Source organism: Gymnoscopelus microlampas, assembly GCF_963454915.1.
Source record: "Gymnoscopelus microlampas genome assembly, chromosome: 16".
NCBI lineage: Eukaryota > Metazoa > Chordata > Actinopteri > Myctophiformes > Myctophidae > Gymnoscopelus > Gymnoscopelus microlampas.
In genome coordinates this window covers 34313112-34585866 of record NC_139953.1, presented here as the reverse complement: position 1 = coordinate 34585866, position 272755 = coordinate 34313112, and the positions used below count along the sequence as shown (strand labels likewise).

Below are 272755 nucleotides of genomic sequence, written 5' to 3'. Positions count from 1 at the left end.
ACCGGGAAGTAGGTAGCTAGCTTTAATACCAGAGGACAAAATAAATGTTTGATAGGAACTTTTATTTTGACAGTACAAAAAAAGTAACCAAACCAATTTCAAATTGCACGAACCTGACCGTCACCTCTGTATAAAAAAAAGAAAACTGAGCAAAATTGCGAACAGCACAAAATATCAACATTACAGGACAAAATGCAGTTACAATACTGGGAAAAAAATAAAAATAAAAAATAAGTTCAAGGTTATAGACTTTAGGCAATAGTAGTAATAATAGTGTTTCTACAATATTTTGTATGACAATAAGGCTTTAAAAACAACAATATTTGGACGTTGGTCAGCAACCAATCAACACTCGATGCGAGCGGTGCAAGGTGAGTGACGTCATCAGGTGGGTCCCGATTGGCGCGCTCTGCGCTCTGCGACGGTTGACAGTTCCTCTCAGCCAATCACAACGCGAGCTCTGCTTGGTCTCGCGCGCTGCCGCGGGAAGAAGAACTGATATTTAAACAGAGCGTTCAGCGGCATTCTGATCAGTGCTTGCTTACAGAATTTAAGAGATGCAGTTCGAGACGACGGAGTTTTGCAGCCTTGACCGTTACTGTTACTGCCAGTCACTGTTTGAACCCGAACCAACTGAAATTACTCAGGATCTGATGGAACTCTTCGTTGTTCAACAACAACGTCACGAAATCGAGCTTGGAGAGGAGATGGTGGAGGAAAGTACCGTCTACGAACCGACGCTCTGCAGCGACGCTGACCGTTACCGGTCGCTTTTTGAAGGAACCGAGATGCTACACGTTCCCATGGACATCCTGGAGGATGATGATGAGGAGATGATGATGATGATGAAGGAAACCACCGTCTACCACACTGACCTTCATCTTTCTGATGAAGTCGAGGAGGAGGAGGAAGCCGTTATGATGAGCACCGTTCTGCATTTTCCACTGTAAGTAGATTCATTGTGTTTTCTGTTTCTGCTAATGTGTTTAAAAACAATCACTTTTGGTGCGTTGTCTTCGTTGGATGTGCGGAAATGTATGAATCATGTGTTTGTGTAACAACGTCGATCTCGGAAGTGGGAACCCTGAACCCATCGGCACAAAAAAGACGTTAACAGCTCATTCAGCTGTAGATTTAAATGTAGATTCGTGTAGATATAGTCAGATTATCCATGTAACAACAACACATGGTGTTTGTTTACGCTCAAATTCGAATATTTCAAATTGCTGAAACTGAGCAACGGTCGCTTTTAAGACAGCCTACTTGGTCAAGTATGGGTCTGTAACTCTGAGAGTGGACCCTAACGGGTCCGTTTGGTTCCATTTGTACACTCTCAGAGTTAAATAAACATTGATTTTACAATATAAATTGGGGTCCCAAAGATGGAAATGCCATTAAATGGGGTCCTTCCTAATGCATGTCAAACTGGGGGTCCTTGAAATTAAAATCGTTGAGAATCACAGCTAGAAACGTTAAAATCTCTTATGGGGGTCCCTGGCATATCTTTTCAAATCGGGGGTCCGTGGGCAGGTGGGCTAATACGTGTAAATTTGGGAGTCCTTGACATGAAAAAGTTTGAGAAGCACTGGAGTAGAGACCCAAACAAGACAAGAGAGAAATGTGAGTATACTATAATGAGGCTGGAGCATAAAGCACTCTCAATGCTTTGGGTGCAAAATGAAGGAATAGCTAAAACCACTGGTTCTCAAACTTTCCCCCATGACTCTGATCAATGTACAAATGGAACCAAAATGGACCAGCATTAGTTAATAGTTCTATGCTGTTGACTGTTGTAGTTGATTATGTGCACTGTTGATCCTATTGGACCCCAGGAGTCATTGAGGGGTTTCCGGGGGGTCCCTGCAGCTAAATTGTTGATAGTTAGGAACCAAATGGACCCTTACAGAATTATCTCATAATTCGCCTATGATCTCAGCCAATCTGGGTGGCTCTCATTTTCTTTCTGTTTTGATTTAACTTATTGTTCTTTTACATTCTCTTAACTCTTGCATATAATTATTTGTAATTGTATTCAAATGTCCTTATAATGTGTTAGTCTTAATGTCCTTCATGTTTTAATGTTTTGTGCCTTGTTGTTTTTCTCTATACAGTAGCTCACCTGATGCAGTGCTGCAGGACTCAGAGGAGCAGACACTATTCTCTCCTCAAGAGGAATATGCAGTAACACAGTGTGATTCAAGCCCCATTCTGCAATCTGCACTGTGAGTATATTATCTTATTCTTCTGTTTTATTTGAACATATTGTTCTTACTTTATATCCTCTTAACTCTAAAATTGTATTTAAATGCCCTTTATAATGTGTTTCTTAATGTTTTGGCGTAAAATATTTTGTGCCTTCTAATTTTTTTCTTGTCTTCTAGTGACAGACGTTGTGAGGTGGCATGCAACAGTCCTATGTGGTGTGCAGAATGGGAGCCATATCGAGAGCGGCCTGAATACTGCGTCTGGAGCAACCAGTATTCTAACCGTTTCATGACAGAGGAATTCCTCCTTGATCAAGGTGAGCATCAGTGCCCTGTCATTCTCTTTCTTTCACATTCTCTTCTGTTCACTACAGTCTTCTGTAGTGAACGAGAATGATTCCACCAGCACTCACGTGGTATCCCTTGTGTACTTTTTTTAAACTTGAAAAGTAAAATACTTGATATCGGACCATCACAAATTCGCACCCAAACACTTTTCAGCCTCCTAGGACAAAAACTGTAGCCACTAAAAATGGCTGCTTCGCCCACCAGGGTGCGAATTTTTGATGGCCCAAAATCCAGATTTGTTCCTAATATATCAATCAACATATCTACCAAATTTGGCGCTTTTATCGCAAAATGAACGATAGGTTAGTTATGTCGCTCCACTATTGATAAATAAATAATAATAAATAAAAGTACCCGAGGGACACAACATGAGTGCTGGCATCATTCTTTTACTGTATACTTACTTTCTGGAGCCGTGCACCCGGCAATTTGTCTTATGGTTTATGTTTGACTACTTTTCTTCTAGACTTCTATAGTGACGAAGTCCAGGATGGCGAGGAGGCGGTGAAGGAAGACACAATGACAGCAGCAGCCCAGTGTCCTTCAAGCACCATTCTACATTCCGCGTTGTAAGTATATTCTCTTATCTTTCTGTTTTATTCTAATGCATATACTTGAGAGTATACGAATGGAACCAAATGGACCCATATGGCCCCATTTGGTTCCATTTGTATCACAGACCTGTAAGGGTCCATTTGGAAGCCCTCAAGGAACCCTGAGGGTCCCTGGTACCCCCACTTTGAGAACCACTGGCTAAAACATTCACTTTGAAGAAACAAACCATCAAGATAGCTACCATTTAAGCGAGTGTTTGGTGTGTCTTAAGCATGATCTAGCATGGTCTTCGTCATATGACAGCGTGAGTTGTGAGACTTGTAGATCAACTATTTTCGGTGTGAGATGCCATCATCATCATTGGTGAATTAGGCATTAGTTAATATGCTTTTGCAGTTGATTGAGTGTAATACTGTGTGCTGTTGATCCTGTTGGCCAATGGTTCTCAAAGAGGCGACCACTTTCAGGGGGTTCCATGGGGTCCCCAGCTAAATTATTGATAGTTAAGATAGAACCAACCAAATGGACCCACAGACCCGCAGGTCTGCAACTCTGAGAGTGTACAGATGGAACCATATGGGCCTTACTGGTCCATTTGTACACTCTTAGAGTCATGAGTGTCCGTGGCCTGATACATACCAAGCTGGGGGTCTTTGAATTTAAAATGTTTGAGAACCACATAGAGTTACCTACATGTACCTCTTGTGCTGTTGGCTGCAAGTTAGTGCTCTTTCATAACAAGTTTAAATTGTATTCAAAATAATTAAAATGTCCTTTCATAATGTGTTAGTCTTAATGTTTGAGTATATTCTCTTGTTTTATTTGAACTTCATCATATTCTCTTATTGTAAATTGTATTCAAATTACCTTTTATAATGTGTTTCTTCTTAATGGTCGTAATGTTTTGCTGTAAATATATTTTTCTTCTTGTCTTCTATAGGGACAAAAGACGTCGCGAAGTCGATGATAGTGAGGAGGCGGAGGAGGTGGAGGAGGAAACCGCCTGCGTATTCAAGCGCAGAAAACTGCAGGAGCCGGAGACAGACAACCCTGCAGCCCATTTCCTCATATATTTTGAAGGAACCACTGACACCAGTCAGTTTCCAAAGGAATTTCTCCCTGAAAAACATGAAGACGAGGAAGGAGAGGTCAACACACTGTAAGTATATTCCTATATTACTATATTATTCCTATATAACATAAAAGTATATTACTTTTATGTTTTATTTCAACATCATCTAAGTGGTTAACTCTTTAGAATTGTATTCAAATATGTGATTCTTCTTAATGCCCTAAATGTTTTGTTGTTTGTCTCCCATAGCCCAAGCTGCAGTCCTCTGTGGAATGAAGCCTTCAATGCTGCCTGTAAACGCCTTGGATACTCTGCAGCTGATCTGTCAGAGGACTTCAACAGCTACCGGCACTGTAAGTATATTCTCTTCATTTTTTGTTTTATTTCAACCCATTAAAACCGGGAAAGCATCTGTGTCATTTTAGATTTTAGCCATATTTTATACTTTGGCCATTCAAAAATAGCAGATCTACGAGCTCATAGCGCCGCACTATGATCTTGTAGATCTGCTATTTTTTTTAAATCGTGAAAATCTTTGAATATATATATCCCTGGAACAAAATGTTTTGCGATGGGGGTCCGCGGTCAAATACATATACTTTCAGGGGTCCTTGACATGAAATGGTTTGAGAACCACTGATTTATTTAGAATACATTTTTAGAACCGGCCTCAGGTCTTAATGGCTTAATATAAAAATTATAATACATACATTTTAAATTTGTATTCAGATATGTTTCTTTTTATGCTGTTAATGTTGTTTTTGTAAATGTGCCTTGTTGTTTACCCCATAGCCCAGCTGAAGAAGTGCTGTATCCCGTCTAGAGACTCTGCACTCCGAGGCAAGATGCCACCGACAACACAGTGTGCATTGTAAGTATATTTTCTTATTTTCCTGTTTTAATTGGACTTTAATTTAATTTAATTCTCTTAACTCTTTAAAATTGTATTCAAATGTTCGTTTATAATGTGCTTCCTAATGTGCTTTGTACTGTCTAATGTGCAATGCTCTATTGCTGTAAGGCAGTGGTTCCCAACATTTTTCATGTCAAGGACCCCCAAAGTAATATGTATTTTGGCCGCAGACCACCATCGGAGAATAGTTTGTGCCAGGGACCCCCATACAAGATTTGTGTTGTTAATACGTCTCAAAGATATTACAATGCGAATGCAGCAATGCGACACGTTGTGAGCTTGTAGACCGGCTACTTTCAAAAGATTGTTCTATTCTTTTTAGATATGATAACTTTCTGCATAATATGAGTACTTTTACTTTTGGTACTTTAAGCATATTTTGATGCCAATACTTTTGCACTTTTACTCAAGTAAATTTTGATTACCAGACCTTTACTTGTAACAAAGTGTTTCTACAATGCAGTATTGATACTTTTCCTTAAGTAAAATAATGTGAATACTTTTTCCACCACTGTTTTTGAGTAAATGTTTTGTGTCCTGTTTTTCTTTCCCCACAGTCCACCTGAAGCAGTGCTGTACCGGGGCTCAGAGGAGCAGAGGGACCGGACACTCTCCACTCCAGCAAAAGAAGAGAAGTGTTTGAAACACGCAGCATGCCACAGCCCTCTGTGGGAGATGGACCTGAAGCCTTCCTGTCAGCGGCCTGGATGCTACATATCTCTCAATGACAGACATGACACTCTCGCTGAATTTAGAAGAGCAACCAACAGAGCAACCACCAGAGCAACCACCAGAGCTCAATGACTGTCCATGAGAGTGACGTTTTTGTATATAGCTTTGTATCTGCCGTTTTTTATGTTTATGTAAGTTAGTGAAGCAATATTTGTACATAGCTTTGTATCTGCCATTTTATATGTTGATGTAAGTAAGTGATGCGAGGGAGTAGGGTGGGAGAGGCTTAATTATCAGCGCTCTCTGTAAATAAACACTTCATATTAATTTCCCCCACAATTGTCCTCTTATTTATTTTCTGCCAACAACCACATTGGGATATTAATACAAATCCATATTGATGTATTGTTTTGTGTATGTCATTGCTAATGAAATAAGGTATCTGGTTTTTATATAGAGGAAATGGAAAATGTATCATCAATAACTTAGTAACAGGGGTCTAAAGTAACCAAGTACATTTGCTCAGGTACTGTACTTAAGAACAATTTTGAGGTATTTCCATTTGACTTACATCGCAGGCAAATATGCTTTTTACTCCACTACAATTATTTTACTTACAATTATCTTGTATCCTTATTTTGTGCAAGTGATAGCCTATCACTTGAATCCTCCTAATGTCCATATTCTGGGGTGAACAACAGCCGAAAATAGGAGATGCAGTTGAGCTTGTAGATCTGCTATTTTCAGCAAATATATTTGGTGTAGTAGGGGGAATAGAGGAGAGGTGGTCTAGTATAGGCCCTGGGGGACTCGGGTCAGTGAAGTATAGGGTTTAAGTGGTTAATAAAGACATTTGAAGAAGGTGAACAGCGTGAATCTAATGTAACAGAGAGAAAGGACACGAAGTCCTTTGAAAAACAGCTATCTACTCTGTTAACTGGTGTTACTAAAGCCTATTGAGTTAGTTTTCAAAGCATTTAAAACCTATTGGGTTTATAAAGAGAGGCCTTCAGTATCTTTGTGTGTCATGATGAGTGATAATGTTATTGGATGCAGTCATTCAACTATTGCAACTAATGGACACATAAACAATGGTCCTCAATGTCTGGTCTGAGGACCACCACAGGTCCAAATGGACCCTTATGGGTCTGTAACTGGTAATGGAAACATTTGCAAGGTATTAATACACCTATACACCTGCTGACCTGGTCCCAGGTCTGCCTGCCAACAACTGTCTGCCAGGACAACTCAGCTGTAATCTCTTCTGTCTTCTACATTTCCATTTTCTCACGTCATGTGATCTAAGTAGGGCAATACATAACATCCCCATCTTCCATGGAACTATACATTCTAGCCAACCAGCTGCTACTGACCTAGAGAGGTACACAATGCTAAAAGAAATGGAGCTAATTAACTAGTCATTACATGACAGTAGTTACAGAAGTTGTTAAACAGTTGCATAATGGCTGTCTTTAATGTGCTCTTGCTTGCACAAGCTGTCACAGCATGTCAGTCAGTGGTATAATGGTTGTTGTTGTGCACAGGTGATGGAAATAAATCACTGTTACATGTTGTTTTAGTTAAATGATTAGAATTGTTTTTATTCAAAATGAAAACTAAAATAACAATGATTACAATTCATTGAACAAATTCAATTTGTTAGGGTTAAGTGACGTCATCGTCACTAGCTTGCGTTTGAACTTTGAACTGTTCAAATTGCTGCTGGAATCTCTTTGGCTGAGCAGAGAGTTGTTGAATGCAACATGACCACCAGGTGGCACCAGCCGACCAATCAACCACCAGGGACCGCTCGCGCTTGACACCGGGCAGTGGTGTAAAGTAACTGTATTAAGTACTGTACTTAAGTACGATTTGAGGTATTCTTATTTTACTGGAGTATTTCCAATTTTCAATACTTGTACTTCTACTCCACTACGCTACATATCAGAGAGGCTAATATTGTACTTTTACTCCACTACAATTATTTGAAAACTTGAATTAACAATAATTTATAGTTAGTTACGAAGTAGATTTTGAATATTATTACAAAACATGCATTAACCACTTCAGCTCTGTATACATTTCGGCCATTTGAAAATAGCCAATCTACAAGCTCACAATGCGTTGCGACGCGACGCATTGTAGGCTAGATGTATTTGATCGATTTTGACATTTGTATATCTACGAGAGTCTTGGCGACAACCCTCCCAGTGCACCCTGAACTTTCACCAGTAAAGCCCAGACTTCTCCATATATGTACACAATATATATATATGGTGCTTATCCGATTACCCCAAATGTTAACTAGCGGTCCGGAGATTTTGTGCAATGTATTAGTCCATATCTTTCAATAAAGAAGTATTTTAATCCCGTCTGTGGCCGATTCTGTTGGAAGTTACCATGGGCGGAAGTGACGGGGCGCATCTGGTGAAAGCCGGGAATACACTCAATGTGAACAGGAAGTAATGCTGTCAGACTACACTGAGCCGTGCCTGTACATTTTGATGGCAATACTTTTGTACTTTTACTCAAGTACCTTTTGAATTCTGGACTTTTACTTGTAACGGAGTATTTCTACATTGCAGTATTATCATTATTATTTTACTTCAGTAAACAAATTGAGTACTTTTTCACCACTGATTCTTGTGGTTCTGCACCGTGGGGAACTCTCAAATGCTTTGAGACATTCATTGAATCAGACGCATTATCTGCTTGCTTAGCCTACTAACACTGAGAGATCATCATCATCATCATCATCAACCAAACCAGAGGTATGAACAGTTTTGATCACAGCCCTGCAGGCTTTTGACCACAACTTGTCAGATTTGACGTTATCCTTGAGGATTTTATTATTATTTTCTTGCTTTTTAACCAGCCTTTCTTCAACTAAAGTTCAACTAGGTGACTAATAGGTTAGGGGGAAATGTCATTTTTATGCTATTTAAAATGCCTTATTGTATGTTTGATTGTAGCGTTTAGTAAGTATGTCTTTAGAAGCAACAACAAAGTCAACAAAAATGAATTATTTTCCTTTATTCATCTGTTTTGCATATTCTCAACAGTTTATACAGTACATAGCACAGTCATCTTTCAGACAGGAGAGTGAAACGGTGCAGTTCAGCCATCAGCAGAAACTGCAATAAGGTGTGCAGAGAGCAAGTTCAAGTCTTTCTTACCTATATATCTGTAAATATAATATAGACATTTAGATCTCAATAAATATACATTTATATATATATATATATATATATATATATATATTCATAAATAGTATTTGCTAGAGAATCCCTATTGCTTACATACATACTGTCACCCGCTTTGCTTTGGACATCTGATGGCCAAATAGCCCCTTGGAAATGATCACAGCTTTCGTAGTCTCACTTCTTGACCTTCTCATCCTTGGTCTCCTTGGACTCTGTGCCGGCGGACTCCACCACCTTCTCAGTCTTCCCTCCGTCTTTTGCCTCCTTGCTGTCAGCGTTCTTCTCCTCCTTTATCTCCTCAGTTTTCTTCTCCTCTTTCTTGGTCTCCTTCTCTGGCTCTGCTTTAGGGGACTTCACTTCCACTTTGTCCTCTGTTTTGGGTGGGGACGGCTTCTCGTCCTTAGCAGGGGCGGGACTGTCTTTGGGGGCAGGCTTGTCTTCTGCAGGCTTGCTGGGAGCAGCAGGTTTGGGAGCGTCTTTCTTCTTTGGGGATTCTTCTGACATGCTCTCCTTCGCATCCGTTTTTTCCGCCTTGCTCTCAGGCTCCTTGTCTTTGGGCTCCTGCTTCTCCACCTTCACAGGGGCAGGAGGCTCAACTTTCTTTTCCTCCTTAGGGGTGTCTTTTGCAGCTGGGGGTGTGGCCTTTTCCTTGACTGGCGACTCTGGTTCCGGGGTTTTGGGAAGAGGGGATTTGGGAGGGGGAGATTTGGATTCAGGGGATTTGCTGGGTGGGGACTTTGACACTGGCGACTTGGCTGCAGGTGATTTTGCTGGTGGTGATTTTGTTGCTGGGGATTTTGACTCGGGGGACTTGGATGCGGGTGACATGGATTTGTCCTCTACGGGGGATTTGACAGCAGGGGACTTGGCAGGGGATTTTGGCATCGGGGATTTAGATTGAGGTGATTTAGATTCGGGTGATTTGACAGTGGGAGATTTGGGCTGAGGGGTTTTGGGGGGAGATTTGGATGGAGGAGAAGCAGCCTTGGCAGGAGACTTGGACTTCTCATCTTCCTCACCTATCTTCTCTTCCTCACCATCTCCCTCCTTCTCCTCTGCATCATCTTTGGTTTCCTCGCCCTGCTCTTCTTCCTCCTCAGCTTCATCACCTTCCTCTTTAACTTCTTCTGCCTTGTCCTCCTTTGTCTCCTCTGGTTTCTTCTCCTCTTTCTTGGTCTCCTTCTCTGGCTCTGCTTTAGGGGCGGCCTTCACTTCCGCTTTGTCCTCTGTTTTAGGTGGGGACGGCTTCTCATCCTTAGCAGGGGCGGGACTGTCTTTGGGGGCAGGCTTGTCTTCTGCAGGCTTGCTGGGAGCAGCAGGTTTGGGAGCATCTGCCTTCTTTGGAGATTTCTCTGACTTTGCATCCGCTTTCTCTGCCTTGCTCTCGGGCTCCTTGTCTTTGGGCTCCTGCTTCTTCTCCTCCTTCACAGGGGTAGGAGGCTCAACGTTCTTCTCCTCCTTAGGGGTGTCTTTTGCAGCTGGGGGTGTGGCCTTTTCCTTGACTGGGGACTTTGGTTCCGGAGTTTTGGAAAGAGGGGATTTTGGAGGGGGAGATTTGGATTCAGGGGATTTGCTGGGTGGGGACTTTGACACTGGCGACTTGGCTGCAGGTGATTTTGCTGGTGGTGATTTTGTTGCTGGGGATTTTGACTCGGGGGACTTGGATGCGGGTGACATGGATTTGTCCTCTACGGGGGATTTGACAGCAGGGGACTTGGCAGGGGATTTTGGCATCGGGGATTTAGATTGAGGTGATTTAGATTCGGGTGATTTGACAGTGGGAGATTTGGGCTGAGGGGTTTTAGGGGGAGATTTGGATGGAGGAGAAGCAGCCTTGGCAGGAGACTTGGACTTCTCATCTTCCTCACCTATCTTCTCTTCCTCACCATCTCCCTCCTTCTCCTCTGCATCATCTTTGGTTTCCTCACCCTGCTCTTCTTCCTCCTCAGCTTCATCACCTTCCTCTTTAACTTCTTCTGCCTTGTCCTCCTTTGTCTCCTCTGGTTTCTTCTCCTCTTTCTTGGTCTCCTTCTCTGGCTCTGCTTTAGGGGCGGCCTTCACTTCCGCTTTGTCCTCTGTTTTGGGTGGGGACGGCTTCTCATCCTTAGCAGGGGCGGGACTGTCTTTGGGGGCAGGCTTGCTGGGAGCAGCAGGTTTGGGAGCATCTGCCTTCTTTGGAGATTTCTCTGACTTTGCATCCGCTTTCTCTGCCTTGCTCTCGGGCTCCTTGTCTTTGGTCTCCTGCTTCTTCTCCTCCTTCACTGGGGCAGGAGGCTCAACTTTCTTCTCCTCCTTAGGGGTGTCTTTTGCAGCTGGGGGTGTGGCCTTTTCCTTGACTGGGGACTTTGGTTCCGGAGTTTTGGAAAGAGGGGATTTTGGAGGGGGAGATTTGGATTCAGGGGATTTGCTGGGTGGGGACTTTGACACTGGCGACTTGGCTGCAGGTGATGTTGCTGGTGGTGATTCCGGTGCTGGGGATTTTGACTCGGGGGACTTAGATGCGGGTGACATGGATTTGTCCTCTACGGGGGATTTGACAGCAGGGGATTTTGGAATCAGGGATTTAGATTGAGGTGATTTAGATTCGGGTGATTTGACAGTGGGAGATTTGGGCTGAGGGGTTTTAGGGGGAGATTTGGATGGAGGAGAAGCAGCGTTTGCAGGAGACTTGGACTTCTCTTCCTCACCCTCCTTCTCCTCTGCCTCATATTTGGTTTCCTCTGCCTGCTCTTCTTCCTCCTCAGCTTCATCACCTTCCTCTTTAACTTCTTCTGCCTTCTTCTCCTCCTTTATCTCCTCTGGTATCTTCTCCTCTTTCTTGGTCTCCTTCTCTGGCTCTGCTTTAGGGGCGGCCTTCACTTCCGCTTTGTCCTCTGTTTTGGGTGGGGACGGCTTCTCGTCCTTAGCAGGGGCGGGACTGTCTTTGGGGGCAGGCTTGTCTTCTGCAGGCTTGCTGGGAGCAGCAGGTTTGGGAGTGTCTTCCTTCTTTGGGGATTCCTCTGACTTTACATCTGTTATTTCCGCCTGGCTCTCGGGCTCTTTGTCTTTGGGCTCCTGCTTCTTCTCCTCCATCACAGGGGTAGGAGGCTCAACTTTCTCCTCCTTAGGGGTGTCTTCTGCAGTTGGGGGTGTGGCCTTTTCCTCGACTGGGGACTTTGGTTCTGGAGTTTTGGGAAGAGGGGATTTGGGAGGGGGAGATTTGGATTCAGGGGATTTGCTGGGTGGGGACTCTGACACTGGCGACTTGGCTGCAGGTGATTTTGCTGGTGGTGATTTTGGTGCTGGGGATTTTGACTCTGGGGACTTGGATGCGGGTGACATGGATTCATCCTGTACGGGGGATTTTGGCATCGGCGATTTTGGCATTGGGGATTTAGATTGAGGTGATTTAGATTTGGGTGATTTGACAGTGGGAGATTTGGGCTGAGGGGTTTTGGGGGGAGATTTGGATGGAGGAGAAGCAGCCTTTGCAGGAGACTTGGACTTCTCATCTTCCTCACCTGCCTCCTCTTCTTCTCCCTTTTCCTCCACTTCATCTCCTTCTTCCCCTTTGTCATCCTCCTCTTCTTCACCCTCTCCCTCCTTCTCCTCTGCCCCATCTTTGGTTTCCTCGGCCTGCTCTTCCTCCTCAGCTTCATTATCTTCCTCTTTAACTTCTTCTGCCTCTTCTTCATCGGCCTCCTCTGTCACCTCAGTGACCTGGATCTCATCTGTCTGCTCCTCCACAATGACTGTATCAGAGATCTCATCTCCCTTCAACTTCAAGTGGCCAGACATCCTGCTTTCGAGGAAGGAGTATGGATCTTCTCCTGACACAAATCGGTTCTCCTCGCCCTCCAGTAGCTTCCTGTAAGCTGCGATCTCAATATCTAGAGCCATCTTCACGTTCAGGAGCTCCCGGTAGTCCCTCAGCTGACTGGCCATCTCCCACTTGGTGCTCTTCAGCTCAGAGTCCAGCTGATGGATGGTCTCCTGTAGTGAGTGGAGATCTCCATGGTGCCTGTCCTCGCTCTCCATGCACTGCCTTTCCAAGGAGTCCTTGGTACCGCGGAGAGTCTCCAGCTCGATGGTGCGGCTCTGGAGCTGACGGCGGTACTCAGATATCTCCTCCTGGGTGCCTCGGATTGCATCCTGGTTAGACCTCGCTGCTTCTGACAGACGCTCCATGCGCACTTTAAACCATTCTTCGGTCTGCACTGCGCTCTTGCTGGCATGAGTGTCCAGCTGGGAGCGGATCTCTCGCAGTGCGCTCGTGACATCCGTCTTCAGCGAGTCTCGCACCTCGAAGTTCACCTGTGCGCCCTGAATCTGCGCGAGGAGCTCGGCCACCTCTTCCTCGTGATTCTTCTTCAGAAATGCGGCTTCGTCCTCCAGCGCATGCAGCTTCTCGTCCAACTCGCAGCGCGTGAGTTGGCACTCGTCCACATACTTGTTCATGGCCCGTGCGGCGGCATCTGTCTCCTCCCGGTTGCGTGCTTCGTCCTCGAGCCTTCCCAGCAGGCGCTGGATGTCCTCCTCCAGGTGCTCGTGCTCCAGGAGAGTGCGCGCCTTCTCTCCGGTCAGCTGCTGCAGCAGACTCCTCAGATCACCCAGCTCGCGCTCATATTGCTCCCCGACCGATGCGCGTCCGGCCAGGCTCTGTCGCAGGGCGGCCGCCTCTGCCTCCAGATTCCTGTTGTGCATCTCCAGGTTACGGACCGTGTCGATGTAGCCGGCGAAGCGGTCGTTCAGAGTCTGCAGAATCTCTTTCTCGTTCCTCCTCATGTCTCCGTTATAGCTCTCCAGGCTGTCCATAGGGGGCTGCTGGCTGTAGGTGGGGCGGCGGCGCTGCTGAGAGTGGAAGCCGCTTGAGGATACCGAGGCCGGCCGAGCCTTGCGGTACGACCCACTTTGGCCATGGTGGTGGTCCAACGTGAAACTCATCTTGGCAGGACCGAAGATGAGTACTGCAGCAGGAGGCGAGTGCTGGGCTTATATAGGCGAAGGAGGGAAAACGCAAGACTCAGCACTGTGACGCATCCTGTACACAGTAAAACCTTTGGTGTTCTTTTAAAGACCATTAAGGGTGCATTTGGTTACATTTTGTTCCAAATGGATGCATTAACACAGAGGATTTTATTGTGTATTTAAAGCGACTTAGACGGAATGTTGTCAGTGCACGGCCCAAGTGTAGCCTATGTCTTGTGAGTGTAATTATTTATTGAAATTAGTGAAGGTTGAGGCCAGGGATGTTTGTGTGCAGTTCAAGGGATGAAATTACATTGACATAATACCAATTATTATCTAATTATTATATTAGTTGTGAAAATGTTTTCATATACAGTAGCCTAGTGAGCCTCACTTTTTTTTTAATTCTCAAATCTACTGTAGGCCTATAGATGTTAAATCTGGGACAGAGCTTGATTTGCAGTGAACTTTTCGTGTATCTAATTGTCCATCCAAGATAAATCATTCATGACTCAAATATTTTAAACTCAATGTATTTTCTGTACAGGTCTGCTTCTGTAGATTAGGTGATGCATGTGTGGGTGTGCACTGTGTTCTGCTGATGCGCTCTGTAGCTACTGCTGCAGTGTGAGTTTGCAGATCCACACGAAGCCATCTGGGATGGCTTAGGTCAGCGTGGCTATACCCCTGCTGACCTGGTCCCAGGTCTGTATGCTTGAACCCCAGCATCCATGTGAACTTGTAGATCGGCTATTTTTGGAGAGCTATTCACAGAGCGTCTATCTGCAGTGCAAATATACTGCTCTGTATTTCATTGCTAGAGATAAAACATAAGGATTGCAGAACGATTTCTAAGATTGTTTTTGTGTCCAACCTGCTTGAACTGCTACATTAATATATAGGATTATTACTACTATTACAAATGTTATTTTATTCTAGTGTTATCAAAACTTTTGGGAAGCTCAAATCACAAGAAATTCACTGCTTCCAATGTTGCTACCATGGCTGTAGTAAATAGTATGTGACATTCAAAATAACATTTGAACCTTAATAAAAAAGGGACAGGAGGAGTGGAATATATAATAAAAAAGGTTAAAAGGAGTATTTGGAGTGGTAAAACGAATCAAATCAGTCTGACAGAAAGCCTTGAAGGGAGACAACTCAACTATAATCTCTTCTGTCTTCAACATTTTCATGTTCTCGTCATCCTATTATAATTCTAGTAAGCTCACGGTGGTAGGGTGGACTCTTGATCAAACTGCGCATGCGTCGTTGTGTGCCAGGTTTCGCGAGAGAAACAAGCAGCGAGGTCTATGAAAACGAGGCCAAACCAAACGAACCCTATAACACCAACATTTGGCCCTAAAGCGCTTACAATCGGCGGACATGGCAACACCGACGCCGACGCTACACCATAGACCCCGCCCACTCTCTGCTGTGGAAACTAAACACTCCAGATTTGTTTCCCCACACACGATGCACATTAGCTCCATAAAGAACGGTTCTATGTCGTTCTCTTCCAGGATCGGGCGAACGTCCGCCAAGGCTCCGCTGTTTACCCTTTTGTATACATCGTATCCCAAAACTAATGGTAGATTCTAAACCGCACGGATGTTTAAGGTTTGGTCGGCTGCATAATATTTTAGGTCGCCAGCGAAACTACCCGTTTAAATCGCTTATTTAGTCAGCCTGTGGCCATGTTTCCCATTGTAGCCAAACCGGGAGCAGTAGTGGCAGCGGACGTAGGTTTTTTTTCCGGGTTCAATGGGAAACATGGCCACAGGTTTCGCGAGAGAAACAAGCAACGAGGTCTATGAAAACGAGGCCAAACCAAACGAACCCCATACCACCAACATGCAACCTGATAATAATGTCCAAAGCATGTCTGTGTATGTTTACATCCATTACTGTGTTGGCGTTAGTTGGGATTAATGTTTATTAGCCAAACCAAGTTACTATGAGCCGTTAGCGTGATGCTAAGCTAACGGACGTTTGGCGCTAGCATGCGGCTAACGCTAATGCTAACGTCGTCATCGTGACTTAATCAACAATGTAAACGTTTCATCAACACACTTTATGAACCTTACTGTGGTTAATATTATCAGTGCTACCCAAGTAGTCCATTGAAAAGTATTATTTTGGTGTATTTTGTGTATTGTAACTTGGACACTGTAACTTAATGGTAGCTGGGGCGACGCGTTGTTGGCTCATGGTTCAGAATGCCTCATGGGTATTGTAGTCATTTTCTGCTATTTCGGTTCTACTGTGATAGACTGTGCTACATTACCTGCTGTTTAATTGTGAATCATATATGCTATGAATATATGGTAATACAATGTTTATTTTCCTGTATTTCCAGGTTTATGACCTGCTGAGAGTGGAAGCCGCTTGAGGATACCGAGGCCGGCCGAGCCTTGCGGTACGACCCACTTTGGCCATGGTGGTGGTCCAACGTGAAACTCATCTTGGCAGGACCGAAGATGAGTACTGCAGCAGGAGGCGAGTGCTGGGCTTATATAGGCGAAGGAGGGAAAACGCAAGACTCAGCACTGTGACGCATCCTGTACACAGTAAAACCTTTGGTGTTCTTTTAAAGACCATTAAGGGTGCATTTGGTTACATTTTGTTCCAAATGGATGCATTAACACAGAGGATTTTATTGTGTATTTAAAGCGACTTAGACGGAATGTTGTCAGTGCACGGCCCAAGTGTAGCCTATGTCTTGTGAGTGTAATTATTTATTGAAATTAGTGAAGGTTGAGGCCAGGGATGTTTGTGTGCAGTTCAAGGGATGAAATTACATTGACATAATACCAATTATTATCTAATTATTATATTAGTTGTGAAAATGTTTTCATATACAGTAGCCTAGTGAGCCTCACTTTTTTTTTAATTCTCAAATCTACTGTAGGCCTATAGATGTTAAATCTGGGACAGAGCTTGATTTGCAGTGAACTTTTCGTGTATCTAATTGTCCATCCAAGATAAATCATTCATGACTCAAATATTTTAAACTCAATGTATTTTCTGTACAGGTCTGCTTCTGTAGATTAGGTGATGCATGTGTGGGTGTGCACTGTGTTCTGCTGATGCGCTCTGTAGCTACTGCTGCAGTGTGAGTTTGCAGATCCACACGAAGCCATCTGGGATGGCTTAGGTCAGCGTGGCTATACCCCTGCTGACCTGGTCCCAGGTCTGTATGCTTGAACCCCAGCATCCATGTGAACTTGTAGATCGGCTATTTTTGGAGAGCTATTCACAGAGCGTCTATCTGCAGTGCAAATATACTGCTCTGTATTTCATTGCTAGAGATAAAACATAAGGATTGCAGAACGATTTCTAAGATTGTTTTTGTGTCCAACCTGCTTGAACTGCTACATTAATATATAGGATTATTACTACTATTACAAATGTTATTTTATTCTAGTGTTATCAAAACTTTTGGGAAGCTCAAATCACAAGAAATTCACTGCTTCCAATGTTGCTACCATGGCTGTAGTAAATAGTATGTGACATTCAAAATAACATTTGAACCTTAATAAAAAAGGGACAGGAGGAGTGGAATATATAATAAAAAAGGTTAAAAGGAGTATTTGGAGTGGTAAAACGAATCAAATCAGTCTGACAGAAAGCCTTGAAGGGAGACAACTCAACTATAATCTCTTCTGTCTTCAACATTTTCATGTTCTCGTCATCCTATTATAATTCTAGTAAGCTCACGGTGGTAGGGTGGACTCTTGATCAAACTGCGCATGCGTCGTTGTGTGCCAGGTTTCGCGAGAGAAACAAGCAGCGAGGTCTATGAAAACGAGGCCAAACCAAACGAACCCTATAACACCAACATTTGGCCCTAAAGCGCTTACAATCGGCGGACATGGCAACACCGACGCCGACGCTACACCATAGACCCCGCCCACTCTCTGCTGTGGAAACTAAACACTCCAGATTTGTTTCCCCACACACGATGCACATTAGCTCCATAAAGAACGGTTCTATGTCGTTCTCTTCCAGGATCGGGCGAACGTCCGCCAAGGCTCCGCTGTTTACCCTTTTGTATACATCGTATCCCAAAACTAATGGTAGATTCTAAACCGCACGGATGTTTAAGGTTTGGTCGGCTGCATAATATTTTAGGTCGCCAGCGAAACTACCCGTTTAAATCGCTTATTTAGTCAGCCTGTGGCCATGTTTCCCATTGTAGCCAAACCGGGAGCAGTAGTGGCAGCGGACGTAGGTTTTTTTTCCGGGTTCAATGGGAAACATGGCCACAGGTTTCGCGAGAGAAACAAGCAACGAGGTCTATGAAAACGAGGCCAAACCAAACGAACCCCATACCACCAACATGCAACCTGATAATAATGTCCAAAGCATGTCTGTGTATGTTTACATCCATTACTGTGTTGGCGTTAGTTGGGATTAATGTTTATTAGCCAAACCAAGTTACTATGAGCCGTTAGCGTGATGCTAAGCTAACGGACGTTTGGCGCTAGCATGCGGCTAACGCTAATGCTAACGTCGTCATCGTGACTTAATCAACAATGTAAACGTTTCATCAACACACTTTATGAACCTTACTGTGGTTAATATTATCAGTGCTACCCAAGTAGTCCATTGAAAAGTATTATTTTGGTGTATTTTGTGTATTGTAACTTGGACACTGTAACTTAATGGTAGCTGGGGCGACGCGTTGTTGGCTCATGGTTCAGAATGCCTCATGGGTATTGTAGTCATTTTCTGCTATTTCGGTTCTACTGTGATAGACTGTGCTACATTACCTGCTGTTTAATTGTGAATCATATATGCTATGAATATATGGTAATACAATGTTTATTTTCCTGTATTTCCAGGATTATGACCTGAGTCATCTACTACCTGTGTGTCATCTGTGTGTCCAGTACTTTGTACTGTGTTGGTTAAAAAAGACAAAACACGAGTTGTGACAAAGACGTGTGATTCTCTGATTAATGTTGTTAGTGGTGTAAAATGCCATCAAAAATATACTCAAGCCTGCTGCAGGGCAACAGAAAATAGCAAGCCTATTTTGCTATTTTATATAGCAAATTTTTATATATATACGAGGGGACGCGCGCCCTTCACCGGGTATGGTGAAGGGCGCCCTTCACCGGGTATGGTCTAGTGTGATCTAACTAGCCAATAGCCTACCTACATATTTAACATCCCCTTCTTCCTTGGAACTATACATTCTAACCAACCAGCTGCTACTGACCCAGAGAGGTACACAATGCTAAAAGAAATGGATCTGATTAACTAGTCATTACATGACAGTAGCTACAGAAGTTGTTAAACGGTTGCATAATGGCTGTCTTGAATGTGCACTAACACAAGCTGTCAACAGTGGTGGAAAAAGTACTAACATTTTGTACTTAAGTAAAAGCATCAATACTGCAATGTAGAAATACTCTATCACAAGTAAAAGTCCAGAATTCCAAATTTACTTGAGTAAATGTACAAAAGTATTGGTATAAAAATGTACTTAAAGTACCAAAAGTAGAAATTACTCATTATGCAGAATGTCCCATGTCACAGGTTTCAAATGTATAAAAAAACGAAAAATAAAAAATGAAAATAGCAGATCTACAAGCTCACAACACGTCGCATCGTGACATGTTGTGAGCCTGCTGATCGGATATTTTCAAATGGCCAAAGTTTAAATAGGGCTGCAGTGGTTAATGTATGTTTTGTAATAATAATCAAAATCTACAAAGTAACTAGTTACTAAAGTTTTCTAATAATTGTAGTGGAGTAAAAAGTACAACATTTGACTCTGAGATGTAGTGGAGTAAATGTAAAACAATTTGGAACTACTCCAGTAAAGTAAAATGACCTCATAATTGTACTTAAGTACAGTATTTAGTTACTTTCCACCACTGGCTGTCAGTCAGTGGTATAAGTTGTTAATACTGTTACGGTCAGACTGGGAACTGAGGTGCAACATGATGACGTGGGACTCCATCTTGAAAACCTCCCAAGGAACCAGCAGCAAGCAAGGCTTCAGCCAAACAATGGGTTTTTATTAGATTTAATTTCTTCAGGGTGGGTGAATTGTTATGAAATAATGATCAACAACTAAACTTTACAACCCCAGCTAAAACTACCCAACATAACAAACCAAAATACAATCACTAACCTAACTCCTACTCCTCAAAACACAAGCAAAAAGGGAACCCAAAATAATGAACCCACCCTTACCAAAACAGCGCTGTTTAAATCATATTATAAGTTCAGGGATGTACTACAGAGAACACAAAATGTGTGGTGTTGGTTGCTGGCAGTCCTCAATGGGGGTGAATAGGGAGGACAGTACACCTGGCGTTGAGAAGAGCTGGCCTTTTATCCTCCTCCCACACCAGCCTGGGACCAATCACCTTCCTGGTCACCGCCTATTTTCTCAATCATTCACTCACTCATTCACTCACTCACTCCTCTGCCACTCCCTCAGCTCACACACCTGTCACATATCACTCTCAGCAGATCACCTCACACCAGGGAAAAGAAGGTTACACAGACCTACATTCCTATGTATGTCCATATATGGTACAAAGACCCCAGAGTCGTAACAATACACAGGTGATGGAAATACATCACTGTGTTACATGTTGTTTTAGTTCAATGATTAATATTGTTTTTATTCAAGTAAAACAAAAATAATGATTACAATTCAAATTCATTGAAGAAATTCAATTTGTTATGGTTAAGTGACGTCATCGTCACTAGCTCGTCACAATCTCTTTGGCTGAGTAGAGAGTTGTTTACGGTTGAATGTTGCATTTAACCGCCGCCAGGTGGCACCAGCTGACCAATCAAGACCAGGGACCGCTCCTGCTTGATGCCGGGCAATGGTGTAAACTAACTAAGTACATTAACTCAAGTAGGCTATATACAACACAGAGATTTAAAAATGATCCAAAAGCAAGAGTGAAGAAATAGGTCTTGAGCTGTGCTTTAAAGCTATCCACAGAGGCTGCCTGTCTTACACTGTAGGTGTAATGGGAGTTTATTCCACGCTGTCGGCCCGTAGAAGCAGAATGCTGCTTCACCGTGTTTTTTATATGTCATTGTAGGCACCTCGAGCAGGTCAGCACTTGAAGACCTGAGGGGGCGGTTTGGAACATAATAGGCAGGCAGTCATAGAGGTAGGAAGGTGCCAGACCATTTAGAGCTTTATAAACTAGTAAAATCAATCCTAAAAACAACCGGTAGCCAGTGTAGTGAAGCTAGAACTGGAGTAATATGTTCTCTCATCTTAGTTTTAGTTCAAACTCTCGCTGCCGCATTTTTAACAAGTTGTAATCTGTCAGTTGTTTTCTTTGGCAGGCCAGAGAAAAGTGCATTGCAGTAATCAAGCCGAGAGAAAACAAAAGCGTGGATCAATGTTTTTGCATCGTCCAACGACAGATAGGCTCTAATTCGTGCAATATTTCTAAGATGAAAGAAGGCAATCTTGGTAACATGATTATCGCAACGCGTTGTGAGCTTGTAGATCAGCTATTTTCAAACATTTTAGTACTTTTACTTTTGTTACATTAAGTATATTTTGATGCCAATACTTTTGTACTTGTAGGCCTACTCAAGTAACATTTTGAACACAGGCCTTTTACTTGTGACAGACCATTTTTATATTGTGGTGTATTGCTACTTTTACTTAAAATATCTGAGTACTTCTTCCACCACTGATGCCAGGGGCATTCAGGTATATAAAGGTTCAGCACCGTGGGGAACGCTTAGCTCTGGTCCATTATAGCCTGAAGGAGTTCTCCTTAAGGCTGGGACTTTCGAGCCAATGCGCCCAGTTACTCCGCTGCGCCCTCTACAGTTCTTGTCAATAGAAAAATTCCATTGACCGGATCTGTAGAGAGTGCAGCGGAGTACTAAAAAATGTTTTCCTTCCGGTGAAATATTTAACATTTTGCCCCAAAAAAATATTTTAGACGTGAGGTGGGGGGCTCAGAGTGTTCCCACTTAGTAGAGTTGGCTTTCAACTCCATAAAACAATCTTTGTTTTGATGAGCAGCGAAAATGTATTTTTTATTTTTTACTGCAGACGAGAGGCTGCGCAGCCTGTGGTGCGGGCGCATTGGCTCGAAAGTCCCATAGCCTTAAGGAGAACTCCTTCAGGCTATGGACCAGAGCTTGGGAACGCTCATGATGCTTTGAGACGTTCATTGAATCAGAGTCATTATCTGCTTGCTTACTAACACTGAGATCATCATCATCATCAACCAAACCAGCGACCAACGACCAGAGGAATCTACAGTTTTGATTCACAGTCCAGGCTTTTGACCACAACTTGTCAGATCTGACGTTTTCCTTGAGGATTTTCTCGTATTTTCTTGCTTTTTAACCAGCCTTTCTTCAACTTACATTCAGCTAGGTGATTAACTCAGGGGAGAATGTAATTTTTATGCTATTTAAAATGCATTGTATGTTTGATTGTAGAGTTTAGTTATTTAATGTCTTTAGAAGCTACAACAAAGTCATTTTTATTTCTTTAGCTTTATTTATTTACAATTACATTACACAACACATCTGTTTTGCATATTCTCAACAGTTTATACATAGCACAGTCATCTTTGTCCTAGCATTACAGACAGGAGAGTGAAACGATGCAGTTCAGCCATCAGCAGAAACTGCAATAAGGTGTGCAGAGAGCAAGTTCAAGTCTTTCTTACCTATATATCTGTAAATATAATATAGACATTTAGATCTCAATAAATATACATTCATATATATATATATATTCATATATAGTATTTGCTAGAGAATAACTATTGCTTACATACATACTGTCACTCTGCATTGCTTTGGACATCTGCTGTCCTGCCAACTAGCCTTCTGCCCCACCCTTAAAGTTCTTTGGCGTCTCAACCCCCTCCTGTCATCAACACCTAGAAATGATCACAGCTTTCATAGTCTCACTTCTCCGCCATCTCAGTCTTCCCTCCGTCTTTTGCCTCCTTACTGTCAGCCTTCTTCTCCTCCTTTTTCTTCTCTGGTTTCTTCTCCTCTTTCTTGGTCTCCTTCTCTGGCTCTGCTTTAGGGGCGGCCTTCACTTCCGCATTGTCCTCTGTTTTGGTTGGGGACGGCTTCTCGTCCTTAGCAGGGGCAGGACTGTCTTTGGGGGCAGGCTTGTCTTCTGCAGGCTTGCTGGGAGCAGCAGGTTTGGGAGCGTCTTCCTTCTTTGGGGATTCCTCTGACTTGCTCTCCTCCTTCGCATCCGCTTTTTCCGCCTTGCTCTCATGCTCCTTGACTTTGGGCTCCTGCTTCTTCTCCACCTTCACAGGGGCAGGAGGCTCAACTTTCTTCTCCTCTTTAGGGGTGTCTTTTGCAGCTGGGGATGTGGCCTCTTCCTTGACTGGGGACTTTGGTTCCGGAGTTTTGGGAAGAGGGGATTTTGGAGGGGGAGATTTGGATTCAGGGGATTTGCTGGGTGGGGACTTTGACACTGGCGACTTGGCTGCAGGTGATGTTGCTTGTGGTGATTTCGGCGCTGGGGATTTTGACTCGGGGGACTTGGATGCGGGTGACATGGATTTGTCCTCTACGGGGGATTTGACAGCAGGGGACTTAGATTGGGGTGATTTAGATTTGGGTGATTTGACAGTGGGAGATTTGGGCTGAGGGGTTTTGGGAGGAGATTTGGATGGAGGAGAAGCGGCCTTTGCAGGAGACTCGGACTTATCATCTTCCTCACCTGCCTCCTCACCCTTTCCTTCTTCCCCTTTGTCATCCTCTTCCTCACCCTCTCCCTCCTTCTCCTCTGCCTGCTCTTCTTCCTTCTCAGCTTCATCACCTTCCTCTTTCTCTTCTCCTGCCTTCTTCTCCTCCTTTTTATCCTCTGGTTTCTTCTCCTCTTTCTTGGTCTCCTTCTCTGGCTCTGCTTTAGGGGCGGCCTTCACCTCTGCTTTGTCCTCTGTTTTGGGTGGGGACGGCTTCTCGTCCTTAGCAGGGGCGGGACTGTCCTTGGGGGCAGGCTTGTCTTCTGCAGGCTTGCTGGGAGCAGCAGGTTTGGGAGTATCTGCCTTCTTTGGGGATTCCTCTGACTTTGCATCCGTTTTTTCCACCTTGCTCTTGGGCTCCTTGTCTTTGGGCTCCTGCTTCCTCTCCTCCTTCACAGAGGTAGGAGGCTCAACTTTCTTCTCCTCCTTAGGGGTGTCTTTTGCAGCTTGGGGTGTGGCCTCTTCCTTGACTGGGGACTTTGGTTCCGGAGTTTTGAGAAGAGGGGATTTGGGAGGGGGAGACTTGGATTCAGGGGATTTGCTGGGTGGGGACTCTGACACTGGTGACTTGGCTGCAGGCGATGTTGCTGGTGATGATTTCGTTGCTGGAGATTTTGACTCAGGAGACTTGGATGCGGGTGACATGGATTTGTCCTCTACGGGGGATTTGACAGCAGGGGACTTGGCAGGGGATTTTGGCATCGGGGATTTAGATTGAGGTGATTTAGATTCGGGTGATTTGACAGTGGGAGATTTGGGCTGAGGGGTTTTGGGGGGAGATTTGGATGGAGGAGAAGCAGCCTTTGCAGGAGCCTTGGACTTCTCATCTTCTTCACCTGCCTTCTCTTCCTCATGCTCTCCCGCCTTCTCCTCTGCCTCATCTTTGGTTTCCTCTGCCTGCTCTTTTTCCTCCTCAGCTTCATCATCTTCCTCTTTCTCTTCTTCTGCCTTCTTCTCCTCCTTTTTCTCCTCTGGTTTCTTCTCCTCTTTCTTGGTCTCCTTCTCTGGCTCTGCTTTGGGGGCGGCCTTCACTTCCGCTTTGTCCTCTCTTTTGGGTGGGGAGTCTGGGGACGGCTTCTCATCCTTAGCAGGGGCGGGACTGTCTTTGGGGGCAGGCTTGTCTTCTGCAGGCTTGCTGGGAGCAGCAGGTTTGGGAGCATCTGCCTTCTTTGGGGATTCCTCCGACTTCACACCTGTTTTTTCAGCCTTGCTCTCAGGCTTCTTGTCTTTGGGCTCCTGCTTCTTCTCCTCCTTCACAGTGGCAGGAGACTCAACTTTCTTCTCCTCCTTAGGGGTGTCTTTTGCAGCTGGGGGTGTGGCCTCTTTCTTGACTGGGGACTTTGGTTCCGGAGTTTTGGAAACAGGAGATTTGGGAGGGGGAGATTTGGATTCAGGGGATTTGCTGGGTGGGGACTTTGACACTGGTGACTTGGCTGCTGGTGATGTTGCTGGTGGTGATTTCGTTGCTGGGGATTTTGACTCGGGGGACTTGGATGCGGGTGACATGGATTTGTCCTCTACGGGGGATTTGACAGCAGGGGACTTGGCAGGGGATTTTGGCATTGGGGGTTTAGATACGGGTGTTTTGACAGTGGGAGATTTGGGCTGAGGGGTTTTGGTGGGGGATTTGGATGGAGGAGAAGCAGCCTTTGCAGGAGACTTGGACTTCTCATCTTCCTCACCTGCGTCCTCTTCCTCTGCCCTTTTCTCCTCTTCCTCTCCTTCTTCCCGTTTGTCATCCTCCTCTTCCTCACCCTCTCCCTCCTTCTCCTCTGCCTCATCTTTGTTTTTCTCACCTTGCTCTTTAACTTCTTCTGCCTCTTCTTCATCTGCGTCCTCTGTCACCTCAGTGACCTGGGTCTCATCTGTCTGCCCCTCCACAATGACTGTATCAGAGATCTCATCTCCCTTCAACTTCAAGTGGTCAGAGATCCTGCTTTCGAGGAAGGAGTATGGATCGCCTCCTGACACAAATCGGTTCTCCTCGCCCTCCAGTAGCTTCCTGTAAGCTGCGATCTCAATATCTAGAGCCATCTTCACATTCAGGAGCTCCCGGTAGTCCCTCAGCTGACTGGCCATTTCCCACTTGGTGCTCTTCAGCTCAGAGTCCAGCTGATGGATGGTCTCCTGTAGTGAGTGGAGATCTCCATGGTGCCTGTCCTCGCTCTCCATGCACTGCCTCTCCAAGGAGTCCTTGGTACCGCGGAGAGTCTCCAACTCGATGGTGCGGCTCTGGAGCTGACGGCGATACTCTGAGATCTCCTCTTGGGTGCCGTGGATTGCATCCTGGTTAGACCTGGCTGCTTCTGACAGACGCTCCATGCGCACTTTAAACCATTCTTCGGTCTGCACTGCGCTCTTGCTGGCATGAGTGTCCAGCTGGGACCGGATCTCCCGCAGTGCGCTCGTGACGTCCGCCTTGAGTGAGTCTCGCACCTCGAAGTTCACCTGTGCGCCCTGAATCTGTGCAAGGAGCTCGGCCACCTCTTCCTCGTGATTCTTCTTCAGAAACGCGGCTTCGTCCTCCAGCGCACGCAGCTTCTCGTCCAACTCGCAGCGGGTGAGTTGGCACTCGTCCACGTACTTGTTCATGGCCCGTGCGGCGGCATCTGTCTCCTCCCGGTTGCGAGCTTCGTCCTCGAGCCTTCCCCGCAGGTGCTGGATATCCTCCTCCAGGTGCTCGTGCTCCAGGAGAGTGCGCGCCTTCTCTCCGGTCAGCTGCTGCAGCAGACCCCTTAGGTCGCCCAGCTCGCGCTCATATTGCTCCCCGACAGATGCACGTCCGGCCAGGCTCTGTCGCAGAGCGGCCGCCTCTGCCTCCAGGTTCCTGTTGTGCATCTCCAGGTTACGGACCGTGTCGATGTAGCCGGCGAAGCGGTCGTTCAGAGTCTGAAGAATCTCTTTCTCGTTCCTCCTCATGTCTCCGTTATAGCTCTCCAGGCTGTCCATAGAGGGCTGCTGGCTGTAGGTGGGGCGGCGGCGCTGCTGAGAGTGGAAGCCGCTAGAGGATACCGAGGCTGGCCGAGCCTTGCGGTACGACCCACTTTGGCCATGGTGGTGGTCCAACGTGAAACTCATCTTGGCAGGACCGAAGATGAGTACTGCAGCAGGAGGCGAGTGCTGGGCTTATATAGGTGAGGGAGGGAAAACGCACAACTCAGCACTGTGACGCATTCTGTACACAGTAAAACCTTCGGTGTTCATTTAAATGGACCATTAAGGGTGCATTTGGTTACATTTAGTTTCAAATGGATGAATTAACACAGAGGATTTTACTGTGTATTTAAAGCGACTTAAACAGAATTTTGTCAGCGGCCAAGTGTAGCCTATGTCTTGTGAGTGTAATTATTTATTGAAATTAGTGAAGGTTGAGGCCAGGGATATTTGTGTGCAGTTCAAGAGATGAAATTACATTGACATAATACTAATTATTATCTAATTATTATATTAGTTGTGAAAATGTTTTCATACAGCCTACTGAGCATCAACAGCCCTTTACTTTATTTTATTTACTCACAAATCTACTATAGGCCTATAGATGTTAAATCTGGGACAGAGCTTGACTTGCAGTGAACTTTTTCTGTATCTAATTGTCCATCCAAGAGGAATCATTCATCACTCAAATTACTCAAATATTGTAAACTTAATTATTTTTTCTGCACAGGTCTGCTTCTGTAGATAATATGAGGCATGTGGGTGTGCACTGTGATCTGCTGATGCGCTCTGTAGCTACTGCTGCAGTGTGAGTTTGCAGATCCACACAAAGCCATCTGGGACCCACACACTTGCTGGCTCATTGACGGAATCTTTGTGCACACACACACACGCACACGCACACACGCACACATTTTGTAGAGAGTTGTCTGCCCCATCTGATGCCATCTGATCGACCCCATTCTATATGTGAATATCATCCTTTACCGCCTATACTTCATGCTTTTGTCCACCCAATCAAGTCTAGATGTGCAGGACAGCCTGGACAGGTGTGTCTGTAAAGGCAAGATTGTTAATGAAGTGTAAAGATACTTTTTATTGATGCCTAATTTGTGGGTCCCTTTATACGGTCTTAGAGTGAAATTAACACTGGAGTTTGCGGTGTATAACATATACAGTGTTTTATGTATATACAGAGTAGAATACACACTACTGAGATAGGCCAGAAAGACTGGCCAAAGGATAATTACACAATAGCTACAGTACCTGCAAATCGTCAATGAACTAAAAATAATACAGCATTCACGCCTGACCACAGTCTAGGAATGTGAGCATCTTTCATCAGCTGCTCTGATGTGTTGTCTTCTGTGAGGCGGCAGATTCTGTCTCAGTTGCACCTATTGACCTTATTCCTGGCCCTTCTCCAGGGCAGCGCCATTGCCCTTTTCTGCTGCTTCATTCAACTAGAAAAAAGCGCCCTTTGGGCGTGTGAACAATTTCTGTGTGGTTAGCAGTGTTGTGGTATTGGGGAAAGAGTCATTGTTTAGATGTAGTGGGCAATGAAGGTGTTTTTTGTTGCCTATTAGTGGATATAATGTGAGAGCGTTAGGTGTAAATGTTGTAGGGTAGTTGGCGATGGAAAGGACGTAGCATTTGTTGTCACGTATGGTTTATTGGCATGTAGTAAATGATGATGACTGGGATGACTGTATAACATGCAGGTGACCGTTGTCATCATGATGCTTGTCAAAAGAACAGCTAGCTTGTTTGTAGATCTGTGTATGTTAGTTGTGTTACCAACCATTGCTTGTCATCATTGTCTAGGTTTGTGCTAAGGTTGAAATGAGTTACATTTAAAAGCTTGCTTTCGTTTCGTTAAGCAGTTTCGCACTACGAGGCGTTTTGAGCTTGTAGATCGGCTATTTTTGCTACTTTTGTGTGAGATAGAATTAAGTACGGAGATAAGCGTCCGACAGTATATGCAATGTGGCCCTCTGGAGTGAGTGTGGAAATATAGTGGCCCTCTCCATCATCACAGTTGCCCACCGTTGCACTAGCTGCTACAAGGACAAGCGGAAGACGCCTAAGGGTCCATTTGGGGACCCTGGCAGTCGTTGGACCCGACGTAGAGAACCAGTAGCTTACTTGATTGGCCAACACAACTGATAGAACTATGTATTTTATGTATGATATTGATATCAGTTTAGCCCTTCTATTTTAATAACAATGTTAGATTGGAGACATTTTTGACAGGTTTAGGTCAGGGTGAACTTTGGGTTGCTATGGCAGCGCCTGATTAAGCCTAAAGCCTAAAGGAAAGTCACGTTATCAGATAAAGAACTTGCCACAGGAAGAAGACAATCGGAGCCACTAATATGTAAACAAATGATGTCAGATGTGTTAAACCTGGGTACGTCGCCCTGGTTACCACTTAATAAAAATAATTATTTTATAACCCTCCCATCTGTACTGGGTTTAGAGAACACTTAAATGATATTTTTAACTGTACTGTACCCGTCTGTTCTCCCGAATAGAGTGATTCATTTCTATACAAACCATGGCTCTCTGTCTTATTGCTTTGTGAAATTAAGATGAACTTCATGGTGATAAGATTTATATTTTTAAGATAAGATATACCTTCAAATTCCTTAATATCTTATCAGCAACTGTTGACTTTGTGTGATTGGACCAAACTTTGCGTTACGGTTTGTGCGTCCGAACCAATATACGTGCAGTGCACGTGATATCAGTCCATTATTTTACAGTTCAACAGAAGATTACAGTAAAGAGGTCCATAACTTTACGCTTCGACAGAGGATCACAGTATTGCGGCCCTTTACAGTTCAACAGAAGATCGATCGATACTGCTGAGAGATGTTCTGCTGGACGATACCTCTGATAGGACTGAATGGAGCCTATCATGCTTTGGTCACTGTAGGACACCGGCTGTACTCCTTCGGAGGGCTAGTTCTTTCCCCACAGCCCACCTGTACCAGGGCTCAGAGGAACAGAGGAACCGGACACTCTCCTCTCCACAAAAACAACTCTATGATAAAATGGCCACAGATCGGATTAAAATGCTTTTTATTGGAAAATACTGAAGATACGGGTACTTCTGAGGGCCCGAACATAATTGTAACTAGGGTTTCCAACTACCTGAAATTCTAATAAGGGACACTCGGCTGGGCGTCCCTTATATCCAAGAAAGATAAGGGACGCCCAGAAACATTTCACTGTATATATGGACAGTTTTTGTATATTGTATTAACTACTTGGATCCATAGTCTGCATCCATATTCTGGGGGGGAACATTAGCTAAAACTTGCAGATCTACAAGCTCACAACGCGTCGCAATGCAGAGCATTGTGAGCGTGTAGATAGGCTATTTTTGGCAAAGACATTAGGTGTAGACAGTTAAAAGGAAAGAGACAACTCAGGTCTAGTTTACTAAGTCTAGAGGGTTTAAGTCGTTAACAACCTGTATTATTGTATAAGAGCGGTTTGAACTAGTAAGATGTGTGTCATTGATTGATTCCGAAAAATAAGGAGGAACAAAGTGTGTCCCATATCAGTTCAATAAGGGACACGTCTTTTAGTTTCCAAATAAGGGACGATTCCTTATTTCAAGGGACGGTTGGCAACCCTAAGTGGCCATGGGGTAAGCACTTTATATTTGAAATCTGAACGTTTATGTAGATGTACGGGCCGTAAAGTGCAAACACCAGGTTGAAGTTCATCCATGACGGTCATGAGAGATGAGCGTTGTGTGATCCATGGCTACTATAACATTTACAACCGGCTAGTTGTTCTAAAGTAATTCTTCACAGTTGTTAAAATGATATAAATTTGAATGCAAGAAGACAGAAGGAGACATCAAACCTGGTCTAAAGTGGTCTTTAAAGACCTCTCCACCTTTAAAGGAGCAGAACGACATGATGAGCAGTCCTGTGTTTTGTAGTCACTGAAGTTACACCAAAACAACTACACTAGTTTAGCTCTCATTCTGTCATTGGAATGCCAGGTAAACACACCTAACATATATATAGGGCTGAAGTGGTTAATGTTTGTTTTAGAATAATAATCAAAATCTACAAAGTCAGTACGTTTTATATAATTGTTTTAATAATTGTAGTGGAGTAGAAGTAAAAATATTGAAATTTGGGGGGGGAGGGAGGGAGGGAGGGGGAGAGAGAGAGAGAGAGAGAGAGAGAGAGAGAGAGAGAGAGAGAGAGAGAGAACACTGGCATAACTATACGTGTGAGGGCTGATTGTCCAAATAAGTAATAGTAGCCTCATAGAAATAAACATTTGTGAGGACAAGTTCCCTGCTCATCATCACAAGAGAAATAGTTGTTCAGGTTAAACAGATTTGTGACAATAAAGCTGATTCTGGGAGCAAGAACCAACCATGTTCACGCAGGAACAGTTCTGGTAGAGAAGGCAGCAGCGCCGCCATGTGATGAAAAAATGTCATTGCACTTCAAAGAAGTACTTGTGCTGTTGCTGAACAACATTAGTTTCATGGATGTAGTTAAATAAGCTTAGTTGTGTCACTTGTGTGTACACATTGTACACAAATGAAGCTATCATTAACATGTTTGAAAAGGTTGCATCTACTGATGCACAAACTTGGACACATCATCAGTGTTGCTTCCTGGAATCACTGGGTGTTTCGGGTCTCGCAACAGACACCCTCCTCCAGGCGACCCGACCGAGGCTGATCAGACCCCGGTCTGTGTCCAAGTGGCATGATGCTACAGCCCCTACTGTCTCTTGAGGGGAGTAAGAGGCAGTGCTAATGAGGGGGTTAGGGTTTAGGGTGGCAGGTGAGATGTTAACAGCAAGTGTTGGCGACACTAAGAGGCTCTAGGCACTGTGGGTTGACTCCGGGCCTGGCTCCTCCGTCTGACCAGAAGTGGGCATTATTCTGTGCGTTGCATCGTCATCATTGCTTATATATATATATATATATATATATATATATATATATATATATATATATATATATATATGTATGTGTCTGTGTACATATATATATGTGTGTGGAGAGAGAGAGAGAGAGAGAGAGAGAGAGAGAGATCCAGTAAAGTACAAATGCCTCAAATAGTGCAGGTGGCAGTACTTGAGTACATGTACTTTACAAGACATTCTTCCATTTATCAATATCCATTTACTTCCTCTTATCAACATGCTGACATAGCAAACTGCGTTGGAAAGTACTCATAAAAGGTACAATGACCAATCACATGTCGAAATACTACGATTTGTGCAGTGGTGTTGTGGGCTTGTAGATCGGCTATGTTTGGCTAAAGTTCTCCTCAGAAAAGGGATGCTAGGTTTCGAGTGGTTATGGTAAAAAGAAAAATCATATCACATAAAGATTTGGCGGACCCCCTGTAGTAACTCTGAGAACCCCCTAGGGGTCCCGGACCCCCTGTTGAAGACCCCTGCTGTAAACTGACTTTTTTCAAAAGGGCACTTCTGGTCAAGAGGGCAAAGGGCAGGTGCTCTAGCCCCACCTAGAGTCTATCTGTGCACGTCCCTGCATTTGTGGAAGTCAAATGACTCAACGGCAATGACAGCTAGTCTATGACACCAGTCTTCGACCTCGGAGGAAAAGTAAAGAGAGACTGATGATCCAAGACATTTGGGGCGTGCCGATTGGCTGGGTTGAGTGTGGGCCGGAGAGAAAAAACAGAGTAAAAACAAAACACAACAAGTAGTTATAATCAAACGGACAGAAGATCAACGACCAACAAGTTCACTTTAACATAAATAGAATATTACGTTTTTAAACGTTGGAGACAGGAACTGAAACGAGGATTATTCATTTTGTTTATTTATTTATTTATTATTTATTATTATTACGGGGCCAGAGCTCAGCTCTGGACCAGTTTTATTCTTCGCTTTATTCTGTCACTTCTTCTTCTGCCACTTTTCGCAGCTCTGGCTGAACCGTGCTGTCGCTTTTTACGAAACTCGGCCATATGGTAGATGGTCATGAAAGACTATCAAAAAATAAATCTCTCAATCTTTCGTCCAAAGGTGGCGCTATAGCACTCAATTGAAAGTGCCAACTTTGAACAGGTACAACTCATGCCCTGTTTGACCTACAGCCATGAAACTTCAATACACACATGCGTCTCTTCATGCCCGACAACTTTCGTGGTCTGACTTTTGACCTCTGAGCTTTAGATCGCCCACCATTTTGAATTATATGAAAAACAGTCATTGGCTCCTAACTTCTGCATTTTTTCACTTATGGAAAATCCACCGCTTTGGTTTTGTCGGCAAAGGTCCTAAATTCATGTGTAAAATGTTTCGTGCAGATTACTCAAAAATCCCAGGAGGAGATAGGCTTTAACTATTGCAGTTTTATGAAAATTATTCATCTGCCCCTAACACATACATGCAAGACTCACACTCACAAACAGGCAAAAGTCATGCCTCGTTTGGCCGAAAGTCGTGAAACTTGCTTACACTTGTGCCTTGACTCATGAGGAACACATCTATCGCTTTGACCAGTAAGCTCCCCCCTTATATTGTCCGCAATTTTGAGCAGTTTGAAAAACACTTGAACCCAGGATTTTTCAGCTATTTGCGTGAAACTGTATCATCTGTGTGATGTGCTTTTTCACAGGTTCTTGTCTATTGGTCCAATGGCGTCTCCCTTAAGTGAGTGCCTCACAATTTCAAGGTCGCCAGTTCAAGCCTCACTTGATGCAGACTTCATTTAAGTTGAATTGCAAACAACATGACTGTATCATTGAATACATGTGCAAATGGTAAAGATAACCTGAAATGCTTATTTGAGAGTATGTTTTTTCCGTTTCCATCTCTCTCTCTCTCTCTCTCTCTCTCTCTCTCGTATTATCGCTATATTGGTATGATTGACTTTGTTCTCCACCTCGGTCGGTCGCCCATGAGCTCATTTGGCACGTTTGAATGCCTCCAGTAAAGTGAAGTGAAAGTGTGTGTAAGTGAATGTTTTCGCCTGGACCATTAGACATACAGGAAGCTGACACCGACTGTGGCCGGAGGTGAGGAAGCAAAAATCTGCTGCGTGTGTGTGCGTGTGCGTGTGTGTGTGTGTGTGTGTGTGTGTGTGTGTGTTGCGCGTGTGCGCTGACCCCAGCCTTTTTAAAGGGCAAGAACACTTCAGTTAGTTAGGGAATTTTAACAAGATGCTTGGACCATCTGTGAAAAAATGTACTACCAATAGCTTTCTTCACCAATGTGTTCTTATAGGTGTCTAGAATCACCTCTCAATTTATTTAAACCCAAATCCTTGTGGAAAATCCTGGAGAGCCAATCAAAGTTAAGGAGCCCAGAGGGCTTGGGTGAAAAATATGAAAAGAAATAAAAGTCTTGTGAGGTGTCTAACTAGGGGTTTTCAGGGGTGCTGAATCCATTCCAACCATTATTTTTTGGTAAAAATGTCTCCCTGGCCATCTAATATTGGTATATTGGTTATTGTTAGTGTATAATCAATGGTAGGGGATTGGGGCGTTGTTGAATTGATTCTATTCTGAAAAATAAAATAAGAAAATATTGCTAGGGTTATTGGTTATTGGTTATAGGGCTATTGTTAGGGTTAGATAAAAGCTCTCTCTCTCTCTCTCTCTCTCTCTCTCTCTCTCTCTCTCTCTCTCCCCAATTGAAACAAGCCTAGAAGCTTTCTTGTGGTGTTTATTCACATTCCATTCCTTTGTCTTGAAATGTCAATAGACCTAGATCCAGGAGGTGCGGAATGGGCCATCTGCCGCCAATTAAAGCAATTAAAGTACACAGATAGCTGGACATTAAAGTACAAAGATAGCTGGACTTCAGGTGGTGATCAGTTAAGGCGTTTATTCTCAAAGAAAAACAGTACCTTTTCCTATGCAAACTGCAATCAATCAAACAGTATAGAACAAGTTGTAAACGGAGCTATGCAAATAGTCAAACAGTAGAACAAGTTGTGAAAGTTGAGAAATTCCCCTCTTAAATAAAGCCATTTATAATGAATGGTAACTATAATAATGGCAAAAGTAGGTAATTTCAATAGAATGTATCTATGTATCTATTCTAAATAAAGCCATTTATAATGAATCTCGCACAAATAGTCAAACAGTAGAAGCCATTTATAATGAATCTCGCACAAGTTACAACTGATTGATTATATAATTGCAGTGCAGCGGTAACTCCATCTCTCATTTTATAATGAATCTATAATAATTGCAAAAGTAGGTAATTTCAATAGAATGAATCTCGCACACTAAATAAAGCCATTTAGAATGAATCTCGCACAACTGATGGATTATATATTTATAATGAATGTCGCACAATATAATTGCAGTTCAGTGGCTCTGCAAAAGAAAAGTCTGGTGGTGGGCGAAATGTCTGGGCGAAATGTCTGGGGGTGGGCAAAATGTCTGGGAAAAACGTCTGGGTGGGCGAAATGTCTGGGCGAAATGTCTGGGGTGGGCGAAATGTCCGCTCAAAAACACGGGCGAAATGGATTTAGGGCGAAATGTCTGGTTACCGTTGTTACTAGTCAGAGAACTTATAACTTCTAGGTAAACCTACAATCAAAGAGAGAAAACTGTATGATATGAGCCTACAAATGAGAAACAAAGACAGAGACCTTAAGCATGAAGAAACAGAGCAGAAACATGAAGAACCGAGGAAGATGAAGAAGGAATGGAATGATCTCATCATCTCTGAAAACACACAGATTTGTGAGAATTTGATTCTTCTATTTTCTCTAATGATATTTATATATAGGTATATCAAACTCTAAATAGCATATCCTCAACCTGCCATTGCAGCTCGGCAAACCGGGACCGTTAACGCCTAGCCATAACTTTATTAGCTTGTTTATAGCACATAGACACATTTTGCCAGACTTTCCTCTCAGTAATATGTTGTGTTTTCTTGGTTGCATGGGGCGGAGCCTAACCTTTTCCAGCCCTCCTCTTATTATTTTCATCCATGCTTACGTCTGGACCAATGGTCTGGACGCCACGGTTCCGTATTCCTGAGCCCTCCCAGATACAGATCACTATATAAACGGGCTGATGCAACCATATGGATGCAACCACTTTTAGTCTCAACAGCTACCCGATCCACACAACTCTCCACACACATCACATTTTACTGCTAGTTTTGGACGCATAACAGGTAAGCCTGTTTACAGCACGCTTGTATTGTGATGACTGTTATCGTGGATAGTGAACTGCAGTCTGAAGATTTTTCTTAACTTTCTCATTACTTTATTGTCATCATCTATAGGTTTTATTAACGACACCTGTAGTTTTCTATTGGTGCCCTAGGGCAGCATGTATTGATGAGAATATAGCCACTAATAATGCCTTAATGGGTATATGTACCCAAAACAAAATTCATAATATGCGGTTGCAAGCATTTCGTGAAACTGCAGATCTCATTGGTGTTGCTTTCTTTATCAACTGTTATGCTGTTATTATAGGCTTTAACAGACCACTATGTTTTACCCAGCAATCGATAGTGGTAAATGGTTTGCATGCATTATGTTCATGTTATCGGTCTATGATACAGTGTTACTGTTACATATAGCACGTGAAGTGTCAATTACTTCTAAAGTTATGTAACGCTATACACGCGTTTCGGCTAAATGATTGCTGTCTCTTCAACTCAGAGGTTTACGGCTGAATCTAGATCCTAGAAGAGATGCCAGGTTTCAATGGGATGAAACTCAAATATTAAAAGTGCCACACATGAAACTAAATGCCTTTTTGTGCAAATTACAGCAACAATTAGTTAAGTGACTAAAAAAAAAACTATTTCACTAGAGTGATGTTACCAGCATTTTAAAACATGCTTTGGTTGAGCCCCAAGAATTGTTGTGGCCTGGGTCTACCTACTTATAAGAATGGAGGGGGGGGGGGGGGGGATTATTATAGTTCTATGATTTTAATAATGTTATTTACTGTGATACAAAGGTGTATGAAAATACACTTTGAAGGGTTGTAGTCACAACTACCCACACTAGAGGGAGTTAGTAGGCTACTTATATTTCATTTTCTTCTTTCTTTCTTTCTATTTTATCATTTTCTGGAAGCCTCACCAAGACAAGAACATATTTGTATATGAAATATACGCATCTCTTTTGTTGTTATTATTGTTATGAATCAAGTTTGATTGATTGATTGATGTACTTTATTTAGTAAGACATGAGAACAACAGTACATGGAAGTACAAATTCACAATACAGGGTCTACTAAACTGGAAGACTCATAAAGCACTAAGCTTGTTTAAAATTAGATGTGTGTGTGTGTGTGTGTGTGTGTGTGTAAAAATATATAATAAGGTTTAGACTGATGATATGTTCTTGGTTTACCTATGATCCTAGATTACTATCTCTCTGCATTTGATGTATGTGTTTACCTTGCTTACTGTAAATCTCTCTTGCGTCTGCTAAATGCCTAAATTGTAAATGGTCTTTATCCGTGTTTAGACATTAATAAGTTGATCAAATGTTCTGTTGTATTTTAGAGAGTGGATATACCTTGTCAGGCCACAAGCTACCAATCAGGAGAAGACGGAGTATGCATGTTCCTCCAACAAGTAATCAACGTTTAAATTGAATTTAAAATTCTACAAAAGTTTTGTAAAGTTCATCCAATGTATTCTAGGATACAAGGTCGAGCGGGCAACTAAACACTGTGGGCACCTCAATGTTAAACTGGCTATTTATGTCATTATCAGATGTACATTTACCCTTCAATTTCTTGTTTATGCCCAAAATGACTGGCTATCCACAGGTTTTGTAGCAATTGTAGAAATATTAGGCCATTAAAGGTCATTCAAAATATATTGTATTTATTTGGCCCCTCATTTGTAAAATAAATGTAAATATTGTGTAAAATAAATGAATAAATGTAAAAAGTGCCCTGCTCTTCCGGTTACCATCCTCCTGAATCCCCTTTCATTTTCTCTGATTGTCAATTCATCCACTGTTATTGTGTTGCAGTGGAAGGAGAGACCACAGACTCCATTCTACCATTGAGGAGGACAATAAGTATGGGACTACCTCTAAATAGTGAGTCCATGTTGCTCTTTTAAATATTTTGTTGTCCTGATGTTACTTCCTTCTAGTGATGTGTTCTGTTTGTTATGTCATGATTTAACCACCCCAGCATCCATATTCTGGCGGGAACATTAGCCAAAAGTAGCAGATCTACAGTACAAGCTCTGTGAGCTTGTAGATCTATTTTTGGCAAAGAGATTTGGTGTAGACTCTAGAGTCTAAGCGGAAAAAGTGGTCCACGTACAGAGACAACTCAGGTCCAGTTTAATAAGTCTAGAGGGGTTAAGTGGTTGCAATATGTAAAAAACTGAAAGCACATTTCAGAAATACCAAAGATTTTACTACATGACTAAATGTAGGGTTTGATTGATGTCTGTGTTGTGTTACAGTGGATGGAGAGACCACAGATGAAGACTCCACTTTACAAATGAGGAGGAGACACAGCATTTTGATGGATCTTTCAGATAGTGAGTCTATGCTACTGTTTAACATGGTCAAGCAGGGAGATATAAAAGTGTGCATTATTCTCAAAACATTGTTGAATGACACAATCTTATCTTTGCAATGTGTCTCAGTCATATTTAAGTGTCTTGCTTGATGTTGAAGTAGGTTGTTTTGTCCAACTTTAGCTGAAGGGGGTTTTGCAATATTCAGGACCTTACATAAACTACACCTTCACGTAATACTCGATGAATTGAATACTTAGGACCACAATGGAAACAAGTCCCTAGGGCTTTTTGTGTAATCGTTTTAGCATCATTGTAAAATCGTACCACTGTACTATTTACAAACGGTTAATAAAGTATTCAATCAATCAATCTATCAATACTTTGTAGGTTCACTTGGTTTAACTAAAGTGACACAGCTGAATGCTGTATACGTCTGTCTTGCAGTTTGATGTTGTTGTCACTGTGTTGTGTTTCAGTGGCAGCAGACAGCAGTTTGGACTCACCAGTGTCTCCCGTTGTGTTCGGGCGAAGACGGACCAATTGTGTTTGTGTAGAAGACGCTTGACAAAGCCGGATACACCACGGTGGATTCGAACCCACGACCTCGCGGTGGTGGGCAGCTGCTTTTCTACTGTACCACGTGTGTGTGTGTGTGTGTGTGTGTGGTTTACTTTACTTCTTTATGTTCTTTGATTGCCGTTTTTCTCTAGGTCTATCACTGTTTTATATGCTATTATTTGTTGCAATGCAAGAGCACCGTTCTATATTTAACTCACTGTATAGATCAATTATTTGTTTACCAACATTGAGACTGGATGCACAGGTGATTGTTTCATGCAATAAATTCTCAACCTGTTGTTTTGGGGTGCGCTGGTTTCAGCACACCCAACCCCCTCTTGTGTGTTGGCTAGTGAGGCGCGTCCGAGCGAGACCTGACAGAATGGGTTTCATTGCGTGCATACTGGTTGCACGCATACTGGTTCTTATCAGTGTGACGTTGTTTGTTAAGGGGTCTATAGGCTTAGATCGTCTTTCTTCCTAAAATATATTTTTATGGCCCTGCAGTATTTTCATATTTTGACGTTTCTGAGTGTTAGCCTGGTCAGACAGGCTGTTTCTCAGTATAATTTTATAAGAATTCCTGTAACTGCTTGTTCATGTTGTGTCATTCATGTGAAAGAAAGGCTGTTCCAATTATTGTAGAGACATTTTCACACCTCGACTGCCATTTGAACAAAATAAAAAACAACTAGACTGTAAATATAATAGCAATGCAGTGCATACATGTGAAAAAGGCTATACAACTAATTCATTGTTGTTGCACTGATGAGTGGCTACCCTTCTTTATTAACAAAATACTATTGATATTGCACTGTAGCTAAATAAACATTTTGTAATGTGATGTATTTGGATGTGACTTTGTTGTATTCCAAAGATAAAGTGTGAAAGTTCTTTGATGCTGTATTGGGCTATAATGTTTCCATCCGGGCACTAGGGACATGTGGGCGCCCTCGAGTGGGCACTTGGGGGCACTTGGGGGCGAACATAACTGGGCACCTGGTCTAGTGGTGGAGATAACTGGGCACCTGGACGGGTGGGCACCTGGAAAACCGGGCACTAGGGACATGTGGGCACCTGAATAACTGGGCACCTGGACGAGTGGGCACATGAATTAGGATTTGCCAGCTCACAAGCGTTGTGACACAGCCTGTAGATTTGATATTTTCAGCAAATGTTTGCCCATTTTTGGCGAATGTTAGCCTATTATAAAATGCCCAGAATAGGCACGTTAGGGTTCACGTTTAAGGGATTTAGCAGCGCAACTGTAGAATTCACCTCAATTAATAGATCGGCTACATGGTCACCAGACATGTCAACCCAAGACAGCTCGACCCGGACCGGTCGACCCGCTTGGACCCGACAACTCGACCCAAATTCGACCCGGACCGCGAGAGAGAGGGAGAGAGAGAGAGAGAGAGAGAGAGAGACATAATAATAATAATATGTACATTGATTTACCAAAGAATTATTATTTGTCTGTCAGGGTGAAACAAGCCCAAAGGCTTAAGTTTCAAGCAAGCACAGCCATTGAGATAGACACCTCCTTACCTCAAGCCCTATTGTCTTCTTGATGTGATAAGGCTTTCAAGCACAGCCATTAGACACCTCCTTACCTCAGCTCTAAATCTTTACAGTGTCTATTATCAATTGGTTCAGCCTGGCGATCCTCAATCTGTGTTGTCTGACAATTATTCTTGCACTCACTTTATTCTCCCCTTTTCAGGTAAAGTGCAAAGTTGCCATGTTATAATAAGTTTCTATGAATGCTTTAGCTTCAAGACTGTATTGGTGTGGGACTGTGTTGGTGTTTTTGTTGCACTCGTTACAAAGCTAATGGAGGCTAATGGAAGCTAAAGGGAGCCACCCAGAGGACGTTTACAGATCATCATAAAGTGACGTTCAGTCTACACATTAGCAGCAGCTCAGTCAGTGTTGTCGTATATGAGATGCAAATATTATAATTGGGATTTCATTTATATTGCATATTTCATCTTACTTACATTTTGTTTACAAGGTGAATGTGTATGCTACACAGCATATGACCGTGTCCTTGTTTAAGGAAGGATCTAAAGGATCTAAAGGATCTGGTATTTCTATTATTGGCATATCTTTTTAATGTTAATAATGAGAGCTATACATTTAAGGAAGGATAGGCTATCATAAATGTTTAGCTTCAGCCTATTTCCTTTTCATCACCTCAAACACTGATGGATGTAAGACTTGTATACATGCTTAATGTCCCTTTAAAGTTAAAACTGTATATAGAATGCAGATATATGCAGAGAAACACAGAGACACTGGCCATCAACAACATCAATCACATTCCTAAGGCTAGCACCCATCATCAGCACCATCATTCATCCCATAGCTTGATGGATGTAAGACTTGTATACATGCTTAATGTCCCTTTAAAGTTAAAACTGTATATAGAATGCAGCTATATGCAGAGAAACACAGAGACACAGGCCATCAACAACATCAATCACATTCCTAAGGCTATCAGCCATCATCATCAGCACCATCATCCATCCATCCCCATAGCAGAGTAAGACCTCTCCTAGGGGTTTTGTGAATAATCACATGAAGTATAAAAGTCTGATATATAAGAAAAGTTATAGTTATACTGGTAATGCCTTTATTGATTGTATGCTGTGCTTTGAATACACTATATTATTTGTACACAGCAAAAAGTGGGGTTTTGTTAAATGTTTTACTCTTTATACCAGAGTTAAACACTAAAGGGATTAGACAAATAACACTTTAAAACATTTATTTTGGCAATAATATCCCAGTCCAGTCAGTTTTTCTGTCATTCATTCCAACATTATGAATGAAGGTATAACATACAAACTTTCATCTGAAACACTGTATGAGCTCTGAACATCAAATGGTGTATACATTTTAAGTTCAGACAGTTTAATTATACACCTTGCCTCACTTTTTGATACTCTGAATGCATGATGATGCTCATCAAACTTCTCTGTAAATAGCTTGCTTGAAAAAAACAAAATGTGGTCCTCTACTAAAAGTATGTCACTTATTTGACAAAAGACTGGCATGTCTTCTTCTATTGCACTGCAAACAACAAGTCCAGCTTTATACTCAACACCATCTACTTTAACCCAAGTGGTTGAGAAAACCTCTTTTGACAAGATCATTTCAAGATTAGAATTGTTAACCACATTTTCACAACTGAGGGAAAAAGGTTTGATTGGCCCATACTCATTGTGCTTGAGAATGGAGGTTTCCCAGTGATGAGCAATGGTCATCTGATGCTTTTTAGCCAGTGATTTTGTTATGTTTTTGATTTTTTTAAAATAATCTTTAAACATCTTGTGTTTAGCTTCAAACCTCGTACACCACATATGTAGTAATGGGCCAATTTTTTTGATAGTTTGATAGTATGACTGAAATAGTGCACATTCGATCAGACTCAGCCTTTTTGTAATATACTACTATTTTTGACCTTTTTTTCAATCATTGAAATTGTTTTGATAGTATGACTGAAATAGTGCACAAAGACTCAGCCTTTTTGTAATATACATTTTATTTCACATGTTTTTGTATATACTACTATTTTGACCTTTTTTTCAATCATTGAAATTGTTTCACACTGCCCTGTTTTGTCAAATAAAATAACAGTTACTTTAATTCATTTCACCTCTTGTGTTGTGTTTAATGATGGCAACTAGTGTAGATCTGCTACTTTCATATGATTTTAGAGGAGAGGAGGACAAAACAGACACAATAAGGCATACATTATTATTTCATTTAGAAAAGAAGGTTTACAAAAACACTTCTTAAAAAAAAGTATGCAACTGGGGGAGCATGCTTACAATATTTACTCTTAAATATACTATAACACTTCTTTAAAAAAAGTATGCAACTGGGGGAGCATGCTTACAATATTTACTCTTAAATATACTATAACACTTCTTTAAAAAAAGTATGCAACTGGGGGAGCATGCTTACAATATTTACTCTTAAATATACTATAAATATACTCAGGACCTCCCTCACCGTCACCTTGTACCTTCTTAAAAAAAAGTATGCAGCTGGGGGAGCATGCTTACAATATTTACTCTTAAATATACTATAAATATACTCAGGACCTCCCTCACCGTCACCTTGTACCTTGTACTCTACTACCCTCTTCAATACACTGGTATGAAATATCCAGTGGTGTAAAGTAACTAAGTACATTTACTAAAGTACTGTACTTAAGTACAATTAGAAGGTACTTTTACTTTACTGGAGTATTTCCAATTGTCTATACTTTTACTTACACCTCAGAGGCAAATATTGTACTGTTACTCCACTACAATTATTTGAAAACTTTAGTTACTAGTTATTGTAGATATAAATTATTATATTATAAAAACATACATTAACCACTTGCCTTTCACAACCACAAGGACGCACGTACGCACGCACACGCCACTAACCTGTACACACTCGGGTCCAGATTGACAAAGGTATCCAGGTCCATGTTGACATTGGAGCCAGCGGCACTTCTCACATAGGAAAGGGATGCACCACCTACAGGTCATAAAGAAAATACTGAATTTATCCATCTCTGAAGTGTGCGTGTGTGCGTGCGTGCGTGCGCAAGAAAGGACAAGGATAGGATAGAACGCAATGGTATGAGCCAAAAGCGTTGTGTTTATTGAATTCCTAAAGGAAGCGGAAATATGGAAAAATGAACAAAACCAGTTGACTGTGCAGCCCCAGGACAGCATCTCCAATATTTCAAAACACTCAAAAGCGAAATCAACCAAATCACCCACTTCATCAGTTACCGCAGCCCGACTCAAGGCTGAGGCTGAGAAGGCTGTGCTCCTTATAAGGGCATCGACTTTAAAGGCAAAGCAGGCTCTGGAAATGGAGCAGGCTAAAATGCAAGCCAGCCAGACTGGAACAAATGGAACTGGACATATGCCTGGCTGAATCCGATGCTAGATTAAAAATCCTGGCGGATCTTGACTCCATTTCACAACCACCAGCACCATCACTGCTTAAATCACAACCACAAATGTTACAGCCAAAATCACAGGATGATGCCATGAATGAGTATCTGGAAAATACTAAAACCCCAAGCATCAATATGGACTCATTTCCAATTAATTCACTTGGAGCCAGACAAAAAATAAAATTACAAGGACCATCAAACCCAGGCCTAAGGCCACCAGAAATCACAGCAACTCATACCCAACAGCAAGCAATTGGGACAGGAACTGGAATTACAGTGTCAGACAATGACGACAAATTCTTGACTGTAATACAGAGGCAAAATGAGATTGCTGATTTACTGGTTGTATAGCTAAAATTGACCTCACTTCCCCTCTAAGGAAATCCCAGTTTACGATGGCAACCCTTTAGATTACCAGGCATTGATGAGGGCATTTGAGCATGGTATTGAGGAAAAGACTAGAAGCCACCAAGATAGGCTATATTACTTGGAACAGTACACCTCTGGACCCTGCAGAGAATTGGTTAGGAGCTGTCTTCATATGAATGCCAACACAGGCTACATTCACGCTAAAACACTGTTAAAAAAGCATTTAGGAGATAACATAAAAATCTCAAGTGCCTATATGGAAAAAGCTTTAAATTGGAAAAGTATTAAGGCAGAGGATGGAGATGCACTGCATGCTTATGCACTCTTCCTGAGAGGCTGTTGTAACGCAATGAGAGATTTGGAGGATATAGAGGACCTGGATCTGACTTCTAACCTGAAACTCATTGTGTCCAAACTGCCTTTTTGAAGGAAAAATGGAGAACGACAGCTTGTGATATTTTAGAGCAAACGCAAAGGAGAGCAAGATTGAGCCACTTGGTACTATTTATGGAAAAGCAAGCGAGAATACTCCAGGACCCACTTTTCGGCGATATTCATGATCCTCTTGCCAATGTGAAGGTTTCAAAACCAAGGACTGCAGCTGAATCAACCTCAGGCAGATTTAAGAGCAAGGGGAGTAGTTTTGCTACTACGGTGGCAACAGTGTCTGACAGCAAAGCCGAAAAGTCACCTGTCAAAAGCAACATGCCTTTTGGTGCATATGATTTCGCATGTATTTTCTGTACCGGCAAGCATCCCTTACCTGAATGTCAGAAAATGAATGCACAGGCACATGAAGACAAAGTTCAGTTTCTCAGGGAAAAAGGACTATGCTTTGGATGTTCGAAAGTGGGACATTTGAGTAGAAATTGTAAACGGAGACTGACCTGCCAGAACTGCCAGGGCAGACATAGTTGGGGGCTGGTATACAACACTTACCACTTGCTGGAATAAAGTTGCACTTGGGGGAGAAAGGGGGGAAATAGTTGTGAATTTGATGACATTTAACTAATACTCTACTTAACGTTTAAAACTTGAAAACAAATGAAGGCAAATACCTCTCCACTGTATATGATGCAGCCTAAGAAAAGTGCAGATATTAGGATTTTGTTCATTTCTAAAACACCATGGAAAAGCAAAATAACCAATACAAATAAAATGTAAATGTAACGGCAATGTTTACGTCATGTAGATAGAAGATCTCACCTGGTGGAACGTGATGAGCTAAAGTTAGCTTCATGTATGCGATGGATGATGCTACACTCTGAGGAAGAGTAGGCATGGCCTGGTCCAGTCTGGTGAAACTGAGACCCAACAATTCAGGGGTTAACATCAGCCAATAATAACGAATGAAATCACATCTACCTGTCTTCAAAAAACATAATACTATATATTGATGGATCTACTTACATTATTTGGTACGATGAGCAGGAAATGTTTCCCTGAAAAGTGGCAAAAATATGTTGTCATTTCAAACCTTAATGTGCATGGTTACATTTTCTATTATCTTTACTTTATGTGTTTTACCGTTCCAGAGAACATAACAAGGTGGGACACAAACTCAGCCAATCCAGTTGGAGATGCAGTCGGAGTCAAACACTGCTTTGATGACAACGTCTTTCTCAGCAGGAAGAGGCAACACCACAAGTTCTGCACTCTGCTTTGGAGACAGGAGCCTTACAGCCTCCAGCTGGACAGAAAGACAGTCAAGAAAAGATTATCACCACCACTGGATTTTATTTGATAATAATAAGGTAACTATTTGGTCTAATCATTCTTTAGAGTTTTTTTTATGTGGCAGCGATGAAGTCTTACAGGGGAGAAGCCTGGGTTGAGATTCAGGAACAGACACAAGGGCTGAGAATGGCCCAAAGTTGTTCTGCAGCCAGTAAGCACTGCTGTTGTATGGGACAGATCAGAACAAAGTATTAAGGCATTCAAACAGAAAAATGGCTGCAAATACCAGTCAAAACATTTTCCAGTAAAGATATCCCATTCTAATTGAGAATAGAATGGGAATATATTTATTCAGCAAATACATTTGAAAATGAGAGCCAAACTGTTATTGAGATATTGCAGTTAGTCAGTACCTGGCTGTGGTCGGGAGAGGAAAGGGAGGATTAGTTCCTTCAGGCCCAAATGCTGCTGCTGTGAGGTCATGTTGTCAAACTGATGGCTAAACTCCTTCAAACTGGTGAATCAAACACAGAATGAGAAATACTTAATTCTTAGCTTATTGGTGAAGCTAGAGAAAAGGCAACGGAGTCATCAAAATCAAAATCATCCCCCAGGAAGAATGAAGGTGCACAGAAATGTCTATGGAAATCCAGCAGTCAGAATTGCCACTCTCATCTCTCCAATCACATCCAGAACCACAGACGCTGATGGACCAGTCATGGTCATGGACTAGGGGAAGGATTACATGGATCAATATTTAATATTATTACATTTGCATTAATATTACGTGATGATATTTAGTGTATGGAATAGTAGATAAAGATTCTGGCTCTATAATAGAGATATTCTTTCAAATCTTGATAGACTGTTTGCCTGACAGTGAATAGGGAATTTTTATTAGCATTTTTTTTCATTAGCAAATCTTTTTAAGATTATTAAAAACATGAGCTTTAAATTTAAATAATTTCAGAATTCAGATGTGTTACTTTTAATTAGTTTTTAGAGATTGTTCATTCTGTCTTCACCATAAAAGTTGTTTTCAGTGTCTGGTTAGAGCTACTTTTTGTACCGTGTTGGCAAGAAGATCCAGAGCTGCGACCCCAGAGGTCTTAGAGAGGAACAGCTTCCAGACTGGTCTGGAACCAGTGGAGCTGGGGGGCTGGTTACACTTCATCACTGCTGCCAGATCCTGTGCTGTCAACATGGACACCTGGGTGGAGATAATGGACAAAGCAGAACAGAAAAAACAGGAAACCTTTAATGAAGTCAAAATTGAAAAATAATAACTGTTGCGTTCAATGTGAGAGACTTAAGTGGCTTACTGAAGCACACCTGTATTCTTCAATGCCAAAGTCACAAAAACGTCCATTCATCTGTCCGTTGTTGAGGAGGAGCTGTAGTGCAGTGCTTTGGTAGCCGAAAAGGAAAACATTTGAGTTGCAAAACGAAAAGTTTGTTCATTAAATATATTTGAGATATTGTAGGCATTGCCTCAGAACACTCACCTGTTAATTCCAACACAAATGTCTGTTTCTGTGAAAACATTAATTAATTAATTCATTATGAAAATAAATCACAATAAAATTCATAACAATGAATCAAAACTACTATACACTTACCATTTGCTGAAGTAACATTGCACTTGGGAAAGAAAGAAAGAGTGAAAGGTTTTTAATTTGGTGACATTTAGTCAATTAGACTTTAAAATGTGAATATCATTTCAGGTACCTACCTCTCCACTGTAGATGATGCAGCCTAAGTATAGACAGAAAAAGTTTTGTTGATTTTAGAAATGCAATGGGAAAAACATAACCACTGCCAATAACATGTGAACATAACAGCATAGTGATACATCACTTTTAACTCAGTCGAAGATCTCACCTGGTGGAATTTGATGAAGCAAAGTCAGCTTGTTGTATGTGATGGATGATGCTACACTCGGTGGAAGAGTAAACATGGCCAGGTCCAGTCTGGTGAAACTGAGACCCAACAAGATGGGGTTAACATAGGCCAAAAATAATGATTTGAATTATTTCTACTTGGTCTTCAAAAAACTAAATATACTGATAGATAACTTACATTATTTTGTACGACAAGCAGGAAATTTCACCCTGAAAAATGACAAAAAGAGTTTGTGATTTCAAACCAAATGTGCATAGTTACAGTTTATATTACCATCATTACTTCACAGTTTTTACCTTTCCAGAGAACATAACAAGGTGGGACACAAACTCAGCCAATCCTCTCTCCTTTGGAGATTCGGTCAGATAGTCAAACACTGCGTGGATGACAACGTCTTTCTCAGGAAGAAGAGGCAACACCACAAGTTCTGCACGCTGCTTTGGAGACAGGAGCCTTACAGCCTCCAGCTAGATGGAAAGAAAGTCAAGAAAAACTTGATCACCACCACTGGACTTTATTCTATATTTAAAAAGTAATTATCTCTTGGAGTTAATAATTCATCATTGTTATGTAATGTAACAACTTTAAAGTCTTACAGGGGAGAAGCCTGGGTTTAGATTCAGGAATTCACTGACAGACACAAGACCTGAGAATGCACCAAAGTTGTTCTCCAACCATACCAGTAAACACTGCTGTTGGACACACGGCCTGGGTCTGAAGGGGACAGATCAGAATGAAACATTAAGGCATTGAAAGGTGTCTGGAAATACAGTCAATATATTTTCCTGTAAAAAATATATAACATTTTAATAGATTGTAAAAATAGATAGATAGATTGCAGTTAGTCAGTACCTGACTGTGGTCGGGACAGGAAAGGGATTATTAGTTCCGTCAGGACCACTTGCTGCTGATGTGAGGTCATGTTGTCGAACTGATGGCTAAACTCCTGCAATCAGTGGATCAAATCAAAATACAATGAAAAATACTTGTTTTCACTTCTTCGTTTTTCGGCCAATTCCCATCAGGGTGCGCCACATCATCCGTTTCCATCTGCTTCTGTTTTCGGCATCTTCCTTGGTCACTCTAGCCACCTGCATGTCGTCTCCCTCCGCATTCATAAACTTCATCTTTGGTCTACCTCTTCTCCTCTTGCCTGGCAGCTCCATCTTCAGCATCCTTCTCCCAATATACCTCTCATCCCTCCTCCGTATATATCCAAACAAACATCCAAACCTCGCCTCTCTTGCATTATCCCAAAACCTTCTAACCTGGGCTAATCCTCCAATGTAATCATTGGCATCCTCAATTTTGCCACCTCTAGTTCCACCTCCTGTCTTTTCATCAGTGCCACCATTTCCAAGCCGTACACATCTTCCCTCTCACTCTAGCTGGAACCCTTCTCTCACAAATCACCCCTGACTCCATCAGTTCCACCCTACCTATCGCTTCTTCAGCTCTCTTCCACACTACCCATTACTTTGGACTCAATTCAACTTCACTATTATATGACTTTTTACTCACGAGAAAAAAGAAAAGAAATTCAAAACATTGTGACTTGGCTATGCTTTTCACCCAAACACCCCATTATGGGAGATGAAATGTGAAATACATCCACATAAAGATGATAGCCCCAGGTGGGAAAATTCAGTCAAAGGGTATACAGATGGAAGAAGTCTCCAGCTCAATACTTACACTTGCTGGTATGTGTTACAGCTGAGGTTCCTGCTGCTGAGGCAGTATAGAAACTCTCCTGATGCAGACGACAGGAACCCTCTCAAACGTCCAGAGAACCACTTCCCAATGACATCACTGTCCCTCAACTGTTCATCCGTCAGAATCGACACTCTCAGCTCTCCAATCACATCCAGAACCGCAGACGCCGATGGACCAGTCATCGTCATGGACTAGGGGAAGGATTACATGGGTCAATATTTCATTTAAATGTGCATTACGTGTGAGCTCATTTGGTGTAAAGAATAGTGGACAGGGCTTTTCGCTCTACAATAGAGAACTTTCTTTCCAAACCTGGGTGGACTTTATGTGGACAAATAACAGCTTCTGGCCAGAAATAATTGATTTTTTATTTTTATTTTGCATTGGTGCATTTTATAATTACTAATTATAAACATAGACTGTAATTATGTGTAGGTCGGAGATGTACTAACTCAGTCATCATTGTTCATTTTAATTAGTTTCAGTGATTGGTCATTCTATCTTTGCCATTACACTTAGCAGTTTAGTTTCAGTTTATTTCAGTGTCTGGCTAGATCTAGTTTTTGTACCGTGTTGGCAAGAAGATCCAGAGCTGCATCCAACACCCCAGAGGCCTTGGAGAGGAACAGCTTCCAGACTGGTCTGGAACCAGTGGAGCTGGGGCACCAGTAGTTCGGTAGGCTTGCGTGCCGCACGTCTGGGGGCCAACATCCTCCGAGACTAGGCAGTGGTACTATTTAACCCATAGTTGGGGGCTGGTTCGTGGGCACCAGTAGTTCGGTAAGCTTGCGTGCCGCACGTCTGGGGGCCAACCTCCTCCGAGACGAGGCAGTGGTACTATTTAACCCATAGTTGGGGGCTGGTTCGTGGGCACCAGTAGTTCGGTAGGCTTGCGTGCCGCACGTCTGGGGGCCAACCTCCTCCGAGACGAGGCAGTGGTACTATTTAACCCATAGTTGGGGGCTGGTTCGTGGGCACCAGTAGTTCGGTAGGCTTGCGTGCCGCACGTCTGGGGGCCAACCTCCTCCGAGACGAGGCAGTGGTACTATTTAACCCATAGTTGGGGGCTGGTTCGTGGGCACCAGTAGTTCGGTAGGCTTGCGTGCCGCACGTCTGGGGGCCAACCTCCTCCGAGACGAGGCAGTGGTACTATTTAACCCATAGTTGGGGGCTGGTTCGTGGGCACCAGTAGTTCGGTAGGCTTGCGTGCCGCACGTCTGGGGGCCAACCTCCTCCGAGACTAGGCAGTGGTACTATTTAACCCATAGTTGGGGGCTGGTTCGTGGGCACCAGTAGTTCGGTAGGCTTGCGTGCCGCACGTCTGGGGGCCAACCTCCTCCGAGCATTATAATTGCACAAATTTAATGACCAGAAGTCTAGCTTCACATTTGCGCTTTTTATAGAATTGTCACATCAGAAGACAGACCCTTGCAGCGTAGAGAATAGAGATAGTTATACCCTTCCAGACAAGAGCCATATCCCTGCAGACACGGCCGTCTTCAAGGCAAGAGTACAGTCAGAGTGCAACATATGCAACATTAAATAAATGCACTCATAAACCTTATAGACGCCGGTAGGGAGGGGCTTTATTATATTATTCGCTTATAGATTCCAACGAGTTGGAATCAACACTCGATTAATGTTAGGACGTATCAACAGATAAATCCTATTGACACACTTCCCTAAAGGCAAGGCTCCTTTCAGTCAGAGGAGGCATTTATCTGAGCTTCAGAGCTTGCTCTATCGGCCACGGCGATCGGATCCCTTCAAGACAGACTTCAAGACTGGAAGGGTAGAACTATTCTTTACACTGCGAGGCTCGGTCTTCTGATATGACATTCTATAAAAAGGTATTGAATTCATTGTTATATGGGTATTGAATTCATTGTTATATGGGTATTGAAATCATTGTTATATGGGTATTGAATTCCCATTATATGGGAGCGCCAATGGAGGGGGAAGGCTGTTTCTGTACACGCTCCTCAGCGTCGCAACGTTTTTCCTTCTTTTTAGTATTTTTAAGCTTTTATTATTTTACATGTACTTAAAAGACGTATGAAAAAATTGCCTTTCCCTGTTCTCAAGTAAAATATTGATATGCGATTAAAATGTGATTAATTGTGATTAATTCATTACAAAGCCTCTAATTAATTTGATGAATGTTTTTAATCGAGTCCCAACCCTAGTTCTTATATATATTTATAATGTTCTTACCCTTCATCACAGACACCTGTAGCAGAGTCTCCAAACTTTGTAATCCAGTGTACACAAACTGACCGTTGGAGATTTCCCCAGCAGAGCCACATGACTTCCCTGTGGAAGAGAAAGAAATGTCCTTCAATACACTGGTATGAAATATCCAGTGGTGTAAAGTAACTAAGTACATTTACTAAAGTACTGTACTTAAGTACAATTAGAAGGTACATTTACTTTACTGGAGTATTTCCAATTGTCTATACTTTTACTTACATCTCAGAGGCAAATATTGTACTGTTACTCCACTACAATTATTTGAAAACTTTAGTTAGTGTGGTTGCCCAACAGGGCAACCAGACTATAGTACTCTATACTCTTTATTTATTAGTGTGGTTGCCCAACAGGGCAACCAGACTATAGTACTCTATACTCTTTATTTCTTTATTTATTTATAGATAAACTTTTTTTCAGACGCATCTCCTCCCACAGTTTTTATCCCCTAATGTTGTGCCATATATCAAAATGACCGTCTAAATCGGGAATCGTGCGCTTGTATAGGGCTAAGAGATTGTTTGAATAGTTTAATTGATATTGATTTATTAGTGCATTAAATTTGCCCCATCCGCTTTAATGGAAAAGTGACAAAACTCAAATTCAAGTATTTTTTTCTCAGAAACCGTAAGAGCTAGAGTTATCAGATTTGGAGGGATAATTCATAATATTGTCCGAAATTATTGAAAAAAATATCACACCATTCGGCCTCATGGTGGCGCTATAACAGCCCCCTTTACGTTTTGGCCCGTAACTCTTGAACCGTAGGTCCGAAAATCAAAATTTCTTTTCACCTGGATTCCTTGGGTCACTACGCATCTCCCCATATAGGCCACGCCCATTTGCGTCAGGATAGATTTTTTGATATTGATTTATTTCTGCATTAAATTTCCCCATCCACTTTAATGGGAATTGCAAAAACTCCCATTCAAGTATTTTTTTCTCGGAAACCGTAAGGGCTACAGTTACAAGATTTGGAGGGGAGGTTAATAGTTTTTTGAAAAATTATTAAGAAAATAATCACACCAGTCGGCCACATGGTGGCGCTATAACAGCCCCCTTTACCTTTTGGCCTATAACTCTTGAACCGTAGGTCGTAAAATCAAAATTTCTTTTTCCCTGGATTCCTTGGGTCACGACGCATCTTCCCATATAGGCCACGCCCATTTGCGTCAGGATAGATTTTCCGCCATTTTGAATTTTCTTCAAAACACACTTTTTGCTCCTTTTCCTTCAATTTTTTTCCAAATCTCACACAAATCGGTACACGTGATCTATGGACCCATGCGATAAACCTATCCAAGCGGAATTTTGATAGTCCGTACCGTCCGTCCGTAAATGGCTTCCAAAGTTAGCGGGAGGGGCCCGTTTGACCAAAAATGCCATAAATCACGAACGAAACGTCCGGTCAATCCCAAATTTGAATCACATGTCGAGGGTGGTATACTAAACCAATCCCCAAAAGCATTTCTACTTTGATCCATAGGGGGCGCCACGAATGCTCGAAATGTAACCGTTTGATGCAAAAACCTTATTTTGGGGGGATCGATCCTCTCAAAATGAAACGCAAGCCATCTCAGGAGTGACGACACAATGTAATTGGCGCAGCCTCCGACGTTATTCCTCCCAGCGTATTCCTCGAGTCCCGGCGGCCGCGACCCGCGACCGGCGTCGGCGCAACCACACTCTGCAATTTCCCCGGAATTGCGACGCGTCTAGTTTATTTATTTATTTATAGATAAACTTTTTTTCAGACGCATCTCCTCCCACAGTTTTTATCCCCTAATGTTGTGCCATATATCAAAATGACCGTCTTGAACGGGAATCGTGCGCTTGTATAGGGCTAAGAGATTGGTTGAATAGTTTAATTGATATTAATTTATTAGTGCCATTAAATGTCCCCATCCGCTTTAATGGAAAAGTGAAAAAACTGAAATTCAAGTATTTTTTTCTCAGAAACCGTAAGAGCTAGAGTTACCACATTTGGAGGGGAGGTTCATAATTTTCTTTGAAATTATTTTTAAAAATATCACACCATTCGGCCTCATGGTGGCGCTATAACAGCCCCCTTTACGTTTTGGCCTGTAACTCTTGAACCGTAGGTCCTACAATCAAAATTTCTTTTCACCTGGATTCCTTGGGTCACGACGCATCTCCCCATATAGGCCACGCCCATTTGCGTCAGGATAGATTTTTTGATATTGATTTATTTCTGCATTAAATTTCCCCATCCACTTTAATGGGAATTGCAAAAACTCCCATTCAAGTATTTTTTTCTCGGAAACCGTAAGGGCTACAGTTACAAGATTTGGAGGGGAGGTTAATAGTTTTTTGCGAAATTATTATGAAAATAATCACACCAGTAGGCCACATGGTGGCGCTATAACAGCCCACTTTACCTTTTGGCCTATAACTCTTGAACCGTAGGTCGTAAAATCTAAATTTCTTTTTCCCTGGATTCCTTGGGTCAATACGCATCTCCCCATATAGGCCACGCCCATTTGCGTCAGGATAGATTTTCCGCCATTTTGAATTTTCTTCAAAACACACTTTTTGCTCCTTTTCCTACAATTTTTTTCCAAATCTCACACAAATCGGTACACATAATCTCTGAGCCCATGCGGTAAACATATCCAAACGGCATTTTCATAGACCTTACCGTTCGTCCGTAAATGGCTTCCAAAGTTAGCGGGAGGGGCCCGTTTTACCAAAAATGCCAGAAATCACGAACGAAACGTCCGGTCAATCCCAAATTCAAATCACATGTCGAGGGTGGTTTACTCAACAAATTCCCAAAAGCATTTCCACTTTGACCCATAGGGGGCGCCACAAATGCGCAAAATGTAACCGTTTGATGCAAAAACATTATTTCGGGGTGGATCGATCCTTTCAAAATGAAACGCAAGCGATCTCATGAGAGACGTGACAATGTAATTGGCGCAGCCTCCGACGTTATTCCTCCCGGCCTATTCCTCGAGTCCCGGCGGCCGCGACCCGCGACCGGCGTCGGCGCAACCACACTCTGCAATTTCCCCGGAATTGCGACGCGTCTAGTTACTAGTTATTGTAGATATACATTATTATATTATAAAAACATACATTAACCACTTGCCTTTCACAACCACAAGGACGCACGTACGCACGCACACGCCACTAACCTGTACACACTCGGGTCCAGATTGACAAAGGTGTCCATGTTGACATTGGAGCCAGCGGCACTTCTCACATAGGAAAGGGATGCACCACCTACAGGTCATAAAGAAAATACTGAATTTATCCATCTCTGAAGTGTGCGTGTGTGCGTGCGTGCGTGCGTGTGCAATAAAGGACAAGGATAGGATAGAACGCAATGGTATGAGACAAAAGCGTCGTGTTTATTGAATTCCTAAAGGAAGCGGAAATATGGAAAAATGAACAAAACCAGTTGACTGTGCAGCCCCAGGACAGTATCTCCAATATTTCAAAACACTCAAAAGCGAAATCAACCACTTCATCAGTTACCGCAGCCCGACTCAAGGCTGAGGCTGAGAAGGCTGTGCTCCTTATAAGGGCATCGACTTTAAAGGCAAAGCAGGCTCTGGAAATGGAGCAGGCTAAAATGCAAGCCAGCCAGACTGGAACAAATGGAACTGGACATATGCCTGGCTGAATCCGATGCTAGATTAAAAATCCTGGCGGATCTCGACTCCATTTCACAACCACCAGCACTATCACTGCTTAAATCACAACCACAAATGTTACAGCCAAAATCACAGGATGATGCCATGAATGAGTATCTGGAAAATACTAAAACCCCAAGCATCAATATGGACTCATTTCCAATTAATTCACTTGGAGCCAGACAAAAAATAAAATTACAAGGACCATCAAACCCAGGCCTAAGGCCACCAGAAATCACAGCAACTCATACCCAACAGCAAGCAATTGGGACAGGAACTGGAATTACAGTGTCAGACAATGACGACAAATTCTTGACTGTAATACAGAGGCAAAATGAGATTGCTGATTTACTGGTTGTACAGCTAAAATTGACCTCACTTCCCTCTAAGGAAATCCCAGTTTACGATGGCAACCCTTTAGATTACCAGGCATTGATGAGGGCATTTGAGCATGGTATTGAGGAAAAGACTAGAAGCCACCAAGATAGGCTATATTACTTGGAACAGTACACCTCTGGACCCTGCAGAGAATTGGTTAGGAGCTGTCTTCATATGAATGCCAACACAGGCTACATTCACGCTAAAACACTGTTAAAAAAGCATTTAGGATATAACATAAAAATCTCAAGTGCCTATATGGAAAAAGCTTTAAATTGGAAAAGTATTAAGGCAGAGGATGGAGATGCACTGCATGCTTATGCACTCTTCCTGAGAGGCTGTTGTAACGCAATGAGAGATTTGGAGGATATAGAGGACCTGGATCTGACTTCTAACCTGAAACTCATTGTGTCCAAACTGCCTTATAAATTGAAGGAAAAATGGAGAACGACAGCTTGTGATATTTTAGAGCAAACGCAAAGGAGAGCAAGATTGAGCCACTTGGTACTATTTATGGAAAAGCAAGCGAGAATACTCCAGGACCCACTTTTCGGCGATATTCATGATCCTCTTGCCAATGTGAAGGTTTCAAAACCAAGGACTGCAGCTGAATCAACCTCAGGCAGATTTAAGAGCAAGGGGAGTAGTTTTGCTACTACGGTGGCAACAGTGTCTGACAGCAAAGCCGAAAAGTCACCTGTCAAAAGCAACATGCCTTTTGGTGCATATGATTTCGCATGTATTTTCTGTACCGGCAAGCATCCCTTACCTGAATGTCAGAAAATGAATGCACAGGCACATGAAGACAAAGTTCAGTTTCTCAGGGAAAAAGGACTATGCTTTGGATGTTCGAAAGTGGGACATTTGAGTAGAAATTGTAAACGGAGACTGACCTGCCAGAACTGCCAGGGCAGACATAGTTGGGGGCTGGTATACAACACTTACCACTTGCTGGAATAAAGTTGCACTTGGGGGAGAAAGGGGGGAAATAGTTGTGAATTTGATGACATTTAACTAATACTCTACTTAACGTTTAAAACTTGAAAACAAATGAAGGCAAATACCTCTCCACTGTATATGATGCAGCCTAAGAAAAGAAAAGTGCAGATATCAGGATTTTGTTCATTTCTAAAACACCATGGAAAAGCAAAATAACCAATACAAATAAAATGTAAATGTAACGGCAATGTTTACGTCATGTAGATAGAAGATCTCACCTGGTGGAACGTGATGAGCTAAAGTTAGCTTCATGTATGCGATGGATGATGCTACACTCTGAGGAAGAGTAGGCATGGCCTGGTCCAGTCTGGTGAAACTGAGACCCAACAAGTCAGGGGTTAACATCAGCCAATAATAACGAATGAAATCACATCTACCTGTCTTCAAAAAACATAATACTATATATTGATGGATCTACTTACATTATTTGGTACGATGAGCAGGAAATGTTTCCCTGAAAAGTGGCAAAAATATGTTGTCATTTCAAACCTTAATGTGCATGGTTACATTTTCTATTATCTTTACTTTATGTGTTTTACCGTTCCAGAGAACATAACAAGGTGGGACACAAACTCAGCCAATCCAGTTGGAGATGCAGTCGGAGTCAAACACTGCACACTGACAACGTCTTTCTCAGGAAGAAGAGGCAACACCACAAGTTCTGCACTCTGCTTTGGAGACAGGAGCCTTACAGCCTCCAGCTGGACAGAAAGACAGTCAAGAAAAGATTATCACCACCACTGGATTTTATTTGATAATAATAAGGTAACTATTTGGTCTAATCATTCTTTAGAGTTTTTTTTATGTGGCAGCGATGAAGTCTTACAGGGGAGAAGCCTGGGTTGAGATTCAGGAATTCTCTGACAGACACAAGGGCTGAGAATGGCCCAAAGTTGTTCTGCAGCCAGTAAGCACTGCTGTTGTATGGGACAGATCAGAACAAAGTATTAAGGCATTCAAACAGAAAAATGGCTGCAAATACCAGTCAAAACATTTTCCAGTAAAGATATCCCATTCTAATTGAGAATAGAATGGGAATATATTTATTCAGCAAATACATTTGAAAATGAGAGCCAAACTGTTATTGAGATATTGCAGTTAGTCAGTACCTGGCTGTGGTCGGGAGAGGAAAGGGAGGATTAGTTCCTTCAGGCCCAAATGCTGCTGCTGTGAGGTCATGTTGTCAAACTGATGGCTAAACTCCTTCAAACTGGTGAATCAAACACAGAATGAGAAATACTTAATTCTTAGCTTATTGGTGAAGCTAGAGAAAAGGCAACGGAGTCATCAAAATCAAAATCATCCCCCAGGAAGAATGAAGGTGCACAGAAATGTCTATGGAAATCCAGCAGTCAGAATTGCCACTCTCATCTCTCCAATCACATCCAGAACCACAGACGCTGATGGACCAGTCATGGTCATGGACTAGGGGAAGGATTACATGGATCAATATTTAATATTATTACATTTGCATTAATATTACGTGATGATATTTAGTGTATGGAATAGTAGATAAAGATTCTGGCTCTATAATAGAGATATTCTTTCAAATCTTGATAGACTGTTTGCCTGACAGTGAATAGGGAATTTTTATTAGCATTTTTTTTCATTAGCAAATCTTTTTAAGATTATTAAAAACATGAGCTTTAAATTTAAATAATTTTAGAATTCAGATGTGTTACTTTTAATTAGTTTTTAGAGATTGTTCATTCTGTCTTCACCATAAAAGTTGTTTTCAGTGTCTGGTTAGAGCTACTTTTTGTACCGTGTTGGCAAGAAGATCCAGAGCTGCGACCCCAGAGGTCTTAGAGAGGAACAGCTTCCAGACTGGTCTGGAACCAGTGGAGCTGGGGGGCTGGTTACACTTCATCACTGCTGCCAGATCCTGTGCTGTCAACATGGACACCTGGGTGGAGATAATGGACAAAGCAGAACAGAAAAAACAGGAAACCTTTAATGAAGTCAAAATTGAAAAATAATAACTGTTGCGTTCAATGTGAGAGACTTAAGTGGCTTACTGAAGCACACCTGTATTCTTCAATGCCAAAGTCACAAAAACGTCCATTCATCTGTCCGTTGTTGAGGAGGAGCTGTAGTGCAGTGCTTTGGTAGCCGAAAAGGAAAACATTTGAGTTGCAAAACGAAAAGTTTGTTCATTAAATATATTTGAGATATTGTAGGCATTGCCTCAGAACACTCACCTGTTAATTCCAACACAAATGTCTGTTTCTGTGAAAACATTAATTAATTAATTCATTATGAAAATAAATCACAATAAAATTCATAACAATGAATCAAAACTACTATACACTTACCATTTGCTGAAGTAACATTGCACTTGGGAAAGAAAGAAAGAGTGAAAGGTTTTTAATTTGGTGACATTTAGTCAATTAGACTTTAAAATGTGAATATCATTTCAGGTACCTACCTCTCCACTGTAGATGATGCAGCCTAAGTATAGACAGAAAAAGTTTTGTTGATTTTAGAAATGCAATGGGAAAAACATAACCACTGCCAATAACATGTGAACATAACAGCATAGTGATACATCACTTTTAACTCAGTCGAAGATCTCACCTGGTGGAATTTGATGAAGCAAAGTCAGCTTGTTGTATGTGATGGATGATGCTACACTCGGTGGAAGAGTAAACATGGCCAGGTCCAGTCTGGTGAAACTGAGACCCAACAAGATGGGGTTAACATAGGCCAAAAATAATGATTTGAATTATTTCTACTTGGTCTTCAAAAAACTAAATATACTGATAGATAACTTACATTATTTTGTACGACAAGCAGGAAATTTCACCCTGAAAAATGACAAAAAGAGTTTGTGATTTCAAACCAAATGTGCATAGTTACAGTTTATATTACCATCATTACTTCACAGTTTTTACCTTTCCAGAGAACATAACAAGGTGGGACACAAACTCAGCCAATCCTCTCTCCTTTGGAGATTCGGTCAGATAGTCAAACACTGCGTGGATGACAACGTCTTTCTCAGGAAGAAGAGGCAACACCACAAGTTCTGCACGCTGCTTTGGAGACAGGAGCCTTACAGCCTCCAGCTAGATGGAAAGAAAGTCAAGAAAAACTTGATCACCACCACTGGACTTTATTCTATATTTAAAAAGTAATTATCTCTTGGAGTTAATAATTCATCATTGTTATGTAATGTAACAACTTTAAAGTCTTACAGGGGAGAAGCCTGGGTTTAGATTCAGGAATTCACTGACAGACAAGACCTGAGAATGCACCAAAGTTGTTCTCCAACCATACCAGTAAACACTGCTGTTGGACACACGGCCTCGGTCTGAAGGGGACAGATCAGAATGAAACATTAAGGCATTGAAAGGTGTCTGGAAATACAGTCAATATATTTTCCTGTAAAAAATATATAACATTTTAATAGATTGTAAAAATAGATAGATAGATTGCAGTTAGTCAGTACCTGACTGTGGTCGGGACACGAAAGGGATTATTAGTTCCGTCAGGACCACTTGCTGCTGATGTGAGGTCATGTTGTCGAACTGATGGCTAAACTCCTGCAATCAGTGGATCAAATCAAAATACAATGAAAAATACTTGTTTTCACTTCTTCGTTTTTCGGCCAATTCCCATCAGGGTGCGCCACATCATCCGTTTCCATCTGCTTCTGTTTTCGGCATCTTCCTTGGTCACTCTAGCCACCTGCATGTCGTCTCCCTCCGCATTCATAAACTTCATCTTTGGTCTACCTCTTCTCCTCTTGCCTGGCAGCTCCATCTTCAGCATCCTTCTCCCAATATACCTCTCATCCCTCCTCCGTATATATCCAAACAAACATCCAAACCTCGCCTCTCTTGCATTATCCCAAAACCTTCTAACCTGGGCTAATCCTCCAATGTAATCATTGGCATCCTCAATTTTGCCACCTCTAGTTCCGCCTCCTGTCTTTTCATCAGTGCCACCATTTCCAAGCCGTACACATCTTCCCTCTCACTCTAGCTGGAACCCTTCTCTCACAAATCACCCCTGACTCCATCAGTTCCACCCTACCTATCGCTTCTTCAGCTCTCTTCCACACTACCCATTACTTTGGACTCAATTCAACTTCACTATTATATGACTTTTTACTCACGAGAAAAAAGAAAAGAAATTCAAAACATTGTGACTTAGCTATGCTTTTCACCCAAACACCCCATTATGGGAGATGAAATGTGAAATACATCCACATAAAGATGATAGCCCCAGGTGGGAAAATTCAGTCAAAGGGTATACAGATGGAAGAAGTCTCCAGCTCAATACTTACACTTGCTGGTATGTGTTACAGCTGAGGTTCCTGCTGCTGAGGCAGTATAGAAACTCTCCTGATGCAGACGACAGGAACCCTCTCAAACGTCCAGAGAACCACTTCCCAATGACATCACTGTCCCTCAACTGTTCATCCGTCAGAATCGACACTCTCAGCTCTCCAATCACATCCAGAACCGCAGACGCCGATGGACCAGTCATCGTCATGGACTAGGGGAAGGATTACATGGGTCAATATTTCATTTAAATGTGCATTACGTGTGAGCTCATTTGGTGTAAAGAATAGTGGACAGGGCTTTTCGCTCTACAATAGAGAACTTTCATTCCAAACCTGGGTGGACTTTATGTGGACAAATAACAGCTTCTGGCCAGAAATAATTGATTTTTTATTTTTATTTTGCATTGGTGCATTTTATAATTACTAATTATAAACATAGACTGTAATTATGTGTAGGTCTGAGATGTACTAACTCAGTCATCATTGTTCATTTTAATTAGTTTCAGTGATTGGTCATTCTATCTTTGCCATTACACTTAGCAGTTTAGTTTCAGTTTATTTCAGTGTCTGGTTAGATCTAGTTTTTGTACCGTGTTGGCAAGAAGATCCAGAGCTGCATCCAACACCCCAGAGGCCTTGGAGAGGAACAGCTTCCAGACTGGTCTGGAACCAGTGGAGCTGGGGCACCAGTAGTTCGGTAGGCTTGCGTGCCGCACGTCTGGGGGCCAACATCCTCCGAGACTAGGCAGTGGTACTATTTAACCCATAGTTGGGGGCTGGTTCGTGGGCACCAGTAGTTCGGTAAGCTTGCGTGCCGCACGTCTGGGGGCCAACCTCCTCCGAGACGAGGCAGTGGTACTATTTAACCCATAGTTGGGGGCTGGTTCGTGGGCACCAGTAGTTCGGTAGGCTTGCGTGCCGCACGTCTGGGGGCCAACCTCCTCCGAGACGAGGCAGTGGTACTATTTAACCCATAGTTGGGGGCTGGTTCGTGGGCACCAGTAGTTCGGTAAGCTTGCGTGCCGCACGTCTGGGGGCCAACCTCCTCCGAGACTAGGCAGTGGTACTATTTAACCCATAGTTGGGGGCTGGTTCGTGGGCACCAGTAGTTCGGTAGGCTTGCGTGCCGCACGTCTGGGGGCCAACCTCCTCCGAGAAGAGGCAGTGGTACTATTTAACCCATAGTTGGGGGCTGGTTCGTGGGCACCAGTAGTTCGGTAAGCTTGCGTGCCGCACGTCTGGGGGCCAACCTCCTCCGAGACGAGGCAGTGGTACTATTTAACCCATAGTTGGGGGCTGGTTCGTGGGCACCAGTAGTTCGGTAGGCTTGCGTGCCGCACGTCTGGGGGCCAACCTCCTCCGAGACGAGGCAGTGGTACTATTTAACCCATAGTTGGGGGCTGGTTCGTGGGCACCAGTAGTTCGGTAGGCTTGCGTGCCGCACGTCTGGGGGCCAACCTCCTCCGAGACTAGGCAGTGGTACTATTTAACCCATAGTTGGGGGCTGGTTCGTGGGCACCAGTAGTTCGGTAGGCTTGCGTGCCGCACGTCTGGGGGCCAACCTCCTCCGAGCATTATAATTGCACAAATTTAATGACCAGAAGTCTAGCTTCACATTTGCGCTTTTTATAGAATTGTCACATCAGAAGACAGACCCTTGCAGCGTAGAGAATAGAGATAGTTATACCCTTCCAGACAAGAGCCATATCCCTGCAGACACGGCCGTCTTCAAGGCAAGAGTACAGTCAGAGTGCAACATATGCAACATTAAATAAATGCACTCATAAACCTTATAGACGCCGGTAGGGAGGGGCTTTATTATATTATTCGCTTATAGATTCCAACGAGTTGGAATCAACACTCGATTAATGTTAGGACGTATCAACAGATAAATCCTATTGACACACTTCCCTAAAGGCAAGGCTCCTTTCAGTCAGAGGAGGCATTTATCTGAGCTTCAGAGCTTGCTCTATCGGCCACGGCGATCGGATCCCTTCAAGACAGACTTCAAGACTGGAAGGGTAGAACTATTCTTTACACTGCGAGGCTCGGTCTTCTGATATGACATTCTATAAAAAGGTATTGAATTCATTGTTATATGGGTATTGAATTCATTGTTATATGGGTATTGAAATCATTGTTATATGGGTATTGAATTCCCATTATATGGGAGCGCCAATGGAGGGGGAAGGCTGCTTCTGTACACGCTCCTCAGCGTCGCAACGTTTTTCCTTCTTTTTAGTATTTTTAAGCTTTTATTATTTTACATGTACTTAAAAGACGTATGAAAAAATTGCCTTTCCCTGTTCTCAAGTAAAATATTGATATGCGATTAAAATGTGATTAATTGTGATTAATTCATTACAAAGCCTCTAATTAATTTGATAAATGTTTTTAATCGAGTCCCAACCCTAGTTCTTATATATATTTATAATGTTCTTACCCTTCATCACAGACACCTGTAGCAGAGTCTCCAAACTTTGTAATCCAGTGTACACAAACTGACCGTTGGAGATTTCCTCAGCAGAGCCACATGACTTCCCTGTGGAAGAGAAAGAAATGTCCTTCAATACACTGGTATGAAATATCCAGTGGTGTAAAGTAACTAAGTACATTTACTAAAGTACTGTACTTAAGTACAATTAGAAGGTACATTTACTTTACTGGAGTATTTCCAATTGTCTATACTTTTACTTACATCTCAGAGGCAAATATTGTACTGTTACTCCACTACAATTATTTGAAAACTTTAGTTACTAGTTATTGTTGATATACATTATTATATTATAAAAACATACATTAACCACTTGCCTTTCACAACCACAAGGACGCACGCACACGCCACTAACCTGTACAACACTCGGGTCCAGATTGACAAAGGTATCCAGGTCCATGTTGACATTGGAGCCAGCGGCACTTCTCACATAGGAAAGGGATGCACCACCTACAGGTCATAAAGAAAATACTGAATTTATCCATCTCTGAAGTGTGCGTGTGTGCGTGCGTGCGTGCGTGCGTGCGCAATAAAGGACAAGGATAGGATAGAACGCAATGGTATGAGCCAAAAGCTTCGTGTTTATTGAATTCCTAAAGGAAGCGGAAATATGGAAAATTGAACAAAACCAGTTGACTGTGCAGCCCCAGGACAGTATCTCCAATATTTCAAAACACTCAAAAGCGAAATCAACCAAATCAACCACTTCATCAGTTACCGCAGCCCGACTCTACTCTACAAGCTCACTTGGTGCTGTGCTATGAGCTTGTATATCTGCTATTTTTTTTAACACTGGCCCTGGAATGACCCAAAGACACTTAGGCACACAGAAGTGAGCATGTTTGTATGTCAGGTACTTATTAAAGCATACTTCCAAACGGAAACAAATATACTAAATAATACATTGCATCCACGACGTGAAAACACAGCAACTATACCAGTTAACTACACAACTGTACCAGTATGCAAACACATACTAGTACAGTTAAGTAAGGGTGCGACTGCTAGTATACTGCTTCTGGGTGAATACAGTAACTGCCTTTAAAACGAAATTGTGATTTTGAGAGACCAATTTCATCCAATCAGGAGAGAGAACTCATACAGGACACATCCTATACAATCAAGTTGTTGATTATGGTTGGATGAAATTGCCAACACACCCTTCATTTTCTGTTTAAAAAGGACCTGCAGAGACAGGCTGTTCCCTGTTACTAAACAAACACAAAGCAATGATGGCTATAAGCATATAGCTTTCTATAAACTGGACAATAGCAAAGAAACAGTGCCAAGATCGATCTTGAAAACTGTCATATTGTGCTGAAACATTGGCCACATATGGGTAAGACAGACACAGAGGATACACAATCAGAGCCTGTTAATGGGCATCAACAATGGATCATTTATTCAACCCCTAGCCACACCTCTAATCACCCCCCTATTATCACCTTTCAGTCAGCTGACAACTCTATAGAAAATTGAAGCAACACATACTTGTCACCTGAATACCAGTGGTTCTCAAACTATTGAATTGTCAAAGAGCTCTTTGACATTACAAAAGAGATTTGCATTAGACCACAAACCCCCATAACCTACTAGTATTTGACCTCCAGACAATGTCAATAAGCCAACATTAGATAGTTACACACCTTGCAGTAGGTCTGGGATGGTGTGTCTGTCACCTGGGTCCGCAGCCTGCGCTGTTAACAAATAAATACAATATTTTAGACACAAAGCTATGAAAGTACATGCATATCAATAGACAATAGCAGATCTACAAGCTCACAAGTGACCTACAAGCTGACAAGTGAGCTTGTAAGCCAACAAGCTCACAACATGTTGCATTGTGAGCTTGTAGATCTGCCATTTTCAAATAGCCAAAGTTTAAATGGGGCTGAAGTGGTTAATGTACCCTATGTTTTTTTAAACAATAACCAAAATCAAAAGTAACTAAAGTTTTCTAACAATTGTAGTGGATTAAAGGTACAATATTTGCCTCTGAGCTGTAGTGGATAGAAGTACAAGTACAGTATTTTTCTATGCAAACTGATACAGTAAAAATCACTGTTTTTGCTGGCAGCAGTGGCACACTATTACACAGTTGATATGGCAGTCAAAGAGTTAAGCTACAGAGTATATATATTGGCAATGCCTCCTTAAAAACGGACAATGGACTGACCCCAAGAAAATGTCCATATGCTAACATTAGATAGTTAGATCTAAACGGTTTTGATTTGCACATGTGTCATGTTATGTTAAACAAACCTTGCAGTAGTGCAGTCTGGGACGGTCCCCTCAGTCCACATCTGTGTTGGCCAAGATATCAGGTCCGATGTACAGCCACGCCACAGCTGAAAATGTCAAGCAAAAATACTGTATTTTAGACACAAATATATATTTGTCACCATATAAATATAGTGACAATAGCAGATCTACACGCTCACAAGTTATCTACAAGCTAACAAGTGAGCTTGTCGATCGGCTATTTAAAATAAGGCAACAAGTTTACAGTGAGCTTGTAGATCTGCTATTTTCCAAACATTAAACTCACAGTGAGCTTGTAGATATGTCAGTGATGTTGCTAGGTTTTCAATGTAATGTGTCCCAGAAAAATGTTATGGGTCCAAAATAAAATGTTTTTTTTTTCTCTTGTTCTCTTTTATCTCCAAGTGTTATACTTATAGCTACATTCAAATTATCTGAACATTAAACAAAATGTGGCAAATTTTAAACTATTTGTTAAAAGAAAGTGTGTGTGAGTACATTATATCCTGATACACTGGTTCTCAACCTTTTCAGGCTGTGACCCCCCAAAATAATCATATTTTTACTGGGGGGCCGCCAAAATAATCATATTTGAACTGGGGATCCCCCAAAATAATCATATTTGAACTCCCCCCACCCCACCTGACAAGCACTTCATGGGTTGTGGCATTACGTTTAGTTTGACTTGGTTCCACAGATAAATATTGTGAGGCGTTGTGAGCTTGTGGATCTGCTATTTTCTTAGATGATTTTAGATAAGAGCCTATCTAATGAATCATGCAGTGGCTATATTTTCAACATAAATGCATGCTGCTTCGATGCGAGAGTGTGTTGCGTGTAACCAGTGAAGGAAAGTAACTAAGTACATCTACTTAAGTACTGTACTTAAGTACAATTTTGAGGTATTTGTACTTTACTTGAGTATTTCCAATTTCCAATACCTTTACTTCTACTCCACTACATCTCAGAGGCAAATATTGTACTTTTACTCCACTACATTTATTTGAAAACTTTAGTTACTAGTTACTTTTCAGATATAAATTATGATATTATGAAACATACATTAACCACTTTAGCCCTATTTTATACACAGGCTATTTGAAAATAGCCAATCTACAAGCTCACAACGTTGTGAGCTTGTAGATCTGCTATTTAAAAAAAATGGTAGTACTTTTACTTTTGGTACTTTAAGTACATTTTGATGCCAATACTTTTGTACTTTTACTCAAGTACATTTTGAAATCCAGACTTCTACTTGTAAAAGAGTACTTCTACATTGCAGTATTGGTACTTTTACTTAAGTAAAACATTTGAGTACTTTTTCCACCACTGCGTGTAACCACAGCACAGATTTGCATCGCATTGTAAACAGCTGTGCCTCTTTTACACACTTTGAGTTTCTAACTTGCGGTCACAGTCAGTGTGTGGTACTTTTAGGTGGATCTTACTGTAACAGATAGCCCCAGATGCAATTCAACATTTGACAGACCAGTAGGGCAATCAGTAATGTTATCTCTATGGGCGCAACTCTTGCGCAATGTCTTAAAACATGTAACCGGCGGAGGAGAGAGGCGAATAAAGTGCTTTTTTCAACTCGTTGGATAGATTTTATGGTGAGTTAAAATTTCAAACATCTCTGAGCATTTCAGAAAATATACAGCGGAGGGTGAGGTTCCGATTGGAGCTATGTAACAGACAGATCTATCCACCGTTCCAGCCAGGACTGTCGATAGCAGCCACAGAGCATGGATCACAGACTATATATTATAACTATGATCACAGAAACACGACGGAGCCGGCAGCTAGCCGCTAAACATTAGCGTAAGTCGGTGTTGCCAGATCTGGTGAAAGAAAGAAGCAGCAAGTCTATACAAATTTAGACTTGCTGCAAAATTTAGTACAAATTTAGACGCCCAAAATAAGCAAATAGGGGGCAGTCAGTCAAACTTTATTGTCTAATGTTGAGAGCAGTGATTTTAAAACATTTTCATGCCATGGACCCCCAATATTTACAAGCTACTTGTACTTTACAGGGGAAAAAATGAAGCCCAAAGTCGCTTATAATTACAGATTTGGCAACACTGGACCAGCCGCAAACACAATACACACACCACACACGTAACAGTAACAGTGACCTGAAACAAACGTAGCCTGGCGATTGTACTTAATTAATTCAAGGTCCGTACATGTACATAAACGTTCACATTTCAAATATAAAGTTCTTACCCCATGGCCACAGATGTGATAATTCTGTTCGAGCCCTCAGAAGTAACCGTATCTTCAGTATTGTTCAATAAAAAGCATTTTAATCCGATCGGTGGCCATTTTCTCAGCATGTCCGCCGTATGCTTTCAACTGCACGACCCATCGGTTGGTAGGTGTACTGCACTCTGATACAGTGTGCCAACTATGAGAAAATGGCCACCGATCGGATTAAGATGCGTTTTTATTGAACAATACGGAAGATACGGCTACTTCTGAGGGCCCGTACATAATTACAACATCCGTGGCCATGGGATAAAAACTGGGTTTGAAATCTGAACGTTCATGTAGATGTAGGGTCCAAAAAAGGCGGGAAAAAAGGTAGATATAAAGTAATAAAGGCGGGAAAAAAGTAAATATAAAGTAATATTATTCACCTCAGACAAAAGACGACGAAATGAAAGTAGATCAGTGATATATGAACCGAAATCAAGTAGAACAGTTTCCAATAGTAATCTCTCATCGGACGGAGAGACCTAGCATCCGCAGGAAAATTTGAGTAATGAGGCGAGCTTGCCAGGAGCCGTGGATTTAAGGGGAGGGACAACATCAGCAAGGGCTGTGATTGGTCTGACAAGCAGACATGCGTACATGCGTGTCTGTCTCTCTCCCGGCCCGCTGCAGCCAGCGTTGCCAGACTGTGGGAGAGAATCGAGCGACCCGGTCTGGGAAAACAAAGCCCAAAAGAAGCGACTGTGTGGACTATATGGGCCACGCGAGCCCCAACGGATGGTCTCTTTGTGCTGGTTGGGACCCAATAACGTTTAGATTTGATGTTTTATGTGCTTTTGATGACACAAGCCGTGGATTTTTACATCTCCGCCGCAGCCTTCCGTTACGGCCAGCGTTGCCAGGTTTGGGAGTGAAACGAGCGGCTGGCCTTTTAAACCTACTGTTTACATCGTCAGTATGAAAATAGCAGATCCACAAGCCACACTGGTGAGAGCATAGTCAGACAGCAGCAGACAGGTAAAGGTGCCTTTTATTTTCCACAGAACGCCACAAAACGGCACTTAACACATGTAACATTGTGTGTTTAAACTGACAGATGTTTCTTTTTTTATATATGACCAAGAGAGGGATGCTGTGCTAACGTTGTAAACAGACGTTTAAATGGCTCCAATTGTGCTAATAGGTCATAATCATTGATCATTATATACTCCCTAGTCCCTAAGGAAGACGATGTTATATTTAATATGATTTTAAATACATATTTAGCTTAGTTTAAGGCTCTTATTTGTTGAAAGGAGGAGATGCTAGCGAAATTAGCGCGTTAGCGTCATTTATTTAGGGGTTTAAAGGCTGTATGGGACAGTTTATAACACTGTAAAGGTAACGATTGTGTGCTCAGATAACCTGGTGAGCTGATGAATGTACAGTGGATTCATTGTTAGATCAATCTGGGATGTTATAAGTGTGTATTGGGCTGACTGTAACCTGAAGCTTAAAGCTAACAGTCCATGCTAGACACATCATTACTCATAGACGGGTTTCCTGTTAGTAAACATGAGAGGAATGTGACCGCGCAGAGGAGGGGGAAGCCTATGGGTGCGTTTGGAAATTACGCACCGGAGCACACTCGCCTATTAGTTTGTATATTGGCCAGTGCGCTCACTGCCGCTCAGGGCTGTATTTTCGAACGCGCCTTTCACCCGGGCATGCGCAGATTGCGCATTCTGCTCTGTGATGACGTCGCGCGGAAATCCGTCTATGGACCATCACTGATCACCATTAAAGCCTCGAGTTTACAGTTCATATTGTAGCGGCCCGCTGCGGACTGTGTGTGTATAGCACTTTAAGGGTTGTCAGCCAATGGGAGGGTCTTTCCGGGACTAGTCAGGAAGTGACGTGACCTTGTGTGTGTGTGTGTCCCTATCTCGCGTCTCTGCCTGGGATTTAACGTGTGGCTATGTGAGCCTGGTTGTACTGAGTGAGTTATTATTATAATAAAGAAAGAACCTAAACGGTGGATTACGTCTCAGCCTCCACTTCTTGGGATCGTTACATTGGTGTCAGGAGTGGGGCGTGCCCTCGCGTGAGGGACGAGAGGGACCGGCCGTGTGCGGTGAACCGAGAAGCGCGAGGGCGCGCTTCGATACGAACCGAGGGGAGAGTGTAGCGTCCCCAACCCGCCACAACTTCCTCCACCGGGGGAACTATCTTCTTTGGCGCAGGGGGTTGTTGGCCGGACAACATGGGGTCGACTCCGGCTCGGGGCGCTGCGCTTCTCGGCCGTTACAATATTATTTATAATATTTGTAGAGGCAAACTAACAACAAATAATTGCCAATGAGGGATGGTGTGAAGCTTTTCCAGACGCGTGGTGTTTAAAGTAAATCAGGTCTTCTCTTGAGTGCATTTAAGGATGTTTATTTTGATTGCAGGATGAATGACAGCAAAACAAAAGCCGGGTGTTTAACTGTAACTAAACAACTAACTGTGATAAGGAAATAAACAGAAACATGCACGGTTGAAAAACTGTGTGGCTTCCCTCTGGTCTGATTCCCAATCCCTAATGCTGTGCACCTGTGACATCCCCATATAGGCTGTACCCTGAAATTGGCTGAGTCCCCGCCTATGCCCAGGTCAATCGGTCACCAGACATGTCAACCCAAGACAACTCGACCCGGACCGGTCGACCCGCTTTCGACCCGCTTGGACCCGACGACTCGACCGAGAGAGAGAGAGAGAGAGAGAGAGAGAGAGAGAGAGAGAGAGAGAGAGAGAGAGAGAGAGAGAGAGAGAGAGAGAGAGAGAGAGAGAGAGAGAGAGAGAGAGAGAGAGAGAGATAATAATAATAATATGTACATTGATTTACCAAAGAATTATTATTTGTCTGTCAGGGTGAAACAAGCCCAAAGGCTTTCAAGCAAGCACAGCCATTGAGATAGACACCTCCTTACCTCAAGCCCTATTGTCTTCTTGATGTGATAAGGCTTTCAAGCACAGCCATTATAGCTCTAAATCCTTACAGTGTGTCTATTATCAATTGGTTCAGCCTGGCGATCCTCAATCTGTGTTGTCTGACAATTATTCTTGCACTCACTTTATTCTCCCCTTTTCAGGTAAAGTGCAAAGTTGCCATGTTATAATAAGTTTCTATGAATGCTTTAGCTTCAAGACTGTATTGGTGTGGGACTGTGTTGGTGTTTTTGTTGCACTCGTTACAAAGCTAATGGAGGCTAATGGAAGCTAAAGGGAGCCACCCAGAGGACGTTTACATAACATCATAAAGTGACGTTCAGTGTTGTCGTATATGAGATGCAAATATTATAATTGGGATTTCATTTATATTGCATATTTCATCTTACTTACATTTTGTTTACAAGGTGAATGTGTATGCTACACAGCATATGACCGTGTCCTTGTTTAAGGAAGGATAGGCTATCATAAATGTTTAGCTTCAGCCTATTTCCTTGTGATCACCTCAAACACTGATGGATGTAAGACTTGTATACATGTATGCTTGTACTGTGAGTTGATCATAGCATAGCAGAGTATGACCTCTCCTAGGGGTTTTGTGAATAATCACATGAAGTATAAAAGTCAGATATATAAGAAGTTATAGTTATAATGGTAATGCCTTTATTGATTGTATGCTGTGCTTTGAATACACTATATTATTTGTATGTGTTATGGAAATGATTATTTTGTCATTCAGTCATAAAGTGACGTTCAGTCTACACATTAGCAGCAGCTCTGTGTTGTCTGACAATTATTCTTGCACTCATTTTAGAGGAGATGAGGACAAAACAGACACAATAAGGCATACATTATTATTTCATTTAGAAAAGAAGGTTTACAAAAACACTTCTTAAAAAAAAGTATGCAACTGGGGGAGCATGCTTACAATATTTACTCTTAAATATACTATAAATATACTCAGGACCTCCCTCACCGTCACCTTGTACCTTGTACTCTACTACCCTCTAGGGGTTACACAGAGCTACTACTTCAGACAACCAGACCCGGTCGATTTGGGTCCAGCTGTCTCGAATTCGCGGCTGGTCGAGTTGTCTTGGGTTGACATGTCTGGTGACCGGCTACATTACAAGTAGCTAAAGGAGTACTAGACAACATTCAGCCACTAGATGTCACACTTTTACAACACCTCTGTTACATACAGCTTGTTATTTCCCCATCACTTCAATAAGACAGCAAAGGCCTGTAATCATGTTATCTAGTACCCTATCCAATGAAAAGCTTTGTATTTCTATATTGAATATACAAATATCCATGTTGGTAATGTTTTAACACTGTGCTGTTTCAGCAAGTCAAGAATAACACAGTGCTGTGGCGACAGAAATCACTGCTCCTTCTAGAAAGCAAAAGAAAGAGGCAGCTGGTGCAGGAAGAAGACAACAGGTTAGCTAAAACCTTTTAATATGTTTGCTCCTAATAATATATGGTTCCATGTGAGGATGTATGCAGGTTTCTGTACTTCCTACCTTTCATGTTTTTCAATCTGTGTGTAGCGGCCCTTGGATACTGAATGATGACGAAGATGGATGGTTTCAATAGGTGTAGGCTATCTATTTTCTTCGACAAGAATGAAGCTCTGGTTCGAACACCGTGAAAACTATAAAATAGAAATAAATACTGTTACAATCATATTAAATCATTTCATAGTTTCGCTCAACAATAAAATCAGTGCATTTCAAAGTATCACTTGCAAAGTACAATTCAACAATAAAATAGTTAATTTATAGTTAATTCAGTGAATTCATAACCCATTTCAAAATGCAAATACCAAACGAAATTGTACCATAACCAAATCAAAATACCAGACAAACAATTAATAGATCCCAAAACAAATCAGAAAGACAATCCAAACAAACAAACAAAGAACACTCCTGTACCTTAAGACCGCAGGAGTAACCAGAAGTGTCAAAGTAAAAGTATACCAAAATACACAGGAACAGGAAGTGTCAAAATAAAGGTATCCCAAAATAAGCAAAATAATAACAAATTAACTTCAAACTAAAGAAACAATTGAAGTTAAAAGGACAAGTGTCACAGACACTTACACTGTGTGTGTGTGTGTGTGTGTGTGTGTGTGTGTGTGTGTGTGTGTGTGTGTGTGTGTGTGTGTGTGTGTGTGTGTGTGTGTGTGTGTGTGCGTGCGTGCGTGCGTGCGTGCGTGCGCGCGTGAATATTAACTATTTTCCTAAACTTTTAACAACCAAATAGACAATATATAGATATTGTATCTTACATATGTTTGTGATATCAGATGGATCATAGTTTTAGTTCACTATACAGTTACACTTAAATATATACTTATTCCACAACATCAGCCTGTGTGGAAAAGTATTGTAGCTACGTGTATGTGCACGGAGATCAGTTTTTAAACTAAGGTCATGTGGATAGGATTTATTTTATTTTTTACAGAGGTTTAAAATATCAGAAAAGTCTGATATAGGATATATCTCCATATGCGTATAGTCAAGGCATAAACCTTCATTTAGGCCCTCTGCTTCAACAAGAGCTTAATGGCTGGTTGGTTAAAGATCCCTCCCCAGGGTTATTAAACTGTTTTGTGTAAGACTGAAGGTAAATGTAGCGCTCCCTCGAGACCAATTAGTTTTGCTTTACTCTTTCCTAGATTGTGAGGAACCGAAGTCCTCTTTATGACCCTGGAGGAAATAGTGGCTGTCTTAGAAGAGAGACTGAAGAAATTCTCTCTGAGCTGGCGGAACATTTAGTAAGGTAATATAGATTGCTGTCAAAAATACTTAAATGAATAAATACAATGCTATTGACTGACTCCACCTCTCCTTCACATATTACTGTCTTAAACTTTACACAACATTATGATTAAGTATTTAAATAATGACTTTTACCATCCCAACTTTAAGCTGGCGGTAGTCAATATATTTTCTAAAAGTACAATAAAAAGGTGTAGGAACAATAGTTGTTCATAATGTAGACTCCAGTATCTAAGCCAAAACTATATATTTTTGTCCTCAACATCTAACATGGAAGCTTGTCTTTCAAAACAACACTGTTGTATTTTGTCTCCCTGCTCTTATATCGAGACATTTATTGGACACAAATCTGGATTTGACACAAAGTTTGCCCTGATGGTCAAGATTAAATGTATCCCCTGAGCCAGGTTCTATATTAGCTCAATGGCAAAATATCAGCACTTGCGCAGGAAACAGGTTCAAATCCGGGGTAGAAAGAGGAAAGATACATAGTGCTGCTTTTATGTGTCTTTTGTAATACTGATACTAATCTAAATCTGCAAAGTAACTAGTAATGTCAAATTAGTGTAGTGGAGTAAAAAGTGCAATATTTGCATCTGAGATGTAGTGGGATATTGAAAGATAAATTACTAGTAAAAGCACCTCAAAATTGTACTTAAGTACAGTACTAGAGTAAATGTACGTAAATGTACTTTGCACCACTGATTTCACCTGATCCACTTTGATCTGGCAGATGAAACCCAGGTCCATATCGCATGTTCTGAAAACTGTACCAATATCCTGGTCAACTTCCTGGCTGCTGAGCTGATGATGTCAGTGGACAATTCCAGCTCCATCACTAATGGGGTCACTTTGTCATCCTTTTACTTTTATCTAGGGTTCAAGTGGTTAAGTTCAATGTTTTGTCAGATGGTAGCTGGTTAAGACAATTATGGTTTATTGTGGTCACGTGGTTCTGTTGACAAGGACTGTGTTTCAGGACGTTGTGTTGTTTTAAACGTTTGTGCCTTGTTTTTTTCCCCACAGCCCACCTGAAGCAGCGCTGTACCAGGGCTCAGAGGAGCAGAGGAACCGGGCACTCTCCTCTCCAGAAAAGGAGGAAAGGTTTCTGAAATATTCACCATGCTACAGTTCTCTATGGGATGCAGAACTGAAGCCTTTCTGTCGGCGGCCTGGATGCTACATCTCTGACTCACTGAGAGGAACTGAGAAGAGCAACAACCAGTAATTGAACCTGGATGCCAGCCCACCTGTCCTGTGTGAAGAATCCATGGTCCCCCAGATCATAGTTGTGGGTGTCTCCATCCAACAGAGCTGACTTTAGCTTCCCTTCACCACCTGGGCTTCATGGTAGCTATGTGGGACTTTTTCTGTTTGATTTTAACGTCTGTTCTACCAACACACCTGTCCCTGAGCTTAAAAAACCACATGTGCAAAAGACTTTGGTTTAGCTATGTGGGACTGAAATGGACCTACTGTAAGAATGCATATGTACTGTAAATGCAAACATGTAGATGTACTGTAAATAGCTATATGTCAGAGGCTATAAAATGGCTAAAGGCAGTAGATTATATTACATTTAGAAGGTAAAGAGACAGAAACAGAAAAGCACTGAGTGATCACTTTCATCTTAAGGTGTAACCTTTTTTATGGTCATGGGCATGGCTGCCTCTTCCAGAATGACCAGATATCTATGTACAGAGCACATGATCAATGGATGGTTTGAGCATGAAGCCTAAACACTTGAACAACTCTCAAATTGCTCCTCAGATCTTCTCTAAAGTAAACCAACATAAAGTACTGAATGCTCAGGCCACATTAGATGAGATCCGTGTCATAACATGGCCACTATGACCAGATTGATTTATAATCTACCTACGTATATTATACTGTATGTAAATAAACATGTAGGAATACATGTGAATCTAACTCACAAATGGATCAATCAACATTGAGAATTATATTTGTATTATTTTACTGTTTTACATTTTTATTATGCTAATGTACATAAACACTACATGTAAAATGTCCCCACATTGTTCTATTCTATTCAATTTTACCTCACGTTCTCTGTCAGAACACAGAGAACGTTTCAACTTAATTTTGACTGGGATAACATCCCCAGTCCTACATTTAGCCAGCAAAAAAAGAGCTCACATCAGTCCATGAATGAAAGACATCCGGGACATCGGCCCAATAGGGCCAAACAGTCATTTGGAATCGATCACAGACAATTTGTCACAAATGTAGGTCCTCAGTCTGTGTCAGAGTGAGCAGATACACAAGCCATTGATATCCCACAGCTATCAGGCATTAGGAAAAAAGGAAAAGAATATATATCTATATATACACACAGTTACACACCCACGGACGTCAAGTGCCCATGCATGCCCCATACAAAACACCTGTCCACAATGTATGAAAACATTATCATATCATCTCTGTCAGGTGGAAACCTCATATGTCCAAAACTGTTACTTTCCAGTATTCAAATTCAAAAACATCAAAAGTAGCAGATCTACAAGCTCGAAACGCGCCGCTTCGCGCCGCGTTTCGAGCTTGTGGATCTGCTACTTTTGATGCTTTTGTGTGACGCTGTGGTATGATCACGTAGGGCATTAATTTGCGTTTTTTTTTTAATACAAAAGTTAGAATATGGAGATGAGAGGTTTCTGCCCGACAGCAACGATATAGGCTACAGCACTCTTGCTAACAGGCCTGAGCCTTATGTGGCTATACAGTACCACGGCACGTGTCATGTGGAGGCGGACAGTGTCTGGACCCTAGAAGAGGCGGCCGAGTTAAAGGACTACATAAAGTATGTGTAACGACGACATCGTCATACACATGTGCACACGATCCAGGCTGCACACATTGCCATGGGAACAAGCATCGTTCCACTTGAGGCCACATTCTTCTACGCCCCCCCCCCCCCCTGTATTGCACTGAGCTCACTGGGTTTGGATCTAAAAGAAGTCTGTGTTTGTTACATGAGCAATTACCGTTCCCAGCATGCATGTGTTGGATTTGCTGGGCGGGGGGGGGGGGGGGTTGGTTTGGGGGTTAATTGGTTAAAGGTCAAAGGTTTTGGTTAAAACAAAAAGTTCTTTGTTAAAAGGTTACAAATCTATATTCTTTCTGATAGTTATCATTTGCTTTAAAGTGTTTGTTCAGTAACAGGGGTCTGTCTCCCCGTCTCTCCAGCTCTTTAATAAACAGGTGGGTGGACAAATTTCAGCCAATCAGGAGAGAGTACCCACTTATAATTTTATAATAGAACGTGATGTCACACCCTTGAAAGTAATAGCTGAAACAAGATGGCGCCACCAATGGACAGGGGAGGGGGGGGGGGGGGGGGGTCGCTCGTTCCAATTGCTTTGTGTCATCACTTCCAATTTCACTTGTTTATCCATTATCCTGTGTGAGTCCTCTCTCCTGATTGGATCAAATTGGTATCCCGACCTGAAAATGCCATTTTTGTTTTCTAAAAAGCTGGAGAGAGGGAGACTCCTGTTACTGAACAAACACTCTATAGCAAGTACTATCAGAATATAGAGTTAATTAACACTTATTCTAACAAAAAACATATCACTTACCCTACCTTTAAGATGTTAAGCTATAACACCACATATTTCAACCGAACAAGAACTTTTTCTCAGTTTCAAAACGGACTAAAGTGTTTTATACTGCCTCAGAACTCAGTTCTCAGACTGGGATAGAACATAATAAACAGCGATGGCAAATCCAACCCTGGCTATACAGTATTTGGAACCCAGGGGTCTGTACTTAGTCCCGCCCTTTTTTCCATGTAACTCTCTTTGCCAAACATAGCCAATCGATCTACAAGCTCACTGGAGAATAGCAGATCTTGTGAAAATAGCAGATCTAAGCTTGATCTGCTCTTTTCACCTAATGTCCAGAATGTAGGGACGTGAGAGTTCATGTGGTTAAGAGTCCAAAACATCCCTGCAAGCTGTACATTGGATTGCACCCCCCCCCACACACACACACACAGTCACTCCTGAGACATCGGCAAGTTCCTGTTGCTTAGTAATAGTGTTCAGCAGTGTGATTAAAGTGAGCTTCAAAGCTCCATGCGCTCTCATTAGTCACTGCTGGCTGAATAATGAGTCCCGGGGAGGAAGCTGATTAAGAACGCCATGCATCCTCCATGTTCAATGAGCTGAACACAATCACATCCCATCAGCACTGGTGCTTCTCAACCTGCATGTGGTGGGCCGTGAGGACGCTGCAAGTGGGCCCCCCAAATAATTGGCAAAACACAAAGATTTTAATGGTAGGCCTAATGTAACAGTCATATTTAAAAGAAATTATGTGGGGAGGGGGGAGGCATGGCATTTTTTCTTTACCCCATTAAGACCTGAAGCCGTTCCCACACTTTAAAGATGTTTACAAAAATCTTCAAAAATTGCAGATGTACAAGCTTGCAGCGTGGCACGAAGTGGCGCGCTGTAAACTTGTACATCTGCTATTTTTGAATAGCCAACGCAATAATCTAAAATGACACAGATGCCTTACCGATTTTAATGGGTTAAAACCCTGAAAATAGTTTTTATTATGGTACTGCTAAAAAAAGGGACTTTAAAAGTATACTGCATTAGTTCCATTGAGTCGAGCCAGAAAACAATCGATTGATTGATCACAACATGCTCTGAAAATGCACGTGGCCCACCCATCTGACCACTTAACACGGCAGCCAATAAGAGGGCTTTCGAGATTTTCAAAGTGGGACCTGTCACCTGATGCAGAGAAGGTTGGGACCCACTGTCCTAAAGCACAATAATGAATTGAACCAGCTTTAGGCCATCTGCATCAGTGGTGGAAAGTCATTAAATATGTTTAAACAAGTACTATACTTCTGTACAAATTCAAGGTACATTTACTTTACTTGAGTAGGCCATTTCCATGTATTTCCATGTAGATAACAAAGTATTTCGAAATCTGAGTGCTTCTTCACCACTGATCTGCATAGAACTGGCTGACGGAAGGCAAACTCTCCAGTCTTAAATCAACCTGGTGACATTTCCTAGCTAGGCACAAATTCAGGTTTAAAATGTTGGGATCCGTCTGCGACCTTGTCTGCTTTGCTTTCATGTACTGTGTGTTCCTCAGAGATTCACTTCTCTTTGATGAGCTTTTAAGGCCATTAAAAAGGTGTGCCTTTGAAATAGTGAATTTCAATTAAGATCTTTAAATCAACAATATACCTAAGCAAAATCCTTATGAACTACATTCCATGTAGGAGAGAGAGTATGAGCAGAATTGTAATTAGTCGACTGCTAATGGAATTGTTTGACATTTCTTTTTGTTAAGGCTATTTTCACACTTGATGTCTCTGTGTTTTTTACAGATATCTAACCACCTAACAAGCCCCATCTTATAATTTAAATGCTTAAAATGCTATTTTCACTATTTCTGAAAATCTTTGCCTATGACATGGACAAAATAGTGACGCTATATTGAAAGTGGTTAACCAAAGAAAAGTAACTACATCTCATAACATTGGAATATGTTTTTCTTTTTTACATTTCATGTAAATTAACAGTTTTGGACAAGGTAGGGTTTCCACCCGACAGCGACGATGGCAAGGTTGTTCGATGCAATCAGAGAAGTGGTGGATTACTAAACCTTATCCGAGACCTAGGCAGACTTAAGGCAAACAATCTTATGGACTAAACACACAGATGCACAGAGTAGCACGTGGAACCACTCAGCCGAGATGACAGGAAGTTGAGTCCCAGAATGGAAAGACTACACCCTGGTGACGCATATAGATGAGGATAATTAATGCTAGGCTTTCATAAAAGCATCACAAACATGACACCTCTTAATGTAGAAATGAGTGTGGTAATGCACTAGATTCTAGTGCATAATAGTGACTACAATCAATTGTAACAATAAACAAAAGATTAAGAATGTTACAAATGAAAGAGAATGTTCTCCGATTGCAAGACACAATCATAATCAAAGTAGAAGTGTGTGTAATATTGGCATACGCTTAACTAAAATAAAACATGTAATGTATTTTAAATGCAGCCACAAAATTCCATCCAGAATGATTTTATAAAATGTTATCATTTATATTATGATATATTCTTTATAAATGTTTTGCATGGAAACGGTAAGAAGCATAAAGATGGCATACAGAAACAGAAATGACTTACTGTCAAAAGAAAAACATTTGCCACTGTTATGTCATCTAGATTGCAAATAGTGACCATGGCTCAGGATTGGAGTGGTATTCATTGTACAGAGTTGTTTCATCCCCAGCCCATCCACTTACCTAACCTCAACACGCAATGCACTTAACCACTTAAATTAACCCTCATTGACCGTGGTTCGTACTTGGCCACCATGATTTTTTCCCTATACACCAAATCTTTTCCCAGACAATAGCCATTCTACAAGCTCGCAATGCATGTGAGCTTGTAGATCTGTTGTTTTCGTCGAATATTCACCCATTATGACATTCCAAGGATGAATGGAAGGAAGCCAGGGTTCATGTGGTTAAGTGCATCTCCAAGAAACCTGACATGACACACAGACACACACAGAATAAAACACTTTAGACAGCATTAACAATGTAAGAAATATCTAATCCTTTTATTACATTCAACAGAAATACAGTACACTGAAATTGCACATATTCACCAGATATAGCAGCATTCTGACTGGCAAGTAGACTAATCAATAGGCACATTAAAAAAAAACATTTAAATAAGAAACACATGTTCAAATGTGTTTTGGTGGCCATTTTCTGAGACATTCAAATTTCACTGAAGCAGTTAATTTACACACCTTGTAAAACACAGATTCTACATGGCTAAAAACATACCTTTCGCTGCCAGTGACTCATGATTTTACCGGCAGGAGAAGACCGTATGAAAGGTCAAAAGCAAATGGCAGTTAAAGAGGGCTTCATGTCAGTGATTCACGGCGGTCCAGTGCTAAACCACAGAGCGGTGCTCGCCACACACGTACATGGCACTCGGCTGGATGCGCCGCTTCGTGTTACCCGGCAGCTGAGGAAGGAACTTGAAGTATTTGGGCATCAGGTCGAGGCAGGCGTCACGGAACTTCTTGATCCGCCAGTAGTAGATGAGGGGGTTGAGGGCCGACTTGAGGTAGCACAGCCAGAGGAGCCAGGTGCTGATTTGGAAAAAGGTGTCCCTGCGGTAGAAGTCGCGGCTGAACGTGCTCACCAGGCTGTACGCGGCGAAGGGCGCCCAGCACACCGTGAACACGGAGAAGAGGATGAGGATGGTGGTGAAGGCACGCGTCTTGAAGCTCATGTCTATGTTCATCTGGAAGGGCTTCTGCAGGCTCATCAGGCCCAGCTTGCTGGCCTGGCTCAGGCAGATGCTGTCCGAGTGGCTGTGGATGCGGATGGCGTTGTGGCGAATGGTGTTCAGTATCCCCATGAAGGTGTACAGCATGACCATGAAGGGCGTGAAGAAGAAGACCAGCATCAGGATCAACACGTAGGCGTGGTAGCCCCGCTCCTCGCTGAAGCCGAACACGCACTGCGGGGCTCTGGACGGGATGTGAAGGGAGGGGTAACCGATGGACAGCGGGAAGGAGAAGACGAACGAGAGTCCCCAGGTTATCACGATGAGCACCTTGGCTCTGTGCGGGCTCAGCTTGTCCTGCTTCTGCACGATGATGAGGAAACGATCGATGCTGATGATGAGCAGGATGGCCACGCCCTCCATCACGAAGAGCCAGAAGAGCATCGCCGACACGCGGCAGAAAACGTCCCCGAAGATCCAGCGGGTGGTCACCACGGTGACCAGGGCGAAGGGCATGTTGAGCACGGCCAGCATCATGTCGGCGAACGCCAGGCTGGCGAGCAGGATGTTGATGGCCGAGCGCATGGCCGACCTCTGGTACACCATCAGGCACACCACCACGTTCCCCAGGAGGGCCACCAACAGGATGACGACCATGACGGCACAGAGGAACACCCGGAGCGGCAGGCTGACGCCGTGCTGCAGGCTGCCCGGGGTAGCTTCCGCCACAGTTGGGACCAGCTCTAGCGGCGCCCGGTAGCCATGGGAGGAATTTGCCATGGAGATATTTACCAAGGAAATGTCCTCCATGGCCCCCGCAGCCGTTACGCCCTCCGGGAGATGCGGGTGCTCGGAAAGGTTCAGCAGCCCCGTGACGAGGCAGCAGAGGCTGGCATTGATCTCCCCTCCTGCCTTGGGTAGGGGGAGGTCAGTGGAGTGGACCATTCTTCCCCAGCCTGGAGATTGGACATTGTCGACTGGGCGTTCTCAGCCCTGACACAGCACCTCCAGTGTCTGGGACGTTCTGGTCACACACACCCGCATCTTCACAGATCTGAAAGCCTGGAGACACAAGCACAGATAAGGGTAAGAGCATGGTAAGGGTAAATTCTAATTCCTTTTGTCACCCCAATAAAGTGGATAACACTCAACTCATTCATGATGATGAGAATCAATATATCAATGGCATTTTAGAAAGGAGACCAAAGGAGGTAATATAATATTCTTCCCATCAAAATCACATTAGTGTTGTAATGAATGAGACAGCGAGCACATAATCAACTCAGAGTTAGATATATGAAAAGGGCCTATGGCCATGCCTACAACTCCCCAAATTAACTCTAAATTAACTTAGTCTCTCTCTAAAATGAGAAGGGAACTACCATCATAAAGTTGAATGTCACATTAGGTTTTTACCTCACAGCCTGTTCAGACAGAACGAGTGAAGCATAGATTTAATTCTCCATGCATAATGGTGGTTCAATGTGATAAAGAACATCATTTAGACGGTAAAAGTGTTTCAGATGAGTTAGTGTGGTTTAGATTAACAATAATAAAGGAGCTAGTAGTCCCCCTTCCCCCAACCAGAATATGATCATTCATTGTACTGTTTATTTCAAAGGGTAGTGAATAATAACTAGGCTGTTATGAAAAAGCACAAGCCTAAAACGATGAATCCATAAATATGTCTGAGCAGTATGCTGCTGCTTTACTTCCTGCAAGCCAGTCATGTCGACCAACATGCAGTGCTCAACCAGGAACAACTCAATACAGCAATAAAAAGAAAACCCTTATCGCTTGTATAAACATTGGGCGCTGTTATTTCAGGACAGCTGGTATAATTTACAATGGCTCAGCAGCATGTCAAATAATAAAATATGTTTACCATTGCTTTTCTGCACAACACAAAGGTTTTGAAAGAGCTCCATCTCATCCTTTATACATGATACATTTTCCACGAAATGTGCATCCACTTTCCCCCTAAATCTGTCACTTTCATTTCTATTATTAGTTACACAATGTGGACATGAAACTAATACAATTACAATAAGGCAAAGTACCGTGCCAAGTGATCAAAGGCTTGAGTGTGTCGCAATTACCCACAGCTTTGTTAAGCAGGACCTTGTTAATGAGAACAAATATGAAAACAGAGCCATTCCCGTTCTACATCCTGCTTCTCCAACTAAGCATCCTACATATGGCCTATTTGATATTTTCTAGAGAGGATATTTTGTCATGGGGTGCAGCAGAGCAGACAAAATGTACTATTAGTATTGAACACTGTTCCACATCAGCAATGCTTGCTGCTCTTTGCAGGCAGTGACCTAAAATATTAAAATAGCTCCTTCAACCTCTGAGCAATCAAGTACACCTGCAGCGAAATGGATGCTTGGATACCCAGGGTTCTCGAAGACCGGGGATCACTCAAGTAGGCTATATAGACAGCACAATCTCAAATGGAAAATTGCAGAGAAACCAATTAAATCTATGAAACATTTTCAGCCACATAGCCTTGAATTCAGATAAATTGTTATCACTGAAAAGGTTTCGTCTTTTAAGTCAATAATAGCATGTTGTTGAGAACATCTAGTGGTATATGGCATTAATCCATTGAGACCTGCCAATTCTACATCTCCTAAATCTCAACAGTATTCTGAAAAACGTATGTTTCTATATCAGTGGTGCTCAATCTTTTTCATGTCAAGGCCCCCCAAAATGATATGTATTTGGCCGCAGACCCCCATCAAAATATTTTGTTCCAGAGACCCCCAGAAGCAAAGATTTGAGTTAAAAATGTTTAACCCAGCTTTAGAAAAATATATATTCAAAGATTTGCACACATTTTCACGATTTTTCAAAAATAGCAGATCTACAAGCTCGTAGCGCGGCACCGCTCGGTGCCGCGCTATGAGCTTGTATATCTGCTATTTTTGAATAGCCCAAAGTGTAAAATAATGCTTTTTAGCTCAAATTTAAAAATGAGGTCTTAATGGCATTAATAACATGCCAAAATTGTACATGATGTCTTCATGGCTATTTCAAGTAGCTTCAAACCTTGACAACACAAACATGTAAAGAAACCATTTATGGTGGTAGTTTGACACAAATCTAGTACCAGGAGACTTGAACTCATCCTGTTGTGCCAATGCTGCAAAGCTGTGCCCACCATTGAAGACATAGCTGGCATCACTAAAAAGAGGCCAACGTTCATCCATATGGTCCAAGGAACCCCAAAACATACGTGTTTCTGAGTTATGTGTGTGCTGTATAAAATAATATATTAATCACCCTTAGGTGAAATTAATTAATTCTGCAGACTTAAAAACATTGTTTTAGTTTATGGCCTAATTGCTGCACTGGCATTTTGGCCCTTGTGCCCTCAAACAGGGGTCCGTCAAATATGGGGAATGATGGGGAACATAAGCCAAAAATAGCAGATCTACAAGCTGACAACGCCTCGCAAAAAAAGTACAGAGCCAACCATCAAGTTGACTAAATATAGAGAGGTTTAAAAAGTGAACTGGCTGAAAATACATATTAACGTGAATCCAACATATTAATAGAAAAGATAATGTAGTAGCCTATGTCTATGAAGCCATCTATGACATCTATGAATGAATACATTTAATCTGCAACACAAGTTTATACAATATGTAGTGGGGGTCCCTGCTTCATCTCTCTCTCTCAGCTAAGGGGTCCTTGGTCTACTCTAAAATTATGACATTCCAGGCCTGGGTAGAAGACAGCTTCTCTCCACCACTCTTCTAGAGCAGTGGTTTTCAACCCTTTTCAAGTCAAGGACCCCCAAATTGACACTTATTAGCCCGCGGACCCCCATTTGAAAAGATATGCCAGGGACCCCCTCATAAGACAATATTTTCACGGCTCTAGCAGTGATTCTCAACCATTTTAATTTCAAGGACCCCGAGTTTGACATGCATTAAGGCTACCGACACCCATTTAATAAAATTTCTATCTCTGGGACCCCAATTTGTATTGTAAAATCAATGTTAATTTAACTCAGAGTGTACAAATGGAACCAAATGGACCCTTAGGGTCCATTTGGTTCTATTTGTACACTCTCAGAGTTACAGAGCCATAAGGGTCCATTTGGTTCCTAACTATCTACTATTTAGCTGGGGACCACCTGGAACCCCTTCAAGGACCACTGGTGGTCCCTGGACCACTGGTTGAGAACCACTGTTCTAGAGCACTGGTATTGATGTTGATCAGAACAGGGTAATAATAATATACATCAGCACGTATCATGCAACAGAAACACGCATTACTAGTACTAGTCTGTAGGTCGTCTATACTTAATCAAAACGTAATACTTGATTTAAATCGATAGTGTTATGGATGGACCAAATCTAGCAAATGTTAAGGTATTGACTAACTTGTTCATAAGGATGTCTTTAGTAAAAAGACTGGGTGGTAAAATGATATTAAGATGTGCATCAACTGTTATAAATAATCTAGTGGTTTTTTTTTGACAGCCAGTGCAGAATTGAACACTGAGAGGGATTGGCGATCTGCTGCTGTTAAATTGTGGCTGTGATCACAGCCTGCATGTCACAAAAACACCCATCCATTCAACAGTTGTTTCACAGCGGAATGTCATTTTTATCACCCCATTTGTTTTGTGCTGGCAGCTGCAGACGAGACAACATCACGGACATCCGTATGAATGATCAAGTCAGCACCTTTACATTTGCAATAATAAAATATATAATAATATCAAAATATGTAAATATGCCTATGCAAATATTGTAAAATATCTGAGCTGTCAATAAAAAAATAAAGACGTTGGAAAATGCATATATTAGCAGACAGTCGTGATTGATATGCGTGAGATTTCAAAGTTATATTGATCATTGTAAACACCTTTGCCAAACGTTGATGTTTTTTTCATAGTGTTTTTCTACTAGCTTTGGATCAAGACTAGTATCATAGATGTATTTTTTATCGATTTTGATATTTTTAGATCTAGCAAATATACAAGCTATGATCTGCTATAAAAAAAACAAAATCAATAAAAAATACATCTATGATAGTCTTGATCCAAGGCTATTTTCCTACCAAATCAAATGGTTGAAAGGATAGAATACCCACTGGCCCTTATGAAGCCCAGAGAGACTTCACATCTCTATTGACACAACGTCGTTGTTGATGGACAACACTGCATTCATTTACACACTTCAATACAATGTATCGATCGCAAGTTATATTGACTTCAAATGACTCCATTATTACCTTCATTCTCCCACCACACGAAGCATGCAGCTGCTATGTATCCAGATGAATCCGATACTAAGTATCCAGTTGAATCAGAACCTATGCATCCAGATGAATCACATACTAATATATATCCAGATGAATCCTATGGATACTATGTATCCAGATCAATCGGCTACAGTCTGTCTGTCTGTCTGTCTGTCTCAGTCCTTCAAACGGTTCATCTCGTCTCCCTCTTTGTGATCATGTGGTGGTCGGATCTTTGATCTCACTTGATATTATTAGAATAAGTTACCTGTTCTTCGATCACAATTTAAAGATAAATATAGACACGACAGTGCGACAATAATGGGCGATGTTCCCTCCTCCCACACAACAACTGAAAACCGTGAAGAGAGATCCGCACATTTATCTTCACTCTCGCTTTTGTTTCCAACTGGAGCCAGAGGAAAAAATGATTGTTTTACCCTCCGCGTGCGTTTTATTTTACCCCAAATAAATCACATCATCTGCTCGGTTTATTAACACATTAATTCACCGTTCCCTTCCGTCGTTAGTTAGTCACTAGATGAGAGCAGTCCATCCCCTCCAGTGAGATGTTCGATGCAACATATATCAGCCTTATTATTAATACACTACACTTACAAACTACAATCAGTGTTGCCAGGTGTTGCGAGATAAATAAGCAACCGGGTCTATGAAAACAAGCCCAAAAGAAGCGACCTAGGCCACATGAGCACTTTATACCACATGTTATATGCACAGGCTATTTGAAAATAGCAGATCTATAAGCTCACTGCTATTTAAAAAATATATATATATATATATTTTTTTTTCCTAAAAGCATTTCACTGGCACAACATATTTTCAGATATGGGTCCGTGGACAAATACATATTCATGTGGGAGCTCTTGACATGAAAATCTGAGAACCACTGGTTTAAACATTAGGAAACAAAATGCAACTAAACTTTAGAAACAAGCCCAAAAAAACGCACCCACCAATATTTACAAGCGACTTTACAGGAAAACAAGCCAAAGTCGCTTATAATAAGCGGACATGGCAACACTGACTACCATGTCTCTTTGGTCTTGTCCATGGAGACTGACACCTCCACCAGCCAGTAGTGTGGACAGGAACGGCCCCTCGGATACACCCCCTTTACGTCCTCCAATAGGAATGCCCAAATGCGTAAGAGGGGGAGTGGCTTTTCTTTTGGTAGAAAGAAAGGATTTTTTTTTGCACACGTGCGGGAGGGACACAAATCTAATGTTTTACTGAAACAATTAATCTAGGTTTTATCAGAAGCTCATTAAGACCATGAGGCCGATTCTTCAAATGCCTTCTAAATCAGTAGTCCTCAAACTTTTCCGTGCCAAGGACCCCCAAAATGATATGTATTTGGCCCAAGACCCCCATCTGAAAATGTTTTGTGCCAGGGACCCCCAGGGGAGATTTGTGTTGTGACTAGAGTCCCTATTTTGGCCATGTCATATAGACGGGTTTCCGAGCGACGTCATCACAGAGCAGAATGCGCAATCTGCGCATGCCTGGGGGTGGAAGGCGCGTTCGAAAATACAGCCCTGAGCGGCAGTGAGCGCACTGGCCAATACAAACTAATAGGCGAGTGTGCTCGGTGCGTAATTTCCAAACGCACCCTAGCTTCCCCCCGCAGCTGCGTGGTCATATTCCTCTCAATGTTTACTAACAGGAAACCTGTCTATAGGCCAACATTATCCAAAAATGTCTAAATCTTTTACATTTAGCAGATCTACAAGCTCACAACACACCAGACCTTGTAGATCTGCTATTTTCACTATTTGTTGTACAATGAAGTATCCAGTGGTTATAACCACTTAAACCCTCTAACTAACTCAGTGGTTCTCAAAGTGGTGTCTGCCCCCAGGGGTCCTTGAGGGGGTTCCCAGCCAAATCTGTTAATACATTTTAACGCATTTATCCATATTTTATAAAATAGCAGATGTACAAGCTCACAGCTCATGCTGCACTGTGAGCTTGTACATCTGCTATCTTTGTAACATTTTTGAAAAATCTTGAAAGTGTTTGAAGAACTTTGAAAAATGTAGCATTTTTTAACACAAATCTTCTCTTTTGGGGGTCCCTGGTACAAAACATTTTCAGATGGGGGTCCGCGGCCAAATATATATCAATTTGGGGGTCCTTGGCACAAACTTGAGAACCACTGCTCTAACTGGGCTTGAGTTGGATCTGTACTTGGATCCCTTCACCAAAAATAGCCAATCTACCAGCTCATGTGCAAACGACGAGTTGTGAGCTTGTAGATTGTCTAGTTCTGGCTGATTTTCTCCCCAGAATATGAATGCTGGTGGTTAAGGTTCATTTTGTTGTGTACTTTATTAACATAAGGTACAGTTATTGTTGTGCAAAATCTGCAGCAGAACAAAGACGTTAGTTAATTGGCTGACTAATTCAAGTAGCCAACATAGGATTGGCATTACTGAGACTCAGTTTTGATATTGCAGCAATGAACAATAGCATCATCTCTACCACATGAGGACCTACACATTATAGACAACATGAGTTGCATTTCATTTTAAATCATCTCATGCTGAAGATTAGAACATAGACATGGTGAACCAGCTGAAAGTATGTGGAAAACAATGGCTAAAATAAAAGTTTATTGTGTGCGTATATGCAGCAAATTGAGGCAATTGTCATAAGACAATCGTTACAATCTTAAAAGTCATTGCTTTTGATATGACTTTCCGTATGTTTTAACCTGAAAGGCGTATTCACTGCGCATTTCTTTGGGCCCATCAGGTATACATTAATATCAATTACAACCAATGTGGTCTCCTTTTATCATGTATATCACATCTATGTGATATCCATGGTAAAAGACCACCACATTTTCAGGACAAGCATTTCTAGGTCAGAGCAAACTGGAACTGGAGTAATATAGTTTCAATACAATTGACCATTTAGGAATTTAGCAGACACCCTTATCCAGAGCAACTTACAATAAGAGTAAGCATGAGCTCTAGAGTCAACAAACTATTTACATAATAAATAAATCATAACTATTTGACTGATGAAGATGTCCTATTGCTCAATGTATGCTCCATCATACGACCGTGTGATGCACCCAAAATAGCCAATCTACAAGCTCACAACGCGTCACATCCACAATGCATTGTGAGCTTGTAGATCGGCTATTTTCGGCGCAAGACACCGCCATATGGACGGGAGTACAAATCAGGCTTAAAGAGCCTTTAACTGCTTCACTTTCTCCGTCTTTGGCGGGATGATTTTGACTTCAAAGGGGATAAAGAAATCCAGAAGGGCTTTTGTGTCTTTCATGGTAAGGGAATACTCCTGTGCGATCTTCTCGGGGGTCCATGTTTGTGGCTCCCGCTTGTGACTCGCAAGGACTTTGAGAGCCTCCACGATGGACAGTTTGCCTTTAGGAACGTCTGTAATGTCAACAAGGCCGTAGGGGTCCCCGGGTAAGCTGTACTTCAGTGCTCTGCGCTCTTCTTTCGGCTCTGTTAATTCCTTTGGTGGCTGTGAAGAAACAGTGGTGACTATTAAAGAGTGATATATTGTTTTGTTAAAATAAGTGTTAAATAGCTATATATTCTCATTGCAATCATTGCCATATTATAGAGTGTTTCTTCAGTAACGTTGTTCTCCCCATCTTTCCAGCTCTTTAGTAAACAGAAAATATATTTTCAGGTCGGGATACCAATTTTATCCAATCAGGTGCAGTGGAGAGCAGGGAGACCCCTGCTCTCCACTGCACCGACGCCGGCCGCGGTAAGCGATGGAAAGTGTCTGTGGCCGAAAATCTGAATGGGCGGTGTGCACGCTGTCGTGTCGGGTCGTAAGTTGTAGGGAAGCGCCGAAAGCAGACCGAACTTGCTTGGTCGGCCTTCGACTGTCGGGCTGGCGGAGAGGAGGTAGATCTTTCTGGTTGGCTGCAAGGAGAGGTAGCTCTCCGTAGTGCTTGCGGATTATTTTGTCTGAATACAGTGCATATCTATGGTATAAATATTGCTACTGCTGCATGTGTTCTCAAAATGCAGACACTAAAAGTGTGGGACGGTGCATGTGTGTGGCTCGTCATATTCAAACACCAGCTGTCAGTTGTCAGATTTTCTCTGAAACGAAACTAAGCGTATATGCCACATCTTTAACTTATCAATATCATTAGAACTTACTGCTGCTTTTCTTTAAAGGCGAAAAAGGTCTGTAAAATCACTGAAGCAACCGGTGGTATTCTATAGGTTTCACTTGAGTTGTGTTTTATCATTGCAAACCCAAGTGCTCATTCTCCAAATGACCGTGTGCGCATTGCGCTGCCGCTTGCTGTAGGCACGCAGTGCCTAATTAACATTAGGCCTGAATACAAAATATATAGCCTACACCAAAATAGTCTAAATACAGATATCCTTGTGCCCATGCCCTAAGCACCCTGCAGAGCAGTAGTTATCTTTATAATTTCTCAAATGATTTAAGCATGTACATGTTCATGTGTTTGTTGATGAAAGAGACATCAAGCCATAGGCTATTTTTAGCCGTCTGTCGGTGTCGGCTCTCAGGTGCATTGAGCAACGTTTTTTCACACCTTCCAACCTACTGATCTCCCGACTTCATTCGACTGCCAGTCTATAAGTAGTCTGATTGGTGGAGAGCTACCTTTATAGAACAAACACTCAATGATTAGAATATAGAGCTTTAACCTTTTAACAAAAACCTTTTGTTTTAACCGATCAAAGTATAAAGTATGAAAATACTAAATGTAAAAGCACCTTAAAAAAACAAAAGAATTACCTGTGTTTTAGTTAATGTAAGTACAATTCATCCCATTGCTTGGAATTTTGGTGGCAAAACAAAAGGTGATTGTAATAAAATAGCAGATGATTACCCTTAAATGCAACCCACACCACTCTGAGCTGTGGCATTGTCCCAGACACAGATTGTATAGCAACACATGACCCAATGTGCACACACATGCATCTTGTGCTCATTTCTGGATAAAGGAGATCAGGTCATTTTGTCAGCTAATGATTTTAGGCCCATTTTAAGTCAGATTAATAAGCTACATGTTTACAGTATGTGGGCTCACTGGGCTGGGGCAGACACCTCAGGAAAACTAATGTTGAGAGATGTTTATGTCATACTGTAGGTCAGGGGTCAGGGACCCCTAGGGGGTCCTCAGAGTTACTAAAGGGGGATATCTTTGTGTGAATGGATATTTGTTTTTACATTAACCACTTGGAACCCTAGCATCCTTTTTCTGACTGGAACATTAGCCGAAAGTAACAGATCTACAGTACAAGCTCACAACGCCTCGCGCTGCAAGGCGTTGTGAGCTTGTAGATCGGCTATTTTTGGCAAAGGTTTGGTGTAGAGGGGGAGAAAAGAGCAGACCCAAGTACAAGTTTTCCAAGTATTGAGGGTGGTTAACCGTCTGAAATATTCAACATAAACTGATGATCGTGCTGTCAAACAAGTCTATGAAGCTCTCTATGAAATCTATGAAAAAGTTTGATCTGCAACACAATGTTATAAAATATTTAGTGGGGGTCCCTGCTTCATCTCTCTCAGCTAAGGGGTAGTTGGACTGAAAAACGCTGTTTGGTTGTTTGGTGTAATCCAGTTTTAATCATAAAGTATACGGGAGTTAACAAACCATTCACACATTAGCCCTATAGGCCGTTGGTTCTCAAAGTGGGGTCCGGGGACCCCCAGTGGTCCTTGGGGGAGTTCCAAGTGGTCCCCAGCTAAATGATGGATAGTTAGGAACCAAATGGACCCTTATGGGTCTGTAACTAAGAGAGTGTACAAATGGAACCAAATGGACCCTAACGGGTCCATTTGGTTCCATTTGTACACTCTCAGAGTTAAATTAACACTGATTTTACTATATAAATTGGGGTCCCAGATATAGATATGCCATTATATGGGGGTCCGTAGCCTAATGCATGTCAAACTGGGGGTCCTTGAAATTAAAATGGTTGAAAATCCCTGCAAGAGCCATAAAAGTCTTCTCTTATGGGGGTCCCTGAGACATATCTTTTGAAATGGGGGTCCGCGGGCTAATAAGTGTCAATTTGGGGGTCCTTGACACGAAAAAGTTTGAGAACCACTGCTATAGGCTGATATGATTCCATATAGCATCACACACATCACCCAAATCTGACCTCTGCCTCTGGATCCTTTGACTCCACGTACACAGACCTCAGGAGCGACAGCAGAGGGTTGTTCTTCTGGTGGATTGCATCACTCACCTCCAGAGCTACAAGAAAGAAAACACCAGGTTTGACACAAAATGCTGAATGTTTCACAACAAGTCTGACATGGATGGGAGATAGGTGGGCAGTGCACTAGGCTAGGGATATCTGAGCACCTCGATGCAAAATGACTATTTTGTCCAAAATGTTAAAACAAAATTAAATATTAGAAAAATGGTCTTAAGTAATGTAAAGTATACATGATGTGAACATGCACGGTACATCATTATCAGACTTCATTGTATTTCTTCAGCTTTGTTTATGCCCCAACATGACTGGATGTACAGGTTTTGTAGCAATTGTAGAAATATTAGACCTTGATTGTCGAATGTTAAAGCATGTTCTAATCATGTATACTTTACTTTACTTAACATTTTGGGGAAAACATAGACAATTTAATTTAACACAGAGGTGCCCAGTCTTCCTTGGTGCCCACCTATCCTGTTACCCTTGAATGTGGATCTAACCCGAGCTGACCCCAGACATATGACTCAGACCTGACAGCCTCACCTTCACTGCTCTGAGCCTCAGGGTGTACGTGAACAGGGTGTCGTGGTGCTGGTTCTGGCTTCTGCTTGGAGATTTCACGGTGGACTCGGTTCTCTAGGTTAAAGTTCCTAAACACCCGCGATATTCGTGCTCCCATGTTGGTCATCTTACACAAAACTGCACGAACAATAAAGGTTATACAATACAAAATGCATACGGCAAGCGAGAGAGCCCAGATGTAAGAGTCAAACTGACATCCTACAGCGACGCCTTGCGTTTGGAAAACTATTCCTGGACCGTTACATGTAGTAGGTATGTGTGGCCAGCAGATGGCAGTATTGTTGATCTATTGCCAGCAGTGGCCTGCAACATGTAGAATTGATTATCTACATTGCTTCTCAAAGTGGGGTCCGGGGACCCCCAGGGGTCCTTGGGGGCTAAATTAGTTAATATAGCGTCACTATCATTTTATTAACCTCTTAACCATATTTTATAATGGTATTAAAATAGCAGATATACAACATAGCGCATCACTTCGCTCTAGCTTGTAGATTTGCTATTTTTTGTAGAAACATGAACATTTGTGGAAAGTTTTCTGGAGGTCCCTGCCCCCTTGCACAAAACATTTTCCGATGGGGGTCTGTAGCCAAATATCATTTTTGGGGGTCCTTGACATGAAAAGGTTAATTGCAAAGACCTCCATAACTCCAAGAGTCAGAGTTACAGACCTGTAAGGCAGGGTGAGGGTCCATTTGGAACCCCCTCAAGGAACACTGAGGGTCCCTGGACCCTACTTTGAGAACCACCGTTCTAATCTACTATTAATCATAAGATATTGGGCCTCAGGCCCTGGCATGCGTGAGGTTTGCCACCAAAATATGAAATAATGATATTATTATTATTACTTAGTCCGGCCATAATTTAGGCGTAGCATTATTATTACATCTGTAGTCTCTGAGCTGTTTTATGGAGGTTCAGTTTCAGTGTGTCCACAGTGGGCTGGACAGTTTCAGTCAAGTCACCTTTACATAAGTGAAAGTTGTGGAGCACATCTGGTACTGATTTAATCCACCAGTCAAAGCAGGATTTCTAAGATAAATGAAAATACCCCTCAATACAACCATATATAGGTTATTTGTGATACGAGAAGAGAAGAGAAGAGAAGCCTGTATTGACTTCCAGGGGGAAATTCAGGTGTCATAGTAGCAACACTGAGTGAAACACGGGAACAGTTGAGAGCCTATACAAAATAAATACATACAAATAAACATATCTCTGCTGTCCGGCAGGAACCAGTTAACTACAAAATGTCCATTTTTCAGGAAATTACAAAAACAAAACAGAAATGGAGTTAGGTTTTGTTCATCATTGATAAGAACAGCTGAATGGACCTCCAAGCTCACAATGAGGTTGGAGGTCAAAAGGTGGTGGAGCCTGGTGTCATCAAAACCAGCTAATTCCACCCCCCTTTGGTGGAGTTAGCTGGTTTAGCAGAAAGTTTGAGGATCCAATGGAGTCAGCTGGTTTTGTCAGATTCACTTTTTAATACTTTTAATTTCAGACACAATACATGAATGGAAAACGGAAATTGACCTGTTTTTAATTATCGATCATTCATACACATTATTATACAAAGTTACGGGTAGGGAGGGGGCCGAGCCGAGGCGAGGGGACCTCCCTACGCGCTATCTTGGTGAGGTCGTAACGTCACGCTTTGATCTCGCTGCAAAGCAGAAGCAGATGTTGATGTAGTTCCAATCACTCTGCTAATCCGTCCAGCTTCATTCATATTATCCCGGTTTTCAGACGGTTTTCAGACGCGAAAAAAGTCCCACAGGGCTCTCCTAGGACCCCTGATGTTTTCACTCTACACCACATATCTTTGGAGAATATTTACAGAATAGGCACGCAGCACGCTAGGGTTCATGTGGTCAATACAGTAATTTCTCCTGTCATTAATGTAGGATATCTCTACTGTCAGAGTTGAGTTAAAGGACGTCTACATTATGTGGATTTCTTGGGTCTTTTTGGGGCGGGGGGCCCCATCAGGGCCCCATCAGAGCTAGAAGCGCCACTGTCCTGAAGATTTGTGGACTTTATTGAATAATAATCTTCCAGGGTGATCCGTGTGTTCCAGCCTTGGTTCAGAGTAAACCTGTAGACACTTACGATGAGACCAGGAAACATCTCCATCAGGTCAATGTCAGCAGCAGCCTCAGCACTGTAAACACACAAAGCAGTGGTGAATATCACTGAACACTAAATGTTATGATGAACACACTGACATCTATCTAACTGCTGCTTTATAAAGTAGTAAAACACATCACATTATTTCATTCAACGTAATTCAGCTTCATGGATCCCTTCTCTAAAACACCCTGGACAACGCTCCACACGTCCTAGACTCTTCTCCCTTCTCTAAAACATCCTGGACAACGCTCAACACATACTTATCTATCAATTGTTGCTAGCGACAGACTGACCACTATATGATGACCACATATCTTGGTCACTCGTTCTCATGTTTCTTAGTTTGTTTTTCTTGACCACAAATGATAAGAATGTAATTCAGATATAATATAGATATAAAGTTATTTAGACAGTTCATTGTTTACCTGGTAGCCTATCCTAGTTTGTTGAGGTACTACCCTGTCTCTCTGCATTCTATGTATGCGATTATTTACCTTGCTTATTTTAAGTCTCTCTGGATAAGAGCATCTGCTAAATGACTAAATTGAAAACTATAAATTGTAATCATTGACAATCTTCAATACAAGAGAACATAATTCATACAAATGTAACCAACATCTCTAGTGTTGTGTCTTAATTGTGACTATGACCTTTGTACTTTTCTTTTTGGATCGACACAAGAGAAGTGATGACACTTTAGAAAAAAAGAATATATATAATTTGACTTAAAAAATAATTTTAGCGGCTACGCTCTGTGTTTTGTTTTATTCAAATTCAAACTTACTGGTGCTGATGGAGATTGCGTATGAAGCGCAGCAGTCCAAACCCATCATCATGGTAGGGAAACTTCTTCCTCCTATTCACCATCTCCGCAAACACCTCCTGTAGCAACTGGAAAAACACACAACTTAAAGATGAAATGGACTTGTTGTCTAATGGACACATAGACACACCTGAACCCACATGATTTAGTCTAATGGACACATAGACACACCTGAACCCCACATGATTTAGTCGAATGGACACATAGACACACCTGAACCCCACATGATTTAGTCTAATGGACACAGTCATAGACACATCTGAACCCCACATGATTTAGTCTAATGGACACACAGACACACCTGAACCCCACATGATTTAGTCACCTTGTCTTTCATTGTGACTTTCCATGTGATGAACAGTCCCTCCTCAGCACACTGGTTCCATACCTCCATGAGGTTCTGGTGGTCAGGGTTGGCATAGCGCTTGTCGATTTCCTTTTCATTTGCAACCTTTTGCAGGAAATCAATTCTCCTGGAAGAATTGACAAAACAAAAAACAATAAGTTGTGAGCTCATAGATTGGCTACTTGCACTGTTGAAACCAGGGCTTAAGAGGTTAAAATGAGCTGTGGTTGTGATTAAGCCATGATATTAAGTACAGATAACATTGATTAAAGCTATTACTACTACTACTACTACTACTACTACTACTACTACTACTACTACTACTACTACTACTAATAACACTACTACTTATGTTTGTGTAATGGAAAATATTTACTTGTTTCTAGTACTTTTTGTTTGTCCAGAAGAAGGGATGAGCCAAGCATTCTTCCACAGTAGGTCTATTCTTTGGGTCTTCATTGATCATCCTCTCGATGAGATCCTTGGCAACCACATCCTGAACATGGTCCAGGTTGTACTTTCCATCCAGAATCTTGCCTTCACATCTTGTTGCTGAACCAAATGGATGGTGTCCTCCAGACAGGATGTAGTATATCAACATCCCAGCCACCTTTAGAATAAACATGAACATTTAGTGACAGTATGTGTTGTGTTCATTAATTAAATTGTTCTCATGCAGAATTTCAACAAACCTGGATGTCAGCACTTCTTTTATACGGAACATCTTCATCACCATCGTCTTCATTAATGGTCTCCTTCGCCTTCCAGCATTTTGTTCCTGCACTTCTTGTTGAATATGTTGTTTGTCCACTGGGCAACCGTCTGCTTATTCCAAAATCGGCCAATCTGGCCTTCCTTGTAACATCTGCAGGGTAAATTTGATAAATAAATATAAAATTATATATCTTTAAATGACTAAAATACATTAGGTGCTTGTTTTATTTTTCTTCTTGGAACAGACCAGTGCAAATATGTGGATGATATGACTATGGCCCAGTCGTAGAGGTCCAGGTACCCTGCCCCCTCCTACAGACACTGAATGCGCACTTGAGTCAATCAATGATTTTCCGTCTGGTGGTTATTATTTCTTTTCTGGCCATAAGTGTATTTTACACAAAAGGTGTGTTTCTGAGATGTTTCCCACTGCAAAGTACAGTCTTTCAACATTATAAAACTGTCTTTGTTTCTGTGAGAAGCGACATTGTTTTCTTTATTTTTACTACAGTTTAGACCTCGCTCGCTAGAGGACGTTTCTGTCTATGGAATAACCCAATCTGTGATTGGCTGGGGCCGATGGCATAGAGGGAAGTGTTTTCCTTCCGTAAATAGCAGATCTACAAGCTCACAATGTGTCGCACTGCTTGTAGATCGGCTATTATGGTTTGATTATTATTTACACATTGATCTCAAACTTTTACTGAAGTAATTTACTTTTGAGAACTAATAAGAGTATTTTGGGACATTTATAACTTTCACTGCACAACATTTCATGACAAATATTGTACTTTTGACTCCACTACATTTCTAGGAAGGGAAAACGCACATTATGAATAAACCACTTAAGCCTGCATACTCTTAAATGATAGTGGATTTTAGATTTGTGTTTTAGGTTATTCGATTTTTAGATAGACAACTGCAAATTTTAGATTCTGAACTTTTGATTTATAAAGACGGAAGTTCTATATTGTAATCAGCTAAATTCATTCAGTGTTTTTAATGCCACCTGTATTTTTAAACCTGTGATCATGATGAAAGCTAAATAAACATAAAACTTACCAATCAGGACATTCTGGGGCTTGATATCGCGGTGGAGAATTGGAGGATCCTGATGATGGAGTATCTTTAAACCAGTGAGAACTTGTTGTGTAATCGCCTGTTCAGAAAGACGGCCTCCAGGAAACTCAATTCCTAACTTGATGTAATCTTCCAGTGTGTATTCACATAACTGAAGCACAAGGTATCCATAGTTCTCATCCTCTATAAAGTCCATATATCGTACAATGGAAGGATCATCAAGCTCTGGAAGACGTAAAAAGTCTTTCTCGTTCTTCAGCACTTCATAGTTTTCTGGAGTCATTCTCTTCACTGCAACTTCAGTGCCGTCATGTCTTAACCCCAAGAAGACTTGAGTTCCATCACTTCCACCTGCTATGCGGAAAACATCACCTTTCCCCATCACAACATTCCCAACTTTGACAACTTTGTCATCCTCATGAGTGTTCGCAAGCTTCTCTAACTGTTGACTCCACCTTTTACTGATTCTGTTCCATTCTCGTGGTTGTTTTGATGGCTCTGTGTTGGTCGTTTCCATTTCTGAGGTTGGTATGCTGAGATGCTTTTGCAGTTTTCTAAGCTGGTCTGTCATAACTTCATCCCTCCGCACTTGTGCAGACAGAATTACAGACTCAGGCACATGATCTATTCCCTTTGATGTAAAGAGGTTAGAGGTGTGTACAAATGGAAGCAGGTTTGCCAGTGTGGCATATGTGTACCTTCTCACCACTAGGCTAAACTGTAGGCGTTTACATTTCACAAAAGGAACAATTGCTGTGCAAAGTGCGTTGATGAAGTCCTGATTCCATCCATTGTTGACTTTAGTTTTCAGTGTAATCATATAGAGTACTGACAGAACCTCTGAAAGTTTAGTGTTTGTGGAAAGGAGTTCTAGCAGTTGGGGGATCAGAGCCAGTGATGCCTCAATGGGTATCTCTTCCATTGTGCTGAAAATGACTCGTAGAACTTGAACTGCTGTATCGGGAAAATTATATATTATTTGTGGAAATCGTTTGACTAAGTTTTCAACGTAGACGTTCAGTTGGTCATTGTCCTTCAGCCACTTAATACATTTGATTATTAAGTATTCTTCTCTTGATCCTGATCCAATAAACAGAATATCAATCCCGGTCAGGTGGTTCTGGGGATTCTCCTCCAGCATGCGATTCCCAAAATGTTCAAAAACGTCTATTTTCTGGGATACAGCCAGTTGCACATCAAATAAAAGTTTTGTTTTAGAATACATTTCCCCTCCGCTATGATCTATGGCCACATAAAGCTTAAGAAATTCACTAATTTTTTTATTGTATTTACAATGTTGAAGATGATTTTTAGGGAGTGGAGTTGTTAATACACCAGCATCAATAAGGACTATCATAATATCTGGCCTGTCATTGATGACAGCAATGTGAAGTGGTGTCAACTTTGTTCTGGGATCATACAGATTTGTGTTGGCTCCTGCTTTAATTAGTCTCCTCACAAATTCAACTGGTGCTGATTCACAGGCATGATGCAGAGGATACAGGCCACCACCCCCCCAATTTGGGTCTGCACCCTCTGTCAGAAGGAAGTCACAAATGTGCATTTTGTGAAATATTACTGCAGCTGACAAGGGAGTTATGAGACCCTTCACCTCTTTGCATGGGTAAAGTTTATTCATATCTTCCACTTTAACTAAAGTCTTCAGATGGTGGAGGTCATTGTTGATAATGAGCTGTATTATAGGATGTGTTTCTTTTGGAAATTGAGCCATTTCTTTGCTTCAGAATATCTGTGGGGAGACAGAATTGTGAGGTCAATACATCTGCTCTGATATGATTTTAGATGTTTTTATTTAAACATGAGATCTGCAACCGCAGGCTGTCAAGCAGCTATAAAAGGTAGGAATGCTGGTTGTGCTTTCTGATAGCAACACCACTATGGAATGACAATCAACACCACTATGAAATGACAATCAGTGTAAAAGCCATCAATGACATTATGAAATGACAATCAGTGTAAAAAACATCAACACCACTATGAAAAAAACACCAGAACCAAGGACGGGTGAATCTAACATGGTGAAAGTGGAGTTTGAAGTTAAAATGGGTTTGTATAGGAAGGGGTAACATGAATATCAAACTGTCTGGGGGGCTGACTAAAGCCTGAATAGACAATAGAATGACAACAAAAAAAGTGAAATATCTAATATAAGTGAATATTTAAAGCAGTTTTTAAAGTACTTTTAAAGTAGTGTAAAACTCACCTGCTAGGTTTAGGAGTGTGTGTGGAAGCTAAGCTAAGCTAACGGTTACCACACCGTTAGCCTAAAGCTCCGGAGAGACTTAAAGTTTAGAAAAATCCTAAAGTTGAGCAAAAATCCCAACAGCCACCGCTGCCACCAGTGTAAGCGACGTGGGTGTGGGTGCAGAATAGACTCAGTTCAACACGGTAATAGGTTCTTCTCAATAACTTTTACTAAAGTCTCTCAGTCAAACAGTACAGTCCAACTAGCCTGGGCAGCATTCCATTTTCGGGTATATGATCCGGTCGAAAAAAAAGAAAAAGTGGCCGGATAGGCAGAACCGGAAAGACGTCTCACCCCAAAATAGGTCCGTTACCCAGGGGGCAAACCCCCCCTTTTTTTGGAAACCTGCATTTGCCCTGCCATCAAAGGTTGGCCACCAGAAATAATATCTATGACCCTCTAGGATCACAACCTATATGGACAACCCGGTCAATTTTTTGCTGGAAATCCAATATGGCCGCCTCAATATTGGCCCCTATCAGAAAATAGCTTTGGCGATAACTTTTGAACCAGATGGGCTAGAAATGCAAACTTGGTGTCTATTTCATGGTTTCAGAGCATGAGAAACTCAATGGAATACTTATCTTTATGATTAGGTGTGTCTGGACCTTTACTTTGCATATTTCCAAGATGGACGCCACCAAATGAGTTTTACTATGACTTTTACAGTGACAGCTAACTGTTATGGCAAAAAGTCTGCTTTTAAGCAATATGAACACATTTGGTCAGTTTGAGCTTTAATTTCTATGTTGTCAATATGGCTGCAGTCATAAATAATGTATGGTATTACATTTTTGCTCAGATTCTATCTATAGTTGTGGGGATGATTGCAGAGAAAAATCTGAGAAAAAGCCCACAATTTATCTTATGTATCATTTTAATAAACTAACTACAATATAAACAGACACATGCACACTCCAAGACTTGCCAAAAACGTCAACTTTAGGGCTATACAAATTAACATAGTGGTATGCATTCAAGTAACATAACAAAATATAGACTACTTAGTGACAAACAGAGTAAAAGCGGAGTTGAGGTTGCCTACAAAAGGTTCATTTTGACCTCTATGGTGCTGTCTTGCCTGCATCTAGAGCCAATGATACTATGGTACAATGCTATTCACTGTCACTGTTGTCACGTGTTGCACTGATCCTGCTGCATCGTGTCTCCAGTCCCTGGCAACGGCATCCTAAGTAGCATGGAATTTCCAACCAACTGCAGTCCTCTGGGCAACCTTCCTGGAAATGTTAGATATTCTCCAAAGGTTTATCTACTACGATCGGGAAGGTGACTGGACAGGACATCTCTGTGAATCAGCAAGAATGATACCCTACCTCACTGCAGCAGGCCACTACAAGTACGGGCAGCAATCTTTACCTCTGTTTTTGGCTGAGATGAAGAAACTATCAGAAACGGCCTCAGAGGTACATGAAGCACTGATGGCAGGTGTATTTGTTGGCAGACGAGCAGATGGCAGCCACAACAGTGTTGCTCTTGACATGCTACTGGAGCAGACCTATAATGCTGATGCCAAGGAAGCAAGCGGTCTGGATGGCATTACACTCAGCCCTGCTGCCCGGACAAAATGGGTCTACACAAAACCACTCACTGCAGCTGTCTCTGCAGAGCTCAAGTCTATGCTCCACCTCCACTCCTCCAACCCACACCATGAGTCTGGTCAGAGTCGTGTAACCCGGGATGCAGAGATGGTAGTCAAGGTCATGGCAGCAGTGGAGACTAACCCATTTACAGTGAGAACATCATCCATGATCAACATATCTACAGGACAGTGTGCTGATTCCACAGTCAAGGACGACTTGATGAGTGTGAAAGAACTGGGTCTGAAGGCACTGTGTGAATCACTGTCCAGTAATCAGAAGAAGACAAGCATAATGAAGCTTAACACTTTCCACACTCAAAACACAAAATCCAAAAAATCGAAGGGGAAAACCTCAGCACCTGGCAAGAGCAATGAAATTACTGCCCTCCTGCGCATGAGCCAAATCATAGCCAGTGATGGAGAACTCAACCTTGTTGACTTTATAGGCAACCAGGAGTGCAGTGACTTCCCCCCTTCCCTCTTTCAGGAAGATGGCAGGATGAGAACAGGTACCAAGGCAAGCCTTGTGAAGGTCCTGAAAGAGGAGACCAAAGTTGCATGCATCCCTGACCTGCCTACAGAGGACAGAAAAACAGCAGTAGTTATTGGTCCCATGTATGCCATACGCCATTGGTCGTTCCTGAAAGGTGAAGCATTTGGAACAATCGCTGAACGATACCAACGTCTGCTGTTGAATGATGTGCCTGCTGGCACAGAGATCATTCACTTCTGTTGTGACCGGTACAGTGGACCTAGTCTTAAGACAGCTGAGCAAGAACACAGATATGCTCGACCAAAACCTTCCAAAGAATATGAAGTCAGTATGCATTGCACAGCTCCAGATCCTCGGGAGTTTTTTGCTGTGTCAGCTAACAAGGCAAACCTATTGAGTTTCCTCTGTGACGAATGGTGTGAAAATGAGAAACTTAAGTCGGCCCTTGGTCCAACACATCTTTACCTGGGTGGGGGGTTTAAAGAAGAGACAATGAGTGTGGTGATCAAGGAGGGGTCTATTGAAGATGTCCCTGCACTAGAATCCACACAACAGGAGGCTGATACAAGAATAATACTCCACACCCTGTACAGTGTCCAGAATGACAAAGTTGACAGAGTTGTCATCCATGCCAATGACACAGACATCATCATCATGTGCCTTTACTATGAAGCAACCCATCTCAGATGCCTTCCAGAGCTGTGGGTGAGAACAGAGCAAAATTCATACCTTCCTATCCATCAAATGGTATCAGCACTGGGGCTCGCACAGTGTCGTGCCGTGCCCTTTATCCATAGTTTAAGTGGCAGAGATACCACCAGCTATCCCTTCTTCACTGGGAAGAATGCATGGTTCAAGGCCAGCATGTGTCTGGATCTCCCTGCACTTGAGGAGTTTGGTGAAAACTCTTCTGATTCCTTCTCAGATGATGTCATCAATCAGGCACGAGACCTCACAATTGCTGTATATACATCCAAAGCGGACCACCCGGAGGATTTTGACCTGAGTAAGCTTAGAGTGTACAAGTTCCTCAATAATAGATCAACCCTCTTAAAGCTGCTGCCCCCGACAGAGAATGCCTTTGACCTGCACCTGAGAAGAGCTGCTCTAGCAACCATAATAGATAAATGTGCACACATCGCCAAGCCGAATATTCCCTCTTTCGCAGAGTATGGATGGTCTCTCAGTGCTAGCAATGCAGTCCCCCTTGCATCTACATGCAGCTGTATCAAAGGCGGCCAGAAAAACTGTTCCTGTGCAAAGAAGGCAATTCCATGCTACTTAGGATGCCGTTGCAAGGGACTGGAGACACGATGCAGCAGGATCAGTGCAACACGTGACAACAGTGACAGTGAATAGCATTGTGTACCATAGTATCATTGGCTTTAGAAGCAGGCAAGACAGCACCATAGAGGTCAAAATGAACCTTTTGTAGGCAACCTCAACTCCGCTTTTACTCTGTTTGTCACCGAGTAGTCTATATTTTGTTATGTTACTTGAATGCATACCACTATGTTAATTTGTATAGCCCTAAAGTTGAAGTTTTTGGCAAGTCTTGGAGTGTGCATGTGTCTGTTTATATTGTAGTTAGTTTATTAAAATGATACATATGATACATTGTGGGCTTTTTCTCAGATTTTTCTCTGCAATCATCCCCACAACTATAGATAGAATCTGAGCAAAAATGTAATACCATACATTATTTATGACTGCAGCCATATTGACAACATAGAAATGAAAGCTCAAACTGACCAAATGTGTTCATATTGCTTAAAAAGCAGACTTTTTGCCATAACAGTTAGCTGTCACTGTAAAAGTCATAGTAAAACTCATTTTCGGGTGGCGTCCATCTTGGAAATATGCAAAGTAAAGGTCCAGACACACCTAATCATAAAGATAAGTATTCCATTGAGTTTCTCATGCTCTGAAACCATGAAATAGACACCAAGTTTGCATTTCTAGCCCATCTGGTTCAAAAGTTATCGCCAAAGCTATTTTCTGATAGGGGCCAATATTGAGGCGGCCATATTGGATTTCCAGCAAAAAATTGACCGGGTTGTCCATATAGGTTGTGATCCTACTGGGTCATAGATATTATTTCTGGTGGCCAACCTTTGATGGCAGGGCAAATGCAGCACACCCCCCTTTGCCCCCTGGGTACGTGCTAATAATACGGCATTGTTTAGCTTATTTTTTAAATGTAAATGTGCGTGCACTATCCGGAGACTATTTAGCGTCGGTATTATCCCACGGGGAAATTCTATTCCATTTAAACCGCAAAACCGGATAGGCAGAACCGGAAAGAGGATTCTTTTTTCTTTCTTTTTTTCAGTAGGCGTGGTCTAGACCGGATCATATGTTGTCTTCTGGAACGCAGACCAGGCTTTCCTCCGAGGTGGAAAGACTGGTGATGCGAGGTTACAGTCCACGTATAGACATTGTATGAATGGCATTTCCCGGTCTCGCTCTCGCTCGCCCGCTCGCTCTCTCTCTCTCTCTCTCTCTCTCTCTCTCTCTCTCTCTCTCTCTCTCTCTTCTTCTAAGTAAAAGTACCAATACTGCAATATAGAAATACTCTGTTACAAGTAGCCTAAAAGTCCAGAATTAAAAAAGTACAAAAGTTTTGGCATCAAAATATACTTAAAGTATCAAAAGTAAAAGTACTAAAATATTTGAAAATAGCAGATCTACAAGCTCACAACCTGTCGCGCGCGATGTGACGCGTTGCGAGCTTGTAGAATTTCTATTTTCAAATAGCCTATGTATGAAATAGGGCTAAAGTGGTTAATGTATGTTTTATAATGTAATAATTTATATCTGCAAAGTAACTAAAGTTTTCAAATAATTGTAGTGGAATAAAAGTACAATATTTGCTTCTGAGATGTAGTGGAATAGAAGTAGAAGTATTGTAAATTGGAAATACTCAAGTAAAGTACAAATAACTCAAATGTTTACTTAAGTACAGTAGTACAGTCTTCCTGTGGGAGGGGTTTCCAGTCACAGCAATCAGCAGTCACTGACAGACACCCCCTAGTAGAAAACAGTGTCAGGGCTGCAGTAGTGGCAGGTCTGCGCCAAACAATCCCTTGCTTCTGGGGGGTCCCTGGAACAACACATTTTTGGTCGGCAGCCAAACACATATCATTTTGGGGGTCCTTGACATGAAAACGTTTGAGAACCACTGATATTATAGCAACATACGTTTTTTTTTAAATCTGTTAGGATTTAGAAGACAGACATTTGTAGAATTTGCCAAATTGCACACATTTTCACGTCTTTTCAAAAATAGCAGATCTACAAGCTTGATTATCCGCTATTTTTGAATAGCCAAAGAAATCTAAAATGACAAATGCGTTCCTGGTCCCAACCCATTAAGACCTGAGGCCCGATTCTACAAATATCTTCTAAATCCTAAACAGTTTTCTGAAACACTTACGTTGCTATATTATCAGTGGTTCTCAAACCTTTTTATGTCAAGGACCCCCAAAATGATATGTATTTGGCCACGGACCCCCCCCCCCCCCCCCCCATCCAAAATGTTTTGTTCCAGGGACCCCCAGGGACCCCCACTACAGTGAATATGTGAATGGACAGTCTATCAACTTAAATATTTTAGTGAATATTAAGTCTTTCATCAGTAGGCTACATCCGAGTACGGTTCTCAAACCTTTTCTTTTCAATGCCCCCAATAACACAGAGTGTACAAAAGGGTCCATTTATTGGTTACATTCGTACACTCTCCATTTGGAACCCCATGGAACCCTGAGGGTCCCCTGGACCCCACTTTGAGAACCATTGTATATTGCAATAGTTACAATATGTATGGTTGGTGAAAATCACTGTCCCCAACAGCTTTAACCGATTAAAACTAGGAAAGCATCTGTGACATTTAAGTAGTCAAAATAGTGTCACAATCATTTTACCCACTTTAACCATTATGTTATACTTTGGCCATTCAAAAATAGCAGATATACCAGCTCACATCGTGTCACTTCGTGCCGCGCAATGAGCTTGTAGATCTGCTATTTTTGAAAAATCATGAAAGTTTGTGCAAATCTTTGAATATATATTTATTTTCAAAGCAAACATTTTTAACTCAAATCTTTGCTTCTGGGGGTCCCTGGAACAAAACTATTTCGAGATGGGGGTCCACAGCCAAATACATATAACTTTGGGGGTCCTTGACATGAAAAAGTTTGAGCACCACTGAAATAGCAACACAAGTTTTTCAGAAAACTGTTAGGATTTAGAAGACATTTTGTAGAATAGGCCTCAGGCCTTAAGGAAAAAAGACAAAAAGAAAACAACACCAACATGCTGTGAAAAAAGACTTTATTCAGTTAAAGACAATTGTGTCTGTCTGGAACGTTGTGTTGATTTGTTGGCCAACGTTCTACCGGGTGTGAAATATTGGGCCACCATCAGTCAGGATTTATATAAAGACAGCTCTGTGTTTATTGCATTATGATTTGGAGGGTGAGGATTGCTTATTTGTTTATTAATTTTTCATGTTTTTACTATGAAACTCTGAATCACACTAAGGGTAACGGAATGCCATCTGACAAAATTATTGATCTATTACAGTGGTTATCAAACTTTTGAATTTCAAGGTCTCTCTTTAACTCTGACAGTATACGGTATCCGGAAGACTTCTTGTATTTGTATTGCTGAGGATAAGGTTAGAAATAAGTTTAAGGTTAGGCATAGTTTTACTGAGGTTACGTTTAGGAATAAGTTTAGGTTTTGGCAGCGTTTTACTGAGGTTATGTTTAGGAATAGGCCTACCAGGTGAATACCGCCAAATTTGCCCCAGGGCAACTGTGTTTTGTGCGAGTTACAGACTTCTAAAGGTCAATTTAGAACCCCCTCAAGGAACCCTGAGAGACCCTGGACCCCACTTTGAGAACCACTGTTCTATTATAATTACATTCAAAAATATTTATGTGAGTGTGAATGAATGAGGAGTTAAATGTACAAAATCATTGTGACAATATAAGGGTCCATTTGGGTCAAATGTTACACACTCAAGAGTCAAATTAACACTGAGGACATGTAGTATTTGAGCTACAATGTTAAATATTGGCAGAAGAAAAACAAAGAGCAATACAAAATACACTTATGACTAGTGAACGACTACTGAGCAGTGCTTGAGAAACATAAGCCTAGTATACCTTCATGGGCTATATTTTATCTGAGGTAAATATGGCCGCCTACACAGTCATTTATTATCCATTTGTACTCTGTGACTGCACAAATGTACAAATAACTGTACATTTGTACAGTCTCAGAGTTAAAGTAACAGAGAGGGTTTTACTGTGTAAAGATACCTTAACACAAACTGTTTCAAGAGTGGGTACAAATGGAACGAATATGGTCAATGATGGTGTTTCCATCATAATCACTGATAAGCACTCCAAATATTCCATGGCAGGTTCTCTATTCTGAGTTCACACATCCACTATAAGCACGATGATAGTCTCACGTAGACAGACAATTGGAGATCTCCGTCTACGACACGTCTGGTGACATCCAGTGGTGTAAAGTAACTAAGTAAATGTTCTTAAGTAAACATTTTAAGTACTTTTACTTTTCTGGCCTGTTTCCAAATTTCAATACTTTCACTTCTACTCCACTACATCTCAGAGGCAAATATTGTACTTTTACTCCACTACAATTATTTGAAAACTTTAGTTACTAGTTACTTTGTAGATTTAGATTATTATTACAAAACATACATTTGCCACTTCAGCCTTATAAACTGGCTATTTGAAAATAGCCGATCTACAAGTAGATCGGCTATTTTCAAAAGATTTGTATTTGAAAACTTGTGAAATGGGACATTCTGCAGAATGAGTACTGTCTACTTTTGGTACTTTAAGTACATTTTGATACCAATACTTTTGTACTTTGTCTTTTACTCAAGTACATTTTTTATTCCAGACTTTTAATTGTAATAAGTATTTCTACATTGCAGTATTGATACTTTTACTTAAGTACAAAATGTGAGTACTTTTTACACCACTGGTGACATCTAAATTCAATGTAGTTGTAGAGAAAGTCAGCTAACAAACCTACACCCACTGCATTGGAAACCTATCAGGTCCAGTGGCGTGCACAGACATTTTGAGGGGCAGGTGCTCAAGTAAATTATACTTTTTTTTGTTTACTTGGTCTGCTCTTTTTTCCCTCTACACCTATACCTCTTTGCCAAAAATAGCAGATCTACAAGCTCACAACGCCTCGCTGCGAGGCGTTGTGAGCTTGTAGATCTGCTATTTTTGGCTAAAGTTCTCCTCAGAAAAGGGATGCTAGGTTTCGAGTGGTTATGGTAAAAAGAAAAATCATATCACATAAAGATTTGGCGGACCCCCTGTAGTAACTCTGAGGACCCCTTAGGGGTCCCGGACCCCCTATTGAAGACCCCTGCTGTAAACTGACAACACTTCTGGTCAAGAGGGCAAAGGGCAGGTGCTCTAGCACCACCTAGAGTCTATCTGTGCACGTCCCTGATCAGGTCATCGCCCGCATATGAAGGACTGCCCTAAAGTCTTTGCAACGGTTCTCAGGATTGTTTCCACACAGTTTTAGCCACTACATTGAATTTATACAGGAGGATGTCACCATACGTATCAGTATTTGAGAATGCTCAATGGTTTTATACCAAGTTACCAGTGGTGGAAAGTAAGCGACGCGTAAGCGACGCGTTGTGAGCTTGTAGATCTGCTATTTTCAAATATTTAGTACTTTTACTTTTGGTACTTTAAGTACATTTTGATGCCAATACCTTTGTACTTTTACTCAAGTAAATTTAGAATTTTGGACTTTTACTTGAAACAGAGTATTTTTATATTGCAGTATTGATACTTTTACTTAAGTAAAGAATTGAAGTACTTTTTCCACCACTGCAAGTTACCGTGTTTACATGTAGGCCTACATAACTATTTCTAACAGTTATCACAAAGTTAAAATGTGACTTAGCTCTGTTTACATTTTTCTTTATTCCCTTTTAATTGTACGTACTTTTTTCCCCACATTTGCTTTGGCTGTTTTCTCATGCCGATAAAGCCTGTTTGAGCATATGTAGCCAGCAGATGGCATCATTGTACTAATGTGGGGCAAGTATGTGGCATGGCCATTCTATCAGTCAAATTATCATTCTGGTTCTAATCCAGTGGTTCTCAAACTTTTTTGTATTTTGTGTGTCTTTTTTTTAAGTTACAGACCTTGTAAGGGTCCATTTAGAACCCACTCAGTGAACCCTGAGGGTCCCTGAACCCCACTTTGAGAACCGCTGTTCCTCTAATCTATTGTTAATTATAAGATCTTGGGTCTCAGGCCTACATTGACTTTATACAGGAGTGTGTCACCGTGTGTCACTGATCGTTTGGCTACGCGAGACTAGCAAAAATGATGATGCATGTGTATTCATTTTAATAAAAAATGGTAAAAAAAAAAGACACCACCACAAAAATATATTTTGCTTTCATATATATATATATATGTATATATATACAGTATATGTATATACATTTCTACTTTACTCCTAAGAACTATATAGACATCTCAAGTACAGACGGATGGAGACAACAGAGGCATTTTAGTGGCTAACCTTGAGATCGTTTGACATTAAGGCAGGACACCTCGACACTGTACAGGACACACTTCACACACGCACATTCTACAGCTCCACAGAAGCTTATTACATCAGAGGTGGTCTGGTTTCTTATAGGCCATTCATCAATTCCTATTTGGAATCAATATTTTCTTTTTTTCCTGGACACACATTAGGTAGATTCTGGCTCAGACTGAGGTGTATGGTTCTTTTCATCCATGATCGACCATATTCACACAGCCGGGCCATTTTCGGGCCATTTTCCACTCTTTGGCGGGATTCAATTCTCCTGATTGGATAAAATTGGTATCCTGACCTGAAAATGTGTTTTCTGTTGACTAAATGACTGGAGAGATGGCGGGAGGCCCAAAAAACTCAGAGCTGCGAGTCGCTCTGGATAAAAGTAACCTGCTAAATGTCTAAATTGTAAATCGTAACCGAGTATGATTGTAGGAGAAAAATGTCTGCCGTGTGAATATGGTCAGTGAATGATATAGTCCAGTGGTTCTCAACCTGGGGGTCGGGACCCCCAGAGGGGTCCCCACATGATTTTGGGGGGGTCCCGAGATGACAGTGAGTGACAATTTAAGGCAATACCAAAAACATATCTTTTTTTTAAAGACCAAAAACTGGTCAGACATTGGCCAAATTGTCAAATGATATAAGCTTGTAGATCGGCTATTTTCACAATATTTATCTGTGGAACCGAGTCAAACTAAATGTAATGCCTACAGTATGATTATTTTTGGGGGGGTCGCGGCCTGAAAAGGTTGAGAACCACTGATATAGTCGACGGATGATCCCCCTAGTTATATTTACACGCTGTTTGCACGACGTCAGCACTGTGTGTGAGAGCAGGATGAATAGAGGTACAGTAAGATGAAACTGTCAATGAGAAGGACGCCATAGAAACAGCGCTGGGTGTGCAGGCTACGAGCCCTCTGGAAGCGCGTCAGCAACACGGCCAGCAGCAGGAAGAACGTGGCTATGTTCAGGATGAGGAACAGTCTGATGTAGGAGGCGGTGCTCGACGGACCCTCGCTCCCGGCCGTGGCCACCATGTGGACCTCCTTGAACTTGCGGCCCTTGACGAAGCCCCCCTTTCTGTTTTTCCCGCGGCCGTCGGCGTAATCCAAAAACGCCCGGGAGTCTCCGTCCGCGCCCCCCTCCTCCGGGTTCTCGTCGTAAACGCGCTTCGTAGTCCTCTTTCTCTCCTTCTTCTCGCTCTCCTCGATCTGTGCAAAAATGTCGGGCATGCTCTCCGAGAGCTTCTCCCCGAGGTTCACCTTCTTGCCCCCTTTGCCCTTGCCCTGCTTCTTCATGGTGAACATCTTCTCGATGATCTCCTCTGTCTTCCTCTTGTCCGAGAACTGGAGCAGGCGCTCCGCGGTCTTGCGGAAGCTGGCCGAGTTGAGCACCCGGCCCAGGATGTGTCTCTCCATCTGCTGGAAGACGGGCTTGGCGTGCCCGAGGTTGTCCTCCACCACGTTGACGTATTCCTCCACCTCGTCGGGGGAGCCGTCCGCCACGCCGGCCCCGGGTTTCTCGAACACGATCTTCTTCTGGTCCACCAGGACCATGGCGAACAGGGGCTTGCTGGGGACCTCGCCGGTCAGCAGGTAGATGGTGTAGGTGTGGTCCTTGGTGGCCAGGTAGATGTCCACTCTCTGGTTGTCGCCGCGCAGGCTGAAGCTCTGCACGTCCACCCCTGGCCCGAAAAAGATGTACGCCGCCCTGGTGTGGGGAAACCTTAGTGGCATAGTCACGTTCACAAAGTTGGAGCCATTGTACGGGTACCCGCGGGGGTAGTTCCAGTACCCCAGCGCTCCTTTGTCGCTGAAGCCTGTGTCGTCCATCCAGAACATTTTGTAAGAGTCTTTGCCGTGCAAGACGAACGCCCCGTGCACGCCGTCTACCTTGGCGTCCTGAAACGGCAACTCTGTGTTGTGAAAAAAGGCACTCATGGCCCTGGTGGGGCTGTCTGCGTCTAGATGTATGTGGTCGACTAGCAGCAGCAGCTGAGGGTGGAGGAGCAGAAGGTTCCTCTGGAAGCTCTTAATCTTCAGGTCAGGACTGTAAGCGGCCTGTCCCTCCCCTCGCACAAACACCATCCCCTGTCTCTCCATGGCGGCCTCCACCCGGCCCTGGGTGTCGGCCGCCAGGCCCACCTTGTACTTGAGCCACTTGGAATCGCAGGCCTCCGTGACCTGGCCGGCCCAGGGCCTAAAGCAGCTTCCAGAGGCGGCCGGGCCAAACAACACGCCATTGTTCAGGAAAGTGTATTTGGGTCCATAGAGCGCCTCCGTGATGAAAGGTACACCGTTGGGTGCAAAAGTGAAAGTGTTCTGGTCCGGGTGCTCGTGGCCAGCATTGAAGTTTCTCCATCCTTTGATCCAGTCTTTGTACTTGTTCCGATGGACGATGTCGAAAATGGCGCGTCCTCCGAGCTTCCCCGACTTGAAGGAGAGGAAGGAGTGGTTGGTGTCGGCGGGTAAAGCACTCCCATAGGTGACCACTCCCCAGTCTTCAAAGTGGTGGAGTCGAGATGTTCCAAAATCCGGGGGAGGCTTCGAGATCAGGCCTGGATCATACCTACAGAAAATAGTGATGGGGTGAGTTCAGAATTCCACCTCAAATAAATCACACACACACACACACACACACACACACACACACACACACACACACACACACACACACACACACACACACACACACACACACACACACACACACACACACACACACACACACACACACACACACACACACACACACACACACACACGCATATGTTTGTCTTATTATCTTTGTGAGGACCTGAAAAATGCAATTTTACTTAACATGTTGGCTAAAGTAAAATGTTTAACTTTTTAATTAACACCTTGACTTGCCCATTGATGAGCTCAAGTTGGGCACAAAACGTTTGAAAACCTCATTGGACTTCATTGGACTATGAGACCATGATGACATTTTTGTAAAAAAAAACAGTTTTTGCCATGGACATACAAAATGAGTAGACATATAACATATAAAGAGCTAACCCTAAATTACAATTACAAATCTGTAACTCTGAGCGTGTAGAAATGGAACCAAATGGACCCGCAGGGTGGTCCTTGAAAATAAAACGTTTGAGAACCACTGTCCTAGTGAATGTGCCATACAGAGTGTCAAGAGTAAATCAGTGTCATACATATTCTGAAGAAAACCTGGAGACTGACATTCAGTAATTGGGTCTTATGATAAAAATAAGAATATTATAATGGTGTGTAAAAACAAAATCTAAAATTTGCCACGGACAAGGCCAAGTCTTGCCACAGAGATACATTTGTCTGTGTACGGACATATTGATGACCCCTGCCATGATGATGCCTTACCAGATGAACTCGGTGTGGAGTGTACACCACCTCTGGCCTTTCCCCGCCTGCCCCGGCCCCTCCGTCACCCTGTTCTGGTGGATCAGGTCCGCCAGCCAGTTCCCACTGCCGTTCCGCATCACATAGCGGTCCAGGAAGACCAGCTGACTTTCTGGCCCATAGAACCAGTTGTAGTTGGAATCTGCGATGGCTACGGTCCTCTGGAACCCTAGTGAGACATTAGCAAGTGAGAGGTTTAGAGATCCATGTAGATTATTTTACAGTTTAAACTCAGAGAGAGAAAGTAACGTCAATAGGGCTATTCATAAGGGTTTGTTGGAGTGATACTTGACATTGTTATGTTAAATGTCAGATAAATATTACTTGACAGCTCACATGTTGATATAAGGATTGGTATTTAAGCTGAGAAGATCAAATGTGACAAAAAATTATAATAATTGAGACTCTGCTGTGTAGAGTGACATTAAAAGCTAAAATGTGGTCCATTAACTAATTTGGGAGGCAAGAACAACAATGACAATCAATACTGGAACATGAACAAACACTGTCTGCAACACTAAACGCACATGAGACTCGCGTAGCCAGACGACCGCATGGACTAAAAGCAACATTTTTGTAGCCTAATGTTGTTCCTGCTGTTCTACATACAGTAGTGCCGTCCAGGCACCTAGGCTCATAAGTAGTCTGACATCGCACCGCAGATTCGAGTCCCGTTCCCGACTCTTTGCTGCATGTCCGTCCCCATCTCTCTCCCCCTGTTTCGTGTCCATCTCTACTACAAAATATAATAATAGGCAGAAAAAGACCAAATAAATATTTAAAAAATGAAGAAAAAAAGAGTTGTATAGCAGAACCAATGCAAAGACCGCATGGCATATTGGTTTTCACAGCACAGGGTGGTAGGCGGAGATCTATCATCGTCTGGCTAAGCGAGACTACATGGACATGGTCTGTACCATTGTCTGTTCCAGCCGTAAACAACACAACAAGGCAAATATTACACAATTTAATTATAATGTATTATTCTTGGTTAAGCTTATAGGGTGTTAGGCTGATATAAAAATGGGCCTGGCATTTATACTGTAGTTACAGTATACCATGCACTTTCTAATCATCTGTGTGTACACAAGTTCATTCAAGCTTCCTGAACTCTAGACTCTAGGCAAATTGGTGCAATTTAAGTCTCTAAGTAGATACAATCCCAAATTCTTACAAAATCTATGAAGAAATATGACCATGTCTATGAAGAAACAACAGTAGTGTCTAGACAATGGATTAAATGCTCAAATTGTCATAATGCTTCCTCTTTGCAATAAAGAATTATCTCTGCGTATGACTCTGGACATCTTTTCTTTGCATACAGCAGTGGTTCTCAAACTGTTTCGCGTCAAGGACCCCAAAATGTACACATAATAGCCCACAGACCCCCATTTGAAAAGATATGTAAGGGACTCAACCATTTTAATCTACACTCTACACTCTAGTCTCGTCATCAGTGTTAATTTAACTCTGAGAGTGTACAAATGGAACCAAATGGGTCCATTTGGTTCCATTTGTACACTCAGAGTTACAGACACATAAGGGTCAATTTGGTTCCTAACATTAATTTGGTTGGGGACCCCCTGGAACCCCCTCAAGGACCCCTGGGGGTCCCCGGACCCCACTTTGAGAACCACTGGCATACAGTATATGAAAACCATTCGCTAATGTTCTGAGCTCTATGCGCACGCACGCACGCACGCACGCACACTTTGATCTGGAAAGAGGTCAGATTTAGGACAATCTGGGGTACCCCTCCACTACACCCCCTCTGCCCTTGGCCTCCCCCTGACCTTCAGACAAGTTCCCCAGGACAGCCAGCCCCGGAGACGAATGGCAGAGACCACCACTGGGTCTCCCAGTGCAATCTTTGAAAGGCATCCAAGAAATGTAATGACTGCACGCATGCATGCCCCATATCAGGGCACCCGGCAGAGGATAATTTACTCTCTTAATAGGGTGCGCTAAGGTGATTTTCACGCCCAATCTAACTTGGCCAATGGTTAACTTTGGCATGTAGTGGTGTGCGCTAAATTCTGACTCCAGACTCTTCACAGCCATTCATAGCTAAGTCAACACTTACTCACAGATTGTTGATTCTGGCTATATTTGGCTGCCAGAAATATATCTCTTTCGATCAAAAAACGTATAACTCTGTGACATTTAGAATTTCACAACTGATCTGTCAAACTAATAATTTCTTGATGTGGATATAAGAGTATCTGGCCATAGCAGATGAGGTGGTTTTATTTATGTTTACGCCGTGGCTCCGCAGGAGGCTCGCCATCTATGAGAAGGGTCTGTGTGTGTGTGTGTGTGTGTGTGTGTGTGTGTGCGCGCGTGCGTGTCTTTGTGTCCAGAGCTAATCGTACAAACCGATTGACCAACCAACGCCATACTTTTTCTGTGACCAATTGAGGTTAAAAAACACGAAAACGCTGGCAGTGGGTGAGTTTATTAATGTATATACTCTGGCAGTGAAAGAGTTATAACGGGGGGTCTGTAAAATAAAAAATGATCACACTCAGTGTGAAGTGGGCGGTGTGGTGGTCATCACAGTGGTCATCACAGACCCATGACTCACTTAAAAAAAAACATAAATGTGTTTTTTTTAAGTGCATAATCCTATTTATACATTAGAACCACACTAATCCCATGTGGGATCCCGAGAGATCCACATGATTCCATTTTGTGTTTTTTTTTTTACCTGGCAGGATGGTCCTGTACAGGAAGGCGAAGTGCTTGAGGAGCCAGGGATGGTCAAAGTGACCGATGGAGAAGTGGCGCTGGGCCAGGAACATGTACTGGAACAGGGAGCGAGTGGTGTAGGTTCCGTAGGCCACGCCTTCGTACAGCGAGCCGTCCGTCACGTCCTGCAGGAGAACCATGGACTTCTCCATGATGGCGAGGACCTGCTTGGTCCACAGGTAGGCCTCCTGGAGGTAGCCTGTAATACAAGACAAAACACATGTTGGGAGTATTTTACTTAAGTAAAAGTATCAAACCTGCAATGTTAGAAATACTAGTCCGGAATTAAAATTTAAAAATGTATTTGAGTAAAAGTACAAAAGTATTGGTATCAAAATGTACTTAAAGTACCAAAAGCAGAAAGTACTCATTATGCAGAATGCCCCATTTCACAAGTTTTCGAATGTATAAAAATCTTTTGAAAATAGCCGATCTACAAGCTCACAATGCGTCGCATGTGAGCTTGTGTCAATTTGGGGGTCCTTGACATGAAAAAGTTTGAGAACCACTGCCCTAGGGGGTCCTCAGAGAGAGTTACTACATGGGGGCCGCCAAATCTTTGTGTGATAGGAAGTATTTTTTTTACATTAACCACTTGAACCCTAGCATCCATGATGGAAGTAGCCTGTGAAACAAATGTGAAGCAAGCTTCTTCCATCTGGCGGAGTCAGGTTATAGCATCCATAATCGGGGGAGAGCTTTAGCCAAAAATAGCAGATCTACAAGCTCACAACTTGTGAGCTTGCTATTTTTCGGCAAAGAGGTTTGGTGTAAAGGGAGAAAAGAGCAGACCAAGTACAGAGTGGAAGGTCAAGTTTATTAAGTCTTGACGGTTTAAGTGGTTAAATATCTGAAAATAGACATTAACATTAACATGTTAATGTCTAATAATGTCTAAACTACACTGCTGTCAAACAATGAAACTATATGGATTCTAAGAAAAAGTTTTGGGGGTCCCTGCTTCATCCATCTCTCAACTAAGGGGTCCTTGGTCTGAAAAATGTTGATACCCTGAACAAACATTATTTAACCGGGTAGACCCTCTGAGACTCTTTTGTCCAGGAAACAGACAATCAATGAAACCAAAAGTTACACACAAACATCAACTGTACCAAAAACACTAAAACAATTCTTCACACAAAACTGAGATCTTACTAATCCTCTTTGCTAGCAGGGGCCTTATAAATACTTAGATTAGTAAGGATTTGCTCACACTGTAACTCGAAGTGAAAGAGACCTTGCATTGCATTTACTTCCTCTCGAGCCTCCTGAAAGATTATATGTACTTATATCATGCTGCAATACGAGGGGCCTCAGCATGTGTATGTTACTGTATGTCAACTATGGTTGTTCTCGTTCATTTTAACACATTAAAACCGGGAAAGCATCTGTGTCATTTTAGCCATATTTTATACTTCGGCTATTCAAAAATAGCATATCGTTGCTGTCCGGCAGAAACCAGCTAACTCAATTGTTCCGCTTTTGCATTTTGTCCCCCATAAATAAGTGCTATTGCTATTGAACACTCTTTACGTCTGTGTGTTGATTAAAAAAATATTGAACCAATGAAAAGTATCACAAAGTGCTTCTGACAAAACCAGCTAACTCCATTGGATCCTCAAAAATTCTGCTAAACCAGCTAACTCCACCAAAGGGGGGTGGAGTTAGCTGGTTCTGCTGACTCCAGGCTCCACCCCCTTTTGACCTCCAACCTCGTTGTGAGCTTGGAGGTCCATTCAGCTGTTCTTGTCAATGATGAACAAAACCTCCTAACTCCACTTTTTGTTTTGTTTTTGTCATTTCCTGAAAAATGAACATTTTGGAGTTAGCTGGTTTCTGCCGGACAGCAGAGATATATACAAGCTCATGGCGCGTCACTTCGTGCTGCACTATGAGCTTGTAGATCTGTTATTTTTGAAAAATCATGATCATTTGTGAAGCTTTTGAATATATATGTATTTCTCAAAGCGAACATTTTAAACTAAATATTTGCTTCTGGGGGTCCCTGGAACTAAATATTTTGAGATGGGGTCGGCAGCCAAATGCATATAATCTTGATATGAAAAAGTTTGAGCACCACCGAGCCACATATGTTTTTTTCTGAAAAACTGTTAGGATTTAAAGGACATTCTTAGAATCGGCCTCAGGTCTTAATGGGTTAAAAACCAGCATAGCGACAAACAACAATGATTTCTTGGTCTGTTAGCTTAAGGAAAGGTTTGAACAACTCCTTTCCATGAGCTAGATGTAGCTCTGGCCGATGGAAAGTGTGATGACTGCCGTAGTGTGTAGTACTATGCAATGTGTGTCTTTCTCTCCCTCTCCCTGACTCTCTCTCTCTCTCTGTCTCTCTCTCACTGGATCACACACACACACACACGCACGCACGCACGCACGCACGCACGCACGCACGCACGCACGCACGCACACGCACACGCACACGCACACGCACACGCACACGCACACACACACACACACACACACACACACACACACACACACACACACACGCACACACACACAGAGTTTACTATGAGAACAAGTGACCACCACATAAACACTCCGGCCACAGTTCATTGAGGAATCCCCGGTGCCATCAATGGTGGCACCGGCACCCTCCCAGCATGCATCATTCTTTCTGAGCGCACTGCCACTGTAAACGGTCAAATCGTCAGTGTTAATTCACCCACTTTCAACCTGACACCCCTATTTTGGGCATGTCATTAGGCCTATAGGCAAAAGTGTTTAAAATATCTAATAAAATAAATATACTGTATATGTTTTTCCTTTTTTATTGGTTCAAACAATTAAAAAATAGGGGTGACTCAGTGTCCAAGTGCTTAAGTGGTTCACTCTGGGAGTGTTACAAACGTGTCCAAATTGACTGATTTGCAACCATTCTTTTACACTCTCAGAGTTCAATTAACGCTGAGGATTTGACCGTGTAGCGCGGTCCCACGCCAGTGTTTGCTTTGGGCTCGGGGACTCCCCCAGTGGCCGCGCCACAGAGCAGGTATTTATTTACTAGCGTCAAACAGGAACCGCCGGGCATACAAAGAGCAGCATTTTACACAAACAGTGCCTGTCTGGCACGCTTGTGGCACTCTCACACTGCAGTTCCTCACTGAGGAGAAAACACAGTCACAGAGACTGTTCTGGTCATTTCCTCTTATTTAGAAGAGATAAGCCTCTAAGTACTAGTACAACGAGGAGGGTTGCATTTGCTGAGAGGGATGGGGGGGATCCATGCCCCTGCTTTTGATATCCCCGTTCTGTTGTTTTTTTCTTTTCTTTTTGTATCTCTGTTGTTTTTTTCTTTTCTTTTTGTATCACCGGTGGTGATATGTTTTATCCCTGCTTCTGGTCGGAGTATATCTCAGAAGTATGATATATTTCTAGTGATTGCAACTTTATATGTCTAAAATAAGTCACAATTGTGACTTTACATGTCACAATTGAGTTAACAAAAAAAGGGAAAAAGGGGGGAAAAAAGAAGAAGAAGAAGAAACCCTCACGACTCTGGCCTTTTTTAAATAATATTCAGTAGCGCAAAAGCTCTATGTAAGGAATAAACCCAGGTACAAGAAGTTAGGAGCGTTATTATACTCGTTCGTACATCTGTGAACACCACTCTCAGCCAGCCCAGATGCTCCAGGAATCTGCTTACATGTTGTATTTACCTAAACTGGCTCAGCTCAGCTGATGCCGTTTGATCCACTGACTTCTCCTCAATCACCGACATACCAAGCAACCACTTTGTAATGAGCACACGGATACACATCGGGCCCACACTGAACGGAAAACGGCATACCAGACACCCTGCGTCACGTATGCTACAGTAACAGTACGGGTCTCAGCTCTAATTTCCTCTGTTCTCTCCCCCCAGGCCTAATGATGTGGCTAGTTTGCCTAATGACTAACAGAGGGGATAATACTGCTGTCACACCGAAGGCAGGCCTGCTAAGAACCTTCTCCCATGCTGCTTATCCAGGGTGCAGCCCTTTTGGAGACCCTGAACTCGGCCATCAGCACACATTAGCGGTCAGCACTTTGAGCGTTAAAGGACTCCTCAGAACACAGCTAACCCCCGGCAGTCCAGAGGAATGTGAAAGGTCAGGGAGGATTTTGTGTTTTCCACTAAAGCTCCTCTCCTCTTTTGCCTTCTGTCTACATGTTTGGCCACGGATCAAAATGAGACGTGCCAAGATTTGTTGACCACTAGACACGGCATAGTCGGTTGTAGAGTAAGCTTAGTAAACACGCTTGCGTTTGCACTTTTTTTACTCCATAAATGTATAAGCTTTACCCACTAACTTGCAGAGTATAGTGTTCCAATTTTTTGTAAATAGCAGATCTACAAGCACACATGCAATGCGTCACTTTGTGAGCTTGTACATCGGCCACACGAGACCATCATATGATGAAGCCTTATGATGAAGGCATAACCCATTAAGACCTGGAACGCATCTGTGTCACTTTAGATTTCTTTGGCTATTCAAAAATAGCAGATATACAAGCTCATAGCGCGGCACCGAGTGCCGCGCTACGAGCTTGTAGATCTGCTATTTTTGAAAAATCGTGAAAATTATTTTTTTATATTTTTTTCCGAAAAACTGTTAGGATTTAGAATTTTCTAGAAGCGGCCTCAGGTCTTAATTAAGTGTTTAAATGGATAACCTGCGTATGTCAAATGGACTGCACATAACGTCATGTTTTAGTTTTAGTCATCGCAGTAAGGCTTGAAATTACAGCACCGTCATTTCTGTAACTGGCAACTGCAGTAGGCTACAATTATTGGAAGCAAAATATATGGTAACTTAAGCAGTACATACAATGTGCAAATGCAAAGACAAATCTTCCTTCTATATGAATTATGTTTTTCAAGCTGTAACCAAATCCAATAATCTGTTTTGCTTCCTGACCATTTACACACTCTAATTACAGAAAGAGAAAACTATCATCAAATGTCTCTATGATCACACACAGCGTGCGAATGTTCCACTTGATATGCAACTTACAACAAATGCGGCAGTAAAGTTTATGAGTTTATTATCAAAATCACTTAACCACTTGAACCCTAGCATCCCTGTTCTGGGCATATCATAATAGGTGAACATTCAGTAAAAAAATAGGAGATCTACAAGCTCACAAAGTGCCATGACGCGAAGTGTATATCTGTGAAGTGGTTTGGTGTAGTGGGAAAAAAGGAGTGGGCCAGGGACAGAGCCCCGGGTACACCGATCAATACAATATAGGGTTTAAGTGGTTAGTAACATCTCAAGTCTGTCAAGTGAATCATAATCATAATAAACACACTAGTCCTGTACATTTTGTATTATTATTTTTACAGTGTGGGTGGGCAATGGGATGAGGTGACAGGGCAAGGAGTCAGGGTCAACGTCAGATGAACTCTGGGTAAACGGCACACAGTTATGTCCAATTAAAGTGTCTCAACTAGAGCCTGACTGAAGTCAGATTTTTGGGTTCGATGCTGATCCCAATTCTGGAGAGTCCTAGACCACCGATTACCGATGTTTCGAATATTTTGTAAAAAAGTAAAAAAAAGAAAATCCTCTTCAAAATAAATTGATAAAGATTTGATTAACATTTTAGAACATTTCACTTAAAACTTATAAGCAAAACAAATGAATACAAAATAAATAAATTGAACTTAATTTAACCACTTAAGCCCTACTCCAAAAATCTGATCAGCTGTTTTTGAAAGTTTCTAAAAACTTTAGAAGATGTCTGCCTAAAATGACAGCCCAAAATGGATATGCCAGATTGAGAGTCATACATTCACCTTCCATATTGAAGCCTCTCGAAGTAGTCTACCACAGTGCTTTACGTTTCATTACTCACACTTACTTTCACGCTGTATTTTATATGAAAAACTGGGCTGGCCTTCTCTCGCCATTCGTACAGAGTAACATTGTGTTTTATTTATTTATAAGGCCCTGCGTGAGGCTCATAGCGCGGCACCGAGTGCCACGCTACGAGCTTGTAGATCTGCTATTTTAGAAAAATTGTGAAAATGTGTGCAAATCTTTAAACATTTTAACTCAAATCTTTGCTTCTGGGGGTCCCTGCCTGGAACTAAATTTTGAGATGGGGGTCCGCGGTCCAAATACATGTAAATTAGGAGGTCTTTGACATGAAAACGTTTGAGAACCCACTGATTTCACAACATACGTTTTTCAGATTCTAAGATTTAGAGGACATTTTGTACAATCGGAACCTTCCGGCCTTAATGGGTTAATTGCCAATAGTGATGTAAAAAACGTCCCAATATTATGGTCAGGCTCTACTGCACACAGCTATGTCCAATTAAAGCATCTCAGCCTCCGAGCAGCAAAGCGACACGCAGACACCACCTGCATCTGGAATGCAATTATCCTTTTAAGCTGCTTGCCGTTCTCTTATCTTAGTTATCTGATCCTCTCTCCTTCCTTGAGGGGCTTTCCATGAACTAAAGCCATATAGTCACACTTTGCTACATGATACGGCATATGTACACAACGCGTGCCTCATAGTAACCACTTAAAGCTGTAATCCATAACTTTTCGTTGATATTTTAACCTGCATGGTAGAGTATGTTGATACAATATAACCAGCACAACTGTGGTAGTTGGAGGTGGTGGACTCCCTGTTCTTCTATTGGGAAATGTATGATGCTGTGTTCGGTTAGGACCACAACTGGTTGACAAGTGGTGTTACATGAACATCAAAATGCCCAAACTCAGGCTCTCCATTGTAGCACAACAGCAGAAAATGTGGTACTTGCGTGGGGGACCAGGGTTCAAATCCATTACACTCACGGATTGCAGCTTTAACCCATTAAGACCGGGAATGCATCGGTGTCATTTTTAGATTTATTTGGCTATTCAAAAATAGCAGATATACAAGCTCATAGCGCGGCACCGATATATATTTTTAAGCTAACATTTGTTGCTCAAATCTTTGCTTCTGGGGGTCCCTGGAACTAATTATTTTGAGATGGGGGCCAGCGGCCAAATGCATATCATTTTGGGGATCCTTGACATGAAAACATTCGAGAACCACTGATGTAGCAACATAGGTTTTATTTCAAATATTTCACTCGATGTCTCGCTATGGGAGAGCGCCCTCCGGCGTGATCACACAGAAGTACACCTTCATAAACTTCCAGACAATCCTATTGGCTGGACTGACCTTCCTCTGACTGGAGGTCCCGCCCTCCTCCTATATCAGTCAGTGGATGGGTCATTTTCCCTAATTCAGTTTCTCTTCTCGTTCGCGATCGAGGAAGCACCTTCTCAGTCCACCTTATGAAGTCAGTACGGCGAAAGTCTCAACAGGACAGGATAATATCCCGGACCGCGAGACGCTACTGATGGTAGGTGTTGACTTTCTTTACAAAACCTGTGATAATATCGCAAGTTGCCCTGCTAGGAACTTAATACGTTCCATAGCCAAGCTTATTAAGCTAAAAAGAAAGCATAGTCTGCTTACATAGTAATCGTGATTCGAAGGACAAGTTTAATACACTCTCCCTAGTCTCACCCTGATTACTAGCCACAGCTAGCCCTGAGCTAGCTGTAAAGAACAACACGCCAGTATAATATACTCGGCCCCAGTGTTTGTTTCTTTCAAGCCTAGCAGCAGGTTGCCAGAGGGAGAGCCCTGAGCTCTCCTCAGCCCCACAGACTGCTAGCCACAGTTAGCCACGAGCTAGCTAGGGAAAAACAAACATGTGAGCATAGTCCGCTCAACCCCTGTGTTTTCGTTTTTTCCCTCCTCCCTGTTCTGTTCCCTAAAGCTTAAAACGCTTAACGTGAACGTGGCCTCCACAACTCTGAGGAGCAGGACCGGGTCCAAGAGCCCCGGTCCCGCAGAAAAGAGTGTGGGACGCCACCGGGTAGTAGTATCATAATACTACCGGCTAGCGTAGCATGTCGTCACCGAGAGCTTAACAAGCTCCCACTAGCGACACTTCTTGCAGGCTACCATGCTAACACAGGGTAAACACGACACCTTAACATCGTGTTTTTCTCCGGGGTGACTTCTCACCCACAAGCTAACACCGAGTAAAAACACCAGCGTCGTCCGCTCTTAGTGTGCTTTCTCCGGGTCAGCTCTGCACGCCACCAGCTAGCGCCATAAGACACCAGCTAGTTTTTAGCATGTTGTCACCAGTGAGCTTAATAAACTCCCACTAACAACACGTCTGGCAAGCTATAGCAAACACGACAGCGTCCCTGCTTTACATCGTGGTTTTTCTCCGAGGTGTTTCTTAGCCAAGAGCTAAAACACTGAACAAACACACCAGCGTTTACACTCTTAAATGTGTCTTTTCTCTGACCAGCTTAATACGCTGCCAGCTAGCTTAGTGCGTTGCCATCGGTGAAGCTTAAAACAAGCTCCTACCAGCAACACGTTACACACTGCGTGCTAACACAGAGTAAACACGACAGCATAACCTGCTTCACATCGTGTTTTCTCCCAGAAGGGGTTTTTAGCCCCAAACTAAACACCGGGCAAACACCAGCGTAGTACGCTCCTACTGTATTCCTTCAGAGACAGTCCTGTACGCCGCCAGCTAGCATAATATGCTACCGGCTTGCTTAGCACGTTGCCATCGGTGAGCTTAAAGCTCCCACTAGCAACACGTTTTGCACACGACGTGCTATCACTGAGTAAAACATGACAGCATCACTGCTTCACATCGTGTTTTCGTCTCTAAAGTGGCCTCGTAGCCACGAGCTAAAACCGAGCAAACACACTAGCGTTAAACGCTCCTAGTGTTTCTCTTTCAGCTCTGCAAGCCACCAGCTAGCATCATAAACTACCAGCTGGGCAGGCTACAGTTAGCTACACGCTAAAACCGACATCGTGTTGTTTCTCTGGGACAATAAAAGCTTAGAAAGTTTTTCTCCCATACACGACTCCCCTGTTTACAGACCTTGCCACAAACAAGCTCCACGCGTGTTGTGAACAATGACCGCTGCAGTCCAGCAACGAAGGGACCCCTGTCCCTCGAAAGAGTGCGGGGTCTGCGGGAATAGAATGTCGGGTCACGACGAACACAACTCATGTGTTATTTGCCTGGGACCAACCCACGCAGCCCGAGGGCCGTGTGAGGAAGGTCCGTTCCGCATAAGTATGTGGACTAACCGAACCTAGGTTCGTCAGAAAAGCGGGCCAAACATTTCCAGTCCCTTCTACACCAAGTTAGGAAGAGGACATGGACGAGGCCCAAAAGTTACTCCGGGGTACAGATTATGTCCCCTATAACCAGGTCATTGAGCAGGCGACTGGCCAGTAAAACGAGCCTCTCCCCACGACTCATACTCGACCTCGAGTTGCCAGCGGCGTAGCCTATAGCCACGAGCCGCGGCCAGTATGAGAGAACGGTTTTAATGCCTACTCCTGTTGGCAACCAGCACTGGGACAACAGTTGACGTGTCCTGGGCTGAGCCCTACTCTTCCGCTACCCGTGGAAGAAGGGGTGGCCACACACCTCACGTCAGAAGCCACGGCTCTGACACGAGAGCCCAAATCCATTGCGAAGCACGCATCGCCTAAATGGCAGGCGTTCTCGCTTGCAGCTTACAGGCCAGGAGGAGCACCCTAGCCAGCCAGAGGCAGGCCTCGGGTAGCTACTCTACAAGAGTGAAATACAGAAAGGAGAGGGACATGGCTGGGACTATGTCAGGAGGAGACGGTGGACACCGCCTCCCCCTCTCTCTCTGGTGGTCCTGGAGTTCGGATGGCCGGGTGGGCGAGGCGAACACGCTCCGCCGCCCGATGGAAGAGAGAATAACTTTACACACTATACATTATGTGGATAATGTTGTGTGAATATAAACATGAGTTACGACTGTAACCCCGGTTCGATGATACTATGACCACGATGTCTCCTTGGCAAGACATCAGAGTGGTTATTGGAAATTGAACCCTCTCTACCTGTTTCTCCAATAAAATTCAAACCGTTACAGCCTGAATTTCAGGGGCACGGCAAAAAGAAATGAAACAGGACAAAACCAGAACATAAGGGACACACGCTCGCTACCGCAGAGGTCTCACAGACACTTCAGGGTAGCGGGGCGAATACTCGCCATGAAGAGATGGCGATTACGCCCTGTCCCCAAGGGAACGGCTCACGGTCGACTCTGTTCAACCACTATATGGCGCCATGGCACCACAATCGAGCCTAACCAGTGTTGTAGGAACCCCACTGTATGATATCGGAATGGATAAGGTGCAACACACCACAGTAGGTGCTGCACTCTATATCCAGGGATGTATACTACAGTTCGCCTCGAGACCTCCCCAAGCTAGTGGAAGCGATCTTCTCATAAGCAGGGGACAGGCGGGCGACTTTCTACAGGAAGATAATTCTCCCTGTTAGGAAAACGAACTGTACAGGAAATACCAAGAGACCAAGCTAACAGCGGGCTCTATTCGTGCTATTCCTGGTCAAAAAGAAGGGGGGGGGGGCTGCGTCCGATACTGGACCTAAGAGCCCTCAATCAGTATCTAAAGGTGTTCAAATTCAGGATATTATCAAATCCGTTCTCTCCGCATGGTGCGTCAGAGAGACTGGTTCACATCGATAGACCTAAAAGACGCCTAATTCTATGCTCCTTTTTTACCCACCACACAGAAATCTCTGTTGTTAGGGTTCTGAGGTTAAATTACGAATACACGGTGCTACCGTTTGTAACGTCCTCAGCCCCAGAGTATTTGTCGAATTCACGCAGGTTGCGATTGGCCCTCTGAGGAGAGAAGGCACTCGCATAACGTCTTACATAGAATGATGGGCTGCTACAAGCCGACTCAAAAATCAGCGGCAAGGCAGCATACTCGGAAAGTGGTGTCTCACCTACTGAAATCAAGTTTTCAGGATCAACTGCGTGTTGGTGCCTGCACAAACAGCGAATTTCATAGGCAGGACTCTGAACTCACTATTGTTCAAAGCCAGTCCGCCACTGAAAAGGATCAGTCCTTTTTGTCCTGCCTGGCACAATTTTGCACGGGCCGGAGGGTCTCCTTCAAAATGTGCATGAGAATATCAGGTATGAGGGCCTCAGCCGTATCGCTAAGACAGGCTGGGCAGTTGCGGTCGTGTGTTGGTCACAGAGAAATGTGTGTCAGCGCTGTGTCGCTGGAGGAATCTGTGATTCATCTCAGACGACTGGTCTCTGCGCCTGTCCCTGTTAGCTCCCACACTCGTGAGAGTGAGGGACCAGGGGCTGATGGTGATACTGGTGGCCCCAGAAGGGGTCACTGGGTATCAGTCAAACCTCTCCTGTACGACCGCTCATGGCTGCTTCCGTTACGCAGAAACATGCTAACGCTAGCAGGGGGCGAGTTATTTTGTCCCTGACCAGTACATCTGACTCTCTGGGCTCAGCCCATGAGGGGATGAATCTGAGTGCCGTGGGGTCACCCCAGAATGGTTTGAGACATGATGCGAGACGTCTCGCACTGTGCCGTTCCATACCAAAGTCCATTGAGTCCTTCTACAGGACCTGATGGATAGGGGCAGAGCTTTTTCCTCAATAAAGTCTGCTTGGCGGCTATCTCAGCCTGCCATATTACTTGGGGCCGAGACGGTGGGTCAGCACCGCCTGGTTTGTCGGTTCATGGAAGGGACAGAACGTCTCTTCCCGAGTCAAAAGTCCCCGGTCTCGCCCTGGGATTTGAGCCGGGTGTTGGACTCCTGTCCAACACTTTTCGAGCCTCTGTGTCAGATTGACAGAACAACTGTCAATCAAGACTATGTTACTGATGGCTTCGGTGACTACTGTAGAGCTCAGTGATCTTCATGCACTGTCAAGTACACGCTGAGTGTACGCAGTTCAAGGAAGGGGCTACAAGGGTGGTTGTCAGACCCAAACCTGGGTGTGGGCCAGAGAACCCCTTGGTACCAAGTGTCCTTGTGACCTTGGGTGCGTTGCACCCGCCTATTTTTCGCCTCTTAGGAGGATGAAAGGTTACATTGCCTTTGTCCGGTTCGGGCTTTGGAAATGTGCATTGGCAGATCTAAAGGCTTTGAGAAAGTCAGATCAGCTATTTGTGTCATGGGCTCCACGGATAGTGGGCTAGCCCATTGCATAACAGACACTTTCCCACTGGATTGTAGAGGCTATTCAGTAGCCAATTCCAGTGGTGGGATGCTGCCCCAGTAAAACGGAGGGCACATTCTACGAGGGAAATAGAGACATCATGGGCCCTCTTCGGGGGGGTCTCCATCTGAGATGTCTGCAGTGTGGCATGTTGGGTTTAGGCCTTGACATTTGCCAGGTTCTACAGTTTGGACGTAACTGCAGCCCCTGTGGCGCATACAGTACGGTCCTTAGTGTAGCCTCCAGACACGGGGATCAAGTCCCTAGGCTGGTTGCTCTGGACTTCGAGATAACAATCAGGGAGTGTACTATATCTCCCATAGCGAGACATCGAGTGAAATATTTGAAATAAAACTATAGGTTACTGACGTAACCCCGGTTTTATGATAATATAAGCGAGATGTCTCGAAAGACACCCTTCTTGTTTACGAACGAGAAGAGAAAGGTTATCTTGAATTAGGGAAAATGACCCATCCACTGACTGATATAGGAGGAGGGCGGGACCTCCAGTCAGAGGAAGGTCAGTCCAGCCAATAGGATTGTCTGGAAGTTTATGAAGGTGTACTTCTGTGTGATCACGCCGGAGGGCGCTCTCCCATAGCGAGACATCTCGCTTATATTATCATAAAACCGGGGTTACGTCAGTAACCTATAGTTTTCGCAAAAAACTGTTAGGATTTAGAACACAAGCTGTGTTAAAAGAAAATCTCTTAAAAAAACATTAAAAAGAAATACAATTCTAAATTGATTATTGTGAGGTTATAGAGCTATTTATGAACATTCTCTAATGGCATGCCCAAAACAATGAAGCCAGGGTTAAAGTGGATAATGTTTATGAGAATGTTGTTCCCATTCATCAGGTCCTGTTTAGTTTGTTCTTGTGTGTCACTTTGTTCTGCGTCAAAGCCACCGCATTGGCAAAATAGCGTGATTCTGGTAACTTTTGTTTGTCTGACGTGAAGAAAAACAAGAACAATAAAAAAGTAGAAGCCAGTCTGGAATTTCTGTGCATAAACAATAACATAACACTAATGAATTAAAGTCTACCATGTTACCCAGGCATATGTCTACAGTGAAAGATAACTGCTGAAGAAGCCACAGGTCTGAAATGAAGCCACTGTATATTCTATATTTGAGTTTTATGTGGCAAACTTCCATCTATTCACATCACAGCAGAATAATATTTACACGTAATGTCATACCCCGGCAACAGAAACTAATGATAATAGTGCAGGGCGAGTGACTTGCAGTGAAACCTCCAACAGTGTTAACCACTTAAACACTACAGTATTATATTTGGTTCTCAAAGTGGGGTCCGGGGACCCCCAGGGGTCCTTGGTGGGGTACCAGGGGGTCCCCAGCAAAATAAGTTGATAAAGCGTCACAAAAATGTTAAGCCCTTTATCCATATTTCATACTTTGGCTATTCAAAAATAGCAGATATACAAGCTCATAGCGCGGCACTGAGTGCTGCGCCATGAGCTTGTAGATCTGCTATTTTTGAAAAATCGCGAAAATGTGTGCAAATCTTATTTTCAGGTGGGGGTCCGCGGCCAAATTCATATCATTATGGGGGTCCTTGGCACGAAAACGTTTGAGAACCACTGCCCTAGGGGTCTATACTTGGTCCCCTCCTTTTTCCCCCCCATGTACCAAATATCTTTGTACAAAATAGCCGATCTACAAGCTCACAATGTGTCGTGTTTGCAACACAAACAGTCCAATTGACAAGACTGACAGCATACAGACACAGTCTGCTTGAATAAAAACATTACAAAGATTTTTTGCTCTGGCTCCTCATCTGAAAACAGAGTCGGTGGCCAGATTAAATAGATCTGCCACAATAACAGATGATAAGACTGGCAGATAGGTTGCACCAGAATGCAGTCTTTAAAGATCCTATGAGCTATTTATTTATTTATTTCACCAAATGTTCGCCTATTTTAGCAGAATGTTCACCCCTACAGTATAAATGACATGCCCTGAACAGGGATGTTCATGTGCTTAAAAGAGATGCGTGACTACGGCTGCTAAAACCAAGTGATGTTTTGGAGCACTTGCGAATAAGTCACAAAATCTTTAAAGAAGCTATTTGTCACTCCCGGTCACCATAAAACCATCATCCCAGCATGATGCAGTCTAGTAAAAAAGCACGCATTTCCAACTAAATAGAACCCGGCAAGAACTGGCCACGCCACAATGTCCCTTTTCCAGGTAACCAAAGACATTAATGGGCTGGAACAAACTCCCTTTTTCCTTGGCTTGAGAGACAAACAAGTTGAAATGAACCAAGGGAAAAAGAGGGTGAGCCATAATAACTCCTCCTGTGAGTGTGTGCTAGTCTGGAACCTTCACCACTTTGTTCCTCTGTCCTCAAACCCTCCACAAAGCCCAGCACAGCGACCCCCCCCCCCCCCCCTCCAAAAAGGCCAGCTGTCGTTCAGCTCACATCAGCCTGGTGTCTTTTGTACTCCAAAAGTTAAATCCCACCAGTAAACAAACCAAGCTGTGCTGGCGATCACCTCCACATGGCCTGTTCCCCCCCCCCCTCCCTCCCTCCCCTCACACAAACTATTTCCATCAGGATATTGATGTTAAAAAAATAAGAAAGAAAAGGAGCTACGTGGTATTTCGAATAAACAGGAAATAATCATTGGCGCCTGCAGCATTGCAGTCTCGACGCCTCTCAAAAAAGGAAATGCTGGGAGTTAAAAATAGACACCGACAAAAGAAAAAAAAGAAAATAAATAAATGCTTTAAAATCATGTGGCGAGTCTCAGCTGGATAAACAATTACCCAGGATCAATGTATAAGGTAGACGAAAAGCTGTGGGAGATAACCGCAGGCAGACTGAACTGAAATCCTTATTAAGTCCCGTAAGACTGCAGGCTTTACAAGTTGCTCCATAACCATCTTTCATTCTGAGATATACTGCAGTCTGTAGGTAGGACTTAACCATTCACTGAAAATGCAAGGAAGCAGAGAATGTGATCAACAAAAATTGTCTGAGACAGCTCTCTGAGTCGTGTTAACCACTTAAAGGAGGGGTTTACCCCAAAAGTACTTGTTTTCGATCAATTACACACCCCATGAAGCCTTGAATTCATGGAGGTCATAGAGAAGCCAATAATTTGATGACCGGTGATGACCGGCGGAGTCTACTGGTAGGAGGCTCAAAGAATGCGACAAAAACAAAAGATCTTCATGAATTCAAGGCTTTATGGGGTGTGTAATTGATAGAAAATAAGTATTTTTAACCTTATATACTGTTAACCGGGTTCCCCCAGGGGTCTATAGTTGGTCCCCTCCTTTTTCCCCTCTCCACACCAAATCTCTTCAGAAAATAGCCAACAGTGCATCGCCTATTTTCGCAGAATGTTCACCTATTTTACACAAATGTTTGCCTGTTATGACATGCCCAGAATAGGGACGCTAGGGTTCATATATGGTTAATAAGAGGAGAAGGTAACAAAAGAAGAACGGCGGTTATTTCATTGCGCTGTGCTGGTACCCACCTTGAGTCATGTATACCAGGCTGCCGGTCAAGAGGGCCACACAGTTGGTGGGCTGGTGGTTGTGCAGGTACTGGAACCCCCAGCCACGCACGTAGGACTTCTCGTACATGAGGCGCGACGCGTTGCCAATCACCTGGAGGAAGCGTTCCTGTTGACCCTTGTTAAGGTACTCGTACAGGAAGTCGTAGGCAGTCGCGAAACCAACCAAAGAGTGTGCCAAGGGAACTTCATCCCAGGGAGCATCTTTGACCAACCTGTAAGAGAAAGGAGGGCAGTCGGATCAATAAAAAAAACGAAGATTAGCAGTTAAGTGATTTGTAAACTGTAAAATCCTGAGCGTTTAAAGCTGGAGGCGGTCTCCCTGCTCTTCTATTGAGACATTTAGATCCTGCGTTCAGGGAGGACCACTACTGGTTGACAAGAGGCATTGCACGAAGCTCAAAGTGCAGTATCACCCCTGCCTAAATGAGATTTCTGTCTTAGCTCAGCAGTAGAAGTTTTGGCACTTGTGTTGGGAGACTGGGGTTCAAAATCAGGCAGGACATCAATCTTAAGGATCGCAGGTTTAATTAGCATTTCATAAATGCAACCCGTGCCCTATAGACATTAATGAGGAACTTTACATGCACACACTGCACAACTGCTTTCGTAAATGCATTTACCGGCAAGCCGGCTGGGAACAGTATTTAGTAGTGTTGTATTGCATGTGTCCTTATATGGATGTATCTGAAGACATTCTAACACTCAGTGACTGAAAGGGTTTTTAAATGTTTATCGATTGACACTGTGTGAGCAAGTTGAATTGTTTGGGGGGTCACCTGTCTCTCCTCTGCAGTGCTGGCAATCCTGATGATTGGAATGGGCCAAGCACTGTAGAGGCGGAGGGGTGTGTGTTTATGTTGGTATTATATTTTGTCTTTAGTTAATAATTGGTGAATGAATTGGCGCATGGGAAACATTGTAATGAACATATTTGACTTACTTCATTATGACATAATTTTGTAAAATATCTCATGGGCCTTAGTTAGCCTTGTTTGAGTATATAGTTACCCATAGGCTCTATTCACAGCAGCCATATTATCACTTCCTTCCCAGGTGTTACCAATGATACTAATGAAGGCTCTGTTCCATTTAGTCTAGCACAGTGGTTTCCACGACCCCCATAACTCTGAGAGTGTACAAATGGAACCAAATGGACCATTTGGAAGCCCATGAGGGTCCCTACCGCAACTGTAGACCCACTGGTGTAACAGAGTGTTTCCAGTGGGCCAACATGCACAATATCAGCACCCTGACTCTGTTTGACCAGAATGGAACAGAGCCATCATTAGCATCATTGGTAACACCTGTGAATGTCTTCATAATATGGCTGCTGTGAATAGAGCGCGTGACTCCATAGTCTAAACCAGTTGTGCATGATTGGCCAATACGCTTGTGCAAGGACGCGCTGTGATTGGTCAGTAGCCACTTTGAGTGACAGTTGGGGCAAACGCTCTCACCAAAACATTATATACTATTCTGTCCCTATCGGTACATAACTCGAACGGCGCTGAGTCGACTAGCAGACCATTGGCCGGTCGACGCGGGCACTCGCGCCTGGAGGCGCTCGGGCGCGTCTCCTCGGCCTCAAGGTCTGCTGAGTCGGCGCGCCTCCGTCATGGTCCAAAACTATACTTTATCGGCGAAAAGAAATAGTCCGCGGTTGTTTGAAAAAGGCACTTCCGCGTTGGCCACAGAAGGGGGCGTGTTTATAGCACAACTGGTTTAGACTTTGTAATGTCGCGAATAGAGCCTATTAGTGTGATGGGATGGGTGATGGGGTGCATTTCGCCTTTCCGACATGTCGCCTTTCCGACGTTAACGAACCCTATACCTAACCCTAACCGCACGCGGAAGCCACTAGTCGGAGTGGCGAGATGTCGGAATGGAAGGAGCACCCCCATGTGATGGTTTGCCTCACCTGCTTAAAAGGCATGCTACAGGTGAAAGTAAAAGTTTAGTTTGGCTTAAAGCTATCCATGACAACATCCAGGGGAGAGCTACCAGGGCCTTTGTTGAAGGGTTTCCTTGTTATAGTTTCTTAAGTTCCTGGTTTGTTTCATTTACATTATCACTGAGGATTTTACAGTGTCTATTGCAATATCAATTTAATAATGAAAACCAAGATTGTAGAATGAAACCGATATCTCAATTTAGGGAATGTGGTAAATTAATTGGATATTAAATACAAGACAGACGTATGGAATACTAACAATAAGAAGAAATAATCAGCGCAGGAACAGCAGAACAAAATAAAGCTACCCCCGATAAAACTTCTGGGTAACGCTTTAACCTGTCTGTTCCCTTTGGTACAAAAACACAGACGCTTAAGTAGCATTTTAACTTGCATTTATTGAATCTACACCAAGTCCTGCTGTTTAAAGAGCCATACAAAATTGTAGCTGGTGCAATATGCGGCACGTAAGAATGCTGACTTCCTTGTATTTTTGCAAGAGCAACCTGTTGTAAAGCAGTAAACGGTGTTTGTTGAAGGCTCTGAAGGTAATTATAGAGAAATTAACTTCAGATGTGATGATGAGGCATCTAAAGGCTGTGTTTAAACAGCCATAAGTACGCTGGCCTTTGCGTCTCATCTCACCTCTAACGCGTTATTCCCCTCACTACATCACGTTTTTGTTGTACACAAATACAAATCAAGGTGCGGCCTAATGTGTAAACTGTGCTTACACACAGACATTAACTCTGAACATTCTCCATCAACTGCCAGCTTTAAAACGCATGTTTACATATCTGTGATATGTTGTGTGCACTGCGGCAGGATAAGGTGCTTCCTCCTACTAATGCCCCCTGAGTTATGATGTATTTAAATACTAAATAAGCTCAAATATGTAGACTACACTTACATGCAGACTTCAGCAGAATTCATCCAACTGATGTCGCTATTCGCTAATACTTTAGCACTGACAGTTATTTTTATCACTACATTATGATATTATGACATTCAAAAATACAAATTGAGATGAAGTATTCTAACTTTAATTAAATTTACAGTCTCAATTCCAAACTTTCCCTGCCAACTGCCACCTTCCTTCCTTTGCGTTTAACTGCGCCAATAAAGATACGCTCCTGGATGTAGCCAATGTGTCATTTCCATATGTCAACAAGCTGGGTGGTTCATTTGCAAATAGGCAAATTTCCTTTAAACAGGAATATATCAAAGGGGATAAAAAGAATCCTTACATTGCCCCATATCCACCCAAAAAAAAACGGCACACCACCTTTAGATTCCAGACTTTGGTTGCTACATTAATCTCGTATGCACTGGAAAAGCAAGTCTGAAGAGAAATTCCACGTCACTGCAGCAGTGTATAGTGAATTACGCCAAAGCACACACGATCTCACTTCTGTATGTTTACACAGGAACTGTGTAAAAAAAAGGAACTGGGGACCTAGAATGCCACAAACTGGAGTTTTCCCCGTCGGAATATGGTTACCCTCCACAAGTTGTCGGAGACATAATTTAAGGTCAGGGATACCACAGCGGCCCGAATCCTGGAGCCACTGCGGAGCAACCGTGCGAGGTTCAGTGACCATAATAAAAGTGTGGCGAAGGGGAGAAGTCACAGCGTGTTCTTTAAGACGTGAAAACACATGCTCAGTGGCTTCTCATTCCTCAGCTGTGGGGAAGACGTCGATATTGTGGAAAAGAATGGTCTTGTAAACGGTGTTAATACCATGGTGTCTACAGTATGTAAACCCAAAGAAATAATCCTTTGGGAGAAAAAAAATCTCCTCTTAAAAGGGTGAAGGTTGCAGAACAGTGGAGTAAAACAGAGTTGGTAGAGCAAAACTCTCCAAAATGAGCTGCAGCTTTTAATAGCTGTGTGTCAGTGACCCGTCAAGCACTGATTTCTTTAGCATGAGAATGTGTATGTTATAGAAGCATTTCAGGCTGTAGGCCTAATAGAGAAAGTTGGGATGGACAAAGGAATGTGATCCTGTGATCCTTTTCTTAGCCACTTGGCCGAATGTCCGCCGACAAATGTTCGCTATTATGTCCAGAATAGGGACGCTAGGATTCATGTAGTAAAATTATCTCTTTGTTATTGTTATTGCGGCTTCAATGTCGAGGAACCAAAACCATATACTTTTACTACTCGTGTATGAGATGCAACAATAGAAATCTTGAAGCTGTGCGAGCACTGCACACTCACTAGACACAGTGCAAACGTGACAGCTTTGCATCAAGAGTCTTGATCTTAGATTTCTAGATTAGACACTTGCACAGTACGTGACATACAGTAACTTCAGGCCCTGCTGCAAGAGATCAAAGCTGTGCATCGTGGGATAATATGCTATATTTATTTTTCCATCGTTTTTGATGTTTGCTTAGTGTCATTGTTGTTCTCTTTTAGATCTCACTATAAAGGAAATGAGGCGGAGCACTTTGAGAAGCAGATGAGCACTGAGGTTCAATACCAAGTCACACACACACAGCCATCACAGTCTGTGATGATGGGCGGCTGGAAATATTCTGCATCAGGAGTCTCGATCTTAGATTTCGAGTTTAGACACTTAACCAGAGGCCCCACTGCAAGAGATCAAAGCTGTGTTGCATGCTTCTGATATTCTATTTTGGCTGTACAGACGCTGTTTAAGAGGGGTGTTGATGTTCTATCAGTCCCTCGTAGAGTTGCTGGTCGTTTCTCACACTTTATATCTTTTGTCAGACTGTGACTCTTGACTGGCGTCCTGGCATAACTGCCAGCTTCCGCTAACACTGTCCCGTAACCGAAAGTTCACAGGTTCGACCCCTAGAGCTGCCAAATGTGAACACACCAGCATTCATCACTGTCAAAGGGTCCTACAGAGCGAGATGCCGGACCACTTTCTCATGTGTTCTAAGACACATGAAAGGACCCCCAGGGGTCCTTGAGGGGGTTCCAGGGGGCCCCCCGGCTAAATGATTGATAGTTAGGAAACACATGGAAACTTAAGGGTCTGCAACTCAGAGGCTGTACATTACAAATGTAACCAAATGGACCCTTACTGGTCCATTTGGTTATATTTGTACAGTCTCTGAGTTAAAGGTAGGGTAAGTGATGTTCCTTTGTTAAAATAAGTGTTAAATAACTACATATTATGATAGTAATCATTGCTGCTTACATTAAAAGAGGAGTTCACCCAAAACATTACTTATGTTCTATCAATTACACACCCCATGAAGCCTTGATTTCATGGATTTATTTTTGTTTTTGTGGCATTCCTAAAACAATAATTTGATGACCGTGTGTATTTCCGTTAGGAGACACAAATAATCTACTTTGTGTCTCCTACCGGATACATTAGCCGGTAGGAGACAGGAATCAAATTATTAGCTTAGGAATGCGACAAAAACAAATAAGAATCCATGGATTCAAGGCTTCATAGGGTGTGCAATTGATAGAAAATAAGTCATGTTTTGGGTGAACTCCTCCTTTAACATTGCTGTTTCATTGAGTGTTCAGTAACAGGAGTCTCCCTGTCTCTCCAGCTCTTGAATAAACAGAAAAATGCATTTTCAGGTTGGGATACCAATTTTATCCAATCAGGAGATAGAACTCATACAGGATACAGGATAAATAAGTGAAATTGGAAGTGTAACAATATAAAATTGAAGCTGACAAATGGGTACTCTCTCCCGATTGGTTGGACATTTGCAACCCACCTGAGAATATATTTTTTGTTTATTAAAGAGCTGGAGAGATGGGAGGACCCCTGTTATTGAACAAACACTCTATAGCATAGGCTCCTATCCGAATATAGAGGTTTAACAAAAAAACTTTTGTTTTGACTAAAAGATATCACTTGCCCTACATTTAAATCAACACTGGATTTTACTGTGCAGATTGAGATCCGTGACCTAATCCATATCAAACTGGAGGGGCCTTGAAAATGAAAAAAGGTCAAGAATCTCTGCTCTCTAAGCCAGTGGTTCTCAAACTTCTTCATGTCAAGGACCCCCAAATTGACACTTTTTAGCCCACGGACCCCCATTTGAAAAGATATGCCTCAGGGACCCCCATAAGAGAAGATTTTTACGGCTCTAGCAGTGATTCTCAACCAAGGACCCCCAGTTTGACATGCATTAAGCTACGGACCCCCATTTAATGACATTTCTATCTCTGGGACCCCAATTTATAAAGTAAAATCAATGTTTATTTAACTCTGAGAGTGTACAAATGGAACCAAATGGACCCGTTAGGGAGCATTTGGTTCCATTTGTACACTCTCAGAGTTACAGACCCATAAGGGTCCATTTGGTTCCTATCCATCATTTAGCTGGGGACCCCCTGGAACCCCCTCAAGTACCCCTGGGGGTCCCCGGACCCCACTTTGAGAACCAATGCTCTAAGCAGTCGCTTAGCATCAGCTAAACACCGAAAATTTCAAATGCAAAATGTATAATGACATTATCCAGCCAGAGTCCTCTGGGATCTCCTCCCTGGTCAGCTAAACTGCGGTCACAAACCCCAGATGGGCGCCATCGCAGCGCCGTGAGCCACTCCAGCTCAACATCTGAACATTTCATTTCCTTTTAACAGGGTCATGTTCAGGAATGAATTTGAACAGCTGTTATACATATTTCCTGGACCACAGGCCCGTCGGACCACAATGCGCTACCCCTGCCCCCCCCCCCCCCCCCCTCCCCCTCCGCTCTTATGTGCTGCAGCCAGCCACACAGAAAAATGATAATAATGCATTGAAAGGCACAGGGATTGGCTGAAAGGAGGAGGGATCAACATAAGTGGTGTAAAGTAACTGTAAGTACGTTTACTCAAGTACTGTACTTAAGTACAAATTTGAGGAATTTATCTCAGAGGCAAATATTGTACTTTTTACTCCACGACAATTATGTGTTACTAGTTACTTAGTAGATTTTGATTATCATTACTGAACATACATTACCCACTTCAGCCCTATATACATTTTGGCCATTTGAAAATAGACGATCTGCAAGCTCACGATGCGTCGCGATGCCACGCATTGTGAGCTTTTAGATCTGCTATTTTCAAAAGATTTTTTATACATTTTATACATTTGAAAACTTGTGAAATGGGACATCTCTGCATAATGAGCACTTTCTACTTTTGGTACTTTAAGTACATTTTGATACCAATACTTTTGTACTTAAGTAAAAAAATGTGAGTGCTTTTTCCACCACTGATGGACATTGGATAGCCAGTGGATGAACACGTGCGTAGGAGGGGCTGCTGATATCAGAGTTCCATATTTATGCCTCGCTACGATTTCTAATGTTCATTGTGATGAGAAAAACATTGGCCATTTTTCCACACCTGAGAGTGAGTGAGATAATGTGGAAAATACATCAAGTGAAAACTACACCTTCTTGGAAATGATGCTAAATATTAAAAGACGAGCAGATATAAAGGGCGTTTGCAAGCTGACACCTAGGATAATGCATATTGAACCACTTAAAGGGATTTTTCACTGTCAAACATGTTTGGGGTCATTTTAACGTCTACTCTGGCTCTTGTGAGGACCTCAGACAGTTTTGTTCAAGTTGCTTGATTCAGTATTTATATCCAGGGTCTTCAACCTTTTCAGGCCAAGGACCCCCTAGCTGAGAGAGAGATGAAGCAGGGACCCTCTCTATATTGTATAAAATTGTGTTTCAGATTCAACTTGGTCTGCTCTTTTTTCCCCTCTACACCTATAACTCTTTGCCATGTAGATCTGCTATTTTTGGCTAAAGTTATGTTCAGAAAAGGGATGCTAGGGTTCAAGTGGTTATGGTAAAAAAAAAATATATCACACAAAGATTTGGCAGACCCCCTGTAGTAACTCTGAGGACCCCCTAGGGGTCCCGGACCCCCTGTTGAAGACCCCTGCACTATACAGTACACCGTCCTATGACAAATAGCCAAAATAGCCCATTTACAAGCTCACAGCAATTTTTGCTGTTTTAGATAATCTTGAAATGTTCAGGTGGAAAGTGGTCAAGATGTTGAACTGTTATAGGCTACAACCGTTGAACCGCTAAATGGGCTTCATGGATGGATGGATGGATAAATAAATAGGCCTGGACCACTGGAGTAGCGGTCCAGGCACCTACTGTAGGTTAGCTGTAAGTAACCTGACAGCCTGTGACAGCGCGTCGCAGGTTCGAGTCCCGATCCCGACGGCCTTTGCTGCATGCAACCTACTATCCTATCAATAAAGGCATAAAAAAATCCCCCAAAATAAATCTTAAAAATACATAAATCAATAAATCAATAAATAACTATTTGAAAATGTACCAACTAGGCTGAGCCGCCATCCTCTCCATGTAGTCCCGGGCGAGGTCCAGCGCCCCGGCGCGGTGCGGGTACAGCAGGCAGAACATGGACAGCACGCCCAGGTTGTTGCCGTACACCTCGTTCCAGCGGGCGCTGAACTCGGCGGGGCTCCAGGGCGGCAGGTACTCCTCAGGCCGCTCCAGCATGGTCTCGCCGGCCTCGCGGATCCTCCGCGCCATGTCCCGGTGCGTGCCCGCCGCCGCCGCCTGCAGCTCCTCCACGTCCGCCTGGCCGAAGTACAGCATGGGGTGGCCGTCGTAGTTCCCGCCCATGAAGGGGATTCCCCCGCTGGGGTCCGCCTCCTCCTCCTCACCCACCCCTGCCGTCCCCCCGGCCCCCGCCGTCCCCGCTGCCGCCACCAGGGCGGGGGCCAGGGGTGGCAGCAGCAGCGGCAGCAGCAGCAGCAGGGGCCACAGCAGCGTTATGAGGAACACCGTGGGAGCCCCGCGGGTGTGGGTCCTCATAGTAACATCAGAAGGGAGGGGACCGTGGCATCGCCCGAAAGCAGCTCAGCTGAGGGGGGAGAGAGGGAGGAAGAGGGGAGGGGAGAGAAGGATTTGAGTAAGCCAGCCCATATTATTCTCTCCACAGCGTTTTTCTTACAAAGACCCTGCATTCCTAGAATAATTAGATACAGCTGTAGTCGTCCTGATCATTTCTGACTTTACCGTACGGTTCCAGCACAGACATAAGAACTTGTACTACCAGACAAATCACACAAAAGTCCCCCAATACAGCAGGCCAGGCAGCATCTCGTACTGTACTGTACTGTACTGTACTGTACTGTACTGTACTGTACTGTACTGTACTGTACTGTACTGTACTGTACTGTACTGTACTGTACTGTACTGGTAGCGGCTGACTTATACAGATTTGAATGATTTATATTGTAAATCTTCATCTACGTTACATTTTCTATTGTTACCAAGGAGTGTGTGTTTTAGCCAAATGTACATTCTGCTTATCTTTTATGTAATTTATTTATGTATTTGGACATTTTAGTTGGGGAGAATATACTGAAAGATAGTACATGAAGGTTCATGTACTATCTTTCAGTATATTCTCCCCAACTAAAATGTCCATATACATAAACACAGAGGAGATTATGTGCACATCTTGTACCTACAGTATGTTTAGGCCAGGGGCGGGACATCAAGGCAAGAATCAAGGAGAAGAAAGGTAAAACATCCACATTTTTGCTTGATGAAGACCTTTAAATAAAGTACATTTTGGGAGCTTTAAACCAGTGTGCGGATGTGTTACCTTTCTTCTCCCAAATACCTATAAACACAACTCTTGGCAACTATGATACTAACTTACTGTCTGCTGTGTGTTTTTTACCATGCACACCCAGATGGCCAGACTTATTGTCCTCAGCACCCTGGAGGTAATAAATGGCCCATTGCTAAAGTAACATTAGTCTGACTCTGGTCTGCTAAGTTGTTGGAGAGACGGTCTTTAAAAGAAAACGCTGCGCTTTACAGAAAGACAAGAGCTAACCTTCATCACCGCTCCGAACACAAGAGTATAAATTCCATGACCTTAGTGGAGAGCTCTTGGCAATGGCGTGGTGGAAAAGCATTTGGTAGTGATTTAAAAGTTGTCTAGACTGAAGTCCATTTTTATGGCATGAGCTGAGCTGTCCTAGGGTTTATTGTGTAACTTTTTTTTTTTTTTATTAACGCCGGATAAACAAGAGCAATCTCGTCTCAGGAAATCATCTATTATACTTCCAGACCACAAAGTCGATGCTGACATTTGACCTTCCGAGGCGAGACATTCCTGCCTGAGGGCACTGTGGTGGATCACACGAGGACAGTAACACAGTGAGTGGACCTTTGGCCAAAAAGGAGCTGGTCAGGGAAACATACAAGCCCAGGGCTCATGTCTTACTGCAGTGGTTCTCAACCTGTGGGTCGGGACCCGCATGATTTTGGGGGGTCCCCAGATGACAGTGAAGTGACATTTTATGGACTTTTAAGACCCTTTTAATACCTAAAAAATAAAAAATAAATTAAAGAAAAGAAAAAGACCATTACAGCATCAAAAGTAATCAACAAACTATACTATAAAACATTGGCCGAATTGTCAAATAATACAAGAAAGAGGCAAATATTGTGAAAATAGCCGATCTACAAGCTCGCAACGCGAGGCGTTGCGAGCTTGTAGATCTGCTATTTTCACAATATTTATTTGTGGAAAGGAGTCAAACAAAATAGGGGGGTCCCCAGTTCAAATATGATTATTTTGGGGGTCACTGCCTAAAAAGGTTGAGAACCACTGTCTTACTGGACTGTATAGCAGCAGCCCAGCAGCCCATGAGAGGCTACTACCCCCATTCTTTCACACACTTTGTGACTGAGCCCATAACTTCTTCTGAAAGTGGGATGGTCCATAACTGCTGCTTTCCGTTGAATAACGTGGTCACGAAGACAACCTATTGGCCTTTTGTTCTCTAAATCAACGTGGTAACAAAAATAAATAGGCTAACATACAAAATACAGGGGTAGATAGATCATCAGAACTTCTGGATGTTCCTGCAGGGCCTCCCCCCCCCCCCCCCCCCCCCCCGAATGACAGTATATAGCTGTGGTGGAAAGTAACTAAGTACATGTACTCAAGTACTGTACTTGAGTACAATGTTCAGGTACTTTTACTTTACTGGAGTACTTCCAATTTTCTATGCTTTTACCACTACTCCACTACATCTCGGAGACAAATATTTTACTTTTACTCCACTACAATTATTTGAAAACTTTAGGTACTTGTTACTTTGTAGATTTTGATTATTATTACAAAACATACATTAACCATTTCAGCCCTAATTCATTTGAAAATAGCAGATCTACAAGCTCACGTGTTGCACGTTGTGAGCTTGTAGATCTGCTATTTTCAAAATGTTATATACGAAATGTTCATACATTTTAGACATATGATAACTTGTGAAACAGGACATTCTGCATAATGAGTACTTTTACTTTTGGTACTTTAAGTAAATGTTGCATTGCATCGCAGTATTGATAATTTTACTTAAGTAGGCTACAAAATACTTTTCCACAGTATGTAGCCACACTACAGGCCTTATTTTCGACCAAAAAAGCTGATGGGTTTACCAATATTAAAACACTTACTGGAGGCCTGTAATTTTAACTGTGAAAAGTGTCTCGCAGTGAGCAGTGGGCTGACCTAAATAGCGTTTTCCATGTCAACCACCAAATGGTTTTATGGTACCACTACTACCCACATATATGGCAAACACACACACACACACACACACACACACACACACACACACACACACACACACACACACACACCTACTGTACTGTTGTCCTCCTGCGCTGCGGGTGGCACTATGCCCGTGCGCGCTTGGCACGGTGGCACCATAGGGGTGGCACCAATCTTACAAATTCAATCTTGAGTCTGTGACCCTTGACATGAAAAAGTTCTCAAACTTTTTCATGTCAAGGACCCCCAAAATGATATGTATTTCGCTGCGGACCCCCCATCTAAAAAATATTTTGTGCCAGGGATTTTTCAAAAATAGCAGATATACAAGCTCATAGCGCGGCACCAACGCCAAAGATTTTTTTTAAATATATAAAAACCGGTCAAAACTTTCTTTTCTCATTTATTTTAGACAAACACATTATTACGCATCTGACGTGCTGTAGCCTATATAGACGTTTTAAAACCTGTGATTAGATCTGTAAACCCCCGTTTGCTGTCTTCACTTTTTTTCCCAATCAATTACCGACAATCGATAAAGCCGAAAAACATGCACAAAAGCAGCCCTTGTTCGGTCTCTTTTCTATCACGAAAAGGGCTTAAAAAGCAATAAAAAATAAAATCCGTTTAAGCTTTTACCTGTCAAACCCGGGGCAGTCACGATTGAATCGGTATTCCAGTCCTCACACGACGAGTCATTTCTGCTGCTCCAACACAAGTCTCTAAACTTTTGCTACTTGTGATGATCGGGGTATAATTGAAAAGGGTTTTTTCTCCTCTTTCTTTTTTAGGAGCGAGAAGGAGAAGTTTCAGATGGCAGGAAAAGAATGTGAGTGTGGAGAGCAGCGAGCGTCATGCTGAATGAGAGGAGGGGCAGAGAGAAAGGGGAAAGTGGCTTAAAGGAGACCTAATACATTAAGTGGGCTGCAGGGCTGCCCTCCCACAATGCTTCACAGGTAATCCTTTACTTTACAGGAGTGGTTCTCACTCAACTTTTTCATGTCAAGGACCCCCAAAATGATATGTATTTGACTAAGGACCCCCATCTCAAAGATGTTTTGTGGCAGGGATTTTTTTTTTAATGTAGCAGATCTACAAGGACCCCCAAAATGATATGTATTTGGCTGCGGACCCCCCCCCCCCCATCTCAAAAATATTTTGTGCCAGGGATTTAAAAAAAATAGCAGATCTACAAGCTCATAGCTCGGCATTCGGTGGCGCGCTATGAGCTTGTATATCTGCTATTTTTGAATAGCCAAAGTATAAAATAGGGTTAAAGTGGTTAAAATCATTCTGACGCTATATTAACTAATTTAGCTGGGGACCCCCTGGTACTACCCCGCCCCCCCCCCCAAGGACCCCTGGGGGTCCCCGGACCCCACTTTGAGAACCAATAACTTACAGTATGAAGGCACATGTGCTGCATTACCTTGAAACTTACAGCATTCATGCAGTCACATGAGTTTCATATTTGCAGTGGTGGAAAAAGGAACTCACATTGCAATGCAGAAATACTGTTATTGTTATTTTAGTAATAGTAATAGTACAGAATTCAATATTTACTTGAGTAAAAGTATTGGTACCAAAAGTAGATCTCATTGTGCAGAATGTTCCATTTCACAAGTTTTCAAATGTATAAAAATCATCTTAAATAATCTAAATCTACAAAAGGAACTATTGACTAAAGTTTTCAAATAATTGTAGTGGAGTAAAAGTACAATATTTGCCTCTGAGATGTAGTGGAGTAAAAGTATAAACAATTGGAAATACTCCATTAAAGTAAAAGTACCTCAAAATTGTACTTAAGTAAATGTACTTACGGTAGGTGGAAAGTAACTAAGTACTTGGTGGACCACCACTGCATATTTGTTGAAAGCAGCCAGATAAATGCTGTAGTTCACGCCAGGGTCATAGGGTGAAGAAAAGAGAGCAAGTAATTGCAGAGGCAAATGTGTAACAAAATCATAGAACATTTTATTTCATTGACAGTACTTCAACACTAGGAACACATAATTCAACTTTCCCTGTGTTTTCAATAACTTAAGACCACTAATGAATTGAACATAAGGCAAATGTGCATGTAAAAGTTTCCAGATCAGATGAGAAAAAAGGGGGGGAGGGTGTACAATCACTAAAGCTGTGTTTTGCACACACAGCAAAAGTAATCATTCAATTTGAATAACCCTGACTTCAGAGCCATCCGGGTCATCTAAATTATATTCTCCTTAATGTCAAATTACTTATTAACTTCTTTATAAGAGATGGCTCCTCTGGCGCAACTTGTCTATGCACACCAACTAAATAACCATTCACAAGTCAGTTAAAACATACCTCAAACTGGCACAGCATTATGAAGCATGAGTAGGCCTAGTCCATTCTTTTTTTTAAAGTCACTCAAAAGAGCACATTGCAACGTTGCACCAAAAAAGAATACAGAACATCAAGCATAGTCTTCATCAAACCATTACTATCAACAGTTTTCCCAAACTGGTGGGATAGTTTTGTGTTTTTATGACAGCCAACACAGAACAATTATTGTGGCATTCTTCAGCGACAATGACCTGAAATAACACTTTCCACAAACCGACACTGGAAACAATTAGATCTTGAACGCCATATTCAAGTCACTAAAACACATTTGGTGAAGTAAAATGTAAAAAAAAAAGAGAGAGAGAAAACCCCTGATAACACACAACAGTGTAATAATACATTTGTTTACAAATACTGACAAATACCATTTGCACAGGGAAGGGAAGTTTCTTAATGAGTTGGGTTGCGGTTACATCTTGAGGTAATCACTTCGGGAATAAAACGGACGATGGAAATACTGTGTACATTTTCAACAAAAATGTTCTCTAGTATCCTTACTTATGAACGTCAAACAAGAAACCTGTGCAGCACAAATGGACGTGTATTTAAAATGTAAATGGGGTCAACTGGTTAGGTCTCTAAGGTACATAAGAAACATGAGAGGGGGGGGGGGGAGGGGGGTCCTCACATAAAACAATAAGACCACTACATAGTTTATCATCATTATTTGCTGACACTCACACACACGCATTATTTTGGCAAGTAATTATTTCCACATATTACAGTACAATAAACCACGGAACAACGTAGAAGATGTGGGCGTTATTACTGAGAGATACATTCACATGGTTTCTCCAGAGGGGAAGATGGTTCACAGTAAAGTCCTCAGTGTTCATTTAACACCGCCAGGCGAGGCGACGTTGCGGCATCAAATGCCGAAACAAACAGACTAAACGCCTAATTCATGCTCCGCCTTGCGGAAGTGTTGTGCGCTGAGAATGGCCCGAGAATAGCAGACCTACAAGCTCACAACGCGTCACATCCGCAAGACGTTGTGAGCTTGTAGGGTCGGCTATTCTCTGCACACAACACCAGCATGCAACAAAGTATGAATCAGGCTTAAGGGGCCTTGTCCACCAAGACGTTTATTTTATTTTATTTCTTCCTGAGCGCAGCGTGTGTTTTTAATCGTTTACAATGGGAGCGCCACGTTTTTGGAAAAAGCAGCAGAACGACAAGGCACCGAGTGCCTATTCTGCTTGCCGAAAGCTGAAATATTTTCAACGTGGGTGTTTGGAAGCGTATTTAGGGCGAGTGCCTTGCATTTTCTGCTGGGGGGGAGAAAAAAATACCCATGGACACGGCCCCTAAGGGATGGTTTCCACAAGCCAGGCCATCAGGCTGCTGAACAGGCTCCGGGTCCTGTCCCCATGTCAATGATAAGGTCTTATTACACTGGCACTGTCACTTTATGTTTGACTGTGGGTGTGTGTGTGTGTGTGTGTGTGGGGGGGGGGGGGTATTTTCTGGTCCCAGAGGGAGGGGAAATTACATTTACGGGTTCACTCAGCAGATGGCTGCTCAGGTGGCTCAGAGCTGCTCAGACGACACCGTTTGTACGAATAAGTATAAAACACGGCTTAAGTGGTTAAATTAACACTGCAGACTTTTACTGTGTTCCTGTGCTCCACAGATGGGGAGGGATCAGGTGTGTGTGTGTGTGTGTGTGTGTGTGTGTGTGTGTGTGTGTGTGCTGTGTGGAGAGGTGACTACAGGGCAAAAATGGAGGCACATTCCTCTCCTGAGGCAGACGAGTGAGGGAGGAGGACGTCTCTAGGACAGAGTCTGGCACCTCTTCACCACGGAATCCGGGGGTCTGGGGTAGTAACCGGTGGTGCAAGGCTTGTCGGGAGAGAACCTGGGGAACTTGTATTCCAGAGGGAGAGCTGAAACCAAAGAGAAACTACAATAATGTCGCAATTACAATTTAGGCATTTTTGCACATGTATGCTCTTATCCACAGTGGCTTACAAAGTGAATTGTCTACATTTCAAGGGCTGACAGGCCCTGTTTTCTAAATTATTATTTTTTTTAACATAAAAAATATAAAAATACAAAAAATATTTAAAAAAAACTAAAATATCTCAAAATATGTTGTTCCAGAGATCCCCAGATGCAATATGATATTTTTGACCAAATACCTCAATATCAATATTGTGATGACAATAGACCATCTTTTTTTGTTTCCAAAATAAAATAAATTGAAACAATAGCCAAAATTCAAGCTCACAGCCGATAAAAAAAAGAGAAAGATTTGTTCATTTTTTTTAATTTTTTTAATAATTTTTATCCCACGATTTTGTAACCCACATTTTTTCACCCAGTGCCAATTGCCTATGTAATCCTGGGCACTACCTACCCTCTGCCAGCCTAGGGAGAGCCCAAGCTGAAGCTCATGCCTCCTTCAATGCATGAGGAGCAAGCAGGCCGCTCCTCCATCAGGCGCCCCGGCTGACCAGGGGGAGGCAGTATAGTGACCAGGATTACTACATGTTTTTGTGAGGGTATTAACTACCCTAGAAGACACGGGGAGAACATGCAAACTCCACACAGAGTAGGCCCTTTCGCCAACCCCACCTAGGGTATGGGCGCCGATGACGTGGAGGAGAGAACACGCCCCCAGCGCCCACAGCGTCCCTGGCGGGAATCGAACCCAGGACCTTCTAGCTGTGAGGCGACAGCGCTACCGACTGCGCCACCGTGCCCCCAAAGATTTGTTCATTTAACAATGTAAATGAACAGATGAAATGCAAAAAGGCAATGAACCATTATGAACCTTAGCATCCCTATCCTGGGTCATGAGAGGCAATCATTTGGTGTAAAGGGAAAGAGGGGGGAGCCAAGAATAGAGCCCTGGGGGACCCCGGTCAACGACGTACAGTATAATAGGGGTGAACTTACAGTAAGTGGTTAATAATAAAGACAATTGCACAAACAATTGTACCACTGCCGAACAACCACTGGGCTGTGTGTTTACTACTGAATCGGGGACTTGTATGTCACAGTGAGTTCCCCAATGGAAGCCTGTTGTACATAATCAATACCACTACAGTTAATTCCCAGTAACTATCCACAGTGTCTGGGAGTGGCCCATTGCTCAACTGTTTTTCCCCTAACGTCTGGAAAATGACTGCGGCTCTGCCAAACCAAACCCTCCAAAGAGAGAGGAAACAAAGTTTAAAGAAGCATTTTTGTAATATGAAAGAAAAAGGGACAGAAGTTTGTCTCGAAGCTTAAATGAAACTTTTCCGCTCAATCGGGGTTCGTTTTTCAGGTCAACGGTGGATGACACTCTGGCAGTGATTTTCCCCTCGTGCAGATTTGTTGCTGTGGTAAAATGCGAGAGCTTGTAGACTAGAATGTGTGTTGGAGAAGGGGGGGGGGGGTGAACCAATATGGAATCAGAAAAACGGTGCTTTTTTGCTCTGCTGTCCTCAATGTCTGCAAAGTTAGGACCACTATGTCAGCGATTCTCAAACCTTTTCATTTCAAGAACCCCCAATTTGATATGCATTATAGGCCAAGTACCCCCATCTGATACAATTTCTTATCTCTGGGACCCTAATCTGCACTCAAATGTTAATCTAACTCTGAGCGTTCAAATGTTACCAAATGGTATGTTGGTTCCTAATCAATAATTTTGCTGGGATCACGAGGAACCCAAGTATGGCAAACTAAGCACGTGAGCGTATGTACTGTAGGCACCCTTTGGCTAACGTTAATGATGTTTGATGAATAGCTAGCTAGCAAGCCTTTCTTTCGATGTCCCACATGAGTGCCAAGGAAATCAAACTCTAGCCAATACTAGTTTTGTGCATCATATTCAACTGTGACTTGAAAGCATATTTCTCAAAAGACCAGGGAGCAAAGTCCAGTCAAATAAGACGGATGGATATTTGATACCATCTGCAGGAGTCTAGCAGTCTATAAGAGTGTCTGTGTGTCTGCCTGTGTGACCGGAGCTAATATCGAAAAACCGCTGAACCGATCAGCGCCAAATTTCTTGTGCATACTGCAAGTAGACCTATATATATGTTTTATACTTTTTGAAACTTCTTGGCCAGGTCTCTCTTGTAAAAGAGATTTCTCAATAAGGCTTTCTGGCAAAAATAAAGGTAAAATAAATAAAATAGAACATGAATTTTACACGTCACAGGCTGGCCTCATGGAGGCTGAGATCCTCGTCATTATTGGAGCCACGCCGTTCCCACATGGATCCCCAGATTCAAATGATTGTTGTTGTTTTTTAATCCTTTAAGACCGGGAACGCATCCATGGCATTTTAGATTTCTTTGGCTATACAAATGTCTTCTTAAATCCTATAACAGTTTTCTGAAAAACCTATGTTGCTGCTATGTCAGTGGTTCTCAAACTTTTTCATGTCAAGGACCCCCAAAATTATATGTATTTGGCCCATATGCCACACTATGAGCTTGTAGATCTGCTATTTTTGAATAGCCCAAAGAAATCTTAAAAATGACACAGATGCGTTCTCGGTCTTAATAGGTTAAACACTGGCCCGATGTGTTTTGGGGAGACCTTGGCAAAAACCATGTGTAACACAGTCATACATATGTGAGTATTTATTTCACGTTTCCTCTATAGTGGGGGGTTGCAATTTCGGGGGCTGTGGTCTGGTGACCCATCGTTGCTCATTGCACATGTAGGCTAGGAGAAACACTTAGTCGGTCGTTAATCACAAGAATGTGGCGAGGCCCAGTGAAAAAGCTCCCTCCACCCCTTGTTATCAAATTGCAATTAAAATCATTTAGACTGGAGATGAGTTTTACGTCAAACTATTTCGACCATGCCTTTTACAAAGACTACACTGTGAAATAGTATTAATTTATCCATTTGTAAGTCAGAGAGTGTAAGAGTGTACAAATGGAACCAAATGGACCCTTAAAGGTCTATTTGGTTCGATTTGTAAACTCTCTTTTTATCATTTACTATTCATTATAAAGTTTTCATTTCAATACAGACAAACAGTGTTATGTACACAACCTTGTACGTAATAAAAATGCAATGGAGATGATTCAGAGTGATGACTTTACTGTAGAGATGGTTTTCTTCCAATGTGGGCCCTTAGCCCGGCACCCACAGTCTTGTCCAACATTACCTGCTATGTGTTCCACACTAGGGATGGCCATAGTGCTGTATTTGTGGATGCAATGGCCGCACCAGGTGAGCTTCTGGGTCTCCTCGTCGGCTCCACTGGCCTTGTGGACGTCAACGAAGTAAGACCCCCACTGCTTGGACACGTCCGAGGGCGCCTTCATCCCCTGGTCCTGTTAAAGAGTAAAGCAAACCACTTTAAACCCTCTATACTTAGTAAACTGGACATGAGTTGCCTCTATTCTTGGTGCACTCTTTTTCCCTCTTACACCACCACATCTCTCTGCCAAAAATAGGCAAATAGGCAAAGAAATAGGCAATCTACAAGTTCACAAGCTTGTGAGCTTGTAGATCGCCTATTTCTTTGCTCCCTCCAGATTAGAGATGCAGGGGTTCAATTGGTAAGCAAAAGTGGATGTGAGCTTCCCTCCACCCAGGACTTAAATATGACGCACCTTGTGTCAGCAAAGCTCCTACGCTAATCAGAGAATAGACACTTAAAAGAGATGCAAGCACAACTCCAGTGAGTCACACACAAACCATATCAAAAAACTTGCCGGTCCCCAGATGACAGTGAAGTGACAATTTAAGGACTTTTCAGACCTTTTTAATACCTAAAAAAAGAAAGAAAGAAAAAAAAAGACCATCACTGCATCAAAAGTACTCAAAAAACGATACTATAAAAACTGGTCAAACATTGGCCAAATTGTCAAATAATATAAGAAAGAGGGAACATTTGTGAAAAGTGCCGATCTACAAGCTCACAAGCTTGTAGATCTGCTACTTTCACAATATTTATCTGTTGAACCAAGTCAAACTAAATGTAATACCTCAACTCCTACTCCAGTTCAAATATGATTACTTTGGGGGGTCGCAGCCTGAAAAGGTTGAGAACCACTGATATAAAGAATGGTTTAATTTGCAAAAATAACAACATGTTCCATGTTGCCGTTTTTGCAAATAAAATAAGTACCTGAATGGACAGAACGTGAGAGCTGGTGATAAAGTCTTTACACAATCAGAGAATAGAGCCATCTCAACCATGGACTATTTCCGATAGCACCGCAATTATTTGTATGACAAATCAATCAACTAAAATGGCATGATCATGACAGACAGCCCTATTTACCACTATGTACTGTAACTGGGCTGGAGATGAGCTCCCTGGACAAGTTTGGTCCTGCTGAGGAGAAGACAACCCCACTATGAACTTCTATGGAATTACTGTATGAGGTAAGCCCCCCCCCCCCCCCCCCCAACTGCTTTCATCACAAAAAAACGGATGACATCCAAGTACATAGAATTAAAATCGCTCACATTTCCCAGAAATACCCAATCCTTTTGCTTATTTGTAAATAATGAGTCACTATGAGTCAGTTAAAGAAGTATGTTGCTGTCCTTCAGCCCCTGCTTGTTTTTCTTGTGGTCTTACTTCTTACTGTGATTTACAATATTGCTTAGTTTTTATTTGCTTTTAACCAGAATGTTGATTTCTTTTATCCCCTACCCCTCTCTCCCTCAAGAGGAGTTGCCTTTTGCCGGGCCAAAGTCGTAAATAAGAACTTGTTCTTCATTGTCAGCATTGTTAAATAAAGGTTATATAAAAACAAACCAAAAAAAAACTGCCTTCATCACAAAAAGCTCTTTGGTTGATTTTCAACTACACAGAATTACAATCGCTCCCATTTCCCAGAAATAACCAATCCTGTTATTACAGTACATGTAATTGTAACTAATGAGTCAAGTTATCATTTCCTCGATTATGTGTTGATGAGCACAGCACTTCTGGAAAACAGGATGTGGTGTTTTAAAATGTGCTAAGCATGCAGAATTGCAGATATGCTATCAGGGACAGGAAGCAACACAGATATTTAACCACTTAAACCCTAAATACTTCATTGACCGGAGTCCCCCTGGGCTCTATACTAGGCCCCCTAATTGTTTCCCTCTACACTGATCTACCGAAAACAAAAAGCTCAGAGCTGAGATTTCGTATTTTCGGGGGTTCAAGTGATAAAAGAAGAGATTTATTGCAATGGATATGGTGCTGTCCAAACATTTTGGAGAGATCACCACACCACACACCACACTAGACAACTGGCCTCTAACTCTTTTAAACTGTACAACATAAAATGAAAATAAAAACAAGTTACAGTCAGGAGCAGACAGCCAAAATAATATAATAAAATAAGGTTTCTCCATATGAGTTTCATTAACATGAAACAAAAATTTTCCTCAATGAAAACTGAAACCCTGACGATGTTGGTACCTTGCACTGCTCATAGAACAGAACTGGCTCAGTCAGCGGTCATATCAGAGATTTTAAGCCTAATTTATATTTAGTCGTGTGCCAGTGTCATACTCTGTAAATAGCAGATCTATTAGCTCACAACTTAGTCACATTGTGCCACGCTACAAGCTTGTGAATGTGCTATTTTTTTTAAATCGTGAAACTTTGTGCAAATCTTTGAATATATATATTTTTAAGCAAACATTTCTAACTCAAATCTTTGCTTCTGGGGGTCCCTGAAACAAAATGTTTTGAGACGTGGGTCGGCGGCCAAATACATATCATTTTGGGGGTCCTTGCCATGAAAAGGTTTGAGAACCACTGACATAGCAACATACGTTCTTCAGAATCGGCCTTAGGTCTTAATGGGTTAATGGGTTATTCTTCATGAGTCTAATATGTCTTGCCACAGATACGCTGACTCATGTGTGTGTGTGTGTGTGTGTGTGTGTGTGTGTGTGTGTGTGTGTGTGTGTGTGTGTGTGTGTGTGTGTGTGTGTGTGTGTGTGTCTGTGTCTGTGTGTGTGTGTGTGTGTGTGTGTGTGTGTGTGTGTGTATGTGTGTGTATGTGTGTGTATATGTGTGCGTGTGGGGGGGAACACACATCCTGTAGCGTGGCACACTGTCACAGAGAGGCGACTGTGCAAGAACTGCAGCTTTCAACAGGCCAGAGCCTGCTTGTTGAGGGAGAGGGCAGCACTGGGCAGTATTATACTGTACTGTACATCCTTGTTGAGATCATTTCATTAAGAGTTTCCTCCTTCCTCTCTACAGGTCAGATACTCCAAAAAATGTACATGGCTCCAGTGGTGTAAAGTCATTATACAAAGTACATTTACTCAAGTACTACATTTTTAGGCACTTTAACTTTACTGAAGTATTTCCAATTTTCATTAATTTTACCTCTACTCCACTACAATTATTTGAAAACCTTAGTTACTAGTTACTTTGTAGATTTAGATTATTATTGCCAAACATACATTACCCAGCCCATTACTTCAGCTCTGTATACATTTCGGCCATTTGAAAATAACCGATGTACAAGCTCACAATGCGTCACGATGCGACGCATTGTGAGCTTGTAGATCTGGTATTTTCGAAATATTTTTGGATGTTTTTAGACAACTTGTGAAATGGGACATTCTGCATAATGAGTACTTTCTACTTTTGGCACTTTAGGTACATTTTCATACCAATACCTTTGTACTTTTACTCAGGTATTTTGAATTCCGGACTTCTACTTGTAACAGAGTAAGTCTACATTGCCATATTGATACTTTTACTTAGGTAAAAAATAAATAGTCATTTTTCCACCACTGCATGGCTCAGCTTTCAGTACAGCGGAAGATCTGAACTGATTGAAACGTTGACAAGCAATAAATCACTGGAGACTTTTGTCATTACCAGTGTGTGGACACTATAAAGTTATCTGTTATATAGCTGTTTGTCCTGCACCCACGTAGATGTGCCTGCGCTATCCTTTAAAAAAAAAACACATATCCCCACCAGCCATATAAAAAAAGAACGATCAGAGGAGGGGATATCAAAAGCAGAGGCATGGACCCCCGCCCCCCACCCCCCCCCATCAAATGGAACCCTGCATACTGCAGCACACTGCAGCACACGTGTACACATGCAAAGACCCAGTCTACAAAGGGTATGTTGGTGGCTCTCAGCCAAAGGCATGGGGGTAGGGAGGTTTCGTAGGGGGGGGGGGCAGGCAAGGGGGGAGCAATGGTGGGTGAGCGCGCTAAACGGAAACAGCTGCTTGTGTGAACTTACCTCAAACTTTCCCTTCTTTTCCAGCGGCTCCACTTCTTGGGCCTCATTGGACACGGCCGCGTCGCTCTTCGGGACGCCCTCTCCCTCCATTTCCTCCACCACCATCACCGTCTCCCACTTGCCGAAGCTGCTGGCGGGGAACATGTCCGACCGCATGCTATCACCAAAGTACACTACCTGGAGGGGGGGGACACACACGGGGGGAGGGATGGTGCATTAACAGCTGCCACATACTGGACTCAGCTCAGTCTTTCAGACCCAGGGGTTTCCAAAACGTTTTCAGCTAGAAGACCCAGAAGAGAAATTTACAGTCTACGCAGAACCCAAACTTACAAAAATACATTGTGAATGAACTGCTTTAAACAAAAAAAAAATGCTCACAACATGTCACATTGCCATTCGTCACACATTGTGAGCTTGTAGATGTGCTATTGTCACAAAACAATTTTCATTCAAATAAATATGCTTTAGTCTACACCATTGGTTCTTAAAGTGGGGTCTGGGGACCCCCAGGGGTCCTTGGGGGGGTACCAAAGAGTCCCCGGCAAAATGTGTTAATAAATCATCACAATAATGTTCAAATTTTATACTCTGGCTATTCAAAAATAGCAGATACAAGATCTTGTAGATCTGCTATTTTTCTGGGGGTCCATGGCACACAAAACATTTTCAGACGGGGGGTCCACGGCCAAATACATATCAATTTGGAGGTCCCTGACACGAAAAAGTTTGAGAATCCCTGGTCTACAAAATACTGTAGATAAGGAGATGTGAAAACTATAATCAGAATGACTGATAAATGAAACTTTTTTTTTTAGCAAGGGATCCCCATAAAATGATCAGATGACATAAGGCCACCACTTTGGGAACAACTGCTCTGATTTGTCTACTTAGTGGCAGTGCTGCGATAAAATTGGAATTGGACTGAATTCTTTCTCTGCAGAGCACTAAACAGAGGTAGTCAAATTCAATAAAGCCAACATATGTTGCCCCAAAGGCGAACTAGACCAGACACGATGAGCCTGCAAAACTCATCATGACTTCTTTGACCATCGTACTTCCTTTGTCTTTCAATGCCTGGAAAGAAAAACAAGTTGAGACAGGCCTTAACTGAACAGCATTCCATTGACAGCAAGGGGCACAGTACTTAGAGCTTTTAATTCAACAGTTACTGTACATATGTTTCTACGCCAGTCAGACTGGAGAGAAAATACTGGAGAATAGGAATGTGAGATTAGGAGGTTGAAACGAAAACGATACGGAATTCAACTGAACAAAGCCTTTTAAAGTCCTTTAATAAAAAAAAGGCTTTCCAGTATTTAAAGGTAGTAATATGACAGAGCCCATTTAGGGGCGGATATTAAATTTAAGATGCAGTTTGCACTTTGTTGAGCATCGAAATGGCTGTAAAATGTTGGCATGAATCGAGCGAGGCCCTTAAATAAAAGCCATATGTTTTATTGTACTTTCTCTGGCTGCAGCATAAATCCTGGTGCAAGGTTGGCCCTAAAAAAGAAAAAGAAGGAAAAAAAGAAAACATCTTTAAAACCCATAAGTCTTCCTTGCTCTGTCTTCCACTTATGTAACTTGTGCTCAGCTAGGCTGCTCCATCAGATGAACGGTAGCTATCAACACCACCGAGATAACACAGCTGAACACACGTCCACCACATGTGGCATTTCTCATCGAACCTCGTCTTTAGAAGGCACTAGCGCTAAACATTAAAAGTTCTTACTTCCAATAATGATAATGAAAACTCAATTTTTCCGCTTTTGCATTTCTTCCATAAATCAGTGCTATTGAACACCCTTTACGTCTGTGTGTTGATTAAAACAATATTTAACCTATGAAAAGTATTAAGAAGTGCTTCTGACAAAACCAGCTAACTCCTTTGGATCCTCAAACTTTCTGCTAAACCAGCTAAGTCCACCAAAGGGGGGTGGAGTTAGCTGACTCCAGGCTCCACCCCCTTTTGACCTCCAACCTCATTGTGAGCTTGGAGGTCCATTCAGCTGTTCTTATCAATGATGAACAAAACCTCCTAACTCCACTTTTTGTTTTGTTTTTGGAGTTAGCTGGTTTCTGCCGGATAGCATAGATATATTATCTGATGTCTGCCTCTCTTATGTCCTGATGCTGTTCTTTTGACCAGGTCCCATTTTTACATCTTAAAAGGGAGCTCCTGGTTAAATAAAGCCATATGATAATAATGACGTCTAAACAAAATGAGACGTTGTGTCCATCATGCATTCATGCAGTTGGGTAGGTCACTCAACACAGTAAAATCCTCAGTATTAATTTATCAATTTGCAACTCGTACTTTGTACATTTGTACACTCTCAAGAGTTTAAAATACCACTCAGGATTTTACAGTTTATCCCCTTCACAGACCCTTGTGGTGCGCATACAGCCAGGTCCCTCCATACATCAACAAACAGCCCAGTGGGGAAGAGCCTTCAGGCATCACATTTCCAGCTGGACCTATTCCTATGTTTTTAAAAGAACCGCCCCCTTGTGGAACTCTTGCCCTATTCTCTTATAATGGCAACTCAGAGGATCTATCAGGCGCTTGCCATGTGGATCCATGTGATAAAAAAAAAGAAAAAGAAAAAGGTTAACCGTACAGCTGCACTTGTTTTAAATTTCTCTGGATTAAGGTATGAATGTAAAAACATATTTTTCCCCCCAGAACTAGCCACAGCTGTGCAGTGTGCACTAACCGAGGAGAAAAAAAAGCAAAGAAAAAAGCTAGGCCGTTCAGTACGCCAACCATTGTTCATTGGCCTCTGCAGCCAGCGGCATGGGATCAGTATGATAAATATTTACAAGGGCCTGGCATTCCAACACAGAGGCAAAACATATTACAGAAGGTGCTTTCAGAGGAACGAGACACAGTTCCGTTAGCCTGCAAACGACCGGAATGACACTCTTACATGTCAATGAAGCATATCAGAGTGGCTCTAGTGAAAATACACGTTGCCCTGGAACGCTAATCTTATGATTTTTGGGCAGATAGCTCTTTCTCTATCATTGTCCCATCTTTGTCCCCGACTGACAACAGATCATTATGTGGCCCATCATTCTGTCACACAAGATGACACCACGTATTTTTCTAAATGAAGGTCTTGTATAATGTCTCACTCAATGAGACGTTGTATTCCCCTGTACAGTATACTTGGTGGTGCAGTACAACAAACACTCCATTTCATCATCAATGAGGTTCTTAGCCAGCTGTGTAGTTCACACACCAATTTTGAAGACAACACGTACTGTAGATTTCATAATATAAAAGGCTTGTGTCAACGACACTTTAGAGTGTAGCATTTTCAGGCCTGTTTACCAAATGAAGCACTTTCAACCCGGAGTCCCTATTTGGGGCAAGCAATTATAGGCAAAACTTTTCAGAAAAATAAAAAAGTAAAAAAATAAATAGCTTAATCTACAAGCAGATCTATAGCGCGATGCGTCGTGAACATGTAGAGCTATTTCTTTTTAAAGTTACATTTTCACCCTATAATGACTTGGCCAAAATAGGGAAGCCAGGTTGAAAGCTGGTTAAACCAGTGGTTCTCAACCTTTTCTGGATCAGGGCCCCCAGGCTGCCGTGTTAAGTGGTCAGAAGATGGGTGGGCCACGAGCATTTTCAGAGCATGTTTATTTTAATGATCACTCAATCGATTGTGTTCCGGCTTATTGGATCAATGGAACAAACACAAGTATTCCTATTTATCGGTATCACAATGAGAACTACTTTTTCAAGACTTTTAGAGAAATAAATACCATGTCATTTTCATTTACATATTTTTTTTACATATTTTATCATTACAATCGTAGTGTTTTGACAAGTATTTGTGGGCCCACTTGCAATACCCTCGGGCTTTATTGTTTTGGTCTTGTTATCATCACCACATCACTCACAGCAGAGATTCCAGATAAAGCCGTCTGCGGGTCAACAGAGACAGGGGGCCCTTTAGAAGGCAAAGGGTACCTTAATGAGACCATTGTGTTCCACTGTGTGGGGTCTGAGCTACAGAGAGTGGAGGGCTTCAAATGACACATCTGAGAGGAAAAGCTCAGGGAGATAAGGACTTCAAGGAATACCAAAACGCTCGCCCCAAAACACAGTTGCCCCGGGGCAAATGCGGCGGTATTCCCCTGGTATTCCTAAACGTAACCTCAGTGAACTATGCCTAAACCTAACCTTATTCCTAAACCTAACCTCGGTAAAGCGGTGCCAAAACCTAACCTTATTCCTAAACTTAACCTCAGTAAAACTATGCCTAACCCTAAACTTATTTCTAACCTTATCCTCAGTAAAACAAATACAGGAATACAAGAACCGCTGGTCCGCGAAAAAAATGGGGGCGAGTGTGTTTTGGGGTGAGTCTTCCGGTTACCACTTCAAGAACCCTAGCGTCCCTATTCTGGGGTGCATAATCAGCAAAAATAGTCGATCTACAAGCTCCCGTGTTGCAACGTGGCACGTTGTGGCAAATTTCTTCAAGACATACTGTACTGTATGGTTTACAGGGAAATACTAGAGGATCTAGTATAGATCCCAGGGGGACCCCGGTCAAGTAAGTATACAGAGTTTATGTGGTTAAGCCAGGGCTTCTCCGTTTTGATACTGGGGACTCAGGGGACCTCTGCTTTTTAATGTTTAATCAGGAAACAATTTAGACTGGTGACACCAGGTGAATCCAATTAACCACTTTGTAGAGTAGAAACAGTATCAGAAGTCTGGTTCCCCATAGCCTCAGGATTGACATTTTCATGACTAATCTGGAAGAAAAAATAGTTCTTGGTTACTGGTCAGTGAATGACCAATCACAATCATTCTCAGCAAGTGTGTGGATAAGTGATTCTTTCCATTCTTTCCATTTAAGGAGACATTCAAGTTAAAATCTGCCTATCTGGTGTAACTCCAAGTTTGTTTGTTTTTTAATTGCAATACATATTGCAAAATACTAGAATATAAATGTAAATTCTTAAATGTTAATGTCTTGACTTAAACCCTTTTGCTCTAAGGGTTTAAGTCAAGACATTAACATTTATTTGCAATAATTGCAATACAATTATTGCTTAATTGCGATACATATTGCAAAATACTAGAATATAAATGTAAATTCTTAAATGTTAATGTCCAGCCCTTAAACATGCAATTTTGAGGATATCCTTGCTAGTATGCGAGTACTAAACGTTTTCTCCTTAATTACGTGTGTGACAATTAATCGTCAACTTAAATGTGTAACCGTGACAGCCCTAGTGATGGCATCCCGTCACCCCGGCTGTGACCCCGGTTGGTCAGGACTGTAAGTGGGTGGGTGTAATCTTCCCCTGAATGGGTCCATTCAGCCCACCTGTGGTAAGCCATGTCAGGTGAAAGTGGAGAGAACTCTAAACACAGAGCGCCTCAAGTCACCCCGGAGGAGCTACTCAAAAGCAGCCGTAAGTGCAGGTTGACACTTGCATTCCGCGAGAGCTTTCTCCACGTGGCTGAGGGGGAACAGACAGGGCATTGAGCCCCCGAGCCAGGGCGAGTGAGAGGGAAAGGGGGGAGGGTGGGGGAGGAAGAGAGAAGATCTGAGGACGTGGATGGATGATGACGAGTATTCCATCCATTGGTGTGTTTGGGGCTGGGGTGGGTTAAGGCAACGTAACTCTCCCCCCTGCTGCCAAAGAGTTTCTCCGCTTGCTATAGTTACATCTGAGCAGATTTCCAGGCCAGAACCTTTCCGCTACGCTACGCACAGTAAAAAGAAATTAAGGGACACGAGCAGTTTCTGTGACACTTTTACTACACTGGGCGGAAAGAGAAGAGAAGTCACCATTCTTGTGGGTTTTCGTTCATATTTCCTCCGTGTAGAAAATTTGGCTGTGTAGAAAATGATCACACACTAGGGAAGGCTGTGTATTTGGCAGCATGCTGTGCTGCCTTACAAAGCTAAAGGGCGGGAACCACAATTTTAACCATTTTAAAGGTCAGAGTTCATGACTGATGTGTAGGTTTCACTGACTCGCAAAACTACAGACCTTGTAGGACAGAGCACCTCTGGAGTGAAAACACTAACCCAAATTGTTCTATAAATCAAAATGCTAGCATCATGATTACCTTCACCAAGGAAGATAATGATTTGGCCCCTGTCTGTCTGTCTATCTATCTGTCTGGATATCTGAAATGCATGGATTTGGACAAACCGATGTGGAGAGATTGGTCATCGTGGCAAAGAAGATGGAACTTTTCATGATGATTGACCAAACAAGGATGTGGTTGAATCATCACAAAAAGGCGAATCACTTCTGAATGGATGCATGTACCGCCACAAAACTTTGAGGAAAGGTTTGTCATGGAGCAAAGGAGAACTGTCATCGGACTGACAGTCGACCCCCAGGCTATGCCTACTTCCTATTTTTTTTTATATATATAATGATAATGCTGGTCTATGTTTTTTCACATATAGTAATTTAATAAATACAATACTCCAATAAACAACTGTAAAAAAAAAAAAAAGATTTAATATAAAAAATATGAAATTGACCTTTTTCCATTGATATAGAGATCTCCATATATGGGCATAAAAGGGACAGTCAGACAGACAGACAGGCAGTTACAACGGGTACTCTGGTATAACGGGCATTGTATAACAGGGTGGGAGCATGCATTCCCTATTGGCATCGTTCCCAACTTGCATCGTTCCCCAACGGGCACCAGTCTAGTGTAACACAATTATATTTGAATAATCAATCCCTAATTTGGCCATGTCATTATAGGCGAACAGTTTCAAAAAAATGATAAATGTTAAAAAATTGTGTAAATGATGATGAGGGGGAGGACGATAAATAACTGATTTCTATTTAGCATGCCTTGTTGTCATCACAGATTTTGCTATAAGAATGGACTTGGTCTTGGAAGCCCCAGCAGGCAGCCTTGCTGGCACTCGGCTTGCCAGCTGTCAACAGCTGTGCCAAGAGGCTGCAGGACGTGTGCCTGCTTCCCTCACCCTGGTGTGAATCTGCCCCGAGATGATTGATCGCAAAGCTCCCATCTGGGCCTGAATCAACCACAAAGCAAAGATAACGTCTTGTAGAAGCAGTTATGCTGTCACCCATTCAGTGTTGATTTCGTCGAAAAATTGGAAAAAAAAAATCGAAAACTAAATAAAAACTAAGCTATATGGTGACTAAAACTATGACTAAATATATTGACAATTTCGTCAACAAATAAATACAAACTAGACTAAAATGTTAGAGAGGGACAAGTGGAGAAGAGATCCAGTAGAACTAAAAGTCAAGTTTGGTTGTGCTCTGGTGTTGCGCTCTGAAAATAGCAGATCTACAAGCTCACAGATCGGCTATTTTCAGCATGCAACCCAGTGTAAAATCAGCCATTACGACGCCATCAAGGCACCGCCAAAATACATTTTAGTCGACTAAATCAACTGTAGATTTAGTCCACTATAATCTTATGATATTTAGTCGACTAAAACTAGACAAAAACTAAAACATTTCAGGTGACTATGACTAAAACTAAATGGTATTTTATTCAAAAGACTATGTCAAAATCAACACTGCACCCATTTCAGTGAGATAGCTACAAATGTAATCACCGACATGTTTCCTGGACTAATGAATGCAGTTATGTTCTTGTCTGCTGTACGTTGCTAACAGGAAATTGTTTTCCAAAATGAAGCTTTGATCTCTTTTCAGCCATTGGTATTTACAAGGAATGGGTCTCTCTGGTTTGAACGTCATCCACTAATCTCACGATTACTGCAGCATTTATGGAGGCATTTATAAGGACTGTAGTACCCATTGTCCATGGAACAGTTTGGTTAGGTAGCTCAGCACCAGTGGTGTAAAGTAACTAAGTACATTTACTTACTACAATTTTGAGGTATTATACGTCACTTGAGTATTTCCAATTTCCAATACTTTTTCCTTCTACTCCACTACATCTCGGATGCAAATATTGTACTTTTACTCCACTACATTTATTTGAAAACTTTACTTACTAATTACTTTGTCGATTTTGATTATTATTACAAAACATGTAATAATAATAAGAAGTAAACACTTCAGCCCTATATACATTTCGGCCATTTCAAAAAGAGCCAATCTACACGCACCTTGGATCGGCTATTTTCAAAACAATTTGAGCTTGGATCGGCTATTTTCAAAACAATTTGAGCTTGGATCGGCTATTTTCAAACAATTTTTATACATTTGAAAACTTGAAACGGGGCATTCTGCATAATGAGTACTTTTACTTTTGGTACTTTAAGCATATTTTGACACCAATACTTTTGCACTTTTACTCCAGTCAAATTTTGAATTCTGGAATTTCACTTGTAACTGAGTATTTCTACATTGCGGTGTATTGATACTTTTACTCAAGTAAAGAATATGAGTGCTTTTTCCAACCACCGCTCAACCAACACCAATGTTCCCATAACACCGTGACGTCTGGCTTTCGCCTCAACCAAAAAGCCCAGCATGTGCTTTTCTCATTTCCGTTTTTTTTTTTTACAATACCCTGTGAGAGCGTGGGACGGAGATGTCCCAGACCTTGGTGTTTGTTATATACCTCGGGCTCGGGCTTGCCGGTCATGGTCTTGAGCAGCTCGTGGAGGTGTGGCCAGTTTCCCTGCGAGTACCAGCCCGGCTTCTCCAGGGAGGGCAGGCCCTCGCTCTCCTCCACGTCGTTCACTGCAGAAAAAAAGACAGAGAAAAACAAACCGCATGGTCAACCACACACACACACACACACACACACACACACACACACACACACAGCCCCAGCTGCTACTAGGAAGAGAGAGAGAGAGAGAGGACAAGAGCAGGCGTGACCGCATGCTCTCTGGCAACCCAAACGTTCAACCGCCCTCCTTTTTTACTTAACCTCGTGCCACCACAGAACTAACCAGTACATCCCACAAGAAAACACAACAGGAGCAGATACAGTGGGATTATTTGGGTGATATTATGTTTATAATAGACCACATTGTTATGCGTATATTATATGTATATCGTCGGAAACTTCTTCATTCTTCTTTTTCCATCTCCTTAACGTTTTCTTTTTGGACAGCACAAGGTTTCTGCCCCACAGCAACCATATACATTCGTATGGGTCTATGTCTGTGGGTTTATGTGGTTATATGTGGTTTATTTAGGTGTCGGGGTGTGTGTGCGGTGGTCTTGAATTACTTAAAGTGTCAGGGGAGAGAGGGAAGCCTAATTAAAGCTTATTCTCCGGCTGTGTTTTGAGCTTGTTAGCACGTGTGTTTGTATCCTGGCATGCCCTTCCATGGAGAGCGAATGTATTTACTTTTTGTCACCAAGCTCTATCGCTCGCTGATACTCACAGCTGTGGAGGGGGGAAAGCCAGACTGGGAGTAAAAAAATCACAGTGATGGATGGACTGGGCTCACTTCAGGCCCAACCTCATCCCTGGTCTCATTTCCTCCTCTTCCCCTGTTATACAGGCAACGTGTCAAAGAGGAACGTTAGCAAAGCCAGCATTTTTTGCTCTTGAAATGTCTTTCTCCTCTTCTGCAGCTTCTCTTGGCGCACTTATTCAGGCACAACAAAACCTAGGTTACAGACAGTTACCTAATAGAGACATTTGCAGTGTCTGCAATTGAACCTGGTCTTTACAGCAAACAATTTTCGCACATAAACAATAAGAAGATAAGAAATGTGAAATATACAGTAGGTGGCCAATGACGTTGGCCATTTTCCTTCCACACCTCCTGCATGGAGCCCGTGACCCAAGATGATGTTGGTTCGAATCCGGCACACAACACCAATGGTTTTGATAATGTGGATTGTGGAAGTTAAATGGTGGATTTGTGGATAGGACTCCATATGAACAAACATCGCATTCTGTTTGTGTGACATGCACGATGCAAAGGTTTTGAAAGTTAAACTGCTCAAAGTCACTGGCCACCTACTGTAATATGGTGGTTAGAATACATAGAATACATATTTTAATTTAGTAAACATACAGTACATATACATATATCCATATCCATACATACATCTAGTATGGATGAGGTTAGACTCAAGAGATGTGTTCAGCAGAACCAAAGCTGTCTAGCATTGGTTGAATTTCCAGTGCTCTAGTGAGGACGGTAAGAAAATGCTTTGTTCAGCTATTTGGTCATGTTTACATAATGTCCCCTTCTCATTGGAGGTGTGTGATAGTAACCAGATACTAGAATAAACTATTATTCTACTGTTCCACGCGCCAAGTCATTCATGACCAAAGGAGAGATGTTTGTGTAGACGTGTGTGTGTGTGTGTGTGTGTGTGTGTGTGTGTGTGTGTGTGTGTGTGTGTGTGTGTGTGTGTGTGTGTGCACACGTGCATGCGTGTGTCTGTTCTGTATGGCAGTGGTTCTCAAACTTTTTCATGTCAAGGACCCCCAAAATGATATGTATTTGGCCGCGGACCCCCATCTCAAAATATTTTGTTCCAGGGACCCCCAGAAGCAAAGATTTGAGTTGAACAAAAATATACATTATTCAAAGATTTGCAACAAGAAATCACGATTTTTCAAAAATAGCAGATCTACAAGCTCGTAGCACGCCCGGCACTTGGTGCCGTGCTACAAGCTTGTAGATCTGCTATTTTTGAATAGCCAAAGTATAAAAGTGGTTAAAATAGTTGAAATTATTGTGACGCTGTATGAACAAATTTCGCTGGGGACCCCCTGGTACCTTTGAGAACCACTGCTGTATGGGACTAGGATGAAATGATCCTCTTGTCATTACATTACTTATGCACAAGCAAGGCCTGTATCCAACATTCTATTGAATAGTGTAATAGGAGCAACATTTGGCAAAACTCAAGCAATGGCTCGCTTGCACAAACTGTACAAAGCTGTATTATCTCAAGAAGTACAGTACCTTCTCCCCAGTGACTAGCTAAATCGACATCCCCCACAGTCAATGTGTTGAGAATTTATCTTTAAGGCAGCACATACTGCAAAGTGAACCATGTTGAGTTTGGCTACTGCATGACCTGTCTTTACATGTGGCGCTATCTTGTGTTCGGCCATTATCTAGGAAGCCTGCAACTCCCTCCCTCTTTGAAGTGGGGAATTGCTCATTCCGGACAGAAGAGGTTAAGAGTGTGGTGTTTAGGACCGATTGGCACATAAGACCAGCAGTAGGAGGTGGAGAGAGAAGAAAGCGTCCCCAACTTTCATTTGTGAAAAAAACTGGCGTCCCTATTTTGAGCATTCAAAAAATGTTTTCCAAAAATTGCAAAATACCATTTTCACACAACACCGTCATATGACAAAGTATAAAATATGGTTCATGTGGTCTAGTGCACAACAGGTTAAAATGAGGGTTATCACAGTACGCTATAAATATTGTGATAGAAGAGAGTGAAAGAACAGTGCTGGAACACACACACACACACACACACACACACACACACACACACACACACACACACACACACACACACACACACACACACACACACACACACACACACACACACACCGCCAACAGCTATGAGGAAACTGGAGCTTGCGAGACAGAGGAATTCTTTGGTAACTTGCCATAATCCCCGTAGGGAGACGAGTTCTCTGCATTTGATCCATCCCAAATATTAGGAGCAGAGGGTTGCCACCTAGGGGCATTCTAGAAGACAGTTAGGAGGGGTTCGGTGTCTTGCTCAAGGACACTTTGACGCAAATTCAGGAGGAGCCAGCTAGGGATCGAACCCGGGACCTTTCGGGTTTCCATTAGGCCACTCTACCTCCCAAGCCACTGCCGCAAGTGATTGTTACAGTATGCGGTCTCTTTGAACCAGAATAATTTTGAACCGAGCTTCTGAGAGGATGTTGAAAACACCTTTTAAAATCTGTAGCGCTGCAGTACTGTAATCAAATTAGATCTGCAAGCACGAGGCCAATATTTAGAGAGCGCTGGCATCATCTGAACAAATGACAAATGTATTGGAACAACTAACAAAAGGCTGCAGTGTGTTATGCTATAAGCCACTAATTAGCTAAATCCCTTTTCTATGATAAGATAATAAGATAAACCTTTATTGATCCCCGGGGGGAAATTCAGGTGTCATCATAGCAGCAATGTACTACTGTACTTGTCAGTACTAAGAGTGAAACGCAAGAGAGGTGCAGGCAAGAGTTAGAGTCAAGAACCAACCAAAGATAAATGAGAATAGAAAAATAAATAGATAAGACTTGATTATGACACTACTAGACATGTGCACTGGGTCTATGAAAGAATGAGTTAACATACTGTATATACAGTCTATCAATAAATACACATGTACAGTTCAACAACAGGTGAATATGAATGAATGACTAAACATCTATCACCAATGAGTATATGGATGAATATACCGTAATGTATGCACAGCATATCAACAGTCTATCAACAATGAATATAATATAAGTGAGTAAAAGTTGAATATGAGTCTCAAAATAGCAAACCATTATCTGTCATGGTTCTGTAGTGTACATGCTTAACCCATTAGGACCTGTAACGCTTCTGTGTAATTTTTAGATTTGAGCTAAAAAGCATTGATTTTACACTTTGGGCTATTCAGAAATAGCAGATATACAAGCTCATAGCGCAGCACCGAGTGCCGCGCTATGAGCTTGTAGATCTGCTATTTTTGAAAAATCGTGAAAATGTGTGCAAATATTTGAATATATATTATTTTAAAGCCAACATTTCTAACTCAAATCTTTGCTTCTGGGGGGGTCCCTGGAACAAAATATTTTGAGATGGGGGTCGGCGGCCAAATACATATAATTTTGGGGGTCCTTGACATGAAAAAAGTTTGAACCACTGATATAGAAACATACATTTTTCAGAATACTGTTGGGATTTGGAAGGCATTTGTAGAATCGGCTTCAGGTCTTAATGGGTTAAATCATGTGCAAGTGTGCCAGAGTCAAAGCTGGAGCCAGTAACCTCGAAAAGAACAGAACAGACAGTGCCGGTCTCAACCACATCAATCCTCACAACAGTCAAGCATTCGTCAAAAATAAATAGCCGATCTACTTTGGAAAGATAAAAGGCAGCCTTGGTTGTGAACAGTTAAATCCAATCCATATGTACATTTTGACATTGTTTTTCGTACCTGTTTATTTAGTGTCTATGCCTGTTTGTTTTTGGGGAAAAAAGGGAAGCACCCCATAAGTGTTTGAACTGAAAATGTATTTCTTTATCCTGTGCTTCACCATAAAAATATTTGGAAAAAAAATAGCCGATCTACGAGCTCACAACACGGCACACTGCGACGCGTTGTGAGCTTGTAGATCGGTCATTTTTGGCAAAGAGATTTGGTGTAGAGAAAAAAAAGGAGCTCACCAAGTATACGTAGACCCCTGGGGGGACACTGGTCAACAAACTAGATCGGCTATTTTCGGCAAAGAGATGTGGTGTGTAGAGGAAAAAATGTGTTGACCGAGTACAGACCTCTGGGGGACTGCGGTTAACAAAGTATAATACACTTTGGGTTTAAATGGTTAAGCTCTTATGTGGGGTTCAAGCTTGGTTGTGGAGCCCGATGGATACTCATTGATTGATTGAATACTTTATTAGCAGTTTGCAAAAAAAAAGCACAGGAAAGTACAGTTAAATACGAGGTCTGCTAAAAGGATTTTAAACCCAAGAAAGCCTATGGCTTGTTTCCTATGGCTTATTACAAGCACAGAAGACTACATAATACTACCGATATAGTGCTTGGCAAGCACTGCACAAACTTAAACAATCCTGTGGGTTTGTCTATCAACTGGCAGTTCAAGCAATAATACTGTAACACACTGTTAGATCCTAGAGCTTACATAATCCTCAAAGCACATATTCTGAAGTACGACAAGCTAGCTAGACCTATCCCCGTGGTAATGTTTTCATCAGCAGCCTTATAAAATCAACACTCTCTTATAGGAATATCAAGAGATTCAGAGTCAGGAAGCTGATGAGAGGGACTCTTCACTCACACCTCGACCACATATAACAGTGGGTTTCAACCTTTTTCATATCAAGGGTCCATTATTTATTCGGCATTTGAGCCACGGACCACCACCGTTTGATGAGATTTTAAACTCTCAGACCCATGACTTATAATATTTTGTTGTCATTGGATAAGATTTTGTCCACAATTCCATGCTGTATTGATGTTGGTACCATTAGGAGAGATAACAGGCAAACGTTGATCAAAATAACACATTTTCTACATTCTCAAATTGTGTAGACTTCTTGTAAATTAAGTAATGCAGATGTTTAACAATAATCTAACTCTTGAGAGAGTAAAATGAAACCAAATGGACCCGTAAGGGTCCATTTGCGTTCATTTTACTCTCTCAAGAGTGAGTGTGATGGAGGTGGAGAGAGTAAAATGAAACCAAATGGACCCGTAAGGGTCCATTTGGTTTCATTTTACTCTCTCAAGAGTTAAAGATCTATAAGGGTCTATTTGGTTTCATTTTACACTCTCAAGAGTTAAAGATCTATAAGGGTCTATTTGGTTTCATTTTACGCTCTCAAGAGTTAAAGATCTATAAGGGTCTATTTGGTTTCATTTTACTCTCTCAAGAGTTAAAGATCTATAAGGGTCCGTTACCAACTCTCCATCATTTAGCTGGGGACCACCTGGAACCCCCCTCAAGGACTACTGGCGGTCCCCGGACCACCGGTTGAGAACCACTGACATGCAAGTGTCAGAGCGGGCGTGCTCAATGAGCTAACAGCGACGCATTACTCAGCAAGCACCGAGGAGAATAACAACTCTGGGAGTGGAAAAAGCAAGTAATGCTCTCTCAAATACAAAAGGAGTGGCTAATACTCTACGCACGCCAGAGAGAAGAGTAAGTTCTGATTTTATTTCGGCCAACGTGGCAAGACGGAGAGGGGGAGCGAGAGAGAGAGAGAGAGAGAGAGAGAGAGAGAAATATTTTGGAGACTGGATCACTGTGTCTTCACACTTAACGAATCCCACCAGTGTTATTCCTGGCAGCAACAAAGACCAGATGAGGAGAACCGGAGAGCATTCCAGTGTGCTGCTGCCCCTGCTAGAGCACACCTTCAGCACTGTGATCCAATATATACCAGTGATTCTCAACCTTTTGATTTGATTCAAGGACCCGCAGTTTGATATCCATTAGGCCACGGACCCCCATTTTTGATACCTTTTTTCTTTTGAATCTCTGGGGCCGCGATCTACACTGTAAAATCCTCAGTGTCAATTTAAATCTGGGCATATCATAACAGTCAAACGTTTGTTGAAGATTTGTCGAAAATAGCTGATCTACAAGCTCACTATTGCATACTTTCAAAAAGTGTTCAAAATAATGAAGTAAAAATCTTAAGACTTTTTTTTTCTTTTACATTTTCACATAAAATTGAAATATTTCCCCCTGTTGAGAGCTTGTAGATCTGCTATTTTCGCTGAATGTTGGCCTATTTTCGCTGAATGTACGGCTATTTTATGACATGCCCAGAATAGAGACATTAGGGTTCATGTGGTTAATGTTTGCAAATTTAATGCCACACAATTTATTGCACCTCTCATCATGTCTTTAATTGAAAACACGTTGAGTTTGGATATTGGCTTAATTCCTCACACCTGTAGCTGATAAAATGCCATGCCAAACTGGCACACGGTAGCACACAGCTCCGGGCAGCTCAGTTAAAAGGTAAAGACGGACTCACCTAGGTTTCTAAAGGGTCTAAGACGAACTCACCTAGGGTTCTGACGGGTCTAAGACGAACTCATCTAGGGTTCTGACGGGTCTAAGACGAACTCACCTAGGGTTCTGAAGGGTCTGAGACGGACTCACCTAGGGTTCTGAGGGCTCTAAGACGGACTCACCTAGGGTTCTGAAGGGTCTGACGGACTCACCTAGCGTTCTGACGGGTCTAAGACTGACTCACCGAGGGTTCTGAAGGGTCTGAGACGGACTCACCTAGCGTTCTGACGGGTCTAAGACTGACTCACCGAGGGTTCTGATGGGTTTGAGACGGACTCAACTAGGGTTCTGAAGGGTCTGAGGCGGACTCACCGAGGGTTCTGAAGGGTCTCTGCTGAGGAACCAGGGAGAAGAAGCCAGGCTTGAGGGCGTTTGTGATGATGATGTCAAAGAGGTCCTCAAAGTCCGTTCTGTAACGAGAAATAAACATTGCAGAACTAGGTTCAGTTCAGTGCTACCCACTTATAATAAGCCCTATATACTTTGTTATACGACAAATTGCGACAATAGCCAACCTACTGTACAAGCTCAAAACGTGTTGGTAATTGTTTTTTGCAGAATGTAAGAGGCATAAAATAATAACGTTAACATTTTGATACAGCTGCAGCACACCCATAAGCAGTCCTACACGGTAAAATGACTTTATCAAATGTGTCCATTAAAAGTGTCCATTTGGTTCTTTTCTGTTCACCGTCAGAGTTAAACTAACACAGTGAGGATTTTTACAGTGTACCACGTGGGGATTGTGCGCTAGTTGACTGTGTACTGTAGTACGTTGGTTCTCAAAGTGGGGTACGGGGACTCCCAGGGGTCCTTGAGGGAGTTCCAGGGGGTCCCCAGCTAAATGATAGATTAGGCACCAAATGGACCCTTATGGGTCTGTAACTCTGAGAGTGTACAAATGGAACCAAATGGACCCTAACAGGGTCCATTTGGTTCCATTTGTACACTCTCAGAGTTAAATTGACAAAGATTTTACAATATAAATTGCGGTCCAAGTGATAGAAATGCCATTAAATGGGGGTCCGTAGCCTCTAATGCATGTCAAAGTTGGGGTCCATGAAATAAAATGGTTGAGAATCACTGCTAGAGCCGTAAAAAATCTTCTCTTATGGGGGGTCCCTGGCATATCTTTTCAAATGGGGGTCCGCATGCTAATAAGTGTCAATTTGGGGGTCCTTGACATGAAAAAGTTTGAGAACCACTGCTGTAGTAGGTCGAGTAAGAGAATGGAGATGTCTGACGCTGCATCACGTCTGCGCTTGTGGTGCCCACCTGGACCAGTCGCCACGTGGAGGGGGAATGAATCATGTTCCTTTCCCTATCTTTTTCTTTTCTTTATTTTATGACACCTCAACTCAACTACACTGTGAAACTGCCAGCGTTAATGTAAAGAGAAATGTCCCTTGGGGAGAGGTTTGGGTTGTGTAGTTATCTTGTCATGTCATGTAACCAAATATGGGTGAGATACATATTTTCAATAGGTGCTCTGTTGATTGATCATCCAAACAGCCTCCTGATTCACTTACATTTCACGGTGAAACAGGTCTCAAAGTCACTCTCTTAACAAAAAGTGGATTCTGGCAATGGATAATAAAACATTTGTGTTAACTGTATGTCAATTTGATTTTACTATTTGAAGATCTGAATCCATATCCGTGGCTCCAGACTGAATCCTCTTCCTAAGTCAAACTGTAAAATCAACAAAAATATATATTTTTTTCTTGTGTAGGCTGGTTTTGTAATGTTATACCTTGCAACGCAAGTGAATGGGAAGGCTATTTTGGATTATCACATTCTAATCAATGGAGCAACTATTGAAGAATGAAGATATCGACAATATCTGGTTTACATCATGGCAAGGTAGACACCCATACAAACACATCCAAATGCTCTACCAAAGAGTAATTTAGCATTTAACTCAAGTCAATTTTGTTCCATTTGTACACCCACAGAGTTACAAATGGATAAATTACCGTGTATGTAAGTAGATAACTGCTATAAACGTAGAGACCAAAAAAGCTATCAAAGTCAAGTATGAGAAATTATCATAAATCTTCAACTCAACAAGACAAAGCAAACGCGTTGGCTTGAGGGAAGAAAAGGATGCTGAGTCATGTTATCCGATGGCTTTGCTTTAACCACTTTAAAGCCTCTAGACTTGGAGTTCTGTACTTGGTCTGCTCTCGTTTCCCTCTACATAAAATCACTTCACTTCCAGAAATAGCAGACCTACAGTACAGTACAAGCTCACAACGCATCCTGTTGCAATGCGTTGTGAACTTGTAGATCGTCCATTTCTGTTCAAATGTTCCCCCCCAGAATTGGGGGGCACCAGGGTTCAAGTGTGCACATCTAAGCTCATTGCATCCGTTTTGAACCCATTAAGACCCTCTATTCAAAAATAGCAGATATACAAGCTCGTAGCGCGAACATTTGTAACTCAAATCTTTGCTTCTGGGGGTCCCCAGAACAACGTATTTTGAGATGGGGGTCCACGGCCAAATACATATCATTTTGGGGGTCCTTGACATGAAAAAAACTGTTCGGATTTAGAATCGGCCTCAGGTCTTATTAATGGGTTAAGTTAAGGTATGCTTCTGGACCACGTCCCATTCAATCAAAAACATTTCCAGGGTCTCCATTCAATGGATGGAGGGCATCAAACGTCAGGCAAACACGCTCCATCTCGTAATAAATCTGGACATTTAGGACAGCGAGCCGTGGAGGAGCATGGCGGGTGTTGGCTGGAGGAGGCTTGTTAGACAGCTCTGGCTTTGGTACGTTACTTCTGACAGATGACTGTCACTGGCCCCCAGCCTGCTCAGCTCAGCACACTGAGAGGACCTGAGGGAAAGCCTCTCTCCGCTCTCTGATCTCTGACAAGACAGGGAGAACGGTGGAAGGGACGGTACAGGACAAAAACAAAAAATGTTTTTTTTCTTCTTGTTGTTAACACATTGATCGCCTAGATCGAGTTAATTTGTTTTTCAAATCCATCGCTTGCGTGCCGCAATTCTGAAGAACGAGTTAACTCGTTCTTTGGAATTTTCATTGTTTAATCTGTGATCGCGCTCTTCTGTTTATTTTTCATCATAGGTTTCGTTTTCCACTTCACACACACCGGGATCCGGTTTCATGACGCAGATTCCGTTTCCGGTTCTCATGTTTTTCCCCGGTCATTTTCGGCCAGAATAGGGAAAAACACGGTTTTTCACACGGTATAAAAAACAAACCGAGAGCTCCACTTCTATTTTCTATAGTCTGGGTGACGGACAGTCATCGTCGTCGTGTATCACATCGTGCTTTAGGCCGATCGTCAATCTGCGAAAACGTCACATCCGGTTATGACGTATGCACTGTTTGAGCCTGTTTTAGGCACTCGGTGCATGAAAAATCATGAAAATGTAAGCAATATTTGAATTCTTTTTTTTTTAAGCGGACATTTGTAACTCAAATCTTTGCTTCTGGGGGGTCCCTGGAACTAAATATTTACAAATGTTGGCTTTAAAAAATATATATATATATATTCCAAGATTTGCACACATTTTCAAGATTTTTCAAAAATAGCAGATCTACGAGCTCATAGCGATCTGCTATGTTTTTTGAATAGCCAAAGAAATCTTAAAATGACTCAAATGATGCTTTCCCGCAATTCCCGGTCTTAAAGGGTTAAAGAGACTGACAAGAAGGGAGAATGGCAGAAGGGAAAGTATACAGGACAAAACAAAACAATGTTTTTTTTTCTTCTTTTCTTGTTGTTGTTGTTGAGCTACCCAATGCACTGGATGTGAGGCCCTATTGTCCCCAGACCACATGTGCACGGGCGCACGTGTATGTGTGAGTTTGTTTTTTCTTTGTTTCAGTATAACGCATCCTTGGGGCATATCCACTTAGTAGTAGTAGTATTATTATTACAGTCTCCTTGGTGTCTCCTACCGGAACCGCTGCCTACCGGTCCACTGGTCATCAAATTATTGGCTTAGGAATGCGACAAAAACAAAAAAATATCCATGAATTCAGGTCTCCATGAGGTGAACTATCCCTTTAAACTGTATGTCCCAGCACCAGTGGCACAAAGAAATAGTACTGTACTGTACATTTGCTGTGAGCTCACTAGGACTATTTATTTATTTTGGTTTTATTATTATCAATTTTATTATTTTCTTCCGGTGAATTGAGGAAATGGAGGGTCAGTAGTAGGGAACATATTGACTGAATGAAATAATATTGACGTCAATTTCAATGTCAATGTCAATTGTTTTGTTGTGTGGTTAATGTCATGTTTTTTATGTTATGTGTGAACCACAGGAAGATTAACAATAGCTGCTGTTATGCAGCAGCTTAATGGGGATCCTAATAAACTCAATATTCCCTGTACATCTATTCAGCTTGATTGAAATGAAACTAAAAGCATCGGTGTCTTGATAATAGTGATAATAATACAGGAAATGGCAGAGTACTCTTTAATGACAACATCCAAAGGTGAGGTGCTGAGGCATGTAGTCGAGATCAAGAGGGGTTTTATTTGTCGCTCACTCATACAGGTACAAGGAGCGAAATGTTGGTGGGACATGTTCCAGACTGTGTTCATAAAATACAACAATAATAATGATAATAGATGTAATGAAGTAAAAGCCGTTTGAAGTTGTGTTTTTTTAAAGCAGTAAAATAAGAAAATTGTAGATAAGATAAAGAATTAAGTTAAAAGTACAGGTAGAACAGCAGGTATGGTAAAACCTCTTAACCCATTTAGACCTGAGGCAGATTCTAAAAACGCCTTCTAAATCCTGACCTAAGTTTTCTGAAAAATGATATGATTGCTATATACTGTACATAGCAACAAGAACCCCAAAAAGGGGTTCTCGGCTTGAAAGGTATAGTTACGTAATGGGGTTCCAGTTTTAAATGGGTTAAGGCAGGTATGGTATCTTTAGCAATTGCTGCTAAAGGGGAATGTGCAGATAAATGGTTGGATACAATTTGCACAGAAGGCCGAAATATACATACGAAATATACATATTTCACATGTCTATTTCACTTGCCTAAGTACATTTGTACAAGTAACATTTTGCGCAGCTATTCAGGATTCTTTCAGATTGAATGGCGTTTTTGTCTTATTTGGTACTAATACTGAATCCTGAGTGTTTGGCCCTGAGGGCTGTGGGTGACGAAAGCCTCCAAGTCTCCAAGCTTCCTGGCTAGTATGGGGACAGACTTTTAAGAAGAAAAAAAAACAATAGCCCATCATGCAGGAGCCTCATAAAGCAACCCCTTTCTAAGAACAAAGCGCCCTTGTGTGCCCAAAGCCACAAGCCCCGGCAAGATTCAGCCTGCCCTCAATTTCCTCCGGTGGCTATCACAACATAAATCTGCATTGCCTGACCTTGTAAACACACACACGGCCATATATATACGCCGAGGCAGCTGTGGGCTACTACTCTCTGACGTGACGTGGCGCGTCCTTGGGAGGTGATACATGCTGGCGGGGTGAAAGGTCGCTTGGGGAGGGGAGGAGGGGGCGGCCAAGGGAAACAGCAGGGAGGGAACCGATGGTGGAAAAAGGGACTAAAAAGTAAAAGTATCACTACTGCAATGTAGAAGTACTCTTTTACAAGTGAAAGTCCGGAATTCAAATATGACTTGGGTAAAAGTATAAAAGTATTGGTATCAAAATGTACTTAAAGTACCGAAAGTAAAAGTGCTAAAATGTTTGAAAATAGCAGATCTACAAGCTCACAACGCGTCGCGATGCGACGCGTTGTGAGCTTGTAGATCGGCTATTTTCAAATAGCCTATGCATAAAATAGGGCTAAAGTGGTTAATGTATGTTTTATAATGTAATAATTTATATCTGCAAAGTAAATAGTAACTAAAGTTTTCAAATAATTGTAGTGGAGTAAAAGTACAATATTTTCCTCCGAGATGTAGTGGAGTAGAAGTAAAAGTATAGACAATTGGAAATACTCCAGTGAAGTAAAAGTACCACATTTTTTTTAACTTAAGTACAGTACTGGAGTAAATGTACTTAGTTACTTTACACCACTGCAGGGAACACAGGGGAGAGGGAGGCAAACAACAGTATGACCAGGTGGCGCGCTGTTTGACAGGAAATGGCTAAGGGTGGGGGGTTGGTGTGTGTGTGTGTGTGTGGGGGGGGGGGGGTCTGGGCCACAGACATCCCAGGAGACTGTGCTCTGGCAGCCAACAGACCCACCGCTGGGCCCCGTTGCCTTCCTGCCGCTCTGCTGCAGAGAGAACACACCGCTCCATGTGGAGCATGATGAGGTCTGCCTGCAGAAGCAGTGCTATACGTAATGTTAATTACAACTTAACCCATTGAGACCCTGAGGCCCATTCTACAAAAAAGGTCTTCTAAATCCTAACAGTTTTCTCAAAAACGTCTGTTTCTATGTCAGTGGTCGTCAAATTTTCATGTCAAGGACCCCCAAAATGATATGTATTTGGCCGCGGACCCCCATCTCAAAATATTTTGTTCCAGGGACCCCCCAGAAGCAAAGATTTGAGTTACAAATGTTCGCTTTAGAAGAATATATATCCAAAGATTTGCACACATTTTCACGATTTTTCAAAAGTAGCAGATCTACAAGCTTGTGGCACGGCACTCGGAGCTGCACTATGAGCTTGTATATCTGCTATTTCTGAATAGCCAAAGTGTAAAATAATGCTTTTTAGCTCAAATGAAAAAGCGACACAGATGCGTTCCAGGTCTTAACCAATTGAGACCCTATGAGGCCGATTCTACAAATGCCTTCTAAATCAGTAGTTCTCAAACTTTTTTTCGTGCCAAAGACCCCCCAAAATGATATGTAAATGATTTGGCCGCGGACCCCCCATCTCAAAATGTTTTGTGCCAGGGACCCATCAAGGCTAATAAAAAGGGATTCAACAACTAGGAATTTCCTTATTTGACCAAATCATTAAATTATCATCCAAGCCTATACTGTAGTTGTGCATCAACAAAAATAATTATGTGGAAGACTAGAGTACAGGAGATTTGCGAAACATGCACACACTTATGTGTGTGATGACTAACAGCACCGTGATAATCACGCTTCACCAGTGTAACAGCACGCTTCACCAGTGTAACAGCAACATCAGCGGCTTCCAGCAGTGCATGTGGCCCATATCGCTGCTCCATCGAGTGTGTAACAGGGTTTAGACAGGAATAATAAGCCCTAACCACAGAGTGTACAACTGCATAGCGTTGCTGTCGGCCCAGAGACCTTGCATCTACGACTACGTATTGAAACTTCTCTGTTTTTTAACCCATTAAGACCAGGAACGCATCTGTGTGTCATTTTTAGATTTCTTTGGCTATTCAAAAATCGTAAAAGTGTGTGCAAATCTTTTGAATACATCATTTTTTAAAGCAAACAACTCAAATCTTTGCTTCTGGGGATTCTATGGCTTCAATTTTGTTTTTTAAACGTATGTTTCTATATCAGTGGTTCTTCTTTTTCATGTCAAGGACCCCCAAAATGATACGTATTTGGCCACGGACCCCCATCTCAAAATATGTTGTTCCAGGGACCGCCCAGAAGCTAAGATTTGAGTTACAAATATATATTCAAAGATTTGCACGAATGTTCATGATAAAAAAATCACACCCTGTGTGAAGGAAGCGGTGCCTTTGGGGCGGGGCTTAACTCATTTCAGTTCGTCCCTATTGGTGGTCTGAGTCGACTTACCAAATTTGTACTTGGTAGCATGCTGCAAACTGGAATGATGGCTGTTTAAAGCCCAGCCAATGGGCAGACAGAGGGGGCGGGGCTTAAGTAATTACAGTTCGTCCCTATTGCTGGTTTTAGTCCATGTACAAAATTTGTACTCCGTAGCATGCTGCGAACTTGAGTTATGGCTGTTTGAAGGCCAGCCAATGGGAAGACAGAGGGGGCGGGGCTTCAGCAATTCATGCTGGTCCCTATTGGTGGTCTAAGTCCACATACCAAATGTGGACTTGGTGGCATGCTGCAAACTGGATTTATAGCTGTTTAAAATCCCGTGCTCATCCCGTGCTCATACGGGCGCTGGGGGTCCCTGGACCCCTCTTTGATAACGTCAGCAAGTCATGCGCCTCGCTATTGGTGGTGTAAGTCCACATACCAAATTTGGACTTGGTGGCAGGCTTCAAACTGGAGTTATAGCTGTTTAAAATCCCGTGCCCTAAACGGGCGGACGGACATAGCATACGCGGGGGGTCCCTGGACCCCGCTTTGATAACTTCAGCAATTCATGCTCGTCCCTATTGGTGGTGTAAGTCCACATACCAAATTTGGACTTGGTGGCAGGCTTCAAACTGGAGTTATAGCTGTTTAAAATCCCGTGCCCTAAACGGGCGGACTGACATAGCATACGCGGGGGGTCCCTGGACCCCGCTTTGATAACTTCAGCAATTCATGCTCGTCCCTATTGGTGGTGTAAGTCCACATACCAAATTTGGACTTGGTGGCAGGCTTCAAACTGGAGTTATAGCTGTTTAAAATCCCGTGCCCTAAACGGGCGGACGGACATAACCTACGCGGGGGGTCCCTGGACCCCTCTTTGCTAACTTCAGCAAGTCATGCTCGTCCCTATTGGTGGTCTAAGTCCACATACCATATTTGGACTTGGTGGCATGCTGCAATCTAGAGTTATAGCTGTGTGAAATCCCGTGCTCATCATCCCGTGCTGATACGGACGGACGGACGGACATACGGACAAAGTCAAGCTTAGAGCGGTTGGCACCGCTAAAAATAAAAAATAAAAACAGATCTACAAGCTTGTATATCTGCTATTTTTGAATAGCAAAAGTATCAAAATTTGACGATCTACAAGCTATTTGTGTTATTATTATTATTTAAGTGGTTAAGTCTCTCTGTGGGTTCTGTAAATACTAACCATTTGTGATTCAATGATAACTACACTGGATCCACTGGAATTCCCTGAAAAGTAACGTCCCCCCCCCGCCCCCCCCCCCCCCCCCCCCCCCCCCCCCCCACAGTGACGAAAGAGTCGGGGAGGGCAGTTAACGCAGACCACCCCTCTCCTCCAGCGGGTCAACTCAAAGTCACCGCAGGCCAATAAGAAAGCTGCAGACAGCCCCTCTTCTCTAGGACGGAAATACCTTCTGCACTCTTTAACCTACATAAGAGTTTGCTATTTAAGCTGGGCCAAAGGTATAGGAAATAACAGGTACCCGTTGGCATGGCGTTGACAGGCCGGGCCTGTTGTTTTGAGGGGGCGAGCTGAACTGACGAGACGTGCGAGAAGGTGTGTGTAGCGTGTGTGTGCTACGATGCTGCAGCGAAGAACTCTAAGGCAAAGGAGAAGAAGAAGTGAACTGGTGGGGGGTTTGACCCAAAGGAATGACTGATGGCATGCGAGAGCTCCAAGGAATGTTGGGAGTCGAAGGGGAGGGAGGGGGGAGGGGGGAGGTGGGGAAGAAGGGGGTGCAGGGCCTGGACTGTACTAAAGACTGTCTGTATTGTGGTACCGCTGTCCTAAGTGAAATTTTCCAGACCGCTACATTATAATAAATCCTGTGTGTGTGTGTCTTTTATGGTAAGCAAAGTTAAATATCAAACCAGAGCTTCCTGCTTCAGTCAAAGTGGCAGCAGTTGCTTTATATCTTCTATCGTAAAAAAGAATAAGGAAGAAGCTTCATTTCAGGAAGTACATCACGTCCCTCTTTTCCCACCGAATCAGATCTCCTCACCCACATATTTTCCCCTCCTCACTCCCAGCATTCCCTGTTGATTTATAGAATGATTTAAATACACAATTATTGAATCATTTATATACTAAAATGGTGTTTCCATATTATATGATCTAGATTTGAATAAACAGTCTAGCAGTTCATTGTGATGTGGGTGAACCTGACATGGAAGCACGCTGTCTATCGGCAGCTGTTGTCACTCTGAGCAATTGTGTCAACTTAAAGAGATAGTTCACACAAAAAAATATCTTTTTTTCTATCGATTAGTCACCCAATGGAGACTTGAAATCATCAAATTATTGGCTTAGGAATGCGCCAAAAACAAAACAAATATCCATGAATTCAAGTCTCCCTGGGGTGACTAATCGATAGAAAAAAAGTTATCTTTTGGGTGAACTATCCCTTTAAAAGGCATTTAATATTGAAAGTAAAGTAATTCACAGCCAGAATGCCACAGCCATCAAGAGGGAGAAAACAACAGGGAGTAGACACAGTGAGAAGTTGCACTTGTACGTCTCTTTCCCAGGGTGCACAACGTTTAAGTCGGCTATGGGTTCACTCTTTCCCAGAGCCGAGCATCATCATTTTGAGTGGGTTATGGGATCCGTTGTGTCCCAGGGTGTGTTAACATCATTTGAGTGGGTTCCCAGGGTGTACTGTGCTATACATCATGTGAGTGAGGGATATGGTTTCTTTGCGGCTCTCCTCTCTCTGGTCAGACTCACCCCAGGATGTGGTCACAGATGAGCCTGCAGTAGTCGCTGTGGGAACTGGTGATGAGCAGGAGGACCTTCCCGGCGCTCTTCATGCTGCGGAGCCAGGCCTTCACCGAGTCGGAGCAGGGCTGCAGGTACCTGCCGGGGTCCCTCTTCACGCTGGGGAAGTAGGTCCCCGTGTCGTCTGTGAATGGGGAGACGCAGGCAAGAAGTGCAACATACGTTAGGGCTTAATTCTTTACCCTTTTTTTTTTTTTTTTTGGGAAAAACTCATGTTGCTATAACCAGTGGTTCTCAAGCATTTTCATGTCAAGGACCCCCAAAATTATATGTATTTGTCCTGCCATCTCAAAAGTATTTTGTTCCAGGGACCTTCAGAAGCAAAGATTTGAGTAAAACATTTTTGCTTTAAAAAAATATATATATATATATATTCAAAGATTTGCACAAACTTTCAAGATTTGGGGAAAATTGTGACAATATTTATAGCTAAAATGACACAGATGCCTACTTTTTTCTATCGATTAGTCACGCCATGGTGACTTGAACTCAGTTCCGGCAGTGTTTCCTACCCGAACCAGCTGGTCATCAAATGATTTGCTTAGGAATGTGACAAAAACAAAAAGAAATATCCATGAATTCAAGTCCCCATGGGGTTACTAATCAATAGAAAAAAACGTTTTTTTTGGGGTGAAATATCCCTTTAAGATATGCAGTCATTTGTGCAAATCAAGTTCAGGGGTGTTTTAGGAGTGCAACAGTTAATCAAACCAATCGATTATAACAATAATAAATTCACCATCTTTCTCCATGATGCTCTATTATGTAAAGTGTCTGCTTTATATATGTAAAGTGTCTTGAGACAACTTGTTGTGATTTGGCACTATAATAACATTGTGACTGTGATGTGATGTGACAATGAAGCTGACGCTGAAAAAGTTGAAGTTGAATCGTGCGTGGAATACAACCCGTGTTCAACCTCTATAAGCCATGACTAAACCTACAGAAAAAAAAACTTTTACATCCTCAGAATGTTATTATATACATAATCATATTATTCTATTGTGTCTTATTGTATTGTGACTCCTTGTATCAATAGCCATGTCAGTCATATTTGGAAGAGACAAGATTTTACGGCAGACAAACAGGGGTCAAGCAATAGTGTTCCAAAAGAGGATGCCATTCTGCGAGCCTTAGTGAACTCACAATGATTCTTGAGGAACGAAACGACAGGATGAGATTAGTTTTCAGATCAGAACCCAAAACAGGCCTCCCTAGTGCACCACAAAAAAAGAATGAATCACAAACAAAGGGTTTGTAGAGAGAGATCAAAGGACACATGCTCTCCATTTCCCCCCATCAGAAACAAGATATTAAGAGGGAGTGAGCCAAGCGTGATCGATGATGGTCCAAGGATATTAACCATGAGCACGCTTTTGCGTGCTCATGGTAGCACGAGACACAGTCCATCCATCCACACTTACAGTAGGCCTGTCCGCCATATGACTCCATATGGCGGACAGGCCTACTGTAAGTGTGGATGGATGGACTGTGTCTCGTGCTGGCATGTAGGATGTATGAGACAGAGCTCCACACCACCAGACAGCTGCAGCCACGTGCCTTTCATCACAGCAGAACCAGAGCTCACTGCAGAGCTCGGCATGCTCAAGCCGGAGTTATACTTACGTATTTGCGTGCGGGGTGTCACGCACCAAAAAATAGCAGATCCACAAGCTCACAACGCGTCGCGCTGCGACGCGTTGTGAGCTTGTGGATCTGCTATTTTTTGGTGCCTGACAGTTACACCGGTACGCAACTTCTAACTCAGGCTTAAGGAGAGGTAGGCCAACTCTGGAAAGACGTGTCAACTCTGGTTCACTGTGGGGTCGGAAAGGCTTAGCCTCTGAGTACAATATATTAAATCATGTCATTTACACAAAATACCATAAACAATGAGCCTCGCATCTCTCGGAAAACACAGTGTTCAGTGTTCACCACAACACAAGAATAACCTAGAATCATGTTCCAGCAGCATCTTGCTGCTGGAATTCTGCTGCATATTCCACCCCCATGCTTCCGCTCCATCTCAACTGTCCCATTTCCGGTCTTTATGAAGAAAAGGATTGCAAACTCTTCTGAAAAATGTTACATTTAGATAGATAATATAATGTATTTAGAGTATTGTCTTCACGTAATGGGGAAGCACCACTATACTCTCGTCTCATCTGTACTGCCCATCGGCGGATACAACACACGTACACATACAGCTGACGCTCAAGTGATAGCGTCAGTTTGTTGATCACAGACACACACAAATATGTAAATATTAACATTAACATGGCTAACATCATGACATGCAAGTATATAAACATCCGAGATTCAAACCCCCGGATCTCCCGCATGGAAACCAAGCATCTACATTACATTACATTACATTACAGTCATTTAGCAGACGCTTTTATCCAAAGCGACTTACAATAAGTGTATTCAACATAGGTAGGGAACGAAAACTACTAATCACCAGAAGTTTTAAGTACATTTCCTGCAAAAACAAGCAACCAAGAGTATACCTAGCGCTAAGGTAAAAGTGCAATATATCAGCTACCTACTTTCTTAAACAGATGAGACAAAAATGGCAAAATCAAATGAGCACGAGCTAAAACAAATAAGTGTATCGACTAAACAAGATCCAATAAAACAATACAAAAATCAAACAAGAGTTCGTACAACTAGTTAACAACAAGTAGGCCAGGCAAAGAGGAAGGATAGTGTTTCCTGAAGAGGTGGGTTTTCAGCCTGCGGCGAAAGATGGGCAGTGACTCTGCTGTCCTGACATCAGTGGGAAGTTCATTCCACCACTGTGGGGCCAGAACAGAAAAAAGTCGTGACCGTGTCGATCGACCAGAAGGACCGTTGAGTGGCGAGGGAGTCAGTCGCCCCGAGGTGGCAGACCGGAGTGGTCGGGCAGGGGTGTGGGCATTGACCAAAACCCGGAGGTAAGAAGGAGCTGTTCCTTTCACTGCTCTATAGGCTAGCACCAGGGTTTTAAACTGAATGCGAGCTGCTACGGGGAGCCAGTGCAGAGAACGGAGAAGGATAGTTGTGTGGGAGAACTTGGGGCGGTTGAACACCAGACGAGCCGCAGCTTTCTGAACAAGCTCCATCTACCGCTCGGTTCAAGAGGGAATCCCACGAGCTTGGCCAGAGTTGATGTTTTAGGCTTTTTTGGGCTTCAAGCTGAGCTACTCTGCTACGGGATAACCTGATCCGGGTCACGACACCAATGTAACACCCAAGATTCGAACCTGGTTCTCCCGGGGTGGGAACACCAAACATCTACCACTAAAGACAAGAGGGAATGCATCCTTGGTCTCTATTATACTTTTAGGCTTTAGGTTTAAAGGGATAGTTCACTCAAAATAAATATTGCTTTTCTCTCGATTAGTCACCCCGTGGAGACTTTTTTTCATAAGCCAATATTTTGATGACCAGTGGACCGGTAGGCAGCGGTTCCGGTAGGAGACACAAACGAGACTCTTTGTGTCTCCTACCGAAACCGCTGCCGGTCATCAAAGTATTTGCTTAGGAATGCGGCAAAAACAAAAAAATATCCATGAATTCAAGTCTCCATGGGGTGACTAATCAATAGGAAAAAAGTCATTTTGGGCATGAACTATCCCTAAGCTACTCTTCTACACAAGGGAACATACAAGCTAGTAGCTACTGTAGCTTTTTAAACCGACTATCTAAAAATACATCATTTGGGTGGGAAATCTGGGACCCGGGGGTCAAGTATGTGTACCCCACATACTGTAAGTATTATTTCCTGTGTTTTTCTTCAACCCCCTGCTGAGTTCCCAGCTCTCCATCTGTATAGGTACGGTATAGGGGGTAAAGGGCACCTTGGGGTCATGTTCCCCACTTCCGAAGCACTGGAGATGGGTTGCCTGCTCTTCAAAGGCCCCCCCCCTTCAAGCTGCGTTTTTCTACATCCTGTGAGACCGAGCCTCACAGAGCACTGCAGCAAGCGGCCCAGACTGTATGGAGCTAAATATGGTGCCCGTCAGATCTTTGTTACACAACTAAACCCCCAGTCCATCACAGAACATGCCGTCCGCGGCCAAATAAATATCAATTTAGGGGTCCTTGTCATGAAAAAGTTTGAGAACCACTGCTGTGGATAGATCTCTGTATCCGTCTGTCTGTCTGTCTGTCTGTGTCCCTTTCATGGCCATGTACAGTATGGAGATCCCTGATGTCATCACTATGACAACAGGTATTGCATAACCGGAGGGGCATGCATGCCCAGCGGGCGGGCATCATGCCCAGCGGGCGTCGGCCTAGTAAACCAAATAAACGAAGCCAGTTGACGCTTCCATGTGATTTTAGAATTATGCTAAATGCTGCTATTTTGTGATTCTTATGGGGAAATTGTGCAACAAATGATGAAATGCTGTAATTGCTAAATGCTATCAGTAATTACAAGTAATACACCCAATTTTAATACTCCCAGTGTATTATCAAGTTAATCCGATGAAGGCTTGTCTAGCTGAAAGGCGTCAATGTGTGATCAACAAATTTGCATGCAAAGCAAGGTGCTACCACTTTATCTCTCTCTGTATCTCTCTCTCTCTGTCTCTGTCTCTGTCTGTCTCTCTCTCTCTCTCTCTCTCTCTCCCTCTCCCTCTCTCTCTCCTCTTTCCCCCGACACGGTCGAGGCAGAAGGCCGCCACCCTTGAGCCTAGGGCCTGCCTGACGTTTCTTCCAGTTAAGAGGGAGTTTTTCGTTGCCACTGTCGCAAAAATTGCTTGTTCAGGGTGGGATTGTCGGGTCTCTTCTCTACATGCAAAGTGTCTTGAGACAACTTGTTGTGATTTGACACTTTAATAAAATTGAATTGAATTGAATTGAATTTATTTACTCTTGATTAGATTTTTTTTGGCAAAGTGCTCCTTTTTTAAATTCCCCCATAATACAGTACATTCTCTTCCACTAAGACTAAGTGATAACAAAAATCATTGACTTCTCAGCACTTCTGATGATGAGTATGCACAGACTGAATATCAAACATGGCGGCATTTGCAACCTTATCATAACATCATAACTGGGCTCTCTCTACGTGTGAACAGTTATTTGCACTTGTGCCAAAGAATGTGCTCAATATATCGTAGCTGTAGGGCGTAAACCTTGTATCTCCCAAGATTCTCTATATTTCAACTCTGAACAGCAAGGATATGAGAAGCAGCGTTGCTTCTTTGGCGAGTAGGAGAAAAGAGGGATTAGGAAAACAGGGCAGGGAGCAGATATGAGTGGCGTGTATTCATCAGGCTAGGTGTTTACCCTGGCACTGAGGTTGTGGGATTCAGCCTGATTTATAACTTCGTGGCAGTGGTGTAAAGTAACTAAGTACATTTACTCAAGTACTGTACTTTAAGTACAATTTTGAGGTACTTTTACTTAACTGGAGTGTTTCCAATTGTCTATACTCTTACTTCTACTCCACTACATCTCAGAGGCAAATATTGTACTATTACTCCATTAATTATTTGAAAACTTTAGTTACTAGTTACTCTGCAGATATAAACGATTACATTATAAAACATACATTAACCACTTTAGCCCTATCCATAAGCGTAGAGTGCCGCGCTATGAGCTTATAGATCTGCTATTTTTGAAAAATTGTGCAAATCTATGAATATATATTTTTTAAACGAACATTTGTAACTCAAATCTTTTCTTCTGGGGGTGACTGGAACAAAATATTTTGAGATATTTTGAGATAGTTCCAGATTTCAGATTAAAATCAAGATATTTATGCACAGTAGATGCCGGGTGGATTTCAAAATGGCAGATGTTAGATCAACGTTCTCCCAATTTATCATCTGTCTTTATGAATGTGCTTATTAAGTATTTTTGAATGATTTTATGGATACACCTGGCAGCAGAAAAGCCTTGAAAGCTATTGTACTGTTCTTCACAGGCAGGCATTCATATACTGTAGTCTGAGAATGAGAATGTGAAATATTTGAGCATGCTGCCCCCCTGTGGTAGAAGTGAGTAAGTTACTGGAGGTATGAAACAAAGCTGTGGTAGGAAAAAGGTTTCCTCAGACAGGACACTACTGCATTCTTACCAGCAGGTAGCGACATACACAAGGACAAATAAACACAGGTTGAAAAGTGGGATTCTGATGTAATCCAAATTAAGGATTACTGAAGAATGCTGAAGTATTATTGGATTTAATGAAAGATGGCAATTGACCCAATATTTAAGCAGTTGAAAAAGGTGAAAAAGTAGGAAGGAGTAGGAAAAAGTAGGGAGGAAAGGAATAGTTTTCTAAATGTCCAGGACTGACATTCAACCTCGCAGGTCATTTCAATTCAAGTTAACCACTTAAGCCAGGGGTCTTCAACAGGGGGTCCGGGACCCCTAGGGGGTCCTCAGAGTTACTACAGGGGGTACGCCAAATCTTTGTGTGATATGATTTTTTTTTTTTACATTAACCACTTGAACCCTAACATCCCTTTTCTGAGGAGAACTTTAGCCAAAAATAGCAGATCTACAAGTTTGTAGATCGGCTATTTTTGGCAAAGAGGTATAGGTGTACTGTAGAGGGAAAAAAAGAACAGTAAACGTAAACAAAGAAAGTTGAATCTTAAAACACAATTTTATACAATATAGAGGGGGTCCCTGCTTCATCTCTCTCTCAGATAGGGGGTCCTTGGCCTGAAAACGTTGAAGACCCCTGACTTAAGCCATACTCAACAATTTTCAAAAATAGCTGATCTACAAACCCACAATGCAGACGTGATGTGTTGTGAGCTTGTAGATCTGCTATTTAATCAAAATGGCAGGTCAACATGCCAAAGTGGCAGTCAATTTCTGGCTTGTTGCAGTGCTGGAAGAGACCAGGGCTGAAGTATATAATGCATGTATATGTATTTATATTTTTCACACATTTTCAAAAATAGCTGATTTGCAAGCTCATATAGATTGAAATGCCCAAATTAGGGACACCAGAATAAAATATGTTTTTCATGGTACAGAATTTGCCTCATTATTGGGAAATAAGTGTGTATGTATGTATGTATGTATGTATGTATGTATGTATGTATGTATGTATGTATGTGTGTGTGTGTGTGTGTGTGTGTGTGTGTGTGTGTGTGTGTGTGTGTGTGTGTGTGTGTGTGTGTGTGTGTGTGTGTGTGTGTGTGTGTGTGTGTGTGTGTGTGTGTGTGTGTGTGTGTGTGTGTGTGTGTGTGTGTGTGTGTGTGTGTGTGTGTGTGTTCAGTATATATGCATGCATGAACTATCTATCAGACCCACTGAAAGAGAGAGCTTCCTACAGGACACTCATGTATCGCACATGCTTCACCCACACCCATTATTACTCATAATCTCATCATTTATGAGGACTCAATATTTGGAACTACACTGTACTGTCTGATGGCAATCGTTGCCTCGTTACTCATTCTTCTTGTTCTTGTTGTCATCTCTGAGAACACCTAAACAAATTCCAAATCAACTGCATTGTCTAGGTCAGACAACGAGAGCATCATACTATACACAAATCAACAGAGCGCTGCCCTCTAGTGGTGAAATCATAATTGCGGCGTCAGACTGCTGCTGTGGTTTGCATTCTTCTGCTGACTTTTCCTGCTTTTTTAGCGGTGCCAACCGCTCTACACGTGGCTTTGACTCGGTGTCTGTGTGTCTGTGTGTCTGTGTGTCTTTGTGTCCGTATGAGCCCGGGATGAGCACGGCAAAGAAGCAACACATACAAACACACGCACAAACACACACACACACACACACACACACACACACACACACACGGACTTGGAGATTGCCTATGCCATCTCTCCTCTCATTTGCCACACGTGCCACCGGTTATCAAAGAGGGGTCCAGGGACCCCCAGGGACGTCCGCCCGTATGAGCACGGGATGAGCACGGGATTTTAAACAGCTATAACTCCAGTTTGCAGCATGCCACCAAGTCCAAATTTGGTATGTGGACTTAGACCACCAATACGGGCCGAGCATGAATTGCTCAAGCCCCGCCCCCTCTGTCTTCCCATTGGCTGGCCTTTAAACAGCCATAACTCAAGTTCGCAGCATGCTACGGAGTACAAATTTTGTACATGGACTAAAACCACCAATAGGGACAAACTGTAATTACTTAAGCCCCGCCCCAAAGGCACCGCTTCCTTCACACAGGGTGTGATTTTTTACTAACTAAAAGCTCTGGTAGATACAAAGTGCCACTGACGTGCATCACATTTTGTCACTTGTTCACATTGGAAGTGTCAGATTAGTCATATTAGTCATATTAATAGGCCTCCCGACTTTCCATTACAGGGAGAAAACAGGTAAGTTACAGTATGTTACCCAGAAGCAAGTAACATAAATGCCACCAACAACATGCTCACACAAATCATTAGCCACTGTCCATTACAGAGAAGCATAGACTAATAACCATGCCGTCAAGAATAAAGCCAAGTTACTTGATCCAGCAGCAAATAAGTAAATACGGTTTTATGGTCTTCCTTTCTTTGGTGTGAACTGTGAAGACTGAAGAACGATGTTTCAAACATTATATTCCCAAAAATAAAATATCCATTGATTGAACATGTGCAGGCACTTGTATTGAGCATCATTCATTGTTTATTTTGTGTCGTGAGTGCCATTGCATCCACCAACGTATTCTAACTCCCCCCAAAAAGCAGGCAAAGCACACTTTTTGGGTAGAAAATAAAATATGCCCGCCGGACGGAAGATATCTTATTTATTTTATTTAAGTGACCACTACAGATCTGGTCATTATAAAATACCATTGACCAGATCTAAAAAGGGCAAAAAAATAATAATCTTATATATATTCCGTCTGGCGGACATATTTCATTTTCAACACAGAAAGTGGATATTACACAAAAGGTGGGTATCTGAGACGTTTCCCAACTGGGAGAAAAATCTTTCAACATTATAAAACTGGCACGCCCTGAAGAAGACACTGTGTTTAGTGGCATTTTATTGTTTGTATGTAGTATGTAATAGCCCTGTCAACCTATTAAAGGCTTTTTAACTTAATCCTTGCTTAGAGTGTGCTTGAAGTTTGCCTGTTTTGATGGGACCACTCTTCAATTATAAAACTGCCTTTGTTTCGGTGAGTAGCTAAATCGTTTTCTTATTTTTTTACTACAGTTGGAGACCTCAGTTTCTGTCTATGCGAATAGCACTGCGCCTGGCAGAGCGTTACAGAGAACTCGCTAACGCTCTGGGCCACCCCCATTTCTGCCATTTTGAGTTTTCTTCTAAACATATTACACATTTAGTCCAAAACTCACACAAATCGGTACACATTATATCTGTTCACATGATCAAAATGTAGGTATCTGTCAGATTGTTCAAATTCCATTCCGATACCATTCTGTCCTATCTGCTCCAAATCTGAATCACACATTTAGGGGGCCTCTAAACCAGTAGTTCTCAAACTTTTTCAAGTCAAAGACCCCCAAAATGATATGTATATGGCTGCGGACCCCCCCCCCCCCCCCCCCTGGTTAAAGTGGTTAAAGTGATTGTGACGCTATATTAACTAATTTTGCTAGGGACCCCCTGGAACCCCCCCAAGGACCCCTGGGGGTGCCCGGACCCCACTTTGAGAACCAATGCTCTAAACAACACAGAGCCAACCGCTTACACCCACACCGGCCACCACACATGCTATATGGCTTCACCACACGACTGACACAGTCCTGGGTAGGCAACTTGGCCTGGTGAAGATCTGCGCTCCAAGGAGAAACAACAGATAAACAACAACCGCCGGCATCTGTGAATGGCATCTTATTTGATACACCAATGGCAGTTAGTAAGGCGATAGCCATGCTTGTACGATTAATTGGTGCATCCTTAGCATACTTTGCAAAAACAGCTTTCCTATCAGCATACACTCTCAGAGTTGCAGACCCATAAGGGTCCATTTGGTTCCTAACTATCCATCATTTAGCTGGGGACCCCCGGGAACTCCCTCAAGGACCCCTGGGCGTCCCCGAACCCCACTTTGAGAACCAATGTCACAGAGGAGCAGGAGAAACCAAACACATATGATACCGCACATCCAAAGAGGAATAACTCCCTGGCCAAGGGAGATTATTAGCTTCCAGTCATCAGGCAGGACTACATATGCCTGTGTGTGTGTGTGTGTGTGTGTGTGTGTGTGTGTGTGTGTGTGTGTGTGTGTGTGTGTGTGTGTGTGTGTGTGTGTGTGTGTGTGTGTGTTTATTGCATTTGATTATGTATAACCTTGCCGCATTTTCGTTATTTAAAAAAAACGTTTTCAAAACATTTTCACCTACAGTACAGTATAATGACATTCCCGAAATAGGGAACGCCATGCTGAAAGTGGTTACAAGTGCCACAGTGATTCCCAACTCAGAGGCTTGCCCAGTTACAGAGAGAGGAAGGGCCTGGTCGCCTGGCAATGCGGGCTAGCTGGACGGTTGCCCAGCATGTGAGAACAAACGTTGACCCAACACAGCCCAATCTCACACACATCAAAGCGGCCCCTGACAGGAAAACACAAATCAACAGTTGCAAGTCGCAAATTAGGGCAGGAGCACGGGAGCGTTTCACAAACAGCCACACCAAAACCCAGCACGTTCATTTTCAACCCCAGCTCATCAGGGGGACATATTGTATACAGGTCGTCAAAACAGAAGCAAACAAAAGCTCGCTGCGTTTATGACGTTCCTAATTATGGTTAATCACCTTAAAATGATCTCATTGTATACTCAAGTAACATGAAGCGGATCTTAAAAGGGAAAGCTGTAATTGTGTTTTCTCTCCAGACAAAACTGTTTTGTGCGAGTGTGGGCTGTTTTTTCCATGCACCTGTGTGAACCCTTGTGTGAGAAAGACAGCCATCAGATCGAGAGCCATCACGCCTGCTGTGGATTTGTCCATTTTTAGCCAACTGTCCACAAAATGCTGCGACGTGTCCCGTATGTTGCATTTTTTTTAAATGTCGTTGGTCGAATGACAGACGTGGAGAGTCTTAATTTGGTCGCCAGCGAAAAGAATAATGCTACGGTTCGATAAAACCCTATATGCACGGGGAACATTTTAATGTAGGGTCTCACCCGAGAGACTCTTCCTATAGCACTGTGTGTCTGGTGTCAACGTGTAGTGAAGCAATACAAAGACTTACGTGGGATAGCTTATGTGGCTTTTATAGCTTTTCTGCGGTTCGGGGGTTTGACTGGACGCTACAGTGAAGGAAACGAGACGGGAGTACTGTACTGTACATGTGACAAAGGCTTTGAAACGGATTCAAACCCGCCAATGTCACAAGGACACAGTATGTGCTTTTTTGCATTGTTCCAATGTAGCATCATACTCAATGTGACCACGGTGCTGATAGGAGTGACGAGTTGTAGTTTTTTGTTTTTTTTTACCCATCAAGGCCGGGAAAGCATCTGTCATTTTAGATTTTAACCACTTTAACCATTATCTTATACTTTGGCTATTCAAAAATAGCAGATCTACAAGCTCATAGTGCACAAGCTTGTAGATGTATCTATTTTTTTTTAAAGAATTGTGCAAATCTCTGAATGTATATGTTTTTTAAAGCGAACATTTTTAACTAAAATCTTACTTCTGGGTGATTCTACAAATGTCTTCTAAATCCTAAAAGTTTTTCTTCATGTCAAGGACCCCCAAAATGATATGTATTTGTTCGCAGACCCCCCCATCTCCAGATATTTTGTTTCAGGGACGCCCAGAAGCAAAGATTTGAGTTAAAAATGCATATATATATATATATATATTTGCACACATTTTCACAATTTCTTTAAAAAACAAAAAACAGATCTGCAAGCTTGTAGCGCGGCACTCGGTGCCACGCTATGAGCTTGTATATCTGCTATTTTCTAATACTATAGCCAAAGAAATCTAAAGTGACAGAGATACGTTCCCGGTCTTAATGGGTTAATGAACTATCCACTGCTAAGGTGAGGCACCAGTAGGAATCAAATATTATTCAATTATAATCCAGACACGGTTGCTTGAGCCTTTCAAGTCAGGTGTCTCAACCACTACACACCCATAAGCACCTGGTTCTGTCCTAATGATCTTGATTTTCAGAGTTTCAAAACAAAAAGAAATGAAAACAAAAAGACCTGTGCTGTTTCATACCATATAAACATACACACACCAATATGTTGCTTAAGAGCAAAGGGACAGCGAGATACAAAGAGAACAATGGCTGCACAGAAAGAAGGTATGGTGGTTTTGTGTCACACACACATACAGTCTGTGTGACAGACACTGACGCCAGTTGCATAGTCACTATCCCGTTAGAGCTAAAGTGAGGACAGTGCAATCTGTCATTATATAAAAACCATCGCTATATTTAGCCGAGATATCTTAGGAAAAGGAGAGTTGGGAGGATCTGTACTTCAGGATCTGATCCCAAGGGTAGCATATCTTTGTAAGTGATGTTGAACTACAGTAGAACCTTGGGCTGTACAGCTACCTGGCCATGATATACTGCAAGTCCAAATATCGTCAATCATCTTCATCTGTTGATCTTGTGCTCTATGTGCAAGGAACATATTTTTCTCTCAAAGCAGGTTTAAAACAAAAATCACACTTTTAGTGCATAAATGCGAACAATGCAGATTCTGCCAATATCTCCAGTGCCACATAAATGTAAGGGTCACCAATGTCAGTGTAACACAACACACAAGTAATGGCGATGATGACGCTCAAATACTGTATGATTACCAGTAGGCGAAATAGGCAAAACTAAATTAATAGGACTATTATTGTTATCCAGTACATTGGAATAATCTGCTTTGTTTGTGTTCATTTAGTTGATAGAAGTGTTGATACCTGTTTTTGCTATGCATGAGAGTAAATGGAGAGATATTTTCTTTTCTTCCAGCTCACAGAGCATAGCAGGAACTGATAACTGACAATATTTGGACTTATATTATGGCCAGAACGATACTATATAGGCTACAACCTAAAGGCTAACGAAGGCTCTAACAAATTTCAACATCGCTTTAATTCCCAACACATGAGTTCAAACTTCAACACTACTGTACCTTCTCCAAGTATCATACCATTATTGGAAAGGGTCCAAAGTTTGAAGGTAAAAATAGTAGTGCCATTAAGTCAGATTAAAGATTATAGTTTATTACTGTGTAGCACTTCATGCATCACAGTTAAATTGGGCTTCCTATTTAAAACGCATTTGAATTTAACTCCTCAAATTATAACTAACTAGGCTGAAATTTGCTGACTCTGTGGGGTAACAATGAAAAAAAAAAAACAGGCAAGTCAAACCAGGTTTGTTTAATCATAGGGGGGCTGGGTACTTATGGCAATAAATCACACTTCTGTCTCAAGACGCAATCTCCACAAACAATGGCTTACCATCTGCCACGGGGGCAATCTGCATGGGCTCAGAGTTTTATCTGCAAACTCCAGGACTCGTGGCAGTGGATGTACACTACACACTACACTACAGCCTGCTGTGTGGGATGTGAGGAATTCATTTCCCACATTTCACAAGCTGAAAATATACTGTATTCTATTTATGGCAACGATAAGGTTGTCATTTGTCAAGAGAAACGGAATGCAAAAAGGTGATGGAAGGAGTGTTGCTGCAGACGTCTCAATCAAGGGACCTCAACACCGAACTGTGTATGGATAGAAGAGCTGCTACAGTCACATTATATACTATGTGTGCTGTACAGACAGGTGACACATTAAATAACTGAGTGGAGAAACAGAACGACAGCATCCGCTTCCATACAGCAGTGGTTCTCAACCTGTCGGTCTGGACCCCCAGGGGGGTCCCCACGTGATTTTTGAGGGGTCCCCAGATGACAGAAAAATCCATTTAACCAATTTAGGGCGGGAACCCCTATCTATACATTTCAAGACGGGAACCCTTTTTGGGGTTCTTGTTGCTATGTACAGTATATAGCAACATACATTTTTCGTAATTTTTGAATAAATATTTGAAGTTTTTCAGGAAACTTAGGTCAGGATCTAGAAGACGTTTTTAGAATTGGCCTCAGGACTTTCAAGACCTTTTTAATACCTAAAACAAAGAAAAGGAAAAAAGACCATTACTGCATCAAAAGTAATCAACATAGGCTATATTATAAATAATTGTCAAATAATGGAAGAGGCAAACATTTTGAAAATAGAAGATTCACAATCCACAATCTCACGAGGCGTTGTGAGCTTGTAGATCTGCTATTCTCACAATATTTATCTGGAACCGAGTCAAACTAAATCTAATGCCTCGACTACAATTCCAAGTGCTGAAAAGGTCGAGAACCACTGCCATAGAGGTTTGCTGTGTGATACAAATAAGCAAGTGACATCCTATCATGCTCTGTGGCATCATGTATACAAAGGCTCAGCAGGCAGCTGGAGATGACAAGTGAAAACAATTAATTAACTACGAAAGAGGGTTCATTATTGGGGCACGGGTGGCAGGAGATTCAGTCAAAAACACTTCTGAGACTGGCTTAGCGTTTCAATAGGAGCAGTGACTCAAGTGACATCTGCATTTAGATCTATGGGAAAGTAAATAGGGTCGGGAATTGTGTACCGTCAGCGAGAACAGTACATCAACAACGACATAGAGAGGGATATTATAGTAGGGTTGGAGTGCATAAACCCCTCATTACAAAGACGAATGCACTTTTGAGTTCAATGGTGCACAAAAACCATAGCCACTGGTCTGTGGCAAAACGTGAGACGGTCAGATGAGTCATCCTTCACCATATTCTAAAAGTGCACAATAAAGTGCATGTGTGGCGTGCACCAAGAAAAACAAATGCTTGACCCCTACTGTGAGAGGGTGGCTGTTATGCTGTGTGGGGACATTTTCCTGCAATGATTTGGATCCACTTATCCCATTTGAGGGAAGGGTCTCTGCAAGTCAATACAAAGTCACGTTTCTGCCCTGACGGGAGTGGGCTCATCCTGATGGGCATTGATGACAATGGCCCCATCCACAAGGGCATAATAATAGGTCACTGAATGGTTTGATGAGTATGTAAGAAGATTCCCCAAGCCCTGTGTTTATGATTATTGTTTCTGCTTTTCTTCTACGATAGTCCCTTCGATTTCTCTATTTGTGTGTGCTGAGTGCACAGTAGTTGATTGCTGGTTTCGTTGCAGCTGCTGTTAATGAATTACTAATTCCTTGCACCTTTTTGTTTTTTTTGTCAGTGTGTGCGTTCCATTAGAAGTTCTGTTATTTGTTTCTGAGTTTTGGATATGTTGTAGTAAGAATGTATTTCATGTTACTGTGATAGATGTGGTTAACTTGTTTTTCGTTTTGTATTTTTAATATACAGAAACCCATACACATACATCCTGTAACCCCCTGCACAGTGCGTGAATAAATATACATAGAGAAAAGGAAGTGCATTTTCATTGATGCCCCACGGTGATCACACCTACAACGAACTTTATATGTGAACAACGATGTGAATAATATAATATGGCCTTCGCTGTCACCAGATCTCAACCCAATTAAACACCTTCATACATATATACTGTATGATGTTAGACAGCACTCTCCACTACCATCGTCAAAACAACAGGGAATATCTCTGTTAGAATGGTGTTCTATCAGAGCCTTGTAAAATGAATGCCAAGGCACAATGAAACTGTTCTGGTGGCCCAACACAAACACACCTTAACGTGTTGGTTTGTCTTTTGTCACCCGTTGATGGGTATGTATTTAAGTACTATATCTCTGCTGTTTTAGAACAACACAATACTGCCTCAGGGTGTTCAATAGCACCGATATATAAAAAAAGAAAAAAAGTTGAAAAATGGAGATAGCTGGTTTCTGCCCAACAGCAACGATATGCATGTATGAATGTATTTATGTACGCATGGTACAGTATGTTTTTGCCATGTTGCCAAGCTATAGTTCAACATGGCAACCACCTCACAAATTCATTACTTTGACTCACACCCACAGTGAGAGAGTGCGGGTGCACTATTAAAAGTTTCATTAAGTAGGGGTAGTAACCACAGCTGGTGGCACTAAATTGAATAGTCAGAATACAAGCATATTAAAAAGCCTTTGTTAACAGCTACTTTCATCTGACTCCAAATCTTAGATATCACAATCCTTTCAATACCTCATTTCAAGCATTTCAAGTCAACATCACCATTCAGGTATATGCCTATGGGTGTTTTAGTTGACCTTTTTTTTTCTTGAATAGTTATTTGTTTTGTTTTGTAGCGCTCTATAATTTTTATGTATTATTATGACATTATTTTGTCAGGGGAGGTTGGACTTCCACATACTGGCCATGCCATTCACAGCCATCCATGCGAGCACTTTCCTCACTTTAGTGAGTCTTGCTCTGTCGAGTTCACCCATGAGCCCAGGCATTTGAAGTCATTGACTTCTTTCAGCACAGTGCCTCTTCTGTCCTCGTTAGAGGTGGATGGTCCAGGAGGATGTTGTACTGTAAGGTGATAACCACGGTTTTCTTGGCATTTAGCCCAAGACCAACCGTGGCACACAGACACACCGTCTCCACACTCTGGTCAAGAGCTCCCGTGCCTGCTCCACATGGTCAGACAGCAAGCAGATGCCATCCTCAAAGTCATGTGAATAATGACCCTCTGAAAATAGCAGATTGCGATGCAACGCGCGGTGAGCATGTAGATCGGCTATTTTCGGGCAAGCGACACCATCGTCCGACAGAGTATAATAAATGGGACTTGATTTTCAATGAGAGGCAAGCGGGGAGATGAAGAGCAGCGGGCAGCTTGGCAAGCGCGTTTATTACCGTTAAAGTATCTCCTTCATGCTTGCCTCACACACCACTGCCCCAGTGCCCGCCACCAGTCTGTTCACCAGTTGAATCATCGTTAACTTTACACAGTTGTGGGCATTCGCAGCGCAATTGATCCATCAGTAGCAGACGGCATAACGATCAATCAACGGAATAAAAAAAAAAAAGGACTATTAAAAATGCAGAATGTACTACTTGTGCTCTGTGATTGCATAGAACTTTATAAGCAATTATAATGTAGTCGCCTGGACATTTATAAGAGAGCCTTTGCGTGGCAAAATGGTGTGAGACGGGGTGTCTTGTTAAATGTTGTCTACTTGAAACATTTAGAAACACGTGCGTAGCTGAGGAGGTGGAGCCTTGCACTAACACTGTCAGGATTATGAGTTCCACTTGCACCGAGGCCACCCGAACAATGCATTCAGTCTTGTATTGTTACTGAAAGGAACTTTAAATATAGTGCCTTTCGGTGTGTGTGTGTGTGTGTGTGTGTGTGTGTCCGCGTGCGTGCGTGTGCGAGCGTGTGCAAGCGTGTGTATATATTTATATATATATATATAACACCCACACGATTCCTCATCTATTCCTATCCTTTTGATTTCAGCTTCCCTCATCTGAAAGACAGGATAGTAATTGAATATCGTGTCTAGAAGCCAGGTGCTGTAAGAGCAGCTACAGTTCGCCACGAAATTGAGCCCTATGCCTGTCAACTATCAACCTTTAGTGATGATGACAGTGCTGTCTTTAACTCTGCAGAAGATTCAAATCTGACTTTGACAGTGCGCAGCCCTGACGGCATCATTGTAATACTGCCTTTTTTTTATTAAATCAAAAATGTGCTCACTTCCTTAAAAAACAAACGTGATTTAATAAAACCTGACAAAGCATCAGAACTATGGCCACTTCTTTAAAGTCGTTCTGGGCTATTTTATACCGTGCAGTTTGTACTCCGACTGTTATTGTTGCGTGCAAAACAGAAGCTTAGCTTATCTAAGCGCAAACACAGATCAAGGCGCAAACACAAATCCAGGACATCATTTAGAACGACAGACATAACAGTGTACATACCCACCCTGAAGAATGATGGCTTGCCTGGAAAATATACACAAGCATACATTTCTTAACGCTGAAGCGTTTATAGGCCTCGACACTTTCAAACGAAAACAAACCGGTTCATTAAAGGGGCTTATGTTTCTAATAAGTCATCTACGGTTTGAAAATAGTCTAAAAGGCGATCTGGGGTGAGCAAGGATTAAGAGCGAGGTTTTTTGTTCACCGTCACTGAATTTCAGTTGTTGACAATTCCTTGCAATGAGCCTCTCCCTTCAGAGACCAAAAGTAGAGACAAGAGGGCTGAAGGGTCTGTAAACTGTCCATTTCCTCAACACAATACAAACCATGCTGGGAACAAACACAGCAAATCATCATCACATACTGACTAACTAAGTTGCTACAGTGCATAAGGTCATGGATTTGACACGGGTGTACCTATGTTTAGGGAACACGGTTCTGCAGTATATTGACTTTAATTGTACAAATGTTGCATACACACTCCTTCCCAACACTGCGTCACACCAACTGTCTGATAATACAGGTTATTTTCGAGCCATATAAAGGCTGAAAATCCCAATAAAGCCATATTTTAAGTGTCGGGCGAAAAAAGATGACGTGTTGCAAGATGTGCTGCTAGTTTCGCCATTTTCAAACGTTTTGGAAAATGTTCGCCTATAACGACATGCCCAAAATATGGACTCCAGGTCTCAAAGTTAACCCAATCATTTTCCTCTATATCTCCCCTTTGCGGGCTGAAGTAGATTCAAAGTGTAAATTCAATGTTTGATGGCAAGAGCAGATGGTCTCAAATTATGTTTTGTACAGTGATGTGTGAAATTAAACAACTAGGAATGTCAAGTAAAAGTACAAAGTAGCAGGGGACTGAGCACTGAGATATGCCAGAACAGTGTCCCAAAGTGTTTCCTAGTACTGCACATGACGTCTACTGCATCTCAGTAAGCAGGTCCACCTTGCACGTCTCATAAAGAGAAGGCCTAATTTAGCATTATGTGGTGTGGGGCCATTTTAAATACATACATTAAATTAACCCAACGTGCAACTCTCCAGACTCATAAGTGTGCATGTGTCAAGGATGACTTCATAGTCTCACTTGTCATCTCATAAAGCTAGAATACAAACATGGCTACTGTTGCTATGTCAACATATATAAGCGGATACATGTACACGTTCATCTCAAGTGCAGTTCAGCTAAAGTTGACGTAGTGTTTTACAGCGTGGCTCGGCTAGTGTGTGTGTGTGTGTGTGTGTGTGTGTGTGTGTGTGCGCGCGCGCATGAGTGTGTGTGTGCGAGTGTGTGTGTGTGTGACCACTACCAAACTTTCACTTAAGTACCACAATAACTATTAATTTGTACATATGTGTTATACTTTATGATATATATTACTTTACATTTATAATGGAAGTCTCTGATCGGGCTGAAACCTTGCCCAAATCTGGAGTCGTACATCATAGATGTGCCATAGACGACTGATGTCACAGGCTGGTTACGTGAAGCCCAAGATCCAAATTGGAGCCACACTGGATCCCGAGATCCACATAATTTCTTAGTTCATTTTTTAAGTAATGTACCTTTATATCAGGAAAACCTAAGTGGATTAAAACAAAACCATATCTGCCAGCGCAGAAAGAAAGAAAATAAATCACAACAGCGGTTACATTTTCTAAAGAATTTGTGGAAGAATGTGTGTAACAAAGATGGTTTTGTCTGTCTTGTCTGTTTTGAGTATGAGTTTCCATTTATAGCTCTCCCTGTAGACATACAGTACCTCATTTTGGGGCAATAAAGTCTCGAATTTGACAAGTGAAGAAAAAAAAAACAAGCAGTAGGAGCAGCAGTCCTTGCTCAATATTACAAGTTAGCTCCAGACGCAGGAAGAAATAAGAAAAAGATGGGCCTCTGAAAATTACACTGCTGGGTTACAGGTTGACCGTGGTGAGTTTAAGCCAAGCAGTCTGACTGTATTACTGTAATTGTCCCACATTAGGAAGAAAAAGTCACTTTGTCTTGTTTTCGGATGGTTTAGAAGAGATTTGCCTGTTAAAAAGAGGGCAGCAAGACGAGGATCAAAACAAAAACCTTAGGGCCTCCCTCACACAGTTAAAACACTTGTTTTATGGCTGACTTGCTTCGCCACTCTCTGGCTTTACCCCCCCCTCCCCTAAGTTTAAGTCAGTGTAAAAGTCAGTTTTATCAAACCATGTGACTTCCATGGGGAATGAATTGAAACGGCCTTATGCCTCACGTAAGGCATAAGGCAGCCATAAAACGAGTGTTTTAACTGTGTGAGTGAGGCCTAAGACAACCCCGGCTGTGTGGTTTTGCTACGCCACAAAAAAAAAAAACCTTCGTTCCAAAATAAAGATAGCCTATCAGAAATATGCAGCAAAAAAGGGAGAAATTATTTTGTGTAGCAGTTGAAAAACAGACCTGGCAGTCTCAATTTCATAGTGGACACTGAGGTAAAGGACGTGGTGGGTTTGGTGAGAGCATTCTGGTATTTTTTGCATCTTAATACCATGTTTGAAATGAAATTGCTGACTTAAGGGCTTCTTTTAGATTTGCAGGATTACCATCGAAACCAAAGCACATGGTCCCTTTTACCAAGAATGTCCCCCATGTCAACTGGTGAAATTAAGCATTAATTTTCTACTGCTGCCCTTCCCATCCATGTAGTAAAACATTGACACACTGAGGGACTTCAAAGTGAAACAGAGTTGCACATGTGCATGGGCAGTTAAATTGCTGTGATGTTTGTTTCTGTGGTGATGGCATTGGTTTACCATTTTTATTTGCCAGCGAAACTAACTTGGTAACTTTAATTATGCTTGTATAAAAATTAAAGACTGAGTCATACATACATTCAGTTGTTAATATTTCTCAATCTTTCATTTGGAACCATCTTTGGTAAGATTTGCGCCCGTAGTCTCTCAGGGTACAAAACATGTGAAAATGCACAAATTTGGTCCTTCTTTTAGGAGGAGGCACACTATATACTGTGTTATGTGTTTTTGTCACCTGAATTATCACCCTCTGACGTCCTTTGACATAATTTGTCTCTGAGGTTTCATTATTACTTGCAACAGACAGTAGACAAAGTGTGTGCTATCTCTCTCCGTTAATTAATTGCCACCTGGTTCCATTTGTATTGTATTGTACTAGAGGGTCGGGGCGCTGCGCGCCCCTCCCCCCTAGCCGATGCGCGGTGCTTTGTGTTTGTTGGTCTCTATAATATATAAAGCCATAATAGGAGATGTTCCCAATGGAGCTATGCCCAAATATGGAGTGTGTTGTCTGACCTCACTTGGGTCTCGTTGGGCGGTGGTCGGCGATGACGCTAAGGAACAACATGGCCGACTGTAATGTTGTGAGTTTGTGTTGGCCGCAATTAATTATGCTGCGAGGGGGCAGATGTGTGCTGAGCAGTATGAAGTGGCCTACAGACTGCGCGTAGTAATTCTGCACGTTGTGGCGTGTCTTGTTAGTGACATTGATATGTTGTTTTTGTGTTTAGTCCCACACAGTGGCAGGGTTTTTTGGGGGTTTTGGGTTTAGAAATGTATATATAGACAATCAAGTTTCATAGCAATTCACTTAGATTTGGAGATATACAAGTACAAGTGGCCTAAGGATGGCACTAGAGAAAAGGCATGGGGTCACCAATATCAGTAGGGGTCATCCTCTGGGGATCACGAAGGTGCACAGAAAACTCCATAGCAATCCAGCAGGTAGTTTCTAAGATATCTAAACTGGAAGACGTCATCGTGATTTACTTTTTGTGTCAGAAAACCGCGACATCCTTCATTCTCCAAAGAGAACAACCACTTTCAGGCCTCGCTGAAAGTGGTTGCAGGAAGTTTCATAAATACCTCTTATGTACCCTGGAGTAGGAGTATTTCTGGTCCTAGTAAAACTTTCATCACAATTCCTAAGAGTGACTCTGAAATGCTTGATATATACCCCGAGTTGTGATTGAAAGGTTGCTGGTTTGTATCCTCAGACCTGCTGAGAAAATGTGGGTGAGGATTGAGAATGAATGAGAAAAGCGTCCCTCCCTCAACAGCCACAATTAAGGTGCCCTTGACCTGCTGTAACCCCCAACTGCAGCTGAGCTATTCAGTGGCCAGTGTTGGGAGCTCTGCGGTATGTCTGTACTGGCCACCTCCCAGGTGTGTGAACACACACCATTCATAGCTCAGACAACTTTCTGTGGGTAAATAAAGGTTAAAGAAAAGGTTGATCATAGGTCAGTTCAGACATGCCCATTTTAGATGTTGCTTTAAAAAGCTGCAGGATTTGTGCCCACACAAATACAGACGAAATGTTCAGCAATTGACTGTTTGCTTTCAAACAGGAGAGTGTGGCTTTGAAGCCCTCAGAATATACTGTATGGTAGATGGACTGTATTTATATATAACGCCTTTCTCCAAAGTGCATTTACAATGTACTTCGCATTCACCCATTCACACATACAATCACACATCGATGGCGGTGGAAACCATGCAAGGCACCAATTAGGGGTTCAGCGTCTTGCTCAAGGACACTTCGACACGCAGTCAGGAGGAGCTGGGAATCGAACCTGGAACCTTCGGATTCCAGGGCGTTCGCTCTACCTCCGGCCGCTCTACCTCCTGGCTCAGGAGAATTAATTATGAGCCGCATACTGCATACTGCATAATGCACCAGTATGTTACTATTTACAATACTCTACATGTTGCACCTTGTAGTAGTATACAGTAGTATTTGAGCATTGACAATTTTGCGCTGTCTTGTAAGATCTTTAAAGGATTTGAAAACTTTAGGCTTACAAGAGCCCCCCTCTAACATCATGGTGTCTTTTGTTCAAGGTTGTATTGACTCAGGGGGTGCCGTTGGAGGCAGTTCCTGGTTTGACAGTCCGTGTCTGTTCTCCGTGTTTGTCTGTGTTTATCCTCTCAAATAGTGCAGCATATTTTGCAAGTTCTACCTGACTGAGAGGATGGCCAGTACTGCACCTGAGGTACCTTAAAACATTTTCACAGGTCTCATGCAGTCTTCTGCTGCAAGTTTGCGCACCATTTGTGCAGTGACGGTGATATGCCTTTGTCCAACTGCATCCCAGGGGAGAATTATGCTCACCCCAAAATACATATTTTATTGTCCCCTGGATGATGGGATGTCACTAGTCTCGAGTCTCCGTCTCTCTCTCACTGATCGAGCTCTGGTCTGCTGTCACACACAACCTCCCTCCCTCTCCCCCTATCACTCTCTCCCCCATCCCTCTTTCCTAGCCCTCTCTCTCTCGCTGATCAAGGTCTGGTCTGACATCGCACTCAACAGAAACCGACGGCTCACAACAGCGATTTGTGCTAATGTCAATACACTGACTCACAGAGATTACAAACATTTTATTATGTATTTGTTTTCTGCATTACAGCATGATTATTATATTTTATAGACTGACGGTTATTACTATAAAGTACAAAGCATGTAATGCTTTTACTCTTTTTATATTATTGAAAAGAGACTCTTACTAGAAAATATAGTGGAATTGATGGAGGGGGTGCAGTTGTCGGAGCTTTGTCTTAAGGGAGGCCAGCTGTATCAGACTATGTTTGGAATTCCCTGATCTAAACCACTCCCCATACAGTAGTTTGCTGACTGGAGCCGGGCTCCATTGATTCTCAGTGGATGTTTTTACACAGTATTTCACAGCAAAAGCTATATAGGAGCACTACATAAGATGATGTACGTTGTGTTTAATTTGGGGAGGAAAGGGAACTTTTTTCCCCCACTTCATAAGATGATTTTTGATATTGATCACTGCAGTATCCCATCTGTAGCCATCCACTGAAGTGAAGACATGTTAAGAATGAGTAGATTCATCTGATTGAACTAATTATACAACTCTAAACTCACTCAGGATCAGCATCCTATAGATATCATTGGTAAAACCCTCCACTAATAGCTGTTGGACATGTGACGTGCCCATTTTGTCCTTTCAAACCAGCCAAGTGCCTCAAGTGACAATATTTTGTATCGCTTCTCCACATGTACCATACAGTACTCTCCCAAACACCTACTGTAAACTAAAGGCATGACATTGCATTAAAAGTTGAAGTCACTTCAAGACAGAACTAGGAAGCACAGACCACAAGACCTATTTAACAACAATGGTAACAAAATACATCAAAACTGGTGTTTAAATATCAAACACAGATGATTCCATTTTTTGTGACGTGTGATCATAAAGTCAAAAGTGAGGGAAAACAAACAGTTTTGCCACGAACACGTGTGTCATGTGAACACAACAGATGTGAAATCCTGTTTAATCCTACTATAGTCTGGGAATAATAATAATAGAATCTAAATAATAGCTCTTACTTACAAGCATAAGCAAGTCTGTTTACTATCTGTGCATCAGCTGTGGTCAGACTCACAGCAGAGGTAGTTAAACCATTCATAAGATAAATGCTATTCAGGGCTCGCTCTCGATTCAGTTCGTCTGAGCGAACGCAGGGCTTTTCTTTGAGAAGAACGGAGAGCCACGTGCTTCTGAACTTTCCCTAAGTGCATTCTTACCACCGTGCTAAGAATGGTGGCTCAGGGAGCCTTCCCAGGCCAACACCTAAAATAAAATCAAAACCGACAAAAACAACAGCAGACCTGAGAGCTGCGAGGGGAGCCGAGCGGGGGAAGTCAGCAAGGATTTCAAGCATATTTCATATGGATATGCACTAGTTTCAGCTTTAGCAATAACACCCTTTCAATCCAATGGTGATGTAATTAGGTGATATGAGGAGAATAGTATGACCAATGTACATGAAAAGGTGCATTATAGGAAATTGGGGCTTTTATACAAGGCTTGGTAAATGTTTTATATTTTTCTATATATATTTATTTTTATTTTATTAAGTATAAAATAAAAACAAACAATATAGTGTTGCTGTAGAGTAAGTGTAAAGTTGGATGTGATCAATAACTACCCCTTGAGTTTGAATGCCCTGCAAATTAAAGATGAGAAAGAACAGAACAATTTGGTTAATGTTTAAAAGTGATGAAAGTGTATTTATAGGCGTTCCTTAAATCAAAAAAAGTAAACTCTGTAAGCGGTCATCATTCTAGGTGAAGTGACAACTTTTAACCGACTTTAACCTTTAGGCTTTGATGTGTTGAACACATAACCTTGTTTTTCTTTCTATCCAGTGCTGGCAAGAGACTTCTGTTGTGACAGAGAGATGAGACAAGTACGATAGCCAAGCATTTCAAAAGTCTTGTGACTTGCCTGCAAGTGGCCTTAAGGTTAAGATTAACATGAACCCTATGTGTCCCTATTCTGGGGAGGAGAGATTTGATGTAGAGGGAAAACAGGAGCAGACCTACAGTAGTATAGAGCCATGGAGGACCTTGTTTTGATTTTTTTCTGCCTTTATTTGATAGTATACCATAGACTGACAGGAAATGGGGAGAGAGATGGGGAGTGACACGCAGCAAAGGTCGTCGGGATCGGGATTCAAACCCGCAACACGCATTAGCAGCCTAATTAATGCAATTATTACTGGCACAGCAACATCTTAAGAAATGTGCTACATTCAGACCAGGTTTTTGGGTTGTTTGGTGTTTTTTTTTATTGGTGGTGGGGACCGGTGGTGGTTTGTGAATGGGTTAATTTGATACAAATACATTTGAAAAGGTTCACAGACTGGGGATGTTTACAATCTACACGGCCAGAATAGCTAGTCTCCTCATGCCATCGTTGCCAGCTTGCCAGTTCACTGCCAGTTTGTTTGTCCCCCAAGATTTGTGTCTACCGTTATTATTTTGAGAGCTTCGTAGTTTGGTAAACACCGGCGCTCCCCTTTCACAAAAAACACAAACATCACAGCATTGGAGCTGTTTTAAGACGTCTCGGTTTGGCTTCTCTCACACCTTGCCACAAACCCCCCCACGCAACATCCACATAAGAGAATTCAGAGGCAGATTCTTTGCTAACGCAAGGCTTCCATCCTCTGCATTCCACCACCCACCATGGAGGAGGCTGCTGGGTGACAGACTGAAGAAGGATGCAGTATAGGGACAAAGTGTAATATAGTGCAAAACAGAATGTGGAGAATCGTGGCTTAACCCGCTCAATCCGTGAACTTTAGATTTCTTTGGCTATTCAAATATAGCAGATATACAAGCTCATAGCGCGGCACCGAGAGACGCGCTATGAGCTTGTAGATTTTTGAGTGGTGCCAGCCACTCCTACACTTGACCGTGTGTGTGGGTCCGTCCGTCCGTCCGTCCGTTTGTTTGAGCACGGCCTCAACAGCTGCAGCTGATTGCAACACAAGGATGCAACCAGTTACACTAATTCAAAGAAAATGTGTGCAAATCTTTGAATATATATATATATATTTTTTTTTTAACTCAAATCTTTGCTTCTGGGGGTCCCTGGAACAAAATATTTTGATATAGCATCATTTTGTGTGGTCCTTGACATGAAAAAAGTTTGAGAACCACTGATAGCGACATCTTTTTTTTTCTCCAAAATAACTGTTAGGATCTAGAAGACATTTGTAGAATCCCCAGAAGCAAAGATTTGAGTAAAAAATGTTCGCTTTAAAAAACATATATATTCTAAAGATTTTTTCTTTTTTCAAAAGAAATTGCAGATCTACAAGCTCATAGCGCGGCACTACGAGCTTGTATATCTGCAATTTTTCAATGGCCAAAGAAATCTAAAATTGACACAGATGCGTTCCCGTATTGAATGGGTTAAACAAGGGGTACTGATAAAACTATAGTAATCGTCCTGTTGCATTCTGTTGGACTGTGAAATCATACTCTTTATATAAATTACCAGGATCTTTAGCTAAGCTTACGAGCAGATGCAGCTGGATTTATGGCAACCATTAGGCCTAAGTGAGGGGTTGGGAGCCTTTAAATTGAGCCTGCAGAGTGTACAATATATGTTGCAGCATTTGCTTGTCACGTAAACAGGATGCCAGCTGACGACACCAGTGCTCCAACACCTCAACGTCCTTATAAAACACACTGTAAACACAACAATATGTTTTTAAAGAATACTTTCAAGGGAGATATCGATAAGCTTGCGTTGCTGAAATAAATTTGCCAAATATTTAATTTATCTACAACGCAATCAAAGACATAGTATAATATAATGATCTACAGTAGTAAGACAAATACAATACAATGCATCTGTAGAACTAGTCATTCTAATCATTGATGACTCACTTAACCCATTAAGACCTGGAACTGTGTCATTTTTAGATTTGAGCTAAAAAGTATTATTTTACACTTTGGGCTATTCAAAAATAGCAGATATACAAGCTCATAGCATGGCACCGAGTGCCGCGCTACGAGCTTGTAGATCTGCTATTTTTGAAAAAACGTGAAAATGTGTGCAAATCTTTGAATATATAAACGAACCGTTTTTAACTCAAATCTTTGCTTCTGGGGGGTCCCTGGAACAAAATATTTTGATGGGGGTCCGCGGCCAAATACATATAATTTTGGGGGTCCTTGACATGAAAAAGATTGAGCACCACTGACATAGAAACATACGTTTTTCAGAATACTGTTGAGATTTAGGAGACATGTAGAATCAGCTTCATGTCTCAATGGGTTAAATAATAATGGAGCACATTCATTGTGAAACGATATTGGTTACCTGAGAGTGTGGGACGCCAGGCATGGTAAAATGAAAAATAATGGTCATTACAGCACAATCTGTGCTATGCCCTGCCCTTGATGAAGGTAATTTACTTCAAACGAGCCCATTACTAGGTCCTAAAAACGAACCTAAAATGAGGGTGAAATCTGATTTGGATTCAAGCGCTTGTGACCTTAATTCCCCTTTCCTCACAAATTCAACATCTCTGCAATGTCTTAATGACTTTGGGCGATATTTTTTATTTGTCAAGATGCCAAAAGTCCAACAGGCTTACAGATTGGGGTTTTTTGGTTGCTATTCTGAAATGTACTTAGCCTCAGGTCGGTCAGAGTTCCGACCGTGATTTTTTGTGTTCGGGTCCCTATAATTGTACCCACATACAGCCAGGAGGTCCAACATCAATCCTTCCATTCATAAAGCTGCAAGTGCCTCTTAGTGGCATATTCGGTTTATTAAAACGTTAAATCTGGGCCCCAGTTACACATCCCAGCTCTAACGGGTCTATCTTTAGCACCCACTTTCCAGTCTTCCCACTGGGCCTAGTCACATCAACCTGCAATTATTTTCTCTCTCCTCTCCCAGCTCTATCATGGCATCCTCTGTTTCCTGGGAGTTAAATGCAGACACGAGACAAAACAAAGTGACAAGTTTTCCTTTCTGATGTCTCAGAAGTCTCTGATGAATCAGATGTCTCCTAGATTTCGGGCGCTATATAATGTGCACCTACTGTATGTTCCAGCCAAATCGGTGCGCACGAATCACCGTTGCTGGGAAAGCGGGGTGACGTCCGTGCAAATCACCGTTATTAGGCAACGTTTTTTTGGTTGTGTGTGACAGCAGACCAGAGCTCGATCAGCGAGAGAGAGAGAGGGATAGCGAGACAAGGATAGAGAGAAGGTGAGGGAGGAAGGCGAGTGGGAACGAGGGAGAGATGGCTGGATGACTGGATGGCTAGATGGATGGAGAGAGGGGGGAGAAAGACAGGAGAGAGAGAGGCAGAAAGAGAGAGAGGGGAGGGGAGATAGGGAGGGATGGAGCGGGAGAGTGAGGGAGCCTATTTCGCCCATGCAATAATCCGGCCAAAGCTGGGTACCAAAACCTAAACAATATGAAGAACAGTTCTGGTCAAACAACACTAATGAACAAGATGTGTGTATATATTTTCTTGTACTAATTCTACAAATATCAGCAAATATAAAAGATAATGTATTCATTCTAAAAATAGCACAAGCAGGTCACGATGTGACACTTTGTGAGCTTTTAGAGCAGGCTTAATTTCGGCTTAATTTCCTTTGACAAGGTAACCCCCGAAACTTAAGCTGCAATCAATACATTTTAAGTCCTGCCCAGAATTCAAACTCTGGTCTTCCACATGCGAGTCTCCCAAATTTCAACTCTTCAGCGAAGAGGCCATGGAAAAATGTGCACGCATGATCTTCAGGCAGCACTACTTGTCAACCAGTATGTATCCTACCTGACACCAGGGTCAAATATTCTCAATGGAAGAACAATCCATTGAGAATATGACCGACTCCACACATTATGGATATAACAGCAGCACCTCCCGACCCCCCCACCTCCAACCACTGCAGATGTGCTAGTTATATTGTGATAGAATAAAGGTTTATTTCTATATTAACATAACGGTACATACAATATTAACATACTCTAGCATACAGATTAGTTAAAATAACCCTTTATTCATTAAAATAAGTTCCAGATTGCAGGTTTAACAATTTATAAAATGTATGCTGTGTAGAGGATTGATAGATGTACTGTAGGACTTAACTTCTGGGGTTTGGTGTGTTTGTGTAAATTTGTAATAAAGATTTCCAGCCGCATTATTCCAGTGCAAAATGTTGCATTCTAATGTTGCATTATGTATTAATACAATGAAAATGTCCCTACTATGTGTAAAGTGTTACAGCACAAAGTACAAAGCATTTCTTTCTACTTTACATTAAGTTACACAACTTGGTATGAACGTACATTACATATAAGGGACATTTTAAAGTTTCCAAAATGTTTGATTGTGTATTGACACAGCCCTTGTATTCTCTCATTAAAAATGACTGATACCTTGAAATCCAGGCCATTGCAAAGTAAAGTGCTGAAGCATCTTGCCTTAGAATAGGCAGGGTGAAAGTTAGAGTAAGGGCAGTCCTGTAAGTAACACTTTTAATGGCATTCTGCTGACGCATTTGAAATACGTTCGCCTCTGACAAGGGCACCCAGACTGTCTTCTGCCACACTCCATGAGGGCTTTCTAGGATGCGAGATGCACAATTAGGTAACCATTTACGTTAAATCACAGAGTGCCCAGATTTAGATTAAGGAGGATTTAATCTTGACACACCAAAATTAAAAAAAAGAAAGCAGGAAAAGAATCTGACATCCAAATGGTAGTTTAGAAAGAGAAAAAAGAGAAATGGTAGTGCCACAGTGTGGTCACTGTTGCTTTCATGGCACGATGCAATAGAGCGCCTGTGGAGCTTAACTCATTCAATCCGGGAACGCATACTGTGCCTTTTTTTTTTTTTTTTGCTATAACAATTATTTTATACTTTGGGCTATTAAAAAATAGCAGATATACAAGCTCAAAGTATTGTAGATCTGCTATTTTGTTTTTGAAAAATCGTGAAAATGTGTGCATTTGTGTTTTTTTAAGCGAACATTTTTAACTCAAATCTTTGCTTCTGGGGATTCTACAAATGTCTTCTAACAGTATTTTATATATATATATATATATATATTTTTTTTTTTTTTTTTTTTTTTTTTTACTTATGTTTCTATAATATCAGTGGTCCTCAAAATATTTTCATGTCAAGGACCACCCAATCTCAAAATATTTTGTTCCAGGGACCAACAGAAGCAAGGATTTGAAAAACAATGTATATATATTCAAAGATTTGCACACATTTTCATGATTCCCCCCCCCCAAAAAAGCAGATCTACAAGCTCATAGCGTGGCACGAGTGCTTGCATATCTGCTATTTTTGAATAGCCAAAGAAATCCAAAAATGACACGGATGCGTTCCCGGATTGAATGGATTAAAAAGCTGTTAAGTGTTGTTGACTCCACCCCTGCCCCACAGCTCTGTCATTTGACCTGAAGGCTTTGCCAAAGATGCTCGAGGCTTAGCAGGCTTTCTCCCGTGGCCTCAACTTAGACAGTTGAAATGATATGCCAAGGAAGGGAATCGCGGTTTCACCCAAAACCATAGATACTGTGCCCTAAATAGACCACCATACCCCATTATCACACAATAACAATGATGGACGATCAGAACCATTGAAGGAGGTGATATGATCGAATTATGATGGCGATAAGAAAGAAAGAAAAATAAGAGACCCATTTTGAAGTCCAATATCCTTGAGTAAACCAATTGTCCCGCATGGTGAGTGTGAGTGTGCAATTATTTGGGGTGTAGGCAGTCTTCAACAAGCCTGTGAAAAAACACACCTAACCGTGATCAAACCCTACAGGATGAAATATCCACCCAAAAGAAAGCATCATCTTGTACATAATAGCATAATGTGTTGCTTTGTAACTTTACTTTGTTTAAAGTTTACTAAGAAAACACTGTTATCTGCTGAGCTGCGAAGCAATTGCTAAACCATCATAATGAGAGATTCCATGCATGTCTGCCATGACTCAATACACTGACTGTATCATCGTCAAATCACAACATAAGATAATGACACTGAGGTCACCTGGCAATAATCCAACTATTGCTCAACTATGCACACCTCTAAGGTTACCAGTGTGCAATGTATACAGTATACAGTGCTGTATGCGGTTATGGTAGTTCCAAGAGTTACAGGCCAATACATGAAGCGGGCCTGTTATAGGACCACCAGGAGGCCGATCTGAAATTTTGGGGGGTGGAGGTTCTTCCTTGGCCCTACTGGGAGTGTGTGTGCAAATTTCATGCCTATCCGTCTGGTAGTGCCCGACTACCCTTCCCTTTTCTGAGGAGAACTTTAGCCAAAAATAGCAGATCTACAAGCTCACAACGCCTCGCACTGCGAGGCGTTGTGAGCTTGTAGATCGGCTATTTTTGGCAAAGAGGTATAGGTGTAGAGGGGAAAAAAGAGCAGACCAAGTAAACAAAAAAAGTTGAATCTGAAACACAATGTTATACAATATGGGGGTCCCTGCTTCATCTCGCTCTCAGCTAGGCGGTCCTTGGGCTGAAAACGTTGAAGACCCCTGGGTTAAGGCTAAAAGGATAACACAAAAAAAGTCCTGGGGACTTGTTTCCATTGTGGTCCTATGTATTCAATTCATCAACATGGCATATAATTAAGAAAACACAATAATGCATGTCATCAACAAATACAAAACACTATATGTACAAAGGAGAAAAAGGAAAAACGCTGGCAGTGAATTACAGCTCCTTTCTATGCATTTATCTCCCCTTGTGGTCTCCTGATAGATGATTTTTCAAGACCGTTTTGAAACAAACCAGTGATACACATCCTTCAATGGATGGTGTCAGGGCGTTCCACATTTGGCATTGTGGCAGAGTAGTAGAATGAGAATTCTCCCATGTTTGTTCTATTTTTGGGTAGTACCAGATCATTGTCGCTCCCTCTAATGTTGTGGCAGCGGGTGTCACTCACTGTGGAGAAGTAGTTAGTCAGGTATGAGGGTATTGAGGACACTGTCCCTGTGACTATCTTAAATACCAATGCCCACACACAGACAGACTCACGTGAGCGAAAACACAATCTCCCCCTCCCAGCCGTTCCCAGTCTGGCGGAGATAACGCATACACTAAAATAAATTATGTTTCTCAAAATATTTGAGGTGAGAAATAGGCAATGCAGTAACAGAATCTTGATTCATATTTGATCACGTTTTGCTTTTCAATGTTCAAATCAGGGCCCTGACGATTCCCAAGCCAGTTGAGCTCAAAAGCCCGCCCCCATCGCTGTGATACTGGTGCAGCTCTCCACTCCATGTGATGTCCCGCCTTCCTATCCCGTTTCACTCAGAAATACGTCACGACACGGAAGTTACACACTCACGAAATGCCATTTCAGCTCGACTTTAACCCATTAAGACCTGAGGCCGATTCTACAAATGTCTTCTAAATCTTGTTTCAATATGAGTGGGTTCTCAAACTTTTTCATGTCAAGGACCCCCAAAATGATATGCATTTGGCCGCCGACCTCTCAAAATCTCAAAATATTTTGTTCCAGGGACCCTCAGAAGCAAAGATTTGAGTTAAACAAGTTTGCTTTGAAAAAATATATATATATTGAAAGATTTGCACACATTTTCACGATTTAGAAAAAATAGCAGATCTACAAGCTCATCGCTCGCTATGAGCTTGTATATCTGCTATTTTTGAATAGCCAAAGTATAAAATAATGGTTTGAGTGGTTACACAGCTGCGTTCCCGGGTTTTAATGGGTTAAGTAGTTGCACTTGTGGGAAGGAGATTTTTGCACATAAAGTATGCCTGCATTCAGATCTGGGAACTTCCCATCCAACAGTAGCTGTTAGCCACTGAATATCTCCAACGGGAGCACTTGAGCAACGGGAGCACTTGAGTGTCTTAGATAACATCGTCGTACGTACCCAAATGTACCTAACCAAGTCAAGGGACATTAACCAGCAACCAACAACAGCCCCAGCCTCATTCGTCTATCCATTTGGTTACCAGGAACCTAAAGGACTGATTTGCAGCATCAAAATGCAACAGGTCTGAGACCAGAAACTACACTCTGCCCCCTGGTGTTTTGGTCTTGGTACTTCCTGGTGCGTGACATGACATGCTTTACATAATAGTTGTGAGCAGGCATTTCCATTTACAAGCAATTTCCCAGTGTTACTTCTATTGCTATCTCAAAGCAATCGTGTGAAATGTTGGGAAATGCCACTGAATAGATTTTTTATTAGAATCCTACACACTTTAGGGCAGTTTTAGCACATTGGTTGGAGCTGATAGCACAACTTCAGACAAAGATGTATGCCGACACAATCAGACTATTACTCTTATCTTTGTGCATATTATTTTGACATCTGGATTATGATCCATAAATGGGGTCAGAAATACAAGCAATAATTGAAAAATAAATATATAGGTTTTCTTAAAAGCTTCCTGAAAATATTGTGTTTCCTGAAACAGACACAGAAATGCCAGTAGGGACATTTAATGTACCTGTCCTGAGAGAGACATCAGACTGAAGAAAAACACAGACAGACCAATTCAGTCTTTATTTTTCCAGGAATACACTCTGCAAACAGACACCCCGTCAATAAACTCGCTCTTCAGATGGTGAATCCTCTAAAAGGCCAGCAAAAGTATATTTGTTTGAGCAGTTAAAAAAAGAGAATCCAAGCAGGAGGAGGGAACTAAAAACACTAATTTACCCTGCCAAGACGTCTGTCACAACATACACAGTGATTAAGATGTCAACCGCATGACAGGAATTAAAGTTAATAACTTGAACAATCTGCACACCCAAACACACCACAGGTCACACTAAAGGCTGTAAAAATCCAACCGAAACATAACCCGAGACCCACCAAACATAACGCAAAAGATAATAAAAATGTCACCCTGAGGGTTTTTCTTTTTTAAATTTCCCTCAGCCGTGATCTATACATAAATACATAGGGTGAGAGTCGAGAGAGCGAGCGAGAAAGGGGGGGGGGGGCGGGGGGGGATAAAAAGGCGGAGTCAAAAGAGAGCACCATCATCCTAAAGTGACATGCCTTCTGAGGACATGGCACCCGTCATTAAAGATGACATCACAGCAGGGAGGACCTTCCACATTGCTATTGTGGACCCCTACATGATGCTGGAGGACTCACTCAGTATAAAAACCTTGAGCTTTGCCCTGGGAAGCAGCAGCAGCCGCTCAGACAGACAGACAAGACCCGACTCCACACTAAAGGATATAACAGCACCGGACCCGGGACAGCACCTCCCGACAAACCTCACCATTCTTTGGAGCATAATCGTACCGGTAAGGTGTTTTGCTTTCATATTATTCCTAGTATTGCCATTTTTTTTTGCACTCTATGGCCGGGCCTTCCTCTGCTGTTAGGCAGTGCATGGTGGGCCCCTGGCTTGCCTGCACCTTGGGTCTAAACCAGGTGCACACAGTCAAATCTGGAAATGGACTTTTATGGGTCCATTTCTACACTCACAAGAGTTAAATTGACTGTTGATGCAAAGCTTTCTTCTCCCAAGGCGAGAGAACAGCTCGGCACTGATGGCTGGCTTTGAATTGAAGCCTGGTGTCGATCCACTGACTTGAAGCCAGTCATCAGCATAGTGTCTGGCTGGTACCGTAAGCCACATGCTGATCTCGGATGAATGTAGTGAGCCATGTTCTAAAGCGTAGTCAACAGAGACAAAATATACAAAAGAATATTTACGATTGAAAGAGATTTTGAGGCACTTGGGAAATGCACAGAGAGAGACGTGATTCAGCTCAAAATCTATTGTTACGATTTGTGTTTCTGCGTCAATTAAGCCATGGTCACAGTTGGGTTGCTTTAGGCTAACCTTGAACATGGTAGCTCAATTCACTTAGGGATTAGAGCACTGGTGACACAGGAGACAGTAACAGTGTTAAAGAGTAGCAAAGTTATTCACTTTCCCAGGGTATTTAAATGGTATATTACAAGTATACTATGGTTTTTCATTATTGTTTCACAGCAAAGAGGGGGAGATGAAAGTATTGAGGAGGAAGCTATCAGAAACAGAATGAACTTTATTGTCACATCACAGGATTACAGGTGTAAAGTGGGTGAAATAACTTTACATCCAAGCTCCATCATCATCAAGCTATTGTTCTGAATGGATTTTGTCTTTGCAGGTTTAGCTTCAGAAGATGGATCTGAGAGTAACAAGCATTCTCCTAGTCCTCCTTGCTTTGGCAGAGGCAACCCCCTACCACCATAGCAAAGTGCAAAAGACCCCATACGTACACCAAACCAAGAGCCATGGTAAGTTGCACATCTACTTCTTTCCTTGCATTGACAATTTATAACGTAAATACCTGACTTTTTTGGTACCAAAATATGCAAAATATGTGCCAATGTTCAGTGGTGTTTGAATAATGATATATAATAATAATGAATTATAATGCCATTTGACAAAATGAGCATATATGCCTACTAAAATATCATTGATTGCAAGTGTTAATTTAGAAATGAACATGCAGAGCAGCTCTAGTAGTTAATTTCACATTGTAGCACTAATTCAATAATCTATCACTTTTGGTGTTCGGTATCAAAACTAAATGGGACAACGATGGCCTAAATGTTAGAGGAGAGTGCTTGTGACTAGAAGGTTGCCGGTTCAGTACCCCAGACAGGCAGGGAAAATCTGTGTTGGGAAGTGAATGAGTAACACTCGCCCCTATAGTACCTCAGTACCCAGGCACTTCACCCCAACTGCTCCAGTGGAGGCCAACAGTACAACTGTACAACTGTGGTTGCACTGGGCAGCTCCCAGGTGTGAAATGTCTGTAGCTAAATGAGTATGGCATTGCTAAAAAAAAAGAGCATTTGTGCTCAGTAAAATAAAGGTTTAAAAAAAAATAAGGGTAGAAATACAAGTGGTAGGGTTAGGGTGATACGTTATCCCACACAATATTTGCTTTTAAATATTACAAATACATTCAGCTGTCATTCTGTCCATGTAGAGAACAGTGTGCATTTGCTCGGATCGGTTTCTTAACTCAATTCTAGCCGGTTAAGTCACAAACTAAAAGTGTGATCACATGTGGTCACATCACAAAGCCTTCCAAACAGCTGAGATTTATAGCAACAATTCAGACATTTACGAGTTTGCTTTCAAGTCTTTTATAGGAAAATGACCTTAATGATATTTAGAATGAGATATTGAGAATGAGAATATCATACGATTATCCAGCTTTTAAAATGTCTGACAATTAAGTGCAACCTAACAGCGCCCAAACAGCGCCTGACTTTTTTAGTGACTTTCTATAAATGTTGGAAGCACAGTGAGTAAAGTTCTCTCTCTTTCTAAAACTACTGTAAAAAGGTATCCTTCAGCATGGCACTGCTCATGAGTTAAAAGTGTAAAACGACTACTACAACTGTAGCTGTACTGTACAGCTCCCAGATGTCAGTGTAACTGTATGAACATAAAACAACATAGTGAAAACTTATCAAATAATAATATATGTTGTTATTTGTATTTACACATAATATGAAAATAAAATAACTACCGGTACAATTAAACTTTAACGCTGACAGGTGTTCACCTATCAGTGTTAAGGTTTAATTGTGGCATTCTGCTTGAATAGGTGAACATTTGGTGAAAATAGCTGATCTACAAGCTCACGATGTTGCATTCAGATATTGTCAATGAACATATTTGGTGTAGAGGGAAAAAAGGAGCGGGTCAAGGACAGACCCCTGGGGGACCCCGGTCTACAAATTATAGTTTAACCGCTTACAGTACATCCTATAATTGCTTGACAGGGTACTGTAAACTAGGCCCTACTGTTTTCAATCTTTTCAATCTCTTTGCCAAAAATAGCCAACCTACAAGCTTAGAACGTGCCTCGTTGCATGGCATTGTGAGCTTGTAGATCTGCTATTTTCGTTGAATGTTCACCCCAGAATAGTGACGCTATGGTTCAAGTGGTTAATCAATAAAAGAAAAATAATCGTTGATAGATACAAAACAACAACAACACTAGTGACAATAAAGATGCAGCTGGCACCTGCCGTGAACCTCATCTTTTTTCAAGGCTGGGATACAATGGAGTACACAGTTCCTAAGTGAGATGGACAGTCATAAAAGAGAGTGCGTGCTCCCTGGATAAATACAGAAATAGGCAACCATCACTTCTGCACGCTTCACGAAAAAGCCCCGAAGCAGTGTTCACAAAATAATTGCTTAGCTGACATCTAACACTGTAAATACGTCAATGACTCGTGGTCAATTTCAAATTCAGTTCCCCACAATGCAATGACTTTATTTGAGGAGCAAACAATTGAAAATTAATTTCAGCAGTTCTACTTTTCAGAGGCTTTGATGTGGTTTTAATGGCCCGTGGGCTTCAACATAAAAATAGAAGCCTTTCCACTCAACAATGAGCATTCGGATTTGAAAAACCTTCCAAACAGATGTCATTACCACGTCGCAGTGGGCACACCCAAACAAACCACTTTCGTGGCGTTAAATCTTTGAACACAAACACAATTTGATCCCAGAAAAATAAAGAAAATGAATGACGAATTAAACGTTTCTCACACATTCCATGACAAATGCATGACTAACCAAATAAATCCAAATGTGAAATAGCTCACTATAATTTTGTTAAGCTATGTGGAGGCTATATTTTTCTGATGCAGGAGACGGTAAACCAACTTAGAAAACAAGCTGGACAGCAAGTGGGAGTAAAGTGGATAAAGTGAGGACTGTGAAAGAGAAATATTTCAACAATGGATATTGGTGCGGCACGTTGACACATAAGCAGACTGCTGTGCAGTACAAACAGTTCTGTCACGGTTCAATTACTGGTTAGGCCACCGTGCTAACCGCGGCCAGGATCATCACCTCCAGTCTGAGGTTTCCCTGGCTGCCAAAAAGTCCAGTTCTGGACCAGTTCTTCATTCGTGGTTTCAAGCTCATTTTTATGTGGCTTTCAAATTATAGCCATGTCAATCCATTTTAGTGTCTCAAGCCACTATTGCGAAAGAGCTCATACACATTCACATTTCCTTTTATAATACAAACTGTTCCAATTTATTGTTAGGTATACAGTAGTTGTGTAAACTTTAAAATGAGAACTCTGCCAGGCAAAATATCAGAATATGCAAACTACAGTATCTGGAAAAAGACAGAATGCCTTTTTAATAATATATCAATGCCTTTAATTAATATCACACTTTTCTTCCGCTGCATGGATCTCATCTTACTTGACATGAACACTTGACATAAAAGATAATATGAGAATACGCTTACTGTCTCCACTCCCTAGTGAGTCCGTTTTGGTGCTTTTGTATTCACAGCTTTGTTGTTAGATAAAGGTTAACAATTCAAGTAGCTGATGATTAAGGACGTCTGGAGATATAAAAAACATTACAATAATTAGATCAAGTGTTGGTATCATCCCTCTCCTCCTGATAAGGTTGACACAGTGGCCAGCAATAGAAGAACATGGTTGTAGGCATCAAATTATTTAGCAGGAAGTGGTCAAATTAGATTTCCGCATTCACAAAAAAGAAGAAAAAAAGGCTACAATGTTTTAATCGTGGAGAAGATGCTTCCCTTTCGTTAAAATTAGGTTAAAGTAATAGGGCGGACCGCAGTAATATATTGCCTGAGCCACAGTCCAATATCTAATTTGTGATCAAATCTTATTCTGGTCCACATACTGTAGTGTGCATTACTGTATCCTCATATGACCTACTGTGCCATGCACTTCCACATTAAGTGGCAGAAAATGGCTCAAGGTGATGTCAACATCCTGCAGACCACTAACCATACATCCACTGCCATGGGCCGCACCAGCAAATTAAAGGGTGTATATGGTATAGCGTGGCCGAAATCAAACCGAAATACACAGGAGCCGGGGTTACCGAGTTTCCCACGAGGCAGAGTGGGTCTGAGTGGGAAACATCCCCTCAGACCACTGGCCTTGTCAAGACTACCCTGGGAAGACAAAAAAGAAATAAGTTGTCCCCACAACCTCTCCCTGTAATCACAGGGAGCAGTGTCCTCAGGGTTTTAAATCAGGTTGTGGTCGTATGGAGCAGAATACCAAACCGTGATGTTAGTCAAGCACTAAAAAGCCATCTGAGGAGTCCATATAGAGAGAAAAACACAAGAAATAGAAATGATGTGGAGACAAATACTGAAACAGTAAACCTTTTCCGCAAGCAGAAATGTTCAGATTAATGCTTGTGCGTCTGCCTCAACATTCAGTGAGATAAAAAAAAAACTGGCCTGATCAATGTCGCAACAAGTGATGCGTGACAGACTGAAAAGTCAATATGCACAGAGAACGGGGCACATGCATTAGATCCATGTGCTTTTTGCCATCCATTCACAGTACGGCACCACTGAGAATAACATGCTTCAAGAATGAAACACTAAATTCTATTGTTTAAATAAACCTGTGTTTTTAGTTTCGCTTTGTTACACAGTACTTTAGGTACATGGGAATAATGCCATCATTTGTATCACTATTAACACTCACGCACAATTTATTTTATTTTCTCTCTTTTCTATTTCCTTTATTTAACAATACGCAAGATGTAACTGTCATTTAAGCTGCCTTGTGATGATAACCTTCTCAAAAGGAGCACTTTTCAACCCATTTTCAACCTAATCTTCATATAATTGGTCCTCACTAGTGCTCACAAAGAGATGGCACAACTTACGTCTACTCCCTCTGCATCTCATTGGTTGGCTATGGAAAGTTTAGAAACCCGCCTGCCAATGCCAATCGATGGGGATTCCAAGCTACAGCCTTTCTCTTTGGTAGGCAGGTTTCTGAACTGTCCACAGCCCTCCTGTGAGTGAGACACAGAAATGGTGACATCTTGTAATGAGCATTAGTGTGGAACAATTACATGAACATAAGGTTGAAAATGGGTGATGTGGTACTTTAACTACTTTCACCCTTTACTTGTGTCCCTATTTTGGGCATGTCATTATAGGCGAAAATGTTCAAAAACTAAAAAATGTATTTTTTTTTAAACAGCAGATCTACAAGCTCAAAATGTGTTCGTCCCGATGTGACACATTGTGAGTTTGTAGATCGTCCATTTTCAAAAGTATTTTTTAAGAGGGCTTAAGTGGTTAAATAGTTTAAATGTTAGAGAAGAGGACTGGTGGATATTTGACCCTAGTGACAGTGGTCTTTTGAACCTGGCACTATACTATGATATATATAATACTATTACTTACTATAATTAAGTGTAATCCATAGCATTAAGCTACAGTATGTAACTAACTATATTTGTCAATTCCCCAGCCGTTGTAGGTGAGCAAGGACCTTCAGGTCACGACGGTGCACCCGGACCAATGGGACCACCCGGCCCTCCTGGAAAAAGCGGTATGGGACACACTGGACCAGTGGGCCCACCTGGAGCTGCTGGAGCCCCCGGCTACTCCGCAGCTGGCAAACCCGGTACCCCCGGTGCCCCCGGCAAACCAGGAGCCAACGGTCTGCCCGGTTCCACCGGCGCACCCGGCGCAACCGGAGCAATGGGACACAAAGGCCAGCCAGGTACTCCCGGAGGCGCCGGACCTGCCGGGTATTCCAGCGTTGGCAAACCAGGCCCACATGGCATTCCTGGACCAATGGGAGCCAGAGGAGAGGCTGGCCTGAAGGGACACCCCGGAGTTCCTGGTATTCCCGGCGCCAAGGGACAGACGGGACACGGCATCCCCGGCGCTGGGGGACCCCAGGGCCCACACGGCCCAGTGGGTCCATCCGGAATGCCCGGCAAACCTGGAGTCGGTAAGCCCGGTGCCAACGGATACCCTGGTGATCCCGGTAAGGCTGGTATCCCCGGCAGAGACGGAGCCCCTGGAGCAAGCGGTATGTCCGGACCCAAGGGCCACACCGGAGCCCCCGGCGTCGGAGCACCAGGAAAGTCCGGTCAGAACGGCACTCCAGGTATGCCCGGACAGATGGGACCCAAGGGTCCTCAGGGTCCCGCCGGTCAGCCCGGATCCCCTGGCATGCCAGGCGTCGGCAAGCCAGGTATCCCCGGCATTCCAGGTGACAGAGGAGCCCCCGGTACCTCGGGAACCACCGGTCAGAAGGGAGAGCCAGGCCCCACTGGTTACACAGGTGCACCAGGTTCTTCCGGTCCTATTGGCCCAGCCGGACCACAGGGAGCCAGAGGATTCCAGGGAGAGGCAGGCCCAATGGGACTTAAGGGCGACACCGGTATGGTGGGAGCACCAGGGGCTAAGGGCGGCAAGGGTGATCAGGGACATCAGGGATTCCAAGGAAAATCAGGTATCCCAGGAGCAAATGGAGGAACCGGAGCTACTGGCCACACTGGCCCTCAGGGCCCCAAGGGTGAGATGGGCCCCCACGGTGCCCCAGGTATCCCAGGCGCTATGGGCCAAGTAGGAGCTAAGGGCCACACCGGACACCCCGGAGCTCCAGGAAAAGGAGGTGAGAACGGCATGCCAGGAGGCATGGGACCCGTCGGACCTCCCGGCATTCACGGACCCGCTGGTCTGAAGGGCCACCCAGGACCTCCCGGCGCACCTGGCCCCGCTGGCATGACCTCCAAGGGAATTTCTGGTCCACAGGGTCCACCTGGAAACCCAGGAGCCAGAGGCAATGACGGTCACCAAGGCCCCGCTGGTCCCCCCGGAGCACCCGGAGCACCCGGTGAGATGATCTACCACCACGAGAAGGCCATGCCCATCAAATCCCATCACGAGGTCATGATGCCCCACGAGATGATGAAGGCCCCCATGTCTGCCTTCAGCGCTGTGCTGACGAGGGCATACCCCCCAGCCGGACACCCTATTCAGTTCGCCCAGGTTCTGTACAATGGTGAGCAGCACTACGATGCCCACAGCGGCGTCTTCACGTGCCAGATCCCTGGCCTCTACTACTTCGCCTACCACATGCACGTCAATGGCGCCAACGCTCTGGTGGCCCTCTACAAGAACGAGGAGCCCATGATGTTCACCTACGACGAATACAACAAGGGCTTCCTGGATCAGATGTCAGGCAGCGCTGTGCTCATGCTGAACGCCCACGACAGGGTCTTCGTTCAGGTGCCCGACGAGGAGAGCAATGGCATCTTTGCCGCAGACAACGTTCACTGCTCTTTCTCTGGGTTCTTGATTGCCTCAACGTGATTTCACAAATAACAAAATTACACCTCAAAACCATACCAAATTGAAGAACTACTCAGAGAATTAGTCCAGTTTACAAAAATTGCCATTGACATTGTAGAATGAAGAAAATTCATCTGCCTCAATCACATTTTTACATGCAAAAGGCAAGATTTAAAAATGGCCAAAACAATGTATTGGTAAAGACCTTTAAGGGGGGTTGAAAGAAATTAAAGATGTGCGACTCATTATGTTCATATTTCCCGGTGCATGTGTGCCAGTGCAATTTCATGAAACAATATTGGAAGATAGATATAAGTGGTGCTCTACAACTGCCTGTAACATTTACAGCAAATCTTATCTTTTTTGTGTGTCTGTTAATGTTTGTTGTTGAAAGTTTTACCTGTAATATACATGCAAAAGGTATCACACTTGTTGTATTAAAATATGTTGTCAATAAGACCAAAACATTTCACAAGCACTTAACTGTGATTAACAAAAAACGGGATGAGGAATTCAAAGTTTATTTTGTCAAAATCCCATTGGCTGTATTATTGATCAAAACAAAGAATAAATTTATAGTTCGAAAAATGAGAAACAATGTTGTCTGTGTTTTCTGTGCATTTGTGCGCTTTGTGTACACTACCCTACTGTACATGTGTGATGCAATCCCTGCCATAAGCTCACTGCAGATTTCAATGGACCTGAATGAATCACAAAACCAAGTGGGAAAAAAAGAAAGAAAAAATCCACATACCTTTAAATGCAGATGTGTTGTAATTATGGTCAATGGCAGCAACCATGTCTTTCCAAAAGTCTGAATTCACCTCATCTCCACGCTGTTCATAATAAGAATTCAAGGGGAAAAAAACGGTATACTTCAAAATGTATTCCAGTTACCTATTGAATTATCATATATGTATGTAGCAGTATTATATAATCATATTATTAGATTTTACCTTGTGCAACATGTCCACCACCCTTCCACAGAGAAGAGCCCCAGGTAGATCAAAATAGTTGTCGTAGTAATAGTACTTTGCTGCAGAAGAAAATCACACTTGATAAACATTTTGGCAATGCTTAACGTTAAGTGCATTCAAGAGCACTGAAGGTGCTGTATAGTAAGTATATCACTCAAATTAACGTAATTTTTGCATCATAATAACGTTATTTACGGCAATTACTGAATTTGACACAATGACTCTTTCCTAAATCATTTATTTGGATTACTTAACAACTGCCAGAAAGTATTAAACATGTAACCACTGTCAACCTGGTGTCCCTATTTTGGACGAAATGTCATATAGGCAAAAAGAAAATCTGAACATTTTATTTAATTTGTTTTATGAAAAACATAAAATAATAACAGAACATAGCCAATGTACAAGCATTTTTTACAAGCATTTGTACATGTTTCTTTGAACATGTGTGTATTACAGTATATATACAACATTGACCTAGATCAATTGCTATTGTAATGATTGTAATTCACCCATGGTGTCCTTACAGTATAATATGCTTTTAATGTCTTATGTTGCCTTCACACAAGCGGTGACAAAGCTACAAAATGCCAGGCGTGGCTAGATACATTGCTGATAAAGTGCTGCTCAAGCCACACTGCGTAAATGAAAAGGGTTAGGGTTAAATAACAGAGGGAAGAGAGGGGGAGTGGAAATGGAGGAAAAAAGTGTATGATTGATTGATGCATCACTGGAACACTGAAAACGTTGAGGCCAGTTTGAGCATCACTTTGTAGCTTCAATGCTGCTGGCCTCCTTTGAAACTGACTTTTAGCCTGTCACTTTGTCACTGCGACTGTGAATACGCATTATAATGCCCACTGTCACTTCCAAGAGCTGCAAATATTTCTATTACACATCACGGAATCCTTCCATTACCTGTGTCATCCACAAAACAGCCAGCAGCACAAAAACGTATAAAACTACATTGAATTAAGGTCTGAATCATGAATGAATAATTGTGCATGGGGACACCATACCGGATCTGGTAAAGGAGGTATTGAGGCTGTCGAAGTGCTTCCATTGCCTTTTAGGACCATAGTGTTTGATAATCTCTTCTGTGGTGAGGTCAGTGGTTCCATGTGTTGCCCTAATGAAGCAGAACAATATGTGTTCAGTAAATCCCATTTTCAAATATAACCAGAAAGATGAAATAACTAAAGTCAAATATAATATTTCAAAAGGTATACAAGAATGTTCAAGTTTTACTGTTAAAACATAATGTACACATGTATTGAGGCTATGATCCCTTGCACGAGGCCCACCAGATGAATGTCATTTTGCTGAAATGAGTGGTTGTTTTATTTGAAAGCAGAAATACTTTCATTTCCTTTGGAAAATAATTTCTAACCCTGAGAGCCAAAGAGTACCAATTTGACATTTACATGACACTCATAATGTCAAGTACTCATTTATGCACGTTTTATATTACTTATTTTACAGCAATCCGCTGATTTTACCGTAGGACGGTTCCATCTTCGGCCAACTTTACCAGGTTTCCGTCCTCAAGATCCACAACCAGCCCTTTGAAACTGGATATGAAAATGAGCAACAGATATGTTAGCACCAGGAGACATGATGAGTGATGCCCACATGCTGACTGTCACGTGTCAGCTCTTACACAGCATGGAATGATCAATATAAATCACTGGACAATGGACATTTAGATTTACTTGCTATATCCCAGCTAAATAATAAACAGAAAAGGGTACACCAGAACATGCAGCAGCGTTTAGGCATTGCATTCAAGCCTGAAAGATTTGGTTCTTCATTAAGAAGTATAAACTTTTTGCCCACAGAACATACCAATACCAATAACATTTCCTTATTGAATGGATGATTTCATACTTTGTTGATTGTCAGACTCACTGCATTTCAGGAATAATGGCAAATGTTTGTTTTTTCCAGATGTATATTTGTGTGAAACATTATAAGAGCTGATTCTGATTTGTCTACAAAGCATTTCCAGAAGCAAGGTCACAGGATCCTCTATATGCATTTAGTTGAGTTAATTATATAATAAATGCAATAGAAAAATGTGGTGACCAGAAGCTCTGAGTGATGATGACTCACCAGAAATCCCAGGTTGCAGGTGTTAAATTGAGGAGGTCCTTGTCATAGCCTCTGTGCTCCACCAGGTACCCGGCAAAGCTCTCATAGATTAGCTGCAAACAAAAAACAGTCAAGTCAGTTGACAGCTCAGAAAGAAGCCCAAGGACACTGGGGTATACAGGTGGACTCAAAGATGTAACAGTCTAGTTTCTTACTGTTTTAACAAACAACAATTGATGGTCCAGTGTAACAATGTTGCTACAGAATTGCAAGAAGCACCACTGGTTGACAGATCACAACACAATTACTCTGTAAAGCCTCATTGATACCTCATTGATGCTGATGTTGCATGCAGTAAATAGCAGATATACAAGCTCACCATGCGTCATGAGCTTGTAGATCTTACTGAGCACGACGCCGGCACTCAACTAAGTATAAATGAGGCTTAACACTGTTGTTACAGACAGTAAGACTATGCTTGGCTGAAACAATTACTGGAACAATATGTTGTTAGTTACAGTAACACTGCCTGGCTGGCCTGGCACATGTCATGACTGCAAAATCATTACACTCCAAAGCTGTACACCACAAGTGAAGTAGGTCTCTCTTTACACAGTTAGGCCTACAGAAATATAGTGATTTTGAACCATTGAATGAATGTCACAGCTCTGCGAGGGGATTCTGCGATCCTTGCATTTGCAAATATCACTCAAAAGACATTATAATAATAACAGATGTACAACCATCCAGGCCTCGAAAGCTAGTTTTGATTGATTGATTGAATACTTTATTAACATTTTGCAAAAAAGGTACAGTGGTACATAATACAAATGGTGCTAAAAAGGATAACACAGAAATCCCTGAGGGCTTGTATTCAATTAATCGAGTTAAAACATATATGATCATCATCAGTCAGTCAGCACCATCTCCGACGTTGAACCTGCTGTGAGTGACTCACGCAGAGCGACTGCAGCTGCAGCATCATCATCATCATCATCCAACACGCATACCGTACGTTACATACTCTGTACGTACGTTACATCCTCACATCATCCAACACGCACACTTTACATACTGTACTGTTACTTTACATCCTCACATCCATGAGATAATATTCATCACTATACATCAGGAACAAATCGGTTGCTGAACAACAGATGAACCATCGTACTTTTCCACGTGTGTGGGCGCCACATTAAACACAATGTGATGCCAATGAATGGGGGGGAATCGTTATACAGACATTATATCATCATCACTGACGATTATCATTATTGTCACCACCAATCCATGGATGATGATGCTGCTCGCGCTAGCTTGCCTTGCACGAGCTCGTGCAAGGCAAGCTAGCGCGAGCAGCATCATCATCATGTATACAAACTGTCTCTCACCCTGGAGGTCTCCTTCAGATTATATTATTGTCACCATGGAGGATGATGATGCTAGCTTTGCTACAGAACTCACCCTGGAGGTCTCCTTCAGATGATACCTGCACAGCGTGTGGTCCAAATCGAAGCCGATCACATCGCAGTCTGACAGGCTGAAGAATTCGCTCATTGTAGCAATAAAAAGAACCCCGGAGTGGAACAAATTAACAATCAATCGATCGATCAGTAACTAAGGTTTACTGGTACTATTAACACACATCAAGTTGCACAGCAGCCTCCTGCACAACTGATCTGTCAATGTCAATGACGATGCGTCTAAAGCATCAGCCTCTCTCTCTCTCTCCTGGTAGCAGCACGACGTACTAATAGGTCGGTTTTATAAATGAAAACGGGGGGGTTTGTTTCCCCGGACGGAACTGTTGCTTCTAGAAGTCAACAACACCCCAACGTCGGTTCATTCAGTGCGATAATGTCAATAAGTTGTCCATATTATGCAGCTGAAGTTGAGCTAAGAGCTGCTATCAGCCAGGAGAAGGCGACAGAGAGGCACCAGGCTTCCGGGTGTGTATGTGTGGGAAAATTGTACCCGTACAGGACAATGTAGAAGCGCAATATGAATGTGGTGCGCAGCGTAGTCATGGTTCACAAGACGCTCGTCTGTCAGAAGCGTCATGCCGCTACTTGTTCCTGGTTTTTGAATTTACAACACGTACATATACATAAACTTTCACATTTCAAATATAAAGTACTGACCCCATGGCCATGGATGTAATAAGTTAAAACGCCTGGGTCTACGTACCCGTATCTTCCGTATTATTAAATAAAAAGCTTTTTAATCCGATTGATGGCCATTTTCTTAGATTTTTTTTCTCTATTATGGTTTCAACTACGCGACCCTATCGGTTGGGGGTGTACTGCACTCTGATATAACTATGAAACGATGGACGCCGATAGGAGTCAAATTATTTGTATTGAACAATACGGAAGATACAGGTACTTAGACCCAGGCGTTTTAACTTATTACATCCATGGCCGTGGGGTAAGCACTTTATATTTGAAATGTGAACGTTTGTGTAGCTGTACTGGTTGTAAATGTAGACATTTTAAAAACCAGGAACAAGTAGCTCCATGATTGTCATGGTATGACAGACAGTCATGTTTCAGGGCTAGTGCGCAGCGCAGCTCATTTCTAAATTCTCACGCCCACTTCAGAATAACCTCGCTCAGACCCATAGAAAGAGAGAGTTCCGTCACGCTTTAATCTCACCGCAAAGCGGGCTGCCATCGGTGGTAGTTCCAAACATTGGAACTTTCTCATCGATGAGATAGACGGAACATTTCCGCATTCCATTCTTACAATGGGAGTCTATGCTAGTGTAGTCACTCTCATACTAGATCACGCTGGCCTCGCTACTAGGCTACAAGTAACTTCAGAATGACAGAGATTTCAACAACAACTCAAAGAAAATAGAAAACACTCGCTTGTGTGATGATACAAACACACTGTGGAAAGACTGGTGATGCGAGGTTACAAACACACACACACACACATTCTGAACACACCCACATTATATTTTGTTATTATATTTATAACATACTTGTCTTTGTATATATAGGCCTAGCGCAGTATTTATTTTATTAAATGATACAAATCTAAGTGGTATTTGATAGTCCTTGGCTTGTGCACTCAGCAGGGCCCTTGGAGCATTGGTTCTCAAAGTGGGGTCCGGGGACCTCCAGGGGTCCTTGGGGGGGATACCAGGGGGTCCCAAGCCAAATTAGTTAATATTGCGTCACAACCATTTTAACCAACCATATTTTATACTTTGGCTATTAAAAAATAGCATATATAAAGTGCCTCACTATGAGCTTGTAGATCTGCTATTTATTCTTTCTGGCGCAAAATACTTTTGAGATGGGGGGTCCGCAGCCAAATATATATCATTTTGGGGGTTAGGACATTGACATGAAAAAGTTTGAGAACCACACCACCAGCATTCAGCCCATAGATATGCGTGAGCCGCCTTGTTCAACATATGAGCCACACTGGAGCCAGTCAGGGTGGAGGAGAGGATCTCTACTTTCTGTTCAACAGGTCGGAGACGGAGAACACAGAGCAGCCATAGCCCTGCAGCAGGTGCAGGTGATTGACCAATGGAGCGCTGAACTATAAACCTGTCCGCGTCCACGAGTTGCTTGGAGCCGGAGGGCAATAAAACCACGTCGTCTGATCATCTTTTATGACCTGGGGAGTATTTATTTACCTCTGATCTCTCAAGTCCAAAGACCACACCGGCGGGGCTGACACACAGGGAAGTCCCAGAACAACTTCCAAGGTAAACTATGGACCATAAGGGCGGATAACAAGGCATATATTATCAATATTCTTTTTTTGCTCCTAAGATCAACTCGGCAGGATGATTTCCAACGCGGAGATCCGAGAACAGTGCGACTTGTGTTGCCAGCGTTTCATGAGTTGTTTCAAGAAGCCAAAGCCCGAGTCCGACACCGACGGTGGGACGAAGAAACACATCGAGGTGATCGTAAATAGCCACGCAGCGACCGGCCCCAAAGCCGGCGTCTCTTTACCCAAACTCCCGGGGCAGCAGGACACCGTGGTGAAGTGTGTTTACATTGCTCTGTATGACTACACCGCCCGGACCGGGGAGGACCTGAGCTTTAATGCCGGGGATACGCTGGAAGCTTTGGACAAGAGTAGTGGAGACTGGTGGTATGCCAAGGCGCTCACTGGGATTTCTGCTTCGAAGAAAGGTTATATCCCTGCTAACTATGTGGCCCCCGTGGAGAGTATTGACGCCGAGCCGTAAGTACAGTAGCTATTATTATTACAGTATATACTACTATAACCCCCCCTTGTTGCCTTTACCCCTTTTACTTAAGTATCAATACTGCAATGTAGAAATACTCTGTCACAAGCAAAAGTACGGAATTCAAAATGTACTTGAGTAAAGGTGCAAAAACATTGGTAAATTTGGTATAAAAATGTACTCTGTAAAAGTGCAAAAGTATTGGTATCAAAATATACTTAAAAGTACAGAAGCAGAACGTTACATTTCACAAGTTTTCAAATTTATAGAATGTATACAAATCTTTTGAAAATAGCAGATGCAGTGGTTAATGTATGCAATAATAATCACAATCTACAAAGTATAAACTAGTAACTTAAGTTTTCAAATAATTGTAGTGGAGTAAAAGTACAATATTTGCCTCTGAGATGTAGCTAGTGGAGTAAAAGTACAGAAAATTGGAAATACTCCAGTAAATAAAAAAATAAAAAAAACTCAAATGTTCTGAAGTACAGTACTTGAGTACATGTACTTAGTTACTTTACACCACTGGTCTGCACTGCTTGGGCACCAGGTTAGGCCCAGCAGTGGCCCCACTGTCTGTCAGACCACTACTCTACCAAGCAGCCTACTTTGTATTCACCTGGCTGGGTCCCACCTGGCTGAAATTAGAATGTAATTATAGATTCTAGCCTAAGCTGCTGCATGTGTAGATCCCCTAAGATTGGAGTTGAAAATAATTATTATTTTGCATTTTATTTAGATATGGGCATTAATTGAGATTACTAAATTCAATTCAGCACACGACTGGACAACATTGATTGTCTTGGTCATTTTTGTTATCATTATTTTGATGGCACTGCTGCTGTGTAAAAAAAGAAAAGAAATTCTGTGCAAAATAATTGCACTGACATACCAGTAGCCTAACTTATTTTGATTTGACCAATTACCCAAAAGTGTCTTAACTTAGACTCAGTCAATAGTCATGCGTTGTGAGTAAATTGTGGCCTATTGAATATCCATACTGACCTATTTTTTCCCCAAACATTCCTTTAAATCAATTGTATTTATTTAGCCGGTGGGAGTGCCCCTGTCATTCCTGAGTTGTCAGTGTTGGGGTGAAGTGGTTAATCATTGTCTATCTCCAGGAAGTAGCTACAGGATATAGGCTAGGAGGTTAATAATTCTGGTGATACACCGTTGAGATCATCAACAAAGCATTAATATGCTTCAGATGGCATTTTATGGATAACCGCATCTAGCATCAAATTGCCACAACAGTGGATAGACTAACTGGTTGTGCAAGGTCGTACCACTAGACGGAGGGTTACATAATAAGAGATACTGTAGAAGAAGGCCTACGTCACCCTGGCCACAAACAAACATGCAGCTGAATGGGTTTCTTGTGAGAAGTTCAGTGTGTTTTGTGAAAGGGTTTTAATTAAATACGCATGTCTTCCATTCATAAACTTTTAACTAATTGTGACAAAATATATTTTATCTTTTTTTTTTTATTATGGGAGAGTGGGCAAACAATCTCTGTGCTTTTAAGAAGACGGCACAAGAGAGAGTGCTCTGGCTAGATGCAATCCTTGACCGGCTGAGATGTATGTGTTCCCAGAGTGGGGGAGCCACCATAACCCAACTATAATAGACACAAAACGGAATTTCAGGAGGAGAGTAAACTCGATTAGAACACGGTCATGTTATGTGTGGATTTTTTTTATCCCAGTTATACCCAAAAGGAAAGTCATGTCAAATACTGAAATCATGTTGAAAACAAATTCAAGAAATAGAGCCTGTTATGGTATTTTCATCCTACCAAGCATCCCTATAACTATAAGAAACTCTCTTCAGACCAGCTGTAAGCCAGTTTTTCCTGTTCTTTTCACCCTAACTCTTCCACAGTTTCATTCATTCACTTACAGTACCTGATTAGCGTGTTTGTGACAAGGTAGAGAGTGCTTTGAGTCATCGTGAATGAATGACCAGTCCAATGATCTTAATCACTGAATGATTAACCTTAAAGGGATAGTTCACCCCCAAAATGACTTTTCTTCTATCGATTAGTCACCCCATGGAGACAGAATCAGAATCAGCTTTATTGTCACATCACCGGTATACAGAAGTAAAAAGGAAAAAAAGGAAGGGAAGAAGAAGAAGGGGGAGATCAAACAAGAGAACAAAAAAAACAAGTTATCTACATATTTACACATGGTACCTGAGATAAGATATAAAGGTGCGTGAGCATAGCAACAGACGTATACTGTGCAATCAATGTGTGCATGATATACTTATGGACGTTAGTTAAGGTGCTAGAAAAAAAACACAATAATAAGACAAAAGTCAGTGCGTTGTACATGGGATTAAGGTGTAAAATGTCAGTGCGTGTCGACCACATAAAGTAGACTGACACTGGTATAATCCGCAAGTAGGTCCATGAGGAAGAGCAAAGGAAAAAAAAGTCGAGTCACTTGTCCCTGGTATAATCCACAGGTAGGTCAAAGGAAGAGCAAAGGTCCGACACCAGCCTGTCATCAGGCTGCTGAACAAGGCTCATGGATATTTTTTTGTTTTTGTCGCATTCCTAAGCCAATAATTTGATGACCGGTCATCAAATTATTGGTTTAGGAATGCGACAAAATCGAAAAAATATCTTCAATATATTCAAGTCTCCATGAGGTGACTAATCGATAGGGGTTGAACTATCCCTTTAACACAGTCTGATGATCAGACTGTTGTAGAGTCTGCTGACCGTGTTTTAATCCTTTTAAAACCAAAAAAGAAATCCATAGGCTAGATGTGTTCTGTCATAACAACATTTTCAATGCACAATGTTTCTCTGTAGAATATCTGTACAATATGTTTTTTTGAGCATGGATGCTCTTTTTCAGCAATGCCCTGTTACACATTCACACCTGGGAGCTGCCCAGTACAACCGCAGTCTTATACTGTTTGACACTGAGCAGCTCCACTGAGGCAGTTTTGGGTCAAGTGCCTTGCTCAAGGGCACTTCAACGCCAGAGATTTCCCCTGCCAGTCTGGGGGATCAAACCGGCAGCCTTCCGGCCACAAGCACTCCTCCAGAGGCTAACCACATAATACAGTATATTAGAAGCACCTGGCCGTGATTTCCATGTAGTGTTTAGTATGTTGATAATGTGCTTTTGCTTTGATGATATTTATTTATTTATTTACCATTTTCAAGCATTAAAATTGCACACTGGTACTTTCTATTTTATTTTAACATTTTTTATTGAAGGATTGTCACAGCTTACAGAATAAGATAAATGGTGATAAAAAATAGAAACCCTTACAGTTTTCTGAAAAAACAAAAACCATCCCATCGATTTGACAGTAAATAAAAAGGTACAATGAAGAAGGCAGAAAGTGAAAAAAAAGGAGAAAAAGAAAAGACCAAAAAAAGGACGAAACAGAACACCAGCCAAAAGATGTATCAGAGGAGATGACAGCATATGTGATACATTTGTTGGTCCAATATATTATGCATTAAAAATAAATGCACAAAGAATGCTTAACACATTCTGTTCTCAAACACTTGAGGAGCCATCTCGAGCACGGGCTCCATCACAGGTGACCGACCACCTATCCAGCAGAGGTTGCCATATTTTCAGGAAGATGTGATAGAATAAAATCGCTAATCAAAACAAATGGCCTTTCTGAGTGTCCAAGAGGGGCCTTCATCAATACAATATGATCGTGTTAAATCTTGGACCTTCCTATCCTATCCAAGAGACCCTTGATTAAAGCTAAAGCGACCATAGTCAAATGATGACCATAAATGTATGTCTCTGCTTTCCTTTGTGATTTGCAGATGGTATTTTGCTGACACAAAGAGACTTGACGCAGAGAAGCTGCTGTCGGCTGGAGGGAACCAGCAAGGGGCCTTTCTCATCAGAAACTGTGAAAGTCAGAAAGGGGACCTCTCCCTCTCAGGTAATCTCATCTCCTGTTGACAACAAGCTGTACCATGTTAGGTCTTTCCTTTTTCTTCTCGGAAACCATGCAATCAACCCGGTGGACTTTAGTATCAACAATAAGTCATGTTATGTAGCACTTCGTCCTCTCTGTATTTCTGTGCCAAGTTCCTGATAAAGGCTTAAAGCCGGAACTGGACACATTAAACACATGTTTCCTCATTCCAGAACAATCCCAGTTTCGCTCAGAGCGAATCATACTTTCCATGATTTTTCACCTGACTGAAGTGATAGATCACTGAAGGTCAACGACTTAAACAAATGATGAACTCTGCTCCGATAAAAGCAACATAACTTTATCTTAGTCCGGCTTAATCTCTTCTTTCACCGGCTTAATCTCCTCTTTCACCGTGTCAGAGGACCTTGCTGTAATACATACATTAAACCCAGTGAAGGACCACCCCCTCATTTGAAATTCCACTTAGTTCATTAAGTAGCTAATAACCCCATGTTACAGCAGCTAATAACCCCATGTTACATCAATGATGAGCCCAAGTGTCTTAGATGTATATGATTGATCAGTGATCACATTTAATAAACATGTATTAATAACTGCCAAACCATAGCAGAAGAAAATAAAACTGGGTTATTAATAATAGCCAGCTACAGTAACCTTCTGCATGTTCTCTTTTAGTGTTGGACAGAGGGAAGGTGAAGCACTACAAACTCAGAAAAACAGACAATGGCCGTTATTTTGTGTCCAAGACTAAGAGCTTTGAAACACTGCGGGAGCTTGTGGAACACTACAACAGGCAGGAGGACGGTCTTTGTGTGCGTCTGTCGGAACCATGCAAAAAGGTGAAACATTGATTCTGTATGCATCGTGTACTAAAAGCTATGAATGGTTTCCTCAGTTGAGTTTCTCTATTTGTATGCATGATGGTGGTGGTAGTAGAACAACGCTATTATCCAACAAAATGAATGCATGGCATATCATTATGAGTCACTAATCTATATACATCTATCTAATGTTACAATATAATTGTAGTTCATAAAATAATCCTGTTTTTAACCACTTAAACTCTTTACACTCCATTGACCTGAGTCCGCCATAGGCTCATTCCTTTTCCCCCTCTGCACCAAATCTCTTCGCGTAAAATAGCCGATCTACAAGCTCAATGTGCTGCGTTGTGACCCATTTTGGTTTGTAGATCTCCTATTTTCGCCAAATGTTCACCCCAGAATAGGGTTCTTAATAATTGATCATCGTTAAGATTTTTGTTTACTATATTAGATTGGAACGATTGATCTGACTTTGTCTATTGTGACCGGCTCTTTGTAGATAGAGGCCCCACAGACCCATGGTCTGTCCTACAACACAGTGGACCACTGGGAGATTGAGCGGAAATCCCTCAGACTGCTGAAGAAGCTGGGAGCGGGTCAGTTTGGAGAGGTCTACGAAGGCCTGTGGAACGACACCACAGCGGTGGCAGTGAAGACACTCAAACCTGGTAAATAAAACCAGTTGTCCCTGAATTCGCAGACCTAAAACACCATATGTTGTAATGCGATGTTTACATGTAAGACACTGAATAAAAGTAATATCCAGTAATGGCTATTCCTCCTCAGAGAACAGAAAATCTAATTCTTTATATTAATTAATACTAACATAATGTGTATTAATGGCCAACAGAAACTCATGGGAAACCATAAACTCTCTCCCTGTTACAGTTCAAAAGGACATGGTCTCTTGGCTCATCAGTTAATAGCCTGTTAAGAGTTTTGTGTCAGAGTATTCTAATTTCATTCTCGGTTAATTGTCTGCGGTGCTAATGCAGGAGAGAAGCCTGATGGGGTTCTTTAATGACTTCAACTAATGTGATTGAATACTGATTTATAAAACTATTAACTTGACACACTCTTCTTCCCAGGTACCATGGACGCCGAGGACTTCCTCAGGGAGGCCCAGATCATGAAGAAGCTGCGTCACCCTAAGTTGATCCAGCTGTACGCCGTGTGCACCGTGGAGGAACCCATCTACATCATCACGGAGCTCATGAGTAATGGCAGCCTGCTGGACTACCTCCAGAGTAAGGGATCATTTTAAGGTTCAATTTGCTGGGGGGGATGAGGTGGGGATCCATGCCGCTGCTTTTGATATGAATGTTCGCTTTAAAAGCTGTATATATTCAAAGATTTGCGCAAATCTTCACTGTTTAAAAAAAAAATAGCAGATCTACAAGCTCATAGTGTGGCATGAAGTGACGCGCTATGAGCTTGTAGATCTGCTATTTTTGAACAGCCAAAGTATAAAGTAACGGTTAAAGTGGTTAAAATGATTGTGATGCTCATGCTATATTAACTGCTTAAAATCTAAAATGGTACAGATGCTTTCCTGGTATTAATGGGTTAATTGCCAGTGGGATATGTTTTATACCTGCTTCTGGTCAGACTGAATGCATTTCCTTTAATATCACAATTTAACAGTTTATTTACATTAACATTTTTCGCAATTATTGTATTTAAAAAATAGTTGATCTACAAGCTCACAATGCCTCACGATGCGATCGCAATACGTTCTTCAGTTGAAAATCAAGTTACTTCCGTCAGCGACGTAGTCGAGTCAATCTCGCTTTGATCTGCAAAAGTGCTGGTCAGACAATATTCCTGCCACATGGGGATCAGAGTCCTCTGCTGCTATTGTTCTCATTTTAGACATGCTGGGAAGAAGTTGATGTTTAACTAGATATGGGATTTTTCCAGTGGTGGAAAAAGTACTCAAACGTTTTACTTAAGTAAAAGTATCAATACTGCACTGTAGAAATACTCTGTTTTTCTGGGAAGGCAGATCAAAGTCTTGAGTCAGTATGCGATCTTACTGATGTCTTCCTACTCATGTGCAGAATGTGTCTGCTTCTCACTGATTTAAAGAGAAGGAGGGATTTGCTGGCTTACTTTTATCTCATATCCTCGGGCCCGTACGCTATGACGGGTTGAAACTGAGTCATGGAAGAATAGTGCTTACAACATACATCTCTCATTCACAACAGATTAGTCAGACTCACTCAACAAAATGTCATCATGTGTCTGTTTGCGTTTTCATGTTTGTTTGTAAATATGTACACATCCTTGTTTTGCTGCATTCCTGAGGACCTATGTGCTCAGGAATGAAATGGGAAATGAGAGAAATTCCAACGTGTCAACGTTTTACGGGCTCTCACTACCACACGGAGGTATTGTAGGGTTTGGACCTAAGTTTAGGGTTTTGGTTAGACTTGGGTTAAGGTTAGGCATGTATTAGCAAAGGAGAATGGAAGAATTATAGAAAGGCTGAGTTGGCGCATGTGTGCGTGTACACCTGGCACTGGGGGGGGGGGGGGGGGGGTGGGCTGGAAACAAAAGATAAGACGGAGAGCAGCACCTCAAACAATAGCACTCTCCTCCTGATTGTTAGCGTTTGTATAGGGTCGATTACGAGGTGTTCCAGTTCAAGCTTCATAGACAACATAATAACATACAAAGAGGCCTGTCACAATTATTACATAATTGTTGATTTTTGCATAATCGTTTCCATGTTGGAAAATGGTCATACATTTTCAAATACGTAAAAAAAAGCAGAAATAGCAGATCTACAAGCTTACATGACGTGTTGTAAGCTTGTAGATCTGCTATTTCTGCTTTTTTTTTTTATTGTTTTCAAATATGAAAGTATATCTTTGTATATTTAAGTTATTTGTCATATCTGCCCTGTGCAATGTTTGATTACGAAGCAAACAGAAATTAAATTTGTATTTATATGTTCAATGACAAAAGCACAATTAAATCGTTAATAGCAATTATTAAATGTGACAATTATTGGTTAACTTAAATTTGTAATCATGACAGCCCTAAACATACTGTACAACACCGACCAAAGAATACTCGTACTCCTCACACCTCTTAACGCTGTACTATAAGAGATCCAGGAAAAGTTCCCCACAGATATTCTCCCATGCAGGATCAGTGGTCAGGATGGTGATAACCAATGTTCAGGCTCAAAGTATCACATTTACTTTATTAGGGGTGCAATGCAACCTAGCAATCTATATTTCAAAACATAGCAAAAATAGCCGATCTACAAGCTCACAATGTGTCATGATGCAACACTTTTTGAGCTTGTATATCGCCACAATGAAGTATAAAATAGGGCTTAAGTGGTTAATCAGACTAATCAATTTAGTCGATTTATAAAAATATTAGAAATGTTTTGCATTGATTCATTGAAAATGAGCGATAGTTGCTGCCCTATACTCTATAATTATATCTATCAGCCCAGTGTCTGATGTGACCTTTTTTTTTCTTTCTGCCATTACATCTGTTGGATTCAACCTCCCATGAGGAATGGCTTTGCGGCAGCGTGACAGATGTTGTGTCACTGCCAGTCAGACGGATGGTCGGTCTGAGGAGCACTCATGTTCAATTGATGTCTGTGGCCTTGAGTTATCTTAGTACAGTATGCCCTCTGGCTCATGACAAGGACTTGGTCAGCGTCGCACAGAGGCTAGCCTTTAACATGTACAGACGGCTGACAAATTAAAGCAAATGACTGAATAATTGAGTGGAGAAACGTAACAAATGCAGATGCTTCCATACAGGTGTGCTGCATGATGCAATTAACATCATATCATGCTTTGTGGCGTGTATAAAGATGGTCAACAGGGCAGAGATTGTCTATGGGTTCGATATTGGGGACAGCTGGCAGGAGCTTCAGTCACAAAATGTACATGTTTCAAATGTAACGGTGACTAAAGTGACATCTATGGGAAAGACATCGGTAAGTAGGGTTGGGAATTGGTTGAAAGAAAGCACGTTCAGTGACCACAATGTTCATGCATTAATGCTATACGTATGGCAAACCAGGAGGAACTCTCTCAGGTGACTGAGAGACTGTCAATGCGATAACTACATAGAGGGATGTTATTGTTATAGTAGGGTTCCAGTGCATAAACCCTTCATTACAAAGACTAATGCACATTTGATCGCTAAGTGGCAGGATTAAACCATAGGCACTGGTCTACAGAGATGTGGAAAAAAGTGATAATGGTCACATGAGTCATCCTTCACATGGGGGGGGGGGGACGTGATCTGGTCAGATGAGTCATCCTTCACATGGGGGAAAAAAGGTGATCTGGTCAGATGAGTCATCCTTCACCATATTCTTCACAAGTGGATGAGTGTAATAGAATGGGACAGGCCTGAATGCTTCAGCCCCTACTGAGGTGGTGTGGGGTGGCTCTGTTGTGGTGTGGGGGGTCATTTTGCTGTCAGACAGATCTCAACCCAATTGGACACTTATGGGAGATTTTTGGTGAGATTTTTGGTGCTCTCCACCATTTCATAGACAGTTGCTCTCACAACAAACATCAACGACTATTTACCTGTATCTTGTGTGTAAAAATGAAAAATAAAAACAAAGTGTTAAAAAAAAAAAAAAAACCCAAATGAGGGAATATTTTCTGTTATAATGGTGTTCCAACCCGCCCACCCTTCGATTGTGATTTTATTCTCACACATAAAAACATTTCAAATACAATTTTCATAAAGTGGGTGTGCAGGTAAGAAACCTGTCTAGGGATAATGTTTATACAATACTATAATTAGACTATAATTAGACATGAAAAACAACATAACAAACAAACAAAAAGATGAATACATGTAGACTGAGGAATACAAAAATGTAAATGAAACAAGAAAACTAGTGAAAAAAAGATGCTCAATTAAGCTATACTTTTTACCATCTGATTATTATGAACACTTTGTTTAATTTCTCTTGAAAGACGGGCATCGAGGGCAAAATGTCTGCCAGGTTTAGGTTGGCATTCCATAGTTGTACACTTTATGTAGTTTTTTTCCCCTTAAATTCGTCACCCATCTGTGTACATTATACTGTAAAATAACCATGTGAATTCTCTCCCTGTCTCTGCAGAGGACCAGGGTGTCAAACTGGGTGTCTCTGATCAGATTGAGATGGCTGCTCAGGTGGCGGCCGGCATGGCCTTCCTAGAGCTACAGAACTACATCCACAGAGACCTGGCAGCCAGGAACGTGCTGGTGGGCGACAACAACATCTGCAAAGTGGCCGACTTCGGCCTCGCCAGAGTTTTCATGGTGAGTTTCTCACTCTTAGCGGCTGGTGCACGGTTTGTTGTGTGGTGAGGATTTTTCTTTTTTTTTTACTGGGATGCCAGCCCGACAATCACACGTCCTGAGAAGGGCGTCACTGGGCAGATTGCCGCAACCTTTTGATGATCGGGCCGATTGGCAGCCAATGAATGCTTGCAAAATCGTTCCCATTCTCTGGACAGGCGATGTTATGCACCAGGTTCAGCTGTAGTTGAACTGACCTGGCTGCCAGAAGGAGTCAACCCAACTGCTGGAAAATGTGGAAATTATGTTTTCCAACATGGTGCCTTGGAGACAGCCCCAAGACAAGCCTGACCAACCTATTTTGAGAAACCTGCAACTTCTTTTTTAGGGCTTTGGTTAGGCCACCATACCATGAGCCAATAGCATAATCGAAACAACATAAAACCAATGAGTTGGGTAATAAGCGAAGACTAGCCAAGTCCAGAAACTGCCCTTTCCTGTGAACAGACCGGGACAGACAGGGCTGGCGCAGCATTTTCCTAAACAAACTATTCATTGTAGCTGATCAATATATCACGTAGACTTCACTATGTGCAATATTAATCAATACTGAACAACTACGTGACGTAGTTGTTCAGTTTTAATTAATATTGCATAATGCAGCCTCTTTGTTTTAGCTGTGTCCACTCTGCCGGCTTGCACCGCTGGGAGACCCAGCAGAACGCAAAAAAAGACAAACGTGATGTAACTGTGTTTATGGCTCTGCCTGCTCTGTTGGTGTAATTAAGAGATTCAATAGGGGATATATGTTTTATATATACAGATTTACAAATTAAAGGGCATCGGAAATGGTCCATCCTGTCTCCTTTACTCACCAGCCATGAAGAATCTGTGCGCGTTCACTCTGTCTGCTCTTTTGGTGTAATTAAGAGATGGGGGATATACGTTTTATATACACAGCTTTACAAATACAAGAGCGTCGCAAAGGGTTCGTGCATTCAATTACAGCCCGGTATCCCAGTCGCACATTTGACATAGGTCATTTGTTCTTGTTTGTTTGTTTTACCAAAACTCCATACAGTAGTTAACCATATGAACCTAGCGTCTCCGATTTGGCGAAAACATCAGATCTGCAAGCTCTCAAAGTCGGATGCAGGGACTCTCAGGGTTCCTTGAGGGGGTTCTAAATGGACCCCTACAAGTCTGTAAATCTTGACAGTATACAAATGGAACCAAATGGACCCTAACGGGTCCATTTGGTTCCATTTGTATACTGTCAGAGTTAAGGGGCTTCCTTGACATTTAAAAGTTTGAGAACCACTGGTATACAGGGAAAACATAGGGGGCCTAGTATAGGGCCCTGGGGGACGCCAGTCAACAAAGTATGTAGAGTTTAAGTAGTTAAATAATAGTTTTTTTTTCTCCTCCCTCTTACTCCCTCAAACCAGCATCTCCCTGGAACCTGGAACCATACTGTATAAGCTGATTAATACACTATACCTGATCATCACTGACCTTAGTATTACTGAAATAGGTGAACATTCGACAAAAACTCGGCTATTTTAGGCTAAGATATGTAGTGGGGGGGAAAAGGAGGAAACCAGTGTAGACCCTTGGGGGACCCCGGTCAACAAAGTCTATAGGGCTTAAAGCTACACTATGTAAATGTTTTAGTGAATAAAACCTTTTAAATTATCAAATTTAGATCTGTGGTCTGGTAGGACCACTACTGGTTGACAAGTGGTACTACAGTACCTGAAGGTCAAAATTGGATCAGTGGTAAACATTCCAGCACTTGCTTGGGAGACCCGGGATCAAAGCCACAAAAGGACCTGGTTATTACAGAGTGCAGCTTTAAGTCATTAAACAAGTTAATATTGTTTTGTTTTTTTTATTCATGATGCATCTATGTGTATTGGCATAATTGTATTACTGACATGATTTATAAAAACAATTGATAGCAAAAAAAATATTTAAAAAGTTAATATCCATATTCTCTGAATTGTCTCTGGGGTTTCTTTTAGATGGAGAGTGATAATGTGTATGAAGCCAGAGAAGGAACCAAATTCCCTGTGAAGTGGACGGCTCCGGAGGCCTTCCTGGACAGCAAGTTCACCATCAAATCTGACGTGTGGTCCTTTGGCATCTTACTGTACGAGATCGTGACCTTTGGCAAGATGCCGTATCCAAGTAAGAGCTTTCTATTTGTATTCAATCACCATAATGATTAATTATAGTAAAGGTATTCATCACATTTTATGTGGAATGTGGATGAATCTATTTATTTTTTTACTTAACTGACAAAACACTTAGGGGTGCCATACCCCAAAGTAAAGGGGATTTTGTTAATCATGAGTTAATTATTTTACAATAATTTGGCCAAAATATTTAAATGAACTTTTTATAGGTAAAGTGGAATTAATCCATTAAAACCGGGAAAGCATCTGTGTCATTGTAGTCATTGTAGTTTTGAGCTAAAAAGCATTATTTTATACTTTGGCTATTCAAAAATAGCAGATATACAAGCTCACAGCTCATCTACGAGCTTGTAGATCTGCTATTTTTGAAACATTTTGAAAATGTGTGCAAATCTTACTATATATATATATTTTTTTAAAGCGAACATTTTTTACTCCAATCTTTGCTTCTGGGGGTCCCTGGAACAAAATATTTTGAGATGGTGGTCGGCGACCAAATATATATGATTTTGGAGGTCCTTGACATGTCCTTGAGCCCCACTGATATTATAGCAGCATAAGTTTTTCAGAAAAACTGTTAGGATTTAGAAGACCTTTGTGGAATCGGCCTCAGGTCTTAATGGATCAAGTTGTCATTTGTCTTTGAATCCATCCAGCCATGACCAACCAGCAGGTGGTCCAGAGGTTGCCAGTGGGCTACAGGATGCCCTGTCCCCCCCACTGCCCCAAAGTTATGTATGAGATCATGATGGACTGCTGGAAGGAGAACGAGCAGGAAAGACCCACGTTTGAGACACTCCAGTGGAAGCTAGAGGACTTCTTTGACCTGGACGTGACGTCCTATGACGATGCCAACCGTTACTAGTGCGGCCTACACACTCCATATTGACATTTTAAACATGAAACGCCAACAAAACAGACACTCTCTCTTATGAAAAACTATCGGCAGTTGAAAGCACACTCTCTCTCTCTACCATGTGACATAAATAACACCATAGAAAATCAAATCAATCTTCATTGATGATTTCCATCTCCAGTGATGCAGCTTGCTGTGATTCAAGCTGCATAAATGCCTCTCATTTGCCACAGTGCTGTACCTGATCGAATTACAGTCAAAAGAAGACCCTATTGTGTGAATGATTTGCCATTGTAGAGGAGCATTATATGACTGCAAAACCGGGAGGCATTCAGCATAGCAACAGTTATTTGCAACAGCTCCTCTTCTCCTGCTTTTTGTTTGCCAACTTGAATGCACTTTGAATCAGACGACAGGGAGTGAAAAGTCCATTCTTGTACACTCACCTAGACGTCTCTCTCTCTCTCCGAGGACGTCTTGTAAGCCTTGCCGCCTGGACTCTTAACGTAGCAGCTTGCTCTCAGGTGAGCTGGAATGCTCCTGTCTTATCTAATCCTGACGAACTGGTTCTGCGTGCGTGCGCTCGGCATAGCACGCATACTTTCCACTGGTGGGCCGCCAGGCTTTCATCAGGGAAGGTATACCTGTGAGGATGAGCTCCAGTCATGTTCATTTACGGCCTCAATCTGTTTGGCCTATCCATACGTATGGGAAAGTGTGTGTGTGTGTGTGTGTGTGTGTGTGTGTGTGTGTGTGTGTGTGTGTGTGTGTGTGTGTGTGTGTGCGTGTGCGCGGATGAGAGAGGGAGTGATTTATAATCTCTGCACTGTCAGAATTACAATTTCCACTGAGATCAAATCATAGGAGTTTCTGAATTATAACACTAGAACTAAATACCGTGCATTCGCCTGTATCTGCTGTCATACTTGTAGCTGGAGTTCTCCATCAGACAAGTTGCTGCACTGGAATAAGCTTCTTGCTCTCCTGGTCTTCCACATGTGCATGTAATGTAATGTGTAACCGTTTTTATTGTGACCTTATGTCGGTGTATTGTTAACCAATGGAAAAGCATTGTGGCTACACAACAGTATAAGTGCTCAATGAGAATCAGCCTTGGATGCTGTTTAGATGGGTGTAACAACACAATGCTTTTACACAGTAAAGTCCTCAGTGTTAATTTATCCATTTGTAACTCAGATGGTATACAAATGTTACCAAATAGACCTGGGAGTGTCAATTTGGTTACATTTGTACGCTCGGAGTTAAGTGAACACAAGATGTACCATGTATTTTTGTGTCTACACTTTAACCTAATGTGTCGTTACACCCATAGTATTAGGAAGATTATCATTGATTACAGAATACCATTAAGTAGGCTACTTAACGTTAGAACAAGTGCCCGATTTATACTTTGTCATATGATGATGGTGTCAAAAATAGCCGATCTACAAGCTGTGAAGAGAATTGGTTGACGGGGAGTGATCTGAGCCTATGTTTATCAGGTCTCTCAACATTTTAATTCTATGATCTTATGCCGAGTTAAGTTCACCTGATTATGATCTGATAGAGGGAAATTATGACCTTGTACCTAATATGACACAAGTTGCAGAACAGTATGCCAGATCATTTCTTATGTTTGAAATATTGTTGTGTAATGTGTCTTTTTAATGTTGTGAACAAAATCTTAAATTGTATTAATTGTACCATGTAGCCATTATTTGGTATTTTGAAGTGTTCATATAAGCTCATACAGTTCGATTGTTTTAACGAGGATTACATTTTATCTTTGATGTACAAACGATTAAATGGATTATTTTGACATTGCTATATGTATCTTCTTATGCTATATATGTATCTTCTGCCTTGGAATAGGTCAAGGAATTCCCAAAAGCCCATAGCAAACCTGTAGCCTTTTTTAAATGAGATTAACATGTAACTTCCCAAAGTGACCACATAGTGGTGCTGATACACTCCTGCTTAAACTCATGTCACACTGTTGCGCCCTTGTGGTCTCCTTTTGAAATGAAACAATTCTCAAGATGGCAAACTCATTTAATCTTCCTTAAATTCAACAAGTAATCTGTGACAGTTTTATCCATAACCTTTTATGCTGGCAGGACTGTAATTGGTGAGTGACTGCCTCTACAGATCCCATGCTGAAATCCCTGCCAGTTTGCATTGCTTTTAATAAATAGTACTTAAGTGCTATCACTTTGTCAAACAAGGCTGTATATTATTTAATTTCCTTTTCATGAGGTCCCAGAATTTGTTGTCAACATTTGCCGATCAATCATTTAATAAGCTTAGGTGGCTCTGGTTTCAAAAGGTCTTATTTTGTAGTGAAACTCGGTTAGGAAACAGCCTGCAGACAGTCATCTCTTGCTAAGCTTGTGGTTTGGCTCAAGCTCAGCAACCCTGTCTCTCTAAAATGTGGGGATTATCTACACTGTCCTATAAAGATGAACAGCAGGAGGAACTACTTTGTGTATTTTGAATGTTAAGGGTTCTAGTATTTACAGCAAACAAAAAAACAACAAAACAGCCATACAGTAATTGCTTAAAATCAATACACTCTCCACCTCTACAATAAACTATTACATTTTAGGGATTTACCAGACACTCCTGTCCAGAGCGCCTTCGAAAGGTAATCAGTAAATGGCAGGAACCCTGAATAAACAACCGGCTAAATGGTCATGTGTAAGTAGAGTGCAAAGAAAACTATTTTGTGATGCAAAGAAACTAGGATACCAGTTAATCAAACATCATCAAACCTATAGCATCTATCAACTATCTAATAATATATGTGAAGAAGTAACCTGTTTTAAAAAAGAAGGGATACAAGGAAAAAGGAGCGCTAGGGGGTGAGGTGGAGTCTGAAGAGGTGAGCTTTCAGACTGCGGTGGAAAATGGGGAGTGAGTCTGCAGTCCTGACAGATGTACTGTGTGAACTGAGCTGAACTATGTGAGAATGGAGGACCATGTCCTGAAGTTATCGACAATGATTCAGTTTAAGTGTCATTTGAATTGACCACTTTCAAAAGGTTTCAGAATGTTAAAAAATGGCAAATCTACAAGCTGTGTCACATCGTAGATTGTCTATTTCCACTATTCATCTACAGTGACTTGTATATGCAGTTGGAGCATGGCATTATACTTAGTTGCGTGCCAGAGTATCGCACACCAAAAATAGCCGATCTACAGTTCACAATGCGTCGCAGTGTGATGTGTTGTGAGCTTGTAGATCTGCTATTTTTGTGGCTCTCTTTTCTCACCTCTCACCAAGCATTCTGTGGAGTTCCACTTTATTTAAAATATCACCTACAGGCGTTTCATTTCCAGACAGTCCCGGTTATGGAATGACGGACAGTCTGGTGGGGTGAAAGGGGGACACTCATGCATACTGCATAAAGCAATAGTGTGTTCTGAGAAAATACAGGACATCATATTAGTCTTTCTTGGTGCATTTAGTCACCTCCATCCTCCCTTGAAATAGCATTGTGACGAGCAGGGGTTCATCAAGGGGCTGGGGCTGTGCGGGGTGTTTTATTATAACCATATTTGTTATGATACGCTGCCAATGGATTCCATTTGCCATTACTAGGCCAACTGGTTGACAGTAGGGGTGCAGACTTGATGATAGTTCTTACACCATAGGAAGCATGACAACATTCTCTCTTGGTGTGTCCTAATCCAGCAGCAAAACACTGCTGGAGTACTGGAAAAAAAGAAATCCTGATGAACTATTTGCATAATTTGGATAATGAATCATTGAGCTTAAGGTTGCACTGCAAAATAATCAATCTTCTCTTTTAGTATTTCAGAAATGTGCAAGGCTGCAGATCCACCTCGGAAAGCACCTGTCTGTTTCCATTAAAAGGTGTATTTTTCCCCATTTACCATAATGCTTCACAATAACAGAGCGTTTTCTAAGGTATCACTGTAAAAAAAAAAACACGGCAGATTCACCCGTGCTCATAAATTACAAGCCGACAACGGGTGATTGCTTCTCAAAGGGAAAAGGAGTGGATGAGACAGGTTTAGTGAGAATTATTCAAATGAATTGCTCTTGTTTGCATAGAGAAAGGGGATTTTGAAAAGACAGGGGCCGTCTAGAATGGGATGGGTAATTCTTCTTTCCAGCCATATCCAACATATTTATGTGTGCTGCGTTAATCCCTCCCCTCCATTCATAGGGACATGTTGAACCTCGTCAATGTGCATCTTCCTCGTGCAGTTGTATTGTACAAGACTGTTTGGTTTTCTATCATGAAGAATCCATTTTAGATATACAAACTGGATTGAAATTAAAATCCCCTTTCATGGTATAAAAATGGAAAGGGTTTGTTTGGCTTTTTTTTACTTAGACCTGACAATTTACTCATCACTCTCAACAGTTAATATGAAATGAAGAGCAAGCATTCTGCATTCTAGACATGTTATCTCCTTGATGTCGTAAATGACTTGAGAATGCGTACAGTCAATTATGTGTTATGCTGTAACCAACCAATTGCATAACCAAACATAGCCCTGTAACAACAGGTTATTTTGTGGATGTACTTTACTCCTTTAGTCATTATTGATTGGGTTAAAATTATACACCGGTCAATTAGTCTTGCCACCGCGGCTAGAAGCTGCACTATAATTGGCACAAAGCGACCGAAATCCTCCTGGCTACGCTGATACCTTGCAGCTTGGCCAAACCTCTTGACATCAAAGCTTGGCAGGCAGATAATTTCATTCCAAAATTAGATTTCGGAACACACTGTAATTCTTTCATTTGTTCTACAGCTCCTCCAAGTTGGCCCGCTGCACCGACCGGAGCTGGCGTGGCTCTCTTGGTAATCACATTCTCACTCTCTTTCCTTGAGATCAATCAGTCACTTAAAAATCTTATCTGCGAACGCCACGGTGCATCAGAGGCAACCTGCCTAAAAAGAAGAGACAATCGCACTCTCTCTGTCTTCCTCCCAGGCCTGGCCTTTCCTTATCAGTGAGGGGCAAAAAGGTAGGAATGGGCTATTTCACAAAATGTGCAGCACAGGCTATACAGCCGAGGAGCAAATTGTGTGCGAACGGTATGCTTGAAAATAGGTGTTCTATCATGGAAAGCGATAGAACTGGTATCCTTTGTAAAGCAATAACCCTCTCTACACAGGATTTAAAGAGGATTTGTGTCATTGTGGCTTTCCACTGATATTATAATGGTAACTGAATTGTGTGTTATGTAATTAAGATGCTATTCCTTAATTTGAGTTGTCCTGGTGGTGAGCAACCCACTGTTGGTATACCCTAATGATTGAGAAAGACTGTAATTTCAGAACATTTTCCAAAGTGTGACAGCAACAGCAGCAACACAGAGAGAGGACACCAACCGCCACCGTTTCAAAAGCCTCCGGTCAAGCTGTCCCCTTGATCTTTAAGACCCCAACATCTCACATCATCTTACACTAAAACCTCGTTTCATCCCGCAGGAAGCAATATTGGAGAAACCAGAGGTGGTGTTGACACATAGAGCAGATGATGACCCAATCGTGCTCTGCAATGATATCAGCTCCCCTCCTGGTGAATGTGTACTCAGCAAATGTGCCCGGTCGATATCTAATCTGGTTTACTCGTACAGATATGGCTTAGTTGACCGCGTCCGAGACGACTGTGTGGATGGCTTAGTTACCGCAGACAAATCTCATGTAACAGGCTCGAAGACAAGAAATAAAAGGGAATGAAAAAGTTAGATCATCGTTACCTACAGCAGTGGTTCTCAACCTGGGGGTCGCGACCCCCAGGGGGGTCGCCAAATAATTTGGGGGGGTCGCCAGATTTTTGGGTGAATTTGAAAAAAATAAATAAAAAAAAAACATTTTTTTTTTTTTTTTTTTTTACAAAATATTTTTTATGTTATCATTAATTCATGTTTTATCAGTTAATTTACTCAATTTACCCACTTTTTGCAAAAATGTTTTGATAATAAACAATTATCAAATAACCTATTATAATTAAATAACCTTCGCGCGCGCAATCGGAACCGCTCGCACGCGCGAACGGGACCGCACGCGTGCATGCGGGGGGTCGCGGGAAATAATATCATTATTTTGGGGGTCACGGCCTGAAAAGGTTGAGAACCCCTGACCTACAGTATAGGATGCGGTATTCAATTGGTGAAGAAAGTTCACTGAACTCAAGGGCTGTTAGACATTGTTGACAACAACCTTTAACCATTTTCATCGTGGCCTCCCTATTTTGGGCATGGCATTATGGGTGACAATTTCACATAGCGACCCGCTGTGAGCTTGTAGATCGGCTATTTTCGTCATTTGTCATGTGATGGAAGTTATACTGTACATAGGGCTTAAGTGGTTAACCCATTAAGGCTGGGAACGCATCTGTGTCATTTTAGAATTCTTTGGCTATTCAAAATTAGCAGATATACAAGCTCATAGTGCGGCACCGAGTGCCGCGCTATGAGCTTGTAGATCTGCTATTTTTTGAAAACTTTGTGTAAGAAAAAAATAAAAATAAAAAATAAGAAGAAAACCACGATTTGTGTAAACTTCAAGGTGATAAATCCCGCCTAGTATTTTACATATACAACAACTCTGAGAAAGACCACTCTAAGAGGATCACCTTTATTGTAAAAGTGCGACAAAGATAAACGATGCATATAATCATTTCAAGGTTGCGTTTTAATTCACCTTCATCAGTGGGACGCCTTATCCTTGCGTGGGCCAACCTGTGGGGACCACCACCACCCCCCGTGAAGACGAGCACCGCGTCCTTATATAGACGACGGTTCGGTACGAGGAAGCCCAGGACAGAATGTAATTATATTTGTGGTGTGGGGGTCAGGGCAGGTTCAGGAAGACTCTGCTGAGTTGGGCGACATGATGGATGGAGTCTCTCCCTGGCCCACTCACATTGATCCTGCCAACCCTAATGGCCCAGGGAGAGAGGAAGGGTGGTGGGTGGGTGGTGGGGAGGCGGGGGATGTGAGGTAGGGACAGGACGGGACGGGAGCGTCCTCCCAGAGACGAATGACCCTAACCTTACCCGAGAGAGTCCTGGGAGTGAGTGTGTCCCCGACTCCCCCCCTCCCCTTCTTCTTTCCGGTGCCCCACCTAACCATCACATCTTCATCACGGCATCGATTTGCCGGACGGCGATAAATGCTTCGCCGCGGTGGCCTCGCGAAGGTGATTGTGTTAAGTCTGACTTATACTGCGTCGTACGGCGGTACCGCATGCCGGAAATAGACGATTTACTGACTCACAACACGTCGTTTTTTTGAGAGCATGGCCCTGACCTCTGAATTAGAGGCTCTCTAGCAGTGGTGTAAAGTAACTACCGTAAGTACATTTACTCAAGTACTGTGCTTAAGTACACTTTTGAGGCATTTTTTACTTTACTGGAGTATTTTATTTTTTCTGTACTTTTTCTTCTACTCCACTACATCTCAGAGGCAAATATTGTACTTTTACTCCACTAAAATTATTTAAAAACTTTAGTTACTAGATACTTTGCAGATATACATTATTATATTATGAAACATACATTAACCACTTCACTATTTTATACATCACAAGTTCTCTGCGCGTTACACTTTAGTATACAGTTGAGCACTAACATGATGATTGTTGTGGTCAATGACAGCTTTCTTTAAATTCTCATTATACAAACAGGATCATCTGCGTGACATCAAAGCTGTGTTCAGGAGAACAGGCAGGATGATCAAAGGCCACAAAGGGAGACTGTGTGACTCCCTGCCTCGCATCTGTGTTCTGTAGTTGGGGACTGGAGTCTGTCTGGAGCTTCCATTAACTAGAAAATCTATATTAGGTGTATGTCTCTATCATAATGTTGATTGATGCAAGCATTATGCAGACCATCTTATATTGGCATTGACACATGGAAAAAAACCAAGTAGCCATCGCTAAGTGATTTAATGTGAAGTTCTTAAAGATTCATGCTTGGATTGACTAATGTAGACAGAGAAGTATTAAGCCCAAGGTCTAATTAGATTTCTTTTTTTTCTCTTCTTCTTATTTTTTTGCAATTCTGACCTCTCACAGGATCCATCTATTTAAACATTTAATACATCCATTCCATTCACTCACATCCTCAATTCAAGTCTATGCATGCTAATTAGAATTTCATTAGCCCATTTAATAGTTTGTGTCATTGTCTCCGCCGTCCGTCCGCCTGTCCGTCCGTCCGCCTGTCCGTCCATCCGCACGTGTGTCCGTCCGTCCGTCCGTTCGTCCGTGCGTGTGTGTGTGTCCGTCTCTCTTTTATCAGCTATTCTCCGGCACCGTTGGCCCGCTTGACGTGAAACTGTGCACACACACTCCCCGGAGGCCAGAGCAGAACCTCTGCCCCAGGAGCCGACTTTTGCTAAACAATTTTTTTAATATTACACCTTCAGATTTTTTCCAAACATCACGCGAATCGGTACACATTATCTCTATGGTCATGTGATCAAGACAGATTTTTCACATTCCGATTGACCACGATTGGCTTTTGCAGGAGGGGCCCATTTTGCACAAAAATGACACAAATCGTGAACGCAGCCCCCGATTGCTGTGAAACTTTGCACGCACACTCACAGTAGGCCAAGAAAGAACCTCCACCCCAAATCTTTCACATCTGCCTCATCGTGGCACAGCGCTACAATAGCCCATTTAACGTTTTTTGGCCAATAGATCTTGAACTGCCAGATTACATTTTCTAAAAAAAGATCGTCAAAACACACTTTTTGCTACTACTCCTACAGATTTTGTCCAAAACTCACACAATCCGCCACACGTTATCTCTGGGATCACGTGATCACGATGTACAGTAGGCCTACGAGTTGGATTTTTCAGATCCCATCCCAAGTGGCTATGACCAAAGTTCCAAAGTTTCCAAAGTTTTCAGGCCCAGGGGTAGGCAAGGGGTAGGCAACCCGGCCTGGCAGAGACCTGTGCTCCGAGGAGCACCCTTTTTATGGGGCCAGGCTTCCAGCATGGACCCATATTGTTATTGGCATTATTCCATTTCTTCTTCTTCTTCTGCCGTTTTTGCCAGTTCTGGCTGAACCGTGCAGTCGCTTTTTATGAAACTCGGCCATATGATAGATGGTCATGAAAAACGACCAAAAAATAAATCTCACAATCTTTCGTCAAAAGGTGGCGCTATAGCACTCAGTTGAAAATGACAACTTTGAACAGGTACAACTCATGCCCTGTTTCACCTACAGCCATGAAACTTCGATGCACACATGCGTCTCCTCATGCTGAACAACTTTCACACTATGACTTTTGACCTCTGACCTTTAGATCTCCCACCATTTTGAATTATATGAAAAACAGTTAAAACCTATCTCCTCCTGGGATTTTTGAGTAATCTGCACGAAACTTTTTACACATGAACTTTGGACCTATACCAAAAAACGTTTGCAAAATATCTTCCATAAGTGAAAAAATGTAGCTTTAATGAGCCAATGAATATTGCAGTTTTATGACAATTATTCATCTGCCCCTAACACATACATGCAGACTTACCATTCTTTGAAACTTTGCAGAAATGTAAAGGGCCATTCCAAATATCACTGAAACCAATCTTACTCCAATTGGTCAAACGGGGGCGCTATAGCAATTTTTTGAAAATTGAAACTTTAAACAGGCAACAGTCATGCCTCGTTTGGCCGACAGCCATTAGACCTGCTTACACATGTGCCTTGACTAATGAGGAACACATCTATCACGTTGACCAGTAAGCACCGCCCTTAGATTGTCCGCAATCTTGAGCAGTTTGAAAAACACTTAAACCCAGGATTTTTCAGCTATTTGCGTGAAACTGTATGATCTGTGTGATCTCCTTTTTCACAGGTTCTTGTCTGTTGGTGGCTTCTCGCTTAAATGTGTGCCCCACAACCTGAAGGTCACCAGTTCAAGCCTCACTTGGTGCAGACTTCATCTAAGTTGCATTTCACACAACATGACTATCAATGAATACATCTGCAATTGTTAAAGATAACATGAAATACTTAATTTTGTGTTTTTTACATACAGCTGATCTACAATCTCACAACTTTTCAGATAGCAATGAGAGTATGTTTTTTCAATGTATAACATACTTCATTGTGAAAATAGCCGATGTACAATCTGACAACTTTTAATGGTTTGTGAGCTTGTAGATCGGCTACTTTCACTAGTTTTGCTTCTGAGGAGATGTACAATTTCTTAATTGGTAAATGGTTTGTGAACGAGTGATCTTAGTGTTAGTGAAACAGGGGCTTGGGTCATGACAGAAGGCAAGAGTTTGTGATCCTCAACAGACAACATCAGCCTGGACAAAGCTATAGCACTATAGGTAGTGTTGCAGCTACCTAAGAGTGCCTCACGACCACAAGGTTGCTGGTTCAAGCCTCACTTGATGCACACTCATTTAAGTTGAATTGCAAAAAACATGACTCAATCTATTCCGTTTCCATGGCTCTCTCTCTCTCTCTTCAATCTATTCCGTTTCCATGTCTTTCTCTTTAATCTATTCCGTTTCCATGTCTCTCTCTCTGTCTCTTCGATCTATTCCGTTTCTATCTTCAATCTATTCCGTCTCTCTCTCTCTCTCTCTCTCTCTCTCTCTCTCTCTCTCTCTCTCTCTCTCTCTCTCTCTCTCTCTCTCTCTCTCTCTCTCTCTCTCTCTGAGGGTCGCCATAGCCTCTGGTTGCCCCAGGTACGATTCCAGGCGAGGTCAGCAAATGTGTCGATGACATGAAATTTGTCCCTGAGCAAGACTCTTAACCCCTAATTGCTCACAGGCCCTCATTGGAAACAAGACCGCAAGGACTTTCATGAACTGACCTGTTAAAGGAATTATCATTTCTCTTTCTCTCTCCTGGCCCCGTATTATCGCTGCTTGCAGCTATATTTTCTTATTACATTTCTTATCCATAATAATAAGAAATAAAAGACAAATTGTGGGTCGGAAAAAAAAACTCTCCGGGTTGACATTCTGGTTAAACGGGGCCAATGACATTGTGTCTTGTGAAGCTGTGAGGTGTAATTTGTTCAGACTTGATGACACCTGCTAAGGCTCTGTAAACCAAGTCAAGCTGTTGCCTCAGTGTGTGACAATGGCCACCTGCTCCATCTGTGGGCAGCCGGGCCCCAACGGGCCCCAACGGAAGTCCCTTGAGAGGTCATCATAGCCTGTCTGTACTCGTTGTGCTGTTGCTGCTCCTGTTGTTGTTTTTGTTGTTAACGTTGTTCGAAACAATAAGGAGTGGTTTTGAGTATGAAAAATCTCCAACAATGCAGTTTCTCCTTTAATTCATTTGTAGCATAATGGTAATAGGACGCAAGCCTGATACATGTGTAATGTCCAGAGTAAAGGCTGTGGTGATCAATTTGCATGGTTAGGGGCAGTGTTGCCAGATTCTGTTAGAGAAACAAGCAACCAGGTCTAGGAAAACCAGCCCAAAAGAAGCGCCTATGGGCCACATGAGTACTTTAACATGTACATCAGCTATTTGAAAATAGCAGATCTACAAGCTCACAACGCGTCGCGATGCAACGCGTTGTGAGCTTGTAGATCGGCTATTTTCAAATAAAATCTTGCAGGGGAAATTATAATAAGCAGACCTGGCAACCCTGGTTAGGGAGCCATAGTGTTGGGCGCAGCAACGAGAAATTTAACTCTATAACCAGCTTATTTTCCCCCTCTCCTCTCTATACGTCCTCATTGTCACGCAGAGCAATGGTTGTGAAGGGGGCTAAATTATCCAGAATCCCACTGTGTCACCATATGCTTCAGCCATTTGATCAGAGGCTCACATCGAGGAGCAGTCTGTTTCAAATGGCTTAGATCAAAGGCAAAGTATTTCCACATATAAGCCTATATAGATGCATTTAGAGAGAAAGACAAAGGTCTGTTATTTTCCCAATGCTAAGTATAGATTGAAGTCAAATCTAGTTTTCTGTTATATACTGTAAGAAGAGGGCGGGATTAACCCATTAAGAAACTGAGGCCGATTTAAAAAATGGTTTCTAAATCCTAATGCTTTAAAAAAAAATATATATATTCAAAGATTTGCACAAATTTTCACGATTTTACAAAAATAGCAGATCTACAAGCTCGTAGCGCGGCACTCGGTGCCGCGCTACGAGCTTGTAGATCTGCTATTTTTGAATAGCCTAAAGAAATCAAAAAATGACACAGATGCGTTCCCGGTCTTAATGGGTTAAAACCTTTATGCCAGCTAGAAGTAGGCCTTTTCACACGTTTTTGGAAATTTTAAATCTTAACCACTCAACCACGAACCCACTCCTTAATTAAAAAATCCAGCTCTTCATTTTCCTGCTAGGCTGTAAAATAATTGAATAATTTATGAAATCTAAAATATGGTGGGGTAGTCTATATAGCGGTTAGACAGACCGTCCCATGTAACTGCAAGGTAATTCCGAGAATTGCAAATGAGTCCATTAACTGTCACGAGGTATGCATAGTATGTCCTTAATTGAGACTCTGAACCTCAGCCTGCTCCCACTTGAGAACAGTGCACGCAAAAATTGGTCAGGGCTTATAGGGGTTACTCTGTGGATTTGGGTGGAACTTATTTAATTCCCCAGAAGGTTGCATTGTTACGGGACTCCATAAAGCGCCAATCAGCCTCTAGCAATTTGAAAAATGAACTTGATAACAGATGCTGATCAGCCGGTTGTGTTTCTCGTGGAAATTAAATGCCTGAACAACAGCCAGAAATGTCCCTTTTCACCTTTGGACAATAAAGCATCCGCCGCGGCAAGTACTCCCTGACATTGGCACAGATGTTCAAGTCTATCAAACGGCGCTCAAGGACTGTCATGACCATTGGGCAAAGCTGGCCAAGAAAGCACTCGGTTTTTCTAATCTCGCTTTGAATAAAAGGAGAGGTGCCCTTCAACTCCAACGTCGTCTCATTTTTCATCTGCTTGAATGAGCAGCATGTGACAGTGTCACACAGTGAAGCCGGGTACTTTGTCATACTGTACGGCTAGTGTCGCGCGGTGAACATAGACGATCTACATCGCAACGTGATATGTCCGCCTGTCCAGCCATTCCAGCCCCTGTCCAGCCCCTTTAACCCTTTAAGACTTGAGGCCGATTCAAAAAATGTATTTTTTCTTTTTTTGTTGCTCAGTGGTTCTCAAACTTTTTCATGCCAAGGTCCCCCAAAATGATATGTATTTGGCCACCGACCCCCATCTCAAAATACTTTATTCCAGGGACACCCGGAAGCAAATATATATATTTATATTCAAAGATTTGCACAAATGTTCACGATTTTTCAAAAATAGCAGATCTCCAAGCTCATAGTGTGGCACGAAGCGCCGCGCTATGAGCTTGTATATCTGTTATTTTTGAATAGCCACCAGTGCTAAATATATATATAGCTAAATTGTAAAACGACATGCTTTCCCGGTTTTAATGGGTTAAGATAGACCCTGTTCAGTCCCTTTGAGAAAAAACATCTTTAGTCTTCAAATGACCTATTGTTTATTTGACTCACTAGCACATACTGGGAGTGAATAATAGGCTACACTGGGAAGTATCTCAGTACATGTAGGCCTACAGTACAGAGACACTGAGTTAACAATCGACTCTCTTGAAGAATAAATAAAATAAAAATCTGTGGAAAACTGAGCTTCGTGAGTATACTACACACAACTAAGGACAAGTTCTATGGCATGCGCCCCGTGATGCACTGGGAGGCAAACTGGACAAGTGTATGAATAAACAATATTTCTTAATGATTGCGACCTTTGTCAGATAATCAGTTCAGGAAAATAAAAGAAGACATATCACACATTTTCGGATTTCTTGTTTATCGATGTGCACATTTTACTGTGGTATCTAAAGAGCACAGAGTACTTCTCTGACTGTATGGGCTATAATCATGAGGATTGGTTGACAGGATGTCACACACTGAAGGTCTCGCCATGACAGCCCACCCAGCTCTCACTGACTTCAATTACAGTCCATCAAACGTCCGGCTCCAGTTTGCCTCTCCGGTGTGTCGAATCTGCCAGCTGGAATTGCCAGACCAAGAAAGAGACGTTCATGTTTCTTTATTTACATAGCCTTGGTCACAGCAAGGACACAATGAAAGCTTATTTATGACATCAATCTCTCTTGGATGTTTCTAATCTCCAGTGAATAGAGTGTCCTGAGAGTGTACTGTAGTCCTCTCAGTGAAGATGATTAGAAATCCTTCAGCAGTCTTTTTCTCATTCATGTTAAGTTCTCTGTTTTGTGTTTTGAACCATCTACAATTTTCACTTCAATAATAAGAAATGTTTTGCTCTGCTAGCTGCGATGGGTCTACGGGGATGGCAATGTCAATCCTTTAGGATACTTTGGTCCCAAAGATAGCTCAAAAACTACTGACTGGATTGCATGTATGTATGTATGTATGTATGTATGTACGTCTGTCTGTCTGTCTGTCTGTCTGTCTGTCTGTCTGTCTGTCTGTCTGTCTGTCTGTATGTATGTTTGTATTATGCCATTCAATACATGGAAGAAAACATCTAATTTGTAACGTCTTGAAATTCAATTTATTGTGTTCACCTTTGTGTCATCTTTGAAGTGATGTAAATGTAGCACTGGCCCTTTAAGGAAAGTGCATAAAGAGGGGTGGCCAGGTTTGTGGCCTCCTGTCTAGCCAGAAGCCTGGCTTGAGTGTTTGTGAGAGAGACCTGGAGGCATGAGGGGTACAGACTAATTCTCGGTAAGACAATCTGAAACAAATGACAAGGTTTTTATAACTCATTGTAGCAATAGTGTATATATAATAGTTTAGATAGGCTGACAATATTAGGCCTGTTGTTCATTATACTAATATATATATCTGTATTTCCAGAAGCCTCCAGGTCCTTTGAGCTGCAGTACCCTGTGGCTGTGCCTATATCAATGGGAGCCATGGGCATATATTGACTCATTGGGTATGTTTGTTATTTTGCTGTATTTTGTCATCTTGCTATAATGTCTGGGGCCTAATGTCTGGGATGAATTGTTGGAGGGTTGATCTAATGCTTTATTATTTGATTTTTGTAGGAGATGAACTAACCATCACTGTTTTTCCCACCGTGCCATATATATACTGTTTAGACTGGGTTTTTACTATTGGACTGTGTGCAATAGGGTTGACTGAGGACAGAGCTATACTGGGCCATTAAGTAGCATTGCATGATTTTGATTTTGGTTTTGCGTATTGGTGTTTTGATTTGCTTATTTACTTTATTTGCTTTTGGTTTTGCATTATTTTGATTTGTTTAATTTCGGTATATTTAGTTTAGAGGCCCAAGTAGGCCCCGAAGCCCTTACCCTTTGCCCCTTGGGTTTAGTCCCTTTGCAGAACTCCCAGTAATACTCACCGCTTTATTCCTTTCTGTATTTTAACCTGACTATTTTTTATACCAACTGTTTGAATAAACTTGACACATTTGATACATCAGCCTCTGGTTCTGTTCATTCTGAACCCGTACCTTTCTGGGGAACCTTACCTTGTTCAGTCCTATATATCTATATATATATACAGTATATGGTTAATGTGTTTAAAGGATCCCTCATTCCTATATGTGTGGGTGGCGTAGTCATTGCTTAATATCGCCCTGCTACATTAATAAAGAAACTAAACAAGAGATGCTATTATTCCACAGACAACGTTTTCCCATTTCATAAAACTGAACATTGAGAATCCTTTCCCTGCTCGCTAACAACTATATCTTCCCATGCCTTAACTATATGATTAGATGGCTTTGACTTCATTTGCCTGCATACCTTCTAGTCAGCAATAATGGCTTCCATAGACATGGTGCGCGCATCTCCCCCAAACCACAGCGGAGAATATTCCTCACAACCTGTCCCAAATCCCCTTAATGCTATCAATCCTGCTTTTCCTCATTCCACTTCATTGTCTCTTTATTTCGGCACTTTCCTGCATGGGGAAGTTTGATTGATTTGGCTTTCGAGGCCGGGAGACAGGAAAGTTGGGGGGCTAGGCAAAGTGTTTGGGAGCATCGCATAAACCCCTGACACAGACAAATGACTCGGCAAGCGCAGATGAATCATTTGACTTTGGAGAAAAAAAAACGGCAACGGTTTCCTCTCAGACAAGTGGGCCTCGTCATGCCTTTTCTCTGGTCTGATAATGTGGTGACATGCACATCTGTTCTCCTTTGTCCCATGTTACTTAGCAAGGGGTCTTCTACATGATGAGCCCGCTAAACTCATGGGGTCTGGGAAGCCATTTCAAAGTGGGGGATGTTGTTGTTGTTGTTGTTGTTGTTCCTGGAGCGGTGGTTCCCTCGCGTTTATTGATAAATTGCTACATCTTGAAGGAAGTCGGTAGATTAAATTGAGTTTGTGTGTGTGCGCTTGTGTGTGCTTCTGTGTTTGTTTGTTTGTGTGTGAGTGAAAGGAAGGGATAAATATAGATACGGTAGATACTGTCTCAGGGAGAGAGAAAAAGACCAAGGGAGAGACATCCAAGGTCTCATGACCTCTTTGCTGTAAGTGCAATCTTTTCTTTTCTTCTTCTTTTTTTAAATCTCCGGCAAAAAACTGAAGTAAGCTCATTGTAAACTTTATGGTTTGGGAACTAAAATAAATAAAATAAAAATGTTGTGCGTTCATTGAAATCACAAAGAAAAACACAATAACACATTAAATATAGCAAAAAAAGAAACAAGAAAAAAAAGTTATGTAAACATATTCGAAAAGGAGTGAGATGAATTAGAACTTATAAACTCCCACCCCTTTTATCCGTAAATTAAATAACTATACTCGATGACTTAGGCAATAGGCAATGGACTCTTTGTAAAGGGTACCACCCAGAAAAGATGAGTCAAGGTACTTACTCCAAATAAACATATATCTGTTTGTGATATTAACACACATCACGCCAGACAGTGAATCAAAGGTGAGGACTCGAGTGACTAGAATCTAGTGACCTCGAGTTGCAATGTGTGTATCTTTGGTGGACTTAACTTAATTCCAAATACGTATTCTCTATATACTTTCGAGGTCCCCCATGGCTCTATACTTGGCCCACTCTTTTTTCCCCCATCTACACCAAATGTATTCGCTGAAAATAGCAGAATTACAAGCTCACGAGTCACAATGCAATGCACACCCCAGAATAGGGATGCTACATTTCATCTGGTTTAAACATTTTGTGTACTTGAGACTTAATGCCCAAAAATGAAGACTTAAGACTTGACTTTGGCTCATTGACTAGGAACTTTCTTGAGACTTTACTATGTAACACTTGAGACTTAACACGATACTTAAGGCTAATTTACTGGCAAAGTTGATGATGTGCTGACACCTCAACCACCACATCATTAACCGATGTAGGGAATGTTGAATACTTTTTTTTGGCAAACAGTTGCAGAGTAGTGTGACTTCTTATAGAAAACGTGGCACTGACTAAAATTGTGTGCAGATTAGTGAGCTGAGAGAGAACACTGTGGGATGGAGACTTGGGGGCAATTACCAGCACTGACACCATTCTGTGTGTTGATCCTGAGCTGGGTTTTTCATAGAGAAGTCCCGCAGGCAACATCCCCGCCCTCCCTCGCTAATCCTCTGCAAGATTTCCATTTTTAATGAAGTTCATTTATTTTTGTTACGACTGCTTGAACATTTCAACTGTTTTTTTTTTCTTCTTCTTCTCCTTCCTGTGCCTATTGGAAGAGGCTTAGCTCGATGTATTTCAAATAATCAGTGGTACAGGGGCTTAAGCCATTAAGACCGGGAACGCATCTGTGTGTCATTTTTAGATTTCTTTGGCTATTTTTTGAAAAATCATGAAAATTTGTGAAAATATTTGAATACATTATTTTTTTAAAGGGAACATTTTTGACTCAAAACAAACTCAAATCTTTGCTTCTGGGGGTCCCTGGCACAAAATATTTGAGATGGGGGTCCGTGGCAAATTACATATAATTTTGGGGGTCCTTGACATGAAAAACGTTGAGAACCACTGATATAGAAACATACGTTTTTCAAAACACTTTAGGATCTAGAAGACATTTTGTAGAATCCCCAGAGGCAACGATTTGAGTTAAAAATGTTTGCTTAAAAAATATATATATATTCAAAGATTTGCACAAGGGATTTTTCAAAAATAGCAGATCTACAAGCTCATAGCGCGGCACTCGGTGCCGCGCTATGAGCTTGTAGATCTGCTATTTTTGAATAGCCAAAGTATGAAATAATGGTAATAGCTCAAATCTAAAATGACACATGCGTTCCCTGTCTAAATGGGTTAAGCCAAAAGACGGGCGAAGTCATTTCTGACCCCTCCCCTGATATTTGGGCAGGGAGAGGACAAAACTGGAATAAAGTCTAATACATAACCAGACATCGCTGTCTTGATACTTGAGAAAAACAAAGCACAGTGAACACAAGTTTGCGTGTTGCATAAGATGCTTACTGTACACACTACCAGTGTTGATTTCGTCGACTAAAACTATGACGAAAAAGGTTCGTCGACTACCTTTTTTCACTGACGAAAACTAAATAAAAACAGAAATAAAAACTAAGCTATGATGACTAAAACTCAAAGACTAAATATATTGACAATTTTGTCAACAAATAAAAACTGGACTAAAATGTTAAGCTCCAGTAGAACTAAAAAGCTAAAAAGTAGCAGAAAATAGCAGATCTACAAGCTCAAAAAAGTAGCAGAAAAAGTAGCAGATCTACAAGCTCACAACGAGCTTGTAGATCGGCTATTTTCAGCATGCAGATGACTAAAATATGACTTCAGATGACTAAAATATGACTAAAACTAAATCAAAATTTGCTGTCAAAATCAACACTGCACACTATGTAATTTTATATCAGAACCCAACAAATTAGATAAATATTTTCTCCTCTTTGCAATTTCACAAATTTCACTAAGTTCACAAAACACAAAAGGTGCTTTAGTCCCTGCTGTGTGGCTGATCTCACTGTGGCTCCGTTTCAGCATTAGGCCTGCAGTGCCTCTGCAATATTTATCGAACCTTATGCTCCCTTTGTCTTGCCTTTACCTCAAGGATAGAGATGGAGCTTTTTTTTATTATGGCAGGAGCCCCAATCTAATGAGAACCCTAAGGCCAGTTCTCACTCTCTCAGTGAAAAGTGTGGTGTAGTGAAACACATAAGTTTGAAGGGTCACTAGTAGCTACGATATGAAACGCTAACTGATAACTACGATATGAAAAGATACCAAAAGAAAGGACCGACAATTGTGAAATTGGCGGGAGAGCAACAGAACAATTTTGACATTAGCAAGTAATATTTATCAGAAAGACAACATGACTCCATGCCAGCCAGAGCACAAAAATGTATAATAAAATGTTTTAAAACGTTTTGACATGGACCATGTTGCCTCAAGCAGTCAGTAATATCACATTGGTTAAGTTCAGGCGCTGTTGGTGTGGTTAAGTCAAAGATGGTTTTGCCTTAAGGTTAGTTTAATGTCAGAACTGCTGGTTTTAGCCCAGTCCATAGCCTACTCTTCAAATATTTATCAATTGATCAATGTCAAATTCTGACAAGTTAGCCTGAGATGTCAGGTGCAGATAGCAATATAATATTTTGACATCAAATATTGACGTATTGAACCAACGAAGTGAACCAACGTTGAATTATGACGCCTTGGTGTGAGACCAGGTCGCAGAAAGAACAACCTTTTATTCTATTACCTCGGCAAGAAGGAGCTCCACCTCATTCAGTTTGTCTGTTAGGAAATAACTTGAAAAACAGACAAAGGACACAGTAACAACGAAGGGCAGGGTCAAAATTAAATGATCATCAGTGCTCAATATCTTAGCAATTGCATAATGTTTGTGGAGATACATGCACTCTACTGAATGCATTACTTTCTAGTAATGTATTCTTTTTTTATTCTTTAAAAACACCATACAACTTCCTGCACAGTCTCTTGGAACTCTGGATTCTATGTCAACATAACATGCTGTGCCCCCAATGTTTGTTAAACAATACATCTAAATTGAGGCATCTTTGAGAGGCTTCTGTCAGCCCAATAAGGGCCTTAGAATCAGCTGAGTATATACTTTTCCAGTTATTAAAAAAAACATTGTCAATTAGCTATCCTGAAGCTTAACCCCCCACTGTTTCATCAAAGCGACAGAATGTCTAAGATGTAAATCTAAAAGGGGTCTTCCCTGACTGTTAGAAAGTGATTTGTATCATACCCTTGTCTGACACACAACAGTCAAGATGTTCTAGTCCTCAAACCAGGTGTGCGGATGAGACGATGCCGTGTCGCTGTCAGTCACAAATGGGAGTTAAAGTAATTGAACTTGATTGGCCTGGCCCTTTGCCACGTCATTAGAGTGATAGATCGAACTGGCAGATCTGACAGGGAAAGGCGGGAAGCACTTAACCCTTCAAGACCGGGAACGCATCTGTGTGTCATTTTAAGATTTCTTAGGCTATTCAAAAATAGCAGATCTACAAGCTCATCTGCTTTTTTTTTTTTTTAAGTGGAATTAGTTTGCGAATCTTATATATATATATTTTTTTTAAAGCAAACATTTTTAACTCAAATATTTGCTTCTGGGGATTCTACAAATGACTTCTAAATCCTAACAAAAATCCTAAGAAAAAACGTATGTCGCTCTAATATCAGTGGTTTTCAAACTTTTTCATGTCAAGGACCCAAAAACTATATATTTGGACCCCCATCTCAAAATATGTTCTTCCAGGGACCCCCCAGAAGCAAAGATTTGAGTAAAAAAAAACGCTTTAAAATATATATATATTCCAAGATTTGCACAAATTTTCACGATTTTTCAAAAATAGCCTAAAGAAATTTAAAAAATGACACAGATGCGTTCCCGGTCTCAATGGGTTAAGTCATAAAGCAAGGTCGTTTTCACCATGCGACCGACTCATTTGCAATGTTTGTTTCCACTTGCCTTGGCGCGGCACTCACAATGTCAATTACGCGAACACGGGGCAGATATTTCACTTTCCGGGGTGACCATCCACTTGACGGCTGCATTGTAAATGCAAATTGAAAACAAGAGGCCATGAATCAATATGCATATATATTCTCATGGTATAGAAAAGCCGCAGTTGGTATATCAGTTGCGGTTCCAGTGCCAAGAAAGCTCCTATCTATCTATATCACATATTGCAGATAAACCGCCCGTCATAATTTCAATAACTGTATCACCTTAACTGTGTTATCTGATCAACCAATCAGTCAGAGGATATTTATTTATGAAGCACTTTTTTTTAAAACGGCTGATTATGATGTGCTCTATAGATAAAATGGAGACAAATACGAATACAAATGAGAGATTACCCATCTAATGAATCTCATATTCTCTCTAGCCTTATTAAATAAGTGAGATGGGTTCCAGGTTGATGTGGCTATACTTACAGTAGTTGCTGCACAATTGTAACGATTTGTTTGGGACCCAAACCTTCGTTATTGAATTTTAATCCTTATGCCATGTCATTCGCTAGATGATTGGTGTTGGGTTGTGGAAGTGGAAATGAAGGGAGGGATAAAGGTAAGCATATGAAAATGGAAAAGTGGGACACATGAGATATTCAAAGCACAGCACACACAATAAGCAGTATGTGTGTATAAGCATGACAAAGCCTCATTTGAATTTGGGATTTGTGAGTTTGGGATTTTTTTTTGCTTTCTTGGTGCTTAAGAGACCTTTTGGGGGGGGGGCTAAGGAAACTTGAAATAACATGAAGTTACAGGGTGCAGAATTGAATAATACTGACTGATTGATATTGCTTGTGTAAATAAACGTAAATAATAATATTACCCTCACTAGGCAAAGGGTAAATGTGTTACTTGCATAACCAATGTTAAGCTATTTATTCCCTCTCTTTTGCAATCATTATTTAAATAAATAAATATTTGATTAATATTTCTTCTCTGGAAAGCAAGTCTGCTGCACCAGTGATTTTTTTTCCTGATTGTTTTCGTCAGTCAAAGCAGTCCAGCTCATGTGACGATCAATAATCTAATGTAATGTAATGTCATGTAAGGGCGGATTCACACTGCGGCCTTGAACCAGCCTTGAGGCTGGTTGGAAGGAATACCTGGGAAGGAATTGGTAAAGCTAGCATCTATTATAAGTGTACTTTGTGAGAAGTTTTAGATTTTTTGGAATGGTATTAGGTAAGGGTATAGCTTTTTAAAAAACATTGCAAACAAGTTAGGCTCGCCCCCTATTGAAAACCTTAATAAAACTTCTCACAAAGTGCACACGCTTTACCAATTCCTTCCCAGGTATTCCTTCCTACCAGCCTCAAGGCTGGTTCCAAGGCCGCAGTGTGAATCCGCCCTAAATTAGACAGATGCTAGGGTTGAATGTTTACCTGGTAGATTACTGTAAAACTTTGCAGCATTTAATTTCCTTTTCCTTGACCATTTACCCTGTTGACCAGGGTTCATGCCTCTTACGCCGACCTTGCACTTTGTAAGTCACTCTGGATAAGTATAAATGCCTAAATCGGTACGGGTCACTGCACTAATGTAACCACCTGCATTTGATACCCGGGGTCACCTGCATGGGACACCAAACGACTGATCCAAAGGGGAATCACCCCATAGTCAAGCTATAGGCTACTATAGGCTTCTGGGCTTACAGGCAGGGCTACTCTACTACATACTAGAATGCCTATAGTGTATAATAATGCGTAAGATTGAGCTTCCTATATCACGAGAAGTTGGCACTGGCGTGCTACGGACAAAGGCAGAAGGCCGAGTGCCATAGATCAGTGGTTCTCAAACATATCAGGCCACAACCCCCCAAAATCTAATCATATTTGAACTGGGGACCCCCCAGATAAATATTGTGAAAATAGCAGATCTACAAGCTCACAACGCCTCGTGTTGCGAGGCGTTGTGAGCTTGCAGATCGGCTATTTTCACAATTTTATTTTACATTATTTGACAATTTGGTCAATGTTTACCAGTTTTTATAGTGTAGTTTGTTGATTACTTTTGATGCAATAATGGTCTTTTTCTTTTTGAGGTATTAAAAAGGTCTTAAAAGTCCTTATAATTGTCAGTTGTCACTTCACTGTCATCTGGGGACCCCCCCCCCCAAATCGTATGGGGCCGACCCACAGGTTGAGAACCCCTGCCATAGATCAGCACACGAGCTACAGGCATTAACCTCTTAAACCCTTTGTTTGACCGGTTTCCCCCAGGGGTCTCTATACCTTACTTTGTCCTCTCTTTCCCTGCACACCAAATCGTTTTGCCCGAAAATAGCATTGTGAGCTTGTAGATCTGCTATTTTAGGGAGAATGCTACAGTAGAACTCTGTGATGCTTATAGAGTGCATGTGGTTCAAGTAAGTGCAACCACTTTGAATTCAGCGAAACACGCCACGATCACTCCCATGTCTGCTCCGCCTTCATACATTTTGGGCGTGGGGGGGCAGGGGCATTAAACACGAGTCATTCGGGAGTGTGTGTGTACCATTACAGGCGTTTATGATGTGCCGCGGGGGCCACGGACAAGCGCCGCTCAGTGCTTACGCGGCTCATGTGGGAAGATTTTGGGGAGACGGAGATTACACCGATCTAATTAATTGCCATCATAAAAAAACAGCAAACATCATTAAAGTGTAATTCCATTAGAGTTCCTCGTTCCTCCAGTATATTCATTAGCCGACACGAGTGTGAAAATGGGAGACGTCCGGGGAGTGACACGCACGCACACGCACACACGCACGCATCCATGTACACACGCACGCATGCACACACGCACACACACACACACACGCACACGCACACACGCATGCACGTATGCACGTGCACACACAGGTTTCTATTATCATACTTATGAGGATATAAAAAATTTAGGACGGCAATTTTATAAAATGCCATTTTTACCTCTTTTTTTATTGCCATTTTAACCCGGACCCTAAAGCCTGTGTTAAACTTGCCTGCGTTAAACTTGCCTGCTGGTTGCCGCACACCAAAATAGCCAATCTATAAGCTGACATGTGAACTTGTAGATCAGCTACTTTTGGTGCAAAACACCTGCGCACAATTAACTAAGTATATACCAGGCATAACTCCAACCCCAATTCCTACACCTACTGAACCCTCTAAATGCTATAACCTTAACCCAAACTAAATAGTTTCCTAACTGTAAGCCTAAATATTTTATTTTTTTTACCATAAAACAACCATTTCTCTCGTGAGGACCAGTAACATTGTCCTTACAATGTCTATTTCTCCAATGCTACTACATTTGTGGGGACATTTGGGCCTCATAAGTATTTTAATAGTACACACATGCACGCGCGCACACACACACACACACACACACACACACACACACACACACACACACACACACACACACACACACACACACACACACACACACACACACACACACACACACACACACACACACACACACACACACACACAGAGAAAGAGAGAGCAGAAGTCACTGGGAGACTTGTGCTGCATTCAAATCACTGTTATGCTATTAGTCGGGGATGGAGACATATAAACAACACTATAAAACATATAAATTCACTGGGGTTGTGGTGGTTTCATGAACAATGTCTGAATCACTTCGAGGTGTATTTATATCCTGTTGACTCTGCTGCTGTGTGCCTCTGCTGCATATCGTTGAGGTCAGGCAGAAACCTTGTATCTCCGTGCTTAAACTTTGTATGTTTATTTTCGGTAAATTAATGCCCTACTTCATCATTTTACAGTGTCACACACAAGTAGCAAAAATTGCCGATCTACAAGCTCACAACACATCACGATCTAGCGTGCATTGTGTTAAAGTGTGTCTGTGGGTTTTATAAATATTGAACCAATGAAAAGTATTAACAAGAGCATTAGACCCAATAATAACTATATCGGATCCATTGGAACAACGGTTCTTTTTCCCATTTTCTGTTCAGTTTTGGATATACAAGGTTTCCACCCGACAGCTATGCAATAATGTAGGGGTCTTCAACAGGGGGTCCGGGACCCCTAGGGGGTCCTCAGAGTTACTACAGGGGGTCCCCCAAATCTTTGTGTGATATGATAATTTGTTTTTACATTAACAACTTGAACCCTAATATCCCTTTTCTGAGGAGAACTTTAGCCAAAAATAGCCGATCTACAAGCTCACAACGCCTCGTCCGGGGAGTGACACGCACGCACACGCACACACGCACGCATCCATGTACACACGCACGCATGCACACACGCACACACACACACACACGCACACGCACACACGCATGCACGTATGCACGTGCACACACAGGTTTCTATTATCATACTTATGAGGATATAAAAAATTTAGGACGGCAATTTTATAAAATGCCATTTTTACCTCTTTTTTTATTGCCATTTTAACCCGGACCCTAAAGCCTGTGTTAAACTTGCCTGCGTTAAACTTGCCTGCTGGTTGCCGCACACCAAAATAGCCAATCTATAAGCTGACATGTGAACTTGTAGATCAGCTACTTTTGGTGCAAAACACCTGCGCACAATTAACTAAGTATATACCAGGCATAACTCCAACCCCAATTCCTACACCTACTGAACCCTCTAAATGCTATAACCTTAACCCAAACTAAATAGTTTCCTAACTGTAAGCCTAAATATTTTATTTTTTTTACCATAAAACAACCATTTCTCTCGTGAGGACCAGTAACATTGTCCTTACAATGTCTATTTCTCCAATGCTACTACATTTGTGGGGACATTTGTGGGGACATTTGGGCCTCATAAGTATTTTAATAGTACACACATGCACGCGCGCACACACACACACACACACACACACACACACACACACACACACACACACACACACACACACACACACACACACACACACACACACACACACACACACACACACACACACACACACACACACACACACACACACACACACAGAGAAAGAGAGAGCAGAAGTCACTGGGAGACTTGTGCTGCATTCAAATCACTGTTATGCTATTAGTCGGGGATGGAGACATATAAACAACACTATAAAACATATAAATTCACTGGGGTTGTGGTGGTTTCATGAACAATGTCTGAATCACTTCGAGGTGTATTTATATCCTGTTGACTCTGCTGCTGTGTGCCTCTGCTGCATATCGTTGAGGTCAGGCAGAAACCTTGTATCTCCGTGCTTAAACTTTGTATGTTTATTTTCGGTAAATTAATGCCCTACTTCATCATTTTACAGTGTCACACACAAGTAGCAAAAATTGCCGATCTACAAGCTCACAACACATCACGATCTAGCGTGCATTGTGTTAAAGTGTGTCTGTGGGTTTTATAAATATTGAACCAATGAAAAGTATTAACAAGAGCATTAGACCCAATAATAACTATATCGGATCCATTGGAACAACGGTTCTTTTTCCCATTTTCTGTTCAGTTTTGGATATACAAGGTTTCCACCCGACAGCTATGCAATAATGTAGGGGTCTTCAACAGGGGGTCCGGGACCCCTAGGGGGTCCTCAGAGTTACTACAGGGGGTCCCCCAAATCTTTGTGTGATATGATAATTTGTTTTTACATTAACAACTTGAACCCTAATATCCCTTTTCTGAGGAGAACTTTAGCCAAAAATAGCCGATCTACAAGCTCACAACGCCTCGCGCTGCGAGGCGTTGTGAGCTTGTAGATCGGCTATTTTTGGCAAAGAGTTATACAGTAGGTGTGTAGAGGGGAAAAAATAGCAGCAAAAGTTTATCTGAAACACATACAATATAGAGGGGGTCCCTGCTTCATCTCTCTCTCAGCTAGGGGGTCCTTGAGCTGAAAACGTTGAAGACCCTGCAATAATGTTTGTGGCAAAAGAAAAATGGACTTAGATTAGATTACACTTGATTCACCGTCTCAAATCCTTTAGACATCATTAGAGGAGACTGACAGTGTGCTTTATGGAGATTACCTACAGTATAGAACAAGCCAAAATTGTAGATTATGACATTTAGACCCATTCAGTACCTGACAGCATTATTTGGAAACGAAACGGTGTCAGTAGAGAAACAATTGTCAGCCAAAAGATTATAGTGCTGCCAGTTTGAGACAGACAGACAGACTGCAGGATTAATATGGTGCTTTATTTTTGTGTCAAATCTTCGATGAAAGATTTTTTTTTTTTTGGCAATTATGATTGTGTCACTGATAGAAATGTAATGCTGTTCTTAATTTACTTTGTGTTTAATGTAGCTCTTTTCACAATGTTTGAAGCTCACATGTGTGAAGCTATTCCAATTCATGTCTTTGGTGAATTAATTGATGTTAGACGTGTTGGTTACTTGTTCAAATGTTTGATGCTAATTTAGATTAGTTTTTTCCCTACTCATGATAAGAATGTTATTTAGATAGCATGTTGTTTAGACAGATACTAGCTCAATGTACCTGGTATCCTAATTACTTTGTGGCACCACATTGTTCTATTTGCACTCTACCAGTGGTGGAAAAAAGTATTCAAATGTTTTACTTAACTGAAAGTATCGATACCGCATAGAAGTACTCTGTACTCTCAAATTGTACTTAAAGTACCGTAAGTGAAAGTACTAAAATGTTTGAAAATAGTCGATCTACAAGCTGCACAACGCGGCGCATCGCGATGCGTTGTGAGCTTGTAGATCGGCTATTTTCAAATAGCCTATGTATAAAATAGGTTTAAAGTGGTTAATGTGTGTTTTATAATGTAATAATGTATATCTGCAAAGTAACTAGAGTTTTCAAATAATTGTAGTGGAGTATAAGTACAATATTTTGCCTCTGAGATGCAGTGGAGTAGAAGTAAAAGCATAGACAATTGGAAATAGTCCAGGAAGAAAGTAAAAGTACCTCAAAATTGTACTTAAGTACAGTACTTGAGTAAATGTACTTAGTTACTTCACACCACCGCACTCTACTTATGTGACTATTTGCCTTGTTATGTTGTTGACATGCTTACTCTGCTTACTCTGCTCCCAGTCGCTCTGCATATACTAAGAGCGTCTGCTAAACGCCTACATCGTAATTGCGATTGTAATTGAGCTCTCTATAATATGGGGGGAAACAAAAGGACGAGACATTCTACCACACAACCGCTGAGAAGAGACATGTTGACCATTTATGTGCCCTGGCTTCGGAGCCACACGAGCCCACTTACACCCAAATTGGATTCATGATGTGAAAATGTGCTCTAATTGGCATCTCCGTGTGAGTCATCCTGGAGTGCTCTTGATGGAGAGGGGCGTTTTATTATAGGGGCCGCCCGCTTTGACTCCTGAATGAAGAGGCAACCCGGGGGCGCGGCTCTCCAGAGCCACAACGATTTGCCTCAGCTCACCTGTGCGGCGTTGATGGGGTGGCACGGGGGCCCCCGTCGCAACCCCCTTCATCACGAGTGGAGTGGATGGTGAGGGGGGGATCGTCACACAATGCTCTGTCAATGGCCCTTAAATCAGTGATTCTCAACCTTTTTTTTCCATTTCGAGGACCCCCAGTTCGCAGTGGCGTGCACAGACATTTTGAGGGGCAGGTGCTCAAGTAAATTACACTTTTTTTGTTTACTTGGTCTGCTCTTTTTTCCCTCTACACCTATACCTCTTTGCCAAAAATAGCCGATCTACAAGCCCACAACGCCTCGCGCTGCGAGGTCAATTATTTGCGGTTCTCCTCAGAAAAGGGATGCTAGGTTTCGAGTGGTTATGGTAAAAAGAAAAATCATATCACATAAAGATTTGGCGGAACCCCTGTAGTAACTCTGAGGACCCCCTAGGGGTCCCGGACCCCCTGTTGAAGACCCCTGCTGTAAACTGAAGAAAGGAAAAAAAGGGCACTTCTGGTCAAGAGGGCAAAGGGCAGGTGCTCGAGCA

General features: G+C 42.1%; 9 protein-coding genes and 1 long non-coding RNA gene across 12 annotated transcripts; 3 read left to right on the top strand and 7 right to left on the bottom strand.

Annotated features, from left to right (window-relative positions):
• Positions 1-9141: 9141 nt before the first annotated feature.
• On the bottom strand, positions 9142-13890 carry LOC311062960 (uncharacterized protein; the record flags this gene model as incomplete). Its single annotated transcript, XM_084082181.1, has 2 exons — positions 9142-10937; positions 12468-13890. 2 exons carry the CDS (start codon positions 13888-13890, stop codon positions 9142-9144), a joined length of 3219 nt encoding a protein of 1072 aa, XP_083938307.1.
• Positions 13891-22847: 8957 nt separating this feature from the next.
• On the bottom strand, positions 22848-26729 carry LOC311062959 (uncharacterized protein; the record flags this gene model as incomplete). Its single annotated transcript, XM_084082180.1, has 2 exons — positions 22848-24544; positions 25334-26729. The coding sequence occupies 2 exons, from the start codon at positions 26727-26729 to the stop codon at positions 22848-22850; spliced, it is 3093 nt and encodes a 1030-aa protein (XP_083938306.1).
• Positions 26730-80197: 53468 nt separating this feature from the next.
• On the bottom strand, positions 80198-86731 carry gpr63 (G protein-coupled receptor 63). The gene is made up of 2 exons (XM_084082796.1): positions 86136-86731; positions 80198-81944 (listed from the first exon to the last, which is right to left on the bottom strand). The coding sequence occupies exon 2, from the start codon at positions 81825-81827 to the stop codon at positions 80541-80543; it is 1287 nt and encodes a 428-aa protein (XP_083938922.1). The 5' UTR covers positions 81828-81944; positions 86136-86731; the 3' UTR covers positions 80198-80540.
• Positions 86732-88676: 1945 nt separating this feature from the next.
• Positions 88677-93072, bottom strand: ndufaf4 (NADH:ubiquinone oxidoreductase complex assembly factor 4). 2 transcript variants are annotated; one of them, XM_084082730.1, is made up of 3 exons: positions 92906-93072; positions 92306-92400; positions 88677-89663 (listed from the first exon to the last, which is right to left on the bottom strand). In XM_084082730.1, exons 1-3 carry the CDS (start codon positions 93048-93050, stop codon positions 89361-89363), a joined length of 543 nt encoding a protein of 180 aa, XP_083938856.1. In that variant the 5' UTR covers positions 93051-93072; the 3' UTR covers positions 88677-89360. The 2 variants fall into 2 exon arrangements, with proteins under 2 accessions (XP_083938856.1, XP_083938857.1); XM_084082731.1 differs by having other exon boundaries at positions 92912-93072.
• Positions 93073-94459: 1387 nt separating this feature from the next.
• Positions 94460-100500, bottom strand: LOC311063445 (serine/threonine-protein kinase/endoribonuclease IRE1-like). 2 transcript variants are annotated; one of them, XM_084082908.1, is made up of 7 exons: positions 100262-100500; positions 98020-99787; positions 96936-97108; positions 96633-96853; positions 96223-96370; positions 95859-95965; positions 94460-95105 (listed from the first exon to the last, which is right to left on the bottom strand). In XM_084082908.1, the coding sequence occupies exons 2-7, from the start codon at positions 99767-99769 to the stop codon at positions 94889-94891; spliced, it is 2616 nt and encodes an 871-aa protein (XP_083939034.1). In that variant the 5' UTR covers positions 99770-99787; positions 100262-100500; the 3' UTR covers positions 94460-94888. The 2 variants fall into 2 exon arrangements, with proteins under 2 accessions (XP_083939034.1, XP_083939035.1); XM_084082909.1 differs by having other exon boundaries at positions 98020-98991.
• Positions 100501-106621: 6121 nt separating this feature from the next.
• Positions 106622-110611, top strand: LOC311063660. The gene is made up of 3 exons (XR_014602627.1): positions 106622-108496; positions 108911-109048; positions 109285-110611. It is a non-coding gene; the product is annotated as an uncharacterized lncRNA (long non-coding RNA).
• dse (dermatan sulfate epimerase) lies at positions 109805-144199 on the bottom strand. Its single transcript, XM_084083184.1, has 6 exons — positions 144004-144199; positions 140098-140649; positions 131798-132051; positions 116132-116371; positions 113386-113593; positions 109805-112600 (listed from the first exon to the last, which is right to left on the bottom strand). Exons 2-6 carry the CDS (start codon positions 140598-140600, stop codon positions 110845-110847), a joined length of 2961 nt encoding a protein of 986 aa, XP_083939310.1. The 5' UTR covers positions 140601-140649; positions 144004-144199; the 3' UTR covers positions 109805-110844.
• A 1117-nt stretch (positions 144200-145316) lies between these two features.
• Positions 145317-228499, bottom strand: nt5dc1 (5'-nucleotidase domain containing 1). Its single transcript, XM_084083185.1, has 12 exons — positions 228029-228499; positions 226586-226677; positions 225973-226044; positions 225493-225602; positions 224453-224532; positions 224251-224332; positions 181104-181278; positions 170973-171070; positions 163506-163627; positions 154922-155098; positions 150854-151022; positions 145317-147620 (listed from the first exon to the last, which is right to left on the bottom strand). The coding sequence occupies exons 1-12, from the start codon at positions 228119-228121 to the stop codon at positions 147508-147510; spliced, it is 1383 nt and encodes a 460-aa protein (XP_083939311.1). The 5' UTR covers positions 228122-228499; the 3' UTR covers positions 145317-147507.
• Positions 215500-224094, top strand: col10a1b (collagen, type X, alpha 1b). Its single transcript, XM_084081832.1, has 3 exons — positions 215500-215655; positions 216514-216643; positions 221659-224094. Exons 2-3 carry the CDS (start codon positions 216529-216531, stop codon positions 223515-223517), a joined length of 1974 nt encoding a protein of 657 aa, XP_083937958.1. The 5' UTR covers positions 215500-215655; positions 216514-216528; the 3' UTR covers positions 223518-224094.
• A 1518-nt stretch (positions 228500-230017) lies between the features above and the next one.
• frk (fyn-related Src family tyrosine kinase) lies at positions 230018-245696 on the top strand. Its single transcript, XM_084083136.1, has 8 exons — positions 230018-230776; positions 234595-234716; positions 235392-235555; positions 236040-236208; positions 236629-236787; positions 240663-240844; positions 242848-243013; positions 243678-245696. Exons 1-8 carry the CDS (start codon positions 230370-230372, stop codon positions 243884-243886), a joined length of 1578 nt encoding a protein of 525 aa, XP_083939262.1. The 5' UTR covers positions 230018-230369; the 3' UTR covers positions 243887-245696.
• Positions 245697-272755: the final 27059 nt, after the last annotated feature.

Bases quoted from the DNA above. Each gene is read 5' to 3' on its own strand.
- gpr63 (XM_084082796.1), bottom strand. From the start codon at position 81,827: ATGGTCCACTCCACTGACCTCCCCCTACCCAAGGCAGGAGGGGAGATC.
- ndufaf4 (XM_084082730.1), bottom strand. From the start codon at position 93,050: ATGACCAACATGGGAGCACGAATATCGCGGGTGTTTAGGAACTTTAAC. The intron at 92,401-92,905 runs GTGAGGCTGTCA...TCTTTCTTGTAG, and splicing joins TGAGGCTCAGAGCAGTGAAG to CTCTGGAGGTGAGTGATGCA. The intron at 89,664-92,305 runs GTCAGATTTGGG...GTTTCTTCACAG, and splicing joins CAAAGGATCCAGAGGCAGAG to CCACCAAAGGAATTAACAGA.
- LOC311063445 (XM_084082908.1), bottom strand. From the start codon at position 99,769: ATGGCTCAATTTCCAAAAGAAACACATCCTATAATACAGCTCATTATC. The intron at 97,109-98,019 runs GTAAGTTTTATG...TTTACCCTGCAG, and splicing joins GCCCCAGAATGTCCTGATTG to ATGTTACAAGGAAGGCCAGA. The intron at 96,854-96,935 runs GTTTGTTGAAAT...TTTATTCTAAAG, and splicing joins AAAGAAGTGCTGACATCCAG to GTGGCTGGGATGTTGATATA.
- dse (XM_084083184.1), bottom strand. From the start codon at position 140,600: ATGAGGACCCACACCCGCGGGGCTCCCACGGTGTTCCTCATAACGCTG. The intron at 132,052-140,097 runs GTACATTTTCAA...TTTCTCTTACAG, and splicing joins ATGGCGGCTCAGCCTAGTTG to GTTGGTCAAAGATGCTCCCT. The intron at 116,372-131,797 runs GTGGGTACCAGC...CTTGTATTACAG, and splicing joins CCTGGTATACATGACTCAAG to GCTACCTCCAGGAGGCCTAC.
- col10a1b (XM_084081832.1), top strand. From the start codon at position 216,529: ATGGATCTGAGAGTAACAAGCATTCTCCTAGTCCTCCTTGCTTTGGCA. The intron at 216,644-221,658 runs GTAAGTTGCACA...TCAATTCCCCAG, and splicing joins ACACCAAACCAAGAGCCATG to CCGTTGTAGGTGAGCAAGGA.
- nt5dc1 (XM_084083185.1), bottom strand. From the start codon at position 228,121: ATGAGCGAATTCTTCAGCCTGTCAGACTGCGATGTGATCGGCTTCGAT. The intron at 163,628-170,972 runs GTGAGTCCGCCT...TTTTTTCTGCAG, and splicing joins GAGACCCTTCAGAACCCTCG to TGAACGACGTGGAGGAGAGC. The intron at 147,621-150,853 runs GTAATGTTGGAC...CTTTGGTTTCAG, and splicing joins TAGTGTGGAACACATAGCAG to CTCTCCCTCTGGAATACAAG.
- frk (XM_084083136.1), top strand. From the start codon at position 230,370: ATGATTTCCAACGCGGAGATCCGAGAACAGTGCGACTTGTGTTGCCAG. The intron at 234,717-235,391 runs GTAATCTCATCT...GTTCTCTTTTAG, and splicing joins AGGGGACCTCTCCCTCTCAG to TGTTGGACAGAGGGAAGGTG. The intron at 243,014-243,677 runs GTAAGAGCTTTC...GAATCCATCCAG, and splicing joins TGGCAAGATGCCGTATCCAA to CCATGACCAACCAGCAGGTG.